Source organism: Oncorhynchus tshawytscha, linkage group LG28 (assembly GCF_018296145.1).
Source record: "Oncorhynchus tshawytscha isolate Ot180627B linkage group LG28, Otsh_v2.0, whole genome shotgun sequence".
Classification (NCBI taxonomy): domain Eukaryota; kingdom Metazoa; phylum Chordata; class Actinopteri; order Salmoniformes; family Salmonidae; genus Oncorhynchus; species Oncorhynchus tshawytscha.
The window spans coordinates 30940114-31205440 of NC_056456.1; the positions used below are offsets into that span (position 1 = coordinate 30940114).

Genomic DNA, 265327 nt, shown 5'->3' on the forward strand with positions numbered 1-265327 from the left:
ATGGTATTGGTGTAGACAAAGGCTAGAGGGAGTTTCCATATCACAGTAATTTCCTTTCAAATCAACAAAGGGAAGTGAACACACTTTTGGAGAAAAGAGAGAATATTGGGACGCAACCATAACTTTCTACTCCTTTATATAGACCTATATTTAAAATGTGTAACAATGTAAACTGTTTAATTCCATGACTATACAAAACAATGAAGTGACTAATGTCACAACGTGAGCATACAGTAGTGTCATTGCGGTGTTACTACACAGCTATAAAACCAACTGTAACAAAGCAACAGCTCACTAGAATATCTGGCTGGTCTAACAAGTATGGATCCTCTCGGTCTATAATGGCCAGGAGCAATTGAGTTGTTTGCTGTAGGTCAAAGGAGGAAAAGTCATTTTTTCTCCAAGCCAATGTTATTTTCTCCTAAGAGGCTGCTATGACTAAGAGAAGGGGTTGCAGGAAACAGATTCAGCTGCTTCGGTAAACAACCTCTCAAGTCAATACAAAGACTCCACAAAACATCTGCCAGGCAAACATGAGACAGGCTGGGGGAGCATAGGGAGGAGGCTACGTGCTACATCACTACACTAACTCATCACCCTAAAGTTAAAAGAGGACATTGGATGCTAACATTAGCTCTTGGTTTTAGATGTTTTGAAAATAGAGCGACCACTTTCGACACTTTCCAGGCTTGTGTGTTTTATCTTAACGATCCAACACTTTTTATTATCTCTGTGCTTTGTCTGACATGTAGGTGTTTGTGTGTGTGTGTGTGTGTGTGTGTGTGTGTGTGTGTTTGTGTGTGTGTGTGTGTGTTTCCTTTGATATCTCTTTGATGTCTTTCTTGTTGCTGACAGTTAATACAATATGGGGTCCTTGATTATGTGGTACACAGTATAGTGCTGTGTCACCACGGGAACAGAAGTCTACAATTCCCTTTCTTCTCTCCAAAATGGCCGACAGGATGTGGAAGTCATTTTGAACATGTTTATTAGGTCCCATAGTTGAGTGGTTTGGAATGTAATACGGTACAGTTGTAATGCAGTACTGTCATGCAGTCTAATTGTGAGGACAGATGCTGGGAGATGAGAATCAAGTACAGGGAGTGAATATTTAAAAAATAACCCACATGAAACAAAACATGGACAGCGGAAACATAACGACATTAATGCTGACACGAGGATGAAACTGAGTAATATAGGGGATGCGTGTAACGATAGTGACAGGTGTGCGTAATGATGGACCGCCTGGCGCCTGAGACCGCCTGGCGCACTAATGGGTACACCATAGGTCGAGTTCACAATTCACACAGAGCCATAGCTTTGAATGTGACTGTGATGCAGACTATTGTATGAGAGCGGAGCAGACTACTGTATCAGTTCAGACCATAGTATGAGTGGCAAGGCCATGTCTATGACAGACTGACAGCAGGCCAGTGTTCCACAAAGTGACAGGCTCTACTTACTGGTTGAAGGGTGCAGGCTGCTGCAGTATGTGAGGTGTCACAATGACAGCGTGTGTGTGTGTGTGTGTGTGTGTGTGTGTGTGTGTGTGTGTGTGTGTGTGTGTGTGTGTGTGTGTGTGTGTGTGTGTGTGTGTGTGTGTGTGTTTGTTTACACGTGTGTGCGTACGTGCATATGTATACATGTGTGTTTGTTAGCCAATAAGCCCAGTCAGCTCCCATTAGGTCTAAGGTATTGGGTTTTGAGTGTGTATGACACCCTTGCACTGACTAAGATCACTATTGGTCAATTGCACACAAGGTTCAACCAAAATTTGACTTCCGCTTTTAACCCAACCCCTCCGAAAGACACAATACAGGGGGCACCACACTTAAGTGCCTTCCTCAAGTGCCCAACAGCAGGCAATGGCATCTAGGAGTTGATACCAGCAACACTCTGGTTGCCAGCTCACTTCCTGACAGATATTTCCCATCAGCCCGGGAATTGAACTGGCAACCCTCTGGGCCACCTGCCGTGTGTGTGTGTGTGTCCATCAGCAGAATAGCACTCTTTCTTCCTCTGGACGGTAGACATTAAAGGAGGGGAGGGAAAAGAAGGGAGGGATGGAAGAGGAGTAGAGCCTCTTTAGGTAGATAATAAGCGGGAGGGAGGGAGGGAGGGAGGGAGGGAGGGAGAGGTGTCACAGCTGAATCCTGCACTCCATGTTCCATCAGCAAGCTTCCGCTGCAACTCCATTTAGCCCTATTGATTTTGCAATCTTCCTTCCTCCTTTCTCCAAACGAGAGAGAGAGAGAGAGAGAGAGAGAGATTCTGCCAATGGAACAGAGTGAGGGCGTGCCACCCATTCACTATTCACCTGACAGGCATACATGCACACACGAGCCGCACAAACACACTCAGTTACACACACACTTCTCTCCTTCTCTCCCCTCCTCTCTCCCTCCCTTTTCCTCCCTTCCTCCCGTTAATGGACTTAGCGATGGATCACTCCGATCTACGCACCTATTTTTCACTCCACACTCCCCGAGCACAAAATGGATATACGCAGCCGCTCCTTTAGTACCTACAGAACATAACCTAACACACTGCCACAAAATCACACTAGACACTAACACAAAGTCACACTAGACACTACCACAAAGCCACACTACACAATGCCACACTACACCCTACACACTACCACAAAGCCACGATACACACTGCCACACTACACACTGCCACACTACACATTACACACTACCACAAAGTCACACTACCAAAGTCACACTACCACAAAGCCACACTAGACACTGCCACAAATCCACGCTACACACTGCTACAAAGCCACACTACCACAAAGCCACGCTACACACTGCTACAAAGCCACACTACCACAGTCACACTACACACTGCCACACTACCACAAAGCCAACACTGCCACACTACCACAAAGCCACACTACCAACTGCCACACTACCACAAAGCCACACTGCCACACTACCACAAAGCCACACTACCACAAAGCCACACTGCCACACTACCACAAAGCCACACTACCACAAAGCCACACTGCCACACTACCACAAAGACACACTACCACAAAGCCACACTGCTACACTACCACAAAGCCACGCTACACACTGCTACAAAGCCACACTACCACAGTCACACTACACACTGCCATACTACCACAAAGCCACACTGCCACACAACCACAAAGCCACACTACCAACTGCCACACTACCACAAAGCCACACTGCCACACTACCACAAAGCCACACTACCACAAAGCCACACTACCACAAAGCCACACTACACACTGCCACACTGCCACAAAGCCACACTACCACAAAGCCACACTACCACAAAGCCACACTACCACACACACTGCCACAAACCCACACTACCACAAAGCCACACTACACACTACCACAAAGCCACAAAGCCACACTACCACAAAGCCGCACTGCCACAAAGCCACACTACCACAAAGCCACACTACACACTACCACAAAGCCACACTACCACAAAGCCACACTAAAGCCACACTAAAAAGCCACACTACACACTGCCACAAACCCACACTACCACAAAGCCACACTACACACTACCACAAACCCACACTACCACAAAGCCACACTACACACTACCACAAAGCCACAAAGCCACACTACCACAAAGCCGCACTGCCACAAAGCCACACTACCACAAAGCCACACTACCACACTACCACAAAGCCACACTACCACAAAGCCACACTACCACAAAGCCACACTACCACAAAGCCACACTACACACTGCCACACTACACACTACACACTACACAGAACATAACCTAACACACTGCCACAAAATCACACTAGACACTAACACAAAGTCACACTAGACACTACCACAAAGCCACACTACACAAAGCCACACTACACACTGCCACACTACACACTACCACAAAGTCACACTAACACAAAGTCACACTAGACACTACCACAAAGCCACACTACACAATGCCACACTACACACTACCACAAAGCCACGATACACACTGCCACACTACACACTACACACTACACAGAACATAACCTAACACACTGCCACAAAATCACACTAGACACTAACACAAAGTCACATTAGACACTACCACAAAGCCACACTACACAATGCCACACTACACCCTACACACTACCACAAAGCCACGATACACACTGCCACACTACACACTGCCACACTACACACTACACACTACCACAAAGTCACACTACCACAAAGTCACACTACCACAAAGTCACACTACCACAAAGCCACACTAGACACTGCCACAAATCCACGCTACACACTGCTACAAAGCCACACTACCACAAAGCCACGCTACACACTGCTACAAAGCCACACTACCACAGTCACACTACACACTGCCACACTACCACAAAGCCACACTGCCACACTACCACAAAGCCACACTACCAACTGCCACACTACCACAAAGCCACACTGCCACATTACCACAAAGCCACACTACCACAAAGCCACGCTGCCACACTACCACAAAGACACACTACCACAAAGCCACACTGCTACACTACCACAAAGCCACGCTACACACTGCTACAAAGCAACACTACCACAGTCACACTACACACTGCCATACTACCACAAAGCCACACTACCAACTGCCACACTACCACAAAGCCACACTGCCACACTACCACAAAGCCACACTACCACAAAGCCACACTACCACAAAGCCACACTACCACACTGCCACAAAGCCACACTACCACAAAGCCACACTACCACAAAGCCACACTACACACTGCCACAAACCCACACTACCACAAAGCCACACTACACACTACCACAAAGCCACACTACCACAAAGCCGCACTGCCACAAAGCCACACTACACACTAGCACAAAGCCACACTGCCACAAAGCCACACTACCACAAAGCCACACTACCACAAAGCCACACTACACACTGCCACAAAGCCACACTACACACTACCACAAACCCACACTACCACAAAGCCACACTACCACACTACCACAAAGCCACACTACACACCACAAAGCCACTACCACAAAGCCACACTACCACAAAGCCACACTACCACAAAGCCACACTACACTTCCACAAAGCCACACTACCACAAAGCCACACTACCACAAAGCCACACTACCACAAAGCCACACTACACACTGCCACAAACCCACACTACCACAAAGCCACACTACACACTACCACAAAGCCACACTACCACAAAGCCACACTACACACTGCCACAAAGCCACACTACCACAAAGCCACACTACCACAAAGCCACACTACCACAAAGCCACACTACACACAAAACCCACACTACCACAAAGCCACACTACCACTACCACAAAGCCACACTACCACAAAGCCACACTACACACTACCACAAAGCCACACTACCACAAAGACACACTACCACAAAGCCACACTACCACAAAGCCACACTACACACTGCCACAAACCCACACTACCACAAAGCCACACTACACACTGCCACAAACCCACACTACCACAAAGCCACACTACACACTACCACAAAGCCACAAAAAGCCACACTACCACAAAGCCACACTGCCACAAAGCCACACTACCACAAACCCACACTACACACTACCACAAAGCCACACTACCACAAAGCCACACTACCACAAAGCCACACTACCACAAAGCCACAAAGTCACACTACCACAAAGCCGCACTGCCACAAAGCCACACTACCACAAAGCCACACTACACACTACCACAAAGCCACACTACCACAAAGCCACACTACCACAAAGCCACACTACCACAAAGCCGCACTGCCACAAAGCCACACTACCACAAAGCCACGCTACACACTGCTACAAAGCCACACTACCAGTCACACTACACACTGCCACACTACCACAAAGCCACACTGCCACACTACCACAAAGCCACACTACCAACTACCACAAAGCCACACTACCAAAGCCACACTACACAAAGCCACACAACACACTACCACAAAGCCACACTACCACAAAGCCACACTGCCACACTACCACAAAGACACACTACCACAGAGCCACACTGCTACACAACCACAAAGCCACGCTACACACTGCTACAAAGCCACACTACCACAGTCACACAACACACTGCCGCACTACCACAAAGCCACACTGCCACACTACCACAAAGCCACACTACCAACTGCCACACTACCACAAAGCCACACTGCCACACTACCACAAAGCCAAACTACCACAAAGCCACACTGCAACACTACCACAAAGCCACACTGCCACACTGCCACACACTACCACAAAGACACACTACCACAAAGCCACACTGCTACACTACCACAAAGCCACGCTACACACTGCTACAAAGCCACACTACCACAGTCACACTACACACTGCCACACTACCACAAAGCCACACTGCCACAATACCACAAAGCCACACTACCACAAAGCCACACTACCAAGCCACTACCACAAAGCCACACTACCACAAAGCCACACTGCCACAAAGCCACACTACCACAAAGCCACACTACACAAAGCCACACTACCACAAAGCCACACTACCACAAAGCCACACTACCACAAAGCCACACTACACACTGCCACAAACCCACACTACCACAAAGCCACACTACACACTACCACAAAGCCACACTACCACAAAGCCACACTGCCACAAAGCCACACTACCACAAAGCCACACTACACACTACCACAAAGCCACAAACCACACTACCACAAAGCCGCACTACCACAAAGCCACACTACCACAAAGCCACACTACACACTACCACAAAGCCACACTACCACAAAGCCACACTACCACAAAGCCACACTGCCACAAACCCACACTACCACAAAGTCCACACTACCACAAAGCCACACTACCACAAAGCCACACTACCACAAAGCCACAAAGCCACACTACCACACACACACTACCACAAAGCCACACTACCACAAAGCCACACTACCACAAAGCCACACTACCACAAAGCCACACTACCACAAAGCCACACTACCTACCACAAAGCCACACTACACACTACCACAAAGCCACACTACCACAAAGCCACACTACCACAAAGCCACACTACCACAAAGCCACACTACCACAAAGCCACACTACCACAAAGCCACACTACCACACTACCACAAAGCCACACTACCACAAAGCCAAAGCACTACCACAAAGCCACACTACCACAAAGCCACACTACCACAAAGCCACACTACCACAAAGCCACAAAGCCACACACCACAAAGCCACACTACCACAAAGCCACACTACCACAAAGCCACACTACACACTACCACAAAGCCACACTACCACAAAGCCACACTACCACAAAGCCACACTACCACAAAGCCACACTTCCACAAAGCCACACTACCACAAAGCCACACTACACACTGCTACAAAGCCACACTACCACAGTCACACACACACACTGCCACACTACCACAAAGCCACACTGCACACTACCACAAAGCCACACTACCAACTGCCACACTACCACAAAGCCACACTGCCACACTACCACAAAGCCACACTGCCACACTACCACAAAGCCACACTACCACAAAGCCACACTGCCACACTAAGCCACACTACCACAAAGCCACACTGCTACACTACCACAAAGCCACACACTACCACAAAGCCACACTACCACACACCACAAAGCCACACTACCACTGCCACACTACCACAAAGCCACACTACCACACTACACTACAAAAAGCCACACTACCACACTACCACAAAGCCACACTACCACAAAAGCCACACTGCCACACTACCACAAAGCCACACTACCAAAAGCCACACTACCACAACAAAGCCACACTACCACAAAGCCACACTACCACAAAGCCACACTACCACAAAGCCACACTACACACAAAGCCACAAAGCCACACTACACACTGCCACAAACCCACACTACCACAAAGCCACACTACACACTACCACAAAGCCACACTACCACAAAGCCACACTACACACTGCCACAAACCCACACTACCACAAAGCCACACTACACACTACCACAAAGCCACACTACCACAAAGCCGCACTGCCACACTACACTACAAAAGCCACACTACACACAAAGCCACACTACCACAAAGCCACACTACCACAAAGCCACACTACCACTGCCACAAACCCACACTACCACAAAGCCACACTACCACACTACCACAAAGCCACACCACACTACCACAAAGCCACACTACACACTAAGCCACAAAGCCACACTACCACAAAGCCACACTACCACAAAGCCACACTACCACAAAGCCACACTACCACAAAGCCACACTACCACAAAGCCACGCTACACACTGCCACAAAGCCACACTACCACAGTCACACTACACACTGCCACACTACCACAAAGCCACACTGCCACACACTACCACAAAGCCACACTACAACTGCCACACTACCACAAAGCCACACTGCCACACTACCACAAAGCCACACTACCACAAAGCCACACTGCCACACTACCACAAAGCCACACTACCACAAAGCCACACTGCTACACTACCACAAAGCCACACACACTGCTACAAAGCCACACTACCACAGTCACACAACACACTGCCGCACTACCACAAAGCCACACTACCACAAAGCCACACTACCACAAAGCCACACTGCTACCACAAAGCACACTACCACAAAGCCACAAAGCCACACTACACAAAGCCACACTGCCACACTACCACAAAGCCACACTACCAACTGCCACAAACCCACACTACCACAAAGCCACACTACCACAAAGCCACACTACCACAAAGCCACACTACACACTGCCACACTGCCACAAAGCCACACTACACACTGCCACAAACCCACACTACCACAAAGCCACACTACCACACTGCCACACTACACAAAGCCACACTGCCACACTACCACAAAGCCACACTACCACAAAGCCACACTGCCACACTACCACAAAGACACACTACCACAGAGCCACACTGCTACACTACCACAAAGCCACACTACACACTGCTACAAAGCCACACTACCACAGTCAACACACTGCCGCACTACCACAAAGCCACACTACCCACTGCCACACTACACAAAGCCACACTGCCACACTACCACAAAGACACACTACCACAAAGCCACAAAGCCACACTACACAAAGCCACACTGCAACACTACCACAAAGCCACACTACCAACTGCCACATTACCCACACTACCACAAAGCCACACTACCACAAAAAGCCACACTACCACAAAGCCACACTACTGCCACACTGCCACACTGCCACAAAGCCACACTACACACTGCCACAAACCCACACTACCACAAAGCCACACTACCACACTACCACAAAGCCACACACTACCACAAACCCACACTACCACAAAGCCACACTACACACTACCACAAAGCCACACTACCACAAAGCCGCCTGCCACAAACCACACTACCACAAAGCCACACTACACACTACCACAAAAAGCCACACTACCACAAAGCCACACTACCACAAAGCCACACTACACACTGCCACAAACCCACACTACCACAAAAGCCACACTACACACTACCACAAAGCCACACTACCACAAAGCCACACTACACACTACCACAAAGCCACACTACCACAAAGCCACACTACACACTACCACAAAGCCACACTACCACAAAGCCACACTACACACTGCCACAAACCCACACTACCACAAAGCCACACTGCCACACTACCACAAAGCCACACTACCACAAAGCCACAAAGCCACACTACACAAAGCCACACTACCACAAAGCCACACTACCACTGCCACATTACCCACACTACCACAAAGCCACACTACCACAAAGCCACACTACCACAAAGCCACACTACACACTGCCACACTGCCACAAACCACACTACACACTGCCACAAACCCACACTACCACAAAGCCACACACTACCACAAAGCCACACTACCACAAAGCCACACTACCACAAAGCCACACACTACACACTACACTGCCACAAAGCCACACTACACACTGCCACAAACCCACACTACCACAAAGCCACACTACACACTACCACAAAGCCACACTACCACAAAGCCACACTACACACTGCCAAAACCCACACTACCACAAAGCCACACTACACACTACCACAAAGCCACACTACCACAAAGCCACACTGCCACAAAGCCACACTACCACAAAGCCACACTACCACAAAGCCACACTACCACAAAGCCACACTACCACAAAGCCACACTACACACTGCCACAAACCCACACTACCACAAAGCCACACTACACACTACCACAAAGCCAAACCCACACTACCACAAAGCCACACTACCACAAACCCACACACTACCACAAAGCCACACTACACACTACCACAAAGCCACACTACCACAAAGCCACACTACTACCACAAAGCCACACTACACACTACCACAAACCCACACTACCACAAAGCCACACTACACACTACCACAAACCCACACTACACAAAGCCACACTACACACTACCACAAACCCACACTACCACAAAGCCACACTACACACTACCACAAAGCCACACCACACTACCACAAAGCCACAACCACTACCACAAAGCCACACTACCACAAAGCCACACTACACACACTACCACAAAGCCACACTACCACAAAGCCACTGCCACACCACACTACCACAAAGCCACACTACACACTACCACAAAGCCACACTACCACAAAGCCACACTACCACAAAGCCACACTACCACAAAGCCACACTACCACAAAGCCACACTACCACAAAGCCACACTACCACAAAGCCACACTACACACTACCACAAACCACACTACCACAAAGCCACACTACACACTACCACAAAGCCACACTACCACAAAGCCACACTACCACAAAGCCACACTACCACAAAGCCACACTACACACTACCACAAAGCCACACTACCACAAAGCCACACTACCACAAAGCCACACTACCACAAAGCCACACTACACACTACCACAAAGCCACACTACACACTACCACAAAGCCACACTACCACAAAGCCACACTACCACAAAGCCACACTACCACAAAGCCACACTACCACACTACCACAAAGCCACACTACCACAAAGCCACACTACCACAAAGCCACACTACCACAAAGCCACACTACCACACTACCACAAAGCCACACTACCACAAAGCCACACTACCACAAAGCCACACTACCACACTACCACAAAGCCACACTACCACAAAGCCACACTACCACAAAGCCACACTACCACAAAGCCACACTACCACAAAGCCACACTACCACACTAACAAAGCCACAAAGCCACACTACCACAAAGCCACACTACCACAAAGCCACACTACCACAAAGCCACACTACACACTACCACAAAGCCACACTACCACAAAGCCACACTACCACAAAGCCACACTACCACAAAGCCACACTACCACCACAAAGCCACACTACCACAAAGCCACACTACACACTGCCACAAAGCCACACTACCACAGTCACACTACCACAAAGCCACACTACCACAAAGCCACACTACCACAAAGCCACACTACCACAAACCACACCACAAAGCCACACTGCCACACTACCACAAAGCCACACACACTACCACAAAGCCACACTACCACAAAGCCACACTACCACAAAGCCACACTGCCACACTACCACAAAGACACACTACCACAAAGCCACACTACACTACCACAAAGCCACGCTACACACTGCTACAAAGCCACACTACCACAGCACACACTGCCACACTACCACAAAGCCACACTACACTGCACAAAGCCACACTACCACAAAGCCACACACACAAAGCCACACTACCACAAAGCCACACTACCACACCACCACACCACAAAGCCACACTACCACAAAGCCAAAGCCACACACACTGCCACAAAGCCACACTACCACAAAGCCACACTACACACTACCACACTACCACAAAGCCACACTGCCACACTACCACAAAGCCACACTACTACCACACACCCACAAACCACACTACCACAAAGCCACACTACACACTACCACAAAGCCACACTACCACAAAGCCACACTACCACAAACCACACTACCACAAAGCCACACTACACACTACCACAAAGCCACACTACCACAAAGCCACACTACCACAAACAAACCACACTACCACAAAGCCACACTACACACTACCACAAAGCCACACTACCACAAAGCCACACTACCACAAAGCCACACTACACACACTACCACAAAGCCACACACACTACCACAAAGCCACACTACACACTACCACAAAGCCACACTACCACAACACCACACTACCACAAAGCCACAAAGCCACACTACACACAAAGCCACACTACCACAAAGCCACACTACACACTACCACAAAGCCACACTACACACTAAAGCCACACTACCACAAAGCCACACTACCACAAAGCCACACTACACACTGCCACAAAGCCACACTACCACAAAGCCACACTACACACTGCCACAAACCCACACTACCACAAAGCCACACTACCACACTACCACAAAGCCACACTACAAAAGCACTACCACAAAGCCACAAAGCCACACTACCACAAAGCCACACTGCCACAAAGCCACACTACCACAAAGCCACACTACACACTACACAAAGCCACACTACCACAAAGCCACACTACCACAAAGCCACACTACCACAAAGCCACACTACACACTACCACAAAGCCACACTACCACAAAGCCACACTACACACTACCACAAAGCCACACTACCACAAAGCCACAAAGCCACACTACCACAAAGCCACACTACCACAAAGCTACCACAACTGCCACACTACCACAAAGCCACACTACCACAAAGCCACACTACCACAAAGCCACACTACCACAAAGCCACACTACCACAAAGCCACACTACCACAAAGCCACACTGCCACACTACCACAAAGCCACACTACCACAAAGCCACACTACCACAAAGCCACACTACCACAAAGCCCACACTACCACAAAGCCACACTGCCACACTACCACAAAGACACACTACCACAAAGCCACACTGCCACACTACCACAAAGCCACACTACCAACTGCCACATTACCCACACTACCACAAAGCCACACTACCACAAAGCCACACTACCACAAAGCCACACTACACACTGCCACACTACCACAAAGCCACACTACACACTGCCACAAACCCACACTACCACAAAGCCACACTACACACTACCACAAAGCCACACACCACAAAAAGCCACACTACACACTGCCACAAACCCACACTACCACAAAGCCACACTACACACTACCACAAAGCCACACTACCACAAAGCCACACTGCCACAAACCACACTACCACAAACCACAAAGCCACACTACCACAAAGCCACACTACCACAAAGCCGCACTGCCACAAACCACACTACCACAAAGCACACTACACACACACCACAAAGCCACACTACCACAAAGCCACACTACCACAAAGCCACACTACACACTGCCACAAACCCACACTACCACAAAGCCACACTACACACTACCACAAAGCCACACTACCACAAAGCCACACTACACTACCACAAAGCCACACTACCACAAAGCCACACTACCACAAAGCCACACTACACACTGCCACAAACCCACACTACCACAAAGCCACACTACACACTACCACAAAGCCACACTACCACAAAGCCACACTACCACAAAGCCACACTACCACAAAGCCACACTACACACTACCAAAACCCACACTACCACAAAGCCACACTACACACTACCACAAAGCCACACTACCACAAAGCCACACTACCACAAAGCCACACTACACACTGCCACAAACTACTACAAAGCCACACTACACACTACCACAAAGCCACACTACCACAAAGCCACACTGCCACAAAGCCACACTACCACAAAGCCACACTACACACTACCACAAAGCCACACTACAAAGCACTAACAAAGCCACACTACCACAAAGCCACACTACCACAAAGCCACACTACACACTGCCACCCACACTACCACAAAGCCACACTACACACTACCACAAAGCCACACTACCACAAAGCCACACTACCACTACCACAAAGCCACACTACACACTAACAAAGCCACACTACCACAAAGCCACACTACCACACTACCACAAAGCCACACTACCACAAAGCCACACTACACACTACCACAAAGCCACACTACCACAAAGCCACACTACCACAAAGCCACACTACCACAAAGCCACACTACACACTACCAAAAGCCACACTACCACAAAGCCACACTACCACAAAGCCACACTACCACACTACCACAAAGCCACACTACCACAAAGCCACACTACCACAAAGCCACACCCACACTACCACAAAGCCACACTACCACAAAGCCACACTACCACAAACCCACACTACCACAAAGCCACACTACCACACACTACCACAAAGCCACACTACCACAAAGCCACTGCTACAAAGCCACACTACCACAACACTACCACACTACTACCACAAAGCCACACTACCACAAAGCCACACTACCACAAAGCCACACTACCACAAAGCCACACTGCCACACTACCACAAAGCCACACTACACACTACCACAAAGCCACACTACCACAAAGCCACACCACAAAGCCACACTACCAAAAGCCACACTACCACAAAGCCACACTGCACACTACCACAAAGCCACACTACCACAGCCACACTACCACACTACCACAAAGCCACACTACCACAAAGCTGCACTACAAAGCCACACTACCACAAAGCCACACTGCCACACTACCACAAAGCCACACTACCACACTAGCCACACTACCACACTACCACAAAGCCACACTGCACACTACCACAAAGCCACACTACCACAAAGCCACACACACACAAAAGCCACACTACCACAAAGCCACACTGCCACACTACCACAAAGCCACACTACCACAACACTACCACACTGCCACAAACCCACACTACCACAAAGCCACACTACTACCACAAAGCCACACTACCACAAAGCCACACTGCACACTGCCACAAACCCACACTACCACAAAGCCACACTACCACACTACCAAAAGCCACACTACCACACTGCTACCACAAAGCCACACTACCACAAAGCCACACTACCACAAAGCACACTACCACAAAGCCACACTACCACAAAGCCACACTGCCACAAAGCCACACTACCACACTGCCACAAACCCACACTACCACAAAGCCACACTACCACTACACAAAGCCACACTACCACAAAGCCACACTACACACTACCACAAAGCCACACTACCACAAAGCCACACTACCACCCACACTACACACTACCACAAAGCCACACTACCACAAAGCCACACTACACTAGCACACTGCCACACTACCACAAAGCCACACTGCCACACTACCACAAAGCCACACTACCACAAAGCCACACTACACACTACCAAAACCCACACTACCAAAGCACACCACACTACCACAAAGCTACCACAAAGCCACACTACACACAAAGCCACACACACAAAAAGCCACACTACCCACACTAGCCACACTACCACAAAGCCACACTACCACAAAGCCACACTACACACTACCACAAAGCCACACTACCACAAAGCCACACTACCACAAAGCCACACTACCACAAAGCCACACTACACACAAAGCCACACTACCACAAAGCCACACTACACACACTACCACAAAGCCACACTACCACAAAGCCACACTACACACTACCACAAAGCCACACTACCACAAAGCCACACTACCACAAAGCCACACTACCACAAAGCCACACTACACAAAGCTACCACAAAGCCACACTACCACAAAGCCACACTACCACAAAGCCACACTACCACAAAGCCACACTACCACACTACAAACAACACCACACTACCACAAAGCCACACTACCACAAAGCCACACTACCACAAAGCCACACTACCACAAAGCCACACTGCCACACTACCACAAAGCCACACTACTACACAAAGCCACACTACCACACACTACAAAGCCACACTACACAAAGCCACACTACACACAAAGCCACACTACCACACACTACAAAGCCACACTACCACAAAGCCACACTACCACAAAGCCACACTACCACAAAGCCACACTACCACACTGCCACAAACTACCACAAAGCCACACTACCACTAAAACCCACACTACCACAAAGCCACACTACACACTACCACAAAGCCACACTACCAAAAAAGCCACACTACACACTGCCACAAACCCACACTACACTACCACAAAGCCACACTACACACTACCACAAAGCCACACTACACAAAGCCACACTGCCAAAACCCACACTACCACAAAGCCACACTACACACTACCACAAAGCCACACTACCACAAAGCCACACTACCACAAAGCCACACCACACTACCAAAAGCCACACTACACACACACAAGCCACACTACCACAAAGCCACACTACCACAAAGCCACACACACACTGCCACAAACCCACACTACCACAAAGCCACACTACACACTACCACAAAGCCACACTACCACAAACAAAGCCACACTACCACAAAGCACACTACCACAAAGCCACACTACCACAAAGCCACACTACACACTACCACAAAGCCACACTACACAAAGCCACACTACCACAAAGCCACACTACACACTGCCACAAAGCCACACTACCACAAAGCCACACTACACACAAACAAAGCCACACTACCACAAAGCCACACTAAAGCCACACTACCACAAAGCCACTACACAAAAGCCACACTACCACAAAGCCACACTACACAAAGCCACAAAAGCCACACTACCACAAAGCCACAAACTACACACTACCACAAAGCCACACTACACACACTACCACAAACCACACTACCACAAAGCCACACTACCACAAAGCCACACTACCACAAAGCCACACTACTACCACAAAGCCACACTACCACAAAGCCACACTACCACAAAGCCACACTACCACAAAGCCACACTACACACTACCACAAAGCCACACTACCACAAAGCCACACTACCACAAAGCCACACTACCACAAAGCCACACTACACACACCACAAAGCCACACTACCACAAAGCCACACTACCACACACTGCCACACTACCACAAACTAACAAAGCCACACTACACACTACCACAAAGCCACACTACCACAAAGCCACACACTACTACAACACACTGCCACACTACCACAAAGCCACACTACCACAAAGCCACACTACCAACTACCACAAGCTACACACACTACCACAAAGCCACACTGCCACACACAAAAGCCACACTACCACAAAGCCACAAAGCCACACTACCACAAAGCCACTACACACTGCCAAAACCACACTACTCCACACTACCACAAAGCCACACTACCACAAAGCACACTACACAAAGCCACACTACACAAAGCCACACCACACAGCCACACTACACACACACCACAAAGCCACACTACCACAAAGCCACACTACCACAAAGCCACACTACCACAAAGCCACACACTACCACACTACCACACTACCACACTGCCACACCAACACTACCACACTACCACAAAGCCACACTACACACACTACCACAAAGCCACACTACCACAAAGCCACACTGCCACACTAACAAAGCCACACACTACCAAGCAACACTACCACACTACAAACACTACCACAAAGCCACACTACCACAAAGCCACACTACCACAAAGCCACACTAACAAAGCCACACTACCACAAAGCCACACTACCACAAAGCACACTACCACAAACACTGCCACAAACCCACACTACCACAAAGCCACACTACCACAACCACACTACCACAAAGCCACACTACACACACACTACCACAAAGCCACACTACACAAAAGCCACACTACCACAAAGCCACACTAACTGCCACAAAGCCACACACACACTACAACCACACCACACTACCACAAAGCCACACTACCACAAAGCCACACTACCACAAAGCCACACTACACACACTACCACAAAGCTGCACACTACCACAAAGCCACACTACCACAAAGCCACACTACACACTACCACAAAGCCACACTACCACAAAGCCACACTACCACAAAGCCACACTACCACAAAAGCCACACTACCACAAAGCCACACTACACAACCACAAAGCCACACTACACTACCACAAAGCCACAAGCCACACTACCACAAAGCCACACTACCACAAAGCCACACTACACACTACCACAAAGCCACACTACCACAAAGCCACACTACCACAAAGCCACACTACCACAAAGCCACACTACACACTGCCACAAAGCCACACTACCACAAAGCCACACTACACACTAAAGCCACAAAGCCACACTACCACAAAGCCACACTACCACAAAGCCACACTAACCACACTACCACAAAGCCACACTACCACTACCACAAAGCCACACTACCACAAAGCCACACTACACACACACTACCACAAAGCCACACTACACACTACCACAAAGCCACACTACCACAAAGCCACACTACACTGCCACACTACCACAAAGCCACACTACACACTACCACAAAGCCACACTGCCACACTACCACAAAGCCACACTACACACTACCACAAAGCCACACTACCACAACACCACACAAAGCCACACTACCACAAAGCCACACTACCACAAAGCCACACTAACTACACAAAGCCACACTACACTACAAAGCCACACTAAGCCACACTACCACAAAGCCACACTGCCACAAAGCCACACTACCACAAAGCCACACTACCACAAAGCCACAAAGCCACACTACCACAAAGCCACACTACCACAACAAAGCCACACTGCCACACCACAAAGCCACACTACCACACCACAAAGCCACACTACCACAACACTACCACACTACACACAAAGCCACACTACCACAAAGCCACACTACCACAAAGCCACACTACCACAAAGCCACACTACACACTAAAGCCACACTACCACAAAGCCACACTGCCACACTACCACAAAGCCACACTACCACAAAGCACACTACCACAAAGCCACACTACCACAAAGCCACACTACACTACCACAAAGCCACACTACCACACACCAAACTGCCACACTACCACAAAGCCACACTACACTACACACCAAAAGCCACACTACACACTGCCACACTGCCACACACAAAAGCCACACACACCACAAAGCCACACTACCACAGTCACAAAGCCACACTACACACTGCCACACTACCACAAAGCCACACTGCCACACTACCACAAAGCCACACTACACACTGCCACACTACCTACAAAGCCACACTGCCACACTACCAAAAACTACCACAAAGCCACACTACACACTACCACAAAGCCACACTACCACAAAGCCACACTGCCACACACACAAAGCCACACTACCACAAAGCCACACTGCACACTACCACAAACCACACTACCACAAAGCCACACTACCACAAAGCCACACTACCACAAAGCCACACTACACTACACAAAGCCACACTACCACAAAGCCACAAAGCCACACTACCACAAAGCCACACTACCAACAAAGCCACACTACCAAAAGCCACACTACCACAAAGCCACACTACCACAAAGCCACACTACACACAAAGCCACAAAGCCACACTACCACAAAGCCACACTACCACAAAGCCACACTACACACAAAGCCACAAACCCACACTACCACAAAGCCACACTACACACTACCACAAAGCCACACTACCACAAAGCCACACTACCACAAAGCACACTACCACAAAGCCACACTACCACAAAGCCACACTACACACTACCACACTACACTAACAAAGCCACACTACACACTGCACAAAGCCACACTACCACAAAGCCACACTACACACTACCACAAAGCCACACTACCACAAAGCCACACTACCACAAACCACACTACCACAAAGCCACACTACACACTACCACAAAGCCACACTACCACAAAGCCACACTACCACAAAGCCACACTACCACACACTACCACAAAGCCACACTAAAGCACAAAAAGCCACACTACCACAAAGCCACACTACCACAAAGCCACACTACACACTACCAAACCCACACCACACTACCACAAAGCCACACACTACCACAAAGCCACACTACCACAAAGCCACACTACACACACTACCACAAAGCCACACTACCACAAAGCCACACTACACTACCACAAACCCACACTACCACAAAGCCACACTACCACACTACACACAAAGCCACACTACCACAAAGCCACACTACACACACCACAAAGCCACACTACCACAAAGCCACACTACACAAAGCCACACACACTACCACAAAGCCACACTACCACACACTACCACAAAGCCACACTACCACAAAGCCACACTGCCACACTACCACAAAGCCACACTACACAAAGCCACAAAGCCACACCAAAGCCACAGCCACACTACACACTGCCACAAAGCCACACTACCACAAAGCCACACTACCACACTACCACAAAGCCACACTACCACAAAGCCACACTACCACACACTACCACAAAGCCACACTACCACACACTACCACAAAGCCACACTACACACTACTACAAAGCCACACTACCACAAAGCCACACTACCACACTACCACAACTACCACAAAGCCACACTACCACAAAGCCACACTACCAACACACTACCACAAAGCCACACTGCCACACTACCACAAAGCCACACTGCCACACTAAGCCACACTACCACAAAAGCCACACTACCACAAAGCCACACTACCACACTACCACAAAGCCACACTACCACAAAGCCACACTACTACCACAAAGCCACACTACCACAAAGCCACACTACCACAAAGCCACACTACCACAAAGCCACACTACCACAAAAAGCCACACTACCACAAAGCCGCACACACTACCACAAAGCCACACTACCACAAAGCCACACTACCACAAAGCCACACTACACTACCACAAAGCCACACTACCACAAAGCCACACTACCTACACACAAAGCCACACTACACACTGCTACAAAGCCACACTACCACAAAGCCACACTACACACACACACTACACACAAAGCCACACAAAGCCACACTACCACAAAGCCACACTACCACACTACCACAAAGCCACACTACCACAAACACACTACCACAAAGCCACACTACACACTACCAGCCACACTACCACAAAGCCACACTACACACACAAGCCACACTGCTACACTACCACAAACCACACTACCACAAAACAAAGCCACACTACCACAAAGCCACACTACACACTGCCACAAACCACACTACCACAAAGCCACACTACACACCACAAAGCCACACTACCACAAAGCCACACTACCACAAAGCCACAAAGCCACACTACCACAAAAGCCACACTACCACAAAGCCACACTACCACAAAAGCCACACTACCACAAAGCCACACTACACACTACCACAAAGCCACACTACCACAAAGCCACACTACACTACCAAAAGCCACACTACACACTGCCACAAACCCACACTACCACAAAGCCACACTACACACTACCACAAAGCCACACTACCACAAAGCCACACTACACACCACACTACCACAAAGCCACACTACACACAAAAGCCACAAAGCCACACTACCACAAAGCCACACTGCCACAAAACCCACACTACCACAAAGCCACACTACACACTACCACAAAGCCACACTACCACAAAGCCACACTACACACAAAGCCACACTACCACAAAGCCACACTACACACTACCACAAAGCCACACTACCACAAAGCCACACTACCACAAAGCCACACTACCACAAAGCCACACTACCACAAAGCCACACTACACACTACCACAAAGCCACACTACCACAAACCACACTACCACACTAACAAACTCCACACTACCACAAAGCCACACTACAAAGCCACTACCACAAAGCCACACTACACACTAACAAAGCCACACTACCACAAAGCCACACTACCACAAACCACACTACCACACTACCACAAAGCCACACTACACACTACCACAAAGCCACACTACCACAAAGCCACACTACACTACCACAAAGCCACACTACCACAAAGCCACACTACAAAGCACACTACCACAAAGCCACACTACCACAAAGCCACACTACCACAAAGCCACACTACCACAAAGCCACACTACCACAAAGCCACACTACCACAAAGCCACACTACCACAAAGCCACACTACCACAAACCACAACCACACACTACCACAAAGCCACACTACCACAAAGCCACACTACACACTACCACAAACTACCACACTACCACCACAAGCCAAAGCCACACACTACCACAAAGCCACACTACCACAAAGCCACACTACAAAGCCACACTACACTACACAAAGCCACACTACACACTGCCACAAAGCCACACTACCACAGTCACACTACACACTGCCACACTACCACAAAGCCACACTGCCACACTACCACAAAGCCACACTACCAACTGCCACACTACCACAAAGCCACACTGCCACACTACCACAAAGCCACACTGCCACACTACCACAAAGCCACACTACCACAAAGCCACACTACCACACTACCACAAAGCCACACAAAGCCACACTGCCACACTACCAAAAGCCACACTACCACAAAGCCACACTACCACAAAGCCACACTACCACAAAGCCACACTACCACAAAGCCACACTACCAACTGCCACACTACCACAAAGCCACACTGCCACACTACCACAAAGACACACTACCACAAAGCCACAACACAACACACACACTACCACAAAGCCACACTACCAACTGCCACATTACCCACACTACCACAAAGCCACACTACCACAAAGCCACACTACCAAAAGCCACACTACACACTGCCACACTGCCACAAAGCCACACTACACACTGCCACAAACCCACACTACCACAAAGCCACACTACACACTACCACAAAGCCACACTACCACAAAGCCACACTACACACTGCCACAAACCCACACTACCACAAAGCCACACTACACACTACCACAAAGCCACACTACCACAAAGCCACACTACCACAAAGCCACACTACCACAAAAAGCCACACTACCACAAAGCCACACTACCACAAAGCCACACTACCACAAAGCCACACTACACACTACCACAAAGCCACACTACCACAAAGCCACACTACACACTACCACAACCACAAAGCCACACTACCACAAAGCCACACTACACACTACCACAAAGCCACACTACCAAAAGCCACACTACCACAAAGCCACACACTACCACAAAGCCACACTACCACAAAGCCACACTACACACAAAGCCACACTACACACTGCCACAAAGCCACACTACCACAAAGTCACACTACACACTGCCACACTACCACAAAGCCACACTGCCACACTACCACAAAGCCACACTACCAACTGCACACTACCACAAAGCCACACTGCCACACTACCACAAAGCCACACTACCACAAAGCCACACTGCCACACTACCACAAAGCCACACTACCACAAAGCCACACTGCCACACTACCACAAAGCCACACTACACACTGCCAAAACCCACACTACCACAAACTACACACTACCACACTACCACAAAGCCACACTACCACTAACACTACCACAAAGCCACACTACCACACTACCACAAAGCCACACTACCACACTAGCCACAAAGCCACACTACCACAAAGCCACACTACACTACCACAAAGCCACACTACCAACTGCCACATTACCCACACTACCACAAAGCCACACTACCACAAAGCCACACTACCACAAAGCCACACTACACACTGCCACACTACCACAAAGCCACACTACACACTGCCACAAACCCACACTACCACAAAGCCACACTACCACAAAGCACACTACCACACCACACACAAAGCCACACTACCACACTACCACAAAGCCACACTACCACAAAGCCACACTGCCACACTACCACAAAGCCACACTACCACAAAGCCACACTGCCACACTACCACAAAGCCACGCACACACTGCCACAAAGCCACACTACCACAAAGCCACACTACCCACACTACCACAAAGCCACACTACCACACACTAGCCACACCACACTGCCACACTACCACAAAGACACACTACCACAAAGCCACAAAGCCACACTACCACAAAGCCACACTACACTACACTGCCACAAAACCACACTACCACAAAGCCACACTACACACACAAGCCACACTACCACAAAGCCACACTACCACTGCCACAACAAAGCCACACTACACACTGCCACAAACCCACACTACCACAAAGCCACACTACCACACTACACACACACTACCACAAAGCCACACTACCACAAAGCCACACTACACACTACCACAAAGCCACACTACCACACAAAGCACACTACCACACCACACTACCACAAAGCCACACTACACACTACCACAAAGCCACACTACCACAAAGCCACACTACACACCACAAAGCCACACTACCACAAAGCCACACTACCACTACAAAGCCACACTACCACAAAGCCACACTACACACTACCACAAAGCCACACTACCACAAAGCCACACTACACAAAGCACACTACCACAAAGCCACACTACCACAAAGCCACACTACCCACACTACCACAAAGCCACACTAACAAAGCCACACTACCACAAAGCACTACCACAAAGCCACACTACACTACACAAAGCCACACTACACAAAGCTACCACAAAGCCACACTACCACAAAGCCACACTACACACTACCACAAAGCCACACTACCACAAAGCCACACTACCACAAAGCCACACTACCACTAACAAAGCCACACTACCACAAAGCACACTGCCACAAACCCACACTACCACAAAGCCACACTACACACTACCACAAAGCCACACTACCACAAAGCCACACTACACACTACCACAAAGCCACACTACCACAAAGCCACACTACCACAAAGCCACACTACCACAAAGCCACACTACCACAAAGCCACACTACCACAAAGCCACACACACACTACCACAAAGCCACACTACCACAAAGCCACACTACCACAAAGCCACACTACACCACAAAGCCACACTACCACAAAGCCACAAGCCACACTACCACAAAGCCACACTACCACAAAGCCACACTACCACACTGCCACAAAGCCACACTACCACAAAGCCACACTACCACAAAGCCACACTACCACAAAGCCACACTACACACCACACTACCACAAAGCCACACTACACACTGCCACAAAGCCACACTACCACAAAGCCACACTACACACTACCACAAAGCCACACTACCACAAAGCCACACTACACACTACCACAAAGCCACACTACCACAAAGCCACACTACCACAAAGCCACACTACCACAAAGCCACACTAAAAGCCACACTACCACACAAAGCCACACTACCACAAAGCCACACTACCACAAAGCCACACTACACTGCACAAACCACACTACCACAAAGCCACACTACTACCAAGCCACACTACCACAAAGCCACACTACCACCACACTACCACAAAGCCACACTACCACAAAGCCACACTACCACAAAGCCACACTACCACAAAGCCACACTACACACACAACACACTACCAAAAGCCACACTACCACAAAGCCACACTACCACAAAGCCACACTACCACAAAGCCACACTACCACAACCACAAAGCCACACTACCACAAAGCCACACTACCACAAAGCCACACTACCACAAAGCCACACTACACACTACACACAAAGCCACACTACCACAAAGCCACACTACCACAAAGCCACACTACCACAAAGCCACACTACCACACTACCAAGCCACACTACCACAAAGCCACACTACCACAAAGCCACACTACACACTGCCACAAAGCCACACTACCACAAAGCCACACTACACACTACCACAAAGCCACACTACCACAAAGCCACACTACCACAAAGCCACACTACACACTACAAAAGCCACACTACCACAAAGCCACACTACCACAAAGCCACACTACCACAAAGCCACACTACACACTGCCACAAAGCCACACTACCACAAAGCCACACTACCACAAAAAGCCACACTACCACAAGCCACACTACACAAAGCCACACTACCACACTGCCACAAAGCCACACTACCACAAAGCCACACTACCACAAAGCCACACTACCACAAAGCCACACCACAAAGCCACACTACCACAAAGCCACACTACACACTACAAAAGCCACACTACCACAAAGCCACACTACCACAAAGCCACACTACACAAACAAAGCCACACTACCACAAAGCCACACTACACAAAAAGCCACACTACCACAAAGCCACACTACAAAGCCACACTACCACAAAGCCACACTACACACTACCACACTACCACAAAGCTGCACTACCACAAAGCCACACTACCACAAAGCTACACTACCACAACACAACCACAAAGCCACACTATACACTGCTACAAAGCCACACTACACTACACAAAGCCACACTACCACAAAGCCACACTACACAAAGCCACACTACCACAAAGCCACACTACACTGCCACAAAGCCACACTACCACAAAGCCACACTACCACACTGCCACACTACCACAAAGCCACACTGCCACACTACCACAGCCACACTACACAAAAGCCACACTACCACAAAGCCACACTACCACAAAGCCACACTGCCACACTACCACAAAGCCACACTGCCACCACACTACCACAAAGCCACACTACCACTAACAAAGCCACACTACCACAAAGCCACACTACCACAAAGCCACACACTGCCACAAACCCACACTACCACAAAGCCACACTACACACTACCACAAAGCCACACTACCACAAAGCCACACTGCCACACAAAGCCACACTACCACAAAGCCACACTACACACTACCACAAAGCCACACTACCACAAAGCCACACTACACAAAGCTACCACAAACCCACACTACCACAAAGCCACACTGCCACAAAGCCACACTACCACAAAGCCACACTACCACAAACACACTACCACAAAGCCACACTACCACAAAAAGCCACACTACCACAAAGCCACTGCCACTACCACAAAGCCACACTACCACAAAAACCCACACTACCACAAAGCCACACTACCACCACACTACACTGCAAAACCCACACTACCACAAAGCCACACTACACACTACCACAAAGCCACACTACCACAAAGCCACACTACACACTACCACAAAGCCACACTACCACAAAGCCACATTACACACTACCACAAAGCCACACTACCACAAAGCCACACTACACACTACCACAAAGCCACACTACCACAAAGCCACACTACCACAAAGCCACACTACCACAAAGCCACACTACCACAAAGCCACACTACCACAAAGCCGCACTGCCACAAAGTCACACTACCACAAAGCTGTACTACCACCAAGCCACACTACCACAAAGCCACACTACCACAAAGCCACACTACCAGAAAGCCACAAAGCCACACTACCACAAAGCCGCACTGCCACAAAGCCACACTACCACAAAGCCACACTACACACTACCACAAAGCCACACTACCACAAAGCCACACTACCACAAAGCCGCACTGCCACAAAGCCACACTGCCACAAAGCCACACTACCACAAAGCCACACTACCACAAAGCCACACTACACACTGCCACAAAGCTGTACTACCACCAAGCCACACTACACACTGCCACACACCTAAAAACAAACCCCTCAAGCTTTTCATGTGTGGACGTTTTTTATCCCAGCCCTATTTATATGCTTATGAGGCCGTATCGACACTGCCCGCCTAATAAGACCAGGAATAAGAGCCTTGATGGGGTGCCATTGATTTAAACCCATACAAACGAGGTATCATGTATTCTCAGCAGATCGACCCATAGACAGAGCGAGGAAATCTATGAAAACTAGAAGCTGTGAGCCGAGTGCACAGACAAACCAGATATTAATCTCACAGAATCTTGAGATGGCGCATGAGTTCGATGGCCAAAGATTTGTTTGTGTTTGCGGGGTCAACACATCGAGTGGTGTCCCGAAGTAATCGCGTATATATATGACTACACCTGATCCTCTTAGGACACATCAGAGAAAGGGGGTCGTGATTGGTCCAGTATCTCCTGATCCAACCAATCACATCGGCCGATGCTGAGCGACTCTCTCAGTGCCATTATCATCGAATCTGGCTTCGATTGCGGCCCGGGTGGTACTAGCAGAAAATGACTCTCAGCGCTTGTCGATACAACATGCTTATCTGCTTACATCTACTTACGCCCACAGGGCGGCGCACATTTGGTCCAGCGTCGTCCGGGTTACGGGAGGGTTTGGCCAGGGTAGGCCGTCATTGTAAAATAAGAATTAGTTCTTAACTGACTTGCCTAGTTAAATAAAATAAAATAAAATATATATATTTACCACGCTGGGTGACACCCCTCCTTTCGTACCAGAACCCTGTTAAGAAGCTCCATTGTTTTGGATGAGATTGATTGGGCTCGGTGCTCTGTTTGGTGTAGATAGAGAATGGATCGAAGGGAATCAGTTCCATTCAATGTGTGATTTAGCGCCTATCCGGACTAGGCTGCCTAATTGAATTGATTCATGGTTGCACATAGAGTGATTTGTAAGGCACGGACACTTAGAAGTGTGGCTCTCTATTGTGGCGAGCCAGAGGAAGATGTTGTGCACATTGCAATTGAGCATTGCTTTGTATGATGTCCAGTGTGTTCTATTTGTTTTATTTCTATTCTAGTTGTGCTATGACTCACAAGAAAACTATATATGTTTTTTTTAAACATTTTTAAATTTCACCTTTATTCAACTAGGTAGGCCAGTTGCGAACAAGTTCTCATTTACGACTGCGACCTGGCCAAGATAAAACAAAGCAGTGTGACAAAAACAACAACACAGAGTTACACATAAACAAACGTACAGTCAATAACACAAAAGAAAAGAAAAATAGAAGAATCTATGTTCAGTGTGTGCAAATATAGAAGAGTAGGGTGGTAGGCAATAAATAGACCCTAGAGGCGAAAATAATTACAATTTAGCATTAATACTGGAGTGATAGATGTGCAGATGATGTGCAAGTAGAGATACTGGGGTGCAAAAGAGCAAGAGGGTAAGTAATAATATGGGGATGAGGTAATCGGGTGGGCTATTTACCGATTGACTGTGTATAGGTACAGTGATCGATAAGCTGCTCTGACAGCTGATGCTTAAAATTAGAGAGGGAGATATAAGACTCCAGCTTCAGAGATTTTTGTAATTCGTTCCAGTCATTGGCAGCAGAGAACTGGATGGAAAGGCAGCCAAAGTAAGTGTTGGCTTTGGGGATGACCAGTGCAACATATATGCTGGAGCACGTGCAGGTGGGTGTTGCTATGGTGACCAGTGAGTTGAGATAAGGCGGGGCTTTACCTAGCAAATACTTTAGATGACCTGGAGCCAACGGGTTTGGCGACGGATATGTAGTGAGGGCCAGCCAACGAGAGCATACAGGTCGCAGTGGTGGGTAGTATATGGGGCTTTGGTGATCAAACGGATGGCACTGTGATAGACTACATCCTGTTTGCTGAGTAGAGCGTTGGGGGTTATTTTGTAAATGACATCGCCGAAGTCAAGGATCGGTAGGATAGTCAGTTTTACGAGGGTATGTTTGGCGGCATGTGTGAAGGAGGCTTTGTTGCGAAATAGGAAGCCGATTCTAGACTTAATTTTGGATTGAAGATGCATAATGTGAGTCTGGAAGGAGAGTTTACAGTCTAACCAGACACCTAGGTATTTGTAGTTGTCCACATATTCTAGGTCAGAACTGTCCAGAGTAGTGATGCTAGTCGGGTGGGAGGGTGCGAGCAGCGATCGGTTGAAGAGCATGCATTTAGTTTTACTTGCATTTAAAAGCAGTTGGAGGCCACGGAAGGAGTGTTGTATGACGTTGAAGCTCGTTTGGAAGTTTGTTGGCACAGTGTCCAAAGAAGGGCCAGATGTATACAGAATGGTGTCGTCTGTGTAGAGGTGGATCAGAGAATCACCAGCAGCAAGAGCGACATCATTGATATATACAGAGAAAAGACTTGGCCCGAGAATTTAACCCTGTGGCACCCCCATAGAGACTGCCAGAGGTCCGGACAACAGGTTTGACACACTGAACTCTATCTGAGAAGTAGTTGGTGAACCAGGCGAGGCAGTCATTAGAGAATCCAAGGCTGTTGAGTCTGCTGATAAGAATGCGATGATTGACAGAGTCGAAAGCCTTGGCCAGTTCTTGAAGACGGCTGCACAGTACTGTCTTTTATCAATGGTGGTTATGATATCGTTTAGGACCTTGAGTGTGGCTGAGGTGCACCCATGACCAGCTCTGAAACCAGATTGCATAGTGGAGAAGGTACGGTCGGATTCTAAATGGTCGGTGATCTGTTTATTAACTTGGCTTTCAAAGAATTTAGCAAGGCAGGGCAGGATGGATATAGGTCTGTAACAGTTTGGGTCTAGAGTGTCTCCCCCTTTGAAGAGGGGGATAACCGCAGCAGCTTTTCTACCTTTGGGGATCTCAGATGATATGAAAGAGAGGTTGAATAGATTAGTAATATGGGTTGCAACAATTTTTGGTGGATCATTTTAGAAAGAGAGGGTCCAGATTGTCTAACCCAGCTGATTTGAAGGGAATATATAGGTGGCTCCAGTTTCTTTTAACACTCTCTAATTGACCTTTGGCTATGTCTTTTTTGAGACCTACAACAGTCTATAGGACCAGCCATATACTGTGCTTTGTTTAGTTTTCTCAAATCCACGGATTAAGGTGTATTTGATGTCACCTTGGCCAAGCTCTGTGACAAGTAAACTCAACAAAATGAGAGAATAGAAAAGAGAAAAACATGAGACGAATCTCAGCTCTCTGTATTCAGCTGGCAGACTTATTGACACTCTCTCTTTCTCTCTCTTCCTCCCTCTCTTCTCTGGGATAAAAGCCCATTCCTGATGTACCTAAAGGGCTGTTTAAAGCTTGAAATAATCATGAATACTAAATTATTCAGACAGACTACAGCTCTATCGCCACATTAACAGAGCAAATTCCACTCATCTGCCAGAGAGAGGGAGGGGAGAGAGAGAGATAAAGGTAGAGCGTGTGAGTATGAGAGAGAAAATAAAAGAGAGATTTCATTTCAAAGGTTCCAACAAAAATCCTTTCATCAAAGAGCCTGTAAAATCAGACTGTCCTTAATTCAGTAAACAGGACGTGTTTGGAGTGGGGCAATGATTTCTTTGGCTGGATATCCTAGCTCTCACCGCCCAACATCAATTAGGATGTGCACGCTATTACTTCTGGTCTCTAGGAAGCCAAAAAGGGGCCCTCTTGGGACAGAAAGGGGCTGGGGCACAGGTCTCCAAACCCACAAAAGTAAGTTGAGTGTACACTTTTGCTAGCACTTTCTCCGAAAATAAACTCCTACCTATATATCAAAAGTAATTACATGTCATATTTTCCAGTCAGCTCTTTTATTAACCAAGATGTGCGTCTTTAAATTCCCTCCCTCCTCCTACAGTGTTTCATGCTGCCATGGTTCCATGGTGTATTGAGATACATCACTCTGTACCTCTGAAGAGCCTAGAACTGAATCACCTTGGTGCCATTGCTCTGCCATGTAATGGACTGGCATTAATAATGCAGGGGTACAACAGCGGGTCGCACCCAGGGAGGGGAGGGAGACGGGAGGAGGAACACACCTATAGTGCAGTCTCTCTCTCACACACACAGCCTCTTACAAAGTTAGGCCAGGAATATACAGTAACACATGCATGTGTGTTAGCTAGTTGGTTAGCTTAACGGTTGTCACATCAGTCAGTCACATCCGTCAGTCAGTCAGTCACATCCGTCAGTCAGTCAGTCACATCCGTCACATCCGTCAGTCAGTCAGTCACATCCGTCACATCCGTCAGTCAGTCAGTCACATCCGTCAGTCAGTCAGTCACATCCGTCAGTCATCAGTCACATCCGTCAGTCAGTCAGTCACATCCGTCAGTCAGTCAGTCACATCCGTCAGTCAGTCACATCCGTTAGTCAGTCAGTCACATCCGTCAGTCAGTCACATCCGTCAGTCAGTCAGTCACATTCGTCAGTCAGTCAGTCAGTCACATCAGTCAGTCACATCCGTCAGTCAGTCATAGGGGAAGGCTACTGTATTATTAGGGATATAGCAAAATGCACAGATCTGTAGATTGTCTTACACAATCAGTCAGTCATTAAGTTGATCAGTTGATCTATTCAACGATGGATTATATATTTTACATGCCGTATATGAACTGTAAGTCAGTAAAATCATTGAAATTGTTGCATTTATATTTTTTGTTCTTTAAAGTATAGGACATATAGAATAAACCATGCTCTTGCAGACTTTTTTTTGTGAAAACAGACTCTTCTTCCTGACAGGCTATTGACAAGTAGCTGATACTGGCCTCCAGACTACACTGGCAAACTTTCACTGAGGCTTACCCATAAGCCCCTTTTGGCTCATAACGATCACATAACATGAACTGGGTCCATTTGGTATGCATGGACGAGAGTCTAACCTTCTCTCTAGTCTACACAGATCTTGATCCTACTCCTTTAAATGACAGTGTAACATGCTTCCCATGACAGCTCCACCCAACATACTCAGCTCCCTTATGTTGGTAATTGTAGATAGTCAGTGGACTCAGAGGAGGCTGGAGAGCTGATCCCATCCCTCTTTGGAAAATGCTATGTTTTAATGCAATGTTCAGCTGGTGGGTGTGTATGTGCATCTAAAGAAGGCTAGCGTGCCGTGGGGCTAAAAGAGAAACACTCCCTGAATCATTTAAATCCTAAAGAGTCAATCTAAATAACATAATAAAATAATCCCCATCAAAAATCTGTAAATGTATGCTCCAGATATCTGGGGCTGCGTCTCAATACAACACATCCGTCTATGTCGGCCTTCCGCATCTGCGGTGGAAGGTGGCAGAGCTACAGTGGTGTTTGTCAAACTATAAGGTATCCTGAAAATCGGTCTTCTCACAAAAACATCTGAAACAGGTAATGTGGATGTGCCAACTTCTGTCTGTAGTGTACAAACCGTTTGGGCTATAAACTAATATGACCACACTTTCAGAAAGTATTCCGACCCCTTGACTCTTTCCACATTCTGTTACGTAACAGTTTTGTTCTAAAAATGATTCAATAGTTTCCCCCCTCATCAATCTACACACAATACCCCAAAATGACAATGCAAAAGCAGATTTCTTGAAATTTGTGCAACTAAAAAAAATCTAAATTAAATATCACATTTACATAAGTATTCATAACTTTTACTCAGTACTTTGTTGAATCACCTTTGGCAGCGATTACAGCCTGACGTCTTATTGGGTATGACACTACAAGCTTGACACAGCTGTATCATTCTTCTCTCCAGATCCTCTCAAGCTCTGTCAGGTTGGATGGGGAGCGTCGCTGCACAGCTATTTCCAGGTCTTTCCAGAGATGTTCGATTGGGTTCTGGCTGGGCCACTCAAGAACATTCAGAGACTTGTCCCGAAGCCACTCCTATGTTGTCTTGGCTGTGTGCTTAGGGTCGTTGTCCTGTTGGAAGGTGAACCTTTGCCCCAGTCTGAGGTCCTGAGCGCACTGGAGCAGGTTTTCATCAAGGATCTCTCTATACTTTGCTCCGTTCATCTTTCCCTTGATCCTGATTAGTCTCCCAGTTCCTGCCGCTGAAAAACATCCCCACAGCATGATGCTGCCACCACCATGCTTCACCGTAGGGATGGTGCCAGGTTTTCTCTATCTGTGACGATTGGCATTCAGGCCAAATATTCAATCTTGGTTTCATTAGACCAGAGAATCTTGTTTCTCATGGTCTGAGAGTCCTTTAGGTGCCTTTTGGCAAACTACAGGCAGGCTGTCATGTGCCTTTTACTGAGGAGTGGCTTCCGTCTGGCTGCTCTACCGTAAAGGCCTGATTTGGTCGAGTGCTGCAGAGATGGTTGTCCTTCTGAAAGTTTCTCCCATCTCCACAGAGGAACTCTGGAGCTCTGTCAGAGTGACCATCGGGTTCTTGGTCACCTCCCTTACCAAGGCCCTTCTCCTCCAATTGCTCAGTTTGGCCGGGCATCCAGCTCTAGAAACAATCTTGCTGGTTCCAAACTTCTTCCATCTAGGAAGGATAGAGGCCACTGTGTTCTTGGGGACCTTCAATACTGCAGACATTCTTTGTTATATAGACAGGTGTGTGCCTTTCCAAATCATGTCCAATCAATTGAATTTACCACAGGTGGACTCCAATCACATTGTACAAACATCTCAAGGATGATCAATGGAAACAGGATGCACTTGAGCTCAATTTTGAGTCTCATACCAAAGGGTCTGAATACATACTTAAATAATATATTTCTGTTTTTTCTAAAATTTCTAAAAACCTGTTTTCACTTTGTCATTATGGGGTGCTGTGTGTAGATTGATGATAAAAAACAACAACATTTAATCAATTTCAGAATAAGGCTGTAACGTATCAAAATGTGGAAAAAGTCAAGGGGTCTGAATACTTTCTGAATGTACTGTATAGTCCTGTTCAAGTGTTTTGAGACCCAGTGCCACCAGATCAAAATGTACACTATCACCTCCAATAACATTCAAATGTACACTATCACCTCCAATAACATTCAAATGTACACTATCACCTCCAATAACATTCAAATGTACACTATCATATCCAATAACATTCAAATGTACACTATCACCTCCAATAACATTCAAATGTACACTATCACCTCATATCCAATAAGATTCAAATGTACCTAACATCAACTCTTTTGCCTCAAAACTCCATTGTTTTATATCACATTCCATTCTGTGGGCCACTGCAGAAATCTAATAACCCGGGACCGAAACATGGACTATTAAACTCTCTATTCATTTGACACGACAGTCTTGTAGTTTACACTACTATTTACACGCTTAATCATTCGTACCAGAGGAAATCACTTAAGAGTGTTACACCATGTTCAGATCTCCGCGAGGACCTTATTGTTTATGACTGGCCCCGAAGAGATCTTGACAGTGGGGGCCCCAGAATTCTATTTGACACCATCGGCCCACTTCCAACAGTCAGCCAATCTCATGCTTCAGTAGGCTGTGATGTGTAGCTGTGTACTGGAGCACATATAACATACACTCCTTATCAGGGAGAAGAGAAAGGAGAGGGAGAGCTGTCACCTCATTTCACCCCCTTCTCCCACCTCTATTGTGTCAGAGTCCAGGGTCGTACAATGCTTTCAAAGGAAGTGGGTGGGTCGTTTAGGATCAGAATCCCTTTCCGCTAGTGCGTCATAGAAACAGAATTGGCTGAATGGGTTGAACAGATACGCTGTTCTGTCGTTTTTGTTACGGTCCACGCTCTTTAGTGGCGTAGCACAATTTTGCAATTGTTTTCAGAAGAACATTACGCTTGTGCCTATACATGGCTAGTGAGCAAGTCAATGGGACACAACACAGTGCAGACCTACTGTATATACCTGACGAGAGAAAACAGGAATGTCAGTGTGTAGCCTGCAAGGCATTTCTCTCATCGCTCCAAAAGAACTGAAAGGTATCGAGGAAGACCACGCTTTTCACTCCAACCTGTTCTTGGGTTTTTATTCATGTCTTTTGTTAGATCTGAAGGTCAAGATGAAATCTGCTGACAACAGACAGATTAACGGTGAAACCAAAGTGAATCAAGAGGTGGAGAGAAAACAGATGTCTCTGTTGATATTTACACAGTGCCTAGCTGTGTGTGTGTGTGTGTGTGTGTGTGTGTGTGTGTGTGTGTGTGTGTGTGTGTGTGTGTGTGTGTGTGTGTGTGTGTGTGTGTGTGTGTGTGTGTGTGTGTGTGTGTGTGTGTTTGTCTGCATCTACGTGTGTGTATGCATGAGACAGATGCAGAGAGATTGATTGTGTGTATGTGTGTGTCAGAGATTGTTTTTATGTGTGTGTGTTTAACTTGCTGATCCTCCTCCTGTCATGCTAAGATTAATGCCTTATGTGTTTTTCATTACAGGGCGCATGTACTGTAAGCTGGTGAAAAATTCTGTGTTCACCGTTCTGTAACAGCTACATAATCGCTGCTTTAGGGACATTAGTTATGTTGTGAAGGAGGTATGGAGAATGAACAGTGTGTACACCTCACTGTCACATAACACCAGCTAAACCAAAGTGGCATCTTATTCTGTTGTAGATAAAGTCAAGCATGGATGGCAAACATAAAGTGATGAGGTGATTAAATATTCTCTCTTTGTTGTCGTCCTATAGCTTGATAGGATCTTAGCCTTGAGTTCTGCCAGAGAAATAATTATAAAGGAAGAGAGACTGCAGATTCTTTCAAACAACAATTTTATTATAAGATTTGCAAAAATGAAGCAATCAACCATCACCAAGAATGGTTCAGGGTTGAAAGCTTAAGAAACATAGTCGGGTCTAAAAAGTACAACTTATTTTGTCTACGGTTTAGCAGATGTGTGGAAACATGGGGGAACGTAGTTTAAAAGGTGATTAGTTTGTCTGTGCAGATGAAGATAGCCCGAGGTTGATGGTACGAGGGCTCAACCGTATAACTGCGTTTTGTCACTGTTCACACTATAATGTGCTCCTTCCTGCAAGGTTCCACACAGCTGACTTCCTGCAGACAGTAAACCCACGGGATATCTCACATGCTGCGGTTGCACCGAAACGGATCTTAGCTATACGCTCAGTCTTATGACTAAGTCACACAAAGACAAGCTTGTATCAGGTTAGAAAAAACACTAGCATATAACAAGAGACTGTTCTTTAAGCAGTAAAACACAGGATAGCATGACTAATTATGTAATTTTCCACAACAGTTCTCAATCCGTGTAGCTAAAGGAGCTACAGGAGATGCTTAAAGGATGAATAAATTATTTCAGAAGCTAGCAGATTCATTACTTTTACCAAAAACAGCTGAAAATCCCAATAAAACTACTTCACTTTTTGAAGTTCACTTTCCTTGCTTTGTCTAACACCATCATGAATCTAGAAAATAAGTTTTGTATGTCAGAGTGCAGTATTTATTTAGTTTCATAGCACATACATTTGCTAGTAAGTTTCCCAAACTGGCTTTAGCTGGGTCCTGCCCGGGCAAGTGCGGGGGGTTTGCCTAGCAACACGAGCCTCGGAGGGAGGAAACGTCTGGATAGCGCAACAAATACCCATGATTCAATGCTAGGTTCGGACCAAATGGCTAGCGCCACAGCTAAAATGGCTTTGAAAAAATATGATTTCAGCTAATAAGGAGGAGTATCTACAAAATAACTCGATTATGGCATTCACCAATAATAAACTATTTACAGTTGAAGTCAGAAGTTTACATAGACTTAGGTTGGAGTCATTAAAACTCATTTTTCAACCACTCCACAAATTTCTTGTTAACAAACTTTAGTTTTGGCAAGTTGGTTAGGACATCTACTTTGTGCATGACACAAGTGATTGTTTATAGACAGATTATTTCACTTATAATTCACTGTATCACAATTCCAGTGGGTCAGAAGTTTACATACACCAAGTTGACTGTGCCTTTAAACAGCTTGGAAAATTCCAGAAAATGATGTCATTGCTTTAGAAGCTTCTGATAGGCTAATTGACATCATTTGAGTCAATCAAAGGTGTACCTGTGTTTGTATTTCAAGGCCTACCTTCAAACTCAGTGCCTCTTTGCTTGACATCATGGGAAAATAAAAATAAATATTGTAGACTTCCATAAGTCTGGTTCATCCTTGGGAGCAATTTCCAAACGCCTGAAGGTACCACGTTCATCTGTACAAAAAATAGTATGCAAGTATAAACACCATGTGACCACGCAGCCGTCATACCGCTCAGGAAGGAGACGTGTTCTGTCTCCTAGAGATGAATGTACTTTGGTGTGAAAAGTGCAAATCAATCCCAGAACAACAGCAAAGGACCTTGTGAAGATGCTGGAGGAAACAGGTACAAAAGTATCTATATCCACAGTAAAACGAGTCCTATATCAACATAACCTGAAAGGCCGCTCAGCAAGGAGGAAACCACTGCTCCAAAACAGCCATAAAAAAAGACAGACTACGGTTTGCAACTGCACATGGGGACAAAGATCATACTTTTTGGAGAAATGTCCTCTGCTCTGATGAAACAAAAATAGAACTGTTTGGCCATAATGACCATAATGACCATCGTTATGTTTGGAGGAAAAAGGGGGCGGCTTGGAAGCCGAAGAACACCATCCCAACCGTGAAGCACGGGGGGGTGGCATCATGTTGTGGGGATGTTTTGCTGCAGGAGGGACTGGTGCACTTCACAAAATAGATAGCAACATGAGGAAGGAAAATGATGTGGATATACTGAAATAACTCAAAATCTCAAGACATGTCTCAAGTCAGGAAGTTAAAGCTTGGTTGCAAATGGATCTTCCAAATGGACAATGACCCCAAGCATACTTCCAAAGTTGTGGCAAAATGGCTTAAGGACAACAAAGTCAAGGTATTGGAGTGGCCATCACAAAGCCCCAGAGGTGTGAACTCTCACATGACTTGGACTCGAGTCAGAATCAAGTTACAAATATGATGAGTTGCAACTCGACTTTGACTTTAACACCAATGCCTCATGACGACTTGGACTTGAGCCTTTTGACTCGGCCTGTCTTGATACCCTGCCCAAGCGTTCTCATGGCTACCCATGTATTTCCATGGAAATATACTGTTTATTTGGAAAGTAATAAATATATAGATATTTTTAAAAGCATTCATGATTTGCGTAAATGTAATATACTAACTATTACTCTATTACTCTTACTATTAAAATATGAAATGGTATTACATTTGGTGAAGAACACAAAGTTCTTAAGTTTAGGACTTGAAACTTGACTTGATACTTCATGGTCTTGATTTTTTAGAGTTGACTCGGACTTGCCTGTCTTGACTTGGGACTTGACTTGGGACTTGAGTGCTAAGACTTGTGACTTGTAAAACAATGACTTGGTCCCACCTCTGCAAAGCCCTGACCTTTCTATTCTCCTATAGAAAATGTGTGGGCAGAACAGAAAAAGCGTGTGCGAGCAAGAATGCCTTACAAACCTGACTCAGTTACACCAGCTCTGTCAATACGAATGGGCCAAAATTCACCCAACTTATTGTGGGAAGCTTGTGGAAGGCTACCCGAAACGTTTAACCCAAGTTAAACAATTTAAAGGCAATGCTACCAAATCCTAATTGAATGTATGTAAACTTCGGACCCACTGGGAATGTGATGAAAGAAATAAAAGCTGAAATAAATCATTCACTCTATTATTATTCTGACATTTCACATTCTTCAAATAAAGTGGTGATCCTAACTGACCTAAGACAGGAAATCTTTACTAGGATTAAATGTCAGAAATTGTGAAAAACTAAGTTTAAATGTATTTGTCTAAGGTGTATGTAAACTTCCGACTTCAAGTGTCATATAATAGGCACATTTGTGGACATAAGTCTAACTTACACGACATTTAAGCTTATAGAGTTATCAAAAGTATGATCTGTAATTCAACATGCTCATAGTCATTCAAATAACAACCACCACCATCAGTACATGTAATCCAGCCTCTCTAAGATCACTGTGACACATAGGGACAGATTTGCTGTTTTTCTCCAGGTGAAAAAATGTACACCTGTGTTTCCCAGATGATATTAACCATAGAGACCAGAACAAAAAGGCAACAGTAAGGGCAAAGAGGATGGTTAAGACATTTCAAGGAGCATTTTAAATGAATACTGTTACATGCTTTTGCTTTAGCTTTCTGTTTGGTGTTTTATGACTGGAAAATGTTTCACCTGGTGCAAAATGCTTAGTTAGTCAATCTGTCCCATAGAGAGGCATTCAAAGGCCGGTAGAGAGACGGTAGTACCCAGAGAGGGAGATCAGAGGAGGGTCTGTGCCGTGAAGAGTGGCGTGGTATCTCCCTGGAGAGAATAGTCAGAGAGAAGGGAGAGAAGCTACTGAGAGTGGTTGTTCCCAGGAGACATCAGTCAGTTACAGGAGGTCTCATTTTACTCTCCACAGTGTGACAGCGACACCTGTGTGTGTGTGTGCCTGCATGCGTCCGTGCACACATAGGGATGTGAATGTTTATGTGTGGGTGACTACAAGTGCCTTTGTATAGGTATATACAGTATATATATATTCACATCTATGCCTGCGTGAACCGCGTATCAGTGTTTACCACAGCGTGGGCCGCGTATCAGTGTTTACCACTGCGTGGGCTGTGTATCAGTGTTTACCACTGCGTGGGCTGTGTATCAGTGTTTACCACAGCGTGGGCTGTGTATCAGTGTTTACCACTGCGTGGGCTGTGTATCAGTGTTTACCACAGCGTGGGCTGTGTATCAGTGTTTACCACAGCGTGGGCCGCGTATCAGTGTTTACCGACAGCGAGCGACCTAATGCGGTCTTACTCACACTGATTAAAGAAAACAACATTTTAAATGATGCCTCATGTTTTTGAGCATGAAAGGCTTCCTGGGTGTGCGAGGCATCAGGGAAGGAGTTAGCCATGCCTGACTGCCTTGTGCGCCGACTAGAGAGGTTGTTCAAGGCTCACTGGTAAATCAGCGGCATGAGATTGCATTACTTGAATGATAAACCCTTCAGAGCACTCTGGAGACATCTACAAACACACTGTTTGACAGTTATCTCCCTCCATATAGTTGATTTAATAGAATTAAGTTTCCCTCAACTTCTGATCTAAAGCCAGTTTGGAATTGAATTGGGAGTTGAAAGCTGATTCTAGCTCTGTGCGTGGGGGATTCTATCCAATCATCCACAGTGCTGCAGTACTACTATTTGACAGCTATCTCCCTCCACAATAGATCTCAACCATGTACGCCGCAATTGCCCCTCAAACGTCTAATCCAAGGTCAGTTTCGCAGTGTACCCCCTGATAGTTACAACTCACAGTTGGGGAGTTTGAAGCTGATTTAAGATCAGAGCGTGGGGCCAACTTCTCCCTGGAAGTATCTCAACACTAGACACTTGCCAGGGGGGGAACATAACACTATTATTATAAGAGCTGAGCTGGGTCAATTTCCTTTCGATTGGCTGGTGCTTGACTGACTGCTGGGCTGGATTTGACAGGCTTTGGTTCTTCCCCCAGGGAGGTTTTGGAATAAGTTAGTGTTTTGGGCTTAATGAAAAAGTTGTGTGATGGTCCCCTGACTCAGCGCTCGTAAATCCATGTCCCCTTAATGAGCGACTCCTTACAGTTAAACTTCATTAATTATCCTGAGAACAAATTAACAAGAGAGAAGCGGGATGAATCTGAATTAAGTTTAATGTGTTTTTCATTACTGAGATTGGGAGGGAGACTTCCAAACATACATTGTTGGGTTTGGGCTTTATGATAACTGTAAATAAATGGTTAATTTAAGAAATATCATCTACATGGGTTTGTTTGTTACAGTATGAGTATGTGGGAAGGTGATTATCAATGTGCTTAAATACCAACTAGATCTACACAACTCCTTGGTGGGTTTAACTCAATGCTAACATCATGTCCCTATGTCTTACAGATCTGTGATAAGGAGTGGCACTACTACGTGATCAACGTGGAGTTTCCTGCCGTGACGCTCTTTGTGGATGGCGTGACCTACGAACCCTACCTGGTGACGGACGATTGGCCCATCCATCCCTCGTCAATCGACACCCAGCTGACAGTGGGTGCCTGCTGGCAAGGTCATTATAGACTCTTATATACTGTCCTGTGTTCATTCCAACTCCTTGAAACTCTGAGGCTGTCCTAATATGGACACCATACCAGAATAACAATATTTTGTACTGTAAAATAAAGGGAGGGGAGGAAGTTTCTCTTGGATTCAGACATTCTTTCACAGAGCACACAAAGAATGCAGCGGTTTTCAATATCCCAGAAACCCCTGCATATTGGGTTTGATTGAAAAGGGCCCTATGTATGTTTTATATCATGTTTCAGCCATTTCCCTGAGCATTACCATTGGGGTGTCTTCGTGCAGTTTGAAGGAAGTTGCTAACTAGCTTTATCTCGGTTGCTAACTAGCATTAGCGCATGCTAGCTGTTACCTTTAGGGATGACCCCATTTAGTTGACTGGTCGATAGGCTGTTGGTCGACCGAGATTTCATGAGTCCAGGCAGTGGCAAAAATTGTTCAGGGTGTACAAGACACCTGTCTGATTCGCGCCTTTCTGTGTGGACTGATCCATTGTGGAGGCCATGGGGATGGCATAGACCATCACTCTAAGACATGTGCTACTTTACTTGTACAGTATATGGTTATATTATGGTAAGAACAACGCTTTTTCCCACGTTGGAAAGTGGTCGTTGTCCGCAGCACTGTTGAATTGGCGCCTTTTCCTCGACCATGTTGCTATGTGCATAATAATGAACCACCATATTGGTGTTGAGAACAATGTGGCGGAGGCAGCAGCGGAGGTAGGAAACGAGGAAACAGCCCTTGAATTAATTGTCTAAGAAAAATGAGGAGAGAGGAAACCCCAACTCAATTAGGACTATAATCAATAGCCTAACTGTTAAATATACCTGGCTTTATAAATCATCTATATTCTGTATATCTACAGAAATAAGACAGATCCTGCTTCTGTTCGATAGCCTACTGATTCTGTGAGCACCAAGCCTCACGTAACCACAACATGTCGGATAAACCGTTTTTAATCTTGGCAATGCTGTAATAAAGGCTTTACAATGTTTTTGTTATTACTTATAATTTATTTAGTGTTGTTTGCACGGTTCCAAATAGACTGAAAAATAAAATGTATAATAATCTCCTATCTCCTTCTTATTGTAATTATTACTATTATTATTATGATCATCATTATAATAATAAGTAATGTTGTTATCATTTGTGAGCTTAATATAACAGCCTTGTATAACCACCATCAAGCTGTAGGCATCCTGTTAAGTCTTAATAACATAACTTACTTAGGCCTATATTTCTACAGACTACAGGAAAAGGCAGGCTGAACAGGCCCCATTAACATCGACGGGGCTTTAGAGGAGCGGGTCAAGAGTTTCAAGTTCAATCAATCAAATGTATTTATAAAGCCCTTTTTACATCAGCTGATGTCACAAAGTGCTGTACAGAAACTCCCTAGAAAGGCCAGAACCTAGGAAGAAACCTAGCGAGGAAGCAAGGCTATGAGGGGTGGCCAGTCCTCTTCTGGCTGTGCCGGGTGGAGAGGAACCAGGCTATGAGGGCTGGCCAGTCCTCTTCTGGCTGTGCCAGGTGGAGAGGAACCAGGCTATGAGGGCTGGCCAGTCCTCTTCTGGCTGTGCCGGGTGGAGAGGAACCAGGCTATGAGGGCTGGCCAGTCCTCTTCTGGCTGTGCCGGGTGGAGATTATAACAGAACATGGTCAAGATGTTCAAATGTTCATAGATGACCAGCAGGGTCAAAAAATAATAATCGCAGTGGTTGTAGAGGGTGCAACAGGTCAGCACCTCAAGAGTAATTGTCAATTGACTTTTCATAGCCGATCATTCAGAGTATTTCTACTTCTCCTGCTGTCTCTAGAGAGTTGAAAACAGCAGGTCTGGTACAGGTACCACGTCAGGTGAACAGGCCAGAGTTCCATAGCCGCAGGCAGAACAGTTGAAACTGGAGCAGCAGCACGACCAGGTGGACTGGGGACTGCAAGGAGTCATCAGGCCAGGTAGTCCTGAGGAATGGCCTTAGGGCTCAGGTCCTCTGAGAAACAGAAAGAAAGAATTAGAGAGAGCATACTTAAATTCACACAGGGTACCGGATAACAGGAGAAATACTCCAGATATAACAGACTGACACTAGCCCCCCTACACATAAACTATTGCAGCATAAATACTGAAGGCTGAGACAGGAGGGGTTGGGAGACACTGGTGCCCTGTCCGACGATACCCCCAGACAGGGCCAAACAGGCAGGATACCCACCCACTTGCCAAAGCACAGCCCCCACACCACTAGAAGGATATCTTCAACCACCAACTTACCATCCTGAGACAAGGCCGAGTATAGCCCACAAAGATCTCCCCCACGACACAACCCAAGGGGGGGCGCCAACCCAGACAGGAAGATCACGTCAGTGACTCAACCCACTCAAGTGACACACCCCTCCTAGGGATGGCATGGAAGAGCACCAGTAAGCCATTGACTCAGCCCCTATAACGGGGTTAGAGGCAGATAATCCCAGTGTAGAGAGGGCAACCGGCCAGGCAGAGACAGCAAGGGCGGTTCGATGCTCCAGTGCCTTTCTGTTCACCTTCACACTCCTGGGCCAGACTACACTCAATCATAGGACCTACTGAAGAGACAAGTCTTTAATAAAGACTTAAAGGTTGAGACCGAGTCTGCGTCTCTCACATGGGTAGGCAGACCATTCCAAAAAATGGAGCTCTATAGGAGAAAGCCCTGCCTCCAGCTATTTGCTTAGAAATTCTAGGGACAATAAGGAGGCCTGCATCTTGTGACCATAGTGTACGTGTAGGTATGTACGGCAGGACCAAATCGGAAAGATAGGTTAGCAGTAAAACCTTGAAATCAGCCCTTGCCTTAACAGGAAGCCAGTGTAGAAAGGCTAGCACTGGAGTACTATGATCAAATGTTTTGGTTCTAGTCAAGATTCCAGCAGCAGTGTTTAGCACTAACTGAAGTTTATTTAGTGCTTTATCCGGGTAGCCAGAAAGTAGAGCATTGCAGTAGTCTAACCTAGAAGTGACAAAAGCATGTATACATTTTTATGTATCATTTTTGAACAGAAACTTTTTGATTTTTGCAATGTTACTTAGATGGAAAAAAACTTTTCCTTGATACAGTATTGATATGTTCGTCAAAAGAGAGATCAGGGTCGAGAGTAACGCAGAGGTCCTTCACAGTTTTATTTGAGTGTACAACCATCAAGATCAACTGTACAACCATCAAGATTAATTGTCAGATTCAACAGAATATCTCTTTGTTTCTTGGGATCTAGAACTAGCATCTCTGTTTTGTCCAAGTTTAAAAGTTGAACATTTTGCCGCCATCCACTTCCTTATGTCTGAAACAGAGGCTTCCAGGGAGGGCAATTTTGGGGCTTCACCATGTTTTATCGAAATGTACAGCTGTGTGTCGTCTCCATAGCAGTGACAGTTAACATTATGTTTCCGAATGACATCACCAAGAGGTAAAATTATAGTGAAAACAATAGTGGTCCTAAAATGGAGCCTTGAGGAACACCGAAAGTTACAGTTGATTTGTCAGAGGACAAACTGATATCTTACAGACAAAGTTCCCCTGGTGTCCACTTCACCAACGAACTATCATGGGCCAAACATACCAAGAGTGTCGTGAAGGGGGCACGACAAAACCTTTTCCCCCTCAGGAGACTGAAAAATGTGGCATCCCCAGATCCTCAAGAGGATTTTATACAGCTGCACCATCGAGTGTTACTGTAAATGAGTGAGGAGGTGTGGAGTCAGGCGCAGAGAGCAAAAGAAGTGGGAAAAAACACGTTTTAATGTCCCGGAAACATAACATGAACCAAAAGTAGAAAAACAAATGATCAGAAATAAAAACGGACAGCGTGAAACCCAAATACAAACAAAATACACTCAAACAACAAAACAGACTAACAAGCCCGCACGAAACAGAAGCGGGCTGAACAAACTATATATAACCCTATCCTAACAACCAAACAAGAAACAGGTGATACCAATCAGACAAAACCAAAGGAACACAGAACAACGGATCGGCGATAGCTAGTAGACCGGTGACGACGACCGCTGAGCGCCACCCGAACAAGAAGGGGAGTCACCTTCGGTAATATTCGTGACAGTACCCCCCCCCTGACGCGCAGCTCCCGCAGCGTGCCGACGCCGGCCTTGGGGACGACCCGGGCGGAGGCGATGGAACTCACTCAACCTAGATGGATCTAGAATATCCCTCACCGGAACCCAGCACCTCTCCTCCGGACCGTACCCTTCCCAGTCAACGAGGTACTGCAAGCCCCTCACCCGGCGTCTCGAGTCCAGAATAGCTCGTGTCTTGTACGCCGGGGACCCCTCGATGTCCAGAGGGGGCGGAGGAACCTCCGGAACCTCACCTTCCTGCATGGGACCAGCTACCACCGGCTTGAGAAGAGACACATGAAACGAGGGGTTAATACGATAATACGAAGGAAGTAATAATCGATAACAAACCTTGTTTATTCTCCTCAGGACTTTAAATGGCCCTATACACTGCGGACCCAGCTTCCGGCAGGGCAAGCGGAGGGGCAGGTTTCGGGTCGAGAGCCAGACCCTGTCCCCAGGTGCAAACACGGGGGCCTCACTGCGGTGACGGTCAGCGCTCTTCTTCTGCCTTATACTCGCTTGGCGTAATGACTCTTGGACAGCCCTCCAGGTCTCCTTAGAGCGCTGCACCCACTCCTCCACCGCAGGAGCCTCAGTCTGGCTCTGATGCCACGGTGCCAGGACTGGCTGGTACCCCAACACGCACTCAAATGGTGACATGTTGGTAGAGGAGTGGCTTAGTGAGTTCTGGGCTATTTCTGCCCAGGGAATATATCTCGCCCACTCCCCTGGCCGGTCCTGGCAATACGACCGCAGAAACCTACCCACCTCCTGGTTCACTCTCTCCACCTGCCCATTACTCTCCGGGTGATACCCTGAGGTCAGGCTGACCGAGACCTCCAGACGTTCCATAAATGCCCTCCAAACACGGGAGATAAACTGGGGGCCCCGATCAGAAACTATATCCTCGGGCACCCCGTAGTGCCGGAAGACATGGGTGAAAAGAGCTTCCGCAGTCTGTAGGGCCGTAGGGAGACCGGGCAATGGGATAAGACGGCAGGACTTAGACAACCGATCCACAACGACCAGGATCGTTGTGTTACCCTGAGAGGGGGAAGGTCAGTAAGAAAATCCACCGATAGATGGATCCACGGCCGTTGTGGAACGGGAAGAGGTTGTAATTTACCTCTTGGCAGGTGTCTAGGAGCCTTACTCTGGGCGTACACCGAACAGGAGGAAACATAGAATCGCACATCCCTCCTCAAAGTGGGCCACCAGTACTTCCTCTCAAGACCTCGCACTGTCCTAAAAATACCTGGGTGACCCGACGAGGGTAGACAATGAGCCCATCGAATCAATTGATCACGAACAGCCAGCGGCACGTACCTACGACCCTCCGGACACTGTGGAGGCGCAAGTTCCTCCCTTAGCGCCCGCTCGATGTCCGCGTCCACATCCCATACTACTGGTGCCACCAGCTTAGCTGCCGGAATGATGGGAGTAGGATCGATGGACCTGTCCTCAGTGTCATAGAGTCTTGACAGCGCGTCGGCCTTAGTGTTGAGGGAACCTGGTCTATATGAGATAGTGAAACGAAATCTGGTGAAAAACATGGCCCACCTTGCCTGACGAGGATTCAGTCTCCTAGCTGATCGGATATACTCCAGGTTACGGTGGTCAGTCCAGATAAGGAAAGGGTGCTTAGCCCCCTCAAGCCAGTGTCTCCACACCTTCAGGGCCTTAACCATAGCCAACAACTCCCTATCCCCCACATCATAATTCCGCTCCGCTGGCCCGAGTTTCTTCGAAAAAAAAAAGGCACAGGGGCGGAGCTTGATGGCGCACCCGAACGCTGTGAGAGCACCGCTCCAACCCCAGCCTCGGATGCGTCCACCTCTACTATAAACGCCAAAGAAGGGTCCGGATGCGCCAACACCGGCGCCTCAGTAAACATCGCCTTCAACTTATGAAAAGCTCCGTTCGCCTCTGCTGACCACTGTAAACGCACCGCCCCCTTCAGCAGTGAGGTAATAGGGGCAGCTACCTGACCAAAACCCCGGATAAACCTCCCGTAGTAATTGGCAAACCCCAAGAACCGCTGTACCTCCTTTACCATGGTTGGAGTCGGCCAATTACGCACAGCCTTTACGCGGTCACCCTCCATTACCAACCCAGAGCTGGAAATGCGATAACCCAGGAAGGAAACTGATTGTTTGGAAAACTCACATTTCTCCGCCTTCACATACAGGTCATGCTCCAGCAGTCGTCTAAGAACCTTGCGCACCAGAGATACATGCGCAGTGCGTGTAGTGGAGTAGATCAAAATATCGTCAATATACACCACTACACCCTGTCCGTGCAGGTCTCTGAGAATCTCATCCACGAAGGATTGAAATATAGCTGGAGCATTCTTTAAACCGTATGGCATGACGAGGTACTCATAATGGCCAGAAGTAGTGCTAAATGCAGTTTTCCACTCATCTCCATCCCGAATACGCACCAGATTATAAGCACTCCTGAGATCCAGTTTAGTGAAGAACTGCGCTCCGTGAAATGATTCCACTGCCGTAGCAATGAGAGGTGGTGGGTAACTAAAACCCACCGTGATGGAATTTAGACCTCTATAATCAATACACGGACGCAGACCACCATCCTTTTTCTTCACAAAAAGAAACTTGAAGAGACAGGTGACATGGAGGGCCGAATGTACCCCTGTCCCAGAGCCTCGGTGATATAAGTTTCCATAGCCACCGTCTCCTCCTGGGACAAAGGATACACATGACTCCTGGGGAGTGCAGCGTTACCCTGGAGGTTTATCACGCAATCCCCCTGCCTATGGGGTGGTAATTGGGTCGCCTTCTTTTTACTGAAAACGATAGCCAAATCATTATACTCAGCTGGAATGCGCACGGTGGAAACCTGGTATGGACTCTCCACCGTTGTCGCACCGATGGAAACCCCTACACACCTGCCTGAACACTCATCAGACCACCCCTGTAGAGTTCCCTGTTTCCACGAAATCGTAGGATTATGAATAGCTAGCCAGGGAATCCCCAGTACCACTGGAAACGCAGGTGAATCAATAAGGAACAAACTAATTCGCTCCTTGTGATTCCCCTGCGTAATCATCTCCAACGAAATTGTGGCTTTCCTCACCAGCCCTGACCCTAATGGTCGACTATCTAAAGAGTACACGGCAAAAGGTGGGTCTACTTTTACTAACGGAATCCTCAACCTCTGAGCGAGTCCGCGATCTATAAAGTTTCCAGCTGCGCCTGAATCTACCAGTGCCTTATGCTGGAGAGAAGGAGAATAATTAAGGAAACAAATTAATAGGAACATGTGACCAACAGGAAACTCTGGGAGAGTGTGGTGCTTACTCACCTGGGGTGACCGAGGAGTGTTCTGCCTGCCCTCTCGATTCCCAGATGAATTCCTCCAGCACCGACCAGACGTGTGCCCTCTCTGGCCACAACTGGTACAGGAGGAGCTTCCTCCTCCGATCTCCCTAGACGCGGTCCCTCCTAGCTCCATCGGGAGAGGAGCAGGAGGGTCAGGAGGTAGAACTGACAGGACCCTTTCAGAACGTCCGCGAGCAGCTAGCAGATGGTCCAACCGGATCGACAGGTCTATCAGTCCATCCAGGCTAAGTGTAGTATCCCGACAGGCCAGCTCCCCACGGACGTCCTCTCTCAGGCTACATCTGTAATGGTCTATCAGGCCCTGTCGTTCCACCCTGCTCCAGCGGCCAAGGAACTCCAGCGCGAAGTCCTGCGCGCTCCTCGTCCCCTGTCTGAGATGGAACAATCTCTCACCCGCCGCTCGACCTTCTGGAGGGTGATCGAACACGGCCCTGAAACGGCGGGTGAACTCCGGGTAATTGTCCTTCGCTGAGTCGGGCCCGTTCCAGACCACATTAGCCCACTCCAGGGCTCTACCGGTAAGGCATGTGATGAGAACCCACACTCTCCTCCTCCGAGGGAGCCGGCCGAACGGTGGCCAGGTAGAGGCCTAGTTGAAGCAGGAATCCCTGGCACCCCGTCGCTGCTCCATCGTACTCCCTCGGAGGCGTAATGCGCAGAGCGCTGGAACCGGATCCAGATGGGGAGATGGTAGAGTTGCTGGTGGGAGGGTCGGTGGGGTAGTAGGGAGACCATTCCTCTCCCAACGATCCATCCTTTCCATCATCTGATCCATCGCTGATCCTAGGCGATGGAGGATAGACGTGTGATGAAGGACTCTCTCCTCCATATTAGGAAGAGGAGTGGTCGCTGCTCCTGCTGACTCCATATCGTGGTGCGGGCTTCTGTTACGGTAAATGAGTGAGGAGGTGTGGAGTCAGGCGCAGAGAGCAAAAGATGTGGGAAAAAACACGCTTTAATGTCCCGGAAACATAACATGAACCAAAAGTAGAAAAACAAATGATCAGAAATAAAAACGGACAGCGTGAAACCCAAATACAAACAAAATACACTCAAACAACAAAACAGACTAACAAGCCCGCACGAAACAGAAGCGGGCTGAACAAACTATATATAACCCTATCCTAACAACCAAACAAGAAACAGGTGATACCAATCAGACAAAACCAAAGGAACACAGAACAACGGATCGGCGATAGCTAGTAGACCGGTGACGACGACCGCCGAGCGCCACCCGAACAAGAAGGGGAGTCACTTTCGGTAATATTCGTGACATCGAGAGCAGCCTGACCAGTTGCATCACCGCCTGGTATGGCAACTGCTCGGCATCTGACTGTAAGGCGCTACAGAGGGTAGTGCGAATGTCCCAGTACATCACTGGGGCCAAGCTTCCTGCCATCCAGGATCTATATAATAGGCAGTGTCAGAGATAAGCCCATAAAATTTTCAGAGACTCCAGTCACCCAAGTTATAGACTGTTTTCTCTGCTACCGCACAGAGCGCCAAGTCTAGGACCAAAAGGCTCGTCAACAGCTTCTACCCCCAAGCCATAAGACTGCTGAACAATTAACAAAATCACCACCGGACAATTTACATTGACCCCCCTCCCTTTTGTACACTGCTATTACTCAGTGTTTATTATCTATGCATATTCACTTCACCCCTACCTACATGTACAAATTACCTCAACTAACCTGTACCCCCGCACACTGACTCGGTACCGGTGCCCCATGTGTATATCCTCGTTATTGTTATTCTTGTTGTGTTACTTTTTCTTCTAATTTTTTATTTTAGTCTACTTGGTAAATATTTTCTTAACTCTTCTTGAACTGCACTGTTGGTTAAGAGCTTGTAAGTAAGCATTTCACGGTAAAGTCTACACTTGTTGTTTTCGGCTCGTGACAAATAAAGTTTGATTTGATTTCAATCATTCATTCATTAATGTCATTACAGAGCATACAAGTCATTCATAATTTCAAATGCAATCAAGCATTATATTTAAAATAAAATAACAATGGCCTCCCGGGTGGCGCAGTGGTTAAGGGCGCTGTACTACAACGCCAGCTGTGCCAGACTCTGGGTTTGCGCCCAGGCTCTGTCGTAACCGTCCGCGACCGGGAGGTCCGTGGGGCGATGCACAATTGGCCTAGCGTCATCCGGGTTAGGGAGGGTTTGGCCGGTAGGGATATCCTTGACTCATCGCGCACCAGCGACTCCTGTGGCGGGCCGTTCGCAGTGCGCGCTAACCAAGGTTGCCAGGTGCACGGTGTTTCCTCCGACACATTGGTGCGGCTGGCTTCCGGGTTGGATGCTCCGCTGTGTTAAAACCTCTTGCAACGAGCAAACCTGTATCCGGGAGCGTAATCATAGCCTCAAACGCATTAGCATAACGCAGCGGACATAAACTTTTCCTATTCATGAAAATCGCAAATGAAATTAAATAAATACATTCAAACACAAGCTTAGCCTTTTGTTAACGACACTGTCATCTAAGATTTTCAAAATATGCATTATAGCCAACGCTAGACAAGCATTTGTGTAAGTTTATCATGGCATAATGCTATGCTAGGCTCTGCTGGCAGCAGGCAACATTTTCACGAAAATAAGAAAAGCAACCAAATTAAATAATTTACCTTTGAAGAACTTCAGATGCTTTCACTCAGGAGACTCCCAGTTAGATAGCAAATGTTCCCTTTTTCCAAAAATATTATTTTTGTAGGCGAAATAGCTCCCGTTTCGTTTCTTCATCATGCTTGGCTGAGAAATCGACCGGAAAATGCTGCAACTATAACGCTAAACTTTTTTCAAAATTTGCTCCATAATATCGACAGAAACACGGCAAATATTGTTTAGGATCCATCCTCAAGGTGTTTTTAACATATATATTCGATAATATATCCATCGAGGCAATTGGTTTCTCATAAGAAGCGATTGGAAAAATGGCTACCTCAGTATTTTACGCAAGATTTTCTGCGGGAGACACCATGTGACCACATGCTACATATGGTCCCTTACAGCCATTCTTCAATGGAAATGCCTAAAAAGATGTCACAATGCTGTAGACACCTTGGGGAATACGTGGAAAACGTAAGCTCATTGGTAGCTCATTCACAGCCAAATAAGGAGTCATTGGCATGAGGCGGTTTCAAAAAATGCAGCACTTCCTGGTTGGGTTTCGCCTGTAACATCAGTTCTGTGGCACTCACAGACAATATCTTTGCAGTTTTGGAAACGTCAGAGTGTCTTCTTTCCAAAGTTGTCAATTATTTGCATAGTCAAGCATCTTTTCGTGACAAAATATCTTGTTTAAAACGGGAACGTTTTTCATCCAAAAATTAAAATGGCGCCCCCTAAATCCAAGAGGTTAAGAAGCAGTGCGGCTTGGTTGGGTTGTGTATCGGAGGACGCATGACTTTCAACCTTCGTCTCTCCCGAGCCCGTACGGGAGTTGTAGCGATGAGACAAGATAGTAGCTACTTAAACAATTGGATACCACGAAATTGGGGAGAAAAAAAGGTTAAATAAATTTCAAAAAATAACAATGCAACCTTTGAATAATTAGCGTAAACAATAAATAAACTATTCCGTTTCGGAAATTGCATTCACGAATGTGACTGTTTATAGTCTTTGCTTTTCAAAAAAAAAATTAAATTATAACGTTACAACAGACTCTCTGGTATGCTTATAATTTTTTAAATGTTTGCATTGTTCCAAACGGTCAGAATAATTATATTGTAATCTAACAGTAACTGTTTGTCAAACATAATATGCACGCAGAGCTTCTTACCCTCTTTTTCTTGATCTCCAATGTTTTGTCACAACTAGTAAAATGTATTCCACAAATCGACTACCCCTTTACCTCCTGAGCAACCAGTAAACAAACATTCCCCCTTTTCAAGTTTATTTGTCACGTCCTCTGCATCCATTTTGCTATCTCGTGTTCAGAGTTGGTTATAACCTATTTATTGATGTGATTATGATATGCTATAGGTCAGGCTCTATTGGTTATGTGCATGCGATGCGTACATGTGTCACATAAAGAGAGCAAGGGTTGAGGGAAAATGTAATGTTTTTCCTAAACAAATGGGGGATTTCGGTAACAGAACTTTTCAGTCAGAAATGGCTGTAATTACGTTGCAGCTTCAGCAACACGGACAGCGCGATAAACACTGTTGAAATTCTGTGGTGGTCGCTGCAGCAGGGAGGAGACATCCGGCAACAATTCTCAGCCCGGCCCGGCACAATCAAATCAATTGCGGTCAGACTCCCTCTAGTCATTTGTGTGTCTTAATTATATCATGAAACAATGTGCTTAAAGCATCACACAAGCTCAGTGAATACAGTTGATTTGATTAACACATAGGATGTGTCTATAAATGGAAAAATACACGTTTGGTCAAATTGGTCAAAAAACAGACAACTCTCGGTCGACCTAGTTACCATAGACTTCGAGTCATTGCACTAACGCTAGTTAGCATTGGCTCACGAAACAACCTCTAACATCGAGTCATTCTTTTTCAAATCAAAGAGGCTCAAGCTTGGAGACATCGAACAGGAAACACAGGCTGTCAATTCCAGCCGCTTGAAAAGAGGGGGCTAATGATCCCATTTGAACGAAGAAGCACTACTTACCATAGCTTTTATGATTCAAAATAATTATGATTTAAATGTGTTTGCTGGGGGGGAGCAGGTCCGCGAGGTGGTTAATGCTAAATCACATGAGCCCCACTCGAGGCATCGAGGTCCAACGTCAAGGGCATTTCCGTGTCATTTGAATTTATTTTAATCTGGCTCCTGATTGCAATTTTCTCTTTTTTCTCCTGTTTCCTCTCTCTTTCCATGAATCTGTGATTGTGTGAGAAAGCCCTGCAGAAGGGATTAAGACAGTCTGAATGGAAGACAAGTTCTTTGGCTATTACAACCCAGTGAAGCTGCTTTAAGCTTCACTAAGCCGCAACTGATAACTTTGCAGACCATTAGTGAACAGGATTGCCTTTCTAAGTACCCACCACCCTGCACACAATCAACAACGTAATGAAGAGACACACAGAACGAAAGGCCCCAGACATCATTTTAACTCCCCCAAATCAAAACGAGATTTGTGACTTGAGACTAGAGCGACAGAGTTTATTTGATTTTTTTTTACCCATTTTCGTTGGGGAAACGTTTATGGAGATTGCTTTGAATGGTGTTCTTCAGCAGAGTAGACGAGCAATGTATGCCATGTAATTACTAAACGTCCCTACTAGGGAAGTATAGTGCAGAGAAACTTTGGTTGTCCTTAGGCCAACTGTCATATTCTGCCTCTTCTTAACCATAATCTTGAACCTACTCTCTTTTCCTAATACAGCTAAGTCAAACTGTTGATTTAAACTTAATTGCTATCTTTCTCACTGCAGGTGTAAATACTATACAGCCAGATGTGCAGAAATGGCATATGCTATCAGCACTGAGGCCTACGCACTGAACGTGTTCAAATGATCCTGTTTTGGTAGGACGATACTGAAATGACCCAAAATATGCTCCCTCAATCTGTCCTTCGGTGCCACAACAGTTAATTGATAGCATCATAATAATAAGCAATAAGTCTGGAGCCGATGCAGGGGGCGAGACCCGGCTCTGGGGCCGTTAGCACGTTACTATAGTGACTAGCGAACTGCCAGTTCCATCTGCCAGTGGATCAAAGAGGAGACTCGCACACACTCGTCTGAATAAGACAACGGCAGCGTTTCACAGGTCTCGTGTCCCTGACGCTCTGAGCCCAAATCTACCTCACATTGGACATGTTTTTATTTTGTTGTTTTGACAGTCGCTTTAAAAAAGAAGTGGGGAGAGCAGATGGGAGCTGGCAAACAAAACTGGCTGGCATTTCCGTAGTCACGCTATCGGCTTTATTTTACAGTACTGTTTGGCTTGGTATTTACCTGCTGTTTAGGAAATGTGGTAACAAAGGTCACCCTCTGTTAGCCTTTAGTGAAACCTTTATTTGTAAAGGTTAGTCTTGTTGAAAGGTTAGTTATGTAGGTTCATCTCTTTTCTTAAAGTGTAATTTCTAACTTAGACCGAGTAAATAAAGCATAAAGGACTGTATGATAAAGAATTACCAAAGCATATTCTTATATTATAATAGAGGCAGGCACAATATTGCTTTCACCTGCTCTGTAGTTTCAGATCAGAACGGATGAAGGAGAGGACATGATCTCCACGGAAGCCGTTTTAAGATGGAGCTTTGAACTGAACAAACCTTGAGCTCCCATCCTTCCTCTTCTCCTCCCTAGGTGGTGAGGTGTCCACCCCACGGTTCACCCAGTTCTTCCGGGGCAGTCTGTCTGGGCTGACCATCCGGCCAGGGAGGATCGAGACCCAGAAAGTCATCTCCTGTCTACAGGCCTGTAAGGAAGGACTGGATATCCACTCACTGGAGAGCCTGGGCAAGGACATCAAGGTGACAGCTCTGCAGACACGCTGGTGCACACACACACACATACAAACACATATAAACAGACATAAATCTACAAACACACCTTACCCTTATAAGTCATAACATCTGTGTTCTACAAACAGTACTGTTAGGAGATCTGAAAAATCACCATCAATCTGATAAATATGATTATACTCTTTGGTCAAGTATTTATTTTTAATGCGATCCATGTAGAAACGGTACAAATCGAGAGGTTCAAGACATCACAGTAAATTAACTTCACCTCTAGTATCGATGTGTTGATTCATGTGTTCTTCTGTGTGTGCAGTTCCACTTCAACCCAGCCCAGTCGGTGCTGGTGATGGAGGGAGAGGACCTGGAGAGTGTCAACACAGCCATGGCCAAGGTCTCCTACATCAACTCACGCCAGTTCCCCACAGCAGGCCTCAGACAGCTACACATCACCACCACCGTACAGTGAGTATGGAACCCTATAGATGTGTATGTGTACGCACACACAGTAATCTGTCTCCCACACACAGACACACACTGTAATCTGTCTCCCACACACAGACACACACTGTAATCTGTCTCCCACACACAGACACACACTGTAATCTGTCTCCCACACACAGACACACACTGTAATCTGTCTCCCACACACAGACACACTGTAATCTGTCTCCCACACACAGACACACACTGTAATCTGTCTCCCACACACATGCTCACACTCCTCAACCTCTTTTCCTTGCTCTCTCACACATAGTTTACAAGCACAGACACACAAACATGATTCACACCAAGCACACAGAAATACTTGTATCCCTTCACAGAATGTGTTTATCAAGCCTTCATTTGTGTATTTCACACAAACAAATACAGCAGAGGTAAAGAAATGTGGTTCTCTGGGGAAAGAGAGGGGGAAGTATTTTGATGGTGGGAGAGTGAGAGAAAAGATAGAAAATCTACTGTGTGAAAGTGGAGTCCTTCAAATGCATGTCCTCGGGTCAGTGTGTGCGTGTGTGGTGTGTGTGTGGGTGTGGGGGTGTGTGTACATCCGAGTCTCTGCCTTTGCTCTCTGTGTGTCCCCGGGTCAGTGTGTATCCGTGTTTTTGGCGCGCTCTCAAGGTTAGTGTGTACGTTCCAGGTTGTGTGTGGGTCTGATGTCTGGCGCGGCCTGTGGTCTCTCTGTGTCTGATGTGCTAATCAGGAGTGTTAGAGGGGAGAGGCATGTCCCTCTCTTTACATCTCCCCTCAGTAACCACACCATTCCAACCCACCACGCCACGGTTGAGAGGGCCGCTGGGATGCCGTTGCGCCGTGGTTGCCATGGAGCTGTGGCACAGGGGCCAACATCTCGTCAGCTGATGATGAGGATATGAATGAGGGCCATGAAGGCAATCTGCTATGTCAGGGTTTCTCATGCCAGAGAGCACTCAGAGAGGGAAAGTTGATCATTAGACAAATATAGCTCTGTTAAGACTGGCTGGCTGATTGGGTGGCTGACTGGCTGGGTGGGTGGGTGACTTGCTGGGTGGGTGGCTGACTGGGTGGACGGGTGGGTGGGTGGGTGGGTGACTGACTGGTTGGGTGGGTGGCTGACTGGCTGGGTGGGTGGGTGGGTGACTGGCTGGGTGGGTGGGTGGGTGGGTGACTGACTGGCTGATTGGGTGGCTGACTGGCTGGGTGGGTGGGTGACTGGGTGGGTGGGTGGGTGACTGGCTGGGTGGGTGGCTGACTGGCTGGGTGGGTGGGTGGCTGACTGGGAGGGTGGGTGGGTGACTGGCTGGGTGGGTGGCTGACTGGCTGGGTGGGTGACTGGCTGGGTGGGTGGCTGACTGGCTGGGTGGGTGGGTGGGTGGGTGGGTGGGTGACTGACTGGCTGGGTGGGTGGGTGGCTGACTGGCTGACTGGCTAGGTGGGTGGGTGGCTGGCTGACTGGCTGGGTGACTGGCTGGGTGGGTGGCTGACTGGCTGGGTGGGTGGGTGACTGACTGACTGGCTGGGTGAGTGTAGTATGTGTGTCTGTGTGTGTGTGCGCCCCCTGTATACGTGTCTACACCTGTTCACAGTTAAACAGTGAGGGAGGGGTCGGCCAAATCAAAATGGACGATTGTGGTGGATAGTGGACTCCTGTCACAGGAGCTGTAATAGGATTATTCAAACTCAGAATTCAGACCGCTGCCTTGTATAGAGAGAGACGGCTCCTCCTACTCAGCAGAAATATGTCCCTGGCTATGTCCCAAACTGCACCCTATACTCTACATGGTGCACTACTTGTGATCAGGGCTCATAGGGAATATGTAGGCAACAGGGTGTTGTTTTGGAAGCAACCCCTTAGTAGTGTTTCTGGTCAAGTGGCATTTATTTAGTGAGGTCCGGATCCCATTGTGACGCAGAGAGGACACAATTTGGCCGAGGGACACTATTTGGCATGACAGGCCCTAGTTTAGTCTGGAGAATGTACACCCCACAAATATTTTACCGATGTTGTTCAGGGTAATTGTTTGTGGAGTTACAGACAATTTTGCTTATCGGATAAATCTACACACGCGATTGCAGGTACACGCACGCAGGCACACACACACACACACACACGCACTTCCTATTCAAAGCCAGTTTGTAAGGTAATTATGGAGATCAACTAATCAGACATCCACATACACACACATACATTTTTTAAAATAATTTATTTGTTTCACCTTTATTTAACCAGGTAGGCTAGTTGAGATCAAGTTCTCATTTACAACTGCGACCTGGCCAAGATAAAGCAAAGCAGTGTGACAAAAACAACAACACAGAGTTACACATAAACAAACATACAGTCAATAGAAACAATAGAAAAATCTGTCTGCAGTTTGTGCAAATGAAGTAAGGAGGTAAGGCAATAAATAGGCCAATAGTAGCAATGTAATTACAATTTAGCAATTTACACTGGAGTGATCGATGTGCAAGATGAGGATGTGCAAGTAGAAATACTGGTGTGCATTGACCCTGGGGTATTTTGGCCCTGACTCTGCACTGGCTGGCTCTATGCACACTCACTATGCACACACACACACACACACACACACACACACACACACACACACACACACACACACACACACACACACACACACACACACACACATACACACACACACACACACACACACACACACACACACACACACACACACACACACACACATACATTTGATTTGATTTTGATTTGACACACACAACACACACTCTTCCTATTCTAATACATGTAAATACACAGACACACACATACACATACACAGACACACACATCCCATTCAAAGCCAGTCTATTATTTAGTGAAGGAGAACAATACATCTAAGTACATGCTTTATTTAGGCCTAGACTTAGTGCAAGTAATTACCATGGGAAAGCAGTCCAATCAGTAAGTTTAGCTAGTAAAGCCAGAAGCACTGTTATCATATAAACAAATAGACTGTTTTTAATTAGCGTGGGAAAGTAAATATATGAATAAATAAGTTAGTGAAGAGCACTTTTCACCGACCCTTGAAAAGCGTAATTTCTAGGCTTTAGGCGCCAGCGTTTGTATTAATCCTGAGAGACTGCACTGCCCCCCTCAAACTGTAATGACAGCCAGCTTGTTTCCCCCAGACGGCCTGGGTGGCAGGGCAGCTCCTCGCTCTGGGTAGGATATCCTTAGAATCTAGATCCCAGATCTAGGTTCAGCTTACCCTCCCCAAGTCGTAATCCAATATGGATAAGTGCAAAATTGATCTTAAATCAGTGACTAGGGGCAACATCGTCTGAGGACTACTTAAACAGTAGTAACTGTGAAAGGTGTCAGAGAGAATGTCAAATCCAGAAACAACTCCTAGCCCCTAAGCCCTTACCCCTAAGCACAAGTGTGTAGGAAGTAGGTACAGTGAATGTAGAAATATAACATTAAAATGTTTCTTTGTTTGGGGTTTTCATGTTAACCGTTGGCTGAGAAAGTGTTCAATTGTGTTGATGAGAAAATGTGATAATTAGTAAACAAATGTGGATGTGTGTGTTATTGGAAATGGGCAGTTTCGAGCCATCTGTCTCAAAAGCACATCACTCACTCCCAAATATTCTGAAAAGCTGTAGAGTTTGTTGCCAACAGAGACCACTTGCAAAAACAATTTGATGTCCACTTTCACAGTTGCCTCTATCACAATCTGTCTTTACAGTAACTGTCTCTGATCTCTGAAATTAAAATTAAAAGTGCCAAGTCATTCATTACCAGGACCAGAAAGAGTATTTAGGCTGTGTCCTCTTGGGTGAAAGCACTCATTAATGGTGCCACACAAAGCAATTTATTCTGATTCCAGTATCAAATGGCAATTATGTTCCCCTAATCTCTCTTACCCTCTTGTTCCTTATCTGTAGGCCAATTATCTACAAAAACTGCCCTGAACAATCGTAACCTGAGGAAAACAAGGTGGACTTTTTGCATCATCTGTCAATACACTAATGTCTATCTCTATTTTCTACTACTTTTCTCTTCTCCTCCTGGGAGCTCAGGTGTTTCGGGGAGGACATATGCATCTCCATCCCAGACATTAAGGCTTTAGTAATGGTCCTGCCACCCAGCGAGCCACGGATCACCATCGCTGGTTCAGATCAACTCGTCAGGCCTGCCGCCGACCTGCGTGGATCCATGGGCGTGGCACCCTTCAAGGAGCTGCGCATCACCAGCACTGTAACCAAGGGTGACGGTGTGCCATTCAGCGCAGGTGGATGAGGGGCCGGTTACCGTGGATACATGTTGATCAGCATGAAGTGATCCCAAGTAGTCAAGTTGTAAAAGTGTGTGTTTGTGCATCCATGTCTGTGTTTGATTTTGGGTGCGTTTGTGTATATGTGTATAGTCTACAGGCCTGGTGTTCTGGAGGCGATGCACAACCTGGATTACTGTGATGTCCTGGTAATTGGAGAGGAGCTCAACCCGGAGCAAGAGAGTCTGGAGATTCACCACAGCTCTCTAATGGGGAAACACCTGGACGCCACGAACTCCACCTCAGGAATATCCATATATGGTATGTGTAGTTGAAGTCGGAAGTTTACATACACCTTAGCCAAATACATTTAAACTCGGTTTTTCACAATTCCTGACATTTAATCAGAGTAAAAAATCCCTGTCTTAGGTCAGTTAGGATCACCACTTTATTTTAAGAATGTGAAATGTCAGAATCATAGTAGAGTGATTATTTCAGCTTTTATTTATTTCATCACATTCCCAGTGGGTCAGAAGTTTACATACACTCAATTAGTATTTGGTAGCATTGCCTTTAAATTGTTTAACTTAGGTGAAATGTTTTGGGTAGCTTTCCACAAGCTTCCCACAATAAGTTGGGTGAATTTTGGCCCATTCCTCCTCACAGAGCTGGTGTAACGCAGTCAGGTTTGTAAGCCTCCTTGCTCGCAAACGCTTTTTCAGTTCTGCCCACAAATTTTCTATTGGATTGAGGTCAATATATTTATATTAGTGTCTTGAGAAAAACACTGGGCCCAGTGCTGAGCCCTGGGGGACACCATCTATATTTGGTTGGGAACACCAGGAACACCCTTGGTAATAATGCCTTTTTTTCCTGTCTTTTTCCCTAGGTGTGGACTCCATGGCCCATTATGAGGAGGCCCTCAGGCAGGTGCGCTATAGGAACTGGCGCCCGGCGACCCTGAGTAACAGGAGGTTCAGGCTCACCTGCTCTGAGCTCAATGGACGCTACACCAGTAATGAGTTTAACTTGGAGGTCAGGGATGAAACGGTTCTCTTTTCTACTTCACCCCCACTCACACATTCTATTCTCTCATATTTCCACCACTGCCTCTCTTCTGTCTTCATACCTAATTTAACACCTCTCTCTCATTTTCTCACACTCCTGAACACTCTTTCTCGCCACATTTCTGCACCGTCACTTATCACCCAGCCCCATTTCCCCTTTATCCCTGTCGGTCTTTGTCTGCATCAGTGCCATCTCCATACTGACTGATATGTTCTTTGTCCCGTCCTCAGGTTAGCCTCGTTCACAACGCAGCACCCGTAGAGCATGTCAATCACATGGCTGTCCAATCCCAGTACATGCGGTCGGTGCATCATCCCCTGATGGTGCACTCTGTCAATTCCCACATCTCAGGTAAGGCACACAGCAGCAGTTCACACACACACACACACACACACACACACACACACACACACACACACACACACACACACACACACACACACACACACACACACACACACACACACACACACACACACACACACACACACACACACACACACACACACACACATGCACGGTGAAGACCTGAGGGTGTGTTTGGTTGAACTGGAGGGGGATCCAGATTAGGCTAAGCCTTCAGATCATATAGACACATGCTGTCTCTGTCTCCCTCTCTCAGGGTCACACACAGGCAAACACACAAACACATACACAGGACTGAGTGATACTCCCAAGGGTAGGGAGGACAGAGCACATGGCAGAGGGAACTGGGGATCTCTGCCCTATTGTGTACAGAGAGAACCGAGTGTAGAGACACAACTCAATGGAAAGAATGTGGCAGCAGATTTCTACGGTTTTACCACAAGAACAGAAAGCCAGTCCCTCCATACTTTTTTTTATATTTCATTAATAATACTAATACACACTACTTTCAATGTAATGAAACAGTGAAGTGATTTTGTAATTTCAGATGAACTTGTCTTTTAAACACATTTCTCCCCCCACAGGCACCCCTCCAGCTGCCACAGTCGTGGTAGTGATCTGTATCGCCGCCCTGGTGTGTATAGTGGTGCTAGGCATCTACAGGCTCCACAGTACCCACCAGGACAGCTCCAAGAGTGAGGAGGATGGAGCCAAGGACCCAGAGATGGACTGGGACGACTCCACCCTCACCATCACAGTCAACCCTATGGAGGTGAGAGGACATTACACAAAGGAATTCCCAGAGAAGGCATTGTCAACTAAAATCAACTCCAAGGCACTTGTGAAGATCTGAATTGTTGAGACCTATTGAATTGACTGAATATGTGTAGGGGTTGAATGATTGATTAGGCCTACTCTAGGTCTAGTGGAATGGCTAGGGGTTGAATGATTGATTAGGCCTACTCTAGGTCTAGTGGAATGGCTAGGGGTTGAATGATGGATTAGGCCTACTCTAGGTCTAGTGGAATGGCTAGGGGTTGAATGATTGATTAGGCCTACTCTAGGTCTAGTGGAATGGCTAGGGGTTGAATGATGGATTAGGCCTACTCTAGGTCTAGTGGAATGGCTAGGGGTTGAATGATTGATTAGGCCTACTCTAGGTCTAGTGGAATGGCTAGGGGTTGAATGATTGATTATTGATTAGGCCTACTCTAGGTCTAGTGGAATGGCTAGGGGTTGAATGATTGATTAGGCCTACTCTAGGTCTAGTGGAATAGCTAATGGGGTTGAATGATTGATTAGGCCTACTCTAGGTCTAGTGGAATGGCTAGGGGTTGAATGATTGATTAGGCCTACTCTAGGTCTAGTGGAATGGCTAGGGGTTGAATGATTGATTAGGCCTACTCTAGGTCTATTGGAATGGCTAGGGTTGAATGATTGATTAGGCCTACTCTAGGTCTAGGGAATGGCTAAGGGTTGAATGATTGATTAGGCCTACTCTAGGTCTAGTGGAATGGCTAGGGGTTGAATGATTGATTAGGCCTACTCTAGGTCTAGTGGAATGGCTAGGGGTTGAATGATTGATTAGGCCTACTCTCTAGGTCTAGTGGAATGGCTAGGGAATGGTTGAATGATTGATTAGGCCTACTCTAGGTCTAGGTCTAGGGGTTGAATGATTGATTAGGCCTGGCTAAGGGTTGAATGATTGATTAGGCCTACTCTAGGTCTAGTGGAATGGCTAGGGGTTGAATGATTGATTAGGCCTACTCTAGGTCTAGTGGAATGGCTAGGGGTTGAATGATTGATTAGGCCTACTCTAGGTCTAGTGGAATGGCTAGGGGTTGAATGATTGATTAGGCCTACTCTAGGTCTAGTGGAATGGCTAGGGGTTGAATGATTGATTAGGCCTACTCTAGGTCTAGGGGAATGGCTAAGGGTTGAATGATTGATTAGGCCTACTCTAGGTCTAGTGGAATGGCTAGGGGTTGAATGATTGATTAGGCCTACTCTAGGTCTAGTGGAATGGCTAGGGGTTGAATGATTGATTTGGCCTACTCTAGGTCTAGTGGAATGGCTAGGGGTTGAATGATTGATTAGGCCTACTCTAGGTCTAGTGGAATGGCTAGGGGTTGAATGATTGATTAGGCCTACTCTAGGTCTAGTGGAATGGCTAGGGGTTGAATGATTGATTAGGCCTACTCTAGGTCTAGTGGAATGGCTAGGGGTTGAATGATTGATTAGGCCTACTCTAGGTCTAGTGGAATGGCTAGGGGTTGATTTGTGACTGGGTTTTATTACATGTGTTTCATTACATTTATTACGTCGAACTTGTTTTGGTATTATATTTAGGGATTGGGTTTTGTAGCAAGGACATTATTTTTGTCCTTTGATAAGTTATATTATCAATGATTTCTGATCTATAGCTTTTAAGTGTTCAGGTAGGCCTCCGCACAACAACAAACATATAAATAGGAGGGGTGCTCGACAACAATGACAGAAATTCAACAATGGCTTGCCAAGAAAAAACGGTCAAAAAGACTAATTCAAGGTGTTGGTGATTGGTGAGAAGTAGGCATTGGTCTGAAGCCGAAAAAGAAAGTAAATTCAAGTGAGCACCACAATGCCTATTCCACCCATGCTCTACCAAGGTTTTCCACCCATGCTCTACCAAGGTTTTCCACCCATGCTCTACCAAGGTTTTTCACCCATGCTCTACCAAGGTTTTCCACCCATGCTCTACCAAGGTTTTTCACCCATGCTCTACCAAGGTTTTTCACCCATGCTCTACCAAGGTTTTCCACCCATGCTCTACCAAGGTTTTCCACCCATGCTCTACCAAGTTTTTCCAGCACACAGCTTTGACCTACTACAGTAGCTATGTCGGTCTATTGTACTTCAAACAATGTGTATGCAAGTTGCTTAGGATTCAAACCTTCTTAAACAGTAAGTTTCTAGCTAGCTAACAAAGCTCTGTCAAATTGGTTGTTGATCATTGCTAGACAGCCATTTTCAAGTTTTGCCATAGATCTTCAAGTAGATTAAAACTGTACCTCGGCCACTCAGGAACATTCGCTGTCTTCTTGGTAAACAACTCCAGTGTAGATTTGGCCTTATGTTTTAGGTTATTGTTCTGCTGAAAGGTGAATTAATCTCCCAGTGTCTGGTGGAAAGCAGAGAGAACCAGGTTTTCCTCTAGGATTTTGTCTATGCTTATCTCCATTCCACTTCTTTTTTAATCCTGAAAAATGACCCAGTCCTTAACGATTATAAGCATACCAATAACATGATACAGCCACCACTATGCTTGAAAATATGGAGAGTGGTATTCAGTAATGTGTTGTATTGAATTTGCCCCAAACATAACACTTTGTATTCAGGACAAAAGGTGAATTGCTTTGCCACATTTTTTGCAGTATTACTTCAGTGCAAACGGGATGCATGTTTTGGAATATTTTTATTCTGTACAAGCTTCCTTCCACTCTCACTTTCTCCTATCGCAGACATTGAATTCTGTAAATGTTTTAAAGTCACCATTTACCAATAGGTGCGAGGCATAATTATTTTATTTTTTTTAAACTCCCTGGCCTTTGTGGTTGAATCTGTGTTTGAAACTCACTGCTCGACTGAGGGACCTTACAGGTCATTAATTGTATTTGGGGTACAGAGAGCCATTCAAAAAATCCATGCAATTTATTAAGCACATTTTTACTCCTGGACTTATTTAGGCTTGCCATAACAAAGGGGTTGAATACTTAATGACTGAAGACATTTCAGATTTTCATTTTTAATTCATTGGTAAAAAAAAAAATGTCAGTGGTAAAAATGCAACAATCTAAATGTAATCCATTTACAATTCCTTCTATAACACAAATATTTGGGTGTCTGTGAAAGCGCCGGTACAGAGACCCTAAAACATGTAGGGTAATAGAAATGAGAGCGAAAATTATTCTTCACTTTCTATTACCCTACATCTTAGGATCCATGGTGTCTAAGATTGTTCCTATGATTATTTTGTGCTATTATTTGCCATTCACCTTGAATCATGTTATTTACATTGCTGTGTCTCAGTAAACCACTAGGCTATAAATAGGAGCTAAGTGCAATGCAGGTAACACTGAGGAAGATGTCAGCTTGACATCATGTCATTCACCTGTACTTCTCATCCTGAACAATGGATTCAAGTGAGCAAAAAGAAATACATCTCTACCATTTTTGTTGAGTGCCCCAACTCTCTGCCTGAATTAGTTATTTTGGATGTTTTTACAGACACGCCCTTATGTTACAGTATTTTTAAAGTGTCTTGTACATATTGGAAGAGTAATTCTGTGTTCCACTGTGTTCTTTCCCGTAGAACGTCGGAGAGCCTCAGACGGTGGAGGAGGTAAATGAGGAAGAGGAAGATGAACAGGCAGGCGACATCACGAGTGCAGAGTCTGACGACAGTGATGAAACAGAGGAAGAGGAGGACGACGAGAAGGAGAGCAAGCTGAAGAGCAAGCTGGAATGGGATAGCTCTTCGATAACATATTAATCTTTCACGCATGCGCACATGCACATACACACACACACACACCTACATATACAGAATTTGCTGAAAGTCAGTCAATCAGTTGTGAAAACAGCTACCCATCAAGTTTGCCACTGTCCAATGTTTTATGTCCAATGTCGCTCTCTTCTGGTCAAAATAAGGCATTACACACAAAAGGTTTCATTGTTTTCTGACTAACCAGTGGAGCTTATTTTCTCATATTTTGGTGTAACTAATTGTTCCTATTTAAAACCACCATTGACAACACAGTAGGTAGGGCCAATTGAAAATTCAGTTGCACAAGCACATTTCCACCTTATATACAATGGCCCGTTCATCTGTGTTTCATTATTTCTGGGTTTGGACACGAAACATTGGACAGGACATTTTCCTCTTATCTTCCTCAATTGCTGTTGAGTTACTAATACAAAAAGATCATTGAATGCATTCATTGTAAATACCTTCTTTTGCATTAATACAAAATTATGCATTTCTTTGGATTTTGAGATTGTATTTCATTCATTTGAAATCTTGGAAATATATTTAAGGTCTTCTGAAAAACGGACTTATAAATTATCATTAGCATATTTAATTTATTTAAGGTATTTTAAGAGCCAATGTATTTACAAAACTAATTTTGATCATTTTTGATAGTCTCCTTTTTCTTTCTGTCTCCCTGGTTCATGTTCTTGGACATATGAAACCAAGAGAAGTTCCTGTACGTTTTTATAAATCCCTCGTGAATATAGCAAGTAGTGTAGCTGAACTATCATTCACCTTGGGCTTGGTTCAATCCGTGGCGTTGAAGACCTGCGCTTCAACACGCAACAGATGTAAAGGCAATGTTCGCAGAGATTGCATTCATGGTAAACGCTGCATGGGATGGCTCAATTACCTTTACCAATCGCACTATAGCGCAGATCTTCAGCGCTACGGATTGAATCGAGCCCCTTGTCTCCCACCTACCTCTCCTCAAACTGTATGTTTAAACTTGCTTGCATCAGAGGCAGGGCATTTTGAGTAGTTGAGTTTCTCCTAACCACAGATCTAGGATCAGCTTACCCTCCTTCACCTAACTTTAACCGTTAGAAAGGAAAATGCAAAACTGACCTTAGATCAGCACTCATGGTCATGCCTCTATCTGTATTTTCCGTTGACTTGTGTCCATCTACTTCTTAGGCTGAGATGAGGGCCTGAGAATAGACACTTAACGGGATAGTTAACCCCATAATAAAGTTTGTCTGTTGTTTTTATACATCAAAAGTGGTATAAAGTCCATAAGTTGTGTAAATGTTTCATTCCATGTGTTGTTTTAAAACAAGGAGTATGGGTCTGACAGATCATTTTGGGGTGAACTATCCCTTTAGTCACCACCTGAGGGCAACATCATACAAAATCCCTATTCTCGGTTTGACAGGTTGGCATTTTTAGCCTGGGCAGAGACAATTTATCACATTCTCTTTGGCTGTCTTTACACAGGCAGCCCATTTTTGGGGACACAACCAAATGCACATAGAAATATGAGTTATGGAGCTGTCACTCATTGAAAGCAAGTCTAAGAAGCGGTAGTTCAGTTCTACGTGCACTTTTTCTATGCTTCCCGTGCTTAAGTATTGTTTTTGCATCTTTTACTTTTGGTTATGTACACCAGCTTCAAACAGCTGAAAATACGATATGTTTGGTTATGGAAAATACATTTCAAAGCGGTTTAGATGGTAAAATTATTCTCTTCACAATGAAATTAGGCAAATTTTAGAAACCAGGAAATGGAGCAATTGCTGCACATGGCACCTTTCAACACTTGAAATTTCTGTGTTAAATCATTGTATATATATATATTGATTGGTATTTTGACCAATCAGATCAGCTCTGAAAAATATCTGATATGAAAAGATATGATTGGTCAAATGACCAATTAGTGGAAAACCCCAAAATGGGCTGCCTGGGTGCATCTCAAAGGGCTGAATTGTCTTCTTCACCTTGTTTCCTTTCCTTCACATGTCACCTTGTCTCCTTTCCTTCACATGTCCATCGAAAACACCGGTAAGGTGAAAGCAAACTGATGGGTTCCATTGCCTACCCAAATGTTGCTTTCACCAGCTCACTTCATGTCCATACAGATTAAGGAAAGGAGACAAAGAGAGGAATCCACTTCTGACTATACCCTCTCATGTTGTTGTTGTTCTATGATAAACCACCTCTGTCAGAAGTGCCACTTGTAAGAAACCAGAAACTATTGATCCTCACGCTCATTCTCTGGTGGCCTGTAACAGGGCTGCTGTAGCTGAATCTAGCCAACTCCTTTCTGACCCCTTGATTTTCCCAGAATGCCACTCTAAACTCTGCATCCGTTACATGTTTATGTCTGTAGCAGTGGTTAGAACTCTTCCCCGTCGGCCTTAATGCCTGTGGTTGTGATGTCATCATCGTGAGACGAGCCTTTCCCATTGCCTTGTTTCACCCCATCTTTACACCAAGTGTGTCATAGAGGAGTAAAAATAAACTTTTGCATATAAACTGTGTCAAAACAGTTAAAGACAGTTATTTTATATATATGTTTCATTTCTTTTTGTTTTTGTAAAGGTTTTTTTTTTCCTTCTCTTTGGTGGTCACAGCAGCACTTTCTGTACATTGACCAATAAAGACTTGTTTTAGAATCTACAGTATATGTGTCTTCTCTCTATATGTGAGGACAATAATGTGTGGTGTCCTGTCTGGCTGCCTCATAACCTAGTATGCCTAGAATTGTATAAGGAATTTGATAGGCTACATTTTACAATGTGACTGCTTCAATTTGACTGGGGATAGCTTTATTTGTGACCTACAGGTACAAATTAGAATTGTGCAATAGCAGACCATAAGAGGGTTACAAACGTTGATTTTTTGTGTTAGCAATTAGACATTGTTCTTAGGGGGGGCTAGTTACCCCTTAGTACCCCAATGTTGGTGCTAGCAAGCAAGCAAGCTAGGTTGAGCTAGGTATCAACAGCCAATTCAATAGGGTTTGGAAAATAGTGCGCTTCAATAAAAATGCGATCTTGCGGAGTATTTACATACAGTTCAGTTTTCTCCAAAGTTGGTACCGCTCTGTTTACGTCCCTGGGCCATGAACACATCGCCCACCGGTCCCCCGCTCCTTCCTTCAAAAATAATTAATGGGCTTCCGTTGTTTCACCCGTTGCACCACTCGCTGTGCCCGGTCTAAGGCACTGCATCTCAGTGCAAGAGGGGTCACTACAATCCCTGGTTTGAATCCAGACTCTATCACATCCGACCGTGATTGCGAGTCCCATAGGGCGGGGCACAATTGGCACAGCGTCGTCCGGGTTTGTCTGGGGTAGGCTGCCATTGTAAATAAGAATTTGTTCTTAACTGACTTGCCTAGTTAAATAAAGGTTACATTTTAAGTTAAAAATACCAAAAAAAATATACTGTATGTGGATCTTGTTTGAAGCTGTAGGCTTTTTCATGAAAAACAGTCTACATAAATAGATGGGCTGCATTTCAATTTCAACTCAGATTGCCAGCATCTTGTGCATCAACAACTGGCAAGGAGAACATTTTTGCCCATGTTATAGTCTCTCACCTACACTGCCCATCATGTGCCAAAGGCCTCCACAGAATATTCCCTCTCCTCTGTGGCCACTTCACATGTGACCTGTGCATGAGCACCATTGAGAGGGATTGCTACTGTGAGGACGTGCAGTCACACGGCCAATGCCCTGAGTGCCACAAACTGTTTCCCAACCTACCCTCTTCAGAATGGGACTTCCCACTGGTAGGACATGTCCTCCAGCACCTGACAGAGCAGAATGATATGGCTGTGAGACAGAGTCAACCAGGGGGGAGGAAGTCCCTTTGTGGTTTGTGCCACATCGGCAGGCGAGCAGTGAAATTCTGCCAGACCTGCGAGCTCAATTACTGCTAGATATTCCTGAAGAACCCTCACACCCGGGGCCCGTACTGTTCTCATGTTTTATTGGCGCCCATTATGGAGCTACTGTTTCAGTGACGGAACAGGAGATTGCGAGGTGTGTATATACATTTTTCACAGCTCAGCACCGAAAGCCTTGGCGACGACACCGCAGAGGTTAAAAACAAGGTGACTGGACTGAGAATTACATCATCTCACCTGCTCCAATGTTCTCTTTTCTATGCATGTCTTTCAATGAATCTTTCATAGAAAGATTTTTCATTTTCATATACAGTATGGCACAATAAAAAGACATGCATTTCAAAAGTTGCTTATACAGAGAAATACTGGTGAGCACAGTAGTGCATCAAGCATTCGGCCTATACTAGCAAGCACAATGAGGCAGACGGAAGTTTTACAACAATAAACACAGCCAAAAAAAGGAATGATGAGATCTCAGCCTCATAGATGATGCTTTGTAGGCTACATCTCGAAAAATAATTACATTACAGCTTCTCGGTTGTTTTCATTGTGGCCGGAGCCGCAGCCTAATCGCATCATTACTGATCATGTTAATTAGAAACTCCAAAACCTGACAGCCAGACAGCAAATGTTAACAGTCAATTACTGTATCCCCTTGATGGTCATTGAGGTTAATTGCATTTGTATTAGTGGGCTGTTATTAAAGCCCAATGATGAGGCACAACCAGTGTTATTATGAAGCTGCCTGCATGGCCAATGGCTTTGTCTTCCATTTCTAACTAATAACTCATCTCTCAGCCTCACCAATGTAAACGACCATAGACGAGAGATACATCTAAAGTCATTGTAGTAACAGAGAGGAAGTCGACCCGTGAGCAGATAAGTTCCCATAACTCACTGCACAGGTAGTATTAAGTTGAGGGCCTACCAAGACCACAGTTATAGCCAAGTTATCCCTCACAAATGCAAGTGACGCTACAACATCCAAATAAAATACGGTGCATTATGAAAAGTGTTGAGACCTCTTGACTTTTTCCACATTTTGTAACGTTACAGCCTTATTCTAAAATTGTTTAAATTGTTTTTTTTTCTCTCATCAATCTACACACAATACCCCATAATGACAAAGCAAAAACAGACATTAATACATATCTGCAAATGTATTAAAAATAAAAAACATTAATAGCTCATTTAGATAAGTATTCAGACCCTTTACTCAGTACTTTGTTGAAGCACCTTTGGCAGCGAATACAACCTCAAGTCTTCTTGGGTATGGTGCTACAAGCTTGGCACACCTGTATTTGGGGAGTTTCTCCCATTCTTCTCTGCAGATCCTCTCAAGCTCTTTCAGGTTGGATGGGGCGTCGCTGCACAGCTATTTTCAGGTCTCTCCAGAGATGTTTGATCGGTTCATGTCCGGGCTCTGGTTGGGCCACTCAAGGACATTCAGAGACTTGACCCGAAGCCACTCCTGCGTTATCTTGGCTGCTAGCTTAGGGTCGTTGTGCTGTTGGAAGGTGAACCTTTGTCCCAGTCTGAAGTCATGAGCACTCTGGAGCAGGCTTTCATCAAGGATCTCTCTTTACTTGGCTGCGTTCATCTTTCCCTTGATCCTGACTAGTCTCCCAGTCCCTGCCACTGAAAAACATCCTCACAGCATGATGCTTGGCATTCAGGCCAAAGAGTTCAATCTTGGTTTCATGAGAACAGAGAATCTTGTTTCTCATGGTCAGAGTCCTTTAGGTGCCTTTTGGCAAACTCCAAGCTGACTGTCATGTGCCTTTTACTGAGGAGTGGCTTCCGCCACTCTACTATAAAGGCCTGATTGGTGGAGTGCTGCAGAGATGGTTGTCCTTCTGGAAGGCTCTCCCATCTCCACAGAGGAACTCTGGAGCTCTGTTAGAGTGACCATCGGGTTCTTGGTCACCAGTTTGGCTAGGCAGCATGGATCTAGGAAGATTCTTGGTGGTTCCAAACTTCTTACATTTAAGAATTATGGAGGCCACTGTGTTCTTGGGGACCTTCAGTGCTTCAAGAAATGTTTTGGTACCTTCCCCAGATTTCGAAGCTCTACAGACAATTCCTTCGACCTCATGGCTTGGTTTTTGCTTTGACATGCATTGTCAACTGTGGGACCTTATATAGACAGGTTTGTGCCTTTCCAAATCATGTCCAATAAATTGAATTTACCACAGGTGGACTCCAATCAAGTTGTAGAAACATCTCAAGGATGATCAATGAAAACAGGATGCACCTGAGCTCAATTTCGAGTCTCATAGCAAAGGGTCTGAATACTTACGCAAAAAAGGTATTTCTGTTTTTAATTTTTAATAAATCAATTTTAGAATCATCAAATCAAATTTATTTATATAGCTCTTCGTACATCAGCTGATATCTCAAAGTGCTGTACAGAAACCCAGCCTAAAACCCCAAACAGCAAGCAATGCAGGTTTAGAAGCACGGTGGCTAGGAAAAACTCCCTAGAAAGGCCAAAACCTAGGAAGAAACCTAGAGAGGAACCAGGCTATGTGGGGTGGCCAGTCCTCTTCTGGCTGTGCCGGGTGGAGATTATAACAGAACATGGCCAAGATGTTCAAATGTTCATAAATGACCAGCACGGTCAAATAATAATAATCACAGGCAGAACAGTTCAAACTGGCGCAGCAGCACGGCCAGGTGGACTGGGGACAGCAAGGAGTCATCATGTCAGGTAGTCCTGAGGCATGGTCCTGAGGCATGGTCCTAGGGCTCAGGTCCTCCGAGAGAGAGAAAGAAAGAGAGAATAAGAATAAGGCTGTAACGTAACAAAATGTGGAAAAAGTTAAGGGGTCTGAATAGTTTTCAAATGCATAATATATCCCTCTTCAGTTTGATTTGTTCCTACCTTTTCCCCCCCCTTTTTTTCTTTTTACAGCTCCACACAGACAAACAGACTTCTCTCTAGCTCCAGTAGACTTCTCTCTAGCTCCAGTAGACTTCTCACTAGCTCCAGTAGACTTCTCTCTAGCTCCAGTAGACTTCTCACTAGCTCCAGTAGACTTCTCACTAGCTCCAATAGACTTCTCACTAGCTCCAATAGACTTCTCACTAGCTCCAATAGACTTCTCACTAGCTCCAATAGACTTCTCACTAGATCCAATAGACTTCTCACTAGATCCAATAGACTTCTCACTAGATCCAATAGCCTTGTGTCCACTTGGAAAGTAACACTGGAAAGAACAATTGACTGTTTATAAAAAAGTTCAGTCCAAAGCATTGCCCAAAGCGATTATATTTCACTATTCCAAGGTCGGCATGCGTAGAATACAAAGATGTACTTACCGAAGAAAGCCAGAAGAGGGAGAGCACTACCTTTCTTGGGCTGGGAGAGGATGCGAGTGCAGTTTTATGTAAACCGTTATAAAAGGCATCCAGTGCTGCCTCTCTCCTCTGGTTTAACCTCACTGCCCGTGCAGTATATATCACAGGACCAGTCACAACTTCTAATAGAACTTTATATACAGTTCCCTGATTCCTTGTATCTGTATCTCTATGTCTCTCGGCCGGTTGATCCATCAATCCATCCGTTTGTGTGTGTGTCCTTTCTGTCCTTTCCTGTGCAGGTCCTGTCCCAGGTCTAATCCGTCACATCCGTTCATCCTCCGGGACGGAGCTGCCGTTTATGGGTCAACATTTATTAAGCTATTAACTCATCACACACATGCCTTGAGCCCACGGATAGACCCTGGATGGGTACTGGATGGACACACACACACACACACACACACACACACACACACATACAGGCACACCCACACACATATATGCACAAACACACAAGCACACACACACCCGCACAGGCAAACATACACAGGCACACATATACGCACACACACCTGAGCACACAAACACACATTAGCACACACATATATGCACAGACACACACACACTCACTTACAGATACTGCACACACACAGTCCCTCGCCTCATCTGAGGTCATAAAAACAGGGATCTATTACTGAGCTTGAGTGGCCGTGCATGTCATCTACCAAAACCATACGGGACATAACACACACAAATCACACACCTACTATTCACTACTAAGGGCACGGAGCTGTGTTTGTTTGTGTGTGTAAATGTTTTTCAGTGGAAATAAATGTTGATGATTACACAATTCCATAGGCGAAGGTTGGTGTCTTTTAACAGAGTTACCGTAAAAATACACAGATTAAATGGACTGAAATCTTATGTAATTGTGTGTGTAAGTGTAGTGCATGTGTTTTTAACTATGTGTACATGGTTTGTGTGTTTTTACGAGTGTGCATGCGTGTGTTCACTGAAGCAGGGCAGGTTAGATCTCATTAAATGCTCTTCCTGGCAACAAGGGGGATAACTTTATTTGAGATTCTCCAGTGCTGTAAGAGAGAACACATACGCCAAATGTACAGTACATAGTTCCAAACTAAGGTGACTTGTGTGCTGGAGTGTTGGCACGAGAATGCTTTGTTGGTGTGTGAAATCAAACCAGTGAAAATGTGTCACTGGCACTAGAACACCAATGAAACTGGCATTGAAGTTTTGGAACACAGCTCCATATTAAAATAAATGACAACAGTAGTTGCAAAACAATTCCCTTGTCTGTCTGACTGGCTGGCTGTCCATAGCACAAACACACAGTCACAATCTATCTATCTATCTATAGCACAAACACACAGGCACAATCTATCTATCTATCTGTCCATAGCACAAACACACAGGCACAATCTATCTATCTACAGTATAGATCTATCTATCTCTAGCACAAACACATACACACCTCTCAACTTATGAGAACTATTAGTTGTATTAGCAACGCTGTCATCGACACGTGGCATCCCCTCGTTTCCTTGTCATCCTATTTATTGCCCTTCTCTTACGTTCAACATTGTTTCCTTGGCAACCTGGGTTCTCTCCAGTTTGGGGGAGCTGTGTTTATTCAATATGTCTGGTGAGTAATTGTAGGACTTGAGACATTATTGGGTATAGTGACATCACCGACTCTGACAATACTTCCATATTGAGCAATTTCCCAAATAGCAGGTAATTATGTGTCAGTTAAAATGGAAAGAGGGCTAATCAGAAGTAGATATTGTTTAAAAGAGAGGGAGGGGTAAATGGGGTTGTTGACTAAAATACATGAACTGGATCGGCAAACAAGGCAAGAGCAAGTGGAGCCCAGAATTTTTGCGGGACACCATAGAAATAGGTTGACAGTCTCCATCTCTCTCCAGCTCTCTTACCAGTCCTCTTTCCCTGCAGTTCATATCTGTGTTTCTACTCCTCATTAATTGGCCTCTTGAGGAGAAATAAAGTGTATTGAATTGAACATGTCTCTCGTTTCACTTAAAGATATTTGTCACAATTGACCCCTGCTGTAAACACCTCCGGGAGGACTTGTAGCTGGTCTTTCCAACGTCAGTGTGACCAGGGGAGTGGCCAGAGGTTCCCCTGCTGTAGACACCTCCGGGAGGACTTGTAGCTGGTCTTTCCAACGTCAGTGTGACCAGGGGAGTGGCCAGAGGTTCCCCTGCTGTAGACACCTCCGGGAGGACTTGTAGCTGGTCTTTCCAATGTCAGTGTGACCAGGGGAGTGGCCAGAGGTTCCCCTGCTGTAGACACCTCCGGGAGGACTTGTAGCTGGTCTTTCCAACGTCAGTGTGACCAGGGGAGTGGCCAGAGGTTCCCCTGCTGTAGACACCTCCGGGAGGACTTGTAGCTGGTCTTTCCAACGTCAGTGTGACCAGGGGAGTGGCCAGAGGTTCCCTTGAGTCCTGTCAGAATGTGTGGTCCAGATGTTACACAAAGAGTCATTTTAATGAGAACAGCTCAGCACTGTCAACTGGAATTGAATAGTGTCCAATAACCTTTGGCATTTTACTACAGTTTATAAGCCCTGTATGCAGCTGCTGTTTGTAGGGTCTAAGGTCCCAAGATTTTTCTGTCCATTTCACAACCAGGGAAAACCCAGGGCCTTACTCATGACTGAGGCTGGAATAACTATCCTTCTATTTATATTCCACAGGGGCGCAACTTTGGTTTTAAAAGTGGGGGGACATAACTTGGAGGGGGGGTCTGGGTGTCCTCACATTTTGGGGGGCATCTAAAGCTAATTTCCTGCATTTCTACACAATCTAACATGATCCATGACCATTCTAGCCGTCTCTATTTAGAACAACATAACAACAACATTATTACATATGTTTAAGTGATTGATAAGGCTGAACTAGATCAACGATAATTCAATAATCAATAGTGTTGCACCTTGAACCAATACCCTAACATAGGAACAACTCTTACAAAGAAAGTACAAAGACCTTTGATGGTCTTTATTAAGATCATCTATATCAAATTTCAGCCAGACGGCCGAGACAGCCCGAGCCGCCTGCACGCCCAACCCCCACCAGCCTAGTCAATAACTCAACTCTCTCCCCAACACAACTTCCTTCCCATCTTTTTTTATGTCTCAAGGAAAGATTTGGAAAACAAAAGTTTAATAAAACACACAAACACATTAACACAGAAACGGTACACTTGTAGCCACTCCCCTGGTCATATAATTCATATCCATGGAGAATAAGATCACCTCCTCCCAGCTGCCCACTGCACAGAGGCTAGGAAACACTGTCACCACCGATAAATCTACAATAATCGAGAATTTTAATAAGCATTTCTCTACGGCTGGCCATGCTTTCCACCTGGCCACCCCTACCCTAGTCAACAGCTCTGCATCCCCAAAAGCAACTTTCCCAAGCCTCCCCATTTCTCCTTCACCCAAATCCAGATAGCTGATATTCTGAAAGAGCTGCAAAATCTGGACCCCTACAAATCAGCTGGGCTAGACAATCTGGACCCTCTCTTTCTAAAATTACCCGCTGCAATTCTTGCTACCCCTGTTACTAGCCTGTTCAACCTCTTTTTCGTATCGTCTGAGATCCCCAAAGATTTGAACGCTGCTGCGGTCATCCCCCTCTTCCAATTGGGTGACACTCTAGACCCAAACTCTTACAGGACTATATCTATCCTACCCTGCCTTTCTAAAGTCTTTGAAGGCCAAGTTAACAAACAGATCACCGACCATTTTGAATCCCACCATACCTTCTCCGCTATGCAATCTTGTTTCCGAGCTGGTCATGGGTGCACCTCAGCCACGCTCAAGTTCCCAAACGACATCATAACCGCCATCGATAAAGGACAATACTGTGTAGCCGTATTCATCGACCTGACCAAGGCTTTCGACTCTGTCAATCACCGCATTCTCATCGGTACACTCAACAGCCTTGGTTTCTCAAGTGATTGCCTCACCTGGTTCACCAACTAGTTCAGTGTGTCAAATCGTAGGGCCTGTTGTCCAGACCTCTGTCAGTCTCTATGGGGGTGCCACTGGGTTCAATTCTCGGGCCGACTCTTTTCTCTGTATTCATCAATGATGTCGCTCTTTCTGCTGGTGATTCTCTGATCCACCTCTACGCAGACGACACCATTCTGTATACTTCTGGCCCTTCTTTGGACACTGTGTTATCAAACCTCCAGACAAGCTTCAATGCCATACAACACTCCTTCCGTGGCCTCCAACTGCTTTTAAATGCAAGAAAAACTAAATGCATGCTCTTCAACCGATCACTGCCCGCACCTGCCCGCCCGACCAGCATCACTACTCTGGATGGTTCTGACTTACAACATGTGGACAACTACAAATACTTAGGTGTCTGGCTAGACTGTAAACTCTCCTTCCAGACTCACATTAAGCATCTCCAATCCAAAATTAAATCTAGAATTTCGCAACAAAGCATCCTTCACTCATGCTGCCAAACATACCCTCGTAAAACTGACTATCCTACCGATCCTTGACTTCGGCGATGTCATTTACAAAATAGCATCCAGCACTCTACTCAGCAAATTGGATGTAGTCTATCACAGAGCCATCCGTTTTGTCACCAAAGCCGCATATACTACCCACCACTGCGACTTGTATGCTCTCGTTGGCTGGTCCTCACTTCATATTCATCGCCAAACCCACTGGCTCCAGGTCATCTATAAGTCTTTGCTAGGTAAAGCCCCACCTTAACTCAGCTCACTGGTCACCATAGCAGCACCCAACCATAGCATACGCTCCAGCAGGTATATTTCACTGGTCACCCCCAAAGCCAACTCCACTTTTGCACCCCAGTATCCCTACTTGCACATTCATCTTCTGCCCATCTATCACTCCAGTGTTTAGTTGCTAAATTGCAATTATGTTGCCACTATGGTCTATTTATTGCCTTTACCTCCCTAATCTTACTACATTTGCACACACTGTATATAGATTTTTCTATTGTGTTATTGACTGTACGTTTGCTTATCCCATGTGTAACTCTGTGTTGTTGATTGTGTCGCACTGCTTTGCTTTATCTTGGCCAGGTTGCAGTCATAAGTGAGAACTTGTTCTCAAGTGGCCTGCCTGGTTAAATAAAGTTGAAATAAGAAATAATTAATATCATAGTTCTTACAGTACTGTAGAGCACTTTTTACTTGCACACAATATTGCAGGGTCACCCCAACCTCTCTGTGGCGTCCGCATGGTCCTAAAGCACACCGTGGCCATGTTTTGTATCACACTGCAGTTATAAAACTGGGGGGGTCAAGTCCCTCTGTCCCAGTAAAAGTTGTACCCCTGCAATTCCCATCCTCCCCAAGGAAAGTCACAAACTCCAGAAGAGATACGCATCTTGACCCTTTTCACGCCTTGTCTGCCAAGCAAGGTCCCTCAACAGCAGCTAAACGCTGCTTTATCACCATTTTACCACTTAAGAGAAAATGGATGCTGGATGATGTCCACAAAACATATGGGAGGAGAGATGAAGTATCTGTTTCCAAGGTTATTCTCCCGTTTTATTCTGTTGGTAACAATTTGGCTTTATAGGCTTTACAGTTATATACATCCATTAGTAATGTACGTACCCGAGAGCCTTGCAGAGATGCGAGCAACCATTGAATTAGTTCTAGGCCGACTGCCAGAGTTGATTCATATCTGTGAAAGCTAAAGCAATAGTCCATATACATAATTCTGAATAGCCCTATTTCGATCCTTCCTATTAAAAGGTCCCGCACAATCATCCTATTTCTCAAGTAAAAATAGCTTTTGAACGGCCAAAACATCACCCATAATATTTGTACACTATAAAAATGCTCAGAATTTAAGAAATTATACCTTTTCCTCATCTCTAACTATTAGGAAGTCTGAGTTCTCCTTGACTGACAGCTCTTAAAAAACCCTTGTGATCATTGCCAGATAACAAGGTAAACAATGGGACACACTACAGGCAAAATAGGACCGAGCACGCCCCCATTCTCATTGACGTGGCTGCAGTGAAGCAGCTTGAGAGCTTTAAGTTCCTTGGTGTCCACATCACCAACAATCTAACATAGTCCAAGCACACCATGACAGTCGTGAAGTGGGAACGACAAAACCCTATCCCCTCAGGAGACTGAAAAGTTTTGACATGGTTCCTCAGATCCTCAAAAGGCATCATCGAGAGCATCCTGACTGGTTGCATCACTGCCTGGTAGCAAGGCACTACAGAGGGTAGTGTGAACGGCCCAGTACATCACTGGGGCCAAGCTTCCTGCCATCCAGGACCTCTATACCAGGCAGTGTTAGAAGAAGGCCCTAAGAATTGGCCCTAAAATTGGCCCTGCACGGCAAGCGGTACCGGAGCGCCAAGTCTAGGTCCAAGAGGCTTCAAAACAGCTTCTACCCCCAATCAATAAGACTCCTGAACACCTAATCAAATGGCTACCCAGACTATTTGCATTGCTCCCCCCTTTTACTCCCCTGCTACTCACTGTTGTTAACATCTATGCATAGTCACTTCAATAACTCTACCTACATGTACATATTACCTCAACTAACCGGTGCCTCCGCACATTGACGGTACACCGTTGTATATAGTCTTGCTATTGTTATTTTACTGCTTCTCTTTAGTTACTTGTTACTTTTATTTCTTATTCTTATCTGTATTTTTTGTAACTGCATTGTTGGTTAGGGGCTCGTAAGTAATCATTTCACTGTAAGGTCTACACCTGTTGTGTTCGGCACGTGTGACTAGTACATTTTTTGTATGATTTGACGTCCTTGAAGACAAGGTAAACAATTGACCACATCATTCCAAGCCTAAATATACTGCACAAAAATATAAACACAACATGTAAAATGTTGGTTCCATGTTAAATGCACTGAAAAAAAAACGCACAAAAAGCGTATTTCTCTCATATTTTGTGTAGAAATTTGTTTACATCCCCGTTAGTGAGCATTTCTCATTTGCCAAGATAATCCATCCACCTGGCGGTGTGTCATATCAAGAAGCTGATTAAACAGCATGATCATTACACAGGTGCACCTTGTGTCGGGACAATAAATGGCCACTCTACAATGTGCAGTTTTGTCACTCAACACAATGCCACAGATGTCTCAAGTTTTGAGGGAGTGTGCAATTGGCATGCTGACTGCAGGAATGTCCAGCAGAGATGTTGCCATTGAATTTCATGTTCATTTCTCTACCAATGACATTTTACAGATTTTGGCAGTACATCCAATCGGCCTCACAACTGCAGATCACGTGTAACCACGCCAGCCCAGGACCTCCAAATCAAGTCTTTTCTCCTGGGGACAGCTGATTAAACTTTGGGTTTGCACAACCAAAGAATTTCTGCACAAACTGTCAGAAACCGTCTCAGGGAAGCTCATCTGCTCGTTGTCCTCACCAGGGTCTTGACCTGACTTGTAGTTCCGTGTCGTAACAAACTTCAGTGAGTAAATGCTCACAGGACGTTGGAGAAGTGTTCTCTTCAGGATGAATCCCGGTTTCAACTGTACCGGGCAGATGGCGTTGTGTGGGTGAGTGGTTTGCTGATGTCAACGTTGTGAACAAAGTGCCCCATGGTGGTAGTGGGGTTATGGTTCGGCAGGCATAAGCTACGGACAATGAACACAATTCGATTTTATTGATGGCAATTTGAATGCACAGAGATACCGTGACAAGATCCTGGGGCCCATTGTTGTGTCATTCATCTGCCGCCATCACCTCATGTTTCAGCATGATAATAATGCACGGCCCCATGTCGCAAGGATCTGCACACAATTCCTGGAAGCCGATACAGCCTGATCAACTCTATGCGAAGGAGATGTGTCGTGCTGCACGAGGCAAATGGTTGTCATACCAGGCACTGACTGGTTTTCTGATCCCCACCCTTACATTTTTTTAGACATAAGGGAATATACATGAAAACAGCATACAATAAGCGTACTGGACACTTTATTGGTGCCTCTGCACTAGCATCACCAATGACAATATGTTCAGCATTGTATGGATCAGACATGCATTTGATCATTTACAATTGGCCAGCATAGCCAAAGTATTGATCAACATGAACACTCATGAGAAATAAAAGGTGGGAAAACATTTGACAGGATTTTTTTTTATTGGAGCCAAAAACCACATATAGGCACCTGGCCACCCTACAGTGTACAGGACCCCATTGATTTGTACAATTTGTAACAGTCATCTCCCATCCGAAGGCTTAAAAAAAAAACTCAAAGTAACAAAGTATAATGTCATATCACGTAAGAGTGAATTACTTAGACTTTAGGTAAAGCAGCCAACTACAGAGATTGATGGGGAGCAGGAGAGGATGGAGGCTTCAGTCACCCACTCACTTGGCTTTAGTCACCCACTTGGCTTCCCCAAGATGAAAGCAGGAGACAAATCCAGCTGTTGGCCTCCTCCTTGTCAGGCCTCTCACACTGGGCAGACAGGGGTCCTGTGATGGGCAGCTCGCACAGCTTCCCCACATACGGTGCTGGATCAAGGGTGACCTCGCTGGGGAGGAGATCCAGGAGCCCTTCTACGTAGCCTGTAATGTTTTTGAAAAGTGAAATGTTTGTTAAATGGGGAGTGAATTGAATTTCCTTTTATTTACTGTTCTGAGTTATGATGCTATCAATTTATTGATGTAGTGATCTACTCATTCTACAATGTGTTTTCTGGTATTATTGAAATACTCAATTTGAAATATGCAATATTTGGTTGTGCACTTTTTGGTTAAACTTTTCAATGTTTGTATTTGGATTATGTGTGCCTGAAATGCTGAATTGATTTGAAATGAATAATACTATATTACATTTCTATACTTCTTTTCATGGAATCTCAAAGCTCTTCAAGAGCAAAAAACAAACAAGCAATATGTCGTGATAGTGGCCTGGGAAGCTGACAGGTCCACTAATATGACAGTATGCTGGGTCTGTCTTCACAGCATATCCTGTCTTCTTTGCCTTGGGAAAACTGATTTTGTATCACAGCATTCCTGCTGGTGTGTTTGTCTGGGAAGCTGTGCAGACAGAGTAGATGTTGAATTTTCTAAAATGTCTATCATTATAGCTTGATGATAGTGGAAAACACAATGACACAAGCTACAGTGCATTCGGAAAGTATTCAGACCCCTTGACGGCTTCCACATTTTGTTATGATAGACTTATTCTAAAATGAATGAAATAAAACATTTTCCTCTTCAATCTACACAAAATAGCCCATAACAACAAAGCAAAAAACGGATTTGAGAAAAATGAAAAAAAAAAAGTCAAAACAGGAACACCTCATTTATTCAGACCCTCTGCTATGAGACTCTAAATTGAGCTCAGGCCTCCCGGGTGGCGCAGTGGTCTAGTGCACTGTGCCACCAGAGACTCTGGATTCGAGCCCAGGCTCTGTCGCAGCCGGCCGCGACCGGGAGTTCCATGGGGCGACGCACAATTGGCCAAGCGACTCGTGGCGGGCCGGGGGCAGTGCACGCTAACCAGGTCGCCAGGTGCACGGTGTTTCCTCCGACACATTGGTGCGGCTGGCTTCCGGGTTGGATGCACGCTGTGTTAAGAAGCAGTGTGGCTTGGTTGGGTTGTGTTTCAGAGGACGCATGGCATTCGACCTTCGTCTCTCCCGAGCCCGTACGGGAGTTGTAGCGTTGAGACAAGATAGTAATTACTAACAATTGGATACCACGAAATTGGGGAGAAAAGGGTGTAAAAAAATAAATAAATGTATCCTGTTTCCATTGATCATCCTTGGGATGTTTCTACAACTCGATTGGAGTCCACCTGTGGCAAATTCAATTGATTGGACATGATTTGAAGAGACACCCACTTGTCTATATAAGGTCCCACAGTTGACAGCCCTCTCCCTCTTCTCAGAACAAAAACCAAGCCATGAGGTCTAAGGAATTGTCCATAAAGCGGCAAGACAGTATTTTGTCAAAGCACAAATCTGGGGAAGGGTACGAAAAAACATCTGCAGCATTGAAGGTCTCCAAGAACACAGTGCCCTCCAAGGAAGAAGTTTGGAACTGCCAAGACTCTCCTAGACCTGGCCGCCCAGCCAAACTGAGCAATCAGAGGAGCACGGCCTTGGTCAGGGAGGTTGCCAAAGAACCCGATGGTCACTCTGACAGAGCTCCAGAGTACCTCTGTGGAGATGGGAGAACCTTCCAAAATGAGAACCATCTCTGCAGTACTCCACCAATCAGGCCTTTATGTCAGAGTGGCCAGACGTGAGCCACTCCTCAGTAAAAAGTCACATAACAGCCTGCTTGGAGTTTGCCAATAGGCACCTAAAGGACTCTCAGACCATGAAACAAGATTATCTGATCAGATGAAACCAAGACAGAACTCTTTGGCCTGAATGCCAAGCGTCACATCTGTAGGAAACCTGACACCATCCCTATGGTGAAGCATGGACCTCAGACTGGGGCGAAGGTTCACCTCCCAACAGAACAACGACCCAAAGCACGCAGCCAAGACCACGCAGGAGTGGCTTCAGGACAAGTCTCTTTATGTCCTTGAATGGCCCAGCCAGAGTCCGGACTTGATCCCGATCGAAGATCTCTGGAGAGACCTGAAAATAGATGTGAAGCAACCCTCCCCATCCAACCTGACAGAGCTTGACAGGATCTGCAGAGAAGAACGGGAGAAACTCCCCAAATACAGGTGTACCAAGCTTGTAGCGTCATACCCAAGAAGACTCAAGGCTGTAATCGCTGCTAAAGGTGCTTCAACAAAGTACTGAGTAAAGGGTCTGAATACTTATATAAATGTGATATCAGTTTTTTATTTTTATACATTTGCAAAATTATTATTTTTAAACTGTTTTTGCTTTGTCATTATGGGGTGTGTAGATTGATGAGGGGGAAAAAACTATACATCTTGAATGAAATGAAATGAATTGAAACGGGGTTTGAATACTTTCTAAAGTCACAACAGATGAAAAGGGGTTAGTTACCAGTATCGTTCTGCTTCAGCTATCTTACGTTTTTTAAACAAAGTCGTATGATGCGCACGTGATGACGGTTTTTAAGGCGTTGTACCATTGGTGTATAAAATGTCAGAAAATACATGAAGTTTCATAATGCAGGAAGTAAGGCCTGCCTCCTAAATCCAAGTATTGTACCATCTACCGTCATTTTTCATACTTGGATCAACCTACTCTGAACTGGTTTCATCCAAATTGATGTTCAGGATCTTTAACAATACCCCTTCACAAGAAGTTCCTAGAAGTTCCTGTAAGTTCCTATACCCACTTGTGAATTCTGCGGATCCACAGGACCAGGATTAAAGAACACTGTTTTAAAGAGAAGAGTAAATGAGAATTTGGAGAGTGATCAATACATATATATCCTCCACGTGTCCTTGCACTCAAACAGAATGATGTCGACAGACCTTTGATCAAACCCCATGTAGTCTTGTTTTTCAATTACATTTGAGCTGCTTCCAAAACACGAGTTGGGGAGAGAAAAAAGAAACCCGAGTCCATTTCAAGGCCGGCACGGAAGAGTAGTATCACGCTGTCTGGCATTGATTTCCAATACAGCAATCCCTTACATATCGAGATAGGGAGACTGGAGACTTGAGCGGATGTGAAACCCTGATATCACATTGTACAACAGAGATGTAAGCCCCGGTCTGGCAGATGTCTGCTCCATTATCCCGACTGCCACATTTGGGATGTGCACTTAGTGCTCCCTTTGAAGATCTATCATTTTCACTTACGCACAAGTCCATGTATTAGCTTAGCATGGGTCCATGTATCCGTGCTAAGCTATAGGCTGAACCAGCTATATTTATAGTTAGCTGTCTGATCAACGCATAAAAAGGCCCTTTTGTTAAAATGTAAAATAAAACTGCAGGCTTTGAGATTCAATGGCTGAGCTTAGTGGAGCGGAAGCCAATTTGCTGGCCTCGGCCATTCTCAGGAGGGTAAATCCTCTTCAAACTTATTGAAGATGTTCCAAGAAAGTGTCCACTTAAATTCAGCACTCATCATCCACTTAATATCTCTAATAATTTCGAGGGATCTTAGAAAATTATCACTAGGGGGAAAACTCCTCCGCTTGTAACTGCGGATTTCTCTGCGTAATGGACAAGATGTGAGGCTGAGAAAGATGGCGAGTGGGAGGCATGTAGAGATGGAGAGAGACGGAAAGAGAGAGAGAGGTAGGTAGAGATGGAAAGAGAGAGAGAGGTAGGTAGAGATGGAAAGAGAGAGAGAGGTAGGTAGAGGTGGAAAGAGAGAGAGAGGTAGGTAGAGGTGGAAAGAGAGAGACAGGTAGGCAGAGATGGAAAGAGAGACAGGTAGGTAGAGATTGAAAGAGAGACAGGTAGGTAGAGATTGAAAGAGAGACAGGTAGGTAGAGATTGAAAGAGAGACAGGTAGGTAGAGATTGAAAGAGAGACAGGTAGGTAGAGATTGAAAGAGAGACAGGTAGGTAGAGATGGAAAGAGAGAGGTAGTGATGGAAAGAGGAAATGGAAAGAGAGAGAGTAGTGATGGAAAGATAGAGAGGTAGGTAGAGATGGAAAGAGAGAGGTAGGTAGAGATGGAAAGAGAGAGAGGTAGGTAGAGATGGAAAGAGAGAGAGGTAGGTAGAGATGGAAAGAGAGAGAGGTAGGTAGAGATGGAAAGAGAGAGAGAGGTATGTAGAGATGGAAAGAGAGACAGGTAGGCAGAGATGGAAAGAGAGACAGGTAGGTAGAGATTGAAAGAGAGACAGGTAGGTAGAGATTGAAAGAGAGACAGGTAGGTAGAGATTGAAAGAGAGACAGGTAGGTAGAGATTGAAAGAGAGACAGGTAGGTAGAGATGGAAAGAGAGAGGTAGTGATGGAAAGAGAGAGAGGTAGTGATGGAAAGAGAGAGAGGTAGGTAGAGATGGAAAGAGAGAGAGGTAGGTAGAGATGGAAAGAGAGAGAGGTAGGTAGAGATGGAAAGAGAGAGAGGTAGGTAGAGATGGAAAGAGAGAGAGGTAGGTAGAGATGGAAAGAGAGAGAGGTAGGTAGAGATGGAAAGAGAGAGAGGTAGGTAGAGATGGAAAGAGAGAGAGGGTAGGTAGAGGTGGAAAGAGAGAGAGAGGTAGGTAGAGGTGGAAAGAGAGAGAGAGGTAGGTAGAAAGAGAGAGAGAGGTAGGTAGAAAGAGAGAGAGAGGTAGGTAGAGATGGAAAGAGAGACAGGTAGGTAGAGATGGAAAGAGAGAGAGGTAGGTAGAGATGGAAAGAGAGAGAGGTAGGTAGAGATGAAAGAGAGACAGGTAGGTAGAGATGGAAAGAGAGAGAGGTAGGTAGAGATGGAAAGAGAGAGAGGTAGGTAGAGATGAAAGAGAGACAGGTAGGTAGAGATGGAAAGAGAGAGAGAGGTAGGTAGAGATGGAAAGAGAGACAGGTAGGTAGAGATGGAAAGAGAGACAGGTAGGTAGAGATGGAAAGAGAGACAGGTAGGTAGAGATGGAAAGAGAGACAGGTAGGTAGAGATGGAAAGAGAGACAGGTAGGTAGAGATGGAAAGAGAGACAGGTAGGTAGAGATGGAAAGAGAGACAGGTAGGTAGAGATGGAGAAAGGTACAGTTGAAGTCGGAGGTTTACACACTTAGGTTGGAGTCATTAAAACTCGTTCTCAACCACTCCACTCATGTATTGTTAACCAACTACAGTTTTGGCAAGTCGGTTCATTTTTCCAACAATTGTTTACAGACAGATTATTTCACTTATAACTCACTGTGTCACAATTCCAGTGGGTCAGAAGTTTACATGCACTAAGTTGACTGTACCTTTAAACAGCTTGGAAAATTCCAGAAAATGATGTCATGGCGTTAGAAGCTTCTGATAGGCTAATTGACATCATTTGAGTCAATTGGAGGTATACCTGTGGAACTCAGTGCCTCTTTGCTTGACATCATTGGAAAATCAAAAGAAATCAGCCAATACCTCCGAAAATAAAAATGGTAGACTTCCACAGGTCTGGTTCATCCTTGGAAGCAATTTTCAAACACCTGAAGGTATCACTTTCATCTGTACAAAGAATAGTACGCAAGTATAAACACCATGGGATCACGCAGCCGTCATACCGCTCAGGAAGGAGACATCTTCTGTCTCCTAGAGATGAACGTACTTTGTTGCGAAAAGTGCAAATCAATCCCAGAACAACAGCAAAGGACCTTGTGAAGATGCTGGAGGAAACAGGTTCAAAAGTATCTATATCCACAGTAAAACGAGTCCTATATCGACAAAACATGAAAGGATGCTCAGCAAGGAAGAAGCCACTGCTCCAAAACCGCCATTAAAAATTCAGATTATGGTTTTCAACTGCAAATGGAGACAAAGATTTTAATTTTTGGAGAAATGTCCTCTGGTCTGATGAAACGAAAATAGAACTGTTTGGCCATAATGACCATTGTTATGTTTGGAGGAAAAAGGGGGAAGCTTGCAAGCCGAAGAACACCATCCCATCCGTGAAACATGGGGGTGGCAGCATCATGTTGTGGGGGTGCTTTGCTGCACGAGGGACTGGTGCACTTCACAAAATAGATGGCATCATGAGGCAGTAAAATTATGTGGATATATTGAAGCAACATCTCAAGACATCAGTCAGGAAGTTAAAGCTTGGTTGCAAATGGGTCTTCCAAATGGACAATGACCCCAAAGCATACTTCCAAAGATGTGGCAAAATGGCTTAAGGACAACAAAGTCAAGGTATTGGAGTGGCCATACAAAGCCCTGACCTCAATCCAATAGAAAATGTGTGGGCAGAACTGAAAAAGCGTGTGTGAGCAAGGAGGCCTATAAACCTGACTCAGTTACACCAGCTCTGTCAGGAGGAATGGGCCAAAATTCACCCAACTTATTGTGGGAAGCTTGTGGAAGGCTACCTGAAACGTTTCATCCAAATTAAACAATTTAAAGGCAACGCTACCAAATACTAATTGAGTGTATGTAAACTTCTGACCCACTGGGAATGTGATGAAAGAAATAAAAGCTGAAATAAATCACTTTACTATTATTCTGACATTTCACATTCTCCAAATAAAGTGGTGATCCAAACTGACCTAAGACAGGGAATTGTTACTGCGATTAAATGTCAGGAATTGTGAAAAAAACTGAGTTTAAATGTATTTGGCTAAGGTGTATGCAAACTTCAACTATAGGTAAATAAAGAGAGAGGTAGGTAGAGAAGAGAGATCTGGGTGCAGATATAAACGGGGGTAAGGAGTTAAGTCAGCTGAGGTCGAGGGTCGATGAGGTTACACAAACTGTCACAGCTGGATTTGAGGATGACCTGGTTCCTCTGAGCGTGACTGACAGTGTAAACATACAGAGAAAAAAAACACAGCAAAAAAATCTGCCTCCCTGGAAAGGCAAGCACGCACACGCACCTTCCCCAGCCTCCCTAAACAAACACACAGCTGGCAGCCCAACCTTGTGCCAGAGATCACCGTCCCAGAAAACGTTTTTCATTCACTTTGCTTTTATTCACATTTCAGATCTGCTAATGACATCACTGTCCATACATTCCACTGTGTGCCCCAGTATGACCCGGGTGTCTCATCCCAGCAGGCAGATATAGATTAAAACCATCAGCGATCATAATAATAAAAGCAGCATCCTGTTAAGAAAAGCCTTAGGGTGACAGAGCTGATCATCATCTCCCATATTGGTGTAGTATATTTACCTGAACGTAACCATCATGATCAATTTTAAAAAGGAACTACCTCATGATAAATAAATAACATCATCATCATATCATCATCGTCATCAAAATTATAATCCACACTCACTATAAAATATAGGGTACAAACTTAGAAGTAACAAAAGTGACTCAAGCTTTTTGAGAAAAAAAAGGATTGCTAGGTGTGTGTGTGGTCATCCATAACCATCCTTGAACCCACCCCCCTCCCCAAATGGCTGCTGTGCCATTGTTCATGTAGTTGTGTACTACAGTTTCCCCTTGCATTACTTGATGTAGATCCAGAAAAACTAGGTTTGCCTAGACTGGCATTGTCCTTTAATGGGTCCTTTAAACACAGCAGGGAAGATATTGTATGGTACCAGTGGACTCCAGGCCCGTGGAACTCTAAATGGACACATTTGAGCCCTGTAGAAATGTCCTGTGTCTGTCTGCTGATTGGACTGACATGGTAGGAGACCTTGAGTATAGTGTACCCAGTAGCAGTGATCTGAGTTCAAAAGCCTCCCGGGATAGTTTGTGTGCTTTCTAGGCGCAATTCTCACTCCAACCAGCAGGTAGCCTCCTAAAACCACCACTTATTGCCATACTTAAAAGTGACTGTGGACCATACCATTCTGTCAAATAGGGTCTTCATTGGAGGAGAGCTACAGCCATCAATCATTAAAAAAGTCCAAAATGGGTCAAAACCCCGATACTCGAGTATCCATCCTCCCGTCAAAAATCTGAACTCAAGTGTCCATCCATTAATCGCAGAGCTACAGCCCACAGTGTAAACATTCTGCTTCCGTTGTCTGCCTGCATTCATTCAACCCCCCTCTCGTTCTTCCATTACACTTAGTTCATCATGGTTTCTGTCCGGATGGTCCCAGTTGGTGGTGTGCGGTACTGGTCTGGTCATTGGTACGGGTCTGGTCAGGCGGTACTGGTCTGGTCATTGGTACGGGTCTGGTCAGGCGGTACGGTTCTGGTCATTGGTACTGAAGGTAATTTTTGAGAGACTGTGGTAAGGGCAGGGTCTCTATCTCCTGGAGGCGCTCTCGACCCAACGCGACCCGGGCGGCCCGACGACACAGGTCCATCAGGGGGAGGGGCTCCGCTGTAACCAGAAGAGAAGAGGAGAGGTTAGTTGGTGGTTTTTACAAGGTAAAAAGTTAGCAAAATACAGATGTAACTTTTCAATGTGTGTGACAAGGGAAGAGGATCTCCGACAGTGAGTGTGTGGTTGGTTTTGTGTTCCCTTGCACATGTGGATCAGAACAGTGCGACTGCATCTGTGTTAATGTGTACGTGTTTGAATATGCACAAAAGAGAGCGTGCTAGCGTTGTTGTAATTCCCCTCCTCTCCCACCCACTCCCCAGCTGATGCTCCCCTCTAAATATTTAATGTCACCTTTAGTGCCTGCTCCGTTTCACAGCCTGGTAGAGTGACACTATCGTCTCCCATCTGCCTATACCGGTTTCCCATAAAGACATGACCAACATCTACAGTAGAAACAAGTCTCTCCGACCACGTTCAAATGAAATCAAATTGTATTTGTCACATGCGCCGAATACAACAGGTGTATGTATACCTTACAGTGAAATACTTACTTACTAGCCCTTAACCAACAATGCAGTTTTAAAAAAATACCACAAAAAAGAGTAAGAGATAAGAATAACAAATAATTAAAGAACAGCAGCAAATCACAATAGCGGGGCTATATACAGGGGTACCGGTAGAGAGTCAATGTTAGGGGGCACCGGTTAGTCGAGGTAACTGAGATAATAACTCTGCCTACATGTACATTTTAAAGTGACTATAGATAGATAATAACAGAGAGTAGCAGCAGCGTGAGAGGGGTGCGGGTGCAATAGTCTGGGTAGGCATTTGATTAGGTGTTCAGGAGTCTTATGGCTTGAGGGGAGAAGCTGTTTAGAAGCCTCTTAGACCTAAACTTGGCGCTCTGGTACCGCTTGCCGTGCGGTAGCAGAGAGAACCGTCTATGACTAGGGTGGCTGGAGTCTTTGACCATTTTTAAGACCTTCCTCTGACACCGCCTGGTATAGAGGTCCTGGATGGCAGGAAGCTTGGCCCCAGTGACGTACTGGCACTACCCTCTGTTGTGCCTTACCCTCGGAGGCCGAGCAGTTGCCATACCAGGCAGTGATGCAACCCGTCAGGATGCTCTCGATGGTGCAGCTGTAAAACCTTTTGAGGATCTGAGGACCCATGCCAAAAAATGCCAGTCTCCTGAGGGGAAATAGGTTTTGTTGTGCCTTCTTCACAACCGCTTGGACCATGGTTGTTTGTTGGTGATGTAGACGCCAAGGAACTTGATGCTCTCAACCTGCTCCCCTACAGCCCCGTCGATGAGAATGGGGGCGTGCTCAGTACTCCTTTCCTGTAGTCCACAACCATCTCCTTTTTCTTGATCACGTTGAGGTCGAGATTGTTGTCCTTATACCACACAGTCAGGTCTCTGACCTCCTCCCTATAGGCTGTCTCATCGTTATCGGTGATCAGGCCTACCACTGTTGTGTCATCAGAAAACTTAATGATGGTGTTGGAGTCGTGCCTGGCAATGCAGTCATGAGTGAACATGGAGTACAGGAGGGGACTGAGCATGCACCCCTGAGGGGCTCCCGTGTTGACGATTAGCATGGAGAATGTGTTGTTACCTACCCTTACCACCTGGGAGCGGCCCGTCAGGAAGTCCAGGATCCAGTTGCAGAGGGAGGTGTTTAGTCCCAGGGTCCTTAGCTTAGTGATGAGCTTTGATGGCACTACGGTGTTGAACACTGGGCTGAGGTCACTGAACAGCATTCTCACATGTGTTCCTTTTGTCCAGGTGGGAAAGGGCAGTGTGGTGTGCAATATAGATTGCATCATCTGTGGATCTGTTGGTGCGGTATGCAAATTGGAGTGGGTTTAGGGTTTCTAGGATAATGGTGTTGATGTGAGCCATGACCAGCCTTTCAAAGCATTTCATGGCTACAGACGTGAGTGCTATGGGTCGGTAGTTATTTAGGCAGGTTACCTTAGTGTTGTTGGCACAGGGACTATGGTGGTCTGCTTGAAACATGTTGGTATCACAGAAAAAGTCAGTGAAGACACTCGCTAGTTGGTCAGCGCATGCTCGGAGTACACGTCCTGGTAATCAGTCTGGCCCTGCGGCCTTGTGAATGTTGACCTGTTTAAAGGTCTTACTCACATCGGTTGCATAGTGTGTGATCACACAGTCATCTGGAACAGCTGATGCTCTCATGCATGTTTCAGGTGTTACTTGCCTCGAAGCGAGCATAGAAGTTACTTAGCTCGTCTGGTGGGCAGCTCTCGGCTGTGCTTCCCTTGTAGTCTGTAATAGTTTGCAAGTCCTGCCACATCCGACGAGTGTCAGAGCCGGTGTAGTACGATTCGATCTTGGTCCTGTATTGACTCTTTGCCTGTTTGATGGTTCGTCGGAGGGCATAGAGGAATTTCTTATAAGCTTCCGGGTTAGAGTCCCGCTCCTTGAAAGCGGCAGCTCTACCCTTTAGCTCAGTGTGGATGTTGCCTGTAATCCATGGCTTCTGGTTGGGGTATGTACGTACAGTCACTGTGGGGACGACATAGTCGATGCACTTATTGATAAAGCCCGTGACTGATGTGGTGTATTCCTCAATGTCATCGGAAGAATCCCGGAACATACTCCAGTCTGTGATAGCAAAGCAGTCCTGTAGCTTAGCATCTGCTTCATCTGACCTCTTTTATAGACCGAGTCACTGGTGCTTCTTGCTTACATTTTTTCTTGTAAGCAGGAATCAGGAGGATAGAATTATGGTCAGATTTGCCAAATGGAGGGTGAGGAAGAGCTTAGTACACGTCTCTGTGTGTGGAGTAAAGGTGGTCTAGAAATCCCCCCCTCTGGTTGCACATTTAACATGCTGATAGAAATGAGGTAAAACTGACTTAAGTTTCCCTGCATTAAAGTCGCCGGTCACTAGGAGCGCCGCCTCTGGATGTGCGTTTTCCTGTTTGCTTATGACAGTATACAGCTCATTCAGTGCGGTCTTAGTGCCAGCATCGGTGTGTGGTGGTATGTAAGACAGCTACAAAAAATACAAATGAAAACTCTCTAGGTAGATAGAGTATTTCATAATAAGCTGTAGACCACACTACCTCAGGCGAGCAAAACCTCTTGACTTCCTTAGACATCGAGCAACAGCTTTTGTTTACATATATACATAGGCCCCGCCCCGTGTCTTACCAGAGGCTGCCGTTCTATCCTGCTGATAGAGTGTATAAACCACCAGCTGTTGTTTACATATATACATAGGCCCCGCCCCGTGTCTTACCAGAGGCTGCCGTTCTATCCTGCTGATAGAGTGTATAAACCACCAGCTGTTGTTTACATATATACATAGGCCCCGCCCCGTGTCTTACCAGAGGCTGCCGTTCTATCCTGCCCGATAAAGTGTATAAACCACCAGCTGTATGTTCTGAATGTCGTCGTTCAGCCACGACTTGGTGAATCATAAGATATTATAGTCTTTAATGGCCCGTTGGTAGGATATACATGCTTTCAGTTTGTCCCATTTATTTTCCAGCTATTGAACGTTAGCTAGCAAGAGCAGATTAGCAAAGGCAGATTAGCCACTCGTCGCCTGATCCGCATCTTAGAACTTTACTGGTGTCCTTTCACTCTTGACTATCATTATAGGAGAAAAGTTGGGTGGCATCCCAATACTCTTCAATGTCTTTACCAGTCTCCTTTCCTTCTGAAGTCTGGACTACTAATATGTGAAAATAATGGATGTTATCATACCGGTAGGGTGAAGGAGGAGACAAGGGCAGGTAGCTATTACCTAATGAAAATCTATATTTGTTGACATCTTATTAGTAGAGTGGAGCCACCTTTGGAGAAACTAATTGCAAATGCCAATCTAAAAAGGACAGAGTTAATTTTCGCAGTTCTGTTTGGCTCGTCTCCTGCAGGTCTTGTTGAAAGGTAGTGTTGCTAGTGAATTATGAGACCCTTTCATATAGGGCTGCCAACTTGGACTGAAATCAAAATCAGGGAGATTGCGGGAGTCGATTAACATTGATCACATTGCATGTATTCATATTAGTCATGCATTAGAAAAATATCCCAGAATAGCTTTACTGTTTGTACTCATCCTGCTCTAGTTTAGGCTAATTATTCGGGACTCTATGCCAAACCAGAAGGGCTGGTAATGGCTACACTGCTTTTGCTGGGTATTGTATTGGGACAGCAACCTTGTAATCTAACTAACAGAAATTACATGTTTTATTTCACCCTTGCCATAAGCTTGTTAGCTCATACTGCTCTCTGATTCACCCATTAGCTCATATTCTAAACCTTTGATTGGCTTAATTGCATCACACGGCTGGGTGGATGGGAGGGGCATGTCCTTGCCCACAAAACTCTTTGACCCTCGCCATCACTGAGAGAGAGAGTGAGAGAGAGAGAGAGAGAGAGAGAACAAACTCATGAGGATTCTATTGCAGTGATGCCCGCAGTAAGATTACATCCCACTGTTGCAAATATTTCCACAAATATTTGTATATATATTTTATAGCTATTTTCAAATATAATCTATTTTTGGGCTTGGTTGTGATCAATTTGCAGTGTACTAATTATTATAATTATGTTCAGCCCCCCGTGACAAAAATCATCCCGCAGCTGAATCTAGTTGCCTACCCTTGTACTAAGTAAATGCAACAAATTTCACATCTGTCTCAGAGCTGACCAAAATGATTAATTCCCAAATTGACTCAAGTCAAGGGAAATGTCAGTTATAAAATTGACGTAACCTTTCCTAACATTAGACCTGGATAGCTATGGCATCATTGGAGGAGACTGACAACACACAGAGCGCCCATCAGAAACAACACACAGTGAGCCCATCACAACATCACACAGTGAACCCATCACAACAACCCACAGTGCTCCTATCACAACAACCCACAGTGCTCCTATCACAACAACCCACAGTGCTCCTATCACAACACACAGAGCGCCCATCACAACAACACACATAGCGCCCATCACAACAACCCACATAGCGCCCATCACAACAACCCACAGTGCTCCTATCACAACAACACACATAGTGCGCCCATCACAACAACACACATAGCGCCCATCACAACAACCCACAGTGCTCCTATCACAACAACCCACAGAGCACCCATCACAACAACACACAGAGCGCCCATCACAACAACCCACAGTGCTCCTATCACAACAACACACAGAGCACCCATCACAACAGAGCGCCCATCACAACAACACACAGAGCGCCCATCACAACAACACACAGAGCGCCCATCACAACATCACACAGTGAACCCATCACAACATCACATAGTGCGCCCATCACAACATCACACAGTGAGCCCATCACAACAACACACAGAGCGCCCATCACAACAGAGCGCCCATCACAACAACACACAGAGCGCCCATCACAACAGAGCGTCCATCACAACAACACACAGAGCGCCCATCACAACAGAGCGCCCATCACAACAACACACAGAGCGCCCATGACAACAGAGCGCCCATCACAAACAGAGCGCCCATTGGAACTCTATTGGAGGGATGCGACAACATTCTTCCACAAGCAGTCTCCCATAAGTGTTCAATTGGTCTTAAATCTGGTGACTGAGACACACGAACACACCCTTTAACCCCTGTTGCAAATATTTCCACAAATATTTGTATATATATTTTATAGCTATTTTCAAATATAATCTATTTTTGGGCTTGGTTGTGATCAATTTGCAGTGTACTAATTATTATAATTATGTTCAGCCCCCCGTGACAAAAATCATCCCGCAGCTGAATCTAGTTGCCTACCCTTGTACTAAGTAAATGCAACAAATTTCACATCTGTCTCAGAGCTGACCAAAATGATTAATTCCCAAATTGACTCAAGTCAAGGGAAATGTCAGTTATAAAATTGACGTAACCTTTCCTAACATTAGACCTGGATAGCTATGGCATCATTGGAGGAGACTGACAACACACAGAGCGCCCATCAGAAACAACACACAGTGAGCCCATCACAACATCACACAGTGAACCCATCACAACAACCCACAGTGCTCCTATCACAACAACCCACAGTGCTCCTATCACAACAACCCACAGTGCTCCTATCACAACAACACACAGAGCGCCCATCACAACAACACACATAGCGCCCATCACAACAACCCACATAGCGCCCATCACAACAACCCACAGTGCTCCTATCACAACAACACACATAGCGCCCATCACAACAACACACAGAGCGCCCATCACAACAACACACATAGCGCCCATCACAACAACACACAGAGCGCCCATCACAACAACACACATAGTGCGCCCATCACAACAACACACATAGCGCCCATCACAACAACCCACAGTGCTCCTATCACAACAACCCACAGAGCACCCATCACAACAACACACAGAGCGCCCATCACAACAACCCACAGTGCTCCTATCACAACAACACACAGAGCACCCATCACAACAGAGCGCCCATCACAACAACACACAGAGCGCCCATCACACAACACACAGAGCGCCCATCACAACATCACACAGTGAACCCATCACAACATCACATAGTGCGCCCATCACAACATCACACAGTGAGCCCATCACAACAACACACAGAGCGCCCATCACAACAGAGCGCCCATCACAACAACACACAGAGCGCCCATCACAACAGAGCGTCCATCACAACAACACACAGAGCGCCCATCACAACAGAGCGCCCATCACAACAACACACAGAGCGCCCATGACAACAGAGCGCCCATCACAACAGAGCGCCCATTGGAACTCTATTGGAGGGATGCGACAACATTCTTCCACAAGCAGTCTCCCATAAGTGTTCAATTGGTCTTAAATCTGGTGACTGAGACACACGAACACACCCTTTAACCCCTATGCTCCTTTGAGAACCCTGTTTCAAAGTTCTCACTCAATTAGTATTTGGTAGCATTGCCTTAAAATTGTTTAACTTGGGTCAAACGCTTCAGGTAGCCTTCCACAAGCTTCCCACAATAAGTTGGGTGAATTTTGGCCCATTCCTCCTCACAGAGCTGGTATAACTGAGTCAGGTTTGTAGGCCTCCTTGCTCGCACACGCTTTTTCAGTTCTGCCCACAAATTTTCTATGGGATTGAAGTCAGGGCTTTGTGATGGCCACTCCAATACCTTGACTGTGATGTCCTTAAGCCTTTTTGCCACAACTTTGGTAGTATGCTTGGGGTCATTGTTCATTTGCAAGCCCCATTTGCAACCAAGCTTTAACTTCCTGACTGATTTCTTGAGATGTTGCTTCAATATATCCACATAATTTTACAGCCTCATGATGCCATCTATTTTGTGAAGTGCACCAGTCCCTCGTGCAGCAAAGCACCCCCACAACATGATGCTGCCACCCCCATGCTTCACGGTAGGGATGGTGTTCTTCGGCTTGCAAGCATCCCCCTTTTCCCCCAAACATAACGATGGTCATTATGGCCATACAGTTCTATTTTTGTTTCATCAGACCAGAGGACATTTCTCCAAAAAGTAAAATCGTTGTCCCCATGTGCAGTTGCAAACCGTAGTCTGGCTTTTTTATGGAGGTTTTGGAGCAGTGGCTTCTTCCTTGCTGAGCGGCCTTTCAGGTTAGGTCGATATAGGACTCGTTTTACTGTGGATATAGATACTTTGTACCTGTTTCCTCCAGTATCTTCACAAGGTCCTTTGCTGTTGTTCTGGGTTTGATTTGCACTTTTCGCACCAAAGTACGTCCATCTCTAGGAGACAGAACGCGTCTCCTTCCTGAGCAGTATGATGGCTGCGTGGTGTTTATACTTGCGTACTATTGTTTGTACAGATGAGCGTGGTACATTCAGGCATTTGGCAAAGCCCCATATGGGATTCTTTTAAGTAAATCACTGAAAAGGACAAAAGCAATTGTCAGAAGATGCGTGGAACAGAGATAAATACCAAAAAACAAAAACACAACCAACCTCAAAGTTCATCTAACAGCACCTACAAAGAATGTCAGGATGAAGACAAGCTGACTTGCCACTTTCTGTCCCAAACACTAAAACTGAAACTAAATGACAGAAAAACTAAATAGAAATGTAATATGTAAAGTAATAAAAACTATAATAACACGCACACCACAGGGAGTGTGAACATGAGAACCAGCTCTGTACACTGTGTCAGGTTACTACTGGACAACCAGAATTGCAAAGCCTATAAAAAAACAAGGTCCTCATTATCTTGGTTAGATTTAGACAACAGAATAACGTCGGATGCTAAAGTGGCTTTGCTGCTGCCCCCAGTTACTGAGTGTTGTGTGTCTACACGTTTTACTATACTTGTGAGTACCTCACAACAATAGTAAACCAACTAAAATTCAGAGAAGTGAGGACATTTTGCCATTCTTCTCTATTTTAGGCTTAGGGGTTAGGTTTAGGTGCAGAATTAGGGTTAGGGTTAGAATTAGGATTAGGTTAAGGAGTTAAGGTTAGAGTTAAGGTTAGGTTGTTGGTCCCCAAAAAGTCATCAAGTATAGTAAGACATAGCTGTGTGTGTGTGTGTGTGTGTGTGTGTGTGTGTGTGTGTGTGTGTGTGTGTGTGTGTGTGTGTGTGTGTGTGTGTGTGTGTGTGTCCCTTGGAGAGAATTAAAGTGAGAGCAGAAAGTTGAATGTGCTTGTGAAAGCACACCAGCAGCCTTACTCAGCTAAGACAAAAAGATAGACAAAGAAACGTTTGACTCGACACTCATTGAATGCCTTTTTTAAGGAACACTGAGGCACTTTCTAAAACCTGCCTACTAAGTCTATACAGTATACCACTAGTCAAAAACACTGGCCATGAAAATATAGTGTGTGCAGGCTTTTGCTCAAGAACAGCACTTACACTCCAGATTCAGCTGAAAAAGGTGTTGATGATTAGAATAAGGAGTTTGAATGGTGTATTGGAACACAGTTTATCGATGTTGTCCAAAGGGTAGCACTGTAGAGAGCAATCAGTTTTCAAATGGTACAGTAGACCTACCATTTGTCAAGACCCTAGCCAATGGAGGCTACTCTGTAGGCTACTCTGTAGGGTATAAAGACTGGTATATTCCTACATCTTCCAAACCTTAAAAGCATTTCAGATGCACTGCAACAGTGTGGGCAAGACCATGCCTTTACACTTGTTAACAATTCATTTCTATTTTCGTTAGAGGATCTGAATAGTTCTCCATGTCCTTGGTTTGGCACTTTGCTCTTATAGTCTTTCAGCTGTAATTTCTTCTGAAAATTGAACACAAATTGGACCAGTGTGAAAATCAGGATCTATACATCCTAAGATGTTCCATATTGTTCCCTTGCAAAAGTATTCAGACCGCTTAGATTTCTTCACATTTGATTGTGTTACAAAGTGGGATAGAAATGGATTTGGATGTGACTTTTTTGTCAACAATCTATACAAAATATTCTCATGTCAAAGTAGACAAAAATATTGATAAATAAAACACTCATAACTAAAATATAGTCGTTGCATAAGTATTCTGCCTCTTTTCTTTAGGCAAGCCTAAATTAGTTCAGGAGTAAATTTGGCTTGACATATCACATAAGTTCCATGGACTCACTCTGTGTAAATAATAGGGCATGACGTGATTGTTTAATGACTCTGTCCCCCATACATACAACATCTGTAAGGTGTTTCTTAAATGTATTGACTCAGATAGCTGAATACTTAACAACAACAACTATATTACTATATTTTAGTTATATATACTACCTTAAGCGCCTATTGACGGTAAGGCCTATCTTCTAGCTGGGAGTCTTACTCTAAAATATATATAATTTTTCTTCCAATTTGACATAGGAGTATTGTGTGTAGATCACAAACAAATTACATCAATAATAATCCCACTTTGTAACACAATAACAGTTGGATATATCCAAGGGGTCTGAATACCATTGCAAGGCAGTGTATATCCTTATCACGTACACAAGGCTTGGTGTCAGGGGTGTTCGGTGCTCCCCTTCCTCCTCTGAGGGGCCTCCATTGCTTGGTGTGTGGTTTAAGCCCTGGTCTTACCTGAAGCGAGGAGGTTTAGCAAAGGACAGATTAACATGCTACAATGTCACTGTACCCTAGAACTTGGTTGACAGTCTGCTTCCTTGTCTTGTTAAGGCAGCAGTGCACAACTCTTCCATGGGCCACAGTCCTGCTGGTTTCATTTCTCCCTGGAACGTATATGACTGTTATTGTTTGGATAGAGCGTCTACCGACTTGGTCACTCAGGTATAACAGAAAAGGATAAAAACTAGCAGACACTGCGGCCCTTGAGGACCGTCCGGAGCCGTGGACCACCATTCCACAGTCAACAATGGAGCATTGTTAAAGGAAAAGTCTTCAGCCAGTTATTGAGGCTAATTGTTCTCCAGAGTAAAGTCTTCCAAACTTCCAAATACTCCGGGCAGACTGTTCAGAGAGAGTGCAGACCTTTAGACAGTAGACTTCACTCCATCTGTTTGAGGGATGCACTCATTCCTGCATCTGACAGACTTCATCTATGACATCCACTGTCTGGCCCATTAGCTGGGGGAAAAAAATATAATTTGTTCTTCTGCAGTTCTTCTGCAAAATAACTATTTGAGGGAGGGGGGAAGGATTGGATTGTTTGGCTTCATCATTATAATTATTGCTTGAGCAATTCCTGGAGCCTGATTGACAAACCGAGGGACTGAACATATCAAAGTGGTCCCTTTCGGAGTGAATCCAATTAATTTGAGCTCTTTAGTGCTCTGTAACCTGGAGACTTTTCTAAAGCAGCACCCGTCTCGGGAGCTTAGGGAAGACAGAGTCACCAGTAGAACTAAGAACTCTCCTTGGTGTAGCACTGGATGGTTCTAGAACTCTCCTTGGTGTAGCACTGGATGGTTCTAGAACTCTCCTTGGTGTAGCACTGGATGGTTCTAGAATTCTCCTTGGTGTAGCACTGGATGGTACTAGAATTATCCTTGGTGTAGCACTGGATGGTTCTAGAACTCTCCTTGGTGTAGCACTGGATGGTTCTAGAACTCTCCTTGGTGTAGCACTGGATGGTCTAGAATGCTCCTTGGTGGAGCACTGGATGGTTCTAGAACTCTCCTTGTTGGAGCACTGGATGGTTCTAGAATGCTCCTTGGTGGAGCACTGGATGGTTCTAGAACGCTCCTTGGTGGAGCACTGGATAGTTCTAGAACACTCCTTGGTGGAGCACTGGATGGTTCTAGAATGATCCTTGGTGGAGCACTGGATAGTTCTAGAACAATCCTTGGTGGAGCACTGGATGGCTCTAGAACGCTCCTTGGTGGAGCACTGGATGGTTCTAGAATGCTCCTTGGTGGAGCACTGGATGATTCTAGAAAGATCCTTGGTGGAGCACTGGATGGTTCTAGAACTCTCCTTGGTGTAGCACTGGATGGTTCTAGAACGATCCTTGGTGGAGCACTGGATGGTTCTAGAACGATCCTTGGTGGAGCACTGGATGTTATAGAACAGCTATGAGAGAGAAGGTTCCAGAATTTTTTTTTTAAAGGCAGATACTCTAAACTAAGAACTTGAGATCAAATCAATCAAAGTATTTCTTAAAACTCCCTGAGTTTTGTAATCTGAGTGATGAAGTCCTGAGTGATTATTAGTGTAGCTAGTCTTTGATTAATGAAAGGATGGATCATAGAATTCATCAAAAGGACAAACTCATCAGACAACTTAAGATCAAATTAAGGGGTGGGAGAACTGCACAAGTGCTGGGCGGATTCAAAGTTGTAGAAACTAACTTTCTATCTGTGCCCTCAAATGTTTGGATATACACTGAGTGTACAAAACAATAGGAACACCTTCCTAATATTGAGCTGTACCCCACACACACACACACACACACACACAATTTGTCGGGGCATGGACACTTCAAGGTGTCCTTAGCGTTCCACAGGGATGCTAGCCCATGTTGACTCCAATGCGCCCCGCAGTTGTGTCAAATTGGCTGGACGTCCTTTGGGTGGTGGACCATTCTTTATACACAAAAAAACCCAGCAGCGTTGCAGCTCTTGACACTCTCAAACCAGTGCGCCTGGCACCTACTACCATACCCTGTTCAAAGGCACTTAAATCTTTTTTCTAACCCATTGACCCTCTGATTGGCACACAAACAAACCATCTCAATTGTTTCAAGGTTTAAAAATCCTTCTTTAACCGGTCTCCTCCCCTTAATCTACACTGATTAAAGTGGATTTAAGAAGTGACATCAATAAGGGGATCATAGCTTTCACCTGGTCAGTCAGTCATAGAAAGAGCAGGTGTTCCTAATGTTTTGTACACTCAGTGTACTGGTAAAGGTACCAGGTTGTTAGCTGGTAGGGCTGAGCGATTAACCAACTTTTCTGTTATTTTTCAATTTTTTCAGGGCCCAATGCGCAGTTTCTCTAGAGATAAATCAGGACAAGTCTGAACTGTACAATGTAGTAGGGGGGTTGTAGGGACAGAATCGTCTAGAATGTAATTGTATCCGCTAGTATTAAGATTTCCCTTCACTGGAACTAAGGGGCCTAGTCCGAAGCATTAAAAACAACCCCAGACCAGTATTCCTCCTCCACCAAACTTTACAGTTGGCACTATGCATTCGGGCAGGTAGCATTCTCCTGGCATTTACCAAACCCAGATTAGTCCGTCGGACTGCCAGATGGTGAAACGTGATTCATCCCTCCAGAGAACGCGTTTCCACTGCTCCAGATTCCAATAACAGCAAGCTTTACACCACTCCAGCCGACGCTTGGTATTGCTCATGGTGATCTTAGGCTTATGTGCGGCTGCTCGGCCATGGAAACCCATTTCATGAAGCTCCCAACGAACAGTTCTTGTGTGGAGGTTGCTTCCAGAGGCAGTTTGGAACTCGGTAGTGAGTGTTGCAACTGAGGACAGATGATTTTTACAAGCTCAGCACTTGGTGGTCCTGTTCTGTGAGCTTGTGTGGCCTACCACTTCGCGGTTGAGCCGTTGTTGTTCCTAGACACTTCCACTTCACCATAACAGCACAGAAACAGAAATTTGACGAACTGACTTATTGGAAAGGTGGCATCCTATGACGGTGCCACGTTAAAAGTCACTGAGCTCTTCAGTAAGGCCATTCTACTGCCAATATTTGTCTATGGAGATTGCATGGCTGTGTGCTCGAGTTAACACACCTGTCAGCAGCGGGTGTGGCTGAAATAGCCAAATCCACAAATTTGAAGGGGGGGTCCATAATCCTTTGTTGTATATATAGAGTTGTTTAGCGCAGAAAATGTGGTAATTAACTACAATGACCATAATTAATTGTGTGCCTACTGTCCGGCCTGGAAACGGAGAGAATAAAGTGGGATAGAGAAGGATGGAGAGGGATGGAGAGGAATGGAGAGGGATGGAGAGGGATGGAGAGGGATGGAGAGGAATGGAGAGGGATCGAAAGGGATGGAACTACTAAAATAGTAATTTTGTCAGACAGTATAGGCAGCAGGTCTATAGAGATGGGAGGTTTTCCACTGTGTGTATCGGATGTGTGTGCGTTGAACAAACTGGCACAAAGACAGATAGCAGCAGTCTGGTAGCAGCAGTTGTGATGTGTGTGTAGCATGAATGTGTGTGCGTGTGTGTGTGAGAGAGTGCATGTGTGTTAAGATGTGGAGAGTGCAGGAGGTCAGTCCAGTTTAAGTGTTCAGCAGTCTGATAGCTTGTAGATAGGCTCAGAGACAGTAACGGAGTGAACAGCTCGTGGCTGGTGTGTGTGGGGGGTCCTTTACGATGCTGCGGGACTTCCTCAGGCACCGTTCCAAGTAGATCTCCTGGATGGGTGGGAACATGGTCCCAGTGATGTAGTGGGCCGTCTTCACCACCCGCTGGAGGGCCTTGCGGTCATGGACGGAGCAATTGCGTACCAGGCTGTGATGCAACCAGTGAGGATGCTCTCGATGGTGCAACGGTAGTATTTGGAGAGGACCCAGGATGGCATGCCAAATTTCTTCAGCCGCCTTAGGAAGGAGAGGCGCTGTTAACAAGAGTGAAGTCCTCTTAGTCTCTTCCTCCTTCCCAAGGTCACAGAATCGCCTCACAGTCTGCTAATACTGCACCGATGGCAGTCACGGTGGCTTTTCTACATACACAGTACTGTGAAGAGGCACACACATGTTTTCCCCTGAGGTTAACATTAGTCATTAGCGTGGAAAAGCACCCAAGCGTCACGTTATTCCAAAGCATCCAACAGCATCCAATTCCATGCCTTTTGCATTCAATGCACATACAGTAAACACATATATCATGACCTACAGGGTCCTGCAGCTACAGAATGATAATACCAAATTGGCCGCATCGGGGCAATGAATGGGGCGGCAGGTAGCCTGGCGGTTAGAGCGTTAGGCCAGTAACTGATGGGTCGCTGGTTTGAATACCCGAGCTGACAAGGTGAAAAATCTGACGATATGCCCTTGAGCAAGGCACTTAACCCCAATTTGTCCCAGGGGCACCGTACTACTACGGCTGACCCTGTAAAACAACACATTTCCTATACAGTGTATGTGACAATATAAAAATGATAATGGAGTTGATTGTCCTCCTCTGGGTCTAATTTAGCTGGGTCACCTTGGAGGCAGTTGGTTATGGATTTAATGTCTCGGGAATGATTTATGAGAAGACATGTCTACAAACACACACACACACACACACACACACACACACACACACACACAGACATATAGACACTTGCTGATAAACACACACAAGTGCAAATAAAACTGTAAACAGGCACACACACTGCCACCCATTACCACAAGACCAAATGACTTGCTGAGTTAATATTTGACCAGCTTCCCAGTTCGGCCATTGGGATATTTACAGAGGCAAGCTGAGGCGGCATTGAGGCGCTCTTCAAGGACAAATGAGAACTGATCCCCAGTATGGACAGAACGTCTCTCCTCATCCCAAGTATAGACAGAAAGTCTGCTCTCATCCCCAGTATAGACAGTCTCCTCATCCCCAGTATGGACAGAACGTCTCTCCTCATCCCCAGTATAGACAGTCTCCTCATCCCCAGTATAGACAGAAAGTCTATCCTCATCCCCAGTATAGACAGTCTCCTCATCCCCAGTATGGTCTCCCTCATCCCCAGTATAACAGAAAGTCTCTCCTCATCCCCAGTATAGACAGAACGTCTCTCCTCATCCCCAGTATAGACAGAAAGTCTCTCCTCATCCCCAGTATAGACAGAAAGTCTCTCCTCATCCCCAGTATAGACAGTCTCCTCATCCCCAGTATAGACAGAAAGTCTCTCCTCATCCCCAGTATAGACAGAAAGTCTCTCCTCATCCCCAGTATAGACAGATAGACAGAAAGTCTCTCCTCATCCCCAGTATAGACAGAACGTCTCTCCTCATCCCCAGTATAGACAGTCTCCCTCATCCCCAGTATCCCCAGTATAGACAGACAGAACGTCTCTCCTCATCCCCCCCAGTAGTATAGACAGAATGTCTCTCCTCATCCCCAGTATAGACAGTCTCCTCATCCCCAGTATGGACAGAAAGTCTCTCCTCATCCCCAGTATAGACAGTCTCCTCATCCCCAGTATAGACAGAACCCCAGTCTCTCCTCATCCCCAGTATAGACAGTCTCCTCATCCCCAGTATAGACAGTCTCCCCAGTCATCCCCAGTATAGACAGAAAGTCTATCCCCATCCCCAGTATAGACAGTCTCCTCATCCCCAGTATAGACAGAAAGTCTATCCCCATCCCCAGTATAGACAGACAGAAAGTCTCCTCATCCCCAGTATAGACAGAAAGTCTCTCCTCATCCCCAGTATAGACAGAACGTCTCTCCTCATCCCCAGTATAGACAGAACGTCTCCCTCATCCCCAGTATAGACAGAAAGTCTCCTCCCCAGTATCCCCAGTATAGACAGAAAGACTCTCCTCATCCCCAGTATAGTCTCCTCATCCCCAGTATAGACAGAAAGTCTCTCCTCATCCCCAGTATAGACAGTCTCCTCATCCCCAGTATAGACAGAAAGTCTCTCCTCATCCCCAGTATAGACAGAATCCCCAGTCTCTCCTCATCCCCAGTATAGACCCCAGTAAACAGTCTCTCCTCATCCCCAGTATAGAAAGTCTCTCCTCATCCCCAGTATAGACAGACAGAACGTCTCTCCTCATCCCCAGTATAGACAGTCTCCTCATCCCCAGTATAGACAGAAAGTCTCTCCTCATCCCCAGTATAGACAGTCTCCTCATCCCCAGTATAGACAGAACGTCTCTCCTCATCCCCAGTATAGACAGTCTCCTCATCCCCAGTATAGACAGAACGTCTCTCCTCATCCCCAGTATAGACAGAACGTCTCTCCTCATCCCCAGTATAGACAGTCTCCTCATCCCCAGTATAGACAGAACGTCTCTCCTATAGACAGAAAGTCCCCCCCAGTATAGACAGAACGTCTCTCCTCATCCCCAGTATACAGAAAGTCTCATCCCCAGTCACCCCAGAAGACAGTCTCTCCTCATCCCCAGTATCCCCAGACAGATCCCCAGTATAGACTCTCCTCATCCCCAGTATAGACAGAAAGTCTCTCATCCCCAGTCATCCCCAGTATAGACAGAAAGTCTCTCCTCATCCCCAGTATAGACAGAAAGTCTCCCTCATCCCCATCCTCTCCTCATCCCCAGTATAGACAGAAGTATAGACAGAAAGTCCTCATCCCCAGTATAGACAGTCTCCCCCAGTCATCCCATCCCCAGTATAGACAGAAAGTCTCTCCTCATCCCCAGTATAGACAGTCTCCTCATCCCCAGTATAGACAGAACGTCTCTCCTCATCCCCAGTCATCCCCATCCCCAGTATAGACAGAAAGTCTCTCCTCATCCCCAGTATAGACAGTCTCCTCATCCCCAGTATAGACAGTCTCCTCATCCCCAGTATAGACAGTCTCCTCATCCCCAGTATAGACAGTCTCCTCATCCCCAGTATAGACAGAACGTCTCTCTCATCCCCAGTATAGACAGAAAGTCTCTCCTCATCCCCAGTATAGACAGAAAGTCTCTCCTCATCCCCAGTATAGACAGAAAGTCTCTCCTCATCCCCAGTATAGACAGTCTCCATCCCCATCCCCAGTATAGACAGTCTCCTCATCCCCAGTATAGACAGAAAGTCTCTCCTCCCATCCCCAGTATAGACAGAAAGTCTCTCCCCCAGTCATCCCCAGTATAGACAGTCTCCTCATCCCCAGTATAGACAGAACGTCTCTCTCATCCCCAGTATAGACAGAAAGTCTCCCTCATCCCCAGTCATCCCCAGTATAGACAGAAAGTCTCTCCTCATCCCCAGTATAGACAGAAGTATATCCTCATATCCTCATCCCCAGTATAGACAGTCTCCTCATCCCCAGTATCCCCAGACAGTCTCCTCATCCCCAGTATAGACAGAAAGTCTCTCCTCATCCCCAGTATAGACAGAAAGTCTCCCCAGTCCCTCATCCCCAGTATGGACAGTCTCCCTCATCCCCAGTATAGACAGTCTCCTCATCCCCAGTATGGACAGAAAGTCTCTCCTCATCCCCAGTATAGACAGTCTCCTCATCCCCAGTATAGACAGAAAGTCTCTCCTCATCCCCAGTATAGACAGTCTCCTCATCCCCAGTATAGACTGTCTCCTCATCCCCAGTATGGACAGAAAGTCTCTCCTCATCCCCAGTATAGACTGTCTCCTCATCCCCAGTATGGACAGAAAGTCTCTCCTCATCCCCAGTATAGACAGTCTCCTCATCCCCAGTATAGACAGAAAGTCTCTATTCTGATCCCTGTACATCACAGTGGTAGATACTAGTTACAGTGTAGGTGAGAGAGGAATGGCTGGGGATGATTACAGATTCATCAGGACTCATGTGGTTTAACAGGACCAAGGCACTTTCCATTGGCCAGGAATACAGTAGCAATCACATGCTCATTTGCTGTAAACAGTGATTGAGTCCTTCCGCAGCATGGTAAACAGTGAATGAGTCCTTCCGCAGCATGGTAAACAGTGATTGAGTCCTTCCGCAGCATGGTAAACAGTGATTGAGTCCTTCCGCAGCATGGTAAACCTTCCGCAGTGAAACAGTGATGAGTCCTTCCGCAGCATGGTAAACAGTGATTGAGTCCTTCCGCAGCATGGTAAACAGTGATTGAGTCCTTCCGCAGCATGGTAAACAGTGATTGAGTCCTTCCGCAGCATGGTAAACAGTGATTGAGTCCTTCAGTGATTGAGTCCTTCCGCAGCAGGTAAACAGTGGTAAAAACAGTGAATGAGTCCTTCCGCAGCATGGTAAACAGTGATTGAGTCCTTCCGCAGCATGGTAAACAGTGATTGAGTCCTTCCGCAGCATGGTAAACAGTGATTGAGTCCTTCCGCAGCATGGTAAACAGTGATTGAGTCCTTCCGCAGCATGGTAAACAGTGATTGAGTCCTTCCGCAGCATGGTAAACAGTGATTGAGTCCTTCCGCAGCATGGTAAACAGTGATTGAGTCCTTCCGCAGCATGGTAAACAGCTCTGTCACACCGACAGAGAGCTGGAGAGAGGCTGGCACACTTGGGGATGCTGTGTCACAGTGGCCTCGCTGGAAATGGATGTGTCTCGTGTGGAAGTATCCATCAACCGGGATCCGCTGTGTGTGTGTGTGTACAGTATAAATGTGTGTGTGTGTGTACAGTATCCATGTGTGTGTGTGTACAGTATCAATGTGTGTGTGGGTGTACAGTATCAATGTGTGTGTGTGTACAGTATCAATGTGTGTGTGTGTGTACAGTATCAATGTGTGTGTGTGTGTACAGTATCAATGTGTGTGTGTGTGTGTGTACAGTATCAATGTGTGTGTGTGTGTGTGTGTGTGTGTGTGTGTGTGTGTGTGTGTGTGTGTGTGTGTGTGTGTGTGTGTGTGTGTGTGTGTGTGTGTGTACAGTATCAATGTGTGTGTGTGTACAGTATCAATGTGTGTGCGTTTTTGTTGAGACAGATAGTCCTTTTTCCTCGACACGGTGCAATACAATGCTAATGGAGGTCTCTCCCTCTCCAACAGGAGTCACACAAACACAGACACAGCCAGTAAATAGGAAGGCATCCAATAAGGTTAAGGACATAAACAAAGGTTATGGAATTGAAGCAACCAAGGCTAACTGGAAGCATGGACAAGGCCTTGGCATCACCATTTATGAGTAAGATTGGGCTGAAAGATTTTCACATTCAGTCAGAACTACGCACTTGATTTTGCTCATGTAAACTCATAGGCATGGCAAGGCTGGGGGCTACTCCAAGATTACATAAAGCATTTGGAATCCATGTTTGTAATTCCTTTGTGATACTATCAGAGGTTGGCAATATAAAACAGCTCTTATAGCCTACTGTTCCCCAATAATAACAAACAATAACAAATTAGGGAGAAACTGTCATAAACACAAAGAGGATACAGAAGCGCTCTCTCTCTCACACACACACACACACACACACACACACCACATGCATAAATGTCCTCAATAAAACAATACACAGGCGGTGGAACACACACAGTAATGAAGACATCTCAGAACACATGGCTTCCTCCTCTACCAACAACACCAGCTTCCTCCTCTACCAACAACACCAGCTTCCTCCTCTACCAACAACACCAGCTTCCTCCTCTACCAACAACACCAGCTTCCTCCTCTACCAACAACACCAGCTTCCTCCTCTACCAACAACACCAGCTTCCTGCTCTACCAACAACACCAGCTTCCTGCTCTACCAACAACACCAGCTTCCTCCTCTACCAACAACACCAGCTTCCTCCTCTACCAACAACACCAGCTTCCTCCTCTACCAACAACACCAGCTTCCTCCTCTACCAACAACACCAGCTTCCTCCTCAGCTTCCTACCAACAACACCAGCTTCCTGCTCTACCAACAACACCAGCTTCCTGCTCTACCAACAACACCAGCTTCCTGCTCTACCAACAACACCAGCTTCCTGCTCTACCAACAACACCAGCTTCCTCCTCTACCAACAACACCAGCTTCCTCCTCTACCAACAACACCAGCTTCCTCCTCTACCAACAACACCAGCTTCCTCCTCTACCAACAACACCAGCTTCCTCCTCTACCAACAACACCAGCTTCCTCCTCTACCAACAACACCAGCTTCCTCCTCTACCAACAACACCAGCTTCCTCCTCTACCAACAACACAGCTTCCTCCTCTACCAACAACACCAGCTTCCTCCTCTACCAACAACACCAGCTTCCTCCTCTACCAACAACACCAGCTTCCTGCTCTCTACCAACAACACCAGCTTCCTCCTACCAACAACACCAGCTTCCTCCTCTACCAACACCAGCTTCCTGCTCTACCAACAACACCAGCTTCCTCCTATACCAACAACACCAGCTTCCTCCTCTACCAACAACACCAGCTTCCTGCTCTACCAACAACACCAGCTTCCTGCTCTACCAACAACACCAGCTTCCTGCTCTTCCTGCCAGCCGTGTCAACAAACATCCAGTGCCCAGCACCCCTCAGAGACAGAGCAGGAACAGTGAGAGGGGTAATATAAACCTTTGTCACATTCTTTTTAAAGCCCTCGCTGGCCATAGGTTTCCCCCCTCCCTCCCTAATTACAGCAAATCTGTTAACAGTTACAGTTTCCTGTAGGAGGAGTGAAGTTGTTGGTTCTGTAAAGGTAGCCTGTCCCTGGGATGCCCTTCACCAAGCAGGACTGAAGTAGCCTGGTCCCAACAAGTTGTTCATGCTTTATGAGTCATATGTACGGGATACGCACGGTACCATCCAACAAAATCCTTACTAGATCTGTTTGTGCTAGTGTCTTGCCCTTGGCGTTACATTGACCATAAGAGTTGGTAAGACAGCGCAAACAGGTTTGAGACCGGGCTAGGGCTGAAGTCGGCATATATCTTATTCCATCCGATTATTCAGCTTGTTTTTTGTTTCAGGTCTTTATTCTAGTTACTTATTCTATAATGTATTCTAGGTTGAATGCTTTAGGCTGCTAATGATGTCTGACAGGGGCTATGAAGTAGGGGGGAGGGGGGAGTAACAGTGGTATTGTTCTCATCATTAGGCCTATGGGGGTGAGTAACAGTGGTATTGTTCTCATCATTAAGGCCTATGGGGATGAGGGGTGAGTAAATGTCACGCCCTGGTCTTAGTATTTTGTGTTTTCTTTATTTATTTGGTCAGGCCAGGGTTTATTTTGTGGTGTGTTTTTGTATTGGGGTTTTAGTAGGTATTGGGATTGTGGCTTAGTAGGGTTGTTTGAAAAGTCTATGGTTGCCTGAGGATGTTCTCAATCAGAGGCAGGTGATTATCGTTGTCTCTGATTGGGAACCATATTTAGGCAGCCATATTCTTTAAGTGTTTGGTGGGTGATTGTTCCTGTCTCTGTGTTTATTGTCACCAGATAGGCTGTTTCGGTTTTCACGTTCCGTTTCTTGTTTTTGTATTACCGTGTTTATTCGTTTATTAAACATGTATGAAAATTACCACGCTGCATTTTGGTCCGACTCTCTTTCACCAGAAGAAAACCGTAACAGAATCACCCACCACAACAGGACCAAGCGGCGTGGTGACAGGCAGCGGCAGGAGGAGCAGCGATTACAGGACTTCTGGACTTGGGAGGAGATATTGGACGGAAAGGGACCCTGGGCACAGCCTGGAGAATATCGCCGCCCCAAAGAAGAACTGGAGGCGGTGAAAGCGGAGAGGCGCTGGTATGAGGAGGCAGCACGGCGACGCGGATAGAAGCCCGAGAGTCAGCCCCCAAAAATGTATTGGGGGGGGGGGGCTCACAGGGAGTATGGCTACGCCAGGTAGGAAACCTGCGCAAACTTCCTGTGCTTACCAGGGGGCTAGAGAGACCGGGCAGGCACCGTGTTATGCTGTGGTGTGCACGCTGTCTCCAGTGCGGGTGCATAGCCCGGTGCAGTACATACCAGCTCCTCGTATTGGCCGGGCTAGAGTGGGCATCGAGCCAGGTAAGGTTGGGCAGGCTCGGTGCTCAAGAGCTCCAGTGCGCCTGCACGGTCCGGTCTATCCAGTGCCACCTCCACACACCAGTCCTCCGGTGGCAGCTCCCCGCACCAGGCTTCCTGTGCGTCTTCTCGGCCCAGTACCACCAGTGCCAGCACCACTCATCAGGCCTACAGTGCGCCTCGCCTGTCTAGCGCTGTCAGAGCCTTCCTCCTCTCCAGCGCTGCCGGAGTCTCCCGCCTGTTTAGCGCTGCCAGAGCCTTCCTCCTCTCCAGCGCTGCCGGAGTCTCCCGCTTGTTTAGCGCTGTCAGAGCCTTCCTCCTCTCCAGCGCTGCCGGAGTCTCCCGCCTGTTTAGCGCTGCCGGAGTCTCCCGCCTGTTTAGCGCTGTCAGAGCCTTCCTCCTCTCCAGCGCTGCCGGAATATCCCGCCTGTTTAGCGCTGCCAGAGCCTTCCTCCTCTACAGCGCTGCCGGAGTCTCCCGCCTGTTTAGCGCTGCCAGAGCCTTCCTCCTCTCCAGCGCTGCCGGAGTCTCCCGCCTGTTTAGCGCTGCCAGAGCCTTCCTCCTCTCCAGCGCTGCTGGAGTCTCCTGCCTGTTCAGCGCAGCCAGAGCTGCTAGGCTGCATGGAGCAGCCAGAGCTGCCAGTTTGCATGGAGCAGCCAGAGCTGCCAGTCTGCATGGAGCAGCCAGAGCTGCCAGTCTGCATGGAGCAGCCAGAGCTGCCAGTCTGCATGGAGCAGCCAGAGCTGCCAGTCTGCATAGAGCAGCTAGAGCCGCCAGTCAGCCAGGATCCGCCAGTCAGCCAGGATCCTCCAGTCAGCCAGGATCTTCTAGATCCGCCAGTCAGCCAGGATCCGCCAGTCAGCCAGGATCTGCCGGAACCACCAGTCAGCCAGGATCTGCCAGAACCACCAGCTAGCCAGGATCTGCCAGAGCCAACTACCTGCCTGAGCTTCCTCTCGGTACTGGGCTTCCTCTCGGTACTGGGCTTCCTCTCGGTACTGGGCTTCCTCTCAGTGCCGAGCTTCCTCTCAGTGCCGAGCTTCCCCTCAGTCCCGAGCTGCCCCTCAGTCCCGAGCTGCCCCTCAGTCCCGAGCTGCCCCTCAGTCCCGAGCTGCCCCTCAGTCCCGAGCTGCCCCTCAGTCCCGAGCTGCCCCTCAGTCCCGAGCTGCCCCTCAGTCCTGTGGGGTCCATGGTGAGGGTTATTAGGCCAAGGTCGGCGGCGAGGGTCGCCATTCAAAGGACGCATTACAAGGGGACTAAGACTTGGTTGGAGTGGGGTCCACGTCCCGAGCCGGAGCCGCCACCATGGACAGACGCCCACCCAGACCCTCCCCTATGGGTTTAGGTGTGCGGCCGGGAGTCCGCACCTTGGGGGGGGGTTCTGTCACGCCCTGGTCTTAGTATTTTGTGTTTTCTTTCTTTATTTGGTCAGGCCAGGGTGTGACATGGGTTTATTTTGTGGTGTGTTTTTGTATTGGGGTTTTAGTAGGTATTGGGATTGTGGCTTAGTAGGGTTGTTTGAAAAGTCTATGGTTGCCTGAGGCGGTTCTCAATCAGAGGCAGGTGATTATCGTTGTCTCTGATTGGGAACCATATTTAGGCAGCCATATTCTTTAAGTGTTTGGTGGGTGATTGTTCCTGTCTCTGTGTTTATTGTCACCAGATAGGCTGTATAGGTTTTCACGTTCCGTTTCTTGTTTTGTATTACCGTGTTTATTCGTTTATTAAACATGTATGAAAATTACCACGCTGCATTTTGGTCCGACTCTCTTTCACCAGAAGAAAACCGTAACAGTAACAGTGGTATTGTTCTCATCATTAGGCCTATGGGGGTGAGGGGTGAGTAACAGTGGTTTGATAGGGAATTAAAGCACTTCACAAAAACAGAGGGAAGTCAGACACCCTGTGGAGAATAAAATAAAATAAATTGACCAAATTTAAGACACAGCATGCACAGGATTGATGTTTGAGTGAGAGAGTGAGTGAGAGAGAGAGGGGGACAGAAAGGCAGCACAAGAGTGAGAGAAAAATGTACGTGGGAATGATGAAGAGGGGAGAATGGGGGAGCCAGATGTGAGAACTAACCGGATCAGAGTCTGGATCACCTTCGTATTCAGGAGATGACAGCTTCCCTCCATCTTCCTCTTTCACGCTCTCTTGCTCATAAATGAAGTGTGTGTGCAAACAGAGTCTGTGTGTGTGTGTGTCCGATCCACCCCCTACCAACTTGAGTCCTCATTACCAGAGAACACACTGACTGTGCAGTTTCTGACCTAACAGGGTAGAGCGAGGGCAGGTCAGAGCAGAGTGAGACAGAAAGTGTAGAGAGACAGAAAGGGGATAAAGAGAGACCGAGAAGGTAGAGAGACAGAAGGTAGAGAGACAGAAGGTACAGAGAGACCGAAAAGGTAGAGAGAGACCGAGAAGGTAGAGAGAGACCGAGAAGGTAGAGAGAGACCGAGAAGGTAGAGAGACAGAGAAGGTAGAGAGAGACAGAGAAGGTACAGAGAGACCGAGAAGGTACAGAGAGACCGAGAAGGTACAGAGAGACCGAGAAGGTACAGAGAGACCGAGAAGGTACAGTACAGAGAGACAGAAGGTAGAGAGAGACAGAAGGTAGAGAGAGACAGAGAAGGTACAGAGAGACCGAGAAGGTACAGAGACCGAGAAGGTAGAGAGACAGAAGGTAGAGAGACACAGAGAAGATAGAGAGAGACAGAGAAGATAGAGAGAGACAGAGAAAATAGAGAGAGACAGAGAAGATAGAGAGAGACAGAGAAAATAGAGAGAGACAGAGAAGATAGAGAGAGACAGAGAAGGTAGAGAGAGACAGAGAAGGTAGAGAGAGACAGAGAAGGTAGAGAGAGACAGAGAAGGTAGAGAGACAGAAGGTAGAGAGACACAGAAGGTAGAGAGAGACAGAAGGTAGAGAGAGACCGAGAAGGTACATAGACAGAGAAGGTACAGAGAGACACAGAAGGTACAGAGACAGAGAAGGGACAGAGACAGAGAAGGTAGAGATACACAGAAGGTAGAGAGACAGAAGGGACAGAGAAGGTAGAGATACACAGAAGGTAGAGAGACAGAGAAGGTAGAGAGACAGAGAAGGTAGAGAGGCAGAAGGTAGAGAGAGACAGAAGGTAGAGAGAGACAGAAGGTAGAGAGAGACCGAGAAGGTACAGAGACAGAGAAGGTACAGAGAGACACAGAAGGTACAGAGACAGAGAAGGGACAGAGACAGAGAAAGTAGAGATACACAGAAGGTAGAAGACAGAGAAGGTAGAGAGACAGAGAAGGTAGAGAGAGACAGAGAAGGTAGAGAGACCGAGAAGGTAGAGAGATACAGAGAAAGAGAGACAGAAGGTAGAGAGAGACCGAGAAGGTACATAGACAGAGAAGGTACAGAGAGACACAGAAGGTACAGAGACAGAGAAGGGACAGAGACAGAGAAGGTAGAGATACACAGAAGGTAGAGAGACAGAGAAGGGACAGAGACAGAGAAGGTAGAGATACACAGAAGGTAGAGAGACAGAGAAGGTAGAGAGACAGAGAAGGTAGAGAGACAGAAGGTAGAGAGAGACAGAAGGTAGAGAGAGACAGAAGGTAGAGAGAGACCGAGAAGGTACAGAGACAGAGAAGGTACAGAGACAGAAGGTACAGAGACAGAGAAGGGACAGAGACAGAGAAAGTAGAGATACACAGAAGGTAGAAGACAGAGAAGGTAGAGAGACAGAGAAGGTAGAGAGAGACAGAGAAGGTAGAGAGACAGAGAAGGTAGAGAGAGACCGAGAAGGTACAGAGAGACCGAGAAGGTACAGAGAGACCGAGAAGGTAGAGAGATACAGAGAAAGTTGAGAGACAGAAGGTAGAGACAGACAGAAGGTAGAGAGACAGAAGGTAGAGAGAGAAGAGAAAGAGAGAGATTAGATAAGAGGATACGAGGGGGTGAGTGGTGAGAAAGTTAGGTGAAGAGAGGTGGGACAAAACAGAGAGAGAGAGATACAACAGAAAAAGAGAGGGTTTAAAATTCTAAAAAACTGACTTGTGTAAAACATGCTGAGAGGGAAAGCTTGTAATGTAAACACAGACTAGAAGTGTACACACTTTACTTGTCAGCTGTAAAATGAGCTGAAGACAAATGTATTTATAGTCTAGTCTAAATTCGGGGAGGGTCACACCTCTCTTGTAACCATGGCTGTAAAACGTAATTGGGGGGGGGGCAAGTGTACACACACACAAACACACTTCTGCTGTAATGAAGGCTGTAAAATGTATGAAAAGGGTGTGTGAGTGGAGTGTAAACAGAGTGGAACACGAGGCTGAAGTGTAGAGCCACCTGCACGAAGGCGAGGAGCAGGGTTGGGCAATATCAACCTTTGTCCTATTGTGATCCTGTATTCAGAAAACAATAGTGATTTGATGCTATCGCCCCCTATTGACCAACCCCCCCCCAAAAAAAGTGTAAAATCTGCTAAAACCACCGTGTGTTTTATTTCTTTACTTACCTACACACACACACACCTTTTTTCCCCCACACCATTGGTTAGAGCCTGTAAGTAAGCATTTCACTGTAAGGTCTGCACCTGTTGTATTCGGCGCACATGATAAATAAACTTTGATTTGAATCGGATGCTACAACTGGACCAATCTTGACAAAAGATCATGTTGTTGAAAGCCTGGGTAGAGGCTAAGTCAAGGTTTCCCCTCCCCCCCCCTCCCCCCCGGGTGTACATTCGTTTTTGCTCTAGCACTTCACAGCTGATTCCAATAATCAAAGCTTAATGAATTGATTATAATATATATTATATATTATATATTATATGAATCAGCTGTGTAGTGCTAGGGCAATAACCAAAACAGGCTAGGGCAATAACCAAAACAGGCTAGGGCAATAACCAAAACAGGCTAGGGCAATAACCAAAACAGGCTAGGGCAACAACCAAAACAGGCTAGGGCAACAACCAAAACAGGCTAGGGCAACAACCAAAACAGGCTAGGGCAATAACCAAAACAGGCTACCAAAACAGGCTACAACAACCAAAACAGGCTACCAAAACAGGCTAGGGCAATAACCAAAACAGGCTAAGGCAATAACCAAAACAGGCTAGGGCAATAACCAAAATAGTCTAGGGCAATAACCAAAACAGTCTAAAACAGGCTAGCAACAACCAAAACAGGCTTGGGCAATAACCAAAACAGGCTAGGGCAACAACCAAAACAGGCTACCAAAACAGGCTTGGGCAATAACCAAAACAGGCTTGGGCAATAACCAAAACAGGCTACCAAAACAGGCTTGGGCAATAACCAAAACAGGCTACCAAAACAGGCTAAGGCAATAACCAAAACAGGCTAAGGCAATAACCAAAACAGGCTAGGGCAATAACCAAAACAGTCAAATCAAATCAAAATCAAATTTATTTATATAGCCCTTCATACATCAGCTGATATCTCAAAGTGCTGTACAGAAACCCAGCCTAAAACCCCAAACAGCAAGCAATGCAGGTGTAGAAGCACGGTGGCTAGGAAAAACTCCCTAGAAAGGCCAAAACCTAGGAAGAAACCTAGAGAGGAACCAGGCTATGTGGGGTGGCCAGTCCTCTTCTGGCTGTGCCGGGTGGAGATTATAACAGAACATGGCCAAGATGTTCAAATGTTCATAAATGACCAGCATGGTCATATAATAATAAGGCAGAACAGTTGAAACTGGAGCAGCAGCACGGTCAGGTGGACAGTCTAGGGCAATAACCAAAACAGTCTAGGGCAATAACCAAAGCAGTCTAGGGCAACAACCAAAACAGGCTAGGGCAACAAACAAAACAGGCTAGGGCAACAAACAAAACAGGCTAGGGCAACAACCAAAACAGGCTACCAAAACAGGCTAGGGCAACAAACAAAACAGGCTAGGGCAACAACCAAAACAGGCTAGGGCAATAGGGGCAATAACCAAAACAGGCTAGGGCAATAACCAAAACAGGCTAGGGCAACAAACAAAACAGGCTAAGGCAATAACCAAAACAGGCTAAGACAATAACCAAAACAGGCTAAGGTAATAACCAAAGGCTAGGGCAACAACCAAAACAGGCTAAGGAAATAACCAAAACAGGCTAAGGCAATAACCAAAACAGGCTAGGGCAACAAACAAAACAGCCTAAGGCAATAACCAAAACAGGCTAAGGCAATAACCAAAACAGGCTAAGGTAATAACCAAAACAGGCTAGGGCAATAACCAAAACAGGCTAAGGCAATAACCAAAATGGGTCCCCAGGACCGAGTTTAGGAAACACAGGCAAATATTTTCTAGTATTCCCTTATGGTGTAGATTCAGATTATTATTTATTTTTTTACCTTTATTTAACTAGGCTAACTAACTAAGTCAGTTAAGAACACATTCTTATTTCCAATGACGGCCTATCGGGGAACAGTGCGTTAACTGCCTTGTTCAGGGGCAGAACGACAGATTTTTACCTTGTCAGCTCAGGAATTTGATCCAGGAACCTTTCGGTTACTGGCCCAAAACTCTAACCACTAGGCTACCTGCCTGTAACCACTAGGCTACCTGCCTGTAACCACTAGGCTACCTGCCTGTAACCACTAGGCTACCTGCCTGTAACCACTAGGCTACCTGCCTGTAACCACTTGGCTACCTGCCTGTAACTACCTGCCTGTAACCACTAGGCTACCTGCCTCTAACCACTAGGCATCCTGCCTCTAACCACTAGGCTACGAGTCTAGCCGGGCTAGACAATCTGGACCCTCTCGTTCTAAAATTATCTGCCGAAATTGTTCCAACCCCTATTCCCATAGACTGGAAAGCTGCTGCGGTCATCCCCCTCTTCAAAGGGGGAGACACTCTAGACCCAAACTGCTACAGACCTATATCTATTCTACCCTGTCTTTCTAAGATCTTTGAAAGCTAAGTTAACAAACAGATTACTGACCATTTCGAATCTCACCGTACCTTCTCCGCTATGCAATCTGGTTTCAGAGCTGCTCATGGGTGTACCTCAGCCACGCTCAAGGTCCTAAACGATATCATAACCGCCATCGATAAGAGACATTCCTGTGGAGCCGTATTCATCGACCTGGCTAAGGCTTTCGACTCTGTCAATCACAACATTCTTATTGGCAGACTCAACAGCCTTGCCCGCACCTGCCCGCAGCATCACTACTCTGGACGGTTCTGACTTAGAATATGTGGACAACTACAAATACGTAGGTGTCTGGTTAGACTGTAAACTCCTCCTTCCAGACTCACATTAAACATCTCCAATCCAGAATTAAATCTAGAATCGGCTTCCTATTTTGCAACAAAGCCTCCTTCACTCATGCTGCCAAACATACCCTTGTAAAACTGACTATCCTACCGATCCTCGACTTAGGCGATGTCATTTACAAAATAGCCTCCAACACTCTACTCAACAAATTGGATGTAGTCTATCACAGTGCCATCCGTTTTGTCACCAAAGCCCCATATACTACCCAGCACTGCGATCTGTATGCTCTCGTCGGCTGGCCCTCGCTTCATACTCGTCGCCAAACCCACTGGCTCCAGGTCATTTACAAGTCTCTGCTAGGTAAAGCCCCGCCTTATCTCAGCTCACTGGTCACCATAGCAGCACCCAGCAGTAGCACGCTCTCCAGCAGGTATATTTCACTGGTCGCCCCCAAAGCCAATTCTTCCAGTTCTCTGCTGCCAATGACTGGAACGAACAGCAAAAATCTTGGAAGCTGGAGACTCTTACTTCCCTCACTAGCTTTAAGCACCAGCTGTCAGAGCAACTCACAGATCACTGCACCTGTACATAGCTCATCCCCATACTGTATTTATTTATTTATCTTGCTCCTTTGCACCCCAGCATCTCTACTTGCACATTCATCTTCTGCACATCCTACCATTCCAGTGTTCAATTGCTATATTGTAATTACTTCGCCACCATGGCCTATTTATTGCCTTACCTCTCTTATCCTACCTCATTTGCAAATGCTCTATATAGATTTTTCTACTGTATTATGGATTGTATGTTTATTCCATGTGTAACTCTGTGTTGTTGTATGTGTCGAACAGCTTTGCTTTATCTTGGCCAGGTCGCAGTTGCAAATGAGAACTTGTTCTCAACTTGCCTACCTGGTTAAATAAAGGTAAAATAAATAAAATAAATAAAAAATGATCCAAAACATAAAGCAAAATCTACAATGGAATGGTTCAAAAATAAACATATCCAGGTGTTAGAATGGCCAAGTCAAAGTCCAGACCTGAATCCAATCGAGAATCTGTGGAAAGAACTGAAAACTGCTGTTCACAAATGCTCTCCATCCAACCTCACTGAGCTCGAGCTGTTTTGCAAGGAGGAATGGGAAAAAATTTCAGTCTCTCGATGTGCAAAACTGATAGAGACATACCCCAAGCGACTTACAGCTGTAAATCGCAGCAAAAGGTTGCGCTACAAAGTATTAACTTAAGGGGGCTGAATAATTTTGCACGCCCAATTGTTCAGTTTTTGATTTGTTAAAAAAGTTTGAAATATCCAATAAATGTCGTTCCACTTCATGATTGTGTCCCACTTGTTGTTGATTCTTCACAAAAAATACAGTTTTATATCTTTATGTTTGAAGCCTGAAATGTGGCAAAAGGTCGCAAAGTTCAAGGGGGCCGAATACTTTCGCAAGGCACTGTACATAAATAAAAATAAAACATACACCTTAGCCAAATACATTTAAACTCTGTTTTTCACAATTCCTGACACTTCATCCTAGTAAAAATTCCCTGTCTTAGGTCAGTTTGGATCACCAATTTATCTTAAGAATGGGAAATGTCAGAATAATAGTAGAAAGAATGATTTATTTCAGCTTTAATTTCTTCATCACACTCCCAGTGGGTCAGAAGTTTACATACACTCAATTAGTATTTGGTAGCGTTGCCTTTAAATTGTTTAACTTGGATCAAATGTTTCAGGTAGCCTTCCACAAGCTTCCCACAATAAGTTGGGTGAATTTTGGCCCATTCCTCCTGATAGAGCTGGTGTAAATGAGTCAGGTTTGTAGGCCACCTTGCTCGCATACACTTTTTCAGTTCTGCCCACACATTTATAGGATTGAGGTCAGGGCTTCGTGATGGCCACTCCAATACCTTGACTTTGTTGTCCTTAAGCCATTTTGCCACCATTTTGGAAGTATGCTCGTCATTGTCCATTTGGAAGACCCATTTGCGACCAAGCTTTAATTTCCTGACTGATGTCTTGAGATGTTGCTTCAATATAACCACATTATTTTCCCTCCTCCTGATGCCATCTATTTTGTGAAGTGCACCAGTCCCTCCTGCAGCAAAGCACCCCCACAACATGATGATACTGCCACCTCCATGCTTCACGGTTGGGATGATGTTCTTCGGCTTGCAAGCCTCCGCCTTTTCCTCCAAACATAACGATGGTCATTATGGCCAAACAGTTCTATTTTTGTTTCATCAGAAGAGAGGACATTTCTCCAAAAAGTACAATCTTTGTCCATATGTGCAGTTGCAAACCATAGTCTTGCTTTTTTATGGCGGTTTTAGAGTAGTGGATTCTTCCTTGCTGAGCAGCCTTTCCGATTATGTCGAAACAGGACTCGTTATACTGTGGATATAGATACTTTTGTACCCGTTTCCTCCAGCATCTTCACAAGGTCCTTTGCTGCTGTTCTGGGATTGATTTGCACTTTTCACACCAAAGTACGTTCATCTCTAGGAGACCGAACGTGTCTCCTTACTGAGCAGTATGACGGCTGCGTGGTCCCATGGTGTTAATACTTGCGTACTATTGCTTGTACAGCTGAACATGGTACCTTCAGGCGTTTGGAAATTGCTCCCAAGGATGAATCAGACTTGTGGAGGTCTACAATTTTTTTTCTGAGGTCTTGGCTGATTTCTTTTGATTTTCCCATGATGTTTGAAATTTGAGTTTGAAGGTCGGCCTTGAAATACAAACACAGGTACACCTCCAATTGACTCAAATTATTAGCCAATCAGAATCTTCTAAAGCCATGACATACTTTTCTGGAATTTTCCAAGCTGTTTAAAGGCACAGTCAACTTAGTGCATGTAAACTTCTGATCCACTGGAATTGTGAGACAGTGAATTATAAGTGAAATAATCTGTCTGTAAACAGTTGTTGGAAAAATTACTTACCGACTTGCCAAAACTATATTTTGTTAACAGGAAATGTGTGGAGTGGTTGAAAAACCACAAATGATTTAATGACTCCAACCTAAGTGTATGTAAACCTCCGACTTCAACTGTGTGTGTGTGTAGGTAGGTAGGTAGGTAGGTAGAAGGATAGGTGGATAGGTGGATAGGTGGATAGATAGAAAAGCCAAGCCTGCAGAGGTTACTCCAAGCTAAACCAATCCAGGGCCTACAGAGGCAAAAACCTGCTGGATACTCTGCTAGCAAAGGTCACATCATGTGGGACAAAATGGTTTATAAATCTGCACTAACATTTATCTACCCCTGTGGCTATTGCGCAACCCGGCACATGCTGATTAGCATTAGCGATAAGGATGATGGGGAATGAATAAATCTGTTCCCTCAGGCTGTGTGGGCTGAAATGCGATACAACTTTCTTGGAGATGATAAGGTGGTAGATTACTCTATATCTCAACTCAAACCAGACTGAAGCAGCCCAGTTGTGTGTTCCAATCCTTGACATACCATCATTTCATCTCTCCTTTTGAAAAAGGTTTGGATCTGTGAGCTGGAGTTCCACTAACTTATTTTTCACTTCGCAGAGGTGACCCCGAATGGAAGACAAATGCCGTGACCTAGTTGTCGGCTGTAACAGTACACGGCTAGAGGCTTGAGGGGGGCAGAGAAGCTGTCTAGTAGCACTGGCTGGGCCCTGTTGCATTTCATTTCAAATGGTTGTGCCCTTACCTCCTGCTCTCATCCACTCCCCTTGACACAGACATGAGGCTACTGGGTAGGTGTGTAAGCAATGTCCACCATATTTCCGTCGCCTCTCTAGTCCCGTCAAGTAAAGGGGAGTTTCTTTGGATCATCTAATAAGTAACATCATCACTACCGCCTGTGCCTCTCGGTAAGAGACCATTTCTGGCCACGTTCTGTGCAGTGACACCATATTTTGAAGGTCACCCTATTCTCTGGCTGTCCGGGCACACTACAGCGTAGTTGTCCTATAGGAATTACCATACATCACACCTGCCCAGAGTCAAATACATTCTGATAATGCTTTGAAAGGCTAAAGCCATATTCACATTACTTGGAGAGGTCAATATTTTAATTAATTGTTCAGCAGTCTTACGGCTTGGGTGTAGAAGCTGTTAAGGAGCCTTTTAGACTTAACGCTCCGATCCCGCTGTCCGGTAGCAGAGAGAACAGTCTGACTTGGGTGACTGGGCATTCCTCTGACACTGCCTAGTATATAGGTCCTGGATGGCAGGAAGCTTGGCCCTAGTGCTGTACGCACTACCCATCTGCCGAACAGTTGCCGTACCAGGCAGTGATGCAACCGGTCAGGATGCTCTCGATGCAGCTGTAAAATGTTTTGAGGATCTGGGGACACATGCCAAATCTTTTCAGTCTCCTGAGGGGGAAAATGTGTTGTCGTGCCCTCTTCACAACTGTCTTGGTGGGTTTGGACTAGAGGTCGACCGATTATGATTTTTGAACGCCGATTAACCGGACAATTTTTATTTTATTTGTAATAATGACAATTACAACAATACTGAATGAACACTTATTTGAACTTAATATAATACAAACAATCTATTTAGCCTCAAGTAAATACTGAAACATGTTCAATTTGGTTTAAATAATGCAAAAACAAAGTGTTGGAGAAGAAAGTAAAAGTGCAATACGTGCCATGAAAGAAAGCTAACGTTTCAGTTCCTTGCTCAGAACATGAGAACATATGAAAGCTGGTGGTTCCTTTTAACATGAGTCTTCAATATTCCCAGGTAAAAAAGTTTTAGGTTGTAGTTATTATAGGAATTATAGGACTATTTCCCTCTATACCATTTGTATTTCATGAACCAAAGACTATTGGATGTTCTTATAGGCACTTTAGTATTGCCAGTGTAACAGTATAGCTTCCGTCCCTCTCCTCGCTCGAACCAGCAACACAATGACAACAGCCACCATCGAAGCAGCGTTACCCATTCAGAGCAAGGGGAACAACTACTAGAAGGCTCAGAGCAAGTGACGTTTGAAACGCTATTAGCGCGCGCTAAATAGCTAGCCATTTAACTTCGGTTACACCAGCCTCATCTCGGGAGTTGATAGGCTTGAAGTCATAAACAGCGCAATGCTTGACGCACAACGAAAAGCTGCTGGCAAAACGCACGAAAGTGCTGTTTGAATGAATGTTTACGCGCCTGCTTCTGCCTACCACCGCTCAGTCAGATACTTGTATGCTTGTATGATCAGTCAGATTATATGCAATGCAGGACACGCTAGATAATATCTAGCAATATCATCAACCATGTGCAACGAGAGAGATGCAGGTCGTTATTGCGTTGGACTCGTTAACTGTAAGGTTGCAAGATTGGATCCCCCGAGCTGATCCTGGTGGAAAATACTTATTTTCCACCATAATTTGCAAATAAATTCATTAAAAATCCTACAATGTGATTTTCTGGATTTTTTTTCTCATTTTGTCTGTCATAGTTGAAGTGTACCTATGATGAAAATTACAGGCCTCTCTCATATTGTTAAGTGGGAGAACTTGCACAATTGGTGGCTGACTAAATACTTTTTTGCCCCACTGTACATAGAGAGACAGAGGGGAGCGGTTTCATTGACTTGGATGCTTTCTCCGGTGAGATACATTCAGCCTCTTGCAAATTGAAGAAGATGTATGAAACACAGTGAGAATAAATATTAATTTATTTAGTATGTTTTTTTTCCTTGCCTGGATTATATTGTCATGCATGAATACACACCGCTGACGATGCTAGCTCATGTAGCAGGAGAGGACAGAAAAGGCCATGGCGCCGCATAATGCAATCTCCTCAAATCTCCTTGGGGTGGCAGGTAGCCTAGTGGTTAGAGTGTTGGACTTGTTATGTTATACTCTTTTTGTATAACTTGAAAGGTTGCAAGATTGAATCCCCAAGTTGACAAGGTAAAAATCTGTCGTTCTGCCCCTGAACAAGGCAGTTATCCCACTGTTCCTAGGCCGTCACTGAAAATAAGAATTTGTTCTTAACTGACTTGCCTAGTTAAATAAAGGTTCAATAAAAAAATAAATTAAAAAGCGTCTATAAAGAGCTTTTGGTCACCAACTTTTGGGCTAGAGCATATAGGACATGAGTTCTTACACTGTCAGCCAGAGCATGTTGTTTCAGAACAGTCTGGATCTGGTCAAACACTTCCTGCCCGAGTCTATTCATTGAAGAGCTAAGTCAGAGTAGGGTTGGTGTTGCGTCCAGATGACTGGGTAAATTTGGTCAAGAAGCATACTGGCCAATCTTCTTTATCGCCAACATGGGTTTGGCTTGATACATCACACAACAGTGTTCTTCAATCTTGATACATCACACAACAGTGTTCTTCAATCTTGATACATCACACAACAGTGTTCTTCAATCTTGATACATCACACAACAGTGTTCTTCAATCTTGATCCTGGAGACCCACAGGGTGTGCATGTTTTTGTTCAATGCGAAAACATCTGATTAAACCAATCAAGTGCTTGATGAGCAGTGCGATTAGTTGAATCACACACTCCAGGATCAAGATGAAAGAACACAATAGCCTACCGATGGAATGGGGAGAATGTATATATTTAACAACAGAAATATAGAGTGAAATAAATGCATCAAGCCATATCCTCTGCTGGAGTGGTGAGTGTGTGCAGATGGATAGAGCGGAGGTAAAGTAGTAGAGCAACTGTGACATCAGCCCAAGTAGAAGTCTACAGAGAAACTGCAACCATGGTTACCGTTTACTTTCACACCAAAATACTTGAGTGAGACTACTAAGAGAATTTATAAACTATGGTTTCCTCTACATTTTTCTTAGAAACGAAGGTCCCTAAAGCAACATTCAAAGCTGTAACTAACTACCAAAACATTACATTCAAACTCCATGGACTGATTCATTCAGTTTGTGAGTGACGGCTGTCTGTTTCCATGGAAAATCTATTAGCCTATTAGGTGAGCAAATATGGCGAAACGGATTGGGGGAAATGGAACACTCGGGAAGAAAGAAATGGAGGGAAAATCATGTATGAAATCACGTAGGTGTTCCATCACATTCTGTCTCCCCCACTGTCTTTCAACACGTTAGAAGCTCTTTTTAATTCTCTATAAACTCTACATTTATCAGAGCTCAAGCAGGGAAGAAGTGTTCTTGGGCACACAATGACTACTGTTAAAGGCACCAGCGCAATCAAAAACATGAATAGCCTATATTTTATATATATTTCCACACTATGAGGTTGGAATCGTACTGTGAAATTGTGAAAGTTATGATAATGCCGTTTTACTTTAAGAACTATTTGAAAAGACCGCCGGAAATTTCAGCCTGACATCACCAAGCAGTAAATTAGTTGATAGACCAATAAGAAAGAGAGTTTCAAACCTCTGCCAATAACAGCTAGTTTTCAGATTTAATCTCCCCACCCAGACCACTCCCAGACAGTCCTAGCAAAATTCTTGCTTGAGAAAATGCTCTTAGCTAAGAAGCTATTTTTGTTTCTTTTTGACCATTTTAATTTAAAACAATCACAATAAGGTAGTTAACTGTTACCCAGAAAGGATTTGATATGGAGATAAAAACGGCTGCATTGGGCCTTTAAGACACCATTGTCTGCCTCAGGCACTGGGCACAGTCTAGAGCTAAACATAGTAAAACGAGTGACCTCTTTCCTGTACACAAAGCAGCTAGACGTGTTCCCACAAAGCAGTGTGGTCTGGAGACTCTATATAGTTGACAGGTTTTTGTGACACAATAGCCCACAGGCAGAGAGAGTGAAACTGTAGTGGTAGGTGGGATCTACTCTAGTCTTTCTGAACTAAGGCAAGCTGGTGGCACAGTGAGCACAGAATCTCCCAGTGAGGATGCCTTTATTGTCATGTATAGTCACGGTCAAGTGTGGCTTATCTGTCGTATACCAGAAGAGGAGAAGTGTTTTTATTGAGCCTCCTGGCTTTCCTTAGCAAGTCTCTCACCTGAGCCCCACGTTGCTTCCAAAGGGGTGGGGGCTGCCCCCATCATTATAACTAAACAGCTGTTGGAGCCAGATGATGCTTCCATTACATACACGCACCTGCTACCTAGCTCATTGTCGGACCTCAGGAAGACTAGCTGTCGCCATTGGCGTTGGACAATTGGGGATCCAAATCAAATAGAAATAAACATTTCGACAATGAAGCAAATAAACAGTGAATGTATAATTGAATATCACAACATGTGTGTGTGTGTGTGTGTGTGTGTTCCGGTGTTCTGTGCATAGTGTATGTATTCAGGTCCACATGTCCCATCATCATCTCTCTCCCTCCCTCTCTCTCTTTTTTCCTCTTTATGAATGCACCAATTAGCTTTGCTTGGATTCCATGTTGCTGCTTCAGACGCTGACTACTTAATTAACTCTGTCTGAGGATGGGCGGCAGAGAGCAAGAGAGAAATGAGTAAGGATTAGATGAGTGTGTGGGTTGAGGTGAGAATGTAGCTGAGTGAAGGAAGGGAAAGAGGGAGGTGGAGGATAGATACAGAAAGGGGGAGACGCAGACCAAGACACCTCAACTTCTTCCTTAAGTATTCCATATTCATTACCTACGCTAATGCAATGTCGGAAACGCCATAGAAACCATTTGGTCTCTCCACATGTTGGCGCTCTCTTCTGGCAGTTGACGCCATTGGCTTTGCTATCCCTCCTATTTACTCTTTTTTTTCCTGAGCTAGAAGTGGAATCTCTATACAATAAGGATCCATTTATGCCCAGTTGCGGTTTAGATGATTTATAGATCACTGAACATAACAGGCAGTGTGTGTCTGTGCCCCAGACTGGCCCAATCTGTGACCCGCCAGTCAGGCCGTAGGCGAGTTAGCATGGAGGGATGAGTACACACCAACAGTGTGCTACTAAACAGTATGTAGGTCAATGGGTGAGCGCTTAGTGCTGGGCTATGCTGGTACTAGCCTCAGGCACTAGCTCTCCCTGTAGCCAAGTTTTCTGAGAAAAAAATACAGGTTTATTTGTATTGTATTTTTCATTTTTATTGTTGGACATAAGACTGTAAAAACACCAGCAAATCAGCTCCAAGTTACTGACATTTTGGAATTCCATTCCAAAGTATTTCCACACATAATTTAAATATATGTGATCGTATAAAAATGTAGCAAGGGTTGAAATTATTACGTTTTAGTCAAATATTATATATTTTTGGGCTTCTTGCGGTCAATTTGCAGTAATTATTTTACAGCCCAAACCATCCGCTCAAGAAAAAAATCAGCCCGCAGACAAATCTAGTTGATGATCTCTGGTTTAGAGTATCAGTGTAAATGAGGGTCAGTGTAAATTGTCCGGTGCCGATTTGATTAATTGTTTAGCAGTCTTCTGGCTTAGCAGTCTTCTGGCTTAGCAGTCTTCTGGCTTAGCAGTCTTCTGGCTTTGATTAATTGTTTAGCAGTCTTCTGGCTTAGATTAATTGTTTAGCAGTCTTCTGGCTGTTGAGGAGCCTTTTGGTCCTAGACTTGGCGCTCCGGTACTGCTTGCCGTGCGGTAGCAGAGAGAACAGTTTATGATTTGGGTGACTGGAGTCTCTGACACCGCCTATTATATAGGTCCTGGATGGCAGGAAACATGGCCCCAGTGATGAACTGGGACATTCGCACTACCCTCTGTAGCGCCTTACGGTCAGATGCCGAGCAGTAGCCATACCAGGCGGTGATGCAACCGGTCAGGATGCTCTCGATGGTGCAGCTGTAGAACCTTTTGAGGATCTGGGGACCCATGCCAAATATTTTCAGTCTCCTGAGGGGAAAAAGGTTATGTTGTGCCCTTTTCACGAGTGTCTTGGTATGTTTGGACCATGATAGTTCGTTGGTGATGTGGACACCAAGGAACTTGAAACTCTCGACACACTCCACTACAGCCCCGTCGATGGTAAAGGGGGCCTGTTCGGTCCACCTTTTCCTGTAGTCCATGATCAGCTCCTTTGTCTTGCTCACATTGAGGGAGAGGTTGTTGTCCTGGCACCACACTGCCAGTTCTCTGACTTCCTCTCTATATGCCATCTCATTGTTGTCGGTGATCAGGCCTACCACTGTCGCGTCGTCAGAAAACTTAATGTGTTGGAGTCGTGTTTGGCCATGCAGTCGTGGGTGATCAGGGAATGCAGGAGGGGACGTAGTACACACCCCTGATGGGCTCCAGTGTTAAGGATTAGCGTGGCAGACGTGTTGTTGCCTACTCTTACCACCTGGGGCGGCCGGTCTGGAAGTCCAGGATCCAGTTGCAGAGGGAGGTGTTTAGTCCCAGAGTCCTTAGCTTAGTGATGAGCTTCGTGGGCACTATGGTGTTGAACGCTGAGGTTTCATACCATATAGGATGATTTACACTGATTCTCCTCTCTGTCTCTTGTGTGATAATTTAAATGGTGTTTGCATGTTGGCACAACCTTAAATATTTAGAGTGAGAAATGTATTTCTCTCATATTTATTTAGAGAGAGAGAGATCCCTTATGTTTGTGTGTGTTTGGCCACAAACTATCCCATAGACTGGGGAAGGCTGCCACATCTATGCCCTCTGTCCCTCTCCAAAAAGGACTGCCAACTCCAATGTTCCACTCGGATTCACACATTCCTCTCTACCTCCTGTCTTCTCTCCCCGTCTTTTCTCCCTCCGTCTCTTTCCCACCTGCCTGCCTCGCTCTCCAAATCTCTCTCTCCCTCATTATCCCTCTTGCATTTCTTTCCCTCCCTGAAGCTCCCTATTTCCATCTCCTATCAGTAGATCAGAGAAGCTGTAACTCCAACATGCTAATCAATCAATCAATGAATCAAATGTATTTCTAAAGCCCTTTTTACATCAGCAGATGTCACAAAGTGCTTATACAGAAACCCTTCCTATAACCCCAAACTGCAAGCAATGCAGATGTAAAAGCACGGTGGATAGGAAAAACTCCCTAGAAAGACAGAAACTTAGGAAGAAACCTAGAGAGGAAACAGGCTGTGAGGGGTACAATGGCCATTAAGGCCGTTCGTTCTTCAAGATGTTCAAACGTTCATAGATGACCAGCAGGGTCAAATAATATTCACAGTGGCACCTCAGGAGTAAATGTCAGTTGACTTTTCATAGCGGAGCATTCAGAGGTCAAGACAGCAGGTGTGGTAGAGAGAGTGAGAGAGATGGTCGAACAGCAGGTCCAGGATAAGTTAGCACGTCTGGTGAATAGGTCTGGGTTCCATAGCCACAGGCAAAACAGCAAAAACTGCATCAGCAGCACGACCAGGTGGATTGGGGATGGGGACAGCCAGGAGTCATCAGGCCAGGTAGTCCTGAAGAATGATCCTAAGGCTCAGGTCCTCCGGGAGGGGGTAGGGAGCGAGATCCTTCGAAGCTTCGGGGTAATAAGTGGCTCAGGGGCGAGCTGTGAGCGTGGTGGCTAGCATGGGCCTCTCCCCTCTCCAGCATTTTAAATTGCTGCTGATCCTGCATTTGTCAAATCACACAAGGGACTTTATTTTTGGCTGGCATTAAGATGGCGCTAGTGTCAAACGCACGTTAGTTTGACAGTGTAGAAACTGCCGCACTGGCATTTTCCAGCCCTAACGCCAGGTTTGACAATTTACCTGTCTTATATCAGCATGCTTGCGCTCAGATGGGAGGGGTGGAGATATTTTAGGCGTGGTTTTAATGGTAACACAGTTGGTTAGGGCATGTATTTTGACAGCAGAAACGCAGCCTATCCAGCTGTGACGCACACTGCCCATATGCGCATGGAACAAGAGTTGCCTAAAGTGAGATGGCAGCCAATCAGTCTGTCCCTTGAGATCAGAGTTTTAAGACATACTTTTGATGTGAAGGTGGATGCTGTATATAACAACTATTTTTAGATCTGTCTCTTTTTTATGAAATTTGCTTGTACAAAGATATCTGATTGATTTCTGATTGAGAAGCCCTACACCTTTTTGGAGTTAGAGTGCGCAGAGTCAGGAGCACCTGTCTGCGCGCAAGGCCTGCTACGTGAGCGCAGGTGCGCACTGATGGCTAGGAGCGGAGAAGCGATTGCCAGATTGGAAAACCTGATGCGCCGTGTGGAAATCTATGTCGTTCTACACAACGTCTACTGGTCGTTGCACACCTGTGCAGAAAGACCTCCTAAAACCGGCATTATGTATCTGTTAGTGTGCCTGCTCTTTACTCAATGCCATCCTGGATTAAATAGGCAGGATGATCAATGGGTGAGTGAATTATCTTCGCCTTATGCCCTACAATTTGCAAACACTCCGACGGGACCATCATGTCAATACCACCAGGAACTTGATCTCTCTCTGCAGCTGCATTTGTTCCACTCTCAAACAAGTGGGACTACACTTGATGGCATCCTTCCAAAATCTCAAACTCTTGAATAACTTTTTTTCCGTGTCGAAAGACTCCGCTTGTTTTATTGACAATGGTGCTGGCTCCACCAAGTCCTCACGCATTGGACAACTGTGATGGATTGTTGATCTCTGGTAATATGGGACCAACCCCTGGTCCGGTAGACACCATACAATCTATACCGACTCCCTAGGATTTTAAAAACAGCACAGGTTTCAGCCTCATGCATGTCAATGTCAGAAGTTTACAAAAATAGACATGATTAGAATACGGGCCAAAACGACAAATGCAGATAATGGTTTTATCAGAAACTTTGCAAAAGAACTCTGTGTTAAATAACTTGATTTCTATTGATGGATACACGGTTTTTAGAACGGATGGGATGAGTAGAGGAGGAGGGGTTGCAATTTATGTGAAATCCAAGTTTAACACATCTGAAATTCTCTCAATTACCAAAGCCAAACATTTTGAATTGCTTGCGGTTAAAGTGAACGTATATAAGGACTCCCACATCACTGTAGTTGGTTGCTACAGACCAGCTGCTACAGACCGCCCTCGGCTGCTACAGACCGCCCTCGGCTGCTACGGACTAGCTGCTACAGACCACCCTCGGCTGCTACAGACCGGCCGCTACAGACCGGCCGCTACAGACCGGCCGCTACAGACCGCCCGACCGCCCTCGGCTGCTACAGACCGCCCTCGGCTGCTACAGACCGCCCTCGGCTGCTACAGACCGCCCTCGGCTTCGGGAGACGCACTAAACTCTCTTTCTGGTGTCCTGCACAAGCTAAAAGACTCTGAATTCATTAGAGTAGGAGATTTGAACTGGGACATGCTTACATCTGTATCGGACTCTTTTAAAGAACTGTGTGACTCTGAATCTCGTGCAATTAATTATTTCACCTACAAGCCCGAATCCCGGAGCACCTAACAAATCAACGCTATTGGACGTTATTCTAACGAATCCCAGAGCACCTAACAAATCAACGCTATTGGACGTTATTCTAACGAATCCCAGAGCACCTAACAAATCAACGCTATTGGACGTTATTCTAACGAATCCCCCTCACAAATAGACATCGACTGGGATATTCTGTAATGATGTCAGTGATCACTGTGCAATTGCTTGTGTTAGAAATACAAAAATTACCAAAGCCAAACCCCGTTATATTTTTTAAAAGACATTTTAGACAATTTTATGAGCAAGCGTTCTTACCATAATATTGCCTTGGACTATTTTATATTAAATGTGTGTCCATTTGCAATAAGCATGCCCCTGTGAAGAAATGTAGAATCAGTGGAAGGGACAATCCCTGGTTTTCACATAACTTGGCAGAATTAATTAGAAAGAGAAGTGTCTCTTGGGCACAAGCTAGACATACACATGCTCCTGTTGACTGGGCCTCAAGATTGATCAGGAAGTCCAAACAGATTTCTATCTAAATGCAGTCACAGAGAACCTAAACAACCCTACCAAGTTCTGGAAGCTAATCAGATCAGTGTCAGGTTCTAATTTATCCTCTGGCCTTCCTGACCATTTAATGATGGATTCTAATGAAGTGAAGGATAAAGCTGGTTTTTAACAAGCACTTGATATCTGCTAGTTCAGTTTGTGATAATGGTGGGGCCCAGGCCTCTAATGTAAGCTCTGCTAAAGTAAGCTATGATATAGGCCCTCGTGAACCATTTTAACTTTGAGCCTGTTTCTTATGCTGAGGTCTATAAAGAACTAAAGGCAATAGACACTAAAAAGTCTGCAGGTCCAGACAACCTGGATCCCTACCCCTTAAAATGTAGCAGCTGATATTATTACTGAACCTGTGGCTCAGTCTCTTGACCAATTCCATACCCAGCATTTGGAAATCAGCTTATGTCCTCCCGCTGCTAAAGGGTGGAGATCCCTCAGATGCTAATAACTATGGTCCTATCTCCAAACTCCCTATCCTGGCCAAAGTCTATGAATCCCTAGTGAACTTGCAGTTAAAAAACATCTTAATTGAAAAGAACATACTGAGCGAGGTTCAGTCTGGCTTTAGATCAGGGCACAGCACCACAACTGCAGCTACGGCAGGGGCAAATGACATCATAAATGCACTTGATAAAAAGCAATGTTGTGCTGCTCTGTTTGTTGATTTATCAAAGGCATTTGATTCAATTGACCATGAATTGTTCCTAGCTAGACTCAAACATTGTTCTCAGTGAAGCGGCAGTAAACTGGTTTGGATTTTTCTGAAAGAACACAATGTGTATATACACTGAAAATCACACATCTAGCTTTGTTGAGATTGATAGAGGTGTGCCCCAGGGTTCCATTTAAGCTCCTGTGTTGTTCTCAATTTTTATTAACCAGCAAAGTAGCATCTATATGCAGATGATAAGAGTCATATATTCATGTGCTCCTTCTCTGGTTCAGGCTGTTGGCCTCCCTTTATGGTCTTAAACTGGTCTTGAATGTACAAAAAACTAAATTCATGACCTTTACCAGAGCTCGCAAAGAATATCCAATGAACTTGACAAAAACCGTGGGATGCTTAGGAGTCAACATGGGCCAGCATCCCTGTGGAACGCTTTCAACACCTGGTAGAGTCCATGCCCCGACGAATTGAGACTGTTCTGAGGTCAAAGGGGGGTGCAACACAATATTAGGAAGGTGTATGTTTGCATGAAGGTGTATGTTTGCATGAATGTGTAGACTGCCAGGAGTATAACCATACGGTATATTGCTACCTTATTCCTGTTGTTCACCATAGCCCCCCTATATGGGTGAGTGAGGAGTAAGTACAGCACAGTATTAGCTTATTACCAACTCGCCTGCTGTGAGATAATGACCACATAGAGACAAACACCATTGTAAATACAACCCATATTTATATTCTCATTTGTACTTTAACCATTTGTACATCGTTACAACACTGTATATATACATAATATGATATTTGTAATGTCTTTATTCTTTTGGAACTTCTGTGAGTGGAATGTTTACTGTTAATTTTGATTGTTTATTTCACTTTTGCCTTGTATCTACCTCACTTGCTTTGGCAATGTTAACATGTGTTTCCCATGCCAAGAAAGCCCCTTTAATTGAAAGAGAGGGAGAGAGAGAGAAAGAGAGACTAACTTATGATGTTTGGGTACTTCATTTAAAATGCATGGATGTTAATGGGATATTTACACTAAAACTCCAGTAAGGATTGATCCCTTAGTAAATAAGGTCATAACTCAGGTTGCATACCAGCCATGCATCCGGAGTACCAGGAGTTCTATTTCTATGTGAAACCGTGTGAGTTACAGTAGCATACTGTGATGAACTACTCTGGGGAAATGGGCCATAGCAGAAAATATGAGAAAAGCCAAACAGCTTTTTAGAAGATACAATGGTGATCAATCTCTTATTATTTGATGTTCTATATTGTCCAACAATAACTCAGAAATAATCCAATAAACTCCATTCCATTCAATGCCGCGAAAATACCTATTAACGTAAAGTCATTACTGTACTGCCAAGCACCCCTCACACACACACACACACACACACACACACACACACACACACAGAGCGAGAGAGACAGAGAATGTCAGTGTGTGTGAGAGGTGGAGGAGACCCCATCAGTAGTAACGGCTGAAACACGAGACATGTGGCAGGGTCTACAGTCAATCACGGATTACAAAAAGAAAACCAGCCCCGTCGTGGACATTGACATCTTGCTCCCAGACAAATTAAATAAACTTATTTGCTCGCTTTGAGGACAATACAGTACTACTGACACAGCCTGGTGCCAATGACTGTGGGCTCTCCTTCACCGTGGCCAACGGTTAACCCTCGCAAGGCTGCCCGCCCAGACGGAATCCCAAGCCACGTCCTCAGACCAAGCGCAGACCAGCTGGCTGGTGTGTTTCCGGACATATTCAATCACTCCCTATCCCAGTCTGCTGTTCCCACATGCTTCAAAGACATCAACCACCTGAGCCAGTGCCTGTTCAACCCTCTATCGTCCAGAAGGCGAGGTCAGTACAGGAGCATCAAAGCTGGGACCAAGAGACTGAAAAACAGCTATCTCAAGGCCATCAGACTGTTAAACAGCCATCACTAGCATTGAGTGGCTGCTGCCAACATAGACTCAAATCTCTGGCCACTTTAATACATGAAATAAATGGATTTAATAAAGGTATCACTAGACACTTTAAATAACGGCACTTTAATAATGTCTACATATCCTACATTACTCATCTCATATATATATTGTGCTGCCATCCTGTTAGAAGGTAACAGATGGTTTTATTACAGTGGTTAAGATGGATTTTCATTGTGTTCCATAGTGTTTATCGCTCCCTATCGGAGCTTTCTGGTCCTGGTCCTAAAAACAAAGCTAAGGTGCAGGGCTTTCAGTGCAGTTATTTCTTGTCACGATTCAGCCTCGGAAAATATTTGTTTGTAAGTTTGATTCAAGCGTATTGCTCGTGATGATAATCTTGTTAATGATAGAATTGTTATCTTATCAATGTTAGTGGGTTGCATTTACTCACACATATTACCTTGCCTTTCATGTATGTCGTTAGCTGTATTACTTTGCTCGTGCGTCATGTAAACGAATTGTAAAACATACAATACTGTAGTTTTGTTACTGTTTCTAGTGTAATATGCTTTGTTATTGTACAGAGGTGGTTGCACATAATTAGAGTAATGAAAGGAGTTAGCCAATTACCATATGAGTAATAATTAGCTATATGGTTTGGCATCATGCCAGATACATGGTACCTTGGCACGTGCTTTGTATTTATGCAACTTCAACTTGAAATGTATAAATGTACAGCTGCAGTATGTCGGTGTGAATTGAATACTAAATACTAAATGTATAATGTACAGCTGCAGTATGTCGGTGTGAATTGAATACTAAATACTAAATGTATAATGTACAGCTGCAGTATGTCGGTGTGAATTGAATACTAAATGTATAATGTACAGCTGCAGTATGCCGGTGTGAATTGAATACTAAAGTATATTATTTTCTGTATTTTGCAACTTCACAACATAAATGTTTTCAATATATTAATTCAAGAAAAGTCACACCTTGGGAGATTTATTGAAGACTTAGTTGTTAGCTATCTGTCTAGTTTTGCATGGGAACGCAATTCCAGGTCAGAATATATATACTGTATTCTATGCCATCTACTGGATCTTGCCTATGCCGCACAGCCGTCGCTCATCCATATATTTATATGTACATATTCTTATTCATCCCTTTACATTATTTGTATAAGGTAGTCGTTGTGAATTTGTTAGATTACTTGTTAGATATTACTGCACTGTTGGAACTAGAAGCACAAGCAATTCGCTACACTCGCATTAACATCTGCTAACCATGTGTACAGTTGAAGTCGGAAGTTTACATACACCTTAACCTGAGTTTCAATGTATATGCCTTTCACAATTCCTCACATTGAATCCGAGTAAAAATTCCCTGTCTTAGGTCAGCCACTTTATTTTAAGAATGTGATATGTCAATAATAGTAGAGAGAATTATTTATTTCAGCTTTTATTTCTTTCATCACGTTCTCAGGGGGTCAGAAGTTTACATACACTCAATTAGTATTTGGTAGCTTGCCTTTAAATTGTTTGACTTGGGTCAAACACTTCAGGTAGCCTTCCACAAGCTCCCACAATAAGTTGGTTGAATTTTGTGGCCATCACAGAGCTGGTGTAACTGAGTCAGGTTTGTAGGCCTCCTTGCTCGCACATGCTTTTTCAGTTCTGCCCACACATTTTCTATAGGATTGAGGTCAGGGCTTTGTGATGGCCACTTCAATACCTTGATTTTGTTGTCCATAAGCCAATTTGACACAACTTTGGATGTATGCTTGGGGTCATTGTCCATTTGGAAGACCCATTTGCGACCAAGCTTTAACTTCCTGACTGATGTCTTGAGATGTTGCTTCAATATATCCACATAATTTTACTGCCTCATGATGCCATCTATTTTGTGAAGTGCACCAGTCCCTCCTGCAGCAAAGCACCCCCACAACATTATGTTACCACCCCCGTGCTTCACGGTTGGGATGGTGTTATTCGGCTTGCAAGCCTCCCCCTTTTTCCTCCAAACATAACGATGGTCATTATGGCCAAAGAGTTCTATTTTTGTTTAATCAGAAGAGAGGCCATTTCTCCAAAAACTACAATCTTTGTCCCCATGTGCAGTTGCAAACCATAGTCTGGCTTTTTTTAATGGCAATTTTGGAGCAGTGGCTTCTTCCTTGCTGAGCAGCCTCTCAGGTTCGGTCGATATAGGACTCATTTTACTGTGGATATAGATACTTTTGTACCTGTTTCCTCCAGCATCTTCACAAGGGCCTTTGCTGCTGTTCTGGGATTGATTTGCACCTTTCGCACCAAAGTACGTTCATCTCTAGGAGACAGAATGCGTATCCTTCCTGAGCGGTATGATGACTGCGTGGTCCCATGGTGTTTACACTTGCGTACTATTGTTTGTACAGATGAACGTGATACCTTCAGGCATTTGGAAATTGCTCCCAATGATGAACCAGACTTGAGGAGGTCTACAATTTTTTTTCTGAGTTCTTGGCTGATTTTTTTACATTTTCCCATGATGTCAAGCAAAGAGGCACTGAGTTTGAAGGTAGGCCTTGAAATACATCCACAGGTACACCTTCAATTGACTCAAATTAGGTCAATTAGCCTATCAGAAGCTTCTAGAGCCATGACATAATTTTCCAAGCTGTTCAAAGGCACAGTCAACTTTGTGTATGTTAACTTCTGAACCACTGGATTTGTGATACAGTGTATTATAAGTGAAATAATCTGTCTGTAAACAATTGTTGGAAAAATGTGTTGTGACATGCACAAAGTAGATATCCTAACCGACTTGCCAAAACTATAGTTAGTTAACAAGAAATGTGTGGAGTGGTTCAAAAACAAGTTTTAATGACTCCAACCTAAGTGTATGTAAACTTCCGACTTCAACTGTATGTGACCAATAAAATGTGATTGGATTTGTGCGCAGGCATTTTTTTTGCAGGCTGTATGTGTGTGTGTGTGTGTGTGTGTGTCTGTGTGTGTGTGTGTCTACCAGCTTCCTGCCACACGTTCCTGGGCACCAGAGAGGAGACCCCATCAGTAGCAAAGCGCCTAACAGATTCAGCCCACCGATCACACATACACACACTGGGGTTCTGTGGACACACACGGCTCCCTGTTTGACAGACGCTCTCACCTTTACCTCATACACAAGACATATGCCAGTCACATCTCGCTGGTCATGACACTGGGGCTCTGTGAGCATCCCTGGACGGGACAAAGGCACATGATAAAATGATGCACATTGAGTACATAGACAGTGCCTGCCTGTGTCTCAGCCAAAGCCCACTGTGTGTAACATTCAATACAGACACTGGACAGCAGAGTCCTTCTATCCCTCCTCCAGCCTCCCTCCTTTACCCTCCTCTGCCTGCTCTGAAAGCTCAACACAATCAGTACTTTCAGACCTTTCACTCACGCACATCAATTCAACACACACACACGGTCTACAGATTCCCATGGGGACAAGAAATCATACTGTGTACCAAGACACGCATACACGAACAAGCACAAAATCACACAAAGGACATGCACCGACAGATACAAATTAACGCGCACACACACACACACACACACACACACACACACACGCACACACACACACACACGTCATCCCAGCGGCAGACAGACATCCATGATGACTTCATAACAGTGAGTCATGCGTGCTAAACAGCAGCTGCAGCTAGCTTTATTCAAACTTCATCTCAATTCCAACATTTTAATCATCAGTTGTTGGCAGTGCTCAAAATGTGCATCTATTTTTTGATTCATTTCTATTCCTGAAAAGAAAAAAACTGTAGTACGACAAACACACAACACACACCTCTGGAGGGCAACTGGATTTCCCATCCCCACATTTGCATTTATTAATTTATCTCCCCAAAAATTGCATCTGACACACGGGATCTACCTTCCGCATTGTTTAGCAGTAATTTGAAAGCATTCTTATCACACGCTGCGCATCTGCACACAAAACCTGCATAAACATATTAGGCTGCAGTTCCATGCAGACACACATATTCACACACGTCTTATCCTTAAAGTGAAACGTCATACATCTTCTCTTTAGCGGAGGCTTTCAACCTCCGACTGTACACCATCAAACCGATTCTTTAGAACGACTACCTTTCAAGGACAAGAGCTTTCAACATTCTTTCCACTTTTTCCACACTAAGCTTGGAAGTACACAACTGCCGTAACCATTTCCAAGCATAGAAAATACTTTTCAATTGGTGCTTTGAACAGGCTTAGAGATTCTCAGACCTAGACCTTTGCTGTTCCTATCCGTGAAATTCCACAGCAGGACCGGTAAATGTGAACGGTTAAGTTAAACCACTTTGGATTATAAATGGGCTGCTTTAAACAGGGCCTAACCCAGGAAAAGACCAACTTAAGCCAATGTCCACTGTGGCACAAAAAGGGACAAGGGCAAAAAGATGCACAACACCAGATTTGTAACACGGGGTCTCATGTAATGTGCTCAGGTGGTGTGAAAACAATAGGTTTCACTACCTAAAAAGCTGAGAACTTCAAAGAAAGGTCAGTGTGTTAGCAGCAGAGATGTGAAGTGATTCGTCTAGCATGAAAAGACGCAACAAACCTCAGACACACAGGTAGGATTGTCAAAGGCACGCCTGCTGGCAGTACTTAGCAGCTATGAACAGCGTCGGCAGTAAATCTATTTTGTGTTCACACAGCAAAGACCTTGGACGTCTTCATCCACTTAGCCTTGTTAAAATACTCCAAACCAAAAGGTGGCAGTAGTGTTGTTTAGCAATGAATATCCATGCGTATTGCTTATGGTCTGGATTCCAAGTTATCTGTACTAATCTTGCTATTTTGTAGAAAGCCCATGTTGATACAAGCTATATGACCACATCTAGATGACTAACTAGCAAGATGATTTAGAAACTATTTAATTCACTCTCCATAATCCCACACTGCCAGTGCCAGCCCATAGCCAAATGATTAGCTAGCTAATGTTAGCATATTCGCTAGCTAGCACAATATAGCAAGCTAATATGGCTAGCTAGCTAATGTAGCTTGCTAGCAAAGGACACTGCACTAACTTGACAGCTAACACAGGCAACTGTTTCATGGAAACTAGAAAATCCATAGACTGAGGAGAAAGAGGAGGAGTCTACCAAATCCGGAAGTGACTTCACCATTCATTTTCCGGATTCATGTTCACTCAAACATTGTTTAAGCTTTGTTTTACTATTGATAGTTACAGCTGATTTCGGGATTGTATATCAATTCGGTCTCCTTTAATATTTGTCATCTAATGTTTCAGTCTCTGAATCATTTATCATACTTTGCACCATCAGCTCCTGATATCAGGGCATATAAACTACAATCGGTGTCCTGAATTAGCCTAATGTGCATCCAGCTATATCCTGTCCCAAGTTTGTCTTCCCCGGTTTTCCCTGATTAAACTAGCTGAACTACGCTTGTTTTCATCAATCTTGCCAAAATGCATGAATACTGCATTTTTGAAACTCCTTTGCTAGTTATACAATCATGGAACTAAGAAATTTGCTGGAAAGAAACTTGAAAATTAGATTGTTGAATAGTCATGACTGTTTCACGCTATCTGTGGTGTCGTATGACAAAGGTGGCAAAGGATATCATGGCTACTTAATGTGGATCCAAGTTTAGTTTTGAACCCTAAACTTCGCAGACCCAAAAGTCAGATCAAAAGTGTGTGTTCTAAAAACAGTCTTTGCAGGTGTGTGGGGAGAGGGAGTTTAAACATGTTCTTCAAAGAAAGTGTTTAGACTCAGACCAGAGGCCATATGATCATTTAATTTAATCTGCAAAATTGTAATTATTCGCCTACCTCCTCATGCCTTTTGATCACAATGTATATAGACTCTCTTTTTTTTCTACTGTGTTATTGACTTGTTAATTGTTTACTCCATGTGTAACTCTGTGTTGTCTGTTCACACTGCTATGCTTTATCTTGGCCAGGTCGCAGTTGCAAATGAGAACTTGTTCTCAACTAGTCTACCTGGTTAAATAAAAGGTTAAATAAATAAATAAACTCTTTTTTTTTTTACCCGGTGATTCTCGCCACACACATGCACTATGGGATGAGAATTAGATTCTATGGAGGGAGAGTGGTTAAAGAGCGAATGAACACGCCAATTGGAAAAACAGATTTCAGTCTTGGAGGTGTGTTTCCTGACCGATTCTGCTTCTGGTTAATGATGTTTTCCCCAATGAGACACTGCAGACACGGAAACCTTTTTTCACTTCCTCAAAACTCCCAGAATGAATCTAAAGATATCTGTAATAAATGTTGATGTTTTTTGCCAAGAATGGTTTCATTGTGCAGTTGTACATCTAACTAAATAGTTTGGTGAAGTGTTCCTCAAGTAACAAAAAAAAAGGGGGGACGTGTCGTCTTATGTAACCAGAAACAACACGGAGCTGCTGGGCCTCGGAGTATGTTGGTGTTCTCAACGACTCAGCACTTCAACATCGACAGCATTGCTCATTACGTAAAGGGGCCATTGGTCAAGCCACCTAGCTTAACCAGGTCAATATCTGGTCAATATAAGACCATCATAGAAGTCTTAAGTGTTTTCTTTTATATCCTTAATCATTTGGAATGGATATAATGCTTCTACACTATCTTATGTAATATCTCAAAGTGATATGACTAGGTGTTGTTAGCAAATCATCTAAATAAAATGTTAACAGTGCAGGAAACAAAGAACCCTGTTCATTGCCAAGCTAAATGACTTCAGTGTCTCCACTATCTCTACATCGGGCTATAACGACCGAATCAGATACTGTAGCTTCTGCTTTGCTTCAGGATCTGCCCTCTCGTGTTCTGAACAGTCATTGTATCTTTTCCAGGAAAGCATCCAATAATGACTGAAGGTAAAGTTCCATGTTCTATGTTGCCTTCAAAGGGCTTTGCTTTCCTCATCGGTTCCCCTTCATGATCACTTTGGTTAAAAATACCTCCCACCATGCTTCTCAGATCAGTGGTAATGAAGAGGTGTAGAGGAAGCTAATTTAGCAATTTGTCTACTATTACTGTACCCCCAGGTATTATTGTATTACTATTGTATTACCATCTTACAGTCGGAAGTTTACATACACTTAGGTTGGAGTCGTTAAAACTAGTTTTTCAACCACTCCACAAATTTCTTGTTAACAAGCTATAGTTTTGGCAAGTTGTTAGGACATCTACTTTGTGCATGACACAACACATTTTTCCAACAATTGTTTACAGATAGACTATTTCACTGTATCCCAAATCCAGTGGGTCAGAAGTTAACATACACAAAGTTGACTGTGCCTTTAAACAGCTTGGAAAATTCCATCATGGCTCTAGAAGCTTCTGATAGGCTAATTTACATAATTTGAGTCAATTGGAGGTGTACCTGTGGATGTATTTCAAGGCCTACCTTCAAACTCAGTGCCTCTTTGCTTGAGATCATGGGAAAATCAAAATAAATCAGCCAAGACCTCATTGTAGACCTCCACAAGTCTGGTTCATCCTTGGGAGCAATTATTAATTTCACATACTTAAAATAAAGTGGTGATCCTAACTGAACTAAAACAGGGAATTGTTACTAGGATTAAATGTCAGGAATTGTGAAAAACTGAGTTTAAATGTATTTGGCTAAGGTGTATGTAAACTTCCAACTTCAACTGTATATAATGACACAAAATACAAGGCACGTCTAGACCTCTACTTATTCATTCCTGTGAGAGACAGTAGGACGAGAGATTAAAGAGGAGAGGACACTTACGATCCAGTCCATTGACGTATCTCATGCTGATCTCGCAGTGGCCCCACACGGCGCTGACGATGGGGTACAGCTTCTTCCCCTTCAGGCCTCTGAACGCCACTCCCAGGTACTGTCCGTCCACCGTGAAACTCAACGTGCCCTCGTCCATATCCAACACCACTAGAAGAGCGTCCGGCAATACGAAAGCCTCCTCGGGCTCTAAGAAACACGGATATGAAGGTAGGGAAGCCTGGGCCCGGTTCTTACTGTCATGGTACAGTCGGTTCCTGCCCAGGTCCCACCCCCAGGACTCTGAGTCACTGCCCACTAGCGCCATGTAGCCGACCGAGTGTAAGGGGGCGTCAGCGGTGGCAACTCCCACCACGGCGTGGGTTCCTCGCTGTCTCACTGGCCAGTGGATCCGCCAGACGTGAAGTCCCCGCGTGTAGCCCACTTGACCGCGGATGCAGTCGGTGCTCTGGGCTACAGGGTGGCGGTGGAAGGTCAGTTTGTCCTCCTCCTTGATGAAGACGTTGAGCGAGCGATCCTCTGGGTTCCAGGCGTGGCGGAGCTGTAGGTCTGGAGGCGCGGCGGGCATGTCTAGAAGTAGGTCCAACCGTGGTGGCTTGTGGAAGTCGGGGCCCCGCAGCTCGGGGTGGAGGAGCCGCCGGTGGGCCGAGGGACGGAACGAGGGTGAGCCGCCCTCGCCGCGACTGTCCACTGACTTGATGCCGCCAGAGATTTTCTGGCCCATGGTGGCGGTGAGAAAGGGGGAGTGGAAAGGGGGGGGAGGAGGAAGCTGTTAGTTTGGGTCGGTTTGGTCCTCCGTCGCCCCGGCGTTACCTCATCAAAGCGGATTTTCAGTGCAGTAACCAGGGGAACCACAGGGAGTGGTGATGATGCACTCCTGTTGCAGGCTCACGCCACAAAGCCGCCTTCAAAAGGGGCCAATGAAGACACGCCTGCGAGGAGAGCGCAGAGAGAGGAGAATGTGAGTACATGTAAGGTTACAGATTGTTATGACTACTCTGTTCTGGCCGAAATCACTGCCTCCCTGAAAAACACAGTCACACAAAGTACTAGAGAGACAGACAGCCAGACAGGGAGAGAGAGAGAGACAGCCAGCCAAGACAGACAGGGAGAGAGAGAGAGACAGCCAGCCAAGACAGACAGGGAGAGAGAGAGAGAGAGAGAGACAGCCAGACAGGGAGAGAGAGAGACAGCCAGACAAGACAGACAGGGAGAGAGAGAGAGACAGACAGAGACAAAGTGTGAACGACAGAGAAAAAGATGGAGGTGGAAGGGCAGCGACAGAGGGAGCGAGAGAGAGATAACAGAGTAGATCAGGGGGTAGTATGAAGGCTACTCCACAGCTCTTTATGCAAAACACAAACATGTGTGGGTGTTAACAGGAACAAATAAACGAAAGGGACGGGTGTACTGCAAACAAACACTTCCTGACTAACCTACCCCCTTTCCAGACTAACACACCCACACACATACACACTGATGGAAGGTAGGCCTACTCTTTCAACTTCTGCATCAAAGAGTACAGATGCCCACACACATACTGTTAACCCTCTACATTCGTACCCATATACAGGTTGAAAATAGCAGATTTGGACACTGGTTTTTCTTTCTTTCTCCTTGCATTTTGTATTTATATTGTGTGTATTTTCTGTAATTTGTGTAATTCAGGGTTCATCTGTAAAAGAGACCTTGGTCTCAGTATGACTCCCTGATAAAATAAAGGTTAAATAAATAAAAATAAGTGCCTAAATTGGAACGCAGTGGCTGTACATGAACATTCTCTAAATGATGTCAGCGCTCAGGCTCTGCGCTTCACAGCGCTGTATGAGTTTGACTGACAGCCGTTCAGAACTTCAGCACCACACAAGACAAGAAGTTACCCTCGTCACTCCCGCTAAATAGGCAACTTTTGAAAAAATGTATCGTCTGAAGGAAATGCAGTAAATTAAGAGGACTATTCTATTATGAAAGATGAGACATTGAAGATTATAATAAATACCACTCTGATGTCATACGAGCAAGCCAAACATCCAAATGTGCACCTCACATTTCCATATCATAAAACTCATGTAATATAAAGTGTCAATGTTTATGATCATTGTTTTTTCCATTGTGAGAAAATTCATAGAGGAACAGGCACCTGAATGCACACATGACTCCTTTCTATGCGTACCGAGATTCCCATCTGTTTCTCTGAATTGCCCTGTGAAAGTTTAACACTGTAAGATCATAGCTATTCATGTTGGCAATAGAACAAGATTTCAAATGATGCCCACCTGACCCAGATTACGATTTATAATGGCCCGTTTTTGGATTGCATAAACAACTAATTGTGTGATGCGGAGGTGCAGGGCTGGGCTCCAAGCAAAACAACTACAAGTGTGCTTGTTCTAGTTTCTCAACGGCACAACTAGGAGAGTTCAAAAAGGACTCTTCTTTGAGTCATAAAAGTGCATTGAATATGCTTTTCATATCTATTCTGTGAGAAATATATTTTGTGATGGGGAGGGGGTGGGGGGGGTCATATCGCTTTGACAATATCATAATATTTTTGTGCTAGTTGGCTGTACCTGCACAAAAACTCAAAAAAAAAATTCTTCCCATGACTGATCAAAATGTATTTTCTCATGGCTCTCTCTTGTCCCTCTGCAGCAGACATATATTTATTTTACCTTTATTTAACAAGTCAGTTAAGAACAAATTCTTATTTTCAATGACGGCCTAGGAACAGTGGGTTAACTGCCTTGTTCAGGGGCAGAACGACAGATTTGTACCTTGTCAGCTCGGGGATTCGAACTTTCGGTTACTACTAACCACTAAGCTACCCTGCCACCCCATATATATGGTGAGTATTTATGTTTGGAACATCAAATCGCCATACATAGAGAATTGCAGTACATATCATATCGGCACCGAAGTATCATGGTAATATCGTGAAGTCCCTGACAATTCCCAGCCCTTATCCATATTGGCTAATTCCCAGCCCTTATCCATATTGGCCAATTCCCAGCCCTTATCCATATTGGCCAATTCCCAGCCCTTATCCATATTGGCCAATTCCCAGCCCTTATCCATATTGGCCAATTCCCAGCCCTTATCCATATTGGCCAATTCCCAGCCCTTATCCATATTGGCCAATTCCCAGCCCTTATCCATATTGGCCAATTCCCAGCCCTTATCCATATTGGCCAATTCCCAGCCCTTATCCATATAGGCCAATTCCCAGCCCTTATCCATATAGGCCAATTCCCAGCCCTTATCCATTTTGGCCAATTCCCAGCCCTTATCCATATTGGCCAATTCCCAGCCCTCATCCATTTTAGCCCATACCCAGCCCTCATCCATGTTAGGCCATTCCCAGCCCTCATCCATGTTAGCCCATTCCCAGCCCTCATCCATTTTAGCCCATTCCCAGCCCTCATCCATATTGGCCAATTCCCAGGAGTGTAAAGGGTTAAAGCATCCTGAGTGGTGTTCCTCTACAGCCTAGACTACAACTGAGAGGCGGCTAGCGTTCATTTAGATAATGCATTTTTAATGAGCGCCTTTTAGAAAAGGAGCAGAGTTGGCAAAAACAGGAAGGGAAAAAAAAGGTAATAATTTATTGCCCCAATTCCTTGAGCTTCCCGGGCCTAAAAAAAACTCTTCAAACAGGGTCCCTGTTTGCCATAGCCAAAACATCATTAATCAAAGGTGATGTGAAAAAGAACACTGAACTAGGAGATCATATAAGATTGGCTGATAATAAGTTAAAAACACTAGGGCTCTACATAACGCTAGCAGGCAGTTCCTGTTCCGACAAACACACACACAAACTCACACAGGTCCCACTTGGCTGCACGCATGCACACAAACAGACAGACAGACAGACAGACAGACAGACACACACACACACAGTTCCTGCTCAGCTGAAGTGATGTATACGTAACTTCCTGAACACAGGGAAAGGTACACTCATACCTGAGACTGGGAAGTGGCACTGACGTACCTCTTGGGGGTAAAGACACACAAAAGTATACACAGCTGACAGTTACAGTAAATACGGAACGGTACTGTGCTGGACACACAGATGTCAGACTGTGAAAGAGAGGTCTACTGTTGCTATGTAAGCTAAGGTAAGCACAGACACAGTAAAACAGTCAACACTCCGACACAGGGAGGGAAGACACAGCCTGAAAGAGAGAGGTCTGTCTATGTAAGTTAACAGGAAGGAGGGTGACCAGACAGCCCTGGCTCACCCCTCTCTCTCTCTCTCCCTCGGTCTTCCTCCCATCAAATGAGAAGAGGAATGACATCATGAGAGCAGAGTGCGTCTGTGTGTGTGTGTGGCACCAGAGTTCATTTTGTGTCTGTGTCTGTCACCAGAGTTCAGTTTGTGTCTGTGTCTGTCACCAGAGTTCAGTTTGTGGGTGTGTGTGTGTGTGTGTGTGTGTGGCACCAGAGTTCATTTTGTGTCTGTGTCTGTCACCAGAGTTCAGTTTGTGTCTGTATGTGTGTGTGTGGCACCAGAGTTCAGTTTGTGTCTGTGTCTGTCACCAGAGTTCAGTTTGTGTCTGTGTCTGTCACCAGAGTTCAGTTTGTGTCTGTGTCTGTGGCACCAGAGTTCAGTTTGTGTCTGTGTCTGTGTGTGGCACCAGAGTTCAGTTTGTGTCTGTGTCTGTGTGTGGCACCAGAGTTCAGTTTGTGTCTGTGTCTGTGTGTGTGTGGCACCAGAGTTCAGTTTGTGTCTGTGTCTGTGTGTGTGTGTGGCACCAGAGTTCAGTTTGTGTCTGTGTCTGTGTGTGTGTGTGGCACCAGAGTTCAGTTTGTGTCTGTGTGTGTGTGTGGCACCAGAGTTCAGTTTGTGTCTGTGTGTGTGGCACCAGAGTTCAGTTTGTGTCTGTGTGTGTGTGTGTGTGTGTGTGCGCGCGCTCATGTCCACTTATCCCCTCTCTCCCCAGATGGCTCCTCTACTCAGCTGGCCCAGAACCAGTTTGGGAGGACATGTGGCTGGCAACCTATGCGTTACACTCGTTGTCAAGGGGTTGCTTCACCACTGACCTCCTTCGCCACGGTCATCATTACCACGGTTACCCCTCTGAAGGGACCTGGACACGGTGTTTGGCGTGAAGAGCTGCAACATCAGCTGCTGTTTACACATGCCCTCTCTTCCCCTATTTTTCTCATGTCTCTGGCACACTTCATAGTTCCCCCAGACTTCTGCTGATTCATTTAGGAGAGTGCTCTTCTGTCATCATCCCTTCGTTTAGCTGGGTTAGACAGGTGTGGCAGTTAGGGGAGCAGACAGCAGAGGTGTCAGGCACACACACTCACACGCATGGCAATTGAGAATATGTTTTGTTGTTACACTGACATGAGCATGGCCATCTCTTTTGTCATGACGTTGGCCTGTGGGTAAGGTTTATGACCCCCCATAAATACCTTTCTCCCTTTCATCTCTTGACTCTACTGAATGACTCTTGAAAAGCCTAGAGAGTGGGGGAACATCAAAAGATGGGGAGAAAGGAACCATATTTCGGTAATCCAACCAGTTGAAAATATGCGTTAGTACTTAAAGAATATGATGTCAGTTCGTTTGTCATCTGAGACATTCTTATAAACTGTATCGGGGAAAGTCTACACATTATAGTTGCCCTCTGCCTCATAGACAGGCTTTCATGCATATCTCTCAGACAAGCCCTGACTCGGTAGACAGGCTTCGATGTGACACACACATTTACACATTGCCTTCAGAAAGTGTTCACACACCTTGACACACACATTTTAAATGGATTTGTCACTGGCCTACACACAATACCCCATAATGTCATAATGGAATCGTTTTAGAATTTTTTACAAATTCATTTTTAAAAAATGAAAAGCTGCAAGTCAATAAAGTATTCAAAAATTTTTATGGCAAGCCTAATAAGTTCAAAAGGAAACATTTTAACGAGCTTAACGAGTGATATAATAAGATGCATGGACTCAATAATAGTGCTTAACATGATTTTTGAATGAACACATCTCTGTACCCCACACATACAGCTAATTGTAAGGTCCCTCAGTCGAGCAGTGAATTTCAAACAGAACCACAAAGACTTGGGAGGTTTTCCAATGCCTCACAAAGGGTACCTATTGGTAGATAAAAACAGTAGTACAAAAAAACAGACATTGAACATCCCTTTGAGCATGGTGAAGTTACCAAATACACTTTGGAGGGTGTATCAATACACCCAGTCACTACAAACATACAGGCGTCCTTCCTAACTCAGTTGCCTAGGGGAAGGAAATCACTCAGGGATTTCACCATGAGGACAATGGTGACTTTAAAACAGTTACAGAGTTTAATGGCTGTGATGGGAAAGAAACTGAGAATGGATCAACAATATTGTAGTTACTCCACAATTCTAACCTAATTGAGAGAATGAAAAGGAAGCCTGTACAGAATAAAAAATATTCCAAAACATGCATCCTGTTCACAAAAAGGCACTAAAGTAATACTGTAAAAAATGTGGCAACGCAATTCACTTTTTTGTCCTGAATACAAAGTGATACATATATGTTTGGGGCAAATCCAATACAACACATTACCGAGTACCACACTCTATATTTTCAAGCATAGTGGTGGCTGTATCATGTTATAGGTATGCTTGTAATCGTTAAGGAGTGGGGGGGTTTTCAGGATGAAAAAGAAACAGAATGGGGCTAAGCACAAAATCTTAGAGGAAAACCTGGTTGCCTGCTTTCCACCAGACACTGGGAGATGAATTCACCTCTCAGTAAGACAATAACCTAAAACACAAGGCCAAATCTACACTGGAATTGCTTTCCAAGACAGTGAATGTTCCAGAGTGGCTGAGTTACAGTTGACTGAAATCTTCTTGAGAATCTATAGTAAGACCTGAAAATGGTTGTCTAGCAATGATCAACAACCAATTTGACAGAGCTTTTAACAAGAATAATGGGTAAATGTTGCACAATCCAGGTGTGGAAAGCTCTTAGAAATTTGCCCCAAAAAGACTCACAGCTGTAATCACTGACAAAGGTGCTTCTACAAAGTACTGACTCAGGGGTGTGAATACTTATGTAAATGAGATATTTCTGTATTTCATTTTTAATACATTAGCAAAAATTTCTGAAAACATGTTTTCACTTTGTCATCGTAGGCATTGTAGTAGATGGATAAAAACAAAACAAACAAATCGCAACCATTTTGAATTCAGGCTGTAACACAACAAAATCTGAAATAAGTCAAAGTGTATGAAGGCACTGTACACACACACACACACAGTTCATCAGGCTGACATTCTTCTCACAGTCATTACCTAGAAACAGCCACACACGCACAGTCCTAGGGAAAACTCCTCACTCCCCATAATAATGTCTGGAACATGAACAAATGATCAAACAAAGTCGGTCAGCTTTACAGGAGGAAGAACCTAGACCAGTCTGTTAATGGGAATCCAAAGCAATGCGTTTACACAGACAAACACAGGCTTGTAGCAACCCTGGTTCCAATTAGAGGTGTGTGTGTGTGTGTGTGTGTTGCTAGGGGTGAACTGCAGTGAAGACTGAAGACTATACAAACTATTCCAAACAACCTTTAGTGTCTACATAGTTGAGATTCATTCCATGTGAGGATATGCCAGGGGTAGGTAGATTGTATGCAGTATGTCATTATTTAGTGTTATGTCAAAATATAGACTGAATTCCACAGAATGATTGGTCTTTAAGAGAGAAGAAGTTATACTCCGTCTGAAAGCGGCCTGTTACTCCCATTGGACCATATAAAGAGAACAAGAAATGTGGGAAATCTCCCTCTTCCATTTATTTGAATCCATCATTCCCTCTCTCCTGTTAGGCTAAAGAAACTCTTCCTTACTCTGTCCCTCCTCCCACCCCTCCATCCCACCTCTTTCCCCTCCATCCCCCTCTCTGTAGCAGCAGTAAACCATCAGCGAAAGGTAAAAACAGCACTAACACCCTGTAAATTGGTACAAATTACATCACGCTGCCAACAAAATGGGCCAGTCGATTTGCAGTGCTGCAATCAATGAAAGCCTGACAGGCAGAGACGTCTGCTTTACACACACACACACACACACACACACACACACACAAAAACTGATAGGCCTGCGTGTTTTGGAAGGTTAGCCTTTATGGCGATTTTAATGGTCAGGAGCACTTGGTTAATTAAAAATAATAATAATTAAATGGCACCAATGTATCAGTTTGAACTCAGTTTTAAATGGCCTGATATATTGCAGCCACAAACACACAGCAGGCATTATTAAACATGGACATCAAAACCATAGGCACGTAGTCATTGACACACACAATAGATTTTTCTTGCAATTCTTACATATAAACTTCAATGGGAGAAAGGATGTTTGACAGTTCTATTTTTTACTTTTTATGATGAATGTCGTTTTAGAAGCCAGCAGCACCAATGTGTCGGCGGAAGCATCACTTAACTGACGACCGAAGTCAGCCTGCACAAGGAGTCGCTAGAGCGCAATGAGCCAAGTAAAGCCCACCCAGCCAAACCTTCCCCTAACCTGGACAACGCTGGGCCAATTGTGCACCACTCTATGGGACTCCCGGTCACGGCCAGTTGTGACACTGCCTGGGATCAAACCCGGGTCTGTAGTGACACCTCAAGCACTGCGACGCAGTGCCTTAGAGCGCTGCTCCACTCTGGAGAGCATCTTATAATCTTAACTCATTTAAATATGTAACGCCTCAAAACCGTCATCACGTGCGCATTATATGGCTTTGTTTACGAACTGTAAGATAGCTCAAGCAAACTAAACCCTTTTCATGTGTTGTGCCTTTTAGCTAGCTAGCTACTGTACTTACCAGCATGGCAGAAAAAGCACAATGTTGTGACTGGATGCCATAGCGTTCATTTAAAAAGTTACACTATTTTCCGAAGAATTAACATTTGACAGCAGTGGCTGCTTTTCATTTCAGGCTCCACTGAAAATTACGATCATGTTAGTGCAGTGTACATTTAGAGCGAAGTTGCTTTATAAACTGGTGAGGACATTCGATAGGTCTTGCCAGGAAGCTAAACCTGAAGACTGACGCTGTGCCATTATTGACAGTGGATCTTGCAAGGGCTGACCATAATGTAAGTATCAGAGTTTGATGAGTCTGACTCGGTGGCTGTGGCCGTTTTGACTTGTGAACGATATATTTTCTGTAACACACCTGTTAAGTCACTACGACGCCAGCATTGGCAGTGCAGCATTTAGGGTGATACGGCCTCCGCAGAAGTAAGGGCATTCATAATTATTGAGCTTCACAGAGCTGTTGTGAGGAAAGTTGTCAAAGAAGTGAGTGTGTGCTTATACTGGACCTCCCACCCCCACCTACCATCAACCAATCATGTCAATGCGAAGCTATACGGAGCCTCCGCATGGTTACAATATTTGCTGTTCAGAGCTCAATTTGTCGTCCGCGTGCCTCTGGAGGTACCGCGATTGCGTCAGACAATCCATATGGAGCCGCCGACCACATTTTCAGATCAAACATAAAATTGGCTTTCAGCCCCCTACGTTGCGTCTGAGTAGTGCCAGCACACAGCCGACACGCAGGAATGTTGACCATAAAAAGAGTTTGTTGGGTATTATTATCACACTTTCCATATCCGTTTGTCTTTCCCACTATCATCAAGCTATAATGATAGATATTTTAGAAAATTCAACATCTACTCTGTCTGCACAGCTTCCCAGGCAAACACACCAGCAGGAATGCTGTGATACAAAATCAGTTTTCCCAAGGCAAAGAAGACGGGATATGCTGAGAAGCCTGTGACAACAGACCAAACATACTGTAAGTCATATTGGTTGACCTGTCATATATTGCTGGTCTGTTTTTTGCTCTTGGAGCACGTTGAGAATCTATGAAAGGCGCTATATAAATGTGATCAATTATTATTTTTAGTTATTCACTTCAAATCAATTGAGCATTTCAGGCACAACAAATTTCCAAATACAAACATTGAAAAGTTTCACAAAAAAGTGCACGACCAGATATTGCATATTTCAAATTGAGTATTTCAAAAATACCAGAAAACACATTGTAGAATGAGTAGATCACTACATCAATAAATTGATAGCATCATAACTCAGAACAGTAAATAAAAGGAAATTCAATTCACTCCCCATTTAACAAACATTTCAAAAACATTACAGGCTACGTAGAAGGGCTCCTGGATCTCCTCCCCAGCGAGGTCACCCTTGATCCAGCACCGTATGTGGGGAAGCTGTGCGAGCTGCCCATCACAGGACGCCTGTCTGCCCAGTGTGAGAGGCCTGACAAGGAGGAGGCCACAGCTGGATTTGTCTCCTGCTTTCATCTTGGGGAAGACTGAAGCCAAGTGGGTGACTGAATTCAAGTAAGTGACTAAAGTCTGCTTGATTGATGCGGGGTACCTGGGTCTCCCTCCTCTGCAGCTCCTCTCACCATCAATCTCTGTAGTTGGCTGCAATACCTAAAGTCTGAGTAATTCACTTTTACTTGATATCAAATATTGTTACTTTGTATTGTTATTTTCAAGCATTCTGATGGGAGATGAGTGGCTCAAAATGGCTTTTTTTTTGTCATATGATGTCTCACCATTATTTCTCATGAGTGTTCATGTTGATAAATATTTTGTCTATGCTGACCTAATGTAAATGATCAAATAAATGTCCCATAAATACATAATTCTGAACATATTGTCATTGATGATGCTAATGCAGAGGCACCAATACATTTTCTAGTACACTTATGTTATGCTGTTTTCATGTATATTCCCATATGTCTGTCTAAGCTGACTCAGAGTGTATTCATTATGGTGAAGAATCAGTGAACTGTATTCTGTAATTAGTTACAAAACAATACAAATATAATTGCTGCGGTTTGTCTCATATCCAACAGTCTTTGATCAGCTCTGTTGACCATGAGAGCATTTTGCAGAGAAAAAGGGTTGAGGTATACCATTTAGGCTCGGAATGACATGTAGCCCATAGTTTACCTGGATATCAATGATGTGGCTCATTGTTTACCTTGTTAACTGGCAACGACCACAAGGGTGTTTCAAAGAGCCGTCAGTCAAGGTGAGCTCATGAATATAAGCTCCCTGCCCATTCAGCCTGTTTTGTCAGGTTTCCTGATAGAGATGATAGAAAATGTACAAGTTATTCAATTCTGAGAATTTTAATAGCGTAAAAATATGGGTGATTTTAGTCATTCAAAGGCTATTTTTACTTGGGCAATGACTGGTGCAAAACCTCTAATACTTAATACATTAATGTGAAAACCTTCACAATATTGAGTTGCAGCACCTTTTTCCCTCAGAACAGACTATATTCATTGGGGCATGGACAAGGTGTCAAAAGCATTCCACAGGGATACTGGTGGCCCATGTTGACTCCAATGCTTCCCAGAACTGTGTCAAGTTGGCTGGATGTCCTTTGGGCGGTGGACCATTCTTGATACACACGGAAAACTGTAGAAAAACCCAGCAGGGTTGCAGTTCTTGACACAAACCGGTGCGCCTGGCATCCTTCAAAGGGCACTTAAGTTTTTTTGTCTTGCCCATTCACCCTCTGAATGGCACACATACAATACATGTCTCAATTGTCTCAAGGGAAAACAATCATTCTTTAACCAGTCTTCTCCCCTTCATATTTAAAAAAAACTTTTTTCTTATTTTTCTTAAAACTGCATTGTTGGTTCAGGAATACCTGCTGTATTCAGCGCATGTGCCAAATAACATTTTATTTCATCTACACTGATTGAAGTGGATTTAGCAAGTGACATCAATAAAAGATCATCGCTTTCACCTGGATTCACCTGGTCAGTCTATGTCAATGTTTTGTACACTCAGTGTACATTTCAGAATCGAGACGTACTCCATGTGTTAAGAGGATTCTATAAAGGCGGCCGCATGCTTTCCAGACTAAACCGTTTGTGCATACAGAACATTCAGAAAGTATACAGAGCCCTTAACTTATTCTAAAATTGATTCAATTGTTTTCCCCCCTCATCAATCTACACACAATACCCCATAACGACATAGCAAAAACAGGTGTTTAGACATTTTTGTAAATGTATTTACATAAGGATTCAGAGCCTTTACTCAGTACTTTGTTGAAGCTCCTTTGCAGTGATTACAGCCTCAAATCTTCTTGGGTATGACGCTACAAGCTTGGCACACCTGTATTTGGGGAGTTTCTTCCATTCCAGTGCCTCTCAAGCTCGGTCAGGTTGGATGGGGAGTGTCGCTGCACAGCTTTTTTCAGGTCTCTCCAGAGATTTTTGACAGTGTTTGGCTGGGCCACTAAAGGACATTCAGAGACTTGTCCCGGAGCATAGGGTCGTTGTCCTGTTGGAAGGTAAACCTTGGTCCCCAGTCTGAGGTCCTGAGCGCTCCGTTTATATCAAGGCTCTCTCAGCATCCTAAATGAGATGCTCAAACTCACTAGTGCAAAATGTCAATTGGCTATATTAAAACTGTTTAATTTGATCCTGAGTGTAGGTTATTTCCCTGACATCTGGAATCAAGGACTCATAGCCCCAATCTTTAAGAACGGAAACAAATTTGACCCCAAACAATTACAGAAGCATGTGTGAACAGTAACCTGGGGAAGGTTTTCTGGAGTATTATAAATGTAAGAGTTCTAAACTTCCTTAATAAGCACAATGTCTTGAGTAAAAGCCTAATTAGATTTATACCAAAACATGGCACGACTGATCATATTTACACCCTGATAGATAAACATGTTCACCAAAATAATACCAAAATATACGCTTGCTTTATCGACTTCCAAAAAGCATTTGATTCTATTTGGCATACAGGACTGTTCTACAAAGTCATTGAAAGTGTTGTAGGGGGTAAAACATATGACATAATTAAATCAAATGGCAATATGTGCATCATTAAAATTGTCAAAAAAAGAACAGATTTCTTCAAGCAGGGATGGGGCCTTCGCCAGGGTTGCAATCTGAGCCAACCTGATGCTCTGTATTTTTGCTCCGTTCGTCTCTCCCTCCGGTCTAGTCTCCCAGTCCTTGCAGCTAAAAAACATACCCACAGCATGATGCTGCCACCACTGTGTTTCACCGTAGGGATGGTATTCACCAGGTGTGGAGCGGTGCCTGGTTTCCTCCACACATGACGCTTGGCATTCAGGCCAAAGAGTTCAATCTTGGTTTCATCAGACCAGAGAATTTTATTTCTCACGGTCAGAGTCCTTTAGATGCCTTTTTGCAAACTCCAAGAGGCCATCATGTGCCTTTTACTGAGGAGTGGCCTCAGTCTGGCCACTCTACCATAAAGGCCTGATTGGTGGAGTGCTGCAGAGATGGTTGTCCTTCTGGAAGGTTCTACCATCTCCACAGAGGAATTCTGGAGCTCTGTCAGAGTGAGCATCGGGTTCTCAGTCACCTCCCTTGGTTGGTGGTTGGTGGTTGCAAACTTCTTCCATTTAAGAATGATGGAGGCCACGGTGTTCTTGGGGACCTTCAATGCTGCAGAAATGTTTTGGTATGCTTCCCCAGATCTGTGCCGTGATACAATTCTGTCTCAGAGCTCTACGGACAATTCCTTCGACCTCATGGCTTGGTTTTTGCTCTAACATATATACAGAGTTGACAGTGTATATAGACAGGTGTGTGCCTTTCCAAATCCTGTCCAATCAATTTAATTTAACACAGGTGGACTCCAATCACATCTCAAGGATGATGAACGGAAACAGGGACCTTAGGGACCTTCAATGCTGCAGAATTGTTTTAGTACCCTTCCCCCAGATCTGTGACTCAACATAATCCTGTCTCAGAGCTCTATGACAATTCCTTCGACCTCATGGCTTGGTTTTTGCTCTGACATGCACTGTCAACTGTAGGACCTTATATAGACAGGTGTGTGCCTTTCCAAATCATGTCAAATCAATTGAATTTACAACAGGTGAACTCCAATCAAGTTGTAGAAACATCAAGGATGATCAATGGAAACAGGATGCACCTGAGCTCAATTTCGAGTCTCATAGCAAAGGGTCTGAATACTTATGTAAGTAAGGTACATATTTTTTGGGGGGGGGCAAAAATTTATAAAAACCTGTTTTCGCTTTGGGATTATGGGGTATTGTGTGTAGATTGATGAGGATATTATTATTACAATTTTAGAATAAGGCTGTAAAGCAACAAATTGTGGAAAAGGTGAAGGGGTCTGAATACTTCCCGAATGCACTGTAAAGGTCTAAAAATGGCCTAAAATGGCCAATTTCACCATGATTTCCTCAACAATTGTTTGTGATACAAATGTAAAAGCATGTCAAACATCCTTCCTCCCAACAAAGTTAGTATGTGAGAATTGCCAGAACAAATCAGAGAAACCTTAAATATTTATGGCATGGAATCGCCAATTTCTGATAATCACTATAATGCTTTAAAGGTCTATCGCACTAAGGGGAATGTTATTAACGTTAGTGATGAAATATCTCCTCGCCGACACCCACACAAAGTACATTCATTTATTTTTCACAAACATACCCCTGTGGCCACATCCATAAACCTCTCAAGGAGCACGAAAGATTTAGATGGCAGATTCACAGCTCGGGCTGCAGCCAGTAATGACATTTAATATATGGTAGCTTAACATGACACGCCGCTGCACACCTTACATGCTCCTGTTCCTGTTCAAGCACAGACTGAATGTCTCCTGTGTTCTGAAAGGATGAAGAAATTGTTTGAATGCTAAAAAAAATATATTTAAAAAAATACAAATGTAAATCACAGACACACATTCATACATGAATAAACTCATAAAAGGGTACAAAACACACGTCTGCATGCTAGGGTTGAACACTCACACATGCCTATGTTAGGGACGTCACATTGCTTGCTTTGCCCAAACCAATTCCCAACCAATTCGGCCAATACCTGGCTGGAACTGGGGACCTCTGATTTGCTAACACATGTGACCGCCCTCCTTGACAACGTTCCAACCATTTGAGCCACCTGAAAAGGTACCAGTTGGATGGCTCTCCATCTGCGACATTTCAAGCTAGCTGTGGAGTGAGCTTACAGTACGCTCTTAACTCTGTTACACACATACACAGGCCTACCAAACCAAAACGCAGATGGGACACTTGACTCCATAAAAAGCTCTCTTCTCCCAAACATAATGTTAGCCAGCGGTCAGGGACTTCTCAGATAAAAAAAACATACAGATAAACAATAGAGACTAACAATGCATGTGCCAGAGAATCCCCCACAACCTCTCTACTGCTCTCTAATCACCTTCTCACCCTGAAAGAGAAGGGGAGAGAGTGACACAGAGGAGGAGGAGAGGGAGGGATAACAAGCCAAGCGAGAGGTCAGCAGCTGACAAAATAAAAGGGATGAAGTCAGAATGAAGCCCTGCTGTCTAACCCATGGGAGAATGACTGCACATGTCTCCATGAGACGCCATCATAACGGACTTCATTTGGCTTCAATGCGCTATTGGGTTGTCATATAGGAATTAATGGGGTCACGTGATTGATGGCTTTGTCCATTCATATATACAGTCATTGGTCTAACTATCCCAGCAGCACAGCGCAGAGTTCACCCCCTGCCCCTCCAATCTAAACATGGTAGGACAACAGCAAAAATGGGGGTGCGGATAAATTAGTCCCAAGAAAATCTGGTTTAAAAATAGATAAGGATTAGCTATACTTTTAATGTAAGTAATGGGGGGGAAATCCCAGGATGGCTAATGGGAGAATTCCCGACACACATTGAGCGGAAGAGAGTCGTATCCTGTCCAGCTGGGGCCTCTGGGCCATTAAAGACGACAGGAAAAGACAGGAGAGAGATGAGAGGAAACACAGTGTCTGGGAGAAAGCTGGCCAGCCGTGAGAGATCTGCATGGAGGATGCCAAAACACACACCCGGTCACACACACACACACACTAACACAGAGGTTTTAATTATAGAGTATATAGAGTGTAACAAACAGTAAACCGTGTCACGCGGTATCATCCTCTCTCAGCGATACATACATAAAGTCACGTTCACACAACCCAGCAACTTCCTCTTTACCGTGCTCTCCCTCGTACACACACACGCACTCTTAAACAAGCCACTTACAGAGGTAACAGTAGCGTAGCTCCCCTCTGTGCAACTCCACTGCGTCTCGTTCCTGTTCCGCCTCAAAGCCGATATAAAACAAACCAAAAGAGAAGAGCGGTGACAAAAGCTCTTCCTCTCTCCTTTGTGGAAAGAACTGAAGGAAAAAAAGAAGAGAACAGAAGCAGGTCGAGTCCTGCTGAGGGAAAGCCTCTCCCCAGAGAGGTAAACCCCCTCTCTTCCCTCCCTGGCAGAAGCTAAGCCATTCGATATCGCTACTGCTCCTGCCCTCGGCGACTCTTCCTCGCTGCTATGACGTCCTTCGCTACGGTGTCCGTCACTATCGAGCACTCCTCTTCTTCGAGACCGAGTAAGTTTCAGTTCAGCACACACACACACACACACACACACACACAGAGAGAGAGAGAGAGAGAGCGAGAGACAGAGAGAGAAAAGAGGATAAGAGGGAGGGCTGGCTGCCTCATGCTGAAAGCAGATCCCCTCTGATCTCATCAAGCAGGGTTACCGACGGCAACCAGACAGACGGGCAGCTGAGGGGACACGCCCATTTAATTTCCCCCACCCCCATCTGAGCCCAACCAACCCCCTCTGCCAAACAGATAGACAGATGACACACACATACAAAATATAAGTACAAACTGATAGGATACCACACATCTACAAGCATATAGCCTAAGCTATACTATATTAATACATAATGCAAAAATCTAAACGCACATTTGCACATACAATGTAACAGCAACATACATTGCATACACACATACAGCGGTCTACAGTATAAAAGACACTAATTATTTTACTTTTACATTTTTTTCCTGCCATATCAGACAGATCCAATGAGAAGGAGGTGATAGTACACAATTGCCCCCTTTCATTCTAACCGTCCCACCTCGGCCTACTACCATGTAGCGAGGTAAATGGGAAATGCATAGCACTGTAGAAACACACCCTCGCCACAATCAACTGAGCCAGACCTACTTCTAACCCAGGGCTGCATGGGGCAACTGCACAAAAAATATATATATATATTCCGAATGGTGACATTTGCGCAATTGGTTTTCTATCGCTCATTTGCACATCACTTCAATGATATCATGTCACCTGGTGGGACTGTGGGTCAATTAACCTTGTCGGAGTGGGCGCCCTGATTCTAGTTTGTGAGCTAGGCAGGCTACTGCCTGGGAAGGTCTCCCACTCAGAAGTACGAGATGGGGAAGTGGGCGGGTGTAGGTTGACCTCAGGTCTCCCCACTGAAAGCCTGAGGTCAGGGGAGAATCAAATAGCACACTAACTTTGTACAGTACTAATGCAATTAGTTGTGCAATTTAGTTTGTGTTTCTTGTATGAAGTGCAATAATCAGGTTCTCTTCTTTATATAAGTGTGTTATTCTATTTGTGTATTTGTGTGATTATAGGATTTGTGCAATTTAGTTTTATTTGTGTGTTTTTTGTTAGCAATAGGGTAATCGTGTAATAATTCCATTCTCTTTTTTATTTGTATTTATATACTACAATTTGTTTCTATTTGTCTTTGTTACTTCTTTTTGATATTTATGAGTGGGGGGTGGGCTGAAGAGGGGTTCTCCCAGGGAGCCATACAAGCTAAAACTGCCCCTGGATACGATATATACTACGAGTCTCATGATTCTATATGAATGGTGATTCGATTGCTATTTCACTGCGATTTGATGTTCCAAACATGTCGCTCACTTTACGTCTGCTGCAGAGACAAGAGAGGATGAGAAAATTAGTTTTGATCATTCACGGAAATAAAAGTTCTGAAAAACATGTTGGCTCATTATTTAAAAAAGGAGAACAAGCTATAGGATGAAAAATACTACCTTAGCATAATATACATAACAAATGCTTATGTGTGTTTCAGGTTTCTGTTTTCCTCTCCTCCCTCCTGAGCCATGGCATAAATTGCCTCCTCGTTTTCTGCTCCAGAGCTTTTTAACACTTGGGAAGCCACATGAGGTCCAGGGACTTGGTGTGTGTGTGTGTGTGGTTATCTGCAGGACAAAGGGCCCCTACCTCTCTCCCCATAGAGAGAATAGGGGCCAAGGGCCCCCCATCTGAGCAGCTTCTGACAATAGAGGGGCCAGAGGGCAAAAGTGTGTGTTTGTATGTGTGTGAACCACCTCCTGCCAACAAATGAGTCGTAGACAAAGCCTCCCAACTGTCCACACAAGGCCCAAGGGAGTGAGAAAGTGAGGAGGGGAAGGGGGATGGACGACTGAGACAAAGAACTAAACCTTGGTACTTGAGCCCTACGTGTTAGGGTAGAGGAAGATGTAGAGAAAGAACTAAACCTTGGTACTTGAGCCCTTACGGGTTAGGCTAGAGGAAGATGGAGAGAAAGCGAGGGAAGAGGGGGCAGTGGAGAAAAGAGCTGTGCTCATTTGGCAGTCGTCAAAGTGACCGAGGACGGATGGGATGGTGAAAGGGATGGGGAGGAGAGGGGGAGGAGTAGCAGATATCCACTGCTTTTTTGCTGAACAGTCAGACCTCATTCCACACGTGTGGACATAAATAATAGCCAGAATTGACATGGGGGGTGGGGTGGGGACAACTTTGGACATGAAACAGTCCAAATCCACCTCTTTCTCAATTTTCAAACACAAATAGGGTGAGTCTTTGGTGGTTCATCAATGTGTCCTTCGAATTAGCTAGTTTGTTAGGTAAGCGAGCCAGCCACTTGCTAAGCGAGCCACTTGCTAACTCCTCCAGTATGTGTTCATGCCATTTCACCGGTTTTGTTTTTGGATGGAAGATGTAGAAATTGTTAAGGAATTACACATCTGTAGCCAAATATCTTATTCATCCATTTGTTTTTAAGAATTAAATGACGATGTATTGATCAGTTACAGTGTTTAAAAAGATGGATTTCTGGTAAGGATAAAATATTTATGCTCATTCTCACATTTGTGACACTCCACTACACATACAATTGAAAAACGAATAAGTTATCAAATTAGAGTGCTTGAACCTCAATCTCCATGGCACCCACACGGACCTGCAACCTTCATTCTGGCTTAGAAGTTACAACCTCCTACACACACTGCCTGGGGGTGTCTTTATTTCCTAACTCTATTCTCTCAGCAAACTTTTCCTTTCACATTTAGCAGCTGACATTCTCTCGTGAGAGAGTCAATTATTTCTCGCTGAGATTGAATCCTTTTAAACATTGCTGGGCAAAAAGAGGACAGCAGGTGACTTTCTCTCTGACCATCTTAAACTGACAGATTTATATTGGGATATTTTTATTATGCTAATTAGATTTCAGCGGGTGTGTGGACATTGACTCTAGGGGGTTAAAGTCGTTACTTTTGCATACGGCTTAACCGGAAGTGCACACAAGACGCTATTTACCTCAATTTAAAAAAATAAAAATTCTTATTTTACTTACACAAAAAAACAAATGTGGTATATTGGTTAATAAAAACAATGTGTGATCGGAGTCTTATAACCACAATATTACTGATGAGATGATTTCCACCTTCCCCTTTAAGGGCGGTAGATTACCGTAGTAGCGCAACTAGTCATTTTTGTGCCTGTGAGATTGAGTCTGACTAGACGTCTTCTCTTCCCTAGCAGTAGAAACTCAAAACATAGAAAAACAACCTAGCCTGTGAACAAAACAATGTAAATAGCCAAGAAACACAAGGACAAAGACTCACTTCAGTAGACCTTCGTTTCCAGTACAGTACCAGTCAAAACTCCACACCTACTCATTCAAGGGTTTTACATTTATTTTACTATTGTCTACATTGTAGAGTAATAGTGAAGACATCAAAACTATGAACTTACATATTTGTCCGTTTCTCTTGACAGCTTTGCACACTTTTGGCATTCTCTCAACCAGCTTCATGAGACAGTCACCAGGAAGGCTTAATTTGTGGAATTTCTTTCCTTAATGCGTTTGAGCCAATCAGTTGTGTTGTGACAAGGTAGGGGTGGTATACAGAAGATTGCCCTATTTGGTAAAAAACCAAGTCCATTCAAAAGGCCAGAACAGCTCAAATAAGCAAATAGAAACGACAGTCCATCATTACTTTAAGACATGAAGGTCAGTCAATGCCGAAAATGTCAAGAAGTTTCTTCAAGTGCAGTCGCAAAAACCATCAAGAGCTATGATGAAACTGGCTCTCATGAGGACCGCCACAGGAAAGGAAGACCCAGAGTAACCTCTGCTGCAGAGGACAAGTTCATTCGAGAGTTAACTGCACCTCAGATTGCAGCCCAAATAAATGCTTCACAGAGTTCAAGTAACAGATACAGCTCACCATCAACTGTTCAGAGGAGACTGTAAATCAGGCCTTCATAGTCGAATTACTGCAAAGAAACCACTACTAATAGGACACCAATAAAGAGAGACTTGCTTGGGCCAAGAAACACGAGCAACGGACATTAGACTGGTGGATATCTGTCCTTTGGTCTGATGAATTCAAATTTGAGATTTTTGATTCCAACCGCCATGTCCTTGTGAGAAGCAGAGTAGGTGAACGGATGATCTCCGCATGTGTGGTTCCCACCGTGAAGCATGGAGGAGGTGGCGTGATTGTGTAGGGGTGCTTTGCTCGTGACACCATCTGATTTATTTAGAATTCATGGCACACTTAACCAGCATGGCTACCAAAGCATATTGCAGCGATACGCCATCCCATCTGGTTTGCGCTTAGTGGGACTATCATTTGTTTTTCAACAGGACAATGATCAAACACACCTCCATGCTGGATATGGGCTTTTTGACCAAAAAGGAGAGTGACTGAGTGCTGCATCAGATGACCTAGCCACCCCAATCACCCGACCTCAACCCAATTGAAATGGGTTGGGATGAGATGGACTGCAGAGTGAAAGAAAAGCAGCCAACAAGTACTCTGCATATGTGGGAACTCTTTCAAGACTGTTGGAAAATCATTCCAGGTGAAGCTGGTTGAGAGAATGCCAAGAGTGTGCAATATTGTCATCAAAGCAAAGGGTGGCTACTTTGAAGAATTTAAAATATATTTAGATTTGATCAACACTTTTTAGGTTACTACATGATTCCATATGTGTTATTTCATAGTTTTGATGTCGTCACTATTATTCTACAATGTAGACAATAGTCAAAATAAAGAAAAACCCTTGAATGAGTATGTATGTCCTAACTTTTGACTGGTACTGCATGTATTATATTAGTGCCTTCGGAAAGTATTCAGACTCCTAGATTTTTTCCACACTTTGTTCCATCCTTATTCTAAATTCACCCAAATGTATATTTCTCTCGTGGATTTTCTCTTTCTCTCTTTGAAATCCCCATTTTGGGTAACAAGCACCATAGTGTGTTGGCCCGTTATACTATGTTCTAATCAATAGCATATAATGTGTTTTGTCTATGTGTATCTTTTATCATAATTTTAGCTTTTTAGTAAATGAATATTCAACTAAGATTGGTGTCAACTGTGGGACCTTTTATTGACAGTTGTGTTCCTTTCCAAATCATGTCCAATCAATTGAATTTACCACATGTGGACTCCAATCAAGTTGTAGAAACATCAAGGATGATCAATGGAAACAGGATGCACCTGAGCTCAATTTCAAGTATCATAGCAAAGGTCTGAATACTTAAGTAAATAAGGTTTCTGTTTATGTTTAAAACATTTAGCAACATTTCTGAAAACCTCATTTCACTGTGTCATTATGGGGTATTGTGTAGATTGAGGAATATTTTTTAAATACATTTTTTAATAGGTCTGTATCGTAACATTTGGAAAAAGTCAAGGGGTCTGAATACTTTCCGAAGGCTGTGTATATATAGTGCAATTGGAAATTATTTAGACCCCTTGACTTTGAGATTTTGTTACGTAGATTATTCTAAAATGGATGAAATAGTTTTTCCCCCTTCATCAATCTACACACAAAACACCCCATAATGACGAACCAGAAACAGTTTAGAAATATTTGCAAATCGATTTAACAAAAAAAATGAATTATGATGATATACTATGTGTGTGACATCAGTTTTCAGGTGAATATGATTGGTCGTTAAGTGACCGACTGAAAGGGAACTCCTTGTTCCAGTTTTAATTGTTGAATGTCTTCCAGGCAAGAGTTGTTCCTTGATCAATTCAATCAATTAAGTCTAATTTAAAAAGTGCTTTTTTACAGATGTGTTTGTGGCACATCAATGTTTACAAGCTTGTGTGTTTCGACAAACGCATCTGTAAAAGACCTTAAGAAAATACGATTTAATTGAGTCAATGAGGAAAATATTCTTTGGTTTTGAAATCTGTTTTAACAAACACTGGTTCCGAGAAGGCAGCACACATACAGACAATACCAAGCCACTACTACAGCAGCCACTGCGAACAGACTACATAGACAAGCACAATAGGGAGTGACAATATTATTGGGTACCAAAGGGGCGGCAGGTAGCATAGTGGTTAGAGCGCTAGGCCAGTAACCGAAAGGTTACTGGCCTAGTTGACAAGGTAAAAATCTGTCGTTCTGCCCACTGGATGTCGATTACGGCAGCCTCCCGAACCTCTCTGATTCAGAGTTATTGGGTTAAATGCCAAAGACACATTCCAGTTGAATGCATACAGTTGTACCCCCTTTCCCTAATATGTTGAGTCATCAAAGTAATCCTATCTATTCTACAGTATACTATCTATCTGTAAAGTGAGTGCCTATGAGAGTGACTATCTGTGTGGATGTTTGCTGCCAAGGGAGAACAGGGCAGGTAACTCAAGTCCAAAGCCTGGGATGGTGGCGAATGAATGAGAGAGAGAGAGAAGGGAGTGAGAGAGGAAGAATGGCAGGGGACAGCATTGCTGCCTAGCCTCTCTGAAATATTCAGGGCAGAGTCACTGGACAGGGGCACGGTGCTATCAGGTTTCACCCTACATTCACCAGGTTTAGGAGGCTTACAGTGAGCAGGCACTGTGGCACTGTGTGTTTTATCCACTCAAGTGTGTATATGCCCACTAAGCACTGTCCCAGTTACATTATTTACCTGGCTTATCGGGGTCAATGCAAATAATCAATGGGCAGCTGACAACATCATACCAGTGGAGAGCTTGTGTCATACATTTTGCTATTGACCTAGTTTCACTGTGTGTGCGCATTTCTATATAAGCCAACCTATTGAAAGAGAAGACTATTGAAACCCTTAGGAATCTATGAAATAATCTAAAGGGCTGTTTACACTACTGATCAGGACTGAGGTGAGCCATACCTTACTGAGCTGAGCCATACTGTACTGAGCTGGCCTGATTATACATCCATCCATCCACATGCTTATTGACCTTACCATGATGCCTATTGTGGGCAATGTAAAAATATACTATCTGAACCAGCCAGCAGTTAGGTTTGGATCGACACAATAAGCAGGTAGCCTAGTGGTTAGAGTGTTGGGCCAGTAACCAAAAGGTTGCAGGATCGAATCCCCAAGCTGACAAGGTAAAAATCTGTTGTTCTACCCCTGAACAAGGTATTTAACCCACTGTGCCCCGGTAGGCCGTCATTGTAAATAAGAATTGGTTCTTAACTGACTTGCCTAGTTAAATAAATGTTAAATAAACTTCTTTTTTTTAAGTGTGAAAAGGTTGAGGACTGGAGATGCCTACCCCTGAATCAGGTCATTGGAGTAGTCTGGTATACACGTATGATAATCACCAATTAGTTACAGTCGCCCAAACCATGGGACAGCAACATTCACATACTAACAATAAACTTCCGAATCAATTGGTCAGGCAAGAATCAAACAAGATAGAGGAATGTGTTACCTGTTGGTTCTTAGGAAAGCCACATCTACAGTCTGAAGGTGAGACTCATGGTTCAAAGTTGAAAGAGCAGTCCAATGTGTGGTGTGAGTCTGCAACAGAAACAAGAGGGAGAGTTAACAAGGAAAATACACAGAAAAAAAACCCACAGGAAATATTTAAGCAATAAGGCACGAGGGGGTGTGGTATACACCATCAGTCAAAAGTTTAACCTCTCTAGGGTATGTTAGGTCAGTACCTAGTCACAGAAAAACACAGCCATTTTTCAAGCCAGAGAGGAGTAACAAAAAGCAGAAAGAGATCAAATTAATCACTAACCTTTGATGATCTTCATCAAATGACACTCATAGGACTTCATGTACGTTTTGTTTGCTAAAGTTCATATTTATATCCAAAAATCTCAGTTTACATTGGCACGTTATTTTCAGTAGTTCCAAAACATCCAGTGATTTTGCAGAGAGCAACATCAATTTACAGAAATACTCATAATAAACATTGCTAAAAGATACAACTGTTAAGCATGGAATTTTAGATCCACTTCTCCTTAATGCAACCGCTGTGTCAGATTTTTTTTAAAGCAAACCATGCAATAATCTGAGTACAGCGCTCAGACAACAAATCAAGCAAAACAGATAACCGCCATGTTGGAGTCAACAGAAGTCAGAAATAGCATTATAGATATTCACTTACTGATGATCTTCATCAGAATGCACTCCCAGGAATCCCAGTTCCACAATAAATGTTTGTTTTGTTCGATAATGTCCATAATTTATGTCCAGATACCTAATTTTTCTTTGCACGTTTAGCCCAGTAATCCAAATTCATGACGCGCGATCACTAGGAGCAGACAAAAAGTTCCGTTACAGTCCGTAGAAACATGTTAAACGATGTATAGAATCAATCTTTAGGATGTTTTTAACATACATCTTCAATATTTTTCCAACTGGAGAATTCCTTTGTCTTCAGAAATGTAATGGAACTCAAGCTAACTCTCACGTGAATGAGCGTGGCCAGCTCGTGGCTCTATTGTAGAATAAAAGTGAATATAACAAAACTATGAAATAACACATGGAATCATGTAGTAATCAAAAAAGTGTTAAATAAATCAAAATATATTTTATATTTGAGATTCAAATAGCCACCCTTTGCCTTGATGATAGCTTTGCACACTAGGCATTTTCTCAACCAAGCTTCATGAGGTAGTCACCTGGAATGCAATTCAATTAACAGGTGTGCCTCAAAAGTTAATTTGTGGAATTTCTTTCCTCAATGCGTTTGAGCCAATCAGTTGTGTTGTGACAAGGTAGGGTTGGTATACAGAAGATAGCCCTATTTGGTAAAAGACCAAGTCCATATTATGGCAAGAACAGCTCAAATAAGCAAAAATAAATGACAGTCCATCATAACTTTAAGACATGAAGGTCAGTCAATATGGAAAATTTCAAGAACTTCGAAAGTTTCTTCAAGTGCAGTCGCAAAAATCATCAAGCGCTATGAAACTGCTCTCATGAGGAACGCCCAGGAATGGAAGACCCAAAGTCACCTCTGCTGCAGAGGATAAGTTCATTAGAGTTACCAGCCTCAGAAATTGCAGCCCAAATAAATAACAGAGTTCATAACAGAGTTCAAATAACAGACATCTCAACATCAACTGTTCAGAGGAGACTGCATGAATCAGGCCTTCATGGTTGAATTGCTGCAAAGAAACCACTACTAATGGACACCAAATAATAAGAAGAGACTAGCTTGGGACAAGAAACACAAACAATGGACAGTAGACTGGTGGAAATTTGTCCTTTGGTTCAAATTGGAGATTTTTGGTTCCAACCGCTGTGTTTTTGTGAGACGCAGTGTGGGTGAATGGCTGATCTTTGCATGTGTATTTCCCACTGTAAAGCATGGAGGAGAAGGTTTTATGGTATGGAGGTGCTTTGCTGGTGACACTGTCTGTGATTTATTTAGAATTCAAGGCACAATTAACCAGCATGGCTACCACAGCATTCTGCAGCAATATGACATCCCATCTGGTTTTGGCTTAGTGGGACTATCATTTGTTTTGACCAAGAAGGAACGTGATGGAGTGCTGCATTAGATGACCTGGCCTCCACAAGTAACAACAAGTAACTGAGCTAAACGACTCTCGCCCCGTAGCACTCACTTCCGTCATCATGAAGTGCTTTGAGAGACTAGTCAAGGATCATATCACCTCCACCCTACCTGACATTCTAGACCCACTCTGCTTACCGCCCCAATAGGTCCACAGACGATGCAATCGCCATCACACCGCCCTAACCCATCTGGACAGGAGGAATACCTATGTAAGAATGCTGTTCATCGATTACAGCTCAGCATTTAACACCATAATACCCTCCAAACTCGTCATTAAGCTCGAGACCCTGGGTCTCGACCCCACCCTATGCAACTGGGTCCTGACCTTTCTGATAGGCTGCCCCCAGGTGGTGAGGGTAGGAAACAACACCTCTGCCACGCTGATCCTCAACACTGGGGCCCCAAGGGTGCGTTCTCAGCCCTCTCCTGTACACCCTGTTCACCCATGACTGCGTGGCCATGCACGCCGCCAACTCAATCATCAAGTTTGCAGACGACACTACAGTGGTAGGCTTGATTACTAACAACGATGAGGAGACGGCCTACAGAGAGGAGGCGAGGGCCCTCGGAGTGTGGTGTCAGGAAAATAACCTCACACTCTATGTCAACAAAACAAAAAGGAGATGATCGTGGACTTCAGGAAACAGCAGAGGGAGCAGCCTCCTATCCACATAGACGGGACAGTAGTGGAGAAGATGGAAAGTTGCTCGGCGTACACACGGACAAACTGAAATGGTCCACCCACACAGACAGGGTGGTGAAGAAGGCGCAACAGAGCCTCTTCAACCTCAGGAGGCTGAAGAAATTTGGCTTGTCACCAAAAACACTCAAACTTTTACAGATGCACAAATCGAGAGCATCCTGTCGAGCTGTATCACCGCCTGGTACGGCAACTGCTCCGCCCACAACCATAAGGCTCTCCAGAGGGCAGTGATGTCTGCACAACGCATCACTGGGGGCAAACTACCTGCCCTCCAGGACACCTGCACCACCCGAAGTCAAAAAGATCATCAAGGACAACAACCCCCCCAAGCCACTGCCTGTTCACCCCGCTACCATCCAGAAGGCGAGGTCAGTACAGGTGCATCAAAGCTGGGACCAAGAGACTGTTAAATAGCCATCACTAACATTGAGTGGCTGCTGCCAACACACTCAAATCTCTAGCCACTTTAATAATAAAAAATTGGATGTAATAATGTATCACTTGTCACTTTTAAACGATGCCACTTTATATAATGTTTACATACCCTACATTACTCATCTCATATGTATTACTGTACTCTTATACCATCTACTGCATCTTGCCTATGCCGTTCGGCCATCGCTCATCCATATATTTATATGTACATATTCATATTCATTCCTTTACACTTGTGTGTATAAGGTAGTTGTAGTGAAATTGTTAGATTACTTGTTAGATATTACTGCACAGTTGGAACTGGAAGCACAAGTATTTCGCTACACTCGCATTAACATCCGCTAACCATGTGTATGTGACAAATAAAATTTGACTTGATGTCCAAGACAGAATCAGGTCCCATTCAATAGAAGCAATTTTTCAGATTATGTATCCATTGATTCGACTGTTGTGTGCCCAACATATTGGGAGAAAGGTGTGGTTTTGGGTTATGGTCTGGGATGTGGAATACATAAAACAATGTCATCCAGATATGAATGTGGGCACCAATCCCAGTGCCTGACAGATGGTTCAGTCCCAGTGGCTGACAGAGGTCGTTGGCTGAAGTGCATGTGAATGGGGCCCAGAGCAAGTGGACAGTAAAGAATCACGAGGAGAGAAATTCATGGGCACTAAAATATTAATGACTTAATCTTGCTCAAAATTTGTGATGCAGTGGCTTGTCTACATTAGGGAGAATAAACACTGGCCTGAGACAGGATGCTGTTCAATTAGATTCTCAATAGATAACTTCACAGGTAGAAGACGTGTGTGTGTGTGTGTGTGTGTGTGTGTGTGTGTGTGTGTGTGTGTGAGATGTTTGGCAAATATGGAATGGTAGGTTAATCTCATTCGCATACATAAACACAGATGTTTTTGTAAAGTGTCTTTTCATAAGAGTTTCCACATAAACACAGATCTGTCTGTCAAGGAGGCTTTTCAGATGGGGGCTCTTTGCACATCACACACGAGAGAGAGAGAGAGAAAACGCTGACAAAACTCAGCACTTTGCTGTGCAGGCCAGGCCTAGGTAAAGCCCTGGAGGACAGACAGGAGCTTTGTACCAGCAGGGCTGCTCTCTACCACAGGCTGGCTGGCTGGCTTACTTACTTACTTACTTATGGTTTTTCCATTTCCTCAAGACTGAGTTGGGAGCTAAGTAAACCACTTTAACCTGGGAATGGGGGAAAGGAGGAGTTCTCTCTCTCACACACAGATCGATAATTTCTAGAAAACGCTAATTTGCTAGAAACCGCTAACTTCCTAGACATTCATATGCTGACCATCTCGAAACTCACTTAGATAATACCTTTGATGTTACAATGGTAGCAATACACGGTTACACCATTTACAAATGAGATAGGAATGTCAACGGCTGTGGTGTTGCTGTTTATATTCAGTTATATTTCTGTAAAGCATAGAGAGGATCTCATGTCAAATGCTGTTGAAGTAATATGGCTACAGGATCACCTACCTTACCTAAAGCCTATTCTTTTGGGAAATTTCTAGAGGAGCACCAAGTTCTAACAGTCAGTATCTGGACAACGTCTGTGAAATACTTGATAATGTATGTGATATCAACAGAGGTATATTTTCTGGGCAACCAAAATATTGACTGGCTTTCATCAAGCTTTCCACTCAAGAAAAAGCTTCAAAGTGTAACCAGTGCCTGCAACCTGGTTCAGGTTATCAGTGAATCAAATCAGGGTATTAACAGCACAGGCATGAAGTCATCCACATATATTCATCACATCTTTACTAATGCTGCAAAAATGTGCTCTAAAGCAGTATCCACATCCATCAGACTTAGTGATCAAAATATAGTATCCATATTTAAGAAAACCAACATTCCAAAGACTGGGCCTAATATAGTGTATAATAGGTCATACAAGAGGTGTTGTAGTGATTCCTATGTTGAAGAATATTTGCTGGTGTGCGGTGTGTAATGAGGAGCAACCAAAAGCTGCACTTGACGCATTTATGAAATTGCTTATTCCAGTTTCTAATAAGCACGCACTCATTAAGACAATACCTGTACAAACTATTAAATCCCTGTGGATTGATGTAGAATTGAAAAATTGTATGGTTGAGAGGGATGAGGCAAAAGGAATGGCAAATAAGTCTGGCTACACAGCTGATTGGCAGACATATAGTCCATTAACAATGAAAAGTCACCTGGTGTGACAACATGGGTGGAAAATGACTGAGAATGATGGCGAACTATTGTCATCCCTAATTTCCATCTCTTCAATATAAGCCTACAAGAAAGCATGTGCTCGCAGGTCTGGAGGGAAGCAAAATTAATTCCGTTACCCAAGAATAGCAAAGCACCCTTCACTGACTCAAACAGCCGACTTATCAGTCCATTACCAACCCTTGGTAAATATTTGTTTGACCAGATTATAGGTCAACCGATTAATCGGAATGTCTGATTAATTACGGCCGATTTCAAGTTTTCATAACAATCAGAAATCGGTATTTTCGGACACCAATTTGGCCAATTATTTTTTTTATGCCTTTATTGGACTCTTTATTTAACTAGGCAAGTCAGTTAAGAACACATTCTTATTTTCAATGACTGCCTAGGAACGGTGGGTTAACTGCCTAGTTCACGGGCAGAACGACAAATTTTTACCTTATCAGCTCGGGGATTCAATCTAGCAAACCTTACAGTTAAACTAGTACAACGCTCTAACCACCTGCCTCTCATTGCACTCCACGAGGAGCCTGCCTGTTACACGAATGCAGTAAGCCAAGGTAAGTTGCTAGCTAGCATTAAACTTATCTTAAAAAAACAATCAATCAATCATAAATCACTAGTTAACTACACATGGTTGATGATATTACTAGTTTATCTAGCATGTCCTACGTAGCATATAATAGATGCGGTGCGTATTCACGAAAAAGGACTGTCCTTGCTCCAATGTGTACCTAACCATAAATATCACTGCCTTTCTTAAAATCAATAGACAGAAGTATATATTTTTAAACCTGCATATTTAGCTAAAAGAAATCCAGGTTAGCAGGTAATATTAACCAGGTGAAATTGTGTCACTTCTCTTGCGTTCATTGCACGCAGAGTCAGGGTATATGCAACAGTTTGAGCCGTCTAATTTGCCAGATGTTTACGTAATTATGACATAACATTGAAGGTTGTGCAATGTAACAGGAATATTTAGATTTATGGACGCCACCAGTTAGATAAAATACGGAATGGTTCCGTATTTCACTGAAAGAATAAACGTCTTGTTTTCGAGATGATAGTATCCGGATTCGACCATATTAATTAATGCTCATATTTCTGTGTGTTATTATGTTATAATTAAGTCTATGATTTGATAGAGCAGTCTGACTGAGCGATGTCTGACACATCAACAACAGCCACCCTCGAAGCAGCGTAACCCATGCAGAGCAAGGGGAATAACTACTCCAAGTCTCAGAGCGAGTGACATTTGAGACGCTATTAGCGTGCACCCCGCTAACTAGCTAGCCATTTCACATCGGTTACACCAGCCTAATCTCGGGAGTTGATGGGCTTGAAGTCATAAACAGCGCAATGCTTGAAGCACAGCAAAGAGCTGCTGACAAAATGCACGAAAGTTCTGTTTGAATGAATGCTTACGAGCCTGCTGGTGCCTACCATGGTAATAGCGTCTCAAATGTCACTCGCTCTGAGACTTGGAGTAGTTATTCCCCTTGCTCTGCATGGGTTACGCTGCTTCGAGGGTGGCTGTTGTCGATGTGTTCCTGGTTCGAGCGAGGAGAGTGACGGAAGCTATACTGTTACACTGGCAATACTAAAATGCCTATAAGAACATCCAATAGTCAAAGGTATATGAAATACAAATGGTATAGAGAGAAATAGTCCTATAATAACTACAACCTAAAACTTCATACCGGATATTGAAGACTCATGTTAAAAAGGAACCACCAGCTTTCATATGTTCTCATGTTCTGAGCAAGGAACTGAAACGTTAGCATTCTTACATGGCACATATTGCACTTTAACTTTCTTCTCAAACACTTTGTTTTTGCATTATTTAAACCAAATTGAACATGTTTCATTATTTATTTGAGGCTAAATTGATTTTGTTGCTGTATTATGTTAACTTAAAATAAGTGTTCATTCAGTATTGTTGTAATTGTCATTATTACAAATAAATAAATAAAATGGCCGATTAATCGGTATCGGTATCGTTTGACACTATCGATCATAATCAGCTGCTGAAAAAAAAGCTTTACATCCCCTGCTATATCAAGGATCGACAGTTACCTGGGGCAGCAGGTAGCCTAGTGGTTAGAGCATTGGGCCAGTAACTGAAAGGTTGCTAGATCGAATCCTCGAGCTGACAAGGTAAAAATCTGTCATTATTCCGCTGAACAAGGCAGTTGACCCACTGTTCCTAGGCCGTCATTGTAAATAAGAATTTGTTCTTAATTAACTGACTTTCCTAGTTAAATAAAGGTTAAATAAAAATAAAAAAAATACCTGTAACAGAATACAGAGGGTGTTCTTTAATGGAAGCCTCTTCAACAAAATCCAGGTGGAGTCAGGCATTCCCCAGGGGAGCGGTCTAGGCCTCTTACCTTTTAAAAACTTGACTAATGACCAACCACTGGCACTGAGTAAAGACTGTCTATGTATGCTATTGACTCAAGACAATACACATCAGCTACCACTCCACAAACTACCACAGCAGGTGAAATCCCTGCAACACAACACAAAGCTGCAGTGTTTTAGAATGGGTGGCAAGAAATAAGCAAAATGTTAAAAAGAATAATAAAAGCATTATATTTGGTACAAATCATTCACTAAACCCCAATCCTCAACTAAATCTTGAAATGAATAATGTGAATATTGAGCAAGTTTAAGAGACTAAACCTCATGCTAGCAGATAGCACAATGACTGGAAGTGTATGGGTAATGCTAGTTAGTATTGGCTCACGAAACTACCTCTAACTTCCATCATACTGGACACCGACATACAAATGGTATCCACAAGTTCATCCAACTCTGGGGAAGTAGAAAAATGGCCTCATTGCCAAAAATTCTTGAAGTATCCCTTTAAAAATGTACATGGAGAGCTAACATCAATAACAGGAGATTGACTGCATCACTACTTGTCTTTGTGAGAGGTGTTGAAAGCACCAAGCTGTCTGTTCAAACGACTAGCACACAGCTCAGACACCTATGCATGCTCCACAAGACATGCCACCAGAGGTCTCTTCACAGTGCCAAAGTCCAGAACCGACTAAATGGAACACCATTCCACATAGGAGACATGACTAAATGGAACACCATTCCACATCAAGTAACTTATGCAAGCAGTAAAATCTGATTGGAAAAAAAGCAGTTAAAACTACACCTTATGGAACAGCACCGACTGTGAGGAGACTCAAACACAGACTAACACGCACTCTACACACACAAAGTACCAGTTAAAAGTTTGGACACCTACTCATTCAAGGGTTTTAATTTGTACGATTTTCTACATTGTAGAACGAGTGAAATTATCAACACTATAAAGTAAAACATATGGAATCACATAGTAACCAAAAAAAAAAAGTGTTAAACAAATGAAAATATATTTTAATATTTGATATTCTTCAAAGTAGCCATCATTTGCCTTGATGACAGCTTTTCACAGTCTTGGCATTCTCTCAAATCCAAACTTTTGACTGGTACTGTACATTGTAATATTATTATATTGCTGTATTATGGATTGTGTGTAGTACATCATGTGTTGTGCAATGTTTTGTATGTAATCACCTTAAAATCGTGTTTGCACCCCAGGAAGAGTAGCTGCTGCTTTGGGGATCCGTAACAAATAACTACAAATACACATGCGTACAGAAACACGACCGCACAATCTCTACAAAACAGATATTATCAAAGATCTCAGATCACTGTTGTCTATAATGTTTAAGTAGCCAGTAGAAATACAATCAATAACCGTAATAGATCACGTTTTTTGTGACAATGCATACAAGGCTCCTCATTTCAATTAGTGGCATACATGAATCCATACATCCATCTTAAAGCTACAGTATGAAACTCTGCTGAATATCCTGATGGAAGAAACAAAGGTGTATACTGTTTGTTATCCATCCCATCTAACGACCCCCTAACCCTATATGAGGAGGATGCTCTTCTAATGTTTCTATGACAACCACGGAGGAAGGGATGGCACACGCGCGTACTGTCGGGGATTGATGCGCGCTGAAGACGACTTCTCTCATGAAGGCAGGAAAGAGAGAGGGGGAGGGATGAGGGGATGAAAAGAGGGGAAGCAGAGGGAGGGTGAGGAAGTAGGCCAAATATAGGAACAGTATAATGAGCTGGGTTCTTATCATCTCTTCATCACATCCATGTCCTCCTCCACACTATCTTCTCTCCCACCTTTCACTTAATCCACATGCCCAACCAATTGAAGGCAGCAACCATCATCCCACTCACTGCTACATTTCCCAGAGGCCCCCTGCGGCAGAAAGAGGTATAGGCACGTTGTCATTTTTTTAATGTTTACATTTTAGTCATTTAACAGACGGTCTTATCCAGAGTCTTACACTTAGGTGTGACAACCACATATCACAGTCAAAGTCAGTGCATATCTCCTCAAAAAGAAGTTATCAGCAAAGCCAGTTTTAGAGGCAGCGAAGAGAGGGAAAGAGGACGAAAATGCACGTGTACATTACATTTTATAGATAAAATAAGTAGCACATTGTTTAACGTGTTCATATTTTTCTTCTCCGACAACACAACAGCTGATTTAAAAGGGAGTGTGGCAGATTTTAAAAACTCTTGTGTGAAGGACTGACGATACTCAATGAAAGGTGGCTATCGAGGAGGGAAAGGGGGATACCTAGTCAGTTGAAGGCCACTCTTCCGTTCCCCTACTAATGAATTGACACTCTCCTTGACCACTTATTGGTTTCTGGGTCACGGAGGTGAGGAGAGACTTTTGCACAAATTACAAAAGGCCCTTGACAGTGTAGGAAGGCTAGGTTTAAAAAGGCTATTTGGGAGAAAAAAATCCTTAGTACCTCCTCTAACAGCTGAGGATATCACTATCTACTGAATCCTTTCTTTCATCTATCCAATAGTGAGGTCAGTGATTACATCAAGGAAGGAAGCATTTAAAAAAAGTATCATAACAGGGCCATAGCATTTTCCTATGCTTAAATGAAGAGCTGTGAATGTTTTGGGGGTTGCCTTATCACAGTGTTTATCATAGACACGATTGAAGCGGAGCTGAGGCAAAAGTGACTGGGTCACAACCGCAGAGCTGATGGCTTCAGAGAGCAAGTTGATGAGCCTCAATCTAGTTTACTAAACTGGAGGCTAGTCAACAGGCTACATACAGTGGGGCAAAAAAGTATTTAGTCAGCCACCAATTGTGCATGTTCTCCCACTTAAAGATGAGGCCTGTAATTGTCATCATAGGTACACTTCAACTATGACAGACAAATGAGAATAAAAAATAAAAATAAAATCACATTGTATGATTTTTAATGAATTTTATTTGCAAATTATGGTGGAAAATAAGTATTTGGACACCTACAAACAAGCAAGATTTCTGGCTCTCACAGACCTGTAACTACTTCTTTAAAGAGGCTCCTCTGTCCTCCACTTGTTACCTGTATTAATGGCACCTGTTTGAACGTGTTATCATTATAAAAGACACCTGTCCACAAACTCAAACAGTCACACTCCAAACTCCACTATGGCCAAGACCAAAGAGCTGTCAAAGGAAACCAGAAACAAAATTGTAGACCTGCACCAGGCTGGGAAGACTGAATCTGCAATAGGTAAGCAGCTTGATTTGAAGAAATCAACTGTGGGAGCAATTATTAGGAAATGGAAGACATACAAGACCACTGATAATCTCCCTCGATCTGGGGCTCCACGCAAGATCTCACCCCGTGGGGTCAAAATGATCACAAGAGCGGTGAGCAAAAATCCCAGAACCACACGGGGGGACCTAGTGAATGACCTGCAGAGAGCTGGGACCAAAGTCACAAAGCCTACCATGAGTAACACACTACGCCGCCAGGGACTCAAATCCTGCAGTGCCAGACGTGTCCCCCTGCTTAAGCCAGTACATGTCCAGGCCCGTCTGAAGTTTGCTAGAGAGCATTTGGATGATCCAGAAGAAGATTGGGAGAATGTCGTATGGTCAGATGAAACCAAAATATAACTTTTTGGTAAAAACTTGTCGTGTTTGGAGGACAAAGAATGCAGAGTTGCATCCAAAGAACACCATACCTACTGTGAAGCATGGGGGTGGAAACATCATGCTTTGGGGCTGTTTTTCTGCAAAGGGACCAGGACGACTGATCCGTGTATAGGAAAGAATGAATGGGGCCATGTATCGTGAGATTTTGAGTGAAAACCTCCTTCCATCAGCAAGGGCATTGAAGATGAAACGTGGCTGTGTCTTTCAGCATGACAATTATCCCAAACACACCGCCCGGGCAACGAAGGAGTGGCTTCGTAAGAAGCATTTCAAGGTCCTGGAGTGGCCTAGCCAGTCTCCAGATCTCAACCCCATAGAAAATCTTTGGAGGGAGTTGAAAGTCCGTGTTGCCCAGCAACAGCCCCAAAACATCACTGCTCTAGAGGAGATCTGCATGGAGGAATGGGCCAAAATACCAGCAAGTGTGTGAAAACCTTGTGAAGACTTACAGAAAATGTTTTACCTCTGTCATTGCCAACAAAGGGTATATAACAAAGTATTGAGATAAATAAGTATTTAGTCAATAACAAAAGTTTTCCACCATAATTTGCAAATAAATTCATTAAAAATCCTACAATGTGATTTTCTGGATTTTTTTTTCTCCTCATTTTGTCTGTCATAGTTGAAGTGTACCTATGATGAAAATTACAGGCCTCTCATCTTTTTAAGTGGGAGAGCTTGCACAATTGGTGGCTGACTAAATACTTTTTTGCCCCATTGTACATCTGGGTCGAGGTTCAGGTTAGAGACTGCCACTAAAGTACAGATGTGGAACCATAAAATAGAATGAATACATCCAAATGAAATGGATATACAGTATCTGTTCTTTTTTCTACTCTCCTTCCTCATTTTGAGAAAACACCAAATTTATTTGAGATTTAGAATGTTCTACCTGCATGACAGAGATTCCAAGGCAATTACACCAACATTTTATTGTAAACTAGAGTAGAATGTTTGCCATGGGAGATGTTAGGAGCCAAGATGGAGGATTGAGTTACTCTTTTGTATATACGGCCCTGCTCCACCAAGCTTCCAGTGTTGTTTCTTGAATCTCTCCGGCTCCCTGGGGATTAAGTGGCTTTGTTAATCCCAGAGGGATTAGGGAGATTTGGGGATCTGGGGCAGTGGCCCAATCTGAACAGCCTCACAGCTCAATGAGACTCATAGATTTGACTAAATTAAATGGGAGCAGTTAGTAGATATAGAGGTGAGAGGGTAAGAGGTTAGAAAGTTTGTCTTTTTTTAATTTAATAAACCATACAAAACATACCCATACAAACATCAGTACGTCACACCTGCCCAGAACCACTATGTGATATTTAATTGTTTTTTGGGGAATATTTTTTACAAACCTGTTTTTTGCTTTGTCATTATGGGCTATTGTGTGTAGACTGATGAGGGGAAAAACTATTTAATAAACTTCACAAGAAGGCTGTAACTTAACAAAATATTAGGGAAAAAGTCAAGGGATCTGAATACTTTCCGAATGCACTGTATCTCCTCCCATGCTTTCACTCTATAAATGTTGCTGACTGTCCATCTATTTCTACTCGCTCTTCCCATACAGTGCATTTGCAAAGTATTCAGACCCCTTCACTTATTCCACAGTTAACGTTACAATTAATTAAAATTGTTCTCAATCTACACACAATACCCCATAATGACGTAGCAAAAAACTAGTTGAGACATTTGTGCAAATGTATAAAACATTTTTTTAACTGAAATATCACATTTACATGAGTATTCAGAGCCTGTACTCAGTACTTTGTTGAAGCACCTTTGGCAGTGATTACAACCTTAAGTCTTCTTGGGTATGACGCTACAAGCTCGGTACACCTGTATTTGGGGAGTTTCTCCCGTTCTTCTCTGCAGATCCTCTCAAGCTCTCAGGTTGGATGGAGAGCATCGCTTTACAACTATTTTCAGGTCTCTCCAGAGATGTTCGATCAGGTTCAAGTCCGGGCCACTCAAGGACATTGAGACTTTTTTTCCGAAGCCACTCCTGCGTTGTCATGGCTGTGTGCTTAGGGTCGTTGTCCTGTCTCCCAGTCCCTGCCGCTGAAAAACATTCCCACAGCATGATGCTGCCACCACCATTCTTCACCATAGGGATGGTGCCAGTCTTGGGTTCATCAGACCAGAGAATCTTGTTTATTAAGGTCTGGGAGTCCTTTAAGTGCCATTTGGCAAACTCCAAGCGGGCTGTCATGTGCCTTTTACTGAGGAGTGGCTTCCGTCTGGCCACTAACATAAAGGCCTAATTGGTGGAGTGCTGCAGAAATTGTTGTCCTTCTGGAAGGTTCTCCCATCTCCACAGAGAAACTCTGGAGCTCTGTCAGAGTGACCATCGGGTTCTTGGACACGTCTCTGACCCAGGCCCTTCTCCCCCAATTGCTCAGTTTGGCTGGGCGGCCAACTCTATGAAGAGTCTTGGTGGTTCCAAACTTCTTCCATTTAAGAATGATGGAGGCCACTGGGTTCTTGGGGACCTTCAATGTTGCTGATATTTTTTGTCCTCTTCCCAAGATTTGTGCCTCGACACAATCCTGTCTCGGAACTCTACGGACAATTCCTTCGACCTCATGGCTTGTTTTTTGCTCTGACATGCACGGTCAACTATGGGACAGTATATAGACAGGTGTGTGCCTTTACAAATCTTGTCCAAATTTTTGGTCCAAATTTACCACAGGTGGACTCCAATCAAGTTGTAGAAACATCAAGGATGCTCAATGGAAACAGGATGCACCTGAGCTCAATTTCGAGTCTCATAGTAAAGGGTCTGAATAAAGTAAAAAGGTAAATAAGGTATTTCTTTTATGTATTTTTAATCAATTTGAAAACATTTTTAAAAACCTGTTTTCGCTTTGTCATTATGGGGTATTGTGTGTAGATAGATGAGGACATTTTTTTGGATCAATTTTAGAATAAGGCAGTAACCTAACAAAACGTAGAAACGGGAAGGGGTCTGAATAGTTTCCGAATGCACTCTACACCTTATTCAATGCTCTCTGCTGCCCCCCCCCCTCCCCCTCCTTCCATCCCCATCTCCCCAGGCCAGCAGCAGTGTCCTCTGCTCTCCTGTAGGTAAAGGTAACCCTGCAAGGGTGAAATCCATTGACAAATTTCGAAATGGAATTAACGTGAGACTAACAAGGTGCAAGTGTAAGGTGAGATTCTACACTCACATGGTCTAAAAACAAGAGTTTGCAGGATGTGTATGCTTTTAGAGAATATAGTCACCTAAAAAAAAAAGCCATAGAAATGTATTTGAGCAGCACCAGGTCTACAGATTTTGCTTTTAAGTTTGTACAGCGTCACTATTTGGGAAAACACTGTTTTAAGCAGTCGAGGCTGCTGAGGGGAAGATGGCTCATAATAACGGCTGGAACGGCGTAAACGGAATGGCATCAAACACATGGAAGCCATTCCACCGATTCCGCTCCAGTCATTACCATGAGCCCATTCTCCCCAATTAAGGTGCCAACATCCTCCTGCGGTTTTATGTGACCCAGGAGACCTAGAGAAAAGCTATCCAGATGGGTTGTCTAGTGTGGAACTGACTCTGTGCGAGTGAGGGTTTTTGACTTCCTAAATTTCCTTTCACGGAAATTAGGTAATCTAACACCATCCAACACAACAATCAGCTTTCCGCACCCCAAAAACACATCCAACCTGACACATATTGTAACCTGCCAGGTGGGAAGCTAATAACATTGTTTCACCATTTACCCTTCATTAAATTGTTCAAGTACCAGCAGATGGATTGTCACGTCTGGCACTTAGCTGCCAGGGACTTTGCTAGATTTTTTTATTCTTTCCCTCCCTCTCACTTTCCTCTGTATCACACTATAGGGTCTGACCTAGATCCCTTTCCCAAAGGAAATGAATGAATAAATCACGAGTGCAGGATGTGCTCCATATTCTCTGAACCTGGTGCCCTCGCACAGCGCCTTGCTACTACACTGTCTGGGTGGATGGATACAACCTCTGAACCTGCTGCTCTCGCTTGCTACTACACTGTCTGGGTGGATGGATACAACCTACCTCAACATACCTGGGTGGCTCAATAGCAGGGCAGGGGTCAATTCCATTTAAATTCAGGAAGTATAATGACATTTCAATTCCATTTCAGAAATTAAATTTGAAAACGCCATATTTAATTCCATTTCAAACATTCCATTCCCAGCTGGGTGGGGCAAGCTTAAACCAGCTCAATGTATTACAAAGCAAGGACACATCATTAATTGCATATTAAAGTTATATAAAATAAAAGCAAACTACACAAGTATTTATGGTTTAGGTAAATGTTCCATCATTTGTAGATTCTGCCGGTGAAGCAGTTGACATTTGCCCACGTGATGTAGCTAGCTAACTGGCTAGAATAATGTTTGCAAGCTAACAAGAAACAGAATAGGTTTACTTTCTGGATTGACCACAACACTAATCTACAGTACCATTTCCAGCTAATGGAGACTACAGAAGGCAGTGGTGGTTTATCACACACACATAGACATAGAAATATATGGACACACACACTACAATTTTACATGTGCATACCCACCCACACACTCTCCAGCAGAGCTCATCTCCAATCAGCGGTGGATTCTCACTCTCACACAAATGCTCAAACTAGGGATTTGACAAATGGAAATTTAAATTTAAAAAAAAAAAAAAAAAAAAAAAATTTTAAAAAGGCAATTTTTTAAACTGGTTTTCCACTAAAACATTTTATTTATTTTTTTACATAAAATTCCACATCAATTCACAATGGATTACATATGTATGACCGCTAGGGCTGGGCATTGAAATTATATAATCCGTGACCCTTTACGGACATAGAATGCAGCTACAGTAACATGTCCATAATTGATCACTTCTCAATTTTTTCAAAAAGTGCCACATCAGAAGCGCCTATACCTTTTCAGACAGTAGAATTCTGCTCTGGCATACAATGTTCTATTGTTTCCCTGACAACAATAAACGTTGCTGATTGATGTGCTGCCGTGTTGTTTTTAATGCTGTTTTTTTACGTTAGGGTAGCTAGATGTTTTTTCTTTCTACTAATGAACCAAGATGACGTAGCAGTGCAGATGTGGTTTGTCGTCCTCTCGTTTACCATTTGTATAAAACAATGTGTGTCAAATAACACAGTTTGACGTGCCAAATAAGCTTGTTGACCAATCAGGACCTGAATACGACTGTGCGTCACAATCATTTAACGAGTTCATTAGCAAAAACGACATCTGTTTCAGTAGCTATAGTTAGCTAACTAAATAGCTAGGTGTCATCTAAAATAATTTATAAAAAGACTGTTCTTATTTGATTAATGGTGGTCGGACACATCTATGTGAAGCTAGCCAGAATAAGGATTAGCCACAATAGTGGACATTGTGGTTAGCCTTCAAAATAAAAGGTATGGCATAATTCTACTATTTGTATTAATTTGCATCACTGTCAATTACACACTTTTATTTTGAAGGCAAACCGCAAATTCCACTATTGTGCCAAATCCTTATCGTGGCTAGCTTCACAACACATAACCCGGTCTGGTCAAGCCTCACTAGCCAGATCAAATCAAATTTTATTTGTCACATACACATGGTTAGCAGTTGTTAATGCGAGTGTAGCGAAATGCTTGTGCTTCTAGTTCCGACCATGTAGTAATATCTAACAAGGAATCTAACAATTTCACAACAACTGCCTTAATAACAAGTGTAAAGGAATGAATAAGAATATGTACATAAAAATGTATGAATGAAGCTAGCTGGCTGCTTATAACATTAACCCTGTTGCCCAAAGCTAAGTAGCTGGCGAGCCATTTATTTTCTTTAACTGAAGTTCAATAGGCGTACAACAAGTGGCAACACTTAAAAGGATTCCTAAATCATTGCTAAGAATAAAATAAAATAACTGCAGTTTCTACTGGTTGTTTTCAGGCTGGTTGTATTGGTGCTAGCTAGGTACCAAGCTAAAGCTAGCTACCCCAGAAGTCGCGGTCGAACAAATTATGCTTTATTACCAACGCGGTATTGTAAACACATCGTTCGTGGCCAGTGTTTGCTGACTTCTTTGTACAGCGCTAGTGTATCTTTTTTGACATGCAAAAGAGACAAACGGTGTTCCATAGTATCGTTTGTCGTGAAGCTAATAGCAATGACGCTATTACTGTGTAACTCCGGTAGGGCAACATCTGAAAAATAGCGCACTTGGTAATGTGTACCGGTGCTCGACCAGTCAGTGAACGCCAACATCACCCACGACAGAGAACAGTTGATTGTCGAGGGCAATGAATTCCATTATCTTGGCTTTAATGGATTTAGTCTTTGAGTTGTCTCGCTGAAATGTTGTTACTCTTTCAAATGACTGCTCAATCCACACAGCAGACATTGTGGGCTAGGTTAGGAATGCTGTGTTGCACGTGTAGCCCAAAAGTTTACGCGGCGTCATTACGTTATGTACCTACGTTATATAGGTATGTACGTCAGCTTTGACATTGGTTTTGCACATCGGCATTAAACTAGACATCGGCCGATACCGATGGTGGCATTTTTAGCTAATATCGTACGATTCCGATATGTTCACTGACATATGTCTTGGTAATCTGCATGTCATAATGTCTTAATTGTCTTGCATGCCTCGCAAATTCCAACAAGTAGTCTAAAGTTTGCCTTATCCTCTAGTTATGAAAACTTTCCCCAGACCTTCATAGCCTATCATCTAGTTAGGCTAACACACAGAAAATAATAGTTTTGTGATAATGGCACTGATTTTAATGTGGGGGGGACAAAGTTTTTCAGTTAGTGATTTTTCTTAACGATAAGGATCCCAACTTTGTTTAAACATTTTAACGTTTAAAAATGAATTCCCCTAGCTCAAACCACACAGTTACACATGCCCAGTTACGCCACACAAGTCTTCCTCGTAAAGAGAATATTCAGTGCTAATTGGGATTACATAATACCTTGGAGTCCTCAGTCTTTGTTAACACTATGTGAGTACGCCCCACAGTGAGAGGAGAGAGAATGTGTGTTTGTTAATCTCTGGCACATTATAGGCCCATTTCATCGAAAATTAAGATTATAGCCAAGATCGTCATCATATCGAAATCAGATCATTCTGTAAGATCAAGTCCATGGAGTGAGATGCCTTCAATGACAACGTCAGGGTGGAAATAGCAATTCATTCTTTATCATTCACTTAGACACAAGTCGACTGAATTTATTGCATTCTTACTGTGAACATTGCGTCTGAATCTCTTCCCTTCCCTCTCTGAAAAATCTTAGACAGGGCTGCTGGTCCTAGACTAATCAAAGGCACTCTCCCATGACGGCTTCCACCCCAACATACTCTTTAACAGGACGTCACAACACATCTGGTCTGCATGTGTGTTACGCAAGGTGTGTGTGTATATACGTACGTGCGTGGTAGACTAATGTAGGCTGACATATGGGAAGATTATTAATGGGTTATTATTATCATCATCCCAACTATGAGAAGTCTTATATGCTGGTCTCCGTCTCATTCACTCTCCAGACAAACACCCTCCTCTGTCATCTCCTCATTGTCTAACAGTAGGGAGCAGATAGAACCAGCTGCTGCCCTAAACCAGGTGCATCATCCATTGCCTACTACTGACTGGTGGCAAGGTGTGTGTGTGTGTGTGTGGCAGGGCGTGTGTGTACGTCCACCCCTGCAGTCCAGCCACGAGTCTCCACCATCATCTTCTCTTTAGATCTAAATATTCATGACTATAAACACTTTCATGATACAGCCAGGGTTAAAAAGATGGACATTAGGATATATACGGTACTACTGGATCATGTGTCCGTTAATCTCAAATACACAGTGCTAAGAGATAACATCAACACGGTCATATGGTGTTACTGTCAAAGACACCTGTATTTGGAGAGTTTCTCCAAATCTTCTCTGCAGATCCTCTCAAGCTCTGTCAGGTTGGATGGGGAGCGTTGCTGCACAGCCATTTTCAGGTCTATCCAGAGATGTTCGATCGGGTTCAAGTCCGGGCTCTGGCTGGGCCACTCAAGGACATTCAGAGACTTGTCCCGAAGCCACTCGGCGTTGTCTTGGCTGTGTGCTTAGAGTCGTTGACCTGTTGAAAGGTGAACCTTAGGACAGACTGGGACTGAGCGCTCTGGAGCAGGTTATCATCAAGGATCTCGCTGTACTTTGCTCCTTTCATCTTTCCCTCAATCCTGACAAGTCTCCCAGTCCCTGCCACTGAAAAACATCCCCACAGCATGATGCTGCTACTTCCATGCTTCACCATAAGGATGGTGCCAGGTTTCCTCTAGGCGTGATCATTTGCATTCAGGCCAAAATGTTCAATCTTGGTTTCACCAGACCAGAGAATCTTGTTTCTCATGGTCTGAGTATTTAGGTGCCTTTTGCCAAACTACCATAAAGGCCTGATTGGTGCTGCAGAGATGGTTGTCCTTCTGGAAGTTTCCTCCATCTCCACAGAGGAACTGTAGAGCTCTATCAGAGTGATCATCAGGTTCTTGGTCTCCTCCCTGACCATGGCCCTTCTCCCCAATTGCTCAGTTTGGCCAGCTCTAGGAAGAGTCTTGGTGGTTCCAAACATCTTCCATTTAAGAATGATGGAGGCCACTGGGTTCTTGGGGACCTTCAATGCTGCAGATGTTTTTGTACTCTTCCCCAGATGTGTGCCTGGACACAATCCTGTCTTGGAGCTCTACGGACAATTCCGTCGACTTCATGGCTTGGTTTTTGCTCTGACATGCACGGTCAACTGTGGGACATCATATAGACAGGTGTGTGCCTTTCCAAATTATGGTCCTCTACTCTTTTCACCAATGACCTGCCACTGGCATTAAACAAAGCATGTGTGTCCATGTATGCTGATGATTCAACCATATACGCATCAGCAACCACAGCTAATGAAGTCACTGAAACCCTTAAGAGTTGCAGGCTGTTATGGAATGGGTTGCCAGTAGTAAACTGGTCCTGAACATCTCAAACTAAGAGCATTGTATTTGGTACAAATCATTCCTTCAGTTTTATACCTCAGCTGAATCTGGTAATGAATGGTGTGGCTGTTGAACAAGTTGAGGAGACTAAATTACTTGGTGTTACCTTAGATTGGAAAATGTCATGGTCAAAACATATAGATTCAATGGTTGCAAAGATGGGGAGGTCTAGCCTTAATAAAGAGATGACACCACATTCCAAAAAGCAAGTCCTGCAGGCTCTAGTTTTGTCTAATCTGGATTATTGTCCAATCGTGTGGTCCAGTGCTGCAAGGAAAGACCTAGTTAAGCTGCAGCTGGCCCAGAACAGAGCAGCACGTTTTGCTCTTAATTGTAATCAGAGGGTTGATATAAATACTATGCATGCCAGTCTCTCTTGGCTAAGAGTTGAGGAGAGACTGACTGTTTCTTATAAAAAGTGATGCAAACAATTTGGGATTTTCAATACATTGCATTGTCAATTTACACACGTCTGACACACATATCCCACCAGACATGCCACCAGGGGTCTTTTTACAGTCCCCAAATCCAGAACAAATTCAAGAAAACATACAGTATTATATAGAGCCCTTATTGCATGGAACTTCCTTCCATCTCATATTGCTCAAATAAACAGCAAACCTGGTTTCAAAAAACAGATAAAGCAACACCTCGCGGCACAACGCCTCTCCCATATTTGACCTAGATAGTTTGTGTGTATTGATATGTAGGCTGTAGTTCTGTCCTTGAACGGTTCTTGTCTAATGATGTTCTGTATTATGTTTCATGTTTTGTGTGGACCCCAAGAAGAGTAGCTGCTGCTTTTGCAACAATGGGGATCCCAATAAAATACCAAATGTCCAATCAATTGAATTGACCACAGGTTGAGTCCAATTAAGTTGTAGAAACTAGAGGTCGACCGATTATGATTTTTCAACGCCGATACAGATTATTGGAGGATCAAAAAAGCCTATACCGATTAAAATCGGTTGATTTTTTAAAATGTATTTGTAATAATGACAATTACAACAATACTGAATGAAAACTTATTTTAATTTAATATAATACATCAATTTAGCCTCAAGTAAATAATGAAACATGTTCAATTTGTTAATTAAATAATGCAAAAACAAAGTGTTGGAGAAGAAAGTAAAAGTGCAATATGTGCTATGTAAGAAAGCTAACGTTTCAGTTCCTTGCTCAGAACATGAAAACATATGAAAGCTGGTGGTTCCTTTTAACATGAGTCTTCAATAGTCATAGGTAAGAAGTTTTAGGTTGTAGTTATTATGGGACTATTTCCTTCTATACCATTTGTATTTCATTAACCTTTGACTATTAGATGTTCTTATAGTATTGCCAGTGTAACAGTATAGCTTCCGTCCCTCTCCTCGCTCCTCCATGGGCTCGAACCAGCAACAGCCACCATCGAAGCAGCGTTACCCATGCAGAGCAAGGGGAACAACTACTAGAAGGCAAAGAGCAAGTGACTTTTGAAACGCTATTAGCACATGCTAACTAGCTAGCCATTTCACTTCGGTTACACCAGCCTCATCTCGGGAGTTGATAGGCTTGAAGTCATAAACAGCGCAATGCTTGACGCACAACGAAGAGCTGCTGGCAAAACGCACGAAAGTGCTGTTTGAATGAATGTTTACGCGCCTGCTTCTGCCTACCACCACTCAGTCAGATACTTGTATGCTCTGTCAGACTATATGCAACACAGGACACGCTAGATAATATCTAGTAATATCCTCAACCATGTGTAGTTAACTAGTGATTATGATTGATTGTTTTTTATAAGATGAGTTTAATGCTAGCTAGCAACTTACCTTGGCTTACTGCATTCGCGTAACAGGCAGTCTCCTTGTGGAGTGCAACGAGAGAGAGGCAGGTCGTTATTGCGTTGGACTAGGTAAGGTTGCAAGATCGGGTCCCCCGAGCTGACAAGGTGAAAATCTGTCGTTCTGCCCCTGAACGAGGCAGTAAACCCACCGTTCCTAGGCCGTCATTGAAAATAAGAATGTGTTAACTGACTTGCCTAGTTAAATAAAAGGTCTAAAAATATATAATAAAATATGGGCAAATCGCCCCCCAAAAATACCAATTTCCGATTGTTATGAAAACCGATTAATCGGTCGACCTCTAGTAGAAACATCAAGGATGATCAATGGAAACAGGATGCACCTGAGCTCAATTTTGAGTCGCTTAGCAAAAGGTCTGAATACTTATGTAAATAAGGTATCGTTTTTTAAATTTAATACATTTGCAAAAATTTACAAAAACCTGTTTTCACTTTGTCATTATCGGGTATTGTGTGTATATTACTGAGGATTTTTTTTTATTTAATCAATTTAAGAATAAGGCTGTAACATAAGAAAATGTCAAAAAAGTCAAGGGGTCGGAATACTTTCTGAAGGCACTGTAAGTCTCTATGTGTTAGAAGAACACAGAGACATTATGAAACCACACTGTACATAATGAATACATACATCCCAGACATGGCAAACCACAGTCATTCACATACATGAGGTATAGCCTACTTAGAGTACACACAATCACACACACTGGTATTGGATCACACAGTAAATCATTTTGCAGCATTACACACATTCCATATCACACTGCAACACGCACATTTATTTACCTTTATTTAACTAGGCAAGTTATGAACAAATTCCTATTTTCAATGACGGCCTAGGAACAGTGGGTTAACTGCCTTGTTCAGGGGCAGAATGACAGATTTTTACCTTGTCAGCTCGGGGATTCAAGCAACCTTTTGATTACTAGTCCAACACACACACGGGTTTCTTTATTTTTACCATTTCTACATTGTAGAATAATAGTGAAGACATCAAAACTATAAATTAACACATTGGGAACATGTAGCAACCCCCCCCAAAAAGTGTTATTTCAAAATATATTTTAAATATTAGATTATTCAAAGTGGCCAAACCTTTGCATTGATGACAGCTTTACACACTCTTGGCATTTTCTCAACCAGCTTCACCTGGTATGCTTTTCCAACAGTCTTGAAGGAGTTCCCACATATGCTGAGCACTTGTTGGCTGCTTTTCCTTCACTATGCGGTCCAACTCATCCCAAACCATCTCAATTGGGTTGAGGTTGAGTGTTTGTGGAGGCCAGGTCATCTGATACAGCACTCCATCACTCTCCTTCTTGGTCAAATAGCCCTTACACAGCCTGGAGGTGTTGGGTCATTGTCCTGTTGAAAAACAAATGATAGTCCCACTAAGCCCAAACCAGATGGGATGGTGTATCGCTGCAGATTGCTGTGGTAGCCATGCTGTTTTTTTAAGAGTAGCTTGAGGTGGGGGTCGCCTCAGTCATCGAAATGCAAATGAGAACTGACGTCACTAAATATTTTTTTAATCTCTGTGTATGAGAATAAATTAGTGTTGCAACTGAGGACAGATGTGTACGCGCTACGTGCTTCAGCACTCGGCATTCCGTTCTGTAAGCTTGTGTGGCCTACCACTTTGTGGTTGAGCCGCTGCTGCTCCTAGACATTTCACTTCACAATAACAACACTTACAGTTGACCGGGGCAGCTCTAGCAGGGCAGAATGTTTACAAACTGACTTGTTGGAAAGGTGGCATCCTATGACGGTGCCACATTGAAAGTCGCTTTTCAGTAAGGTCATTCTACTGTCAATGTTTGTCTATGGAGATTGCATGTCGGTGTGCTCGATTTTATACACCTGTCAGCAACGGGTTTGGCCGAAATAGCCGAATCCACTAATTTGAAGGGGTGTCCACATACATCTGGTCATGTAGTATAGTCTTGCAGGCATCCATAACTCTTTGTCATAGGTGCAACATTTCATGCTAGGTGATTTTGTGCACTCAATCATTGTTCAACAGTTAGTAAAGAGAGACAGAGAAACAGACAGACAGACGAGAGAGAGAGAGAGAAAGAGAAAAAGAGCAAGAGAGTTGGTTTGAACACCTACAATGGCTGTGTGTTTGTGCGCCACTGTATATAAAAGCAACACCAGATATAAGCATGAGTCTTCGAGGAGGAAAAACAATAATACACCCGTTGATATCTTGACATACACTGTACATTCTGCCCTCCTGCTGTGCTAACATACAGCCCTGGTGGAAAAGCTATGCAAGTATGTCAACTAAAACAACAAACTAGCTAGAACTGGTACCATCTGCCAAGTCTCACATGAAAAGACAGTACTCATCTCATGACTTCAGGGACCACATCAGAAATATTGTACGTCACTGACCATTGTTCTGTCCCTGTCATGAAAATATGTACTTTGTGTATATGCATTTTTTTTGACTAACTAATCAATTAAATTAATCAAATCTGACAGGACCTTTATGCTAAATTTAAGCAGACATCTGAAAGATAAAATGATACAACAATGAAATTGTATAAATTATATAACATAGATATGCCCATGTTTATTGGGCTTCAGTCTTGTAATAGGAGGGATAGTAGCTGGTCCATTGGGCTATTAACTAAACCCCGTCTGTTAACTAAACATCTCTCCTTAATACATTCTCATAACTTTAGCTGTGAGAGACAGAAAATAAGAGAGTGTGGATAAGAGGGAGATAATCTGAGATTGAGAGAGCATGAAAGAGGGAAGAAAATACAAGAGAGATGACAAGACAAATGAAAGAAGTAAAAGAGATGACAAGACAAATTAATGAAGTAAAAAAGAGAATATATGCTACAGGGAAGTGAGTTGGATAGCATGAGAATGAGATGAAGGGAGGAAATGTAGTTGTGCACTGATATGGTGGCAAAGACAGAAGAGGGTGGATGGGAGGAAAGAACAAGAAAGAAAGTTGTGGTATGATAGATTGGCTGAGAGGAAGGACAGTGATGAAAACAAAGAGAGCGCAGCGGGGGTGGTTGGGGCAGGGAGAGCGCTGCGGGGGTGGTTGGGGCAGGAGAGCGCGCGGGGGGTGGTTGGGGCAGGGAGAGCGCAGCGGGGGTGGTTGGGGCAGGGAGAGCGCTGCGGGGGTGGTTGGGGCAGGGAGAGCGCAGCAGGGGGGGGGTGGTTGGGGCAGGGAGAGCGCAGCGGGGGGTGGTTGGGGCAGGGAGAGCGCAGCAGGGGTGGTTGGGGCACGGAGAGCGCAGCGGGGGTGGTTGGGGCAGGAGAGCGCTGCGGGGGTGGTTGGGGCAGGAGAGCGCTGCGGGGGGTGGTTGGGGCAGGAGAGCGCTGCGGGGGTGGTTGGGGCAGGGAGAGCGCTGCGGGGGTGGTTGGGGCAGGGAGAGCGCTGCGGGGGTGGTTGGGGCAGGGAGAGCGCAGCGGGGGTGGTTGGGGCACGGAGAGCGCAGCGGGGGTGGTTGGGGCAGGAGAGCGCTGCGGGGGTGGTTGGGGCAGGAGAGCGCTGCGGGGGTGGTTGGGGCAGGAGAGCGCTGCGGGGGTGGTTGGGGCAGGAGAGCGCTGCGGGGGGTTGGGGCAGGAGAGCGCTGGTGGTGGGGCAGGGAGAGCGCAGCGGGGGTGGTTGGGGCAGGGAGAGCGCAGCGGGGGTGGTTGGGGCAGGGAGAGCGCTGCGGGGGTGGTTGGGGCAGGGAGAGCGCTGCGGGGGTGGTTGGGGCAGGGAGAGCGCTGCGGGGGTTTAAGACAGTAAATGAGGCAGACAGAATGAAAGAGAAAGACAGGAGAAACAAAGTCAATCTCGGTCTTGACTTTCTTTTTTTAGTGAGACATGCTCATGTGTTTAAAAACACCAGAGAAAGTCAGACAGAGAGAATAAGAGATGGAAGAGAGAATGAGAGATGAAGGCACAGAAGAGAGAGAGAGCGCTGCTAAAACAGACAGACTGTCCTGAGGTGCCTCTGGTCTCCCGTAGTGACTGGCTGGGCAGATCCAGCACACAGATAAATGACTCCATGTCACCATATCCCTCTTCCTCCCTCTTCCTATCCGTCATTCTTGCCGCTCCTCTCCAATACCCTTGACAAGGCATCAATCACCCCCCCCAAAAAAATGGTATCCTTATTTTACCAGGTAAGTTGACTGAGAACACATTCTCATTTACAGCAATGACCTGTGGAATAGTTACAGGGGAGAGGAGGGGGGATGAATGAGACAGTTGGAAGCTGGGGATGATTAGGTGGCCATGATGGTATGAGGACCCACACAGGGCTCCAGACTAACATTTTCCCACTGGTGGCACTAAGTTTTTCAGTTTGTGGCACCAGCCACAAATGTGACATAGCGAAGCACCTGAGTGAGTTGGGTGCACAATTACACAGGTACTTTCCCCAACCGGATGACCCAAACAACTGGATTCGTTATCCCTTTCATGCCATGCCTCCAGTCCACTTATAGATATCTGAACAAGAGTGCCTCATCAAAATTGCAACAAGCGGTTCTGTGATTATTGAATTTAAATCAGAAGCCACTGCCAGATTTCTGGATTGGGCTGCACTCAGAGTATCCTGCCTTGGCATATTGCACTGTTAAGACTTTGATGCCCTTTGCAACCACGTACCTATGCGAGAGAGTGGACTCTTGGCCCTCACTAGCATGAAAACTAAATACAGGAACAGACTGTATGTGGAAAATGATTTAAGACTGACTCACTCCAATACAACATTGTGTGTGTGTGTGGGGCAGGCTTACAATGATGGCAAAAAACAACATTTGAGAGTGCGCTGACCCTCGTGCTAGAGGGGGTACGCAGCTGGAGGTTGAATGTTTGAAGGGGTACGGGACTATAAAAAGTTTGGGAACCACTGTACTAAGCTACAATGGCAAGAAAAAAAATATGTGAACCCTTTGGAAATAACTGGGTATCTACATAAATTGGTCATAAAATTTGATCTGATCTTCATCTAGGTCACAACAGACAAACACAGTCTGCTTAAACTAATAACACAAACAAGTATATGTTTTCATGTCTTTATTGAACAGTGTAAACATTCACAGTGCAGGGTGGGAAAAGTATGTGAATCCTTGGATTTAATAACTGGTTGACCCTCCTTTGGCAGTAATAACCTCAACCAAACGTTTTCTGTAGTTGCGGATCAGACCTGCACAACGGTCGGGAGGAATTTGACCAATCCTCTTTACAAAACTGTTTCAGTTCAGCAATATTCTTGGTAGGTCTGGTGTGAACTGCTCTCGAGGTCATGCCACAGCATCTGAATCAGGTTGAGGTCAGGACTCTGACTGGACCACTCCAGAAGGTGTATTTTCTTATGTTGAAGCCATTCTGTTGATAATTTACTTCTGTGTTTCGGGTAGTTGTCTGGTTGCGTCACCCAACTTCTGTTGAGCTTCAAATTGGCGGACTGATAGCCTAACATTCTTCTACAAAACGTCTTGATAAACTTGGGAAATATTTTTTTCCGTCGATGATAGCAAGCTGTCCAGGCCCTGAGGAAGCCCCAAACCATGATGCTCCCTCCACCATGAGGTTTTGATGTTGATGTGCTGTGGCTTTTTTTCTCCACACATAGTGTGTTCCTTCCAAACAACTCAACTGTAGTTTCATCTGTCCACAGAATATTTTGCCAGTAGCGCTGTGGAACATCCAGTTACACTTTTGCAAACTTCAGATGTGCAGCAATGGGTTTTTTTGACAGCAGTGGCTTCTTCCATGGTGTCCTCCCATGAACACCATTCTTGTTTAGTGTTTTAAGTAACGTATACTCGTCAACAGAGATGTTAGCATGTTTCAGAGTCTCTCTAGGACTCTAGGATTCTTTTTAACCTCACTTTGCAAGAGCACAGCACAGAATGCTGTCATCTTTGCAGGACGGCCACTCCTAGGGAGAGTAGCAACAGAGCTGAACTTTCTCCATTTGTAGACAATTTGTCTTACTGTGGAGTGATGAACATCAAGGCTTATAGAGATACTTTTGTAACCCTTTCCAGCAAGTCAACAATTCTTAATCTTAGGTCTTCTGAGATCCCTTTGTTCAAGGCATGGTTCACATCAGGCAATGCTTCTTGTGATTTAAAAAAAACTCAAAATGTGAGTTTGCTATAGGCCAAAGCAACTCCAATCTCGTCTCATTGATTGGATTCCAGGTTTGCTGACTACAATTAGCTTTTGGAGAAGTCATTAGCCTAGGGGTTCACATACTTTTCCCCACCTACACTGTGAATATTTAAATGATGTATTCAATATAGGCAAGAAAAATACACTAATAACACAAATTATTGTAAGCACACCGTTTATCTATTGTTGTGACTTAGATGATCAGATCAAATTTGATGACCAATTTATGCAGAAATCCAGGTAATTGCAAAGGACTCACATACTTTTTCTTGCCACTGTATATGCAATTGTTTTAAGGTCATACCAAGGATCATTTAGACATTTTTCATTTTGAATTGTAAAACCCCTTGAATTATAAAAAATAAAATGTAATTTGGCCTTGCTGCTATTAGCCCATACAAATGCATTGAATAACATATTCAATACATAGAACAGATAAGCCCCCCCCGCAAAAAAGTTGTCAGAACAGCTGTACAAACTTCAGACAAGTCCCAATATGCTTGTTGGGGGTCATAGAGCAAAACTGAGAGTGACATCTTTCCATAGGGGGTCATAATAGTTTGTAGGCAAAACCGTTTGGACGCTGCAGACGATTTTGTGAGAAGACGGATTTTCTGGATGTCGCATCTTTCACCACAGATGTGGAAGTGCAACATCGGCGGATGGAGTGGATTAAGACAACAAAACATCTCTAGCTTAAAAATACAGATTTGTATGGGGATTTTATTATGCAAATTATATTTCCGTGCGGGAGCGGACATCAACTCCAGGGTTTTTTTTTGTCAAACAGTACATTTTATGTAAATTTCATTTGCAGTTGTAGCCTACCGTCAAATGAGGCTATGCACTCACAATGACCAATGTGCATTTCGCAAAGCCATATCAAATATCTTGTTTGTAAAGCACAGTGTTTTCGGAAAGTATTCAGACACCTTGACTTTTTCAACATTTTGTTACGTTACCTTATAAAATAAATTAAATACATTTTTTTTACTCAATCGACACCCCATAATGACAAAGTGAACAGGTTATTAGAAATGTTTGCAAATGTATTAAAAATTAAAAATAAACAGAAATACCTTATTTACATAAGTATTCAGACCCTTTGATGAGACTCGAAATTGAGCTCAGGTGCATCTTGTTTCCATTGATCATTCTTGAGATGTTTCTACAACTTGATTGGAGTCCACCTGTGGTAAAGTCAATTGATTGGACATGATTTGGAAAGGCACACACCTGTCTATATAAGGTCCCACAGTTGACAGTGCATGTCAGAGCAAAAACCAAGTAATGAGGGTCAAAGGAATTGTCCAAGACAGGATTGTGTCGAGGCACAGATCTGGAAAAAGAGTACAAAAAAACTGTCTGCAAGTATTGAAGGTCCCCAAGAACACAGTGGCCTCCATCATTCTTAAATGGAAGAAGTTTGGAACCACCAAGAGTCTTCCTAGAGCTGGTCTCCCAGCCAAACTGAGCAATCGAGGGAGAAGGGCCTTGATCAGGGAGGTGACCAAGAACCCAATGGTCACTCTGACAGAGCTCCTCTGTTGAGATGGGAGAAACTTCCAGAAGGACAACCATCTCTGCAGCACTCCACCAGTCATCGGTCTTTATGGTAGAGTGGCCAGACGGTAGCCACATGAGAACCCGCTTGGAGTTTGCCAAAAGGCACCTAAGGACTCTCAGACCAAGAGAAACAAGATTCTCTGGTCTGATGAAACCAAGATTGAATCTTTGGCCTGAATGCCAAGCATCACCTCTGGAGGAAATCTGGCACTATCCTTAAGGTGAAGCATGGTGGCAGCATCATGCTGTGGGGATGTTTTTCAGCGGTAGGAACTGGGAGACTAGTCCGGATCGAGGGAAAGATGAAAGGAGCAAAGTACAGAGAGATACTTGATGAAAACCTGCTTCAGAATGCACAGGACCTCAGACTGTAGCGCCGAGTTCACCTTCCAACACAACAATGACCCTAATCACACAGCCATGACAACGCAGGAGTGGCTTCGAGACAAGTGTTCGAATGTCCTCGATTGGTCAAGCCAGAGCCCGGACTTGAACCCGATCGCACATTTCTGAAAAAACCTGAAAATATCTGTGCAGCGACGCTCCCCATCTAACCTGACAAAGCTTGAGAGGATCTGCAGAGAATAATGGGGTGTGCCAAGCTTGTAGAGTTATACCCAAGAAGACTCGAGGCTGTAATCACTGCCAAAGGTTTCAACAAAGTACTGAGTAAAGGGTCTGAATACTTATGTAAATGTAATATTTCAGTTTATTTCAAACAAATTGGCAAATGTCTAAATCTGTTTTTGCTGTCATTATGGGGTATTGTATGTAGATTGAGGGGGAAAAAATTAACATCAATTTTAGAATAAGGCTGTAACATAAAATGTGGAAAAAGTCAAGGGGTCTGAACACTTTCCAAATGCACTGTAGTTGCTATTGAGTTGAGAATTGAGAAGTAAAAAGTATACCTACAGAAAGCTGACGCTCCTCTCCAAGCATGACAAGAGGATAGTGGTGTTTTCCCCGCAATTGGATTTTACAATGTTATACAATCAGAACTCATTGTTATATAATCAGAAATGGGAGAGAGTGGCTCACTCAACACAGCAGCAGGTCCCTGCAAAACAGGTAACATTATCCTACAGGGGAAGGCAGGCAGACCCTTTCATTACATTAATCATGAGGATAATATACTTCACCGTTTGACCAAATCAGGGCTTTTAGCCTCCTATAAAAATAGATGTTGAGTGCACCAATGCGACCAATACATTTTAAAACTTGCACAGCCAAGTCAAAGGGTTGCAAAATGCTGGCCGCCCACCATACACACAGACTTAGTCAAATTAAAGTAGTGTACATGTTGCACCTGGTCCCCTCCCTGTGGACCTCCCTGTGGACCTCCCCAGCACCCAGCTGTTCAGTGCCTAAACCCTCCCTGGTCAATGACTGCCTGGCAGCCAGCTGCGCCAGCCTCTGAACCCAACCCGGGGCAGAGGGCTTTGACAATTGCCAATTCCATGTAACAGAGTGATGCTGAGACTTGATTCTTTTACTTGTCAAACAAAAACCACTCATTGCAAAGTTAAACAACCCATATCGCTATGCACAAGGACTACTTGTAACAATGTCCACTAAAATACACTGCAGATGCAAAGTTTGGTCACATAATAACGTGTTTTGCTGTTTATGCAGTCAATCTGTTAAAATTACGGAATTTATCGCTGAAGCCAAGACGCTCGCACTTTCTATGTTGAAGCTATGTAAACATTAGAACACCGCCGAGAAGTCAACTTCAAATCGACAATTATGTAGAATGTCAACGCCAAAGGAAACTCGCAAAGTTGTTAAGCATTTTTTTTAAACGGTTGATATGACTACAATTTTAACAAACGTAGCAACTCACCGTCTTCGATTGTAACTTCAGAACCGCTCCAGCAGTCGATGCATTGTGAATATCCATTCACCTCGTCTAGAACGCTTCAACGAGGTAGGTTATCGACCACAACTCACAAGTCAAGAGTGACGCGATTGGCTGGGTTATTTGTGTGTCCTAGTGTCTGCCCGTTTCACGCTTCAATGGGCGTTTCTAAACCGGGTACTTTTGGTTCCTGGATGCTGATTCATGTGTATCAAACAATTTACCACGGGTATAACGCAAAAATACTTGTTTACTGTTGTATTTATGTTTAACTAGTTTATAATGGCAATAAGGCACCTCGGGGTTTGTGATATATGGCTAATATAGGCTACCACGGCTAACGCCTTGATCACACCGACATGTTTTTCCATTTTAGTACAACATAAGTACATTAATTTCCAATGGAAAGCTGCATTTGCCCTACAGCGTTGCACTGCTTTCTGTTCTGTGTGGTGCATACCTAGGAATTATCTAACTGTATGCATCAAACTGTGTGTAGAGGGCTTGACAGAAATGGTAGCGGAAGGTGAATGTTGAACTTTGTTGTTCACATATCCAGATGCTGCTGCATACCATTTTGCTCAATACACTACCGGTGTGATCGAGGCGTAATGGCTTCATCCATGCACCCTAAGCAGAGAACTGACTCAATCACACCGACAGCATCATTGCATTTTGGTACACCAGAAGTACATTCATTTCCAATGCAACGCTGCATTTGCCTTGCAGCATTGCGTTGCAGAGTCAGTAGCAGTGCATTCTGTGTGGTGCATATGTTGTATTTATTGAATGTATGCATCAAATTGTATGTGTAGACAGCTTGACAGAAATAGTTGCAGAAGATGGACTCCTCGATCACACCTACAGCATCATTGGAAAAATTGTATGCAGCATCATCTGGATATGTGTGCAACAAAAATTAAACATTGACCTTCTGCTACCATTTCTGTCAAGCTGTCTACACATACAATTGAATGCATACATTTGATAAATCCAACATATTAGTGACACAGAATGCACTGCAATTAACCGTGCAAGTCAAACACAGTGTTCCATTGGAAGGGAATGTACTTCTGGTGTACCAAAATGCAATGACGCTGTCGGGGTCATCGAGGCGTGAATGTTGAACTTTTGTTGGACACTAATCCATACCATTTTGTGCAAAAACACTGTAGGTGTGATTGAGGTGTTAAAGAACAGCCCTTAGCCGTGGTATATTTAATGCTGCTTTCATAACCAAGTGAGAGGTGGTAATTAAAGGTTGTGAAGAAGTGAATAGGACTTTGGTGCATTCATGTTTTGAACTGGGAAATACCATCAAACATGGAGGTCATTTAAGGCCTGTGATTGTAAACTCAGCAAAAAAAGAAACGTCCCTTTTTCAAGACCCTGTCTTTCAAAGATCATTTATACAAATCCAAAATAACTTCACAGATCTTCATTGTAAAGGGCTTAAACACTGTTTCCCATGCTTGTTCAATGAACCATAAACAATTAATGAACATGCACCTGTGGAATGGTCGTTAAGACACGGTAGGCAATTAAAGAGGTCTTTCTACTGACTCTGAAAAACACCAAAAGATAGATGCCCAGGGTCCCTGCTCATCTGCGTGAACGTGCCTTAGGCATGCTGCAAGGAGGCATGAGCACTGCAGATGTGGCCAGGGCAATAAATTGCAATGTCCGTACTGTGAGACGCCTAAGACAGCGCTACTGGGAGACAAGACGGACAGCTGATCATCCTCGTAGTCGCAGACCACGTGTAACAACACCTGCACAGGATTGGTACATCCGAACATCACACCTGCATGACAAGTACAGGATGGCAACAACAACTGCCCGAGTTACACCAGGAATGCAGAATTCCTCCATCAGTGCAGAGACTGTCCGCAATAGGCTGAGAGAGGCTTGACTGAGGGCTTGTAGGCCTGTTGTAAGGCAGGTCTTCACCAGACATCACCGGCAACAACGTCGCATATGGGCACAAACCCACCATCGCTGGACTAGACAGGACTGGCAAAAAGTGCTCTTCACTGACGAGTTGCGGTTTTGTCTCACCAGGGGTGATGGTTGGATTCGCGTTTATCGTCGAAAGAATGAGCGTAACACCGAGGCCTGTACTCTGGAGCGGGATTGATTTGGAGGTGGAGGGTCCTAACGCACAGGGAAGACATCATCCTCCCTCATGTGGTACACTTCCTGCAGGCTCATCCTGGCATGACAATGCCACCAGCCATACTGCTCGGTCTGTGCGTGATTTCCTGCAAGACAGGAATGTCAGTGTTCTGCCATGGCCAGCGAAGAGCCCGGATCTCAATCCCATTGAGCATGTCTGGGACCTGTTGGATCGGAGGGTGAGGGCTAGAGCCATTCCCCCAAGAAATGTCCTGGAACTTGCAGGTGCCTTGGTGGAAGAGTGGGGTAACATCTCACAGCAAGAACTGGCAAATCTGGTACAGTCCATGAGGAGGAGATGCACTGCAGTACTTAATGCAGCTGGTGGCGCCATCAGATACTGAATGTAACTTTTGATTTTGACTCCCCCTTTGTTCAGGGACACATTATTCAATTTCTGTTAGTCACATGTCTGTGGAACTTTTTCAGTTTTTGTCTCAGTTGTTGAATCTTGTTATGTTCATACAAATATTTACACATGTTAAGTTTGCTGAAAGTAAATGCAGTTGACAGTGAGGGGACGTTTCTTTTTTTGATGAGTTTAGATCCAGAGTTGCTTTGACTCTCTAACTCAAAAGGAATATGAACAGAATAAATGTTTTATAAAGAATTTGTATTTAGTTATTACAATAAACAATCATTTCTGAAGATGCCGCCTTGCCATCTTTTTTTGTTGACAATGACATCAGAGAGGTGCAATTGGGGAACTGAGCACAGGGATTATAGACAAATTTCCCAGTTGGAAGGCCGTTCAACTGGATTTTTCCCAGTCGTATGCGGTAAATTCCAGCTTTCCACTTGGTTATGAATATGAACGCAGCATAAGGCCCGAGAGGGTGTGGGATATTAAAGCAATAAGGCCCGAGGGGGTGTGGTACAGTGGGAGAACAAGTATTTGAGACACTGCCGATTTTGCAGGTTTTCCTACTTGGAAAGCATGTAGAGGTCTGTAATTTTTATCATAGGTACACTTCAACCTTGAGAGACGGAATCTAAAAATAAAAAAATCCAGAAAATCACATTGTATGATTTTTAAGTAATTCATTTGCATTTTATTGCATGACATAAGTATGTAAGTCTCTCACAGTTGAAGTGTACCTATGATTTAAAAAATTACAGACCTCTACATGCTTTGTCTGATAACCACGGCTGTCAGCCAATCAGCATTCAGGGCTCGAACCATGCAGTTTATAATAGACAGTATACCACGTGTATGACAAAGCATTTATTTTTACTGCTCTAATTACGTTGGTAACCAGTTTATAATAGCAATAAGGCACCCTGGGGGTTTGTGGTATATGACCAATATACCACAGCTAAGGGCTGTATCCAAGCATACCACACCCACTCAGACCTGATTAATTATACAATCCGACTAGATTTTTTGTTGTTGTATAGAATATAGGTAGGCTACTCAATGTTTGATGGGATTTTATACAATAGAATTTCCACATACCATCAACTCTAATGACAAAGGCTATGGAATCGCTTTCTATTAACCTACCACGCGAGGTAAGATTGGTGAAAGCGTCCATGTTAGAGCCTCTCTAACTGTCATGTTTATTATAAAGCTACCTACGTATACATTTAACCCACAACGTTGCAAGGTAATTACTGTTTTTACTCCGATTTATTGTTGGCTACATGGTCTACTACCCAAGTTACTTATGGTCACAATTGTGAGTGCTTCAAATATTCTTGCAAAGACCAAAAACAGGACATCAATGCCTTTATATTGTTTTGAGGAGACTAAAATTGTAGCTAGACTAATCCTTAGAATTTCAGGACCTCGTGTTGTTTGGATGACACTTCCCATCGGTCAGGTTGGAAACGTACCTCCTTGCATCTAGTTATGGCGACAGAGCACCACTGGAGTTTATGGTTTAATGGGATGTAGGCAGTACTGTCAAGTTGGCTTTGCCTTTGCTGACACCTTGTGGTACAATGTCCTACAGTGTAAAACAGGCTCAGCCTAAAATAGCCAACACAACAGCAGTCAAGAAAGTCCATAGTAAAATTGCCTGAACAAACATGGCCTTTGCCTTGCGAAAGTATTCGGCCCCCTTGAACTTTGCGACCTTTTGCCACATATCAGGCTTCAAACATAAAGATATAAAACTGTATTTTTTTGTGAAGAATCAACAACAAGTGGGACACAATCATGAAGTGGAACGACATTTATTGGATATTTCAAACTTTTTTAACAAATCAAAAACTGAAAAATTGGGCGTGCAAAATTATTCATCCCCTTTACTTTCAGTGCAGCAAACTCTCTCCAGAAGTTCAGTGAGGATCTCTGAATGATCAAATGTTGACCTAAATGACTAATGATAAAATACAATCCACCTGTGTGTAATCAAGTCTCCGTATAAATGCACCTGCACTGTGATAGTCTCAGAGGTCCGTTAAAAGCGCAGAGAGCATCATGAAGAACAAGGAACACACCAGGCAGATCCGAGATACTGTTGTGAAGAAGTTTAAAGCCGGATTTGGATACAAAAAGATTTCCCAAGCTTTAAACATCCCAAGGAGCACTGTGCAAGCGATAATATTGAAATGGAAGGAGTATCAGACCACTGCAAATCTACCAAGACCTGGCCGTCCCTCTAAACTTTCAGCTCATACAAGGAGAAGACTGATCAGAGATGCAGCCAAGAGGCCCATGATCACTCTGGATGAACTGCAGAGATCTACAGCTGAGGTGGGAGACTCTGTCCATAGGACAACAATCAGTCGTATATTGCACAAATCTGGCCTTTATGGAAGAGTGGCAAGAAGAAAGCCATTTCTTAAAGATATCCATAAAAAGTGCTGTTTAAAGTTTCCCAGGTGGCTTGTGGCAGACACACCAAACATGTGGAAGAAGGTGCTCTTGTCAGATGAAACCAAAATTGAACTTTTTGGCAACAATGCAAAACGTTATGTTTGGCGTAAAAGCAACAGCTCATCACCCTGAACACCATCCCCACTGTCAAACATGGTGGTGGCAGCATCATGGTTTGGGCCTGCTTTTCTTCAGCAGGGACAGGGAAGATGATTAAAATTGATGGGAAGATGGATGGAGCCAAATACAGGACCATTCTGGAAGAAAACCTGATGGAGTCTGCAAAAGACCTGAGACTGGGACGGAGATTTGTCTTCCAACAAGACAATGATCCAAAACAAAGCAAAATCTACAATGGAATGGTTCAAAAATAAACATATCCAGGTGTTAGCATGGCCAAGTCAAAGTCCAGACCTGAATCCAATCGAGAATCTGTGGAAAGAACTGAAAAATGCTGTTCACAAATGCTCTCCATCCAACCTCACTGAGCTCGAGCTGTTTTGCGAGGAGGAATGGGAAAAAATGTCAGTCTCTCGATGTGCAAAACTGATAGAGACGTACCCCAAGCGACTTACAGCTGTAATCGCAGCAAAAGGTGGCGCTACAAAGTATTAACTTAAGGGGGCTGAATAATTTTGCACGCCCAATTTTTCAGTTTTTGATTTGTTAAAAAAGTTTGAAATATCCAATAAATGTCATTCCACTTCATGATTGTGTCCCACTTGTTGATTCTTCACGAAAAAAATAGTTCTCTCTCTTCATGTTTGAAGCCTGAAATGTGGCAAAAGGTCGCAAATTTCAAGGGGGCCGAATACTTTCGCAAGGCACTGTATATATATATATAAATAAATTAACAAGCAGGCAATTTCAGTTACAATTTGGGTTTTATCGACTTTTGTACAAAAAGGAGGGATGATGATACAGGCGGCAAAGTAAAGACCACGTTAACCAACAGCAAACAGGTGAGATCGAAAGGCATTTCAGAAACAGGCTGATGGCAGAGTCAAAACAAAATATTTGAAATAAATGAGAACTAGTAATCCATTTTTCTAATTTACACATTGAAAGATTTGACCAAGTTACCGTATTTCTCCTTTAAATATTGAGTCATCAAGCATCTGAGAAAAATATGTTTCAGGCAAAAACATGGATACAACAAATCGCTTGAAACAGTCATCCAACTCAGAAACTTGGGCCTCTTTCGAGGGTTCCGACTTTCCGACCTGAAGATCACCAATGTCATGATTACCTTTTTTCCCCCCCGAGATCCCAGTTGTCTTTGTATACACAATCACCCAAGACTCTGGAGAAAGACAGCTCATGATACTGCAGATCTGATGACCTGTATAGTGTGTTTTATTTCCAATACAACAGAGTCTTGAATTGAAAGCAGAACAGGACAGTCATATGCAAGCCTATGCTCTACAACAAAATACATCACAGTTGATTGTTCATGGAACTGTTGTTGGTTTGTGAAAATGATATTCCTTTGTACACTAGTTATTCAAGTCAGTATGACTATCAGGGCACTGACAGTAACGATTACACCTACGCTGTAGTCTGTGGGAAAAGGACTCCAGTATTTTCCTTCACATTGCAGTTTTAATACAGTATTTCAGTGGAAAGGAAACAAGTTGAAATTGGCATGAGAAAATGAGCAACTATTCTAGATAAAGACACTGTGCTTGAAAGCTTCCATGTACAGAAGGATATTTACATCCATCTAAATTATACGCATCATAATCCCATGTAGCCTCTGCACTGCCGAAAAGTATTTAAATCAGGAATCCAGAATCAGTTTAAAACTACTTCAGGGCAACTTGAACGCCAAAACAATGTCATATTGACACTACAATAATATAAATATTCAGTAAGATTGAACCCCATCTGTTTTTTATTGTAATGCCAGATTGAGAATTTGGAACAAAGGCACTTAACCCTCATTGCTCCGGTAAAATCACTCTGGATAAGAGTGTCTACTAAATGACTATAATGTTAAGCGCTGATAGGATGTTTTAGCAGTCTACACACTTAGATATGGAGGTTACTATGGATAGCAAACGGGGTAAAAACAAAACAAAAAATTAAGTATTTTACACCAAATCCAATTATTTTATGAATGCCATAAAATTAAAGACCATCTTTCGGCATCAAGCCTTACATGATGTAAAATTAAATACAATATTATAATATACAACTTTAACAAAATAAAAATGTCAACACCATGTTGCAACAGGTTAAAATATCTTAATAGTACACAAACAAAACAAATCCTTTGCAACAGAACTGCAGTATAATACATGGATCTAAGCAAAATATACACAATAGTTGCTATGCATAAACATGTACTATATCAACACACACAAATGAAAATCCTTTGCAAGATTAAGTACTCAACTGTACAATATCTGCAATGGGAACTGTTGAGCAAAATACAGTTTTTGCATAAACAGTAACACTATTCTTATAATACAAGATTAAAATGTCCCACACACACACACACAAGAATGTTAAGCACAAGACCCAAAAGGTCATAAATGTTGAGTTGGAAGCCACTGGTAAGGCAGGGCTCGGGTGTAGGAGCTGGGATGGACCACAAATGTACAGTAGCTCGGCCTTGCTCCTAACCTTAATGATCTACACTGAACAAAAATATAACATGTAAAGTGTTGGTCCCATGTTTCATTAGGTGAAATAAAAGATCCCAGAAATTTTACATACAGAAAAAGCTTATTTCTCTAAAATGTTGGGCACAAATTTGTTTACATCCCTGTTAATGAGCATTTCTCCTTTGCCAAGATAATCCATCCACCTGACAGGTGTGGCATATCTAGAAGCTGATTAAACAGCATGATCATTACACAGGTACATCTTTTGCTGGGGACAATAAAAGGCATCTCTAAAATGTGCAGTTTTGTCAAACACAATGCCACAGATGTCTCAGATTGAGGGAGTGTGCAATTGACATGTTGACTGCAGGAATTCCCACATGTTGCCAGATAATCGAATGTTAATTTCTCTACCATAAACAACTTCCATCAGAGAATTTAGCAGCATGTCCAATCAGCCTCACAACCGCAGACCATGTGTATGGCGTCGTGTGGGTGAGCGGTTTGCTGATGTCAACGAACACAATTGCATTTGATCAATGAACATTTGAATGCACAGAAATAATGTGACAAGATTCTGAGGCCCATTGCGAGGACCACTTCTTTTAATAAGGTATCTGTGACCAACCGATGCAGATCTGTATTTCCAGTCATGTGAAATCCATAGATTAGGGCCTCATACATTTTTTTCAATTGACTGATTTCCTTATATGAACTGTAACTCAGTAAAATCAGTTGCATTTATATTTTTGTTCAGTATACATGATTCACTTTTAGTGGGGGGGAACTCTACCAGATATCAGGATGTTCGCTCTCACCCCACAAACATACACAAACGGAGTCAAATGCACATCAACACACACACACACTCTCTCTTGCACGCACTTATGGTCACAGTCAGAGTCTTGCAAACACTCAGGTTGGGAGTAGTGATGAAACAAACATTGACACAACCTGGCTTCAACACTTAAATTATCATCAAGTAGCGGCATCACACCGATAGATAGATCGCTAACCTGCTAAATGTTGGTACCCTTCTAGGGCAGTGAAGTCTAGTTCATTCATGAGACAACTAGGTCCTTCACAATGACTAGTATCAGAGAAACAATACCATTATACAAAAACACTGAAATGATAGTCAGCTTTCAAAACAAATAAACCACTGGTTAAGTGTGAGGCATGTGTTGTGATCGGCGATCACTAGTCTTGTGCAGCAGTGCACCATATGCATTGCTTCAGACTATAACGGGAAACTGGGACCTTCAGGGGAATGCTTGAAGACAAACTCCTTGTAGTGCATGTATGGTTTGCTTGCTATTTTCTTTTGATATACAGGCAACTGCCAAAATAAAGAAAACACTTGCGTAAATGATGGATACAAAGTATATTGAAAGCAGGTGCATCCACACAGGTGTGGTTCTTGAGTTAATTAAGCAATTAACATCCCATCATGCTTAGGGTCATGTATAAAAATGCCCCGTTTTTTCTCAGGGACTTCAAAAGAGGGGTTAGTCACCAGATCTCAACCTGATTGAAGACTTATTGGAGATTATGGAGCGACGCCCGAGACCACATTTTCCACCACTATCAACAAAACACCAAATTATGGAATTTCTCCTGAAAGAATGGTGTCGCATCCATTCAATAGAGTTCCAGACACTTGTTGAATCTATGCCAAAGCGCATTGAAGCGGTTTTGGTTGCTTGTAGTGGCCCAACGCCCTATTAAGACACTAGGTTGGCGTTTGCTTTATTGTTACAAGGTTTTAAAGGCCCAGTGCAGTCAAAAACATTATTTTACTGTGTTTTATACACAATGGAGGTTGGAATATTGTGAAGTTGTAAAAATGATAATGCCCTTTTAGTGTAAGAGCTGTTTGAAGAGACCTGAAATTTCAGCCTGTTTAGGTGGGATGGAACTTTGAAATCAGTTAATAGACCAATAAGAAAGAGTTCCAAACCTCTCTTCCAATAGTAGCTAGCTTTCCCCTCCCCACTCAAACAGTCCTAGCTAAATTCTTGCTTGAGAAATTGATCTGTTGAAAATAAAGATACCCATCCACCAAACTTGGTTTCAAGTTACTGAAACAGAGCATGCTAAGCTTGTTTCAAATATTAGCTTACATGCTAAATCCTAGTGAAAAAGCGCTAATTTAATCAAATGCATCTACTGGAGAATTTTATGTAATGTTCAGTGTTATGACACCAGTTTTTGATCGATTGTTTTCAAGCATTCCCTTTCAGATTGTAATTTCCAATACAGGCTAAAGCAGTTTGGTTTCATTCTACAAAAGACACAGCGACAAACTTAAAACTCTTTAAAGGCCACAACATGATATCCGTCTTTCCTTCAGAGACATCTCCTGTTTGACAGGCTCTATAAAAAGACTGACCCAACTGTTTCTCTCTGTCCCCAGACCACAGAGCCCCCTTGAGGGTCAGCCTGTAGGATTAGGGTGTGAGGTTGTTGGATGGGGAGTAGGGGGGCTCCTGTTCTTTCTTCTTGGTTCTGGTCCATATCAGTTTTCCTTTGGTCTCCATCTTAGACATGCCCAACCAAGTCAGTCACTTCCTACTTTCTCTCCAGACAGGAAGGGGAGGGGCTAGCGTTGTAGCATGTAGACCACCATCTCGTAGGTGGACATCATGATGGCGGTGTTGGGGATCTGGCGGACCAGATGGGTGGTGAGACCACGGTACAGGGCGCGGTAGCCCTCCTCCTTAGGTACTGTCAGTAATGTCTGGAAGAAGGAGCGGTACTTGCTGCCCTCCTCTCGTAGCCGGGTGCGGATCACCTCTACAAAGGGAAGAGAGAAGAGGAGAGGAAATGGGGGAGGACAGGAGAGAAAAAGGGGGAGGACAGGAGAGAGGGGAGAAAAAAGGAGAAGGGGAGAGGGGGGAGAAGGGGGGGGGGCAGGTGAGGAAAGGGGGAGAAAAGGGCAGGAGAGAAAAAGGGCAGGGGGAGAGAGAAAAGGGCAGGGGGAGAGAGAAAAGGGGGGGAAGAAAAGGGGGGAATAGACTGACTTATTAACCCCGATTCAGTTTAAAAATATCATTGGCGATACAAATATCATATCAAACAATAACCATAAGGGTGATACAACATGCATACCGTGGGGGTAGGCGAGAGAGGTGGCACAGGTCTTGGAGGTGGCGGCGGCCAGCATCATGCCCACAAAGTCTGAGGCATCCCTCACAGACTCGTCCTCATCCTGATCCATGCTGGCCTGGGCCCTGGACTCCATCAGCTTGCGCTTGATGCTCTCATAGATGACAAAATGGATGACCGTCTCGGAGATGCCGGCATACGAGGCAGACATACCCCGATAGAAGCCCCGCCAGCCCTCCGCCTGGTAGACCCGCCGCACACACTCAAACGCATTCATGCGCCTCTCGCCACGGTTCCTGTGGTAAAAACACGTTTAGGGGGTCTTTATAGCTAAACGGGATACATTTGGCAAGTAAGTAACATGGTAAGGGATTCGCAACATCCAATAACGTAATATGCTCTACTAGTACTCAGAATAACACCTTTTCCCTTAGCACAATGAATCAAAACAATATTTTACCTCTATTTAACCAGGCAAGTCAGTTAAGAACAAATTCTTATTTACAATGATGGCCTACTGGTGAACAGTGGGTTTACTGCCTTGTTCAGGGGCAGAACGACAGATTTGTCAGCTCGGGGATTCGATCATGCAACCTTTCGGTTAATAGTCCAACGCTCTAACCACTAGGCTACAATAAGCATGACAATGCATAACATACAGTATTTAGAGAACCAACAAAATATGAAACAGCTGTGGATTAAGGTAAAAGCTTAGGGAATTTAAAATGGGGAATCAAATGCTTTTACAGCATGTGGCCGAGATACAGCCTCCCTCCTCAGAGCTTACCTGGCATCCAGCTGCAACCGGGTCTTGATCAACCAGATGGGATTGGTCGCCGTGATAGCAGTGAACCCTGGGAAGAAGAGTTCAGAGGTTCAGACAGGGGGAGTGACTGTGTGAGAAGGACTCAGCCTATCCAAGGACAGAGATATATACAATGGGGGGTGTATTTCACAAAGCACCACCAATGAGTGAGCCAGACATCTAACAACTGTATTTCCTGGATGATAAAGGAAGATCAACTTGAATATAGGGAAGGATATTACAGATTCAATACTTGCAGTAGTAACCCAACGACATTCAACTTCAGCTGGCTTTATGAACTAGAAAAGTAAGAGTTAGAACTGACTGCTGGCCTATCTATGGATCCTGCGTTTTGTGAAATACAACCCCGGTGCACTCTAAACATTTCCTTCTCAACTGGCAGCAGTGTGTGTAAGCTTTGTTGACATCTTTAAGCTGTGTTTATTGGCCTTTTACGAGCGGTTTATTTACCTCTATTTAACCAGGCAATCTTGTAAAATATTTCCTTTTATCGCTGGTGCTCTGGTACCAGAGATTATAAAACATTTCAACTTGATTACCTTTGTTAAGGGCAGACTGTCCCTCACAGGAATGGTATTATATGGACTGATTAGATTCCTCAAGGTTATTACAGTACAGGCAAAAACTCAGCTTAAAGATACAGTCCACATTCTTCATATTTACAAGTTGCAACAAATATAACCAAGATAAAGCCTATAATTACTATAAATACTATTCCTTAGTGTTAATAAACAAGGTGGGCCTGAATCTCATGTACACAGAAGGCACTACAAAATGATATAGCATAGTGCTATGCTATTGTTCAGCCCCCTCAATGAGCATCATTATTATACTTCACTCTGATTAAGTGTGCCTGATAAAATACTACCATTTAAATTAGTCAATGAATTGAGTAAATGTAATTTGAACAATAGTAGCTCCCAGATAAGGTGAGCTCAGCCCTACAGTAGGCCTACATCTTAAGAGAAAGTCCTTGTATGAACGACGTCATGGTGTGAGCCTCAGCTGAAGGCCTCATTGGCTGCCATGAGGAAACTAAATGGAGTCTGGCCTTCTTGAATTATTCAAGAGGACCAGAGGGAAAAATCACAAAGTGGACAAGTAGGCGGATGTTATTTCCCGGGGAAACTAGGTGCATTTATGAATACCAAAACATTTACTAGTTTAATAGTGTTATTAATAAGTTGCTTTGTACTAAATTTGGGTTTGATATTTTTTTATAACAGAGACCAATGAGTCCCCTGACAATGCAACAAGTCAGTATGTTAATTCACACAGGAGTGTTATGTCATATACATTACAAGGTATATGACAAATGTGTAAGGTGCAGGTCATTCTAGTGTGATCATAATGTGTGCATTTTTAAAAGACAGACAGTAAATCCTGCACATCGCTTGTGCTCTGTACCGATGTGGTTAAGATACTAAACCTCCAAACAGGAACATAATTTAAAACATGACCATTTGAAAATCAACATACATTTAGATCACTACATAGCATCTTCTCTAAACAAGAAACCAGGGGACGTCTACAGTACAGTACGCACGACTAGAGCTTCTACTGTATCAAGGGACACAGTCCTAAGGAAACTGCATGAAGAGGATGACAAGTCTGTTGAAGAAGAAGAAGGAGATAGCGTCTATGGCGTGTACTCACAGAGTAGGGGCAAAGCTACTCCGCCTCACAGCTGCAGCTAGAAGCCTGCAGATATGGGGGGGCTGAGGTGGCGGGGGCTCTCCCCCCTCACGCAGGGGTGAAAGCTACAGTAAATCCCTAAAATGACCACAGTCACACACAGGCAGCAGTCAACCAACCAACCCACCCACAAACTCCCTTTATTTACATAGATGAAGAGGAAACCTACCGATCCTACCCAATCCCTGTGTTTTTTAACAGGTCAAATAGGATGACAGGTATCACCCCCATCTCCCCCAATCTGATAAACAGGTAAGATCCCCCTAAGCCTCCCCAAATCCCCCTTTTTATATATAAACTTAAGAATCCTCCCCACTCCCACATTTTTACCCACCCTTTTTTAAACCAACCAAGGTGGGAGAGGAGAAAAGGTGTGTGTGTGTGTGTGTGTGGGGGGGGGGGATCTCTTCCTCCCCACTCTAACCCTCAAACTCTTGGCCTTACCCGACCCACACCGGTTTTAAAATGCAAGAGGCCGTCTCGTGTCGTTTCCCTCCCCTACGTTTTGTCAGGTACTGTATGTTGTTCTTGGTAAGGGAAGAAACATGCAAATCTGTCGTAAATGAACATCACCCCACCGGTATATTCATTATGTGCAGGACAAAACAAATAAACATGTGTGGTACACAATAATAAAATATATTTCAACGATGCTACAGGTGCCAATCATTGTCAACCAATGGCATCATTACCACAGTCACTTTTATTGATTCTAAACAGTAACGATGGGGTCAAATAAAATGGGAGACAAAGTCAACAATGAAATAGTCACAATAAAAAAAAAGGTCAAATAATGCCAGAGGGTTGAAATGCTAACCTTGTCAAGCAGACTTAAGTCTATAAAATGACGAGCTTTGTTAAGTGTGCCATATTAAATTCTACCCTATAAATTAGTCAATGAATTGAGTAAATGTAATTTGAACAATAGTAGCTCCCAGATGAGGTGAGCTCAGCCCTACAGTAGGCCTACATCTTAAGAGAAAGTCATTGTATGAACGACGTCATGGTGTGAGCCTCAGTTGAAGGCCTCATTGGCTGCCATGAGGAAACTAAATGGAGTCTGGCCTTCTTGAATTATTCAAGAGGACCAAAGTGGAATAAGTTAAACGGAATCAGTGTTGTGATACGCCAATTCAACAAGACCACCCATCGGTTTCTGATCGCCTGAACAACTTCTAAAAGTTAAGCATTAATGCCATTTTTATGTTGGACAAAGGACTGTGTGGAGGCCAGATGTCTCAAATACATAGAACTTTTCCCCCAAATGAAACATATTACTGGAGTGTCAGCCGTTTCACATCCAAACGAATTCAATGGCGTGACCTAGTTCCAGTGTTATTACAGCACAGCACTACATTCATCTGCTATAATGCAGTGTGCTTTAGGCTGAATGGGGCCCTCTTAAAATATATGATAGATGTGATATCTGTGCACAAAGAGGGTCACATATTATGCTCGAGGGTGTCACGAGTCCACAACGTAGTTCAAGGCTCTTGACATACTATGGGTTCCTGATCCAGCGTAAATTAACCACATGAACTAGCAAGTCTATACAGGAGGTCTATGGACAGAAATAGACACTAGGCACTGAGCAAACTGTGGTTGTGTTGAATTCAAGAGAAGGCATGAGTATGTGTGGCAACTCATACTCATGTGTTACATTTACTAGGGAAAATGGTTTAGATGTGCAGCTGGAGAACAGTTCCACTCCTAGAGAGAGGGTTCAGGGAGTTAATGACTGTGCAAAATGGGCATGATTATAGGCCAGTAGTGGGTATGATTATGAATCAACACCAAGTATACCAAACACTAGGAACACCTTCCTAATATTGAGTTGCACTCCCCCCTTTTGCCCTCAGAACAGCCTCAATTCGCCAGGGCATGGACTCTACAAGATGACGAAAGCATTGCAGTTGTTCCAAGTTGGCTGGATGTCCTTTGGTGATGGACCATTCTTGATACACACGGGAAACTGTTGAGCGTGAAAAACCCAGCAGTGTTGCAGCCTGGCACCTACCACCATACCCCGTCCAAAGGCACTTCAATCTTATGTCTTGCACATTCACCCTCTGAATGGCACACACACAATCAATGTCTTTATTGTCTGGAGGCTTAAAAATCCTTCTTTAACCTGTCTTCTCCCTTCATCTACACTGATTGAAGTGGATTTAACAAGTGACATAATTAAGGGATCAAAGCTTTCACCTGGAATCACCTGGTCAGTCGGTCATTGAAAGAGCAGGTGTTCCTAATGTTTTGAATACTCTATGTATGTTGTCTAAATTAAAATGGTCTATTCATTCTACATCTGTAATTGAAAGTCAGTAAGCATGTTTCTATAATTTGTACTTGGAGAACTGGCACTATATATAAAAAAAAAAATTAAATGCTGACTAAAAAACATCTTTGGGTAATTATTCTATATCTGCATGTGTAACTGAGGGAAAGGATTCAGGTGTTTCAAATCATTTAGGGAGTGCCATCATCCGATAGGGATTTTCTAGTGTCTGGAACTAGGTTGTCACCGATAGCCTATATCCTGTATATAGACATACACATGTTACATGAGTGATATCTACAGCACAGTATTGTCATCAGACGAGGGCAGACGTACATCGCTGAACTTAAATAACCTACATCTGTGGTGTTAGCGGTTCAAGAGTAAATGACGATGAACCAAATAAGGACCCTCAAACCTAATAGTGACAAGGTTAGCATTTCACTTCATATGCCGACTAAGAAACATCTAAAAATGCGTATTGTTCATGTACCTTCAGTGGGGGTGGGTGGGGGGTAAACAGGCTGGTAAAAAAAGGGGGAAGGGGTACAGTGTATCAAGACTGTGCAATCATGTAGAAGTTAAAGGAGATGAAAGAGCTGCAAACCAGCTAGTGACCTATAACCAGCATCATCATTATTAGCATCAATAGCATCATCATCATGGTCATACCAGTGAAAGGAAATGGAGTGCTACCTGAGGCGTCCGGCCGGTGTGTCGCCGCGAGGCGGGGGCTCCCGCAGTGAGGGCCCTGACATGTTAGCACCCTGGGGCCTTTACTACTGTACACACACAGCATAGACAGCGCTTGAAGGGCCAAACTCACTGTTTAGCAACAAACTGGTACGTTAACACAATTTAGGGTCCTTCGAGAGAGTCGAAGAGCCTCAAGAGAAAAAACTGGGGAAAGTGGGGGTGGGATGGAAAGCACAACCCAAACTTTGAGGATGTTATTTATTGTATTGCTGGAACAGACAGCTAGCGGTAAGTCTTGTAGTTGTATGTAGTAAAGCGTTGGGCCTCTGCCAAGTTGGCTGTATATAATTGTAGGGCAGAGGCAGTAATGTGGGTCAGTGGGTCTATTTGCCGTGTGAAATCACAAGAGCAGTTCACTATATGAGTGGAAGTAGTAGAAAATGTAACTGACAGTGTTAACTCTGTGCTTTGTCTTTTTCACACTTTACATCTTTTCTTACTAAGTGCTTTGACAGAGAACACAGATTATTTTTTTCACATACAACTTAAGAACTACAATATTGAAGGGCAGAATAACCTCTTCACTCTCACTATAGATATAAAGTAGGGTTTATACTAGAGACTGATCCTGAAAGTCTTCAATTGTGCTTTCGGGCAAACCATCTGTGGTTGATATTCAAAACACTGGAAAACGTCCACAAGGCAACCCATATTGTGGTAATGTCTAACACCTAGCTGGATAGAGGCTAGAGCAATGTTAATAAAATATTGAATTATCTTCAAATTAACAGGAAACCCCATAACGCAAGATACAAATGTACAAAACAAACATTTAATCAAATAAACAAATATGGCCAGTTACTTTAAAAAACAAAAACTAAATATCTTTGAATAAATACTTAACATATCCCCTTTTCTATGTAAACAGTCAAAATAAAATAAGTAGCTGGAAATGAATTGTCTAAACAAGTCAACTTTGAATGTAGCAACAAGCAGTAGAAACTGCACTGACAAGCAGGCTATAGACAGCAGAGGAGGAGTTTGTGGAACAACTGTTACCTGCTAGGCCTGCAGACACCATATGGACCTGCGTCGAGTCGGGCTCAAACACGCCGTTCAGCTTCTCTTTGGCAGTGGAGTAGGATGCAAAGTAGATGGCTCTGTTGATACAGGAGGGAATGGATGTGAGCTAATAGAGCGAATCAATCAATAACGATATCGTAACTGAGCCGTTACCGTTAAACTATATTTTTGGGGGTCATGACGGTCGATACCAATATGGCAAACAGAAAATATGTTTCATTTTTGTGAGATTGGGGCAAAATTGCACAGTATAAAGCACAGGCAAATGCCCTCTGTCCAAATTGACCCACTTCAACTTGCTTACCCCCCAATAGATCCACAGATGATGCAATTGCCATCGCACTGCCCTATCCCATCTGGACAAGAAGAATACCTATGAAAGAATGCTGTTCATTGACTATAGCTCAGCATTGAACACCATAGTACCCTCCAAGCTCATCATTAAGCTTGGGGCCCTGGGTCTGAACTCCACCCTGTGCAACTGGGTCCTGGACATCCTGACGGGGTGCCCCCAAGTGGTGAAGGTAGGAAACACCTCAACTTCGCTGATCCTCACAACACAAGGGCCCCACAAGGGTGGTTGCTCAGCCCCCTCCTGTACTCGCTGTTCACCCATGAATGCGTAGTCACACACGACTCCAACTCAATCATCAAGTTTGCAGACAACAGTAGTAGGCTTGATTACCAACAATGACGAGACAGCCTACAGGGAGGAGGTAAGGGCCCTGGAAGAGTGGTGCCAGGAAAATAACCTCTCACTCAACGTCAACAAAACAAAGGAGCTGATCATGGACTTCAGGAAACAGCAGAGAGAGCACAAGCCTATCCACATCGACGGGACCACAGTGGAGAAGGTGGAAAGCTTCCACATCAATGATAATCTGAATTGGTCCACCCATACAGTGTGGTGAAAAGGGTGCAACAGCTCCTCTTCAACCTCAGGAGGCTGAAGATATTTGACTTGGCCACTAAAACTGTTACAGATGCACAATTGAGAGCATCCTGTCGGGCTCTATCACCGCCTGGTATGGCAACTGCACCGTCCGCAACCGCAGGGCTCTCCAGAGGGTGGTGCGGTGTGCCCAACACATCACCGGGGGCAAACTACCTGCCCTCCAGGACACCTACACCACCCGATGTCACAGGGAGGCCATAAAGATCATCTGAGCCACGGCCTGTTCACCCCGGTATCATCCCATCAAAGCTGGGACAGAGAGACTGAAAAACAGCTTCTCTCTCAAGGCCACCAGACTGTTAAATAGTCTTCACCAGCCGGCTTCCGCCCAGTTACGAAACCCTGCACCTTAGAGGCTGCTGCCCTATATACATAGACTTGGAATCAATGGCCACTTTAATAAATGGAACACTAGTCACTTTAATAAATGTTTACAGATCTTACATTACTCATCTCATATGTATATACTGTATTCTATTCTACTGTATTTTTACAGATCTTACATTACTCATCTCATATGTATATACTGTATTCTATTCTACTGTATTTTTACAGATCTTACATTACTCATCTCATATGTATATACTGTATTCTATTCTACTGTATTTTTACAGATCTTACATTACTCAGATCATGTGTACATGTACATATTCTCATTCACCCCTTTAGATGTGTGTGTATTAGGTCATTGTTGGGGATTGTTAGATTAGTTGTTAGATAAACTCAGCAAAAAAAGACATGGCCCTTTTGCAGGATCCCGTCTTTCTAAGATAATACATAAAAATCCAAATAACTTCCCAGATTGTAAAGGGTTTAAACAATGTTTCCCATGCTTGTTCAATGAGCCATAAACAATTAACATGCACCTGTGGAACGGTTGTTAAGACACTAATAGCTAACAGACTGTAGGCAATTAAGGTCACAGTTATGAAAACTTAGGACACTAAAGAGGCCTTTCTAGTGACTGAAAAATCACCAAAAGAAAGATGCCCAGGGTCCCTGCTCATCTGCGTGAACGTGCCTTAGGCATGCTGCAAGGAGGCATGAGGACTGCAGCTGTGGCCAGGGCAATAAATTGCAATGTCCGACAGGATTGGTACATCCGAACATCACACCTGCGGGACAGGTTACACCAGGAATGCACAAACCCGCCATCAATGCTCAGACTGTCCACAATAGGCTGAGAGAGGCTGGACTGAGGGCTTATAGGCCTGTTGTAAGGCAGGTCCTCACCAGACATCACCGGCAACAGCTTCGCTTATGGGCACAAACCCACAGTCACTGGCAAAAAGTGCTCTTCACTGACGAGTCGCGGTTTTGTCTCACCAGGGGTGATGGTCGGATTCGCGTTTATCATCGAAGGAATGAGCGTTATGCCGAGGCCTGTACTCTGGAGCAGGATCGATTTGGAGCTGGAAGGGCCATCATAGTCTGGGGCGGTGTGTCACAGCATCATCGGACTGAGCTTGTTGTGATTGCAAGCAATCTCAATGCTGTTCATTACAGGGAAGACATCCTCCTCCCTCATGTGGTACTCTTCTTGCAGGCTCATCCTGACATGACCCTCCAGCATGACAATGCCACCAGCCATACTGTGCGGTCTGTGCGTGATTTCCTGCAAGACAGGAATGTCAGTGTTCTGCCATGGCTAGCAGAAAGCCCGGATCTCAATCCCATTGAGCATGTCTGGGACCTGTTTGATCGGAAGGTGAGGGCTAGGGCCATTCCCCCCAGAAATGTCCGGGAACTTGCAGGTGCCTTGGTGGAAGAGTGGGGTAACATCTCACAGCAAGAACTGGCAAATCTGGTGCAGTCCATGAGGAGATACACTGCAGTACTTAATGCAGCTGGTGGCCACACCAGATACTGACTGTTACTTTTGATTTTGACCCCCCCCTCCTCCCTTTGTTCAGGGACACATTATCCCATTTCTGTTAGTCACATGTCTGTGGAACTTGTTCAGTGTATGTCTCAGTTGTTGAATCTTATGTTCATACAAATATTTACACGTGTTAAGTTTGCAGTTTACAGTGAGAGGACGTTTATTTTTATCGCGCTAAGTTTATTACTGCCCTGTCGGAACTAGAAGCACAAGCATTTCGCTACATTAACCTCTGCTAACCATGTGTATGTGACATAACATTTGATTTTAGTCAATGCCACTCCGACATTGCTCGATCTAATACTTATCTTTTTTATTCCATTCTTTTACTTTTAGATTTGTGTATATACTGCTGCACTGTTGGAGCTAGGAACACAAGCATTTTGCTACACCCGCAATAACATCTGCTAAATATGTGTATGTGACCAACACAATTTGATATGGCCTGGAACTCCTGTTGCATTCATTTGGATCGTTTGTGTGTTACCAACCTACATAAAAATAAACATCTACAGCACCTATAGAAAGTCCACAACCCTTTGGATTTCTTCACATTTTGTGTTACAAAGTAAGACAAAAACGGATTGAATTGTTATTTTTTGTTAACGAAAATTATAAATTGTATTATTAAAAAGTACAATTCATCCCCAACCAGTCACCCAAATCACGTCCTGCTTTAGCTGGAGATTCATCTCCGATGCAACTCCTACGCTTCCTCTACTAAACTCATATTCCAGAGGATTAACGCAAGTAAACATATCCGCTGTGGGGATTAAAACCCAACGACCCGCCAGCGCTTGGCTCGCTCACCCTGCCCTTAGTGTGCAAGTGTATGTTTGTGAGAGTGAGATTATGTACACTGTGCATGTGAGAGACTGGGTGCATATTCATGCGTGTTTGTTAAGTGATGGCCGATCTTAGTAGTGGTGACGTGGACTCATCTAAAGCTTGTGATGTGGAGTGTGCTGTAGATGAACAGCTGACTGCCCAGCCAACCATGCTCTAATGGCAAACAATATGCTCTGCTGGGCAGCAGGCTGCAAAGGCCAAGGGGGAGACCAATCAGCCAGGACCTTTCCACAGCCATGGCATGCAGCAGTGTTACAGTCACTTCACTGTCTGGTTGGATAAGGTTCCTTGGGGTGTTAATGTTGGTAAAGCCTGGTGAGCGTCTAGTCGCTGGCAGGGCTTATTGAGGAAATGGCATTGGTGTTTTTGCTCTGTTCCAATGTAACATTGAGGAGAGTATTGAGGAACAGAACCCTGTAGGAGTAATGAAGGATGATTCATTATTCTCCCCCTTTCCCCTGCAGTAATTTTTATGGCAGTGTGCGCTCAGGTCAGTCTGTCTCCTTACTCTCTCCCTCCCTGCCGTTCTACCTCGCTCCTTCCCGGTTTCTCCGACCCCTCCCCCCCCCCAGACTCTCCAGAACCCCCACTCTCCCTGTCCTCCCTGTCCTCAGCTACCGCTCCACTTCACTGTCCTCCCACCTCGCTCTCCCGTCCTCCTCGCCGTCCTCCCACCTCTCCATCCATACCTCTCCCCTCATCCTCCTCCCTACCTCTCCCCGCCCCTCCTCCCTCGCCCCTTTCCTCCCTACCTCTCCCCGCCCCTCCTCGCTTTCCTCCCTACCTCTCCCCGCCCCTCCTCGCTTTCCTCCCTACCTCTCCCCGCCCCTCCTCGCTTTCCTCCCTACCTCTCCCCGCCCTCCTCGCTTTCCTCCCCCTCTCCCCCTCCTCGCTTTACCCCCTTCCCTCCTCGCTTTCCCCCCTTCCCTCCTCGCTTTCCCCCCTTCCCTCCTCGCTTTCCCCCCTTCCCTCCTCGCTTTCCCCCCTTCCCTCCTCGCTTTCCCCCCTTCCCTCCTCGCTTTCCCCCCCCTTCCCTCCCCCTTCCCCCCCCTCCCTCCTCGCTTTCCCCCTCCCCCCTCCCCACCGGTCCTCCTCCCTCCTCGCTTTCCTCCCTACCTCTCCCCGCCCTCCTCGCTTTCCTCCCTACCTCTCCCCGCCCTCCTCGCTTTCCTCCCTACCTCTCCCCGCTTCCCCCCTTCCCTCCTCGCTTTCCCCCCTTCCCTCCTCGCTTTCCCCCTCGTCCCCCTCGCTTTCCTCCCACCCCTCACTTTCCTTCCACCCCTCACTTTCCTCCCACCCCTCGTCCCCCTCGCTTTCCTCCCACCCCTCGCTTTCCTCCCACCACTCGCTTTCCTCCCACCCCTCGTCCCCCTCGCTTTCCTCCACCCCTCGTCCCCCTCGCTTTCCTCCCACCCCTCGCTTTCCTCCCACCACTCGCTTTCCTCCACCCCCTCGCTTTCCTCCCCCCCTCGTCCCCCCACCCCTCGCTTTCCTCCCACCACTCGCTTTCCTCCCACCCCTCGTCCCCCTCGCTTTCCTCCCACCCCTCGCTTTCCTCCCACCCCTCGTCCCCCTCGCTTTCCTCCCACCCCTCGTCCCCCTTCGCTTTCCTCCCACCACTCGCTTTCCTCCCACCCCTCGTCCCCCTCGCTTTCCTCCCACCCCTCGCTTTCCTCCCACCCCTCGTCCCCCTCGCTTTCCTCCCACCCCTCGTCCCCCTCGCTTTCCTCCCACCCCTCGTCCCCCCCTCGCTTTCCTCCCACCACTCGCTTTCCTCCCACCACCTCGTCCCCCACTCGCTTTCCTCCCACCACTCGCTTTCCTCCCACCACTCGCTTTCCTCCCACCACTCGCTTTCCTCCCACCCCTCTCGCTTTCCTCCCACCACTCGCTTTCCTCCCACCACTCGCCCCCTTTCCTCCCACCACTCGCTTTCCTCCCACCACTCGCTTTCCTCCCACCACTCGTCCCCCCACCCCTCGTCCCCCTCGCTTTCCTCCCACCCCTCGCTTTCCTCCCACCCCTCGTCCCCCTCGCTTTCCTCCCACCCCCCCCCCTCGCTTTCCTCCCACCACTCGCTTTCCTCCCACCCCTCGTCCCCCTCGCTTTCCTCCCACCCCTCGTCCCACCCCTCGCTTTCCTCCCACCCCTCGTCCCCCTCCCACCACTCGTCCCCCTCCACCACTCGCTTTCCTCCCACCCCTCGCTTTCCTCCCACCCCTCGCTTTCCTCCCCCTCCCACCCCTCGTCCCCCACCCCTCGCTTCCTCCCACCCCTCGCTTTCCTCCCACCACTCGCTTTCCTCCCACCCCTCGTCCCCCTCGCTTTCCTCCCACCCCTCGCTTTCCTCCCACCCCTCGTTTTCCTCCCACCCCTCGTCCCCCTCGCTTTCCTCCCACCACTCGCTTTCCTCCCACCCCTCGTCCCCCTCGCTTTCCTCCCACCCTCGCTTTCCTCCCACCCCTCGTCCCCCTCGCTTTCCTCCCACCCCTCGCTTTCCTCCCACACCCTCGTCCCCCTCGCTTTCCTCCCACCCCTCGCTTTCCTCCCACCCCTCGTCCCCCCACCCCTCGCTTTCCTCCCACCCCTCGCTTTCCTCCCACCACTCGCTTTCCTCCCACCACTCGCTTTCCTCCCACCACTCGCTTTCCTCCCACCACTCGCTTTCCTCCCACCACTCGCTTTCCTCCCACCACTCGCTTTCCTCCCACCACTCGTCCCCCTCGCTTTCCTCCCACCCCTCGCTTTCCTCCCACCCCTCGTCCCCCTTTCCTCCCACCCTCCCTCCCACCCCTCGTCCCCCTCGCTTCCTCCCACCCCTCGCTCCTCCCACCCCTCGTCCCCCTCGCTTTCCTCCCACCCCTCGCTTTCCTCCCACCACTCGCTTTCCTCCCACCCCTCGTCCCCCTCGCTTTCCTCCACCCCCCTCGTCCCCCTCGCTTTCCTCCCACCCCTCGTCCCCCTCGCTTTCCTCCCACCACTCGCTTTCCTCCCACCCCTCGTCCCCCTCGCTTTCCTCCCACCCCTCGCTTTCCTCCCACCCCTCCCCTCCCACCCCTCGCTTCCTCCCACCCCTCCCCCCTCCCACCACTCGTCCCCCTCCCACCACTCGCTTCCTCCCCCACCCCTCGTCCCCCTTTTCCTCCCACCCCTCGCTTTCCTCCCACCTCTCCATCCCTCCCTCTCCCCGCCCTCCCTCCCTCTCCCCGCCCTCCTCCCTCCCTCTCCCCGCCCTCCTCGTTTCCCCCCCGCCCTCCCTCCCCCCGCCCTCCTCCCTCCCTCTCCCCTCCTCCCTCCCCCCGCCCTCCTCCCTCCCTCTCCCCGCCCTCCTCGTTATCCCCCTCTCCCAACCTCTCCTCGTCCCTCTCCATCCCCACCTCTTCCCGACCTCGTTTTCCTCCCTCTCCACGCCTCTTCCCGCCCTCCTCGTTTTCCCCTCTCCCCACCCTCCCTACCTCTGTCCTCGTTTTCCTCCCTACCCCCCCTCCATGTTTCCTCCCTCTCCCCGCCTCGCTTTCCTCCCACCTCTCCTTCTTGCTTTCCTCCCTCCTCGTTTTCTCCCCACCTCTCCATCCCTACCTCTCCCCGCCCTCCTCGTTTTCTCCCCACCTCTCCATCCCTACCTCTCCGCCTCTCCATACCTACCGCTCCCCGCCCTTCTCGCTTTCCGCCCTCCCCCCCAGAGCAAACATTAGCTAGCTAGTCAACAAGCCTGTGCGTGCGGAGTAGCACTAGAATTAAAAACGTCTTACCTTTTTGTAGTTAATAAATCTTGTGTGAAACGTGATAATGCTAGTTAAGGATACTATAGTTAAAAAAGTAGATCCATAATTAAACATCGTCAGTAGGCTACAGCAACCTATGCTTCAGAACGGAGCGGCAGGTAACCCACACACACTTCGAGCTGGCAGGCAGACGTTGGTTATAGTTAGTTGGTTGTAGTTATACACGTACTGCGTTTCAAGTTCTCAAGTTCCGACTAGCACGTGAACATGGCATAAGTTTGAGTGACAGAGGGCTTGGCATAGGCTCTTTGTGGCAATTTCTGTGGGAATGTAAAATAAAGTTAACAGTTGTTGTCCGGGATGAGTATAGAGCACCCTCGTTTTAGGTTAGGGTTCTTTTCTTCAAAACAATTTCATTATTTTCCAGTTTTTGGTTCTGTCCTTGAACCGGTTCCAACCCTTAAAAGTAAAAGTAAATTAAAAGTTAAAAGTAAATTACTGCGACATCAGCCTATGCCATATGGTCACATTGATACACTGTGATCCATTGGCGGCTAAAGAAATTAGCGTATGGAACACAGCAGTAGGCCTATAACTTCCATTGCTCTTTCACAGAGAGGATTGGTGATTATCAAGAGGGAGATTGTTGTAAAGATTTTTCAAATAGCTTAGTGTGAAGAACAATTTCTATATTATAATTTGCAATAAATAGAAAAAAATAGAAAAGGAAGTTTAAAAAAAACACTTTCCTATATTTCCAGGCAGCATATTAGTGGATTCGGCTATTTCAGCCACATCTATTGCTGACAGGTGTATAAAATTGAGTACACGGCCATGCAATCGCCATAGACAAACATTGGTATTAGAATGGCCTTATTTACGTTGCCCCATTAAGCTCAGTGACTTAACGTGGCACCGTCATAGAATAGCACCTTTCCAACAAGTCAGTTTGTCAAATTTCTGCCCTGCTAGAGCTTCCTCGGTAAACTGTAAGTTCTGTTATTGTGAATTAGAAACGTCTCGGAGCAACAACGGCTCAGCCGCGAAGTGGTAGGCCACACAAGCTCACAGAACTGGACCACCGAGTGCTGAAGTGCGTAGTGCACCATGCCAAGTGTCGGCTGGAGTGGTGTAATGCTCGTCGCCATTGGACTCTGGAGCAGTGGAAACACGTTCTCTGGACTGATATCACTTTACCATCTGGCAGTCCGACAAGATGAATCTGGGTTTGGCGGATGCCAGGAAAACACAACCTGCCCCAATGTATAGTGCCAACTGTAAAGTTAGGTTCGGGCTAGGCCCCTTAGTTTCAGTGAAGGGAAATCTTAACGCTACAGCATACAATGATAGTCTAGGTGATTCTGTGCTTCCAACTTTGTGGCAGGCCAGGCCATTTCCTGTTTCAGCATGACAATGCTCCCGTGCACAAAGCGAGGTCCATGCAGAAATGGTTTGTCAAGATTGGTGTGTTAGAACGTGACTGGCCTGCACAGAGCCCTGACCTCAACAAACACCTTTGGGATGAATTGGAACGCCGACTGCGAGCCAGGTCTAATCACCCAACATCAGTGGCCGATCTCACAAATGCCCTTGTAGCTGAATAGAAACAAGTCCCCGCAGCAATGTTCCAACATTTAGTGGAAAGCCTTCTCAGAAGAGTGGAAACTGTTATTGCAGCAAAGTAGGGGGGGACCAACTCCATGTCAATGTCCAGGATTTTGGAATGAGACGTTCGACGAGCAGATGCCCACGTACGTTTGTATGTAATGGGGAATTGATAAAACCAAAAAGGGCAAACAATTCACACAACAAATGCAAAATAAATTAGAGGGAGACCGCTGAACCATTCTGGAGAGACTTGCCTATATAGTCACCACACACACCACTCTCCGTCCTCGTCTCAACATTTTAAATTATACCCAAGACACAGTCACATATTTTTTAGATGGTTTTCACTGAAAGCAATAATCAACTAGGCCTATTGCCTCACGCACTGCCCAAATTGTCAGCTTCTCAAATAAGTATAGGCCTATGAGCTTGAACAATCCACAACAACAAAAAATTAAGAAACAAATTATCCTCGATTCCTCTGTGGCAAAGTCATTCTTTCTGGTGAAGTATTTTGAATTATTCTATTTCTGTATAGACAGGAGTAATTATATAATTTTGGCAAATGCATTTCCATTTACTTCCCTATTGGACCCACCACTGTGCCATTTCTCTCCTGTTCTATTGGTTTTCATATCAACATTATTTCATTGTCCAGAAGCCGAAGGCACAACCCTCGTCACTAACAACCCATCCTAGTTGTTGGATCTTTAGATTCCCCCTCTTCCTAAGTTATGGAACCTCTGCAGGTGCACTGTTTGAATCGTGTTTTTCCAAGTGCGCTGTTTAGAATGGCATTTTTGGCAAATGTTTGAAAATTAAGTTTTAGTGTCTGCTTCATCACAGTAGTTGCATGTTCTGTTCAGATGTATTGCCACAGTGTAAATGTGATGTCTGTTATTCTGAGCACCGTGGGTGGATGCCCTAATGGGTTATGCACGCAACGCAGACAGCTCCGGTACATTTCTTAAATGGCTGGTAAATTTAAATCTTTCCGGGCATGTTGTTCGGCTTCACATTTTCCTAACGGAAATCCCTGTCACACACACAGACGGAAACAGGGAAGACCGTCAAGGGCATTTAACGCCCCACAGAGGACCAGACTAGCAGAACGAGAGAGATGATCTACATACAGAGAAGGAAAGAGAAATTCAGATACTCAAAGAACATTGACAAAGCACATTTTTTGCATTTTAGCTAACCCCAACCCTTTTCCTAACAACCTAATTTGAATAACCTGCTACGCATAGTCCAATCTGTCGTTAATTTGACAAAAGCTGTTTCCCTTCTAGCCATGACCCGGTGGACAGCCGATACTCTGCCCACAGTGACTGATTAACAGACTGGACCAGGAGGCTACTGCTGCGTAATAGGGCTAAAACTCAGAACAGTCATTTCAGTCTGGGTTCTACCACTAGGGAGTGTGAATAATGCCCCTGTGGAGATGGAAGATGAAGACAGGGAGGGAGTGGAATTTTACTGGCAATTAAACTGCAGAAATTCATTTTTGGGGGGGGTTACCTGGAAGAAGATTATGTAAAATTGTGGTAATTGTGTCATCCTCCGATGTGGTTACAAAAAGGAATTGTTATCATCAAGGTCAAATAATGGAAAACCAAATACAAAATAAATCTAGGTTTCCTAGCCACACCCCTTTACATCTGAGGCCAGAAAAAAAACCTCCATAATATAGCCTACACAGAAAGACAAGAAAATGCTAGCAGAAGCCACAACAGGACAAATTACTGCACAGGAAGGGAGGTCATACCTGGAAGGAGCCACACCCACCAGGTTGGGCCCAAGACCTCTGAACAGCGAGCGCGGTCCCTCCTTCTCCAGTATCAACCTGTTGAGGGAGAGAGGAAGAGGTGTATGAATAGCTAGCATAGCGCAAAGTGTTGATTACTGATATGCTGAAACATAAGAAAAGATGGCTATCAAGATAGTGGGCTAGTGCCAACGTGGATAATCAGTCTGCCATGACCATAGCACATCGGCCATTACCTAAATTTGTCCATTGGCAACTAATACAGTAATAAACAGATGCATTTATGGTACATTTCCTGATACTGTGTGTTTTTGCAAGATGGATGAAAGGAACCAAAAGTGTCAAAACAGATCAATATAGCTAGCTGATGATGCATTACATTAGATGATGGATTTCAGCATTTGTGTATGTGACCTTTTTTTTTAACACAGTGTGTTGTTTTAATCCTGTTTGGTTAAAACCGCTTTTCCAGCCGGTGTCTATTCACATACAACGATCTGGCTCAGTCAGCTAGGGTTAGGTGGCCTCCCGACCAGTTAGCCCCAGTTAAGACAGCAGGCCTCGAATGGAGACAAGACGTTATTAGGGCGGCTGGTAGCCTAGCAATTAAGAACATTGGGCCAGAAAACGAACAGTCTCTGGTTCAAATCCCTGAGTACACGAGGTGAAAATCTGTCGTGTCTTTGAGCAAGGCACGTAACCCTAATTGCTGCTGTAAGTCACTCTGGATAAGAGCGTCTGCTGAATGACTAACATGTAAATGTGAATTATAAAAAGGTCAGCAATGCAATGAGCTGCTCTAGTAACATGGTAATGGCTGATGGGGTTCATGTTGTTTAGTGTCACCCAAGGTTATTCCGCCATTAACTTCATTCATGGAGATATTCAAAGCAGTGACAGAGCTAAGCTTCAATTCAAGGATTAAGGCCTCTAAATTCAACTGCGAATTCAGTCTACTACGCAGTCAGGACTGCTCATACAGAGCTTCTCTGTTCTAAATGCGATTTGGCCTACGCTGCAGTCGGTGGTGACCCACTTCTGCAAGTTGTTTTCCTCTCCCTGTGCTGCTTAGTGGTGGTGTTGGGTTTCAGTTAGTGCTTCCAGGGCAAAAGCATGGTGATTGACTGATGGAGAAAAGGGGGGGGGAAGCAGGCCCAAGAACACTGCAGCAGAGCGGTGATCCAACAGAACGAAGCCTTCAGCCAAAACCTGACTTTAGCTATCTTAATAAAAAAATCAAATGTAAAAAAACAAGTAGCTTCATCGATATTTCACTAGAAGGGAAATCTTTGTATCTAATCAAATGAACTGGCTTTTATGGTGATGAGGCAATTGATGATACATTTGAAGTCAGAGGTTTACATACACTTAGGTTTGAGTCATTAAAACTGGTTTTTCAAATGACTCCACAAATTTCCTATTAACAAACTATAGTTTTGGCAAGTCGATTAGGACATCTATTTTCTACTTTTTTCCAACAATTGTTAACAGACAAATTATTTCACTGTATCACAATTCCAGTGGGTCAGAAGTTTACATACACTAAGTTGATTGTGCCTTTAAACAGCTTGGAAAATTCCAGAAAATTATGTCATGGCTTTAGAAGCTTCTGATAGGCTAATTGACATCATTTGAGTCAATTGGAGGTGTACCTGTGGATGTATTTCAAGGCCTACCTTCAAACTCAGTGCCTCTTTGCTTGACATCATGGGAAAATCAAAAGAAATCAGCAAAGACCTCAACAAAAAAATGTGGAGGTCTACAAGTGTGGTTCATCGTTGGGAGAAATGTCCAAATGCCTGAAGGTACAACGGGGTCATCTGTACAAACAATACGCAAGTATAAACACCATGGGACCACGCAGCCATCATACCTCTCAGGAAGGAGACACGTTCTGTCTCCTAGAGATGAACGTAATTTGGTGCAAATCAATCACAGAACAGCAGCAAAGGACCTTGTGAAAACGCTGGAGGAAACAGGTACAAAAGTATCTATATCCACAGTAAAATGGGTCCTATATCGACATAACCTGAAAGGCCGCTCAGCAAGGAAGAAGCCACTGCTTCAAAACCGCAATAAAAAAGCCAAACTACGGTTTGCAACTGCACATGGGGACAAAGATCATACTTTTGAGAAATGTTCTCTGGTCTGATGAAACAAAAATAGAACTGTTTAGCCATAATGACCAAATCAAACCTTATTTGTCACATACACATGGTTAGCAAATGTTAATGCGAGTGTAGCGAAATGCTTGTACTTCTAGTTCCGACAATGCAGTAATAACCAACAGGTAATCTAACCTAACCTTCACAACAACTACCTTATACACACACACACACACGTGTGTATGCACACCATCATTATGTTTGGAGGAAAAAGGGGAAGGCTTGCAAGTCGAAGAACATCATCCCAACCGTGAAGCACGGGGGTGGCAGCATCATGTTGTGGGGGTGCTTTGATGTAGGAGGGACTGGTGCACTTCACAAAATAGATGGCATCATGAGGCAGTAAAATTATGTGGATATATTGAAGCAGCAACATCTCAAGACATCAGTCAGGAAGTTAAAGTTTGGTTGCAAATGGGTCTTCCAAATGGACAATGACCCCAAGCATACTTCCGACATCATGGTTTAAGGACAACAAAGTCAAGGCATTGGAGTGACCATCACAAAGCCCTGACCTCAATCCTATAGAAAAAGTGTGAAGCAAGGAGGCCTACAAACCTGACTCAGTTACACCAGCTCTGTCAGGAGGAATGGGCCAAAATACACCCAACTTATTGTGGGAAGCTTGTGGAAGGCTACCCAAAACATTTGACCCAAGTTATATAATTTAAACAAGGCAATGCTACGAAATACTAGTTGAGTGTATGTGAACTTCTGACCCACTGGGAATGTGATGAAAGAAATAAAAGCTGAAATAAATCATTCTTAGTACAATTATTCTGACATTTCACATTCTTCAAATAAAGTGGTGATCCTAACTGACCTAAGACAGGGAATTGTTACTCGGATTAAATGTCAGGAATTGTGAAAAACTGAGTTTAAATGTATGTAAACTTCCGACTTCAACTGTACATAACTACATAACTATAACTATATTAACTGAAAATTTGAGACACCTAATTTTGTCTAAAAAGAGTATGTTTGGTTGGATGGTCAAGATTTGTTGAACAGACCTTGTGAAGAATGTGATATGCCCATACAACTACAAGGTCAATGGCCCAATGTATTTGGTATTACCCCTCAAACTGTATGTAGGGCTGTGAGTCAAGGAACTTTGCATGACGGTTATTTGTCAGCCAAATGACCATGGTCATCGTTATATGACCATGGTCATCAGTCAAATAGCCCAAAAATATGCATATTTTCTCCTCTCCTTCGCTCCAGACTATGTGCTTGCAGGGGGAGGTGTTCTGTGTTTACTGTTTAGCTAAGCTGACAGCTAGTAGAGGGGACAGCTTAAAGATATGTCTGTCAGATTGGGCCCTGTTCTTGGTAAGCCATTGGGTGCATGCATTTCATGATACAGTGCATTCAGAAAGTATTCCACCCTTCACTTTCTCCACATTGTTACTTTGCAGCCTTATTATAAAATGAATTGGAAAAAAATATACAAAAAATACTCAACCTACAATGCACACACACACATTTGCCACAACACCTTGCTAAAACAAGAAGCAACAATTTCATCACGTCATAAAGAGTCCATGTTACCGCGGAAATGGAGTCAACCGCATGTCTGGCCGTCTTCAGTCAGCTGTTCATTCCACACACAAAATTCTAAAACTGGATATTCATGTCTCTCCTCTTGCCTTATTCAAAAAAAATAAACAATGGCTATTAGATGTGAACCAGGCTTACTTTTACTTTACTGCTATTGGGTAGTTTGTCGACTTGAAAATATATATTGTTTTGTATTAAAACAGATATTTTAAATGTCCATAATCGTTGGTTACCAGATTACCGTGCCAGCCCTAGCTTTTTGCTCCCTTTACTACACCAGTTATGAAACTGGCTGTGCCTCCTGGCCCCGTGGTGTGGAAAATGTTTAAGGTGAGGGCATCTAAACAGCTGTTGGTATGAGGGACATTCATTCACTGTGCCACTGTCCACATTACAATAACAGCTGCAAAGAACAACGTGTCTATTTCCTTGTCCTCTCTCTGTACTTCAGCCTCTATTCTAGTCCGATCAGCAGAGAGCTTTTACAGAGAAATACGAAAGGAAAAGATTAAGGGGTTAATGTTTCCCCTTAGCAATATGGAGGATAGGAAGGAGTTGGAATAGTCACAGTGCAGTGGTATAGACTAAATGTTTTAAAAAACTAAGGCAAAGGGGAAAGTTGCCCTCTACGATACTTACGTGGGTAGTTCCACAGCAAACCAAAACAGAACCACAGTAAGCCCTGTTCTCATTCTATTTTTACAAGTGAGTGATGCAGATTTAAGTATGCTATAGAACAACTTGTACTTATCCAATATGATAAGGGATATTTCAGCCTTAGCAATGATGACTGCTAAACTACATCCCCAATCTGAGATTATAGAACCCCACTATGTGGTTCAATATGTGTGGGAGAACCATATTGATGCAATCAAAATGCTGAAAAGCAAAGCAAGATTCCCAGATCGTAGTCTATTATGACAGTCTTGCTTTAGCTATGACAAACTGTCGTTGCCTTTTGGGGGGTGGAAGAGTAAACTTTAACCTTAGAGGACAATAAAAAGACGACCGCTTCATGACCATTAAAAAGGAAAAGTCAAGATGTTTGTCTGACAACACTCTTCTACAGAAACTCATCATTGAATCACTGGGTGTTAAGTGTCAAAAGGACATGTGAGATACTGGAGGTGGCCTTGAGTGAAACGTGGCGAGAAACTTCTAGTCTTCCTGAAACGGTGACCCAACAAACCCTGTCCAAACAATGGAATGTGTAGGCTATTCTCTGTGGCCCCTGTGTGTTAGTGAACTTACTTGAGGCAGTGGAGGGGTCCCGGGGGGGCCATGCGGGCCACACTGGCCCCGTTGACGGTGCTGAGCTGCACCTCAGAGATGTAGAAGGTGACATGAGAGGACTGTAGTCTGGTCTTCACCACTTCCAGTGGACAAGTCAGAATAGCACCCACTGTTCCCCCACACCTAGATGGGTTGAGAGAAAGAAATAGGATGGGAGGAAGACAAGCAGGTCAGAATAGCCAGAATACACAAGGCTGTTTATTATTATTTTTTACAAAAACAAGAAACCCCATAATTGCTCTCGGATCACTAAGATTAGGATCTGTATTTATCCATTTCATAATTGTTTATTGACCAGATATTATGCTTTTTACCAAAATTTCCAACACAAAAATTATCATTACAGCAACAGTTTTCAAAGTCCCAAAAATAAACTAAATCTATGTAATATTATTTTTACATTGCTCACCTGATGAAATGGCCTGAGTAAGACACTGAAAGCAAATATATTTTAAGTTAAATTATTAAATTGTATTTTGTCATTTCACTCTTTACCGCAACACTGAATCTTGTTTTTTTGGTCTTAATTACTTGTGTGTAATATATATATATAAAACTGAGTGATAATGGTACAATTGGAAATCAACAATGTTTGACAGTCGTTATTTGACAGACGATAGTTTAGCCTATTTGAACTTGACTGGCACCGCTGGAATAGGGCAGCGCAGAGCTGGGCAACATACCAAATGACCTACCCATTCCCATAGACTATTTCAATAAACATGTCGTAGGTAGGTAGCCTGTTATTAACATAATGCAGTGTTGGAGGAAATTATAGTTGAAATGATTAATTATGTATACATTTAAATTAGAACCATTTCTTTTAATACTATTATGTTATGGTATGAAATGTATGGGTTCTTGGTTAAACTAGGACTGAAAATGTAAGTAAAACGAATTAATTGTCTGTACCTTGCAGGTTTAAAGGGAGAGGGATGGCATATCTCTTTAGACAGATAAAAATGTTTGTTTTATGATCCTTTGTGGAGAAGAGTATATATTTTTAGACAGATTGGAATGTTTGTTTTATGAGGGGAGTAGAAGACAATTTCCAGACCTGAAGACACTGCGCTATTGTGTGGATCGGAGAGAGTCTGAGAAACTGATGACGTCATTTTTATCTTCTCTTTAAAATGTAATGTTCTTTGTATTTTGGGTCAGTACTCTCTTGAATTAAACACTGTTACCTGACTTAAGACTGGTCTCGATCTATTTCATGCAAGAAATGATAAACTTACAACTTATTATGAAATAGATAGAGTGTGAATTTGGTTTTGGCTACAAAACATATATGAATTTAGAATTCGTCTAACATGCAGGAGTACAAATAATCTAGGAGGCCAGTAACCGAGTTCTCAGAAAGTTGTGTGTTGTTTGTGAATAGCCAAAATAAAAACATGGTATGGTAATGGGAGAACATTTTTGCAAGAGAATAATCAATTTGGAAGTTTCTGCCCTCCACCTGACCAAAGCTTTAGGAAAAAACTAAGTGTGCCACCGGAAAATCCCTCCTTGCAAACCAAACAGCCAATAATATTGGCCTATACTAGGCTACGGTCAATTAACGTGGCAGTAAACGTTACCTGTGTAAATTAAACTTATCACCTAACATTTATTTTATTGTCGAAGTGTTTATTCATATCCTTGACTTGCACACTTGGCATTAGCCTAAATAAGCTCCCACAGCAGTGCTTTTGATAAACAGGAACAAAAAATAAATTATTTGTCAGAGTTGTCAAACAAATGTATTTTGAATAGCTATTATGAACAGTGCATTTATTTCAAAGCCATCAATCACATTAAACAAAGTATTTTTTATATAAAGCGAACAGGCCTATCAAACTTGCGCTTTGTTGACTATCGAATAAGAATGCAAAATACGACTATAACAAGTATAATCCACATTTGAATAGGCTACCAAATAAGTATGAAATTAAACAAATAAATTACAACGCAAATAAGTAGGGGAGAGCCGGCATTTAAGTAAAACTGGGCAAATGTAACACCCCGATTTTCTGAGATATCACAGAAGCTAGCATGCTAGTAGATAGCCCAATGGTTGGAAGTCTATGGGTAACGCTCAATAGCATTGGCTTGCGAAACTACCTCTAAATTCCTTTATACTGGACAGAGAGAGACATACAATAGTATTCACGAGTTCATCTGACTCTGGGGAAGTAGATACAGTGCATTCAGAAAGTATTCAGACCTTCACTTTTTCCACATTGTTACGTTACAAACAAGAAAACTTCAGCGTGCATAACTATTCACCCCCCCAAAGTCAATACTTTGTAGAGACACTTTTTGCAGCTATTACAGCTGCAAGTCTCTTGGGGTATGTCTCTATAAGCTTGGCACATCTAGCCACAATCGGAAATCGGCATTTTTGTACGCCGATTACATTGCATTCCATGAGGAAACTGCGTGGCAGGCTGACCACTTGTTAAGCAAGTGCAGCAAGGAGCCAAGGTAAGATGCTAGCTAGCATTAAACTTCTCATAAAAAGCAATCAATCTTCACAATCACTAAACTACACATGGTTTATGATATTACTAGGTTAACTAGCTTGTCCTGCTTTGAACATAAATTAACAGGCACCTCATTTGATTATCATCGAATCCCAGCCTACCTCACCAAACAGGGGATGATTTAACAAAAGCACATTCGTGACAAAAGCACAATCGTTGCACAAATGTACCTAACCATAAACATCAATGCCTTTCTTAAAATCAATACACAGAAGTATATTTTTTAAAACCTGCATATTCAGTTAAAAGAAATCCAGGTTAGCAGGCAATATTAACTAGGAAATTGTGTCACTTCTCTTGCATCCATTGCATGCAGAGTCTGGGTATTGCAGCAGTTTGGGCCGCCTGGCTCGTTACGAAATAGAAGAGATAGCCGGCCCTGCAGCAGAGTTAGCACTGCCTTTTCGGCGCTATCCCCAGAAACATTGTGCCAAAATATCCAGTGTTAAACAGGGTCAAAAACAACGCATAGATCTTTTTTGCTGTCTAATCGATTGGTCAACCTTTTAAAACGTATTTTTCCATATATAGAAACACTGAATAAAAATCAACTAAATGTAGGCTACTGAGCTTGTCTGTTGCTTTAAGCACTGGGATTAAAACTGAAGACAAATTACTAAAGAGAGCGCCAGAGATCAGTATAGCCTAACATGCTGACCACACCGCTCACGTCTCAAAATACATTTAAACATACATGTTATTCAATTTATAATCGCTCACGTGTACCAACGAGTGTCTGCGTTGCGCTAAAATAGAAGTCAGTTCTCTGACACTGAACGCGGTGCAAGTACTACCTCGCCCATCTCTTCATTGGTTTATAGAAGCAGATACCCATGTGCCATCTCATGTGTTATACCCACGTGGGTGATTGAAAGATGAACTGAGTTCGGTCGGTCGTCGTGGCAACTATGAAAGTTAGATGCCAATCGCCCAAAAAATGTCCAAAGAAGAAAAGGCCTGGAAGGAGTAGAGATGAGGTCGACCGACTATGATTTTTCAACGCCGATACCGATTATTGGAGGGCCAAAAATGCAGATACCGATTAAATGGCCGATTTTTTTAACGATGTATTTGTAATAATGACAATTACAACAATACTGAATGAACACTTATATTAACTTAATATAATACATCAATAAAATCAATTAAGCCTCAAGTAAATAATGAAACGCGTTCAATTTGGTTTAAATAATGCAAAAACAAAGTGTTGGAGAAGAAAGTAAAAGTGCAATATGTGCTGTAAGAAAGCTAATGTTTCAGTTCCTTGCTCAGAACATGAGAACATATGAAAGCTGGTGGTTCCTTTTAACATGTCTTCAATATTCCCAGGTAAGAAGTTTTAGGTTGTAGTTAATATAGGAATTATATGACTATTTCTCTCTATACGATTTGTATTTCATATACCTTTGACTATTGGATGTTCTTATAGGCACTTTAGCATTGCCAGTGTAACAATATAGCTTCCGTCCCTCTCATCGCTCCTCCCTGGGCTCGAACCAGCAACACAACGACAACAGCCACCATCGAAGCAGCGTTACTCATGCTAGCTAGCAACTTACCTTGGCTTACTGCATTCGCGTAACAGGCAGTCAGTCTCCTTGTGGAGTGCAACGAGAGAGAGGCAGGTCGTTATTGCGTTGGACAGGTTAACTGTAAGGGTGCAAGATTGGATCACACGAGCTGACAAGGTGAAAATCTGTCGTTCTGCCCCTGAACGAGGCAGTTAACCCACCGTTCCTAGGCCGTCATTGAAAATTAGAATGTGTATTTAATTGACTTGCTTAGTTAAATAAAAAAGGTATAAAAATAATATTTTAAAAATTAAATTTAAAAAACGGCCCCCAAAAATACCGATTTCCAATTGTTATGAAAACTTGAAATCGGCCCTAATTAAAATCGGCCATTCCGATTAAATCGGTCGACCTCTAGTAGAGATAACAAGAAACGTTTCAGTTGACCGTTTTGTGTGTGGATTAATTGTCAGAGTAGAGGACCTTGTGCATTTCAGGTAAAATAACTCAATATCCCAGGACAAATTAGCTAGCAACTGCAAGCTAGCTAGCTAAATTCCCATAAATGTTTTTTTATTTTTTATTTTATTTCACCTTTATTTAACCAGGTAGGCTAGTTGAGAACAAGTTCTCATTTGCAACTGCGACCTGGCCAAGATAAAGCATAGCAGTGTGAGCAGACAACAGAGTTACACATGGAATAAACAATTAACAAGTCAATAACACAGTAGAAAACAAAGGGGGGAGTCTATATACAATGTGTGCAAAAGGCATGAGGAGGTAGGCGAATAATTACAATTTTGCAGATTAACACTGGAGTGATAAATGATGATCAGATGGTCATGTACAGGTAGAGATATTGGTGTGCAAAAGAGCAGAAAAGTAAATAAATAAAAACAGTATGGGGATGAGGTAGGTGAAAATGGGTGGGCTATTTACCAATAGACTATGTACAGCTGCAGCGATCGGTTAGCTGATGTTTGAAGTTGGTGAGGGAGATAAGTCTCCAACTTCAGCGATTTTTGCAATTCGTTCCAGTCACAGGCAGCAGAGTACTGGAACGAAAGGCGGCCAAATGAGGTGTTGGCTTTAGGGATGATCAGTGAGATACACCTGCTGGAGCGCGTGCTATGGATGGGTGTTGCCATCGTGACCAGTGAACTGAGATAAGGCGGAGCTTTACCTAGCATGGACTTGTAGATGACCTGGAGCCAGTGGGTCTGGCGACGAATATGTAACGAGGGCCAGCCGACTAGAGCATACAGGTCGCAGTGGTGGGTGGTATAAGGTGCTTTAGTGACAAAACGGATGGCACTGTGATAGACTGCATCCAGTTTGCTGAGTAGAGTGTTGGAAGCCATTTTGTAGATGACATCGCCGAAGTCGAGGATCGGTAGGGTAGTCAGTTTTACTAGGGTAAGCTTGGCGGCGTGAGTGAAGGAGGCTTTGTTGCGGAATAGAAAGCCGACTCTTGATTTGATTTTCGATTGGAGATGTTTGATATGAGTCTGGAAGGAGAGTTTGCAGTCTAGCCAGACACCTAGGTACTTATAGATGTCCACATATTCAAGGTCGGAACCATCCAGGGTGGTGATGCTAGTCGGGCATGCGGGTGCAGGCAGCGATCGGTTGAAAAGCATGCATTTGGTTTTACTAGCGTTTAAGAGCAGTTGGAGGCCACGGAAGGAGTGTTGTATGGCATTGAAGCTTGTTTGGAGGTTAGATAGCACAGTGTCCAATGACGGGCCGAAAGTATATAGAATGGTGTCTGCGTAGAGGTGGATCAGGGAATCGCCCGCAGCAAGAGCAACATCATTGATATACACAGAGAAAAGAGTCGGCCCGAGAATTGAACCCTGTGGCACCCCCATAGAGACTGCCAGAGGACCGGACAGCATGCCCTCCGATTTGACACACTGAACTCTGTCTGCAAAGTAATTGGTGAACCAGGCAGGGCAGTCATCAGAAAAACCGAGGCTACTGAGTCTGCCGATAAGAATATGGTGATTGACAGAGTCGAAAGCCTTGGCAAGGTCAATGAAGACGGCTGCACAGTACTGTCTTTTATCGATGGCGGTTATGATATCGTTTAGTACCTTGAGTGTGGCTGAGGTGCACCCGTGACCGGCTCGGAAACCAGATTGCACAGCGGAGAAGGTCAGGTGGGATTCGAGATGGTCAGTTTAATGCTTTTCGACCTGTTTTAAATGTTTAAAACTGCTCGACCTTGTGGAGCAGTTTAATTTATAATAAGTCTTCATCGCTCAAAATCAATGTTGTGTGGTAAATCAAAATTATATCTAAAATTATTATACAAATCTAAAAGGAACTTCTATTGCCAATATGTAAAAATAGCCTACATAAAGATAACAAATAAAAACATTGCAGCCCGCAGGTAGAAAATGTCCTGATAAAAATAAATATCCCATTAATCACATTGGCTACGCATGGCCTGTCTGCAAGGAACTTGATACGTGCAACACAGCATTCCTAAACTAGCCAACAATGTCTGCTATGTGGATCGAGCAGTCATTTGAAAGAGTAACAAAATTTCAGCAAGACAACTCAAAAGGCAAAATACATTAAAGCCAAGATAATAGAATTCATTGCCCTTGACAATCAACCATTCTCTGTCGTGGGTGATGATCAAGCACCGGTACACACTACCAAGTGCGCTATTTTTCAGATGTTTCCCTACTGGAGTTGCACAGTAACGGAGTCTTTGCGTGTCAAAAAAGATACAGTAGCACTGTCAAAGCTGTACAAAAAAGAAGTCTGCAAACAAGCAAACACCAGCCGCGAACGATGTGATTACAATACCACGTTGTTAATAAAGCATTATTTTTTTGACCACAACTTCTGGAGTAGCTAGCTTTAGTTTGGTACCTAGCTAGCACCAATACAACCAGCCTGAAAACAATGACCAGTAGAAACTGCAGTCAATTTCATTATTCTTAGCAATGATTTTAGGAATCCTTGTGAGTAAGTATTAGCTAGGTTGCCACTTGTTGTTCGCCTATTGAAATTGAACTTAAATAAATTGCTAGTCAGCTACGTAATCCTGTTGGCCAAAGCTAACATTATAAGCAGCCAGCTAGCTTCATCTGTCTAGTGAGGCGGTTTGCCTTCAAAATAAAAGTATGTAATTGAAAGTAATGCAAATTAATATATATAATTATGCCATACTTTTATTTTGAAGGCTAACCGCAAAGTCTACTATTGTAGCTAATCTTTATCGTGGCTAGCTTCACATAGATGGGTCCGACCACCATTAATCCAATAAGAAATGTCTTATAAATTAGGGTTATTTCAGATGACACATTGCTACATAGTTAGCTAGCTAACTATAGCTACTGAAACAGATGTCGTGTTATTTGACACGTCAAGTAGTATTATTTGAAGTGTATCTTTTTTGACATGCAAAGACCCAAACGGCGTTCCATAGAAATCCTGGTTGAGAATGAAACTGAACAAATAAACAACGAAACAGCACAGCAAGTAAGTGAAAGAAATTGTTTTTGATTATGTTTTACTGGTAATGGGGACATACGTAAATGTCAACAAATTAACGATTTGGTCAGTGTATGTGTAAGCTTTATTATCTACAATGACGACGCTGGGCAAATTGTGCGCCACACTATGGGACTCCCAATCAAGGCCGGATGTGATACAGCCTGGATTCGATCCAGGGACTGTAGTGACGCCTCTTGCACTGAGATGCAATGCCTTAGACCACTGCGTCCATGTGTGTGTTAACTATTTAACTGTACTAGAATGCTTAAAAGGCCGCTGAAGTTGTAAATATACTGGTAAATATCGGTATCGGGCAAAAATGTCACATCGGTGCATCGCTAGAATAATCCTTTGGCGGCTTCTGCTGTGCACGAATGACATAGTGATGTCCCATTACCTAGGGTTATTTCTCTCCCTAACACTAGTAGCTCCATTTGAGAGTCACTCCCCCACCAAGGGACACTCAAAAATGAGGGGGAGGGCTAAGGGGGTTATTGGGATTGAGGCAGTTTACCACTGCTGCCTTTCAAAAGACCGAACCAAATACAGGCAAGAGCGACCTTCGGCCCAGATTCAGGGGGCTGTTCCAGGTTGCTGCTGCTGCCTGCGCCTGAGTGTACAACCAACAGACAGTGAGAGGAAACAAGACACACAGGCCTTGAGACCTGTTGTGAGGAACATCAAGGGGATTTAGAGATCATTATTTGTTTCTCGCTGAAGTAACTCAATGTGCCCCTAACATTACGTTTTCAGAACTCAATTAATAAAAAATAAAACATCAGGTTTGACAAGATGGGCCTTACTTGTTGACATTTTTAAAAAGTTTGCCCAGAGGCTGATGGAAAACAAGACAAAGGGGAAAAGATAAAAGGAAGAAAATATGCTGGCACTGCAATGGAATCAATCTAGCCTTTCTCTGAGGAAAAAATATATATATTAAAAAAAGACTGGCATACAAAACAGGCTATCTAGTGTTAGGCTATCCTAAGACTTGAGCCAAAACCATACTAGAATTCGATTTCCATGACAAGTAGGCATATTCTTGTCCAGTTGTGAGAATGGCTCCAATAACCAACAGGTTGCTTTTCAATGACACTAAGCTTATTGATTAAAATCTACAATCTCAATTTACTTGGAGCAGTCAGACATTGATTTTAAAAAATGTTAAAACATGTAAATTCAGCAATCTAGGCTTCAGACAGGTGCCCTTCAACCCTTCCAATATCCTCATTGTCAACATAATGTATTGAATGTGAAAGTCTACAATGTAGCAAAGGTAGAACATGACTTCAGTATCACATTGACACAGAAGATGCCAATGATGTACAGGAACGGAAACAGACACTCCGGTAGTGTGGTCAAAGTCGCAACAGATGTTCTTTTTGTGTTTTTCCAATGAGAATGAAAAATAAGCTAGCTACTGTACATTGACACTTGACGATATCACCGGGAGACCTGTGTAAACTGTGTAAACACAATATTTCCACTGACATGCAGATCAAGCCAACTGACATTTACTCTTCAGGTGCTGACCTGTTGCACCCTCTACAACCCTGCTGGTCATCTATGAACTTTTGAACATCTTGGCCACGTACTGTTATAAGCTCCACCCGGCACAACTAGAAGACAACTGGCCACCCCTCAGAGCCTGGTTCCTCTCTAGGTTTTTTCCTAGGTTCCTGCCTTTCTAGGGAGTTTTTCCTAGCCACCGTGCTTCTACATCTGCCTTACTTGCTGTTTGGGGTTTTAGGCTGGGTTTATGTATAGTACTTTGTGACATCGGCTGATGTAAGAAGGGCTTTATAAACACAATTGATTGATTGATGTAGCTAGCTATATTGAATCCAAACCTGTGTTTTGCCCTGACCTTTTCATCCAGTCCATTGAACACCTCGGAAGGCAAATAAGGTAGATATTGCTGTAGGTTAGTGGTTGATACAGAGGATATATTGCATAGGCCAAGACATGTTCTCCATCTTTCAATGGTGTGTTTTATAAGGCTTGTCGGAGTATGCCAAAGCACAAAGTGTCAAGAACTGTAATCATAATATTCGACGATATAGCTACTCGGTCAACCGCTGCTCGAGGACAACAAAGGCTCGTGCGTCACTGTCGTGGACTTCATTCACGAGCATACTCATCTGTCGTAAGGCAAACCACGAACCCTGTGGAGTGTGATGTGTACTAATATCAACCTGTTTTCGGTCGAATTTAATAATGCGATGTGTAATAAACTAGTGGCTAGCGCCTGGCTACCTAGCTAAACCGTGGTTGCCTATTTTGATGCTGCAAGACAGAGCTAATTTGCTAACTAGCTGCTGAGGATGGCATAGGTAGTGACAGCTGCTAATGTTACATGCACGCGCGTCTGGAAAAATCTCTTGTTTTCTCCATGCAAGCTTATTTTGACTCTATAAAAGACAGTCAGGTCATGTTAACTAGCTAACATTATTCCTAACAAATAACTCACCCTCCGGCAAACAAATGAACCAGGGTATCCCTTTGACTCATTCTTTAGCATTCTCCGAACCAGTACACTCTTCGTACTGCGTCAATGAGGAAGACCGGGTTGGATGACGATATGCGCACTTCGTAATATCGGCGACGTCGGTTAGAAAATCAGTAAAACTGATTTGATTAACGTTGCCCAACGTTAGCTAGTCATCTAACGTCACACAAACCCTTCTGTTTCGTACAATCCCCTCGTTGAACGGACAGGTTTTATTTTAATTCCTATGTACGTTAAACTACAAATCATGAGGAATTCTAAATTAACATGTTCTGTGTATTCTCAGTTCTATCCATCGGTATTTGCTACAGTCACCCTCGCTCGCATCTCTTATCTGTTCATCGCTGCAATGAGGGAGGATAGGTCACAGTATGTACTGTAGAATAGGCTGCAAGACAGAGCCGGCTATTGGCCAGTTAGCGTAAGTACGTCACTTTGTCTCCGCCCGATCACGCATCTTTCACATGATCACGCCGCGATCAATCAGCCACAGGGCAATAAACAGGGTGCAGTTTAGGCTTTATAGGAATAAATAACTGATTAACTTTTTTTTAACAGTATTGTTGTGAGAATATGGCTGGTGGTCATAACTGACTATTCAAAATGCTTTGCTGATGAACCTACTGTATGGACATGTCATGCACACTGCATGAATGCATAAGGACCCTACAAAATTGACTTTGATTAACCTCATATTTGATAAATACTCCAGAGAAATATTGAGTATTTGCTTTGGATATTAGTGACCACTGTCCCATTGTATGTGTCAGGGATATATGGATGCCCAGAGCCATACCTCGTTTTATCAACAATATTAATCTTAAACATTTCAATGAACAGGCTTTTTTTGTGACCTTTATTTTGGTGACTTTGATTGTATTGCATCTATACAGTACCCAGAGTTGGCTCTGAACACGTTCGCAAATGTTTTCAATTGTATTGTAGATAAACATGATCCCTTTAAAAAACGGAGAATTAAAAATAGGTCTTGTCCTTGGTTCAGTCCAGAGCTATCTGAAGTCATACACAGATGCCTGCCTGGGCTAAAGCTGGATTCACAGACTCTGACCCAGATTGGCAGTCTTTCAGGCAATTGAGAAATATATGTTAAATTAGTTTTAAAAAGCAAAATCAGATTCTTATGTTAATACACTATCTGAATGTACAGGGAACTCAGCTACATTTTGGAAAGCTGTTACATCACTGAAGGTTTGTGTCTCCTCTTCTCTCCCCCCAGAAATTCATTTAGCTTCTGCCTATTACTGACAGAATTTATATAATTAATGCATTTAATCACAATTTTATCTTGGTGGGCTATATATTTGAATGCATTTCAAAGCCATCTTTGAAAATAGTAGTTGATGGGGTTGATGGGGAAAATCTATTGAATGATACTGAAAATGCTGGTCAGGAGTTTTCTTTTCGGGAAATTCACTGATAAAGAAGTCCTGTATGCTTTGCTAACATTAGACAGACAAAAAAACATCCACAGGGCCTGGTCATTTGGAGCCTGGTCTGTTTACGTGTGCAGCTCCCCTTATTGCTGGCTCAGTAGCCCACATTTTTTATTTAACATTGTTATCAGGAAGTATTCCAAAAGCATGGAAATCTGCATACCACTCCATAAGGGTGGGAATATAATTGATATCGACAATTATTGCCCTATTTCAAGACTACCTTGTTTAGTTAAGATTCATGAATCCTTGGTAAATGTACAACTTCTTTCCTTTTAATCTGATAATTGATTCTTAATATAAACCAATCATGGTTTAGGCCTGGGCATAGTACTACCACAACCACGCTAGTTGTTAATGATATTGTCAATGCCTTGGATGCTAAAATGAGCTGTGTTGCCTTGTTTATTGACCTGTCAAAGGCTTTCGACACTGTTGATCATTCTGTTTTGCTGAAGAAGTTATCAGGAATAGCCCTGGGATATGCAGCCTGTTTATGGTTTCAGACTTATCTTGGCGACATAACTCAGGCCATCTTGACAGGTTAAATCTGAATTTTTTAAGATTCAAAAAGGTGTTCCTCAGTGTTCGATTTTGGGTCCATTATTATTCCCCTTGTATATTGATGACATAGGAAACACTGTTAATACTTGTAACATTAATCTCTATGCAGATGACACAGTTTTGTATTCCTGTGCCACCTCAGTGCAGCAGGCCATTCGTGAATTTCAGCATGACTTTGATTCAATTCAGAAATCACTTACAGATCTTAAATTAGTGTTAAATACAAGTCAAACCAAACTCATGCTGTTCTGTAGGTCACTAAATGTTGACCCTGAGGACCTGCATATTTGCACTATAAATTGAGGCCTAATTTGGCTTGTTTCTCAATATACAGTGGCAGTGAACAGTATGGGAACCCCTTGGAATTACCTGGATTTCTGCATCAATTTGATCTGATCTTCATCTAAGTCACAACAATAGACAAACAGTGTGCTAAAACTAATAACACACAAATTATTGTATTTTTCTTATCTGTATTGAATACATCATGTAAATATTCACAGTGTAGGGTTGGAAAAAGTATGTGAACCCCTAGGCTAATGACTTCTCCAAAAGCTAATTGGAGTCAGCTAACCTGAAGTCCAATCAATGAGATGAGATTGGAGATGTTGCCCTATTTTTTTACCTTTATTTAACTAGGTAAGTCAGTTAAGAACAAATTCTTATTTTCAATGACAGCCTAGGAACAGTGGGTAACAGAACGACAGATTTTGTACCTTGTCAGCTCAGGGATTTGAACTTGCAACCTTTCGGTTACTAGTCCAATGCTCTAACCACTAGGCTACCCTGCCTTGCCCTATAAAAAAAAGTTGAGTTTTTTTAATCACAAGAAGCATTGCCTGATGTGAACCATGCCTCAAACAAAATAGATCTCAGAAGACCTAAGATTAAGAATAGTTGACTTGCATAAAGCTGGAAAGGGTTACAAAAGTATGTCTAAAAACCTTGATATTCATCAGTCCACGGTAAGACAAATTGTCTATAAATGGATCAAGTTCAGCACTGTTGCTACTCTCCCTAGGAGTGGCCGTCCTGCAAAGATGACTGCAAGAGCACAGCATGCTCAATGAGGTACATTTTTATTTATTTAACCAGGTAAGTCAGTTAAGAACAACTTCTTATTTACAATGACAGCCTAGGAAAAGTGGGTTAACTGCCTTGTTCAGGGGCAGAATGACAGATTTTTACATTGCTAGCTCGGGGATTCGACAACGACCCAAAACACAAAGTAAATCAACAACAGAATGGCTTCAACAGAAGAGAATATGCCTTCTGGAGAGGCCCAGTCAGAGTACTGACCTCAACCCGATTTAAATACTGTGGCATGACCTCGAGAGCAGTTCACACCAGACATCCCAAGAATATTGCTGAACTGAAACAGTTTTGTAAGAGGAATAGTCCAAAATCCTCCTGATCAATGTGCAGGTCTGATCCGTAACCACAGAAAACATTTGGTTGAGGTTATTGCTGCCAAAGGAGGGTCAACCAGTTATTAAATCCAAGGGTTCACATACTTTCCCCACCCTGCACTGTGAATGTTTACACTGTTCAATAAAGACAAACATAATTGTTTGTGTTATTAGTTAAGCATACTGTTTGTCTATTGTTGTGACCCTAGATGAAGATCAGATACAATTTTATGACCAATTTAAGCAGAAATCCAGGTATTTCCAAAGGGTTCACATGCTTTTTCTTGCCCCTGTAAATACCTTGGTGTCTGGATTGATGACAAGTTGTCCTTGGTAACGCATATAGAAAATCTGACTAAGAAGCTAAGATCCAAGAGTTTTTTTATATCAAAATAAATCATGCCTCTGTATTGACAATAGGAGAAAGATTGTTCAAACAACACTTCTCCCTGTATTGGTTATTGTGATATTGTGTACATGCATGCGGCACAAACTCTGTTTTAAAACCCTTGGACACAGTCTACCATTACGCAATCCGTTTTATCACATGGGACCATGTTAGGACTCTTTGTAGTCTGGAATGGACCTCTGTCGGTGAGAAGTCTATTGTATTTATTTACAAAGCAATCTTACAGAAACTCCCTCCGTATGTTACTTCATTAATTACGTTAAGATCATACATTACCAAACCCATTCTTAGAACTAGATAACACTAGAGATCCCTTAAGTCTCCACAGATTTGGGAAAAGCTGTGTTTTTGCCCCTAATTTGGAGTTCACTGCAGTTAGATGCGTCTCTCAAGCGGTTTAACTTATTGAGGACCTCTATGTAGTTGAGCGTAATTGCTTTTATTAAATATTTGTAATGAATTAGTTGAATTATTCAATTATTGTAATGTATACAGGTCTCTTGTAAAATATTTGTAATCTCAATGTGGCTCCGTTTAAAAAAAATACATTGTCATTATTAGTCATATTCTCATAGGCTGCGTTTACACAGGCAGCCCAATTCATTCTTTAGCCCAAATGATTGGCAAAAGATCAGAATTAGACTGCCTGTGTAAATGGAGCCCTAGTGGCCTATTGCACATTTATAACAAATACACAATCTTTAGGTTTACCTACACTGCATTTAACATTTGTATGCAAATTGTGTGCTTTATGGGATGCCAAAAACTACTGTTATTGAAAATATATGGGGGAAAACATTTATGCCTGGAAGTGGTAATAAAGAGGAGAATTGGGGCATGGTAGCCAAAGCTATAGCCCTATAAAGCATGCTTCCTGCTATAGCCCTATAAAGCATGCTTCCTGCTATAGCCCTATAAAGCATGCTTCCTGCTATAGCCCTATAAAGCATGCTTCCTGCTATAGCCCTATAAAGCATGCTTCCTGCTATAGCCCTATAAAGCATGCTTCCTGCTATAGCCATATAAAGCATGCTTCCTGCTATAGCCCTATAAAGCATGCTTCCTGCTATAGCCCTATAAAGCATGCTTCCTGCTATAGCCCTATAAAGCATGCTTGCTGCAGACTGGCAATGATGTGAAACTCTGTGAGTAGAGAAATGTATTTAGAGAGTTGGGCCAATGTGGTTTCTGCATTGATGCATTTATATGACACTAACATTCTATGGCAGCCATGTGAGCTCCCCATTAATATTACATTGGGAATATTTAAACAATGCTATGTAACTGAATGTCTAAATTTAAAACAATTTTCTAAATTCTCAAAGTTGGCCTTACTCTAGAAGTCTCTGCTTGTGAGAGCAACCCGATCAGCTGAGAGAGGTTGTAACAGGAGGCTAAACCCCTGACCGCTGAACCCCTCATCGCTTTACCCCAAGACGAGTGCTGAGCGAATACTCGCTTCACACAGGTGGGACAAACATGCCTGACTTCTGTCTCTTACCGTCATCTTGGTGACAGTTTGAGGTAAACTGTTATCTGTGTTTGAGGGCTTGATTACAATTTACAGTTAAATTAGAAATAAGAGGTCCAATCAAAATGTGAAATTGACTTGACTCTGGACAATTGTCACATCCCACCTGCAACGCTACAGCAAAATGCAGTGGAGGCTGCTGAGGGGAGAACGGCTCATAATAAATGGCGAGAATTTAGCAAATGGAATGGCATCAAACACCTGGAAACCATGGAAACCATGTGTTTGATGTACAGTTTGATACCATTCCACTGATTATGTTCCAGTCATTACCACGAGCCTGTTAGCCCCAATTAAGGTGCCACCAACCTCCTGTGTGTTGTAACATCCATTATGGGAATATCTGGTAGGCTGAACTCATATGGAATGAATGGATCTCGTGGTTTCTTAATTGGAGGCACAGTTTTACAAGTTGAAGTCACATGCATGGAGGCTAACGTTATTCATGAATATCCTAGCAGACTAAAACAAGATCGGCTCATCTTTATAGATTATATAGCTTATGCTCCCACCATGTACAACCGTCTTGAAAGACTGCAACAATGAAAATAGCCAACACTTAATTCATATCACTTTTCCTTCCAGAGTTAGTAAAACGTTAATATGCAAAGAGGACCCATGTGATCAGGTCTGCAATGTGTGAGGAGAAGAAGCCTATAGTTTTCCTGGACACCAATCTCTTAATGGTTAGTGCTATCTGGGATCCTTGGGATGTCCCTACCCTAAACCCCTAACCATAACCCTTACCCAACCCTAATTGTAACTGTTTTAAATGTACACTTTCAGAGTTGGACATCCCAGGGAAGCAGTTTACACTTTTCCTTTAAACAATATCCAGCTCCCTTTGTTGTTATCTCCAAGTCAGCAACAATGGACAGCTGGCAAACACGATACAGGGCATGAATAAGGGGTTATGGGTTCCCATTGACAGTTGAGATGACAAATGATGGTACCAGACTGGCAACCCAGATAGATAAATCTGGGCTGACAGATCAAAACCTTGATCATAATTCTACATTTACCCACCCAAGTGAGGTTCTTGGCAAGAGTAAATATATAGCTAAAATAATCATGGTTCCAATGTACATTATGTAAGTCACCTTGCTGTGAGGACGATCGCACAGTAAATTAATTAAATGGAATTACATTTTTTACCACTACGAAGTTGTCCGTAGTCGCTCACACTAACAGTTTAGGAGAATCATGAGATTGCAGCAGTGGAATTATGTTATTAAAAGCACATTTTACTGCATTGTTAGGTAACCATTATCTCCACAATTTTGTGTGGAAGATATAGAAACACAAGAAAGTGGCTGTGTGTATGAGCTTTTGTGTGTGTGAAAGAGATACTATACTTAGGATATACTTCATCCACTGTGTGTAATGCAGACAGCAGCTTTGTAGTACTTCTATAAATAGGGAGATAAAGTCACTGGGTTATGTTTACTTCTGATTCATGTATACATTGAGTCATTGCTGAACAAATTGCAGACTGACCCCAGACATCTTGATATATAACAAATTGCTCATGGGAACATTTTGACACAATGAATCCATTCATAACCTAATCATCACAAATTAAATGACTTTGAAGATAATTTAAGAGGGAACACCATAAGTGGATTGATTATCTACTGTATGTTACAATTGAGACATATTAGAGCATTCAATGGAAAGACACAGAATGCCATTTGACATAGCTATGTTATTATCACGAGTGGCTTCACTCGTTAGACATACAATATACAGCTTGATTCCGGGGAACCGACTACCTACCAGGGCCCAGATTGGATGAACTTAACCTTAAGATGCTTTAGGGAAAGCGGGAACTGGGCTATTCGATCAACTCTTGGTTGTTGATCAAGTGTATTACACATGAAAGAAAGTGAGATGGGTGTGTTACACTCTAAGTGCTAACACACTTCTCATTAATATCCTCATACACACTGAAACTTCATGCTCCAGTCCCTTGACTCGCACTGGACTCTAAGGAGACACCATCTAATGGGTAGCTTGCTCTTGAGAACCCAAGGTGGCGTTCTGCCTTATTCCTAGGTTGGATACAGGATACCACGACGGCCCTCAAGGAACTACACCGGAATTTACCCAAACTGGAAACCACATATGCCGAGGCTGCTTTTATTGTAGCTGGGGATTTTAACAAAGCAAATTTGAGGAAAGCGCTACCGAAGTTCTACCAACACATTGACTGTAGTACTTGCTCTGGGAAAACACTCAACCAATGCTGTTCTCTCTTCCGGGATGCCTACAAGGCCCTCCCCCGTCCTCCCTCTGGGAAATCAGATCGCGACTCCATTTTTCTCCTCCCTTCCTATAGACTCAAACAGGAAGTACTCATACTAAGGTCTATTCAATGCTGGTCTGACCAATCGTAATCCATGCTTCAAGATTGTTTTGATCACGCGGACTGGGATATGTTCTGGTTAACCTCTGAGAACAACATTGACGTATACGCGGACACAGTGACTGAGTTCATCAGGAAGTGTATAAGGGATGTTGTTCCCACTGTGACTACTAAAACCTACCCAAACCAAAAACTGTGGATGGATGGCAGCATTCGCGCAAAACTGAAAGCGCGAACCACTGCATTTAACCATGGCAAGGTGACTGATAATATGGTCGTATACAAACAGTGTAGTTATTCCCTCAAAGGCAAGCAAAACGTCAGTACAGTGTGGTATCCCAGGACGTCTACCCCGGGGGGTGGTAATACAGGGGAGGTACGTGATGCAACGTTGGCGGCCTCTGCTGGGAGTACACGAGCTGGGCACCCCGACACGGATAGCTCCAAGAGGTAATTATGGGAAACGGCCCAACCAGCCATGGAGGCCACATAAAAGGAGCACTGTGGCACACTCTGCAAGAGAGAACTGGGAGAGACACACAACCAAAGCTGAGAAGAAGGACCGAGCCAAACCTACGTGATTTTCTTTGTTTATTTTATGGCCTAGTAAAGTTGTGTTTGCGGACTAAAACCTCCTTGTCTCTGTGTTAATCTCTGCACGCTCAACCCAACACCCCACAGTTTACCACAGAGACAAAGTGGAGTCGCAATTCAACAGCTCAGACACGAATTCAATGGCCCAGACAAGCTAAACACCTTCTTCGTATGCTTTAAAGATAACACAGTGCCATCGACATGGCCCACTCTCAAGGACTGTGGGCTCTCCTTCTACGTGGCCAACGTGAGTAAGACATTTAAGCGTGTTAACCCTACGGCATCCCTAGCCACGTCCGCAGACCAGCTGGCTGGAGTGTTTACGGACATATTCAATCTCTCCCTATCCCAGTCTGCTGTCCCCACTTGTCTCAGCCTCCAGTATTTATGCTGCAGTAGTTTATGTGTCGGGGGGCTAGGGTCAGTTTGTTATATCTGGAGTACTTCTCCTGTCCTATTCGGTGTCCTGTGTGAATCTAAGTGTGCGTTCTCTAATTCTCTCCTTCTCTTTCTTTCTCTCGGAGGACCTGAGCCCTAGGACCATGCCCCAGGACTATCTGACATGATGACTCCTTGCTGTCCCCAGTCCACCTGGCCGTGCTGCTGCTCCAGTTTCAACTGTTCTGCCTTATTATTATACGACCATGCTGGTCATTTATGAACATTTGAACATCTTGGCCATGTTCTGTTATAATCTCCACCCGGCACAGCCAGAAGAGGACTGGCCACCCCTCATAGCCTGGTTCCTCTCGGTTTCTTCCTAGGTTTTGGTCTTTTCTAGGGAGTTTTTCCTAGCCACCGTGCTTCTACACCTGCATTGCTTGATTTTGGGGGTTTTAGGCTGGGTTTCTGTACAGCACTTTGAGATCAGCTGATGTAAGAAGGGCAATATAAATGTTGTTCAAATGATCAAAGCTTGATGATTAGTTAATTATTTTAAATAATCCATGTAGAGCTAGGGTAAAAACCAAAACACGCACCCCTTGGGGTCCCTAGGACCAAGTTTAGGAAACCCTGAATTACAGTGAAGGCCGCTACTTCACATAACTTCTGTTACAACCAAATGTGTGATTGAACATATTATGGACAGCATTTTAAACAGTAACAATGTTGACGGACATCTTATTTAGTGGAGATTGTCAGCTTGCTACAAGTTTTGCTGTGGTGTTCTACTCAGCCAATATTCTTGTCAGACCATTCGTGTCACACGTGAACCCGATTGCCAGGGTCTTTCTCAATATTTGAGTCCAAAGGGGTGACTAGACTAGAATAGAATGTACAGGCTTGGCAGCAAGGCTTACATTCTGTTTTGAACCCGGCCGCTGGAGTCTCATTAATTGTCATAGAATGTCATGTAGGATTTCTTTGAACACCTATCAATTTCCTTGTTTTGTTCATCTCTTTGACTACTTTTTTACATTTCACTAAAGCACTTATAAATGCATGAAGTGGCAGGTTATTATTGAAGTGAAAGGACGCTTCATGGGCATCTCCTTCCTCATTGGAGAGAAGTAGGCAAGTTCCTCCTCTGGTGGTGGTGTAGACAATATGAACAAGAGGAAGTGGCTTTTAAAAAACAGATTATAGCAAATACCGATCATGCACAGAACTACCTGTGTTTTACGTCTCACTCTGGATGATCAAAAGGGCATGCGGAGGATCCTTGGTGGTCTCACCCGGAATTGCCTAAAATCCACTTACAGTTTTGTTGATAAAGATCTTCGGAAGCTTCGTAATGGAAACTAATAGATAAAGGAGAGTTTTGGAATGACAGTTTTGAAAGAGTTGAAAGGACTGGTTGACAAATTAAAACATTCTTGGGTCTCTCCTCCCTCATTGAGTAGGAGGGAAGATCCTCTGAGTTGCCAAATCAGTGTAGAAGACTGACAACAGCAAATAACAGTAGGACTGAGTTGAAATGATTGGTTATGGCGGTGAAAAAGGACTGCGCCTTGAGCCTCTACTTCCTCGTTGTGGAGTAGGTGACGAGATGGTCCTCTGGTTGTGTTGCCAAATAACCAAAAGGACATTTCTACTGACGCTAGCTGTTGTCATGCCTAGACATAGCAGAGTATACCCTGATTAAAAATAATGGGTTATTTGGCCTCTCCTTCCTCTGAGGAGCAGGAGGCAAGATCTTGCTCTTGTCATGGTGCATTCTCAGTGTTGGAGTAGTGCAGAATATTGTGAACAAAGGATGTGGCTTTTGAAAGCAAAGATAGTAATCTATTAGATACATACTATTATAGTCAACATCAGCAGGATCCTTGGTGGTCTCAACGGGAGCGATATCCCCTTTGTTGACTTTCTTTCTCTGTTAAATGTGAGGAAATGAGAATTCAAAGGAGAATGTCAAACAAGCTTGATTGCAGTCAAATACCAATACATTTACTGTACAAGTTGATCTCAATGCCTTGCCCAAAATAATGAACTCGTTTCAGCTCAAAAAGCAGAAGAAAGAGGATTTCAACTCCCACCATCCCACATTTTTCTGAAATAGTTTGTTTGAAACAGATAAGATTAGCATTCCTTTAACACTATTTTGTTTAATTATCTCTGAGAAATTAAGCTAATTGATTGCACCAAAATCATCTCTAGCTGACATCTTTGCTAACAGGTAGTGTGTCAATTTAAAACTTGCACAAGACAGTTCACATAATTGTCATCTTAAAGAAATGTAGCCAATTTATTCATTACTACACTTAGTTAATCCAGAGACTCTTACCTTGGCCTCAATTCGGCAGTCTCGTCCAGATCATCGTGACATTTGTAGTTCTTTATGATAGCCACATTAGCAGCTAATTAGCATTTCATTTTTTGGGGGGAAAATACAGGCAACTATATAGATTTTTTTTAAATCACCTTGTCATAGAGATTTACATGGTTATCAAAACATCACGCAAGAGATGACACAAAACGCAGCCCTTATTTTAAGTGTTTATAAAATCCCCTATGGGAAAATTAATGGTGGGAATACGATTGGAATCTTTTCCTTGTGTGACTGCTAGGTTTTATGGGTATTATGACTCATACTGTGGTACTCTATGCTGAAATGTCAATGAACGGGTGAGTCAATGCCACATTTTCATTTGTCCCGAAATGAAAGTTATCTTGCAAATTCAGCAGGCTATGTGGTGTGAAATAGGCTTTTAGAAGCGCCGTCTTTATTTTATTACTTATCATTAATGCTGTCTTTGGAGTGCTTATCAATGCACCATCACCTTTTCCCCCACTCCTATCGCTTCTTTTATCTGTGGAACAGCTTGTTGCATTGTGGCCATAGACACAATCCATAGAAGGGTTTTGGAACCACTAACTCTGGCAATATGACTGTTAAACTCATGGATACGCTTGCAATAGCTGTCAGTCTTGACTTGAATGGGAATTACCATCTATGGATTATATGTCTATGGTTGGGTGCGTTGTCAGTTTGCCTTAAGCAAAATACAATTGGGCGAAAAACATTCCGTTTGGAAAGTAAATGCTGTCATTGCTAAATATGTAATGTGAAATGTATTTTAACATTACTTTTTTTTTTACACAAAAACACATTTAATAAAATATTTAAATCAGTTGCCTTCCTGAAATAAAGGGGATGATGACAATCTTTGTGAGAGGGAGGGTATTTGATTTCAATGGTCCTTAACTTGTGGTAGACACTTCATTTAGGATCAAATTTGAGTTATTCCTGAGTTAGCCTGCCCCAGAGCAGGTTAGTTCTCAAGGATTCGTTACCAAAGAAAATATACCTGGCTAAAAAGGTGAGCCACCTCGCTAACTCCTCAAACCTGATTCGTAGTATAGGGCTCTGGTCCATAGACTTCTTCAAGGGTAAGAAAACCAATATGTAATTTTAGAATTTGGGGGAACTCTTTAACCATGGGGGGGTAAAAAAATATATATATTTAAAATGTTTATATCACCTAATAGCACCACCTAGTGGTCAGAACCTGGTAACAGGCTGTAGGATGGGACATAAACCCAATAACTGTTGGGGTGAGATTGACATGGGTGTGGGGAGTCCGTGGATGGCTTTTGAACACGTCTTTGGATTCATCATGTCTTACTCATTGTTAGAAAAATGTCCAAATTGGATGTTCGGTTGCCTAGCTACCCAGACTCCTTGCTCTGGCCAAATGCTATGCCACGCCCACAGATGTTAGTTTCTTCTCCGCAATGAGTCTGGATCTGAGTACTGCCCTAACAATTTCTAGAACGCAAACACAATCTAACCGTTCTGATTGGTCCCAGAAACCGATGGGTTGTGCCAGAGCCAGAACACAGGAGGGTATGCAGCATTTAGAAAATTGTCATTGACTTTAATACTCTGATTGGTTAGAGATGATCCAATCGCTAATTACTTTGTTTTGACGTCACCACAAATGACTTCAGCGATGGCACTCAGACTTAAGTATGTCGCAAACATTGAGCAGCAGAAGAATTCAGTTTGAGTCGTCAGGCAAGATTTTACGTACTATAATTATTGAATATTATAGAACCCTATAAATTAAAATTGCCAATTCGGGTGTAATCAATTAGCTTTATTTCTCAGATCAAATTATATTTTTACAAAATATAGTTTCCTTCCTCATTGCCATCCGTCTCCATCTGCTGAGGGGGTGATCAAAGGAACTCATTGGCCCTCAACCACTTGGTAGGAAGGATCGGAATACAGACGCAGGAATGCGTAATAGTTTTTTTTATTAAACCCAAATTACAGCGTGACATGTAAAGGCACAGGACGGAAGACCAAACAGACACGTAACAAAACCACAGGGTTGAAACCCAAACAAAAGAGTGAGGAGTACCTAGAATAAATAACACGCGCACAATGATTAACACAAGGGACGAGACCTGTAATCATCTGCGCAATCCACAAGGGCACGACACCCCAAAACACACAGCACAGGTACTCACACACGTACATTCGTTTCCATTGGGTGGTCCATTATTGTTACAAAGGGCACACTTATACAAGTACTAATCAGTGGGAATAGGGGGCAGGTGTGCATAATGAAAGTTCCGGAGGGATCTGTGACAACCGCTGCCAGCCCATCTTTGCAGATCCCACTATAGCAAGTAATTGGGTTTGTTGGAGAGCCCTGGACAGGGCGGCATTGATCTGCTGCACTACCGCCTTTACAATGGCTCTAGCTTGCCTGTCAGAGACACTCTGGAATAGCTGTTGCTCTAGCTGGTTAGCCGCCAAGTAGATGTCCTGCAGCACTTCAATCACTCTATCCTGGACATCTGTGTATATATCACATCCTGAGTGATACCAAAAAGCTCCTCCGGAGAGTCAATCAGGATTCGGAGGCTCACTTTTTTGCCTGAGCTGTGTGCAAACTGATCATGTGCCTCAGTGGAGATAAGGAATATGCAAAAGACTATGAAGAACATTGTTGGGAACATACAAATAGTTTCATTCCAAAAAGCCATATTAATCAGTAATATAATACAGTCACAAAACTAGGAGGGTGGTAAAATCTCCTCTTACAATTTGCACCAATTTTCTTAATTTCAGGCTTTTATTTACTTTGTACAAGCTTTCAGTCGTCACTGTATATTTGACAGTTTAGTGTGACATTTATGTTGACAGCAGGTTTTTTGCCATCTGTTTAACCCGCAAATGGTATATGGGAAACGGGCGCGAGAGACAAAGGAAAATAACTTAACGTTGTTCAAGCGTCCAAGAAACGACGTTAATCTTAGCATCTAGTTGGAAAGAGAACAATGACTTTACTGTGTTTCAATATTGGTCTTGTTTCAGAAATCTTTCTAATTCTTTTGAACGTGTACTGAACGGATATTTGTATACTTGCGCCACATTAGCATGTAATCAACTATTTGGGTAGAAATTCTCACGCATATGGATGCATTTGATGTATGAATCACGCTAATGTAAAGTTGCGTACACAAGTATTGTTTGTGGACTGTGTTGTTCATATTGTAAGAGCATTTTGGTATGTTACTCCCCAGCTCTAACGGTGTGTATGGAAATGGTACCGCATTAAACTCATGAACCATCAGTATGAGAGGTGACCATTCAGCTGGGTATGCTACACTTATATGGTGTATGTATTTGTTAAACATTGGATATATACCGCTTTGCAACTAAACACGTTTTAAAGCTAAAATCTCATAAAAAATGTGTGAATAATATAGTAATATTTTACACACAAAGGCGATAAAACACATGAGTGTGTGGATAGTGCGTTTTGAAACAAAACTCTGACTATCAGATAAGTGACTGTCATTGATCTGTTTAGGGCCTGTTTTCAAGAATGGAATGAACAACGTAATCAAACCAAATTAATTTACAATCTTGACTGGCGACCGTATACTACTGCAATGCGTATTTGCGCTTCCATCCCTCTCGGGAATTGGTCTGGTTTCAAGGTGAATTGTTCTCGACATTAGGCCGGTGCACAATTGGCCCAGCGTCGTTAGAGTTTGGCCAGTGTAGGCCGTCATTGTAAATAAGAATTTGTTCTTAACTGACTTGCCGAGTTTAATAAAATAAAAATGTAAAAACAGGGAGCGACAATTCACCTTGTCCATGTCCAGCACTCTGTCGTTCTCCTGAAGAGTACTGGAGAAGGAAATCCGGTTCAGGGTGAATGAAGCGAAGTCGATATCGAGCACCTTGACCTCCACCTTATTTTCAGCCCCGTGTTGCGTCAATAGATGTGTTTTCAACTTTCACATTTCAAATTAAAAAGTAAGAATGAGAAAAGCATAGGCATGTCACAGGATGGGTAAAAAAACAAAACACTTATGGTTTTGAAGGGGGTGGCCGTGCGTACACCACTGCAATATATCTTTGCGCTTCCACTCCTCTCCTGAATTAGGCTGCGTTCAAAGCGAATTGTTCTCGAGAGACAATCCAAAGTGTCCATGTCCAGCAGTCTGTTCATCTCCTCCTGAAGATTCCTCAAGGAGGCTATCTGGTCCAGCGCTGTCGAGGAGTCACAGTCAATGTCTACTGGCACCTTGACCTCCACCTCATCACATATATCCACCCTCAGGACCCCTTAATACTGCAGCTCCTCTAGACTCTACCCTGAGTTGTTACCCGTGTTTCCGTAGACAGTGGTGGAAAAAGTACCCAATTGTCATACCTGAGTAAAAGTAAAGCTAGAAAATGTCTCAAGTGAAAGAAAACACAGCGGCCTCAACCGCAGGTTTCTATGTTAAAGGGATACTTTGGAATTTTGGCAATGGGGCCCTTTCTCTACATCCCCAGAGTCAGATGAACTTATGGATACATCTTTATGTCTCTGTGTCCAAAATAAAGGAAGTTGGAGGTAGTTTCGCGAGCCAATGCTGGAAGTCTATTGGTATCTACTAGCATGCATTGGTGGAAAAAGTACTCAATTGTCATACTTGAGTAAAAGTATAGATACCTTAATAGAAAGTTACTCAAGTAAAAGTAAAAGTCATCCAGTAAAATACTACTTGAGTAAAAGTCTAAAAGTATTTGATTTTAAATATACTTAAGCATCAAAAGTAAATGTAATTGAGTATTAAAGTCAAACCTTTTCTGCTTCAACGTATGAATCTCAACCTAAGAACCTCATAGACACGTAGCAGTATTCCTACAATGTCCAAATATAAAACTGAGATATGAAATATTTGACAATAGTGGTGTCACCTAGCGGTAATATATATATATATATAAAACACACTTTTTGTATACCATCTTGTCTTGCATTGTTTTATCTTGCCAACAGTGTCTTAAGACAGTGGCTACTGCCACTTCAGGGTGTTCACATATTAGCCTAATTTGTATAATAATTGGTACCATATGAATAATCATGCTACCCTTGTATGGTGGCAATAGTGATGCGTCTCCAGATCACGGTGATCACGTGACCATAACGATACAGTCACTGCACAGCGAGAGAGAAGCGAGCAAGTCAGCTGACTGTCATAAATCCGTGAATAATACACCGTTTCTGCAAGAAGACGGGGAGATGGTTACGAACGAATAAATTATCCAGCCAATGCATCATATATTGTATTCCTCCTAAAGCATCGTTTTCTGTCTAAATGTCAATGTCGTCTCTAGCTAGCCAAATAGCTAGCTAAGGCCAGGGGGAGCTGGTGTCGACGGTACGTTATCCCTTGTTTAGAAACGCTATCTAGCTAACTGTTCATCATGCAGAGCTTTTCATTGCATTGTATTGATTTATTTAGATAGCTTGTTAACTAGTGGAAATGTCGTAGCTAGCTAACGTTAACGTAGAGAGGATGTGAAAACATGAATGCTTAACAGTAACGTAGTTAGTTAGCTACAGTAACTAGACAGCCAACCATTTATCCTGTCTGGCTGTGTCTGTTGGTCATTTATTGATTTACTGGAGCCGAGCTTTGTCTATAGTTGCTGACAGTCCGTTTTATCTTTGATGTTGATGACATGTTGAGCACCACCACATAAGCTTGTCAAAATGAAGTATGCACCTGGCCTTTAATTCGAATCCTCTTTATTACATACCCCGTGTCAAATCCTGTTTTGACATTGTCAGCAAAGCCTTTGCCAAAGGTTTTTGTCATGGTAAAAGGATGATCAATAGAATATGGATTCTATTTCTATGGACTGATCAGCTCACATGTCATGAACCATCACAAGTAACTTGTAACAATATTACATTCTTACATTGTCACTCAGTCCAAACAGTTGCCCACAGCAGTGGGAGGAGAGGTGTGTCACCCACACCAGGGCGCCATGACTACACCAGGCTGCTGCCACCTGCCTGGATCCCTGTGTGACTACTCAGGCAGCGCTGCCGACCTGCCCAAGGAGGTAGAGGAGCCAGATGCCGGCCAGGCCCAGTACGTCGCTAAGGTTACGGCCAAAGATGGCCGCCCACTCTCCACTGTTGTCAAGGCTATGGGCTCACAGAGGTAAGGAGGTTCTTCGAGAGGGTTCTTATCTTTCTTTGTAAATATGGATGACTGGGAATGTGACCCTTGGCTTCGATCTGATAAATAAACAATTCCTTGAATGGAGATAAACGATGGACAAATAGATCTCAAAGCGTATAGGAGAGGGCAACATACTCATTTTCAGATTCAGCATATATGATAAAAAAAATTTGGTATATTGATGAAAATAATGTCTTGTTTATAGTGCATTTAATGTGTCATTTGTTTTGAAACAAGTGGTCACCAGGCACAATTTCTTCCCCTATTTGTCTAGTAATGAAGGCATGTGTCGGATCTGTCACGAGGGGGCCGGTGGTGAGATGCTGCTCTCCCCTTGCAGTTGCACAGGGACCCTGGGTAAGGTGCACAAGAGCTGCCTGGAGAAGTGGCTGTCCTCCTCCAACACCAGCTACTGTGAGCTCTGCCACACCGAGTTCACCGTCGAACGGCGACCCCAGCCCCTCACACAGGTAAAATGGCAGTGTGTGTGAGTGAGTGACAGGTTGATGGGTAATCCTGTTTAAGTCCTCCATCACCATAGTAATGACAGAATAATTAGCATATTAATAATGAACCTTTTCTTGCATCCTCCCAGTGGTTGCGGGACCCAGGCCCTCGCAGTGAGAAGCGCACGCTTTTGTGCGACATGGCCTGCTTCATGCTCATCACGCCACTAGCGGCCATATCTGGCTGGCTGTGTCTGAGGGGAGCCCAGGACCACCTGTTCCTCAACAGCCGGCTGGAGGCTGTGGGCCTCATCGCCCTCACCATTGCTCTCTTTACCATCTACGTCCTCTGGACACTGGTAACTAACACACACCCCTTATCACCATTACCATGGATTACTTTACTCCACCTTTGTTAATTGACAGCATATTTTTGCAGTGTAAATGTGTGCTTTACAATCGCTATTATTACAATTGTGAGACAAATTAGACATTTGTGGCGCATCGTTTGTTTTGTTTTCTTGTCTATGGCATTTTGTGCCCTTCCCATTTTATATTCAGGGGAGACAAGTAATGTGCCAACAAATCTTTTTTGTCTGCAACAAGAATTGTTTGTTTGTACTCTGAAAAAAAGCTTACAATAGTTACACAATCATCAAATGCAGACCAAATACAAATTTGTCATGCAATCTGTCTAACTTTGTATTTTGCGTGCCTGCGATAGCAACGGTATATTTAATGAATCTGCAGTGCATATGAAACCGTCTGATAGTTTTGTTGACGTCTGTCTCCGTGCACCTCAGGTATCGTTCCGCTATCACTGTCAGTTATACTCGGAGTGGAGGAGGACCAATCAGAAAGTGCGCCTGCTCATGCCTGAAATTAAAGGAGCGCACTCTACCCAACATTCCGTCCCGACCAAGTCGACCAAGAAAATGACTGACGAGACCATCGTATGAGCGCTGTGGTCTCTCTTAAAAAAAGTGTAATATATCTTGAACTTCTGCACTTGTGGACCATTCTGGGGATTATTTCTCCATAATCTCTATTATTTGAAACACTTGAGCCCAGATATGAACTATAACCAGTGGTTTTGGGACGTGTTGGACTCGTGGAATGAAGTGTCACTGATGTCATCGCTGGATTATGAACACTGGCCTGGAAAATCAGGACACAAATGGAAGGACACAGTTAATGTAGCAGGATGTAACTGATGCAGCATGTTAATACAGTATATCTGAAACATACTACCCCCCTTCACAATGTATTTAGCTGTTTTTGGAAAACTGGCATCCAATAGCCCTATGAATTTACTCTCTCAGAACAATGACCACGTGAACAACCAAGTCTAAATATGATGTTTTCTGTTGTTAACTCTTTGCCCTTTGGAAGTTGGTAGAAGTGGGAGAGAGAGAGAGAGAGAGAAGGGAACAAACTGCAATGTTTTAGAGTGGGCTTTGGAGTGTCAGTCAATGTATGCTAAATCATTTTATGTTGCACTCCCTTGAGTAAGCTGGGTCATTGTGCAATAAAACATAAGGGACTCTTGGTCTTTGCAGTCGGCACATCTGGAATGCATGTGTGCTGAATCTCTGAGTTACTGATACAGGAGTATTAGATCGGTAATGATCACTTGATGCAGTTGACTGCACCAAACATACCACCATCTAGTGGACATTTAAGGGACTACACTCCTTGCAAGTGGTCCAGAATGTAGGAGCATACAAGTAACATGAGAGATCCACTCAACTACTGTAATATTGTAAAATTTTATTTTATGGCATTAATATAATGTGAGTTGACACGCTATCAAAAACAAAAGTATATTACACAAAATGAAGAATGTTTGCGCCACAACATTGAGATGACAGAAAGGGGAAGGTAAGCGTCATCATGGGTTACAGGTTCTGACAGCACTGCAGTTTGTTCCCTTTCTGGTCCGTGGTGGGTGGAACACTTATGTCCACCACATTGTTTCCAGGGGACTCGTCATGGGCGGACCGCTCAGCGATCTGCTTCTGTGATACGATGCGATAGATTTCTGTGGAGAGTAGACTAGACTGTTGTGGTGCATCTCAATACTTCAAAAGAGGATTTTCTAGTTTACTTCATCTTCACTATGTCAAAGCAATTGGCTTTCCAGAAAGTCCTTTTGCTGTTATACTGTACCTGTAAGGATATTCTTGAAAGCTTCCTCTACATTTGTTGAATCTAAAGCTGAAGTTTCAATAAAGGATAGAGTGTTCTTCTCTGCAGGTTTAGAGAAAGGGGGAAAGTGAGTCAGACAATCATTATTAAACAGTTCCTGGGAGGAAAAAAAAACAATTTACATTTTAGTGATTTTGCAGACACTGTTTTCCAGAACCAATTAGGGTTAAGTGTCTTGATCAAGGGCACAGACAGGTTTTTCACCCAGTCACCTAGGGGACTCGGGCCAGTAACTGAAAGGTTGCTGGTTCAACGCTCTTAACTGCTAGGCTACCTGCTGCCACATTTCACATTAAAGCTGCCTCAATACCATTTGCATTACACATTTAGGCTGCTAAATATAGCAATACTGTCCCAATACAATACCCTCCTCCCATTCCCTTGTGATGATCACTGATATAAAAGTTCCAGATAGGTGAAAGCAACTATATGCAGCTGCTCTCATTTTACTGTCCTCCAACCCATCTCTTCAAAATCAGTGTTCCCTTAGGACCACTTAATTAAGCCAAGAAGGCTGTTCCAAGATGATGTACTCCTTAGCCTGGTCCTATATTAGTTTGTGCTGTCTTGCCAACTCCTATGGTCATTGTCATGGCAATGACCATAGGAGTTGGCAAGACAGCACAAATAAACCTGGCATGTTCCCCATGCCAAAAGACCAGAGTACCTGCAAAAGCCCGGGCCTCATCCATGGGCACGGCCCTGAGGTGGCGCAGGTCGCTCTTGTTGCCCACCAGCATGATGACGATGTTGTTGTCTGCATGATCCCTCAGTTCCTTCAACCAGCGCTCCACGTTTTCATAGGTCAGGTGCTTGGCGATGTCATACACTAGGAGAGCACCCACTGCCCCTCTGTAATAGCTGTAGGAAAGACTGCTTATCAATCTCAATGCACCAACAGACAATGTATGGAGCTCCAAGTCAGACACTCTGATTGGTGATGAGGCTCGTGATCGGCTAGTGCTCGCCAAACCTGATCCTGGAGAGATATATTTATTTTCATTCTTGCCCTGGCGGCATTATGGAGTGATTTCCGATAGATGGGTCAGCTGCAAAGTCAAAATTTGCTATATTGTAAAAATTCATGAAAACAAAAATGGTCTTAATTTATTTAGGGTTAGGCATTAGGGTTAGCAGTGAGGTTAGGCATTCGGGCTAGCAGTATGGTTAGGGTTGTACATTAGGGTTTGAAGTGTGGTTAGGCATTAGGGTTAGCATTGTGGTTAAGGTCAGGTTAAGGTTAGGCATTTGGGTTAGCAGTGTGGTTAGGTTAGACATTAGGGTTAGCAGTGAGGTTAGGGTTAGCAGTGAGGTTAGGGTTAGGCATTAGGGTTAGCAGTGAGGTTAGGGTTAGCAGTGAGATTAGGCATTAGGGTTAGCAGTGAGGTTAGGCATTATGGTTTGCAGTGAGGTTAGGCATTAGGGTTAGCAGTGTGGTTAAGGTTAGGTTAGGCATTAGGGTTAGCAGTGAGGTTAGGGTTAGCAGTGAGGGTTAGGTTAGGAATTAGGGTTAGCAGTGCGGTTAGGGTTAGGCATTAAGGTTAGCAGTTAGGTTAGGGTTAGGCATTAAGGTTAGCAGTTAGGTTAGGGTTAGGCATTAGGGTTAGCAGTGAGGTTAAGGTTAGGCATTAGGGTTAGCAGTGAGGTTAGGCATTAGGGTTAGCAGTGAGGTTAGGGTTAGGCATTAGGGTTAGCAGTGAGGTTAGGCATTAGGGTTTGCAGTGAGGTTAGGGTTAGGCATTTGGGTTTGCAGTGAGGTTAGGGTTAGCAGGGAGGTTAGGCATTAGGGTTAGCAGTGTGGTTAAGGTTAGGTTGGGCATTAGGGTTAGCAGTGAGGGTTAGGTTAGGCATTAGGGTTAGCAGTGAGGTTAGGGTTAGATTAGGCATTAGGTTTAGCAGTGAGGTTAGGGTTAGGCATTAGGGTTAGCAGTGAGGTTAGGGTTTGCAGTGAGGTTAGGGTTAGCAGTGAGGTTAGGCATTAGGGTTAGCAGTGAGGTTAGGCATTAGGGTTTGCAGTGAGGTTAGGCATTAGGGTTTGCAGTGAGGTTAGGCATTAGGGTTTGCAGTGAGGTTAGGGTTAGGCATTCGGGTTTGCAGTGAGGTTAGGGTTAGCAGTGAGGTTAGGCATTAGGGTTAGCAGTGTGGTTAAGGTTAGGTTAGGCATTAGGGTTAGCAGTGAGGGTTAGGTTAGGCATTAAGGTTAGCAGTTAGGTTAGGGTTAAGCATTAGGGTTAGCAGTGAGGGTTAGGTTAGGCATTAAGGTTAGCAGTTAGGTTAGGGTTAGGCATTAGGGTTAGCAGTGAGGTTAAGGTTAGGCATTAGGGTTAGCAGTGAGGTTAAGGTTAGGCAATAGGGTTAGCAGTGAGATTAGGGTTAGGCATTAGGGTTAGCAGTGAGGTTAAGGTTAGGCATTAGGGTTAGCAGTGAGATTAGGGTTAGGCATTAGGGGGAGCAGTGAGGTTAGGGTTAGCAGTGAGGTTAGGCATTAGGGTTAGCAGTGTGGTTAAGGTTAGGTTGGCCATTAGGGTTAGCAGTGAGGTTAGGGTTAGATTAGGCATTAGGTTTAGGAGTGAGGTTAGGGTTAGGCATTAGGGTTAGCAGTGAGGATTAGGTTAGGCATTAGGGTTAGCAGTGAGGTTAGGGTTAGATTAGGCATTAGGTTTAGCA

At 44.2% G+C, this 265327-nt stretch overlaps 5 protein-coding genes across 7 annotated transcripts in view; 2 read left to right on the top strand and 3 right to left on the bottom strand.

Moving 5' to 3' along the window:
- The window catches only part of clstn2a (calsyntenin 2a), a 277961-nt gene extending 208921 nt beyond the window's left edge, over window positions 1-69040 (top strand). Inside the window, exons 9-17 of the mRNA XM_042308068.1 lie at window positions 41628-41790; window positions 55550-55716; window positions 56021-56169; window positions 60226-60437; window positions 60573-60740; window positions 61309-61454; window positions 61718-61838; window positions 62438-62625; window positions 66205-69040. Coding sequence (XP_042164002.1) covers window positions 41628-41790; window positions 55550-55716; window positions 56021-56169; window positions 60226-60437; window positions 60573-60740; window positions 61309-61454; window positions 61718-61838; window positions 62438-62625; window positions 66205-66384 — 1494 coding nt within the window. The 3' untranslated portion in view covers window positions 66385-69040. The remainder of the gene's footprint in view (window positions 1-41627; window positions 41791-55549; window positions 55717-56020; window positions 56170-60225; window positions 60438-60572; window positions 60741-61308; window positions 61455-61717; window positions 61839-62437; window positions 62626-66204) is intronic.
- A 20035-nt stretch (window positions 69041-89075) lies between these two features.
- LOC112244603 (SPRY domain-containing SOCS box protein 4) lies at window positions 89076-199726 on the bottom strand. 3 transcript variants are annotated; one of them, XM_024412328.2, is made up of 5 exons: window positions 199578-199726; window positions 167656-167744; window positions 159887-160220; window positions 143777-144717; window positions 89076-90427 (listed from the first exon to the last, which is right to left on the bottom strand). In XM_024412328.2, exons 4-5 carry the CDS (start codon window positions 144507-144509, stop codon window positions 90300-90302), a joined length of 861 nt encoding a protein of 286 aa, XP_024268096.1. In that variant the 5' UTR covers window positions 144510-144717; window positions 159887-160220; window positions 167656-167744; window positions 199578-199726; the 3' UTR covers window positions 89076-90299. The 3 variants fall into 3 exon arrangements, with proteins under 3 accessions (XP_024268096.1, XP_024268095.1, XP_024268097.1); XM_024412327.2 differs by having other exon boundaries at window positions 159887-160223; XM_024412329.2 differs by lacking the exon at window positions 159887-160220.
- A 9180-nt stretch (window positions 199727-208906) lies between these two features.
- On the bottom strand, window positions 208907-243106 carry slc25a36a (solute carrier family 25 member 36a). The gene is made up of 7 exons (XM_042307609.1): window positions 242714-243106; window positions 232650-232814; window positions 227674-227751; window positions 216863-216963; window positions 211096-211162; window positions 210312-210604; window positions 208907-209996 (listed from the first exon to the last, which is right to left on the bottom strand). The coding sequence occupies exons 1-7, from the start codon at window positions 242752-242754 to the stop codon at window positions 209803-209805; spliced, it is 939 nt and encodes a 312-aa protein (XP_042163543.1). The 5' UTR covers window positions 242755-243106; the 3' UTR covers window positions 208907-209802.
- A 15820-nt stretch (window positions 243107-258926) lies between these two features.
- Window positions 258927-262017, top strand: LOC112244601 (E3 ubiquitin-protein ligase MARCHF2). The gene is made up of 5 exons (XM_024412325.2): window positions 258927-259193; window positions 259750-259985; window positions 260281-260476; window positions 260602-260811; window positions 261256-262017. Exons 2-5 carry the CDS (start codon window positions 259807-259809, stop codon window positions 261409-261411), a joined length of 741 nt encoding a protein of 246 aa, XP_024268093.1. The 5' UTR covers window positions 258927-259193; window positions 259750-259806; the 3' UTR covers window positions 261412-262017.
- A 190-nt stretch (window positions 262018-262207) lies between these two features.
- LOC112244602 (ras-related protein Rab-11B) overlaps window positions 262208-265327 on the bottom strand; it is a 6937-nt gene continuing 3817 nt past the window's right edge. Inside the window, exons 3-5 of the mRNA XM_024412326.2 lie at window positions 263328-263521; window positions 262622-262702; window positions 262208-262493 (exon numbers count right to left, since the gene is read on the bottom strand). Coding sequence (XP_024268094.1) covers window positions 262351-262493; window positions 262622-262702; window positions 263328-263521 — 418 coding nt within the window. The 3' untranslated portion in view covers window positions 262208-262350. The remainder of the gene's footprint in view (window positions 262494-262621; window positions 262703-263327; window positions 263522-265327) is intronic.

Excerpts from the sequence above, each read along its gene's own strand:
- LOC112244603 (XM_024412329.2), bottom strand. The coding sequence starts at position 144,509 with ATGGGCCAGAAAATCTCTGGCGGCATCAAGTCAGTGGACAGTCGCGGC. Across the intron at positions 90,428-143,776 it reads ATACGTCAATGGACTGGATC|CGGAGCCCCTCCCCCTGATG; the intron begins GTAAGTGTCCTC and ends TTCTGGTTACAG.
- slc25a36a (XM_042307609.1), bottom strand. The coding sequence starts at position 242,754 with ATGAGTCAAAGGGATACCCTGGTTCATTTGTTTGCCGGAGG. Across the intron at positions 210,605-211,095 it reads CGGTTGCAGCTGGATGCCAG|GAACCGTGGCGAGAGGCGCA; the intron begins GTAAGCTCTGAG and ends TTTTTACCACAG. Across the intron at positions 209,997-210,311 it reads CTCTCTCGCCTACCCCCACG|AGGTGATCCGCACCCGGCTA; the intron begins GTATGCATGTTG and ends TTCCCTTTGTAG.
- LOC112244601 (XM_024412325.2), top strand. The coding sequence starts at position 259,807 with ATGACTACACCAGGCTGCTGCCACCTGCCTGGATCCCTGTGTGACTAC. Across the intron at positions 260,477-260,601 it reads GACCCCAGCCCCTCACACAG|TGGTTGCGGGACCCAGGCCC; the intron begins GTAAAATGGCAG and ends GCATCCTCCCAG. Across the intron at positions 260,812-261,255 it reads TCTACGTCCTCTGGACACTG|GTATCGTTCCGCTATCACTG; the intron begins GTAACTAACACA and ends CGTGCACCTCAG.